Genomic DNA, 264818 nt, shown 5'->3' with positions numbered 1-264818 from the left:
AGGGTGGAAACGGCCGCTTAATTTCTCAGTATCCTACAGGGCTGTTTAATTGTTCTCCAATATCACTGTTTCCATGACTTCAGTGAAACATGGGTGGATTGGGGTGCCCTCAACAAAAGGAGTTTATTTAGATTTTGATAGTGCTAGATTTTGATAAGGTTTGTAGGTGTGTGCATGATGAATAATAACCTCTGGACTGGCGTTAGTCAAAGAAAAAATGCAGCCCACCCTGAACAAGACTTTCTCATCATTTCCTTTCATAGTCTGTCACACCTCAAACAAGCTGTACTTTCATCACATAGGAAGTTTTCATAGATGTCAGTCTACATTTTCCCCTCCAGAGCAGTCCATGAAAGGAAATCGTAAGAAGACTGGGATTGTTTTATTAGTGACAAAGAATGAAAACACCATTTAAATCAGGCAGAAAATGGCAAAATGAAGAGGCCCTGGAGCCTCATTATTAAATTCCATGCAATAACTATGATTTTGATTAAAGACATTTCTGTATTTTGTGTGACCGTTAACCATTTGATTTCCCAATTCAGTGATTTTCACGAGATGCTCCTGTTCTTATTTTGGCGACCTTCTCATGGCAGGAAATCGGAGAGAATTGCCAGAGATCGTCGTTCCGTCTTTTCTATATTTAATCAGTGAGTTATGCGCATTTAAACACCACTCGCATCATCAAAATGTAATCATCTCGTCTAATTTAGAAATGGTTCCCAAACGTGCATTAGTAAGTAATATTAATCCTCAAGTAGGGCGCAGTCAAATCCTTCCTGCTCAGGTACTGTCACAGCATGCTTTGTTGCTTTATTTCCAGTCATATCCTCAGGAAGAATGAAAGGATGTTCTTCTTTTCTTTTCAGGGACTAGTGAAGCTTTTTGTACCTAGAAAGAAGCATTTGAAGGGCTCCAGGAATGTATTATACAACATCCGGATAAAACAATATATGACAATTATTTGATAATGTTCATTTTAGCTCCACAGGTTATTTGATGTGCCAGGAAAGGATAGGTTTTAATTATCACAAAAATGATCACTTTAACTATCAAAAGTGTTGTATAGGCTTGTGTCTGTCAGTCATTTCAGTTTTTTCATATAATCACAATTATCTATTATTTATATATATATATATAATACATAATATGCATGCATACCTTATACTGCTTAAATTTTAAATGTAAATATTTTCTAAATTAAATACAGAAAAAAAAAGTAAAACCATCTAATATAATCATAATTAAAGATTTTTCTTTTTTTAAAGAATGGAAGTAAAATGAAAGAAAATGTGCTTAATTGTCATCCAAATGCTACTGTAAAAAGCATTTTTTTTCTTTTGGCTTAAATTTGACCTGGACATGTTTGGGACATTCACTTAACTCCAGTCTCTCTCTTCAGTGACCGTTCAATACTTTCTGTAAGAGTTACAACAACAATCCCTTAACAAAAAGCATCTACTAAATCACAAGTAACCAAACACCCAGCTTCACCAGTTAACTTAACATTGTGTTCTTTTTAAACAAACAGCCAATATGCACATCCTTGTACATTTTTTAATGTGAAAAAAATTAACTGCAATTTGGTGGTTGAAGCTAATTAACATTTTCATGGATTCAGCAGATGCTTTTATCCAAAGCAAGGACTGCTTTTGACTACTCTTGAGACAAAAGCTCTCACCCTGCAGATAAAGCAGTAAAACACATCCTCCCTTGCCTTTCCTTTCCTCATCTTGTTTTTGGAACCCGTTGATGTCTGACATGAGTTTTATTGCTTTGCCGTTCACAGAGACGAAAATCTGACTGTTTCAAAACCTAGTGCGCTGCCTACGTAAGCAACATTCATTCCCGAAGCAAATGCTGTTCTGAAAGGTAGGCAACTCTTAAAATACCTCTTTTTAATGAATTTGCATGTAGGGTAGCTTCAAATGCACTGAAAATTCAGAGCAAAAAAAAAAAAATCATAAATACACCTATAAATCATCTAATGTTGATATGCATTGATAAAACATTTATTTGCTGCGATTCATTTAGTGTTATGCATATTAGGATACCCCAGCATTCCTCTCACATCACCAAATGCAGACCAAGTTTTATTTTCTTTTATTTTTTATGGGTCTTTGCCTATACAATATTTTTGGAATGATGGAGTTATGATGGATGCTTGAAATGTTACTTTTTATTAAAACCTGTTTCTGTTTATATTTCTAGGTTATTTTAATTACTTTGCAAGGTTGTAAAGGAAGGAATTTGTGCGCAAAACTGGTACAAGCACTTACTCTAATCCTTGTTATTGTTAGCGGACAGTAGAGAAGAGTAAATTAATTGCACATGCGTGAAAATTCAAACATGTGAGACATTATGAGATGAAAATTCACAATAGTATGTTGAAGCAGGTTTCGATGGGTTGGACGGCTATTTCTCTGTGACTTTTTGTTCTGCTGTATTAGGTCTGTGAGGTAAAAACAAGCATCCTACACAATGAAGACTGCGTAATTCACTCTGAATGCCAAACTTAAGCAGGTTGTTGCTCACTCTGACGTGTAACACATTCTTCTGTGATCATGTTTTTTGCGTTAAATGATGGATTGGAGGGATTTTAATTCTTCAGTTGAATCTCAGTGTAACTGACAGCATAAGATAACACAAAATGAATCTCTCTAAGCTGATTTATTGCTATCATTTGTTTTACGCTGTAGTTTCTTAACAGTGGGGATGTTTTCATGAACATCTCTTGATAATGTGCCAGTTTCAAGCTCAGTGTTTGGTAACTATGCCGTCACTTTTTCTACATACAGTCTGTATCTTGCAGTGATTGCTAAATTTAATTCATAAGGTGATATAATCCTGCAGAAGGGAGTGAGAAGATGGTCAGAAACATACAAGAATTTCTAGTTTTACATTTTCTGATGAAAACTGTTTTCCTACAGTATGCTGTCACTCTCAGAAAAAAAGGTACAAAAGTTGTCACTTGGATGGCACCTTTTTTAAAAGGTACTAAAATGTAATAGGTGCTATATGTATTTTTATGGTACTAATATGCACTCTTCAGGGGTAAATAAGGTGCAAAAGTGTACATTTTTCAAAGCTATACTGTCCCAGTGACAGGTTTACCTTTTTTCTGAAAGTAGGTGTTTTGATTGGTTGAAAAAAAAAAAGCATCTATTTATTGGCATCAATGGTTCCATGAAGGACCTTTAACATCCATGGAACCTTTCCATTCCACAAAAGGTTTTTTTATAGAGGAAAAAAAGGATCTTTAGATGATTAAAATGTTCTTCACGCTAAGAAAAATGATCTCTAAAAGGTTCTTTGGAGAAACTAAAATGGTTCTTCTATGACATTACTGTGAAAACCCATTTTTGGAAGCGTTATTTTTAAAGGCTTACACAAGTCTATTATTTTCTGGTTTCTAGACACCTCTTGATTTGAGGAATCATTCAAAAACACTGCAGGATGATGCACATTGCACTTAAAACACTTCGACGTTTGTTTAGATCACTAACACTAACAGTGAGCAATACGATTGCTTTAGTAAAAGCATATACAGCTGTATACAACTGGCACTCTAACACTCTTCTGCTATTAAATATGACTGTAACTGACCACATTATTTTACCGTTCCATTCACAGTAAACAGTGAGGCCTTGACCGGGATAAAGGGAAAAATGCATGAGCCGGGGAGGTTTTGGAGGACAATCCAGTCTTTGCACTGGAGCTCTGCAAAACATCCCGGCCTGAGCCGTCCACCTTATTCACATGTTGTGATTCAGCTGAATGGCATTCAGGATCAGATGGCAGTAATTTAGCATGTGATATACTTTTGCATGAGTGTTTTACATTGGCAGTGCGCCTTAGAGAATAATAATTTGCATATTAAAGAAATAGTTTCAGATCCTCAAACAAGGCACGTATACGACTTAGGAACACTTGAAATATAGAGTATATATTAAATAGAAGTCATATGCACTGCTGTTATGGTATGTCATTGTATGTTTTGGAGTGTTACGTGCTTTCCTAGTCTAGGGTCAGGAAGGGGGGTAACAAGGAAAAAGAAAAAAAGGTACAAAGAGAGGAGCAAATAAAGCTTCGGGAGGGGACCAGACCAAAACAACAAACTTAAAGTTGAAACCAAACAACAGAAGTCTTACCTTACTCCCTTTCTAACCAAGGAGAAAATATGGATATTAAAAAAAGGCATCCACCTCCATACTGCTCCAAAAATGACAATTATAAAGTTAGAATTAAAAAAAAATAAAAATTTAATAATGTTTTTGAAAGAATGCTCACCAAGACTACATTTACTGGATGAAAAATACAGTAAAACAGTATTATTTAACTATTATTACAACTGAACTATTTTCTATTATAATATACTGTATTTTAAAGTGTATTTTATTCCTGTGATGCAGTTCAGCATCATTACTCCAGTCTTCAGTATCACTCGATCCTTCAGAAATCATTCAAAAGCATGTACATGGTACCCAGAGCAACCTACAGCACAATAATAGACATTGCACAGTGAGGTCGTCCAGACCTTTGTTTTCATTCACATACTGTAAATCAAACAGAATTGATGGCATTTGACTCTCTTAAACAGATGATAATGGCATCATGTTCTTTCTATGGCTTTCCTTCTCTCTTGGAATTCAAAAGGAGACTTTTTGAAAGATCTTCATATTTTTTGAAGCATAAAGGACATCTTATTGGTCATTATAATATGATAAAGTGACTCTACTGGAAATGTATCAGACAGCAAACATTTATTAATTGCTATGACATCGAGAAAGACATGATTCGCAACTATACTGGTGAAAGTCTTGCTATAACAACGTCGGCGTGAACAGCAGTGGATGAGTGACGCTGGTCTGCAGTGAGTAGCAGCGCTGGTTTCTGTACTCGTGCAGCTGCACAGTGAGTAACACACACTGACCTCACCGCTGACGGGACGGCCTTCTTGTGACAAAACTACAAGAGAGCTGGAATCACTATAATATGAGCATTTAATAGTCTGTTCAAGAGAGTCTGTGTGCAGGGTGTGACTCATCTAGCCACACCATTTCTACAGAATTCCCTGCTCAATGAACTTTCCTTCTAAGGATGTTAATGTAAAAGTTAGTCTAAAAAGAACCGTTCTCGGTAATCAAACAGTGTTATTTCAGTATATACACTGTAAAAAATGTGTATGGCTATGATCACTTAACTTAAAATTCAACATTAGAATAAGTAATAATGTTGTTTCAACTTAACATTATATAAAAATGTAGTTTAGTTAACTTTAGTTTAAGTTGGATCTTTGTTATCTCAACAAATTTAAAGTTCATATTTGAGTTAGTTTTTATTATTATTATTTTTACATTTTTAGATATCTTTAAATAATTTTTATTTCCTGTTTTAATAATTTTAGGTAGTTACCAAGATATTGTCATTTTTATGTTTAGGTATTTATATTTTATTTAAGCTTTATTTGATTATTTTTGTCTAAAACCAAATTTGTAATAATATTTATAAAACCGTTAATAGCTAGTTAATTATAAATTGATTGGTTATTACAAGTTTTTAAATAGATTTAGTTACAATAACAACACTGATACGGTTATATTAAACATTACTTTAAATTTCAGTCCTGTCACTTTTTGTTTCATTTTTAAAAATATACCTATATGGCATTAAATATATTTATATTTGCAAATCTAAATCCACAAATTTTTTGGCCTCTCAAATGGAAAAGAAAATATATAATCCACTATTTTCGAAAATGAAAAGAGAAATGATAAATGATAGGTCACGTTCCCATAACTGATTCCAAGTCAGAATTTATAACCTTTTCTATTCCGTGTTTCACAGCACTGACTTTTTTCCTGCTTGACATAATTTACTATGACTGAAGGTCAAAAGACAACATTTATCGCTGAATAGGAAAACAGTCTTGGGAAGAATGATCTCAAACAGATATAGTTCATTGAATAGTGAGAACATCCAGTTTTATTCTGGAAGCAGATGGTACTATTCCAGGATCAGTGCTTTCCAGATCAATAGTATGAAACTTCCAATAAGACCAAAAAAGACTGATTTTAGCCCACAAGCGATGCAAATCTGCTTTGTTTTCCAGTTTGTGTTTTGATTTATGTGATGTTTATATGTGCAAACTATTGTGTGGACAATTATTATTATTTTTTTGCAGAAGGAAAAGAAACTCATACAGGGTTTAAACAACATGATGGTGAGTAAATTATGACAGAAATGTATCTTGCCAAGAGCCAAATGTGTAAAAATGGACATTGTGATTGGGACAAAATATATATTTTAAGTATAAAAAAAGCTGACTTTTTGAGGATTTGCAGTCTGATGGGTCATGAATGTGCTCTGATATGGTTCAAATCAAGCTCTGGTAATCTCTGATCACACCTGCCTGTGTTCTTCCTGTCACTACTTTACTTTTCAATAATATAGTTTTGTTTCAATTTAAAAATATATATATCTTGGACCCTGCTTAAAGGAAGTTCACCCAAATATAAAAATTGAGAAATGTAGCATTGCATCACTTGCTCACCAATGGATGCTCTGCAGTGAATGGGTGCCGTCAGAATGAGAGTCCAAACAGCTGATAAAAACATCACAATAATCCACAAGTTAAAAACATAGATTTGTTTCTTTTTGCTTCTCCAGATATTAACTGATGGACTGGAATGGTGTGGATTATTGTGATGTTTTTATCAGCTCTCATTCTGACGGCACCCATTCACTGCAGAGCATCCATTGCTGAGACACTGATGAAAATTTCTCCAAATCTGATGAAGAAACAAACTCATATGCATCTTGGATGCCCTGAGGGTGAGTGAATTTTCGGCAAATTTTTATTTTTGGGTAACTAGTGGTCTGTTTACTTTGATGCATTTGGTACACATTTCCATTACAGCAACTTAAAATAATTACACTTTTTATAAGTATGTGCGTTCTGGGGAAATCAAACCAGTGACCTTGACTCTACCAGCTGAGCTACAGGAACAGCTCAACACAAGGCAAACAATGCTTTTCCCTATAGATGTGTTCGCAGTCCTGAACATGTACAATAGAACTATAAGTTCTCAAGCAGGGTTTTCCTGTTTCTTGTTTGCCGCTCTTGTTGCCATTGGAAAGTTGAGGCACTTCAACTGAAAAGTATTTTTAGTCACCTGGTCTCCTTTAGTTGTTGTACTTGAGGTTAGGAAATGGCTCTTAACCTACGGAAGCTCATGTTTTCTGATCTAATGATGATTTAAGAGCTAGTTTTGATTGTTTTACATAACTGTACAGCATCTGCATACTCCATGTGGCCAACAAGCCATTGTTTTTAATGATGTCTCCTCTGAGATCTTTTCATAATCAACATCATTTCTCAACGGTGCTGTAAAAAACATGGATGTATTCATGGAAGCTGGTGACAGGTGCTGATGAGAGCTAAACACAATGTTAGCACAAAAGCACTGATGCTCTGGGATTTGTTTTGTATTCACGTTTAATAAGAGATTTTGCACTTCTCAGTGATTTTGGTTTAAATGTTTGCCTACATTTTTTTTTTTTGGTAGAATAGAAACACCAAATCACTTACTGAAATTCATTATTGAAATATGTATGCCATTTGCAACCTATTTAATTTTTATAAAGTTATAAATTAGGTAGAGGTATAAAATTAGGTATGTTTCTGTAAGAGATATGTATGGCATTTACTTGCATGCTTTGAATATTTCATCTGCAGATCAATCTGGAAAGTGGAACACACACACAAAAAAAGAAAAGCAGATGGAGGTTTTGTTTGTTGACTCTTTAAAATGCTGCAATCTGAAATAAATGCTGAACATTTAAGAAACGAATTCATCTAATAAAACGAAAGCAACCCTTCAAGACTTTATAATTGTTACAAAATGAAAAAGTAGCTTATAAAACTTAAGTAGTGCAGTTCCAGCAATTTGGAGATGCAAAACCCTGTAAAGACTTTAACATTTACTAATGGGAGATGCACAGTTAGTGCACAGAGCAGGTTTACATAGCGAAATGTTTAACATTGAAGTTTTACAAATAACATAATAGTGCTGAAGGTAATATCAATGGCATGAAATTAAATTTTATAAAATGTATATTAATATTGGCAACTTAGGAGTCAATAGCCTCTACTGATTTAAAACATTCAAAAATTATTTTAATGCATTATCTTCACTTGATAATATTTACCATTGCATCAATTATATATTGTGTAATTTAAACTTAAATTTCATTAATTGATTTTTAAAATAATTTGTTGTAATCTCAACATAATGAATGTTAAATTTCTAATTTAAACTGAGAGCAGATTTCATGCTCAAATGCATTTCTAAAGCCCGTGCTTGCATGTTGAGGATGGTTGTAATCGGCAGGATTGGTTTTGTGCCGTGCCATCTCTGTTTTTGGACAAGAAGCTGGCATTTCCTCAATGATAGCTGCTTCCTCAATCCATCTTCCAGCTGTCACACACAAGGTCTTTTTCAGAGATTTCAACTTTGAATTCCATTTAAAGGTGTATGATTTAGGCAATATTAAATTATTAGCTTAGGCCTTGTGTGTGTTACCATATCGTTTTAATGCATTATCTTAATGATGAAAACACTGGTTTGTAGTGCAAAACATTTGATTGTTTACTGCACGTTATTCTAATGGAGCAGAACTCACATACTTCACCAGTAAATCAGAGAAACTCAAACATGTCATGTCTGATGACACTCATCTGGATTTGTGTAATGTGACAATCTGCTCTGAGACGGGACGGCTTCTCCAAAGAAAACATGAAGAAAACCATCTGTTAGTCTCTATCTGGAATTGAAGATGGTTTGTCCAGGATTTATGTGGATTTGTTGTCCTTTTTCCTGTAGCTCAACTGGAATAATCAATGCCAAATCTTGGGTTTGATTCAGTTTATGAAATGTATACCTTGAAATGACTTTGGACTCACTATGGCTGCATTAAGTTGGTCAAAAATACAGTAATAACTGTAATATTGTGAAATATTATTACAATTCAAATTGTTTTCATGTGACTATAGCTATGTGACCCTGGACCACAAAACCAATGCAATACAATTTTCTACCGTAAATATATCAAAACTAATTTTTGATTAGTAATATGCATTGCTAAGGACTTAATTTAGACAGTTTTAAAGGCTATTTTCACTATTTAAATTTTTTTGCATCCTCAGATTTTAAAATTATTTTATCTCAGCCAAATATTGTCCTGTCCTAACAAACCATACATCAATGGAAAGCTTATTTATTCATGGTGTATAAATCTCAAATTCGACAAATTGGCCCTTATGACTGTCCGGGGTCACATATACTAAAATGTAATTTATTTCTGTGATCAAAGCTGTATTTTCAGCATCATTACTCCAGTCTTCAGTGACACATGATCTTCAGAAATCATTCTAATATACTGATTTACTCAAGAAACATTTCTGATTATTATCAATGTTGACAAACAGTTGTGCTGCCCAATATTTTTGTGGAATTGTTATTTTTCAGGATTTTTTTTGGGGTGAATAGAAAGTTCAAAAGAACAGCTGTTATTTGAAATTGAAATATTTTGTTATAAATGCCGTTATACTGTCACTTTTGATCAATTTAATGCATCCTTGCTGAATAAAAGTATTAATTTCTTTAAACGGTTGATTACTTTAAAGAAGAAAGTTTATGACAGCAGCTACACATGAATCCTCAGAAACGAGTAAAGTTAGAGGCTGATGGGCCTCCAAAGCCCCGGGTCGCTGAAAAGATTGGAATGTGGATTTATGGCTCTTCCATATTCACGCTCCCCAAAAAAATCGTTTAGCACAAGAGATGTGGGACTGGTTATGTGCCAGATGTTAATATTTAAGGTTAAAAATGACAATTACATTGCATGAAAGAGTTAAATGTTACAGTCAGTATTTTTTCAATAACTTTAATATGTTTGTAATGTATTACAGAAACCCATCCAGAAGGCTGGCCACACACTGACATGTACTGCGTGGTATTTAGACCATGCACGAGTCATTTCCTCCCATCGGTTTCAATCCGTCAAAGACCACCGAACACTCCCACCCGACCCAGACCCGAGATAGAAGAGCAGCAGCCGCATGCAGTGCTTTTCACTCAAGCCAAGTTCAATCACATGATGTTCTCAGTGTTCAGATATAAACACAGCGTGTTTTTATGGGCTGAGAGAGTCAAGGAGATGCCAGACAGACTGTTATTCTTCCCCGACTACTGATTAATTTGAGCATAACAGAAGAAAATATTTTTTGCACATGCAATTCTTTAGAATAGAAGTTGTGCTTTATCTCAGTCTAGTTCTTGTTTTCTCTCACAGATCAAAACTTTCTTGAATTAGAAAAAAAAATCATGTGAACACAAGAAAACTGTAAGCACTTTACAATAAGGATTCATTTATTGACATATGAACGAATGCTGCATGTAGAAGTGTTGTTCATTGTTAGATAATTTCAATGTTTACTAATACATTTAAAAAACCAAATTGTATCTGTTAACATCAGTTAATGCACTAAGTAATATAAATAAACAACTAATATTGGCAAACATTAATAAATACTATACAATAATTAAATTGCTTGTTAGATTAATGCAAAAATCTAATTTATATATGCATGTAAATTCTATACATTTATTCATTAAATGCTGGGTAGATTACTTACAAATCATTACTGATTCCAAATTATATGACAAAAAATTGTAGTTGGTAAACTAATGTATTATGTTACACATTTAAAGGAGTAATTTTTTATTCATTTTAGATTACTTGTGACCTAACTCGTTTATCAGATCGATTCAGAAAATATAATATTGTACCATACAGATATAAAAAATAGACACAAAGAAAATAAATTATTTTCATTGTTTAGGTTAAAAAAAAAGTTTAGGAACCCCTGCATGACTTGTTAAAGTGAAATTTTAATGATATTGCAAACAATATAACATTTTCAAGATATCGCAAACTTATGTTAACAAATGAGACCTATGTTTAGCTATAAGTGCTTTCATAAATGTCAGGTTGGGACGAGGGTATTTTGTGTTGTAATTTTATTTCAGAATACTGTAATATTTTATAGATAATTTTTCAGAATATAGGCAGTTTTATCATATAAATTTCTATCATATTTTTAATATTACAGAATCACAAATATGGCCTATATACTGTTAGCCAAAACCATGATTTTGAGGTTTTCGTGTTTGCTTGCTTTTAACTGCTTCAATTGGGTTTCATACTGATTTAATTACTGAAAATACTTTACATCATGTAAGTGTTGTTTTTAATGAATTGACTGGCATTTTTTAGCTACTTTAAAATAGTGTAGTAAAATGTGTGACAACTAGCCCCGGTCTCCATTGTAATGGAAACTAATTTCAGAGCCTTTTTTGTTTTGATGTCAAATGATGTAATGAAATGATTTCACTAGTGCATCGCTAATGAGTGTACGGTGATTTCGTAAAATGTGGAGACATCGTCATCCTCGTATTATTATTTTTGGAATTGTTTTTGTAGTAACATAGCAACCAAGTGTGATTCTCCGCCCTAACACCGCATCGCAGACTCTGACGCTCTCGGATGTTAGTCGCTGCTGTCGTTATTGTGGCTTTTGAGCGTAATCGGCCTGTTTCGTAATCAAACGGACAACGGTCATCCACTGTCATTCATGCTTTATTACGTTATGTCCCAACCCCGGGGAATACACGCTGATTTAACCGTGTTTCCTTTTGTTTTCACATCCCACAGTTCTCCTCGCTGATGCATACCGATGTTTCTGAGCTGTGATTGAGAACAGATGTTTTGGCCTCTCGTGGCAAAACACTGAGATTATTGTGCTCCAAAAAACCCCACTGCTATTGCAAAACCTGAATATGCTTAAACATTAATAAATGCATGCACATGTCCAGTCACATATCTAATTTTATGTCTGGACATGTCTTCGAAGGTTGCATTGCTTTTCTTTCCATTATTGCTTCTGTTTTTGATGATTAGTAACAATAAACTCTGAACACATCACTCTGAAACCGTGAGATTAATGCCAGAGTTGGCTATAAATGCTCTTGGCTTCTCAGGACACAACTGCAATAAATTATTTGAATGACTAATATTTGGTAGTCTTTGGTGCTGGCATCTTTGAATGAGAAACTGGATAAAGTTAGTATGTTCAAAATGCTGGCTGTAAAACATTTAAAAGCTCTAAACGAGCAACATTGGATGTCAAAACTAAAGAAAAATGTAATTGCGACGAGGCAAATGAATTTGTATAGTGATGTTTTTAATCAAGTCCACCCACAGATCTGTAAAGAATACTCTCCTGTCTGATATGCTCTGAAAATGTCCAGCCAAAGTTTGTTTGCATGAGTTTTTAGAGGTGCGTCTCATGTAATCTTGCATGCTTTTATAAAATGCTGACAGCAGCAATGTGATGAAATGTTAAAGGAATGGTTCACTAAAAAAAATTAGAATGTGCTTAAAGTTTACTCGCCTTTAGGCCAATCAGGATTACTTCATATTAACTTGTTTACTTCATACCCCACTCATTTAAAGTGCCTGACTTCCTCCAAAGACCTGTTTTGGAAAGACTTTTTGTTTTTAATCTGGTGTCAGGAAACGATAAAAGACCTTATCAGTTTTAGAGCCATCGAGACCATTGTGACACTTTACTTTGAACAGAATGCTAATCATTATGAAAATATTGAACTAACTCTATAGACTAGAGAGTCAGAATGAGAAAAACATAAAAAAGGTGAGCACTAAGATAAGATCGCACTCAGTTTGAGAAAAACAAATCATTTAGGGGAAGACTTGCACCGAGCTGCAGTTTTTTTTTTTTCTAGTTCCTTACATAAACATGCCGTGGGAAGACTGCAGTAGCAAAAAGGATCTTTAGCAGATCATGTATTTGGATATTAGGCCTCATACACAATCCAATCAACATAAATCCATCTTATTAAAATTAAAGTGGATTTCAGCACTCGCCAGTGATCAAATAAGTATCAAGGATTCAATTAAAAGCCACATAAATGCACGATGTTACCCAAGCAGACATTTCTATAGTTTAGCAGAAAGATGCATAATATTCAATCACAAACAGTAAAAAAACATCATGAAATGTGCATGTGGCTTTATTGTACAAAATGCTTTACAATTGATTAGTTCAGCTTGTTTCCTCAGAAAGCAAGCAAGTAGAAAATTACTACAGAATGAACAAAATTCCCCCTTTTGTACAACTCTGAAAGGTTTTAATGTCATTCTGACCTTTTCTAAACTATTTAAAAGAAGAACTACTGAAGACATTGCTAAAGATCGCATCTCACAGAGTTCCCTTAAAACTAATAAAATGAAAGAAGAATTTGCAAACAAGTGTGTGTGCGCCTGTCTCAGACGGCTCCATTATCATCACATGTCCAGAGACTGTTGACCTGCCTAAACCCTCACGACCAAATTAATCTGAGGCCTGTTACACTGTTAAAGCATGACCTTTGTTTTAAGGCCATGCAAATCCAGGGAAGCCTGCACTGTAAAAAATGCTCATGATTTTAACGGTAAAAAACTGTGAAAATGCTATGGTAAAAACCTGTTACATGGTTAACGGAAAGTTCCTGTAAAATTTACAGGGAAAAACCGTAAACTGACGTTCCCAGAATTCCCTGCATTCCATTTCAAAATCTGTTTGAATTTGACGTTTTTTTCTTTGAAATAACTGTTTCTTCTTAGTTTTTTCTTATCGGTTATGTTTATTAGGGTTGTATGTTACATCTAATGTTGTTAAATTAATGTTTATAGCATATTTCAGTTTAATGAGTCTCACCATGATGGTGTTTAGTGCTTGTGTGAATGACACTGTGCACCTTCTGTATATTTTATTGTTTAAAAGCTGCTTGTGATGGGCTTTGGCTCATCATGTGACTTTCTCATCATCACCTGCATTTGGTGGTTATCAGTGTATTTCAAAGGAACAAAACAGATTTCAGTATTTTACTTTGGTATATTAAGATTTTATCAGTTAAAGAAATTACGGTATTTAATTAAAACCGTAAAACCTAAAACGTTGCTACCGTATTTTTTACGGTAGAATTCTGGTAACCACACCTACCAGTTTTTTTCCGTAAATTTTACGGATTTTTTTTTACAGTGTGGCTTATTAATTTAAACTGATAATGAGTGTTTTTAAGAACCGCAGTTCCACTCGATAATTAAAAAACCTCAATAAGACCTCAGTTTATTGGTTTAATGGACGAAACCAGTTCCCGCTTCGAATGATATCAGTCGATTGAATGGCCGTAATCAGTGGTTATCAGGTCACAGATATGGACCAGAAGGGATCTGCTGAGCCTACTGGTAAACTGAGAAGGCTGTTATCATCGATCCACATCCTTAATCACCGCACACATGTATGAAGGTGAAGTTACCACTGGAGTACCAGCAGAGGAGATCATTTCCCCAACAACTGCACGCGGACCAAACACCAGTGAAATAGAGCATTAAACATGGATTTAGATGACTTCAGGACACATATACAGGTACCGTCTTTCTTGTTCTTGCTGTGAACAGCTTTAAGTGATCTGATTTGGCCAAATTAATTGAAGATCTGATTTGTCACATGAGAAATTAAACTAGCATTTCCAGACTCTGGCTGCTTAGATGTGTTCAATAAAAATCAACACGGAAACAAAGGCAGACTATGTGTTATAGAACGGGAAGAGACAGCTCCAATTTGTAAAGATTAATAAAGAATACAATGGACTTAATAAACTTTATGATATAAACACTCTGACTACTTACAATGGGCACAGTCTGCATGAGAGTTAAGGCAAAGGCCAATGACAGCAGGAGGAGTAAAAGTCGCAGTATTTTGTATGAGTAAGCTGGCACAATATCATATAAATTTGCTGATTTGATCAATTGTATGAATTATTACTACTTCAACATGACACTTTGTTGAGGGTTCTTCGTGACGGGGCCGTGGGGTATGTAAACCAATGCTAAAGTAACATCAAATGCTGTGCAAATAGTCAAGGTGCTCAGTCCAACACAGAGGTACCATTGGAAGTGTTTTCCTTTGCAGCTTTTGGTGTTCTCCGTAAACGCACAGTATGGCCAAATTCACATCCCATGACAGGCCTTCCTTTGGTCTTCCCTTTCAACTGAAACGAAGAGAAATATTGAGACAGTGTGTTAAAAATGACCAAAGTGAACAAAATATTTGAGAGGAAGGGCTATAAGGAAAGATATGATCAACACATAATATAAGGATGTGTTCATTAAAGCAAATCAGTTATTACTAAAAGTGTTCAACAAAACCTGTGAAGGGTTGAACCTTTGAAGGACTTGCTCAGCCTCCTTGGCAGCTTCTTCAAGATCAGCATTGGGAGATTCGAGTTCAAGTCCCTGTTAATTCCTGCAGTTTTCTGAAAGAACTGGTCCAGATTAGATTCTGAGTTATAATAATATGCCATGATGAACCACAGAAAGAGAGCAAAATATGTGTAAATGAATTACGGATTACAGTTTGGAAAAATAGGAAAAGAAAAGCTGAGAGAGAACCTTTAAAAAATATTGAATTACAATTACTTCACAAAAACATATTAAAGACGTAGAAAGCATTGTGGTTACTGTGCTTTAAAAATAGTATACAGTAAAAACAGTTACCGTGGTAAAAACATGGTAAGTATTGTTGTTCCTGTGCTTTAACTACAAATACCACAGTAAAATACGGTTACTGAGGTAAACTCAGAGTAAATATCAAGGTTATTGTGCTTTACTACAGTAAATCTATGGTTACGGTAGGAGAAGCATGGTATATTTTGTGGTTACTGTGCATTGACTACACATGACATGGTCGAGCGACAGTTACTATGGTAAACATATGGTAAATGTGTGGACTTTTTACACGACCCCTTTCCCACCATAGGCAAATTTTAAAGTAATAACTTCATTCATAAACACGGAACAATGGAGTATTTTATGAGAGGTACCTGTATATGTGTCATGAAGTCATCTAAATCCATGTTTAATGCTCTATTTCACTGGTGTTTGGTCCGTGTGCAGTTGTTGGGGAAATGATCTCCTCTGCTGGTACTCCAGTGGTAACTTCACCTTCATACATGTGTGCGGTGATTAAGGATGTGGATCGATGATAACAGCCTTCTCAGCTTACCAGTAGACTCAGCAGATCCCTTCTGGTCCATATCTGTGACCTGATAACGACCATTCAAACAGTTACAGCCTATTGTCAAGCACATGCATGCAGTAAACATGAATTGATGGGGAAGTGTATAATTCCTGCATTAATAGTGGCACCGAACAAATGTGGCAAAAGTAACTAAAAAAACAAGTTTGAATTTTGGATTAACGTCATGATTTTAAGTTTTTTAGTTTTTTTTACTGTGGACCTTGTGTAGGTTGAGTGCTTTGCCAATAGGGGGAATCAGTCAGAGTATTAAATGGACATCTATAGGATTTTAATCAAACATTTTGCTTCTCAAGTAGCTGCGAAATTAATCTCTAAGTAAAATATGATCCATCATTCAATTGCATCCAGCATTTAACTGTTATCACTATGAATGTTATTTTTCTGATTGGTGTTTATCTAGGTGACAACATGATTAACTCACACGTAACACCCAGAGTCATTTAAGTCGAGTAAAGCTATAGGGTTACAAGCAGTTCTGGTTTTTATGAAAGATAAATGACGTAAGCAGTGGGTTTAACATATAATTTGATGCTCTTCTTTTGCCTTCTAGAGGTCACCTGAATAATCAACAAAAGAGCTGCAAAGCGGTTTCACATGAGTCTTTCGTGAATGCTGAACAAAACAGGTTTTTCCTTTTTTTTGTATCTCTGTTTTTATCTCTTTTGTTATGTAAAGCTTGCAGAACATCCCACAGAGTCCTATAGACACACACATATCACATATATTTGTCCAGTAGGCCTAATTTACATGTAATTTATCCAGACGTTATTGTCCAAAAGGCTTTTCTGAATTTTCTGTTCAGTTTTTGAATTGAATTTGAAACCACATTTAATATAAAATTCATACAAGAAACTATTTGAATAGCCATGATGTTGAAGATTATGATACTGAAGTGAATTTCCATTTATTAAACTACACTGAAAAAATGATACTGAATTTTTTAAGGTAAGTGATTGCAATCAATTTATTTTAGCTGCATTTAAATAAACACATTTTGCTGAAAGTTAGTCAACTAAATTTATTTAAATGTAGCTAAAACAAATTGATTGCAACCACTTACCTTAAAAAAATTAGTAAATTCAATTAATCATTTTTTTTCAGTGTATATTAAATTGAACTGTAAACCTAAACATTTCTCTACACTTTTTTTTTATTAATTTTGTATATTGTACATATGCACTTAAAGTTATCATTTCAATTATATATTCAGTATTGTGTGTACCATTTAATATTCCTAATACATTTTATAAAAATCTAAATATAATGCAACATTATATATAAAATATATGAATACAAGTAAAACATAATTAATGTGAATTATATGATTATTAATACATATATATAACAAAATTCACATAATTAATGTTTTACTCACACACACACACACACACATATCCCATTCAATGATATATTGCATATTAATATATTAATTGAAAAATAATATATATATATATATATATATATACACACACACACACACGTGTGTGTGTGTGTATATGTAGGTATTTATGTATGTATAAATATATATATATATATATATGCATACATATATACATGTATACTAACATAACATAATTAATATATAAATAACGTACGCTGTGTGCGTAATATAAAGAAATATAATATAAAAAAATGAATTCTAAAACACTTGCATTTAATTATATTATTATTTTTTTATCTAAATTATAGTAGCCATAATAAATAAAAATGTATATTTATTTATGAGTGCGTTATATTTTAGCAGATATTACTGACATTACTTATTAAAAATAATATCTTAAATCATATCTGAAGTCTGTCGTAAGTGTAGTAGTGTGTTGTCGGAGTGAGGAGGAGCGTGCTCGTGAGTTCCTGTCGACTGTAAGAACACGTCAGCAGTAAAGACCTCCTCATTCTCACAGCACTTTCTCTTCCTGCTTCCAACTTTGCTGCACATGACACTTTATCAGGGTGAGTAGCTGTTGCTTTACAAACAACTACACTTGCGACAAAATATCATCATCTTCATCATCATCATCATCTCACGCGCAGCTTTACGCGTCGCATGTTTATGCCACGCTTTCAGAGGACAAAACTCACTCATGAACTTCTCTTGACACCATGTCAGTGTTTCACCTGAACGCTCGCTGGGAAAATGCCCGGATTATGTCTACAACAGACGCATAACAGCAGCATATGATCCAGAGCTTTTGATTTCTATGTGCTTTAGCTGTGAAAATGAGATTCCGGTTGTTGAAGAAGAACTTTATTGCGTTCCTCGTTATTTTAATTGTGTTTATAATGTTGTTTTACACCATACGATGGACTAAAGATGAAACAAGCGTGGCGGTGACTGAAAAAGAGATCTCACAGACTGCTATAATGGTTAAATTTGAGTACGGGACCATTGAGAATATGAGGAAGTCTGTCTATGACAGCAACTACAGGCAGTTCATTCAGAATGGAGACAAGTTTCCATTGGATCCTGAGGTGGTTGTCATCGTGCAAGTCCACAATCGTCCGGCGTACCTCAAAATGCTCATACAGTCCTTGGAAAAAGTCACTGGAATACAAAACACGCTTGTGATATTCAGCCACGACTATTTCTCGGAGGAAATTTCCGATATGGTCAAAGGAATCGCCTTTTGCAAGGTCCTCCAGATCTATTTCCCCTACAGCATGCAGCTGTATCCCAACGAATTCCCAGGACAGGATCCTAAAGATTGTCCGAGAGACATATCGAAGGAGGATGCCATAAAAAAGGGCTGTTTGAATGCAGAGCACCCGGATTCGTACGGACACTACAGGGAAGCATCCATCACCCAAACCAAACACCATTGGTGGTGGAAGCTGCATTTCGTGTTCGAGCGAGTGAGGGTTCTTCGGGGATACAACGGATATGTCGTCGTCATCGAGGAAGACAACTACCTTCTCCCAGATTTCCATGAATACTTCAAATCCATGACCGAGCTCAAGAAAAGCAAATGCGGGGATTGCGACGTCCTCGTCGTAGGCAATCATAACGGTTTATCAGGCTTCCACGAGCTTTCCAGCAAAACAGAGACGGCAGGATGGCTGTCCACCAAGCATAACATAGGAATGGGCATCTCCAGAGAGCTCTACTACAAACTGATGGGATGCAATAATGCATTCTGCACCTATGATGATTATAACTGGGACTGGACCCTGCAGAACTTGTCTGGTACGTGCATCTCCAAACCTCTCAAGGCTTTGGTGGCTCTTGGAAGTCGGGTTCTTCACACTGGAGATTGCGGCCTGCATCAGAAGGAGGATTGCCGGCCGGAAAAGTCTCTGGAGAGGGTGGATGAGGCGCTTAAAGAAGCACAAACGGCTCTTTTCCCTCCCACTTTGACCTTGACGGACCACGGGCCGGTGGAGCATCAGCCTCACATGAAGAACGGAGGATGGGGGGATATTCGTGACCACACGCTGTGCATCAACTACGCAGCTCGACTCTGAGCTGGACGCTTTCACTTATGACCGTTTAAGTGCCATTCAGAATATCAGGGTTAAATGATGCAGGTTAAAGGTTTTGCTTTCACCAAAAATAGGAAAATGTGAGCTATAACGGTGTGTATGTTGTGCAAAATGCAGATGAGTCACATGAAAAAAAACTAAATATTCTCATTACAGTGTAATGCTTCTGAATTTTTCCCCTAGTGATTTTTTTTTATAATTACAACATTGAAACAAAAAATAGAAAATATAAATATTTTTGTGTTGCAAGAAAATACTTTTTCAGTCTTGAAAATGTTCTGTTTAATTTAGTGTCAGCTGCCAATTATTTGTGAAACTTACTAGAAATTTCTTGTTTCAGTGTATGCTTTCCAGTTTTCACGCAGGAGATTGCTTGTACAGTTCACAAATAATTACAAAGAATCAAAATTTAAATGTGAAATTTTGAGGTAAGACTGAAATAGTTTTCTTGTAAAACAAAAGTAATCTTACAACTTCAAATAACATTTTTGGCAATGCATTTTATAGTAAAAATTCACTATAATATATATTTTTTTCAATTGAGCATGCATTAAAATCAGTACACTGTTAAAAACATTTAGTTGTAATAAAACAAATATTATTGGAGTACATTTTATAAGAAAATACTAATTTAGTATTTCAAAATTTCACGTTTAATTCAATGTGTAGTTTCTTTGTAATCAAATGTGAAATTTAAAAGCAATTTATGAATGAGAATTGTTTCTACGCCAATATTTTGAGTGATAATACCACGATAAATGAATGCTTTACAGTTTAAATGATCACTAGCTCTTGGCATTACGATAATGAGAATTTGTAGTTGGAAATGTGCTTAATTGTGTTCAAAATTTCACAGCAATAAACATTAACGGTCTTGATAAAACTGGCTTAATTTTTATGCATACAGCACAATAATATAAGTAAAAAACCACTTATTTGATTTTGTGGTGAAATGTGACCTGAATTTGTTTCCTGAGATTCCTGAGACCGTGACTTTAGCAGATTTACATCATTTGAAATATCACTGAGTCTTGAACACAGGGAAATTGTTCAAGGTGCAAAAACTTGCATTTTAACAATTTCTTCATCGTAAACCTTCCAGCAAACAACATTCAGATGGGTGTCTGTTGTAAATGAGAATAGTTTGAATGTAACGTTCCTTCTGTCTTCTGTTACTGACGTTTCTTTTGGGTTGTTTTTTTTTAACATAGGGATATATTTTGGTGGTTATGTTTAGATTTAGTGTGAATTTACATTCTTATATTTGCATATGGCTGTGCTTTCCATGCTTTCTAATCTGGGTTTCTTCACAGGCAATCATTTGATCATTTCTTTTTTTGACATGTAGCTATTTTGTTGCCTAACATTGTGTTTAATATCTTGCGTAAATGCACGTGGAAGACAGGAATGACTGCACAGTATTTTGTATGCAACTTACTCTGTTCATTTGATCAGTTTGTTAAACAGGTTTGGCTCCAGATGCAATCACTGTGAACTGCAGGCAAGAGTCTATTTATTTTCCCAACTGAGACACTTAGACGTTTGTGGTCACAGCAGCGTAAACGTTCCTGGGATGGAAGAATTATATACGTTGTGAAATGTTATCATTACAGCCTTGACATGAAGCCAAAGAAACTCACCTTTGTGCTTGGTTTGGAGAATTTGGAAGATTGTTTTCCAGCTGACCTTCTCTTCGTGTTTCCTCTCGGTTTCCTTTCTGTGATTTCCGTTATACCTTTAGGGAGGAAAAGCTGACATGCTCAAAAGAGTTGCCAAATGTTTTTGTGGAAATGGATCTGAAATGCATTCTTTTATTGTGTTCTGTGTGAAAACTGTGTGTGTGAGAGATTTTCTTTTATACGGGTAAGAGAATGAAACAGATATATTTGTTTTCCAAAAACAAATGACAATGCTAGCTCTAAAAGCCATATTCATATTTGTTCTTTACGCTTTCAGCCGAAGACGCGTTGATGTTCAGGAGTATATATAGCCTACTGAACCACATCTGTGTAATTATGATTTCATCCATTTCTGAATAAGGGGTACTGCTTTTGATTATTTTCTGTTGTTTTTGAGTGTCTGTCAGTTTTGTATATAATACATTGCGTGAATAATATCATATTCTGTGTTTGTGTCTCTTTAATAAGGTATAAACATCTAGTGCCTGACTTGTGTTTAGTGACTAGATCCATGATTTTTTCATTTGAGTTGAAAGATTTATAGTTTATTTCATAATAAGCAGGCTCTGTAAGCTCTGTTCAGATAAGATAACCTTCATTTGTTTACTTTCAGAGAGGTTTAAAGAGCCACACTGATTTTGAAAGGAAGAATTTTACTTTATATTTGCATCAAGATCATAAACGTAAGGAAATAATGGTATCGCGGTCACTATGGGTCTCTATATAGGCTACTAAAGCACTCACTATAGAAATATATTTTTGGTACATATGAAATGGTAATTGAGACACAAAGTAAATACAATAAAGCAAAGCACAAATACTGATGTTGATTAGCAATGAGCATGAAGCAGTTATTAAAACGTAATTAGTGTCGCTAATTCGTCAGATTACGTTATATTTTTTATTGAATATTTTAAATTAAATAGCTATTTACTGATATTTATTATTGTTGTTATTAATTACTGTAAAGAACGCGCGCATGAGTTATCACGTGACACGTGTTACTTTTCTCAGCGTTGATCAGGATGACGCAATCACAGGCGTTTCTGCTTAATTCGATGGGGGTTTAAAAAATTATTTTATTGAAATTGCTGCCCTCGTTTACACAATTTTCAAAACATACTGTTTTTAAGTTTACAAATGTTTTCATTAAGACAAAAAACGTCTTTGCATTTAAATGCCGCTCAATGAGCCTCCAACTGCCCTCTGGCGGAGAAACCCAACCGTCAGAGTCAAAGCGCTCTTCTGTTCCTAAACCTCCGCAGCCAATCAGAGACTCAGCTGGGCGCCACGTGACGCGCGCAGGAGCGTAGAGTCGAAGCGCTGTGTTCTTGCGCGCCTTCATGGCGGACAACACACAATAAAAACAATATAACTTCACACTAATTAATGGCGCAGGAATGATGGAAAAGACTGAAGAGCCTCCTTTCTTAAACACCGAGGAAGAGGGCTCTGAAAAAGACAAAATCTGGTGTTTACAGCGTGTGGGGAAGGACCGTGACTGGCTGCATCTGTTCGAGGGCTCAGAGGTGCATGTTTGCTGAAGAAACCTCATCTATTTATATGTGTTTATTATATTCAGACACTCAGTTTGACACGCAGCTTTCTGAGGCAGAATTAAGTGTTATGTGGGGTTGTTTAACTGTAAGTTGAGACGGATTTATTCCAAATCAAAACAACATTGGCCTGCATTAATGATGGAGTCAAAGCAACACTATATTCTTATTATCATTGCTTTTCTGAGTTATATTTTTCTTTTTATTAGTATTTTAAAAGGGGCAATGCACATTCATTAGCATAAGCACTCAAGTCTATTATGTAAATATGCCAGATTCTGTGTCAGCATTGTGCATTTGAACTAATACTGAATTAAATGTGAACATTTGGGGACTACAATATAAGAAACAAAGGTGTTTGCCATTGGTTAATGGCTTCAAATATGTATATATTTTTATTTGATTGATTTCCTGATCTAAATATATGATTGCTTCTTGCTCTTCTGTCTCTTTTTATTCAGGTTTCTGTTGGTCGTGGTCTAAATGTGACCCATCAGATTCTGTCGACCAGCTGTCCACTGATGATATCCAGAATTCATTGTTTGTTCAAGAGAAATGATGATGGAGAGTGGATGGTGACGGATAATAAGGTGTAGTATCTGTCTGTTGGTCTATTAAGCTGTCCCTCAGTCTTTCTATCTATGTATTTCTGTGTTTTTATCATTCTATCATTCTGTCTGACAGGCTCTGAAACAGACCTGAAATAAAAATGCATTAAAGCTGAATATAAATAATAAAAGATAGTACATTTACATTGTCATTTAGCAGATGCTTTTATCCAAACGACTTACAAATGAGGAAAAAAGAAGCAATCAAAATCAATAAAATGCAAGTCTCAGTTTTTGCTTTTTGTTTTAAGTAGTTAGAAAACAAATAGAGTGCATGTGTTAGAGGTCAAGTGTTTTTTTTTTTAATTATTCCACCAGGAGGTAACATTTAATTTAAAAGTATGTGAAAGTGATTATGGGATGGCACAATAATGCATCGTTCACTTGCAGAATGCAAGTTTCTAGAGGCACATAAGTCTAAAGGCACATAAGTAAAGGGGGGTGCAGAGCCAGAGGTGGTTTTGTAGGTAAACATTAATGCCTTGAATTTGATGCGAGCAGCTATTGGTAGCCAGTGCAAATTGATGAACAGAAGTGTGACGTGCATTCTTTTCGGCTCATTAAAAATGAATCTTGCTGCCGCGTTCTCGATTAATTGTAATGGTTTGATCGAACTGAATGGAAGACCTGCCAAGAGAGCATTGCAATAATCCAGTCTGGACAGAACAAGAGCTTGAACAAGGAGTTGTGAAGCATGTTCTGAAAGAAAGGACCTGATCTTCTTGATGTTGAATAAAGCAAATCTGCAGGACCGGGCGGTTTTAGCAAAGTGGTCTGAGAATCATAACTCCAAGGTTTCTGGCTGTTTTTGAAGGAGTTGCGATATCTTTAACTTCTTGGGTTATAGGCAAACTTTGGAAAAATAAAATGTATGGCACTCAGACAGGTATGTTGCAGTTGCTTTGATAGAAGTAAATGAGATGCATCTCTAGTTTATTTATTCTTCAGACATTCCTCTTTAAAAGAAAAGTATAATTTTTGCAAAATGACCCACATTTGCTTTTTGACCACTAAAAATGTGTACATTAACAATTTACTCCTGGAGCCATATTGAAATTCCAATATCTCTAGAACCGAACCATATAGGGCCTTAAAAATGAAGATGTCAAAAGGAAAGTTTGTTAAGACCCGATATCTAAAAGGGCATTAAGATATCTTCAATACTTCTTGAGTTACAGGCATGCAAACTTTGGAGAGAAAACTTGAAAAGTGCCCTTTCCACATTTTTTGAATGGTCACCATTGGTACATAATGCAACAAAAATTGTTAAAGTCAGCAGATTTTACTAATAGAGCTACCAATTTCTGTGTAAAAATAACATTATGATGCTGCCATCTTTCTGAAGTCATTTTTACCCCCTGTAATTTGGCTCTGAATCTCAGGTGAAAACTGCCATTTTGACCCCCCTCTACAAAATAGTGGATTACTCAGTAAATATTCATCCACAACATTTAACATTTTGGCTTTCATCACTATACATGTCTGTCTTTCTTCAGAATAAATATGAGCAAAATCTACATTTTAGCCGGGGAAGTTTTTGAAATTGGGTTGATTTGACATGGAATGACCCAATTAAATATTAATAAATAACACTTGAAAAATAATAATAAACAGAATAAATTGAATCTATAGAAATATTTTTTAAAAACTTAATACAAATTACAAAAGCAAATAAAATTACTGAAACTTAAACTAAAATTAAAAAGAAAACCGAAAATAAAAAGCTAATTCAAAATATTGATAAATATACAGAAATAAAAAAAATATATAAATTAGTCAAACGATTAATCGCATCCAAAAATAAGTTTTTGTTTACATAATATATGTGTGCTGTGAATATTTATTTTGTATAAATACACACACATGCATGTATATATTCAGAAAAGTTTTGTTTATATATTAAATATATTTATTTATAATATAAATTATATGAATATAAATTTAGACACGTAAATATCTTCAAAATATATACTGTATGTGTGTATTTATATATACATAATTATTATTCACAGAACACATATATTATGCAAACAAAAACTTTTATTTTGTATCCAATTGATCGCGATTAATCGTTTGACAGCACTAATATAAATAAATGTGTGTGTGTGTGTATATATATATGTATAGAGAGAGAGAGAGAGAGAGAAATAAACTAATAACAATGACAAAACCCATTATTACTAAGATTAAAATGGAAAACAAAAATAAAAGCTATTCAGAATAATAAAAAATTTATATGCAAATAATATTAAAATAACTGTCATGTAAATGTAAAACAGTGTTTTGTACATTGCATTTAATTTAATGCGTCCAACTTGTTTTTCCTGTTTTTCTACCCAGAGTCTGAATGGCGTGTGGATAAACGGGAGCCGGATACCAGCTGGAAACCCCTTTTTACTCAAGCAGGGTGACTCTGTGCGGCTCGGCGTGCCTCTCGACGGCAATCCCGTGGAGTTTGACTACATCCTCGTCCAGAAGAATTTCAGTGAAGTCAAAGCCTTCCTCTCTGGGAATCTTAGCAAAGAATCCGACCCTGCTTCCATAGGCCAAAAACTGAAAAACTCAAAGCGTAAGTTCGATGGAAACGAGTCGGAGCCCTGTCCCACACAGAACTCCAAATCCAAGCTGTACCGCAGCTCCGGCCCGGATAAGTCGCGTGCGCAGGCCTGTCCGTCCGGGGAACGCTGGGAAACGGAGCAGTTCTCTAAACCCCTGGAGGAGGACAGAAGTGGCGATAAAGCGGGAAGCAGCTCGAGCGTTGGCAGTGACAGAAGTCAGCAGCTGGCTAGTGTACACCGCTACAACAGAACCCTGATGGTCCTGAAGGGCCGCGTGGGCCACACGCAGAAGCGCGCGGTGGAGCTGGAGCGGCAGCAGCACCAGACGCCGGAGCGAGAGCGGGAGATGCAGGATCTGCAGGCGCAGCTGGAGCTGCTGAGGGGTCAGCTGAGGTCGCAGCAGGAGCAGGCGCTCAAACGCATGGAAACCCTGGAGAAATCCTTCTGTGAGGAGGAGCGGCGCCTGGAGGTGAGCGGCCAATGAGTCATGGGTTTTTGGGGCGGATTTGTAGTGAGCGGCTGTATTTGTTCACAAATCCTCTCCCATGGCTTCATCATGTAGTAAAGTGTCCATATCCATCGTATACTCACTTCCAATCTCGCCAGAAGATGTTCAGCTGTTGTTTTATGAATACTATGAATTTATATGTAGCATGGAAGTATGCAATTTTGGTTACAGACAAAGTGCAGTGATGGTGTTATCAAAAATAATTTTCATTATTTGCAATTAAGCTGAAATAAAATATGAATATTATAGAAAAATTTCAATTAGAAATGTTGCCTTGGCAACTGAATCAGAAATAAAAATGTCAAGTTCTAAAATTAATAAAATTAAAATAAAAAAAAATAAATGAAAGCATATATAATTATATTTTCTAGAATATTTATAAAAAAAAATAAATAAAAAGAATTAAAATAATAAATTAATTGTAGAATAAAATAATAATGCTGTAAATATATTACTATAAATAATACTAAATTTAAATGCCATTATAACTTCATCTAGAGCTTAAACTCAGTGAGGTTTGGATGAAGATATTTAATATATATTTTTTTAATTTAATTATTATTATTATTTTTTTTTATAAGACTATATCTAGATCACATTGGAGTCCATGATCATCAAAGAATATTTTTGTTATTTGAAAAGTTTATTTGAAAAGTTAAAAAAGATAAATAATTTAATTTAAATGAAAAACTTTTAGCTGAAATGAGTTTAAATTGATGTACTAAAATTAATAAAACGATAAAATAAATTCAAGCTAAATAGTAATTAAAATAAAATACAAAATTATAAACACATAACAAAATTGTTAAAACAAACTAAAATGAAACAATATATACAAATAAAAGCTAATTCAAAAATATGAATAAATATTACAGTATATAAATAATACAAAATCTAAACCCCATACACCACATGAATTTCAGAGCCGTATCTAGAGCATCATCATGGAAAGGTTTGGATGAGCAAATTGACTATATTAATATTTATATTTTTTTCAGAATGTTCATGTTGCTCTTTCCCGTTAAGAGTCCACGATCATCTCATTTCATCTCATCACACATTTAGATGAATTAATAAAGCATAAGCTGTAGCTGAAATGCCTTGCTTATCAAAGTTGTATGCTGCAAACTTTGCTTGGTTTTCTAAAAGATTTAAAAGCTTCTGCTTCATCTAAATGCATTTCTTTTGGTTCTGTCCAATAATTTCCAGGTTAATTTTGGATGATATATTAATAAATTGAACATCATTTTACAACTTATTTCTGGCATAACATGACTGGCTGCGGGTCATAATATAATAAAGCTATAACATTTTTTGTGTTTACACAAATGTTGTTTTCCCAAGACTGAAAAAGCACAACAGAATGAGGAAGGCTTGAAAAAACAACTTGAGGAGGCATTGAAAGAGGTAAGATAAATAAACTGCACGTCTTCAATATTTTATGAGCTTATGCACAAGTATTGCATAATGTTTTCTTTTGCTTTGCCAGCAGCGGAAAGTTATTGAGGAGCTCAAACACGCTCGAGAAGGATTCAAGGAAGTTCTTCAAGCCAAAGATAAGGAGCTGGAAGTTACAAAGGTAGTTATGGAAAAGTTGAGCATGAAAACAAATATACAGTCAAATAAATGTGGATAAACGAGCACTAAATGAAAGAGATGAGAAGTTTAAAGTTTTTGCTAAAACATGAAAATGCATTGTTTTTCTGTGAAATCCAAGAGGTGAATTTGTGTTGAATTTCCTAGCTGTTCTTTCCTGTATAATTAAAGTGAAACGTGGTCTGTCAGGCTTCAAACGTTTATACCGTCATGCACATTAATGTTTTAATAGACTAAAATGAGCTGTGCATCAAACTCTTCACGGGTCACCAGATTCAAATAGCATTTTGTGGAAGTGTAATGACATAATGCCTAAAAATAATAAAAAAAATAACCCGTTTTGTGTGATAATTTGTAACCTTCTCCCATAGGAAGAGAAAGAAAAGGCCAAAGCTCAGAAAGAAGAAGTGGTCACACAGATGACTGAAGTGTTAGAGAGTGAACTGCAATGCAGCATTTGCTCTGAGCTCTTCATTGAGGTAAAAAACAACACATGATGTGAAAGGTCATGTGATCATATGTAGGAATGAGAGGGGAAGAACACTGACTTTTTAAAAGATCAAAATGTTCTTTTCTATAAAAGTTTGCTAGTGTCAAATACAGAGTGTAGGTTGATGTAGTGTTTTGTGCAAAAACTCCAGTGGAAGTATGCAAAGGCCCCAAAAGATACACTGAAATCACTCTTAAATATGTTTGCATTTAACTGCAATAGATCTAAATCTAAAACAAAGTGGTAATGCAAACAAACAAGGCTTGAGCTTTTCCTCAGAGCCATTTTTACTTTTATTTTTAATCATTTTTAGTCCATGTAGTTGTTTGTGAGTTAGAATAACCAGCAGTGTAGTTAATTACATTAACAAATGAACTTTCACAAACTCTGAACATCAGAAAGAATCCAAGATGTTTAGTTTATTTATTTTGAGAAATAGTTTTTGAAACCTAACAAACCTCATTTTATGAATGGAAGAATGTCCTCATGCCGAGTTTCCTTAAAATAAATGCGTTATATAACGAAATATCAAAACAAGTGGCAAGTAAGTATAGTTTTAACTGTGGCTCATGTCCTAATACTACCTTTCAAAAGTTTGAGGTAAGAGTTTTTTTGTTTATGAAAGAAATCTTTTATGCTCACCAAGGCTGCATTTATTTGAATAAAAATATAGTTAACTGTAATATTGTGAAATATTATTACAATTTTAAATAAATATTTTTGGTTGTAATATACTGTCAAATGTAATTTCTGTTTGAGTTTTCAGCATCATTAATCTTTAGATTATCAGATTTTAGTGATGGTTTAAACTGGTTTATTTTACAACTTACTGTGATTTGTAAAATTACCAATCATGGTTTGTTTTGGTTTTATATGACATTTCAGAATGGATTTGTGTAATCTATTGACAAAAATAGATTAGACTCACAATTTTAGAGCGTTTTGCAATCCTTTTCCAGTTTTGCTTGCAGTCTACATCAGATGTTAAGTGACTACAAACGAAACAGCCGCTTATTCCTCCCGACCTTTGACCTCTGTGACCCCTCAGGCCGTGACGCTGAACTGCGCCCACAGCTTCTGTCAGCACTGTATCCGAGAGTGGCGTAAACGCAAGGACAAGTGTCCCATGTGTTGGCAGACCATCACGTCTCAGACGCGCTCTCTGGTCCTGGACAACTGCATCGACCGCATGGTGGAGAACCTGAGTGCCGACATGAGAGAGAGACGCCTGGTGCTGATCAATGAGCGGAAAGGTGAGAGGTGCGTGACATCACTGCGTCTACTGTCTGATGTGAGTCTTTGAGAAGTTATGGATTTTTCAGCATTAAAGGAGTAGGTCACCCGAAAATGAATGTTTCTTGTAAATTTACTCCCCCTCAGGTTGTCCAAAATGTAGATGAGTTTTTCTTCATCAGGTTTGGAGAAATGTAGCATTGCATCACTTGCTCAGCAATGGATGCTCTGCAGTGAATGGGTGCCGTCAGAATGAGAGTCCAAACAGCTGATAAAAACATCACAATAATCCACACCACTCCAGTCCATCAGTTAATGTTTTGTGAAGTAAAAAGCTGTCTGTAAGAAACACATCCATAGTTAAGGATTGTTTTTTTTACTTCAAACTATTGCTTCCAGCCAAAATATGAGCCCATAATCCAAAATAACGCTTCCTCCAGTTAAAAAAAAAAAAAATACATCTGTTGTCTCACATCAAAATCCAGCCACATATTTGTTTAGAGCTGTTTTGCAGTGCTTGATCTGTGCAGATTTATCTCCTGATTCAGACCAGAACACGTTATAATGGATTATGGACTGGTATTTTGGCTGGAAGCAACTGTTTGAAGCTAAAAGCACCTTAATGATGGATTTGTTTCTTACAAACACGCAACTTTTGTCTTCTCCAGATGTTAACTGATGGACTGGAGTGGTGTGGATTATTGTGATGTTTTTATCAGCTCTCATTCACTGCAGAGTATCCATTGCTGAGACACTGATGCAATGCTACATTTCTCCAAATTAAATGTGTATTTTAGATTTTTTTTTTTTTTTTTTTAAGACTAATCAGAAACAGAATGCTATGAAAAGCCAAATTGTCAAAATTGAGCAGTGCATAAGAACAGTTTTTGCCTGTCGTGTCTTGCTTTAAATCAACAATATAACCAACAGCTGTGCCACTCAAACTGTTAAGATCAGGTGTGTGGATAAAAACAAGTCCTCAACGTACAAATGGTGCTTTAACAGTATAAAGTCCTGTCTGAAACACAATCTAAACTGTTCTCAGGTCAGAAAGTGAGCGTCTCTCCAGCAATCGTGGTAATAAATGACGACAGCAGCAGCAGCAGCGACACGTTCTTTCAGAGCGACAGTTCTGTGTTCCTGGACTCCTCCGAGTCTAACGACTCTCTGGTTCATTATCCCATCGATGACGACTCGTCCTGGACGGATGAGGATGATTATCTTTGAGAAACACATGCACATTGAAGAACACAGGCACAGCTCATTTGTTTGGTTACGTTTAGCTATGTTATTTTTTTATGTTTGTAGCTCACTGTATGATTTGTTTGGGCTTTTCTTGTTAAAATAAACTTTATAATTATTTTGCACTCAGCCATTTGGATGTTGTTTTAATTAAATTTGTAAAGAACTTCACATTTGCATATGCAGAACTGTACAGAAAGATGTTTTTGTAGCCAATTTAAAAATGCTTTCATCTACCTATAAGAATATAGCACATTTGATCTCATTTAAATCCCACAGAATTTCTCCCTAAAATCAGCTCAGAAAATATGAAAAGCTTGTGTGAAACAGACACTGAAAGCAAATGATGTGACAAAACTGTCGCTCCCATTATAATCAATGATGCTGTGTTGATTGTAATGAGAACAATTGGTCATGTCCAGTATCTGACACACGAGGGCAGCAGTGTGTTATTAAATGTTGATCAGTATGGTCCTGTATGTCTCTGTTGAATCATAATCTGGACATTTGTTTGTTTTACCTTTACTTTTCTTCAGTTTGAAATGCAACAGCATGAATATAGTTGGTTGCATTTAATCTCCAGATTGTTTCTGTAAGTTTTTAATTCCTGCATGCTTTAAGGCAAGACAGTGTTAGGGTAAGTTGCTTTTAAAAGTGATGAGTTACAATATTGTATTACTCCCTAAAAAATGAACTACTACTTTTTTTAAAATTACTTTTTTGTAAAATAAAAAGTAATACGTTACATGAAAAAGTAATCTGATTACGTAACTTGTGTTACCCTCAACACTGCCTATAACTAATAGATATCATATCACCATGATCCCAAAATGATTAATCACAGTAATTAATGCAGTTGTTTTCTGAAAAGCCAGGTTTTATTTTGTTGACATTGGCGTTTAAGGGATAAAGTGTGAATGATATATAAACAAATCTCTGTAAAAACCTTCAGATTACACTAGGAATAAAACTCAAATGTGATGGCAACATTTCTTAAGGATATGTATTACAATCAAGATCTACTGACACAAATAGATAAAGTGAATAAAATGTGTATTTTAGATGTCTTCTTTCCTCTAGTCTGAAAGAAGACAAGTTATGGAAGCGAAGTTGACAAGTGCATGGAAGAAAAAAACTATGGTTTTGCCTCTTGTGTCTTTGCTTTAAAAAGAATCAAGTTAACTAAAAGCACTTCACTATTAGTGGTGTTTAAGGCAAGCATCACTATTTCTATAGCTAATACATAAGGTTAGTGATTTGAATAAACCCCTAACTTTGTGGTAAACTTTTTGTTGGTGAAAAAAAGGTGTATTTTGTTAAAAGATGCACCATTTTTGCGACTTCTTACCATTGTGTCAGCAACTTTTTCATGTGCAAACATCCCGAAAAATGTTCTTCCAACTTAAGCATTGTTTACGTGTCTGATTGAGTCTCGTGATCCGTGAGTCTGAAGCAGCTGTCGAATGCCAGCGCTGTGAGTCACCCAGCTGGGCCGCATGGAGAGCGCACTTCACCGCCAACATCTACAGCCCTTCTGTGTTATTCCAGTCTATTAGCGCAGCAGTACTGGGAAAGTGTGTGTCTTGTCAGGTGGGATTACACTGGCACGACAGTGACGGGCTGCACACGGGCCTCGGCTGTTGCGTTCTCATCATTGATGTGTCGTGAAGCATGGCAGCAGCGCTCTCGCCCGCAGCTTTTTCTTTCTCTCTCTTGCTTGTCATGTTGCATTGGTGGTTTAGGCGGCGAGTGTCGCAATATGAGTGACTTGATCTCTTTTTAGGAAGATTTTGATGAAATGAACAAACCATGAGAAGTGATTGACTGTGGCTCAGGGAGTAATGTTGAGGTCGTGACCTCTGTGAAGTTACTGGAAGCCATGGTATAAAATGAGTATTTTTCTTGCAACAAATTTACATCTCAGTTACGATTTAATTTTTTAAAAATTTTTTATCTGATTCTGGGTTTTTGCTTCTGCCATGGAATAAAAAAAGGTAATTGCGACTTTTTCTCTCATAAGAACTTTTCTCAGAATTGCAAATTCAATAATTCAGAGTTTATATCTTGCAATTTGATTTTTTTCTCACAATTGCGAGTTTATATCTCAAAATTGAGTTTATATCTTGCAATTCCAAGTTTATATCTTAAAATGGACTTTTTTCTCAGGATTGTGAGTTTATATCTTGCAAGTAAGTGTATATCACATTTCGTGCTTGTCTTGCAATTCTGATTTCGCAATTGTGAGTTTATATCTTATATTAACAAATTTTCTTTGCAATTGCGAGTTTATATTTAGCAATTCTGATTTGGAAAAAAAAAGTCACTAGAAACTACAAGGCAAAACAGTCCAAATTTTGAGATAAAAAGACACAATTTCCTTTTTAATTGGTTTATCTTGTGGCAGTAACAAGCTTCCATATTAAGGTGTTTATCGTTTCAATTACTTCTGCTGGATCAGTGATCCTTTAAACCTAGGTTTTGTTGCACTTTAACTGGATTTTTGTTCTGTGAGTTTGCAGCCATGCTTGGATATTTTGGTGGCTATACATAGTTATGTGTTTGTTTGAATCATAATCTAAAATATGGACCTTTCTTGGCTTTATTTGTATGGTATATAAAGGCTGACGTGTTTCTCTGGCTGATGCCGCTCTCGAAACAAGGTCTCTGATGAAGCGTGACATTAGCTTTTAGGGCAAAATGGACGAGTATTGAAGAGGCCTGAAATCTCATCAGTTTGTGGTGTCAGTCCAACACTCGGCGTCCTGCAGCACGTCTCAGAACTGCTGCTGAGGTCTGGAGATGCTTCAGGCTGTGTCTAGTTGTTCGTGCTGAGGTTGGCGTGAGCATAGTGAGTGTTTGGAGGTTAATGCTGATTATGCATTTGCTTGTCTAGACAGTCATAAGATAAGCTATAGGCCTTGTGTATCACTCTGAATATATACACAGCTAGCAGGGAATATTCTCACAATTATTAATTATTCATTAATTATACAAAGTTCATGGAATGTTTTTGAATGTTACTTGTTTCAGAATGTTAAGAGAACATTGAAAAGTAACATTCCCATAAAGATATGTGAATATCAAAGTGATTTGCATGTGTTTGAAGTGAATACATGGGCTTGTGTTGTATGCAAAACACGTGTGAGACGTGATGCAGAAATGAATCGTCACATTAATGACATTTTAAACTAATTTTTTATTTTTTTTCATGTCAAAATAAAAAACCTCAATCATATTTAATGAAATATAAGTAAAGATAGCCTTGCATATCCCAAACTTTCACCTTTATTTTATATCAGTTTTCAGCCTGACGTTCCTCGTTCTTCATTTTTTCTTCTGTGCATTTGCATAGTGTGATGGTGTTAATTATGGTTTATTTGAATCAAGGCTGTTTCACACATTCAGTATAGGCGCGTGATCAGCAGCGAGTGACGCACGGCACGTCTCTGTTACCATGACAACAACAAACTACGGAGAAACTGAAAGTGAGTAGCTAACGTCTTGAATCTATTTTACTAGCTAATGTGTTTTCACACAAATTCATTATTTAAAACTTTTAATATGCTGATTCTTTTTAACGGAAATACACGATTACGTCCGTCAAGAAAAGTTATTGGCGTCCTGTAGCAGTAATGTGTGATATTTATTGTTCCTGCTTCTTGTTTTGTGCCAGTTTTAGCTGCATGTCTCGGAGTCGGTCTTCACGGAGAACCGGGAGCATGAGGCCGGTAAACGCCGCCGCTGACGGGCGGAGGATGCGCAGCATCATCGCGGAGGACCCCGAGTGGTCGCTGGAGCTGGTTCCTCTGCTAACAACACTCTGTCTACAACATATTATAAAACATTTTAGAGGTAAACAATGCCATTTAAGTATGTCATATAGTTTATTCATTCATAACCACCACAGGCAGCTTCATATGGAGATTATGCAGATGTTATTTAGGCTAGACAGCACAGATGGATAGGGTAAAAAATTCATATGTATCAGCATACTTCCCTACGGGTCATTCTTCAATTGGGGTGACAAATAAGAGGCAGAATTTGTAAAAAAATCTACACTCAGTGGCCACTTTATTAGGTACACCTTGCTAGTACCGGGTTGGACCCCCTTTTGCCTTCAGAACTGCCTTAATTCTTCGTGGCACAGATTCAACAAGGTGTTGGAAACATTCCTCAGAGATTTTGGTCCATATTGACATGATAGCATCACGCAGTTGTCGGGTGCACATCCATGATGCGAATCTCCCGTTCCACCACATCCCAAAGGTGCTCTATTGGATTGAGATCTGGTGACTGTGGAGGTCATTTGAGTAAAGTGAACTCATCGTCATGTTCAAGAAACCAGTCTGAGATGATTTGAGCTTTGGTGCATTATCCTGCTGGAAGTAGCCATCAGAAGATGGGTACACTGTAGTCATAAAGGGATGGACATGGTCAGCAACAATACTCAGGTAGGCTGTGGCATTTAAACGATGCTCAATTGGCACTAAGGGGCCCAAAGTGTGCCAAGAAAATACCCCCCACACCATTACACCACCACCACCACATTAACAAATAGATAAACTGCAATAATAAAATCAGGTGAATGTTATATGAACAAACCCTTCTGTAAAAACCTTCAGAATATAGATAGGAATAAAACGGTAAAATTTGTTGTTTGTAAGTGCTGCTGATGCGGAGAAAAAAACTCACTTAGGCCTTTAACGATATTGAAATTGAAATCTCCAGATGCAAGTAGATAAAGTGCAATAATAAAATCAAGAGAAAGATATATGAACAAAGCCCTCAGTAAAAACCTTAAGAAAATAGATAGGAATAAAAGTAAATTTTGGTGTTTATAAGTATTGCTGAAGTCGAGGAAAAATTTTGAGAAAATGGCTTTAAAAGATGTTGACAGATAAAGTGGAATAAAATAAAGACTTGTAGATGTATTTTGGATGTTTTCTTTCCACTAGTCTGAAACATATTATGAAAATCCAAATAGCATAAAATGTAAAAATTGGCCAGTGCATGAAAAAAAACGATGTTTTTGCCTGTAGTGTCTTGCTTTAATGAAAAGATGTTGTACTATAATGAAAAGCCTGTACTATACTATTTTGCAGAGAAACCCATTCTGGATGAACTTAAGCCCAACTACAAAACATATGTCCTCCAGCGACTACCAACGTCTCTTCCCTTGACGGTCACTGCAAACCTCATCAGCGATGAGAGCTACTGGAAACGCTGCTATGAAGGTCGCTGGGCTGTCAGTGACGTCTCCACATACAGTAACAGCTGGAAACGCATGTTCTTCGAGCGTTACCTAGAGAACATCCTTGAATTCTTCATCCCGGATGCAACCGACTCCAAGACAGTCCTGGATGCAGTGCCTCTGTGTCGAAACTATGTAAAGCGTCTCAAAGTCTCTCAGCTGCTGCCACCCATCAAAGAGTCACACAGGTTTGACGAGGACGACCGTTCGGATTGTGCCAGCGATGCAGGCAGCGAAGGACCCTCCATGGATCACTTTGATTTCTGTATTCTGCTCGACAAACTGCCACACCTGGAAGAGCTCGACGTGATGTATGGAGTGAAAGGATGCGGCATGAACTTTGAGTGGAATTTGTTTGAGTTCACCTTCAGAGACTGCGAATCCCTGGCAAAAGCCCTACATTCCTGCAAGACTTTACAGGTTCAGTTACTGTTATTATTAGTAGTGGAAGTATTCAGTATTTTCAGTGTTCAGAAACATTTAATAAATATACTATTACATTGTCAGTTTTTCTCTGAAACACAAAAGATGTTTTCTTTGTACAAAGAAAGCATATAGTGTGTGCATAATTATTACAAACGTTGATATTCTGATCATATTTTGTTTTTCCAAGCGCATTTTACCAATTCCAAACCACATCAATCTTAATAACTGCTATTAATTATTTATAAGTGATATGTTATTATCCATGAAGGCTGGAAGTGATGCATAATTGGCATTTTATTGAGTGCGCTTTATTATTAGGAATCAGATAATGATTTAAAAAACATTTTAATTTAATTAGTTTGTCTCCTATCCTGAAAAGTCTGTTTTGCAGAGATGGACTAATAATGAACTCCCAAAACTTACTGCCAGATTCCAGAAGATAAATTCTTGAAAGAGTGGTACAACAGGATGTGATGCTGGTCCTTCAAGAGTCACTCTGTAAAGTTTCTCAGATTACCGCAAAACAACATTTCGGTCTCATGACCTTCATCAGGTATATTCTCCTATAATACACCTGATGAAGATCATGAGACCGAAACGTTGTTAATAAAACTTTTTGCGAAGATTTGTAGTGTGCAGGATTTGCTTTGTCTTAATTTAATTATTTAAAATTATTTTATTTACAGTTTTATTTCAATTCAGTATTTGAATTGTTTTCATTTATTTCATTAAGTTGTTAAATTCCCACTTTTTGCACCAGGTCTTCAGGATCCATCGCAGTAAAGTGGACGATGAGAAGTGTTGTCTGCTCGTGAGCCAACTGCTGGATCACCCGTCCCTACAGGAGCTCGACTTTTCACATAATCACATCGGTGACCGTGGAGGCCGAGCCATCGGAAAACTCCTGAACCACAGTCAGCTGAAGAGGCTGGTCATCTGCAACAACCAGATCAGAGGTCCAGGAGCTCAGGCACTGGCTCATGCTGTGTCCAAAAACACCACCCTGGTGTCCCTCAACCTGAGGCTCAACCGCATCGGCGATGAAGGGGGTCAAGCTCTGGCTCAGGCTCTGGCGAAGAACAAGACCTTGGTGAACCTTCATCTGGGGGGAAATAACATGAGCGAACCCACGGCCGTGGCACTGTCTCAGGCCCTGGTGGAGAACTGTACCCTCAAGAACCTAAACCTGTCCAACAACAGACTGGGAGTTGTGAGTAAACTTGGTTTTGGTTCATGTGCATAAAAGTTTCAACGTCTGTTGCAATATAAATATAAAATAAATCAAATATTTTATAAAAAATTTATCAATATTAAACGAGAACAAGCGAAAATAAAGCAAAAATTTTAACTTTTTTTTTTTGGCAGATATGTTTCTCATTTTCAGCATAAACTTCACTTCATTTTGATAATTTTACTGAAAACAGGATTTAACATCTTTCACCTGAAATGCAAAATCACTTAGTGAGTCTTGTTTTCTGTAAAAAAAAAAAAAATTAAGTAACGTTTATGTTGAAATGAGAAAAATATTTGCCAATTGGACAGGAAAATTAAAACATGTTTACCCTTTGTAGTAATTTTATTTTTGTTACCCCATTGGCAAATGTTTCTTTTTTTTTTTTTTGTAAACTTCAATTCATTTTGATTTTTTTTTTGGAAAATAATATCTTTTACCTGAGATACAAAATAACAAAATATTAAGTCTTGTTTTCTGAAAAAATTGAGAAAAACATCTGCAGATGAGGTAGGAAAAATAAGCTTGTTTTCTCTTTGTATTTATTAAATTTTTCCTCAGTTTTAGCATAAACTTGGGATTTTAGCATAAACTCTCTCTCTCTCTCTATTTATATATATATATATATACATTTTTTTTTTTTTTTTTTTTTTTACATAAAAGAATGAATTTTGTATGTTATTTTGCATTATTTTGCAAGATATTAAATCCTGTTTTCCAAAAAATTATCAAAATTAAGTGAGGTTTATGCTAAAAATGTCATTTTTTGCATCTCAAGTAAATGTAGCTTGATTTAAGAATGTGCAGATATTTGTACTGGGAAATGACACAAAAATGCTAAGTAAAAAAATCACTTTTTGCAGTGAATTATGAACATTTTTTAAGACTTTTGGATGTTAAAATCAGTGGAAATAAATCGCATATAGTGCCAAAACACTTTAGCAACTGCATTAATAACATTCTGGCAACCACCAACAACACCCTAACATCATATTGCAATTTGGCTTTATTTTTACTATTTCTGGTTAACATGTTTTCGATGAGAAAAAAAGGACTTTATAAAGCATTTAATTGTGTGTAAAGAGATGAATATGAAATGATGCAGCCCTGTGGATCATGTTGAATTATTCATGGCTGCCGGATAGATGCGTGCTAACAGACATGTGGGATGGGGATTACCTCTCTCCTGGGACGGTTGATCCAAATGATTCCTGCATTTACAGCATCTACATCTACATCCTGCATCTACGCTCCTCCCATTTCCATTTCAAGGCAAATCATATTTCAAACAATCACCTCTCATTCAGGAAAGAGCTCTGACGCTCCTCACCAGAAACATTAGTCTGCACACTCAGAATGAAAGCGTCTCAGTGCAGCCGGGCTGCAAAATGTGATATATTTGTCATCAGAGTACTTCGACCTTGAGATGCATAAAGTGCAATGTCATTTACAGAAGTGAGATTCGGTGCGAACCATAAAATCTGACACTACACTCTTAAAAATAAAGGTGCTTCACGATGCCATAGAGTAACCTTTTTGTCTAAATGGTTCCATAAAGAACCTTTAACATGTGAAGAATTGTAATTGTAATGAAGATTATAAAAGGTAAGAAAGAGATGGTTCTTTGACTGAATGCTTCTTTGTGGAACCAAAATTGGTTCTTCTATGGCATCGCTGTGAAGAACCTTTTAAGCACCTTTATTTTTAAGAGTGTAAGTCACATACTGAATTATGCTATTCTATCAAAAACATTGCACTTTCAGTGTAAACAGGAAACAAATTTGACTATTTCTGTTTCTGCTCTTACTGTGAATTATTCATCAGCGCATCTTTCATAATTTTTTTTTCTGAAATTGCTTTTTCATTTCAAGCCACGTAAATATGGGCTATTAGTTACTGTTAAAATATGTAGTCATTGTTTTAGGCTACTGTACCACAGCTCACATTCATTCGTAATAGATAAAATCAAGTCTCGCCCTCTAATTTACTTATTAAATATGATTTACTGGAAATATGTCACGTTACAGAAGTAAAGTGGGTCGTAAATGCCATTTCATGTTGACTTTGATTTAAAATAAGAAGCCTTGAATTAAATAAATGGACCCAAGGACTTCTTTAATGAACCTCACACACAGTTATTTCTCTGATTTGTGTGGAATACAGCATTTTGATCCAAATGAGACGTCACATCTCCTGTGTGTCTCCTGCAGGACGGCGGTAAGGTTCTGGAGGAAGGGATGTCCCACAACAGCAGTCTGGTGGAGTGTGACATTCGGCTGACCGATGTGGCTCAGGACAGTGAGTACTGCATCACTCAGGCTCTACGCGCCAATCAGAGCCAGGCTGCAAGCAAAAATCAAGCACACATATGATCCCAGAGCCAAAGACTGAGCCGGACATGCTGTGCCTGTCAGAGAATAATTACTAGCCAATGAAAAACATGGTGAACAAATAAAAAATGACAAATTTTTCTTACTATATCTATTATTCTTGAAGCAAAGACATTACAAGTAAAAATAAAACTTTTTAACTTGAAATTGAAATTGAACTAACAGATATCAATATACTTTGCATAGTTCATATTTCACCTTATAATTAAAATAATTATTAAAATTTATTTAGCATAAAATTAATCCTAGCAATTTTTGTGTTTTATTTTCATTAGAATATTTAAATTATTATTGTAAAAAATAATAATAATAATTATTATTATTATTATTTCACATTATAGTCATCTTCATTTGAAAGGGGAATGTCCTTAACTGTCATATATAATGTCAGTGCAAAAACCCCGATGGCTTTATTTTATATGTGCAGAATATAATTTCCTATTTTTTACCTTTTGATTTTGTGTGAAATATGACCGAGATGTGATAGAAATCTAAAAGGTGTACCAAATTAAATCCTAAATAAGAGGAAATTATTAAAAATGAATTTAGTTTAAATGAGAAACAAATGGTAAATATTTTATTACTTCATATTTTAGTAAGTTGATTAATCACAGTACATTAAGACAATTGTTTTGTATTACAAATTAGGAGTGTTATATTTAAATATGCAAATTACACACATTATCTAATTAAATACGCACTAATTTGCATAAATTTATGTAAAACTGTCAAATTTGGTGCACGTAAGTGCTGCTGGAGAAACAAACTCATTTTGCAAAAAATACCTTTTAAAAGAAATGTATTTGAAATATACAAACTCAAATAGTTAAAGTTTAAAAAAATAAACACTTTAATTTTTTAAGGATTTTTTTCATTTTCTCTAGTTTTATAGAAATCATGTTATGGAAGCAAAATAACACAAAAACAATCATAAAAACAATGGTTTTACTTGTAGTGTCTTGCCTTAATGAAACGAATACTGAAAATTTTCACTACATGTCAATAGAAATATGCTATCATTCACAACCACACATGAACAGATGTTAAGAGCAGCATGTTTGGCTCAAATGTTGACGTGTATGTGGGCTCTGTGTGACAGACTGATGGAGATTGTGGGTTTGTTGGTGCTGAAAGAGCGTTTTACTCCCACAGGGAGAATTAGCTCATAATTAGTGAGGGTTTATTAGGTGGCAAAGGTCACTGACATGTGTTGAAGCTGGAGAATCAGAGCCAGCAGAACAGCTACAGTATAGTATTTTGAAGACATTGTTCATTTCATTGAGCACGTATGCATTAAAGTATCTCATTTTAAACTTATTTTACTTATGCAACAAGAAAAAAAGAGGTTTTATCCCAGAATTAATTATTTTATCCTTTAGACACTGTTTGGATGGTGAAAAGTGGACGTTACATACACTATTGTTCAAACGTTTCAAAACGTTCAAACTTCAAAAGTCGTCAATTTAGTTTTTTGTTTTTTATTAGAATTTTTGTTCAGCAAGGATGCATAAAATTTATGAAAGTGGCAGCAAAGACATGTATATTGTTACAAAACATTTCTATTTGAAATACAGTCATGGCCAAAAATATCGGCACCGTCGTGTCTGATAACTGAATATACTAGAGTTTGTTTTTGGATGAGCTAGGATAATTTTTCTTGAAACCCTCCCAAACAACAACATGATGTAGGTGCTGTTTGACAATTTTTTTTTTTTTTTAAAGGTTTTCTGACCCCGAGTCTCAACTATTTTCTGTAATTCTCCAGCTGTGGTCCTTGGAGAGTCTTTACATTTACATTTACATTTATGCATTTAGCAGACGCTTTTATCCAAAGCGACTTACATGCATTCAAGTTACAGTCTTTAGCCACTCAAACTCTCCTTCTCACCGTGCATTAGGACGATATAGACACACGTCCTCTTCCAGGCAGATTCATAACATTTTCTGTTGATTGGAAATTCTTAATTATTGCCCTGATGGTGGAAATGGGAATTTTCACTGCTCTAGCTCTTTTCTTAAAGCCACTTCACTAATTTGTGAAGCTCAATTATCTTTTGCTGCACATCAGAAATATATTCTTTGGTTTTTCTCATTGTGATGGATGATTAAGGGAATTTGGGCTTTGTTTTCCTTCATATTTATATTTCTGTGAAACAGGAAGCCGGCTGGATAATTTAATGTTCATAATCACCCTGGAGTGCTCAAAATTGTGAATATTAATGGGAATATACTATATATTATATATAGATATTTTACTCATTAGAATTTCTAGGGGTGCCAATAATTGTGTCCAATGTGTATTTGAGAAAAAACATTTCATAATGATATTTTCCCCCATTTTAAATTCTTATTATCCAATGAAAGGTTAGATTTTTGTGAATGTTTGAAATAAAAGATCAAAAGGGTTAATAATGCAGATTAATTTTCACAGCCGCCTTTGATCATATTTAAAGCCAAGGGTGCCGATATTTTTGGCCATGACTGTATATGCTGTTCTTTTGAGCTTTCTACTCATTAAAGAATCCTGTTATAAATAATGTATCGCGGTTTCCAAAAAATAAATTCATCAGCACAACTGTTTTCAAAATTGATAATAATCAGAAATGTTTCTTGAGTAAATCAGTATATTAGAATGATTTCTGAAGATCATGTGACACTGAAGACTGGAGTAATGATGCTGAAAATTCAGATTTGATCACAGAAATAAATTACATTTTAACATATATTCACACAGAAAACAGCTGTTTTATTTTTGATCTAATAAATGCAGTCTTAGTGAGCAGAAAAGATTTCTTTCAAAAACATTACAAAAACACATCAACCCCAAACTATTGAATGCTACTGGAACAAGACCTGAATCACGAGAGCTAAAACAATGCCTACATAACTTATTGCCAATTGGTTAACATTTTTAATAGTCTACACAGCCTCAGACGTTATCTGAAAAGAACTGATTTTAGAGAGAAGTAACTTATAAAAGTTTTGATCAAATACAATGTGCACTGGTGCATATTATTCACTATAAGACCAGCAGTGTGTGTAAAGAAAGTAAACAGAGTGATTTTTGATTTCATGCTGACTTTAATGTCATCCTGATTCACATTAAAACACATATTCAACTTGGACACACATATTTGGCCTCCAACCTGAGATATGTCACAAACTGTATTGGCAACATAGTGTTTACAGACTCTGTGTGATGTGACATTGATTATTGTGTAAGCGCTGTTTGCACTGAAATGGCCTTTAGCAGCGTAAAAACATCGTGCATAGCATCAAAAGGGCAGGGAACTACAATTATCATCCATGCTTATAAAGTATCATTTGGTCAGTGGGATATTGTATGAATGACAGACTCTACATTAAATGCTATGAAACATTCATTTTTAGAATTTGTTTCTGCATTGTGATACTGTACATCACATCGGATGTGATTATTGACACTCACACAATGTTATTCAACACAAAACCGTTATATCAGTAGCCATACTGATGCACACATGTAATGGTCAAATAAACAATCAATCATAACAGTTTCTGTGCACATAAACATTCATTTTTTTATATATGCAAAATGTTTTGTATTACATTTTGTCAAGACATAAAACATATTTTCTTTCCATAATCGCAAGATGTGGTCACCTGCAAAAAAAAAAAAAAAAAAAAAAAGTATTTTGCATAATAGGATGAACCTCTTGAAATATGTCCTGGTCATATTTTACCCTAAAATTTAAATTATATATTATTTAAATGTATTTAGCGTATTTTTTTTATATATTGTATTATTTTAATATTTTTATAATAATACTATTAATAATTGTTATTATTATTATAATTTCACATTATGGAGAATGTGGGGGATATGTCCTTAACGGTCATGAAATAATGTCAATGCAAAAAACCCTAATGGTTATATTTTATATATGCAAAATATAATTTCCTGACCCAGATGTGATAGAATGTCATAACTGAATCTAAAAGGTTTAACAAATTAAATCCTTAATAAGAGGAAATTATAAAAAAAAATATTTTTAAAAAGTTTAAATGAGAAACAAATGGTAAATATTATTAATATTACTTCATATTTTCAATATTTGAATGGGAAATGTGCTGATTAGTCATGACAATATAACAGTAAAAATATGTCACAAAATGTGTCACAAAAAAACCCCCTGATGATTTCATTTTCTAAATGTAAAATATAATTTCCTGTTTTTTTATTTTTGACTTCGGCTGAAATGTGACCCAGACATACTTGAATATCATAACTGAAAATCTGAAAGGTTTACCAAATTAAATCTCTAATAAGAGGACATTTTTATTATTAAAATAAGTTTAAGAAAATGAGAAACAAATGGTGAAGCTTATGATTTTAATGACTTTATGAAATGATTTTAAACTACAGGATGAAGTGATTTGGAAACGTAAAGATTGTGAAGGAGTTTGTGTTTGAGTCTGTTCTGTGCTTCAGTCGCTGGTCTTTAATTAACGCTGATATTTACAGTATGTTCATATGTCGAGCTCATGCAGAGGATCACTGTACTGTCATATATTATGCCGTCAGTTTGCTCTTTTATAGATTATTTTACCAATGCTTTATACAGATGAGTTCAGATTCTGTTCAAACAAAGTATCAACGTTTTGGTGCTGATGTAAGTGACAAAGATATCAATATACTGCAGAAAATATTTCCCCTTCTCTTGGTAGATTATAATGGTAATTTGTGTATTTGAAGGAACAGGAACATCTATATTTCTATTTTTAAGATTCATTTTGAACATCATTTGAGTGTCAGCTGTTACTCTTAGTCCTGCTTTTCTCTGTTTTTGGCAAGGACTGATCTTAATGCACAAAATGTTTATGACTCTTCTTTTCACAGCAACTTGGGAAACATATAAATGCGATGTCAACACCAATTAAACATGAACACTAAAATAACAGTCTGAGGCACTTACATTCCTATAAAAAGAAGAGGTAGTTGCAGAAAATTAAAATGCTTTAGTTGATCCTAGCTTCATATATTAAATATGATCTTACATAGATTAGATGATGTTTATTAAATATCCAGCAGGATTTTCAAAGAATGTTTTTTTTAGGTTCTCATGTCCTTTAAGCGCATGTATGAAATTATTCATAGCCCTGACACCGTTGCCATAAATAGATCCGAAGAAAAAGGTGTTTAACTGAATCATTTCTGTTCTGTATCATGCCTTATTTTAATAAGTGATTTTATGCTCATAATGGTTTTATTATTTATGTTTATGTCTTTAACAGGACAGCTCTATAAATTATAATTATTTCATGTCTGAGCTGTTGATGTCTATTTCTGGTAAACAGTCAGTATCCCGGGATCCAACATAGTGTTATTTTTCGTGTTTAACATTAAGGAAGTATGTTGCTTTGTCTTTGTTGAAGCTTGTGTGTATTTATATATACATTGCAAGTAGAACTGAAAGTGTTTTGTAACATTCCAATTGAATCATCAAAGAGGAAATGATAGAAATGTCCATTTCACATTTGCTGTTTTCATTTGAAGTTAATATGTTTTCATGTGAACGATTTTTCAATGCATGCTATTGCAAAGTAATAATGGCACGACTTGCTCCACCTCTGAAATGACTTTTGTTTTTGGATGATGTTTTGGGTTATTTTTCAACCCTTTATCCTCTAATCACCTTACATGATCTAATATCAATGGGTCAAGTTTGACATTTTTACAAGGATCATTTTACATTGGTCTTTTTTCTTTTTAATATGGTGTTATAATTAAAACAAATATGACACCTTATGAAAGTAAATTGGTTTGTGAATGCCATTTCTTGTTGACTTCACATGCAAAGTGAGAAGTAGTTTGCCAGATTTTGCCATACTTGAAGAAGCTGAAAAAGTGTTGATATATTAATAAACGCCAGCCTGCAGCTGTTATGAACAAATGTAATTATGAGCCATTCAACTTTGTCTAAAGTTGTTTTTGTAAATTGTTTTTTTTCTATTGCACATTTAGGTGGAAAAAATAAACAATCTTACATTTGGCATACTGAAACAAAAAAGATAATTGGGACCTGTTTTCTATTTAATAAAAATGATATTTGAAATGTGCAATTTGAATTTGAATTCAACATGAACTCAGATGAACCCTATTTACTTTTTGTGTTAATAGGTTTTAATTTGAACGATTTGTAAATGCATGTTATTGCAAAGGAAAAACTATATAAAATATTCCTGTCTTGCTGACGTTTTGGATTTTACCTTATTTTTCAACCTTTAAGGCCTGTTCACCAAGAACGATAGCTATAAAGATAACTATAGCATACACACCGGTGGACAATATCGTCTGTTTATTCTAAGCACATGTTCATCTGCCACTTTAAATTCTCCAGCTCATTACAGCAGGATTGATTCTGATTGGCTGTCAATGTTTTTATCGTTCATCAGCTGGAAAAAATTATGAAAGTTATTACAACAATATCGTTTCTCTATGCCTTTATCGTTATAGCTGTGGTGTGGACTCTGCTATTCTTTAATATTGAGTACGATTTTTAGAACTATATCTTTATCGTTATCTTTATAGTTATTTTTATAGATCATTTTACATTTCTCATTTATTTTCTTGGAATATGTTGTTTTACCTAAAATAAATAATATTATGCAAGTAAAATGGGTTTGAAATGCCATTTCATATTGATTACAAATGCAAAGTGAGAGTTGAAGAATGTTGAAGAAGCTGAATATGGTGCGCCACAAGTGTATAAATATATCAATAAAAGCCAGACTGCATTTGTTATGAACAAATGCAATCATGTGCCATTCAAAGTTTTGTGCTAATGCACATTTAGAGAGAAAGGTATTCATACAAACATTTCTTTACCAGTCTGTTCATTTTACAAATGCAACACCATGTTTGTGTTCTCGTCCTTATGCTAACGCTATAACGAAGTCTCCACGCAGGATCCATTACGGTGCAGCGAATGGTGGTCGTGACTGGCACAGCCCTCGTTGCGGTGAATAATCAGTACGGGAAAATACAGTGCATCCTGATAGGCCGGCGGAGAAGGTGGGCTCTCCTCATTGGCCGACTGATCAGCCAGGCATCGCGTGCTTTCCGTCGGACAGCTGGGATCGTTCAGGCTACCGCTGTGGCTTCGCCAGAGACAGCTGCGTCGTGAGCCATACAAACGGCCTAGCGAGAACCGGCTTCCACTGAAAGGCAAACGCGGACTGCTGCTGTTGCAGATGCTCAACGCGCTGCGCGAGAAAATCGACGAGCTGCTTATGGACCGATGGCAGCGTTCGCAATTCTGCCGATATCCGCCGAAGCCGTTTCCTCCGGCCGCGCCTATGCCACGCGGCGAGAACGTATTGCAACTGGACTGCTGCGCCAGATCCATAAGCACGGCTTCGGAGTAACTGGGAACGAGCTGTTGGTTGGAGCGAATGTGCCACTCGAGCTCTGTGCTGTCGATGGTGTTGACCCGCGGGATGTGGCGGCAAAACGGACGCTCATCCAGAGGTGTAACAGCGATGTAGTCGAACCCGAAAAGCTTCTCCACGTGATAGTGAACATATGCCGTGCGGTACTCCGTCAAGACCCGCAAAGGCCAGGATAAAGTCAACGCCGCCGCCAACCAGAAGCTGCACTGCGATGCATACCAAGGCAAGCGATCCGGATCCGCAAAAGCAAGCACGTATTCCTTAAACTCTACGTTTTTTAGATGCATCCCTTCACGCGCTTCCATATAATCGTCCAATCCTTCGTTCTCGGTGAAGAACCGTGCTCTTTGCGTCAAATAGGAGTTCTCGGACTCGACATTGGCGAAACTAAAGCACTTAGTGAAGCGCAGCTTGGTCACCGGAAAGCCTTCCAGTCCTGTGAGATGTTTCGAAATGTCTTTAACCCCACAGTTCCCGTAATCGAACTCGGCCTCCGCGACGTGCGTGTTGACGCGCTCGTAGTAAACCTGCGTGGTCGTGTAGGCGTCGCCGTTGCGATAACGCGTCACCTGTCTCGTCCGGCGTACGTAATGGTAACTTATAGCCTTCCACCAGATGCACGGCGTGGCCTGTTGCATGCCTTGCACGCGCTCGGCGACGCTCTCCAGGTCTGCTTTAAACTGGAGTTCGTTGCGCGAGTAGCAGTACCAACACTCCACCAGGTAAACCACGTAGAGCATGACGAGGAAGGCCACCGGGATGTAGATGTAACCGTTGGAACAGGGACTGTCATGGTACAGCATGGACTTGCCCTTGAAAGCGCTGTCGAAGGTGAGGCGCGTGACCTTCGTGACCTGGCACCAGGTCATTGCGATCACGCAGCTGTACATCAGCAGTGAGAGTAAGAGGCATTTCCAGTGTGAGTCACGGCACAGGGACTTGCTCAAAGACTGCTTTACGGGTCGTTGCTGTAAGATATGAACAATAAAGAGAAAAAACGCCATTGGTTCCATGAAGAACTTAATCTTTCCATTTCATAAATGGTTCTCTAGTGGAGAAAGGTTCTTTAAATGTTCTTCACACTAAGAGAAAATGGTTCTCTCAAGAACTGTTGATTGGAAGGTTGTTTGTGAAACCAAAATGGTTCTTCTAAACCAGGGGTGTCAAACTCAGTTCCTGGAGGGCCGCAGCCCTGCAGAGTTTAGTTCCAACCCTGCTCCAAAACACATACCATGTAGTTTTCAAATAAGCCTAAATGACATGATTAGCTGGATCAGATGTGTTTAATTAGGGTTGCATCTAAACTCTGCAGGGCTCCGGCTCTCCAGGAACTGAGTTTGACACCCCTGTTCTACACTCATATTATTTGAGGTGAAACATGAGTGTAATTCTTCTACACTCTTAAAAATAAAGGTTCTGTATTGGCTTTGATGATTCTACGAAGAACCTTTATAATCCATGGAAACTTTCAATTTGACAGAAGGTTCTTTAGAGTGGACAATAGTTCTTTAGATTATAAAAATGCAATTTACATAGTTCTTTTAATATCTATTCACTGAGAGGGGCTTTGGGGAACTAAAAATGGTTCTTCTATGGCATCACTGCAGATTTTTAACATTCTTCCAAACTTCTTGAATTAATCTAATTAAATTTCTTCACTTCTTTCTTAAGATGATTTCTGTGAATCCAGCCTCAGGACTTTAAACATTGGAAGAAAAAGCATTTGATTGATTGGAAGGATCTGATAAGGCCATATTTTTCCAAACATTTAAATATAACCCAACACGCTTTTTTCTTATCTTCTAATTTAAGAGTGAAGAAATGTTCTTGGGAATACAGAATATTTTTTATAATGTTCTTTTCTTTTTTTCCTCAAGACTTAAAAACATTGTAGTAAGAACATATAAGGTAGCCAAAGTGTTTAAAACATACGAGCACAGTTCAGTTGAATGATAAAGTTTACTCTCTTTAACTCTGTTGTTATGCTGTTTTGTGTTCATTTGCTCTTTTTACATTGACTATTACTCTATAGACTACTCAGAAACAACAATAATTTCTCAAATATTTATTACCATATATACTGATAAATTGAACATGCACTTCAATGGTATGTGATGACTGAATGCTTTCAGCTGATTTCCTATTGAACTGAACTGCATTGGTCAAACTATTTCAAATATAGTGAATTAAGCAAACTCGATCATAATGTACAATATTTCCATCTAACTTGTATTTTGAGCTGCAGCTCGTCATATTAATGGAGTGTTTTACTAGTTAGCAGTAAACCGGTTATCTCACCTGAATATGTTTGTAGATTTGTGTTGATGTTTTCTTTGGAAATATGGATATTTTATTTATAAAATTTCAGTTAATCTCATAAAACTAGCTAGCAAAGCCAGTAGTAGTGCTCACAGTGTCGTGTAAACATGGCTGAAGACGCAAAAAGCGGAGGAACGGACAAACCGTATCAATTGAGTTGAGTCATTTACGCTAGAACCGCTCCAATCATTTAGTCCAAGTGATTCAGTAGCAACAACTAGATCAAAAGAGCAAGTCATTTTCGATTTTCACTTGTAATGATTTTAAAGCTGCAGTCTGTAACTTTTTTTGGTTAAAAATGATCCCAAATCAATATTTGAGCAAGTACTTAACCAGCCAGTGCTCAAAACTGTCGCCTTACTTTAGACCGATTCACAACGGTTAGCTTATAATAATGTTTTCTAATTTGAGTGGCACATAAAGACATAAAGAAGTTGTCCCAGCTAATAGGCTATCAAATATGAGGATCCTGCAAGTGGCGGATCGTTATAGCCTTTTCTCACCGCAGCTGTAATAATTAATTCAAATCTGTAATCCAGAAAGTATTGTGTTTATGAAACACGTGACTGAAAATATATTCCAGTTTTAAATGTGCATCTGATTACTACATGGGATTACACAAGATTTGTATTTTAAAGAGAACCAGTTTGAAGGAAGAATAATTAGCTTTTTTGGTTTAAAAGAATTTCTTTATATGAAATTCGAATGGTATGACAATTAGATATTAGGCTTTACAGAAATTGAAATCTACACGCTAATACACACTATAGTCATAGTCACGCAATGCTGATGTTGTTGTGATATGAGCTAACCGATCGTTAGATTTAATCACCATTGGTAGCGCGATTTATGGTAATGATTTTTTCCTCAGTTGGTCAGAACAAATGTGGCAGACTTGTTATTTGTTCAGTTGACAATCTCTGGTGAATTTTGGTCATATAATCCAAGACATAGAATCTGTGATTCCTAAGTACAGTATCCACACCGGTGCGATGACTGACAGCCACACATACTCCTCAAAACATTAGATGAATCCGCGCTGGAGCTGTGCCGGTGCATGACCCACGTAATAAAGATAATTACGCAAATAACTACAATTGCAGGTTTTCAAACAGAGATGGCGACAAAGGGGCAAAACTTACGGACTGGAGTTTCAAAACATGTAGTGATGGGTGAAACGGAGCTTTTCGAAACTCCAAATCAGTTAAACCATTGCGTCACAAAATAATTCACTTTCAAAGCTCTCCTATCGGATCGCATATCGCAAATCATTTGATTCAGATCGGGACGTAAAATCGTGCATCACAAATTATTTGATTTAGATCAGAACTTCGGAGTGGATTCGCAAATCATTTGATTCAGATCAAGACTTCGGAACGGGTTCACGAATCATTTGATTCAGATCAAGACTTCGGAACGGGTTCACGAATCATTTGATTCAGATCAAGACTTCAGAACGGGTTCACGAATCATTTGATTCAGATCAAGACTTCAGAACGGGTTCACGAATCATTTGATTCAGATCAAGACTTTGGAACGGGTTCACGAATCATTTGATTCAGATCAAGACTTCGGAACGAATCATTTGATTCAGATCAAGACTTCGGAACGGGTTCACGAATCATTTGATTCAGATCAAGACTTCGGAACGGGTTCACGAATCATTTGATTCAGATCAAGACTTCGGAACGGGTTCACGAATCATTTGATTCAGATCAGAACTTCGGAACGGGTTCACGAATCATTTGATTTAGATCAAGACTTCGGAACGGGTTCACGAATCATTTGATTCAGATCAGAACTTCGGAACGGGTTCACGAATCATTTGATTTAGATCAAGACTTCGGAATGGGTTCACGAATCATTTGATTCAGATCAAGACTTCGGAACGGGTTCACGAATCATTTGATTCAGATCAGAACTTCGGAACGGGTTCATGAATCATTTGATTCAGATCCAGACTTCGGAACGGGTTCACGAATCATTTGATTTAGATCAAGACTTCGGAACGGGTTCACGAATCATTTGATTCAGATCAAGACTTCGGAACGGGTTCACGAATCATTTGATTCAGATCAAGACTTCGGAACGGGTTCACGAATCATTTGATTCAGATCAAGACTTCGGAACGGGTTCACGAATCATTTGATTCAGATCGGGACGTAAAATCGTGCATCACAAATTATTTGATTTAGATCAGAACTTCGGAACGGGTTCACGAATCATTTGATTCAGATCAAGACTTCGGAACGGGTTCATGAATCATTTGATTCAGATCAAGACTTCGGAACGGGTTCACGAATGATTTGATTCAGATCAGAACTTCGGAGCGGATTCACGAATCATTTGATTCTCGGGACTTCGGGCCGTGTATCGCAAATCTTTTTCCGGATTTCTTTTTTTAACTAAACAGTAGAAAACATCAAATCAATAAGGCAGTACAGTTATTAAAAACAAAGAAAAAAGAAATAAAGTATACACAAATACAAATCTCTTAAGAAAGTTAACATGGTTTTATTTTCATTTTTTTAAACCGATCACTCAGCTCCTTGGTTTCTTGGAGAGACAAAAATGGTTATTTTATGACTTTTCAATATGAAGGGCCAAAAATCAACTATCCAACTATTATATTAAAATGTATATAGTTTTACAAATGTTTAAATAGTTAAACAAAATTTTTATGTTAATAATTAAACAATTTTTTAATAATTTTAATGACATTTTAAAATATATTTTTTTTTATAAAATTCACTTGAATTGAACATTAAAAGTAAAAAGGTAAAAAGACTGAAATAATATTTTCTTAAAACATACTCCAATAATCTTTGTTTAATATTCTGAAAATATTTTTTAAAGAGTACAAATGAGAAAGTTTATAATATTGTAGATATATAGTTCTTATTGACCTCAGTGATTCTGCTTTAAGAGTATTTTGTTGGAAATGTGCTGGAAATGCCTTTGTTTGAGGAAAAAATGGACAAAATACAAATATCATATTCATGCTGAACACACTTCTCAAGCTTTTATTTAGCTGTTTCTGGAGTATGTGATTGCATGGCTGTCTTATGCCCTTAACGTGGCAGCTGGCATTAAATAATTGATGTTGTTCCTCCATAATTATCCGCTCTACCTTTTACCGTGGCCCTTGGAGCCGCTCACGACCGGAGCTCTCAGCGGGAGCCGCAGCACTTATGACAAGTAGCCCTTATGAAGTATTTCTCAGCCATTAATATACAATGCATTATACTCTCATTAGTTTGTTTTTTTTAGTATTTGAGTCTCCTCTCTTACGTTCTTTGCTATTTGAGGGAATTGCTCACTGCAGAACACAAGATCCAGGGGGTGTGGTTGGATCTAGATCCAACTCCTCCCACCTTACATATACCTGAACCTACCCATCTCCACCCCCTGACCCCTAAACCCATCCATCTCCACCCCTAAACCTACTCATCTCCACCCTCTAGATGTGGATCCAACCCCGCATCCAACCCTCTTTGTTCTGCAGTAAGGGGCTGCATGCTTCTGAGTGGGATCCTATAAATTCAGTGCAATATAAAAGATTTCAAAAGGACTTGACTTTCTTCAAAAACAAAATGGCCTTCTCAGGTTTTGCCAAAAAATATAGAAATGTAATCAATAACCTGGAGTCATTAGGGGACCAGTGAGTTTGAGGTTTTACAGAAAAATGGTTCATGAAACATGATGATATTGACCAAACATCAAGGAATGACTGAACAAGCATCAGAGAGTCGCTGAAGTGTTTAAAAGTTGAAAGAGACCATTAAAGCATGTCTTTCTTAAAATAATATATATTTTTTTTGTGCATGGTTAGAATAAACCAAAATACACCCTAACCAGGGTTATTTAACTAAAACTATTTATAGTTTAAAACTAATGATAGTTTTTATTAATATTTTGAATTAGGTTGCATTTTTCTGTTTACATTTGAATTTTAGTTACATTTTTAGTAATTTTGTGTGGGTGGGTCTTTGTGTGTGTCTACATAGTTTTTACTAATATTTATTTATCATTTTAGTACATCAAGTTAAAATGAAAATGTGAAATGTTGCCCAAAATAACTTTTTTAATATATTTTAAAATATCTCAGATATTTTTTTTTTCAAGAATTAAAGGTTATTTTATAGATTAACAAATTTTTATTAAACTATAAGAACTCTGGCTGCCAAAACATTTCACATTTTTGTTTAATTTAACTTGAAACACTTAAATAACTCAATCTAAATAAATTTAAACTAGACTTAAAAACTACAGATATATTTAATAATAATAAAAAAGACTAATAAAAATGACAAAAACAACAGAAATGTTTTACTAAAATTAAAATATAAAAATAACATCTAATTCAAACTAAAACTGACCCTAAACAAAATGAGGTTAATCCACAGCTGATAGACCTAAGTGTGTTTGTGGGTAATGCCAAAAACTATAACTATCACATCAGCAAACTCATTTTCTGAATGACCTTCATAAATTGAGCTAATTTAATCTTTCATCTTGAATATATGAATAAAATGCTGCTAATTTTGTAAACCGATTACAGTTAAATCACTTTTCCTTGACTGTGTTCATGCACATTATTTCTAGGCACTAATTATTGAACAGAGAGCTTTCAGTGCATGAGCAGAGGGGCATTTTAACACTTCTGAGGAATTAATGATCAAGCCAGTTAATCACCATCTTTCAGCAGCCAAATGAAGTGTAGAGCATGAGACGAGAAACACATTTCCTCAAACTCTTAGGTTAACTGTGTAAGTTGAAGCTGAAGCACTAGGGACGAATCTGTTCTCTAAAGCACTTCATCAGAAACAAAGCCTCTGTATTGTGCTAAAGGCCGAGGCCTGAGGCTCTGTCAGACGGTCCCAGTGAAAACTCGTGCTGTGATATAGTGAGGACTCTTTGCTGCTGTCGCTCTGTATATTTTGGGAGGTGCAAGGTGTCTCACTTTCATTCGGACTATTTTAGCGCTCTGGTGTTTAGTAACGTGACATAAGAGAGGCTGACCTCACTGCCAATTCATGAGGTTTAGATCATCAGGGAGGCACTAAACTGTTGGCAACACGTAAGTTAGAATTTCATAAGCAAACAAAGTTTTATGAATTTTCAAAGTATAAGCAAATTCATAAAGTATTTCAAATAAGCTTTTGCTTCATCCCACTCCTTTTCGGACACGTTATGTACAACGTCTGTGGGACGTGTTTTTTTTTGGTAATAATTTGTTGTTATATGGATATATGTGCATGTATGTGTGTGTATATACAATGTGTATATATATATATTTTTTATTATATATATTGTGTTTTGTTCGAAATAAATATTAAAAATAAAAAAATAAAATATATATCATAATTACAAACTGTATTAAATAAATAATAATAAAGACATAAAATTACGTTTTGATTTGTAAATAAATCATAAAATAATTTAAGTAATTAAATTGAATCATTTTAATAGAATTATTTTAAAATAATAAATTTTCTTGCACATTTTTGTACATTAATTTCATAACAATCAAGTAGACTCAAAGGAAAAATAATACAAATATATTAATAATAATAATTTAATTCTTGTAAATAAATTATACAGCAATTCAAAAATTATTTTAATAAAATATTTTACAATTGTTTTCATTATTTTAATAACAATAAAGCATACTGTTACATTTAAATGATACTATAAATTATATAATAATAAACTTGTATATAATAAATTATTAATACAATAATTCAATAATTATTTTAATGACGTATTCTTAAAAAAAGGGCATTTTCATAACAATCAAGCATACTCTTAAATTTGAATTATACTCTAAATTATTTAATTACAATAATGAGAATGGGGCTACAGTCAAAAATGCTAAGTATATTCATAAAAAATTATAAAGGTAACTACATATAATTTCAAAAATAAATAATAAAAGTTTTAAATAAATGGCAAAAAAAAATAAAAAATTTACATTATTTTCATAACATTCAGGGATACTGTGTTATGTATATATGAAATAACAGAAATGTGAATAATATTTTATTACAATAATGGGAGCAATGTTTTATAGTGGTATTTTATATAATTTTACTTATGTACTTATTTTTTTTGTTGGTGAAATATGACCATGACATGAAGTTTCACTTTATTACTGTCTGTCTCTCACTGATTGAACGTGTAATTGGTTTATACAGTCTATTATTACAGATGTCTACTCGTGTTTATGTCCTTTCACTCACGCACATGCAATCTTCCGCATGTTTGAGTCAATTAAACATAAATCACACTGCATTAATTAGCCTTTCTGAAACACAGCGACTATCTGCTCGCTTCTGCCCCGGTTTGTAACAAAGGTTTTCTCTCACCGCTTCCCGGACATCCGTTACCGGAGCCGCTGGAGACATGATGAAGAAGATGATCCCGGAGCATCACAGCCATGTGTCACCCATCATCACGGTCCATCACGCATCCTCAGCGAGGCAGCATCCCTACGAGTCCGACTCCCGGAGAGACAGATGCTGGAGGGATTGCTCGCTGTCCGATTCCCTCGGGATCTGTGTTTTGGAAATAAAAGAGCTAATCTGAGCCACGGAGAGACGCAGAAACCGCGTGGAAATGCGAAGCGCACGTGATCGACGCGAGACGAACCCACAGCTCAGATCAAGGAGAGAGAGAGAGAGGGAGGTGTTGTTTATCTACCCCAGTCTTCTCTGCTGAGGATCCTGTACCTAACCTTGACTTCATGAGGTTTCATATTTCTCATATAAACGTGTTTTAGTTCTCCCACTATGATACTCAATTTAATTAACTGTTACATTTCTGTTATTTATTTATATACTATGGGTTCTATAATTATTAAATCATTTTTTAAAGCATACATTTTGTTTGTATTTTTCAGCACAATATTTTGCATGCTCCTGTTTATCACCATAATCATTATACAGAATAATGCTTATTTTAAAATGTATTTTTGTTATACATTTTATAATTGATTTTATTCTATTTATTTTATCAAAATAAAATGACATTTATTTGTATTGTCAGCAGAATATCAGCCTATTAATAATACCCAGTTTACATGTTCCCATTCATCTCATAAATAGAATAAAAAAATCTCATTCTGAAGATTTAATTTTATATTTATATAATTTTATTAACAAAAACATGTATTTTATCCTCTTAATAATAGCCGATTTGTATGTTCCCTTTCATCAACTTATATTAATATAATTAATGTATTTTATAATATTTTATATTTGATCAAAAACTATTTGATTTGTATTTTTCAGCAGAATATTAACCTAGGCTATTAATAATAGCCTCTTTGCATTTTCTTTTTCCCCACACTGCATGTATTAGTCCATTCACAAATAACAATAAAATTATTAGCATGCTTTTCAGTCATGTAGTTTGTTCGAAATGCTTAATATATTTTCTTTTCTTCTGCTCAACAGTCTTGTCATCATGCCCCTGTTGATTTCCTCTTTCTGACGTCATAATCAAGGGTCTGACGTCATAATCAACTGGTTTAAACTGTATCTCTTACAGTCTTATCTTTACTGTTCATCACATACGATTTTATTTTCAAAACGTCATTGATTAATGAAAAGACTTGTGATAAACGTTATTTGACCTTTCAAATGTGAAAAGATGTACTTCAACCTTCAGCAGAAGTTTTCTCCAGTATTATATCATTTTGTCGATATCTGTCAGATCATTTGTGATGAACTATTCAATCATACAGGCATGATACACAATTTAAAGATAGGCTACAGCGCCACCTTTTGTTATTGTTGGTAATGACAGCATTGCAGATAAAATATTAAATCTTATGTGCATGTGTAATGAATGCTTGTACTTCGTTTAGACATTCAGAACAAGTTATTAGTAGTATCTAATATGCAAAACATGGTGGTATAAGAAACACCAACAATAAGAAAGCCTATAGTTTCACAGCCTGCTATTGTTTTATTTTTCTCAGACAGAAAAAACAATCAGGCAATGCATCAATATATGAACCAAAATTCTGCATTTTTATTTGATAAAACTCAATTAGCCTATCTAAAAATGCATCATGAGACTCTTTCTCTCTCTATATATATATGAAGAAATGTGTCCGGATATTTAGGCTATATTTTTATTTTTCCATGACCATTCTAAACATTTGATGAATTTCATGTGATTCTGTGGACATGTGCAATCCTGGGAAACCCATGCATGTCCAGATTGAAGTTGTTGCAATTAGGGGTTTAAATGAAGGATTTTATAAAGCGTGTCGGATCAAGTCACAGGTGTTGGGAGTCCAAATAAGGAACAGGTCTGTAGTTGAGGTCTTTCAGGAGATTCCAGGCTGTGTTTGGATTGGACTGTAATGATATGGGTTTGCCACTCCCTGTGGGGAATTCCCACTGTAGCCGGATTGAAAGCGCTCTGACTCCGCCTACGGTGCGGTTCACATTACCGCCAGCACAGTTCACAGTAGTTTCATTACCGTGTAGAGTTTAGCTCAACCTGATGTTAAAAAGCCATTTGCGTCTGGAGTATCTGAGGCGGTGGTGGGATGAGAAACAAAAGCGAATGTGTCTGGTGTCATAATGTCACGGTGATTTTGCGTTTTTACATCGCTACATTTCTATATTGACGATCCGCATCAAAGCTTCGAAATGGCACGAAGCGGCGGCGAGAAACAAGGCAAACTCGATTTCGACGAAAGTCGGATTGACTCCGGAATCGACTCGTACAAATCCATATCCAGAGAACAGGACGGGAGTTCAGACAGCTCTGAGGATAAAGATAAAAGCTGCGCTACAGACGAGAGACTGGACTCTGCTTACGTCTCTTCATCGCTGACCGTGGACAGTTTGGGGGATTTAATCGAGAAATGCAGCATTTCTGAATGTGAACGCGCGACGGACTGTGAATACAATGAAGAGGAAGTCACTTTCTTAACCACTGTTACAGAAGATGGAGACACGTACGTTTATAAAACTCCCCTTCATTGATAAGTTCCCATGCATCGCCTGATTGCGGTTCAAATGTCTTTTGATGTATAAATATGGGCTTTTTGTGAGTTTAATTAACGCGCTTTAAGCAATAAGGAACCCTTCATAGACGCGCGCGCCGCGGACTAATATTATACAGCACCTTTCCCTGTGGTGTGTGTAGGCGCTGCACAGTGATTCGCTAACAGGTGTTTCGTTAATTAGTCCTAAAATATTTATTAATTGAAATAGTTAAGCTAAATACATGTTCATCATTTTACTGTTGCCCCCATTAGATCAATATTTTGACTGCATTGCAACATTCTGTTATGCCAGGGACTATATTTTCTAGCGGAAGAATGGAACTTTGAACTGAAAAATTGCGTATTTTTAGTATTTAAAAAATGCATTCATTTTATAAAACCAATAATGCGCTTTAACACGTGTTTTGTGAACATAATCAAGCTCAAAGGGGTTGCAGATACACACGTAGGCCTATCTTGTTGCTTAATTTTACTCCAAAACAATGCAATGATTTTGGTGCCATAGCCAAAATGTCTAGAAGCAGACAAAGAAGGAAGGTGTGCATTCTAAAAAAATGTCTAAATTTGATGCATGTTAAGTCATAACGGGATAAAATAAGTTAACCGTTTTGTTTTTCAGCTAACAGGCTTCTTTAGTGTCATTTAATCCAGGAACTCATTCTTAATGTGATTTCAATTCATATTCAAAACAAAATGGACTCTTTGCAGTTTATAATGCTAGGCTGATGGCATGGAGATGAATGGTGTTCAGAAAGTGTGCAGGATGTTGCTTCAACCCTTTACTCGCATGTAATGGCCTAGATTTAGTTTTGCAAGGCATTAAATGTTCATTCACCACATGTTAGGTTGTCAAACAGAGAGGACAGGAAGTCTTTGGGAATCTGGCACTGTGTAAAAAGTGGATGAGAGAAACGATGAAGTCTGTAGTATGAGTTTTCATGGAGGACTTCATAAATAAGGCCCATATAACTGGTAACAAAGATGGCTTTGAATAATATTTGAATAATAACCTACAATGCACTTCATTCATTTTGAAGTGCAAGTGCAAACAAATGAAGGAGCTCAATTTGAAATGCACATTAATTTTAGCAAATAAATGCATTTATTTGAATTGGGGACTATATTAAAATGGATTATTCTTTTAAAAAATGGTCAAAGCTATTGGTAGACAAGAAACTAAAGTTGATGAATTTTACAGCCTGTTTTAGTTTGCGCAGTGACACATTCTCATGAAGTTTTGATTAAGTAGCAGGCTTTTCGGTTTAAACACTACAGTCAGTTAACAGACGTCTAGAAACTGGATCTGCTGTTTATGGCGCATGAGAAGAAGAAAGCAGAAGTATGCAGACAAGCAGTGGAATTCCCCTCGTTGGGTCAGAAAGCACGTTGTGATGGCAGCTTTTTGGAAAGTGCAAAGCTTTTGTTGAACGTGCTTTTAATACTTATTTACCCCAAAAGCACGTCAAACATGTTCATGCAAGCAGTGACCTTTAGACCAGATCGTGGTTCAACCTGTAACGTACATGTTCAAAAACATACGCAAACATTCACCGCACAAGTGGGCACGTACACACAGTCTGGCTAATAGCCTGTTTTCATTTCTGCATTGGTTTTCACAGTGACAAACCAGGATGTAAATACAGTTGTTATTTTGAGAACATCTTGCATCTTGAATCATAGTGGCCTGCTAAGGTTTACCTTTGGCCTGCTTTTGTTGCTGTTGCAAGAAAAAAACCTCCTTTGTCTTTTCCCTGAATGTCATCAGAGTAAAGGAGATGCTTCTAAAGAAATGCCAATGGCTGTATGAAATCCCCAGGACAACCATTTACAAACATTTCCAAGAGTTTTTATCAAAATAACTTAAGTTCTCCTTAGTGCACGCTGTCACGGTGGGCTCTCTTAAATAAGGCCCATATAAATGGAACTAAAATGATGTCTTTGAGTAATATCTGAACAATCTGAATAATAATTAACACATCTCTTCATTGCTGTTGCAGTGCTGGGTAGATTACACGATGAATTACACATTAGGTAATGTAGTCTGACTACTTTTTGATTACTTTTAGGTTACTAACGCATTTATTGCATAGACTTGAATATGATTGTTTACTTTTGATTTAAAAGGAAAAGACAGAAAATGTTTCATCCTTTGTTATCGATATCATGAAATGCATTACATGTTACATTATAGCAGGGTTTCCCAAACTCGGGTTTATGAAAAATCTTAAAAATCCCTGTATTACATGAAGACTTCCAATATTAATAATTAGTGAAGGTCACTGGATATGTTGAAGACATGGCATTACACAGCTATGCAATGGCAGTGTTTAGTAATTATTAGTCATGTATTTAATTGGTAGGTTAATTTAGAAGAAAAAAAACTGAGGTGCATCAATAAATTAGAAGTAATTTACTGCCATTGTGCATAATATGTAATCCATAAAAAGTAACCGTAATCTGATTATCAGCATTTTAAAATGTAAAATAATCTAATTGAGTACATCCTTTTTTTTTAGGAATCTGATTACATAATCCAGATTCCATGTAAACCGTTACTACCCAGCACAGTACAAGTGCAAGCTTAATTTTAAACGCACATTTATTTTGTTGGGAAATTAATTGGGAATTTGCTACAGCAGTTTGGTGATTACATTTTGCTTGGCTATCAGAAGGCTTGAGATATTGTGCACAAGTCATATGCACTATACAGTACAGCCCCAGTCCTCGTCCACTTTCACTATGTGGGAAAAGAGCAGCGTGAACACTCTTCAAAATCTCTCCTTTGGTGTTTCACAGAACAAGGTCACTACTAGGTGGAATAAATGATGTCCGAATTTTCTTTTTAGGTGAACTGAGCCTGTTAATTTCATATGCAGCAAAACGATATGATTCATGATCGATTTACCACAATCTGACTGATGACACACTGAAGTTGTGCTCACATTATTTACATGCTGAAACCACTCGCTTCTACCTGCTTCCTTCTGGCTTACTGTAATAGTGAAGACTAGGTTATCGCATGTGGGAAAGTAGCCGAGAAATCACACACCTGCGAGGAAATACGGCAACCAGAGGATGGGAAAAAGAGATAATGAGTGTGCATTAATTTATGTTCCTGCATACATCATTTACTGGTTCTGTTTGTGACTCATCTGAGAGCGAATGGATTTGTTTCATGCAACCAGCCAAAAACATGCCTAGGTCATATTTTAATCTAAAAGAGAGAGAGGATATTTTGCATAAAGAAAATAAAGTCTGTTTTTAGGACACTTGATCATGTTAATGAAAAGCTGTCCGTCCTTATGCAAAATGAAATCTTTTTTTCGGATGAAATGTGACCTGGACCTGTTTTCTTGAGATTCACTCAACTGCAGATCCCTCACTTCATTTGCAACATTTCGATTTTTATGTCTTCACATCTCATCTGTGTTTTAAATCAGCTGCACTGTCATTTTTGTAGGGTTTTAGTAACCAAAGCAGCTCCCTCTGAAGGGTTTTTATCATTCGATAGCAAGACTATCTTATAATGCACAAAAGTTCCAGTGTTGCGCAATGGCTGAATGCGTCTGGCAGTGACATACACTTTTGTGTGGCGTATTTCTCAGTATCGTTCGCCCTATTTTTTTTCCATCACATTGTGAAATGTGCTGCTTTTAGACTGCGGTTTGCTTGATAGTTCCTTCCCCTAACTTTTGGCTCTGCTTCAGCTTTTAACCAGCGTTTAACTGGCATTTAACCAGCAACTTTTTTTTGTTTGATTGTTTGTGTTTTCTAGGATTCTCCATTTGGCCATAATCCACGAAGACGAATATTTTGCACGCCAATTGATAGAACTGTTTCCTGCAGATCTGATGGATATTCAGAACAACTTGTATCAGGTATCATGTTAAGAATCTATTGCATAACACATTTAGCTGCATTCAGCCTCTGTTTCAATTGTTATTTTGAAATTTGGGGTTTATCCGGTGACAACAGACGAGGGGTTTTCTGAAGAAACCCCCTACGCAGACTATATAGTTAGAAGAGCGAAATTAACCATTTATTGACTTTTTGGTAGCATTTTGGTAGAAGGAAGCTGTGGCCAAGTCAGACTGATTAATATTCACAGTCATGGAAACCTGGAAATATCAATGAATTACCCTCTAAAGCTGTGTTAACCATTCAAGGTGTGATGTAACATCTAAAATAACCATAGGTGATTATTGTGATTACTCACAAATTCACCATGGAAAGTGGTGATGCACCTCTGGAATATCTGTAGTTGGACGCATGGACGTAACTTTCACATTATAATACATCATTTTTGGGGAAAGAACATGATTATGTTCTTGCTTTGAAGAAAAAAGAAACATTAAGGGGTTTTCTTTATTAAAAATGCATGCATCAGAGAGTTCAAACTGTGATTTTCAGCCTTGGAAATGATTAAAATCTCACTGGAATAGGATTACAAATGTTTCTTGTGCTCTGTTCCAATATATTTTCTCAGAAATCATGAATCATCACTAGACATTGTGGATCTTATCTAAAAATGTGACCCTTTTTTTGCTAAAAATATTCTATTAGTTAATATTAACATTGATTAATTTGTCTAGTTTTAGATTACAGTCAATTTGAAATCAAAATCAGCCCTGCTTATCGTCAATGATTCACCAGTATGTGTTATTCAGAAAAAGAAAATGTCGTAATCCTTCATCAAATGTAATAACTTGCTCCGCCTAAAGAAACAACTTCCCTTTTCTGGAAAGGGAAACCCCCCGCATCCAATCGATTCCCGACGGATAAAAATCCCACCATCTTTTCCCTCATTAAATATCCTGTTTAGGCCCAAAATGTCACATTATTGAAGTAATATGGGTTGCAAACATTGATGTTAGTTGGGTTTATTAGAGAAGAGGATGTCAGATTCGGGTCAGACGGTCTTAAAGCACATCAGGGTGTGAGTCTAAAGGAAACGCAGCACAAATCTGACAGTCAGCACTTAAAGCTGTGAGTAATACTGGTGTTGCTGCGCTTTTACCAAAAGCCACGTAATCAACTAAGACCAGGCCATTGGACACATTACTCACATGTTTCCTTTTGACACAGTCAGTGTGTTACTCCCAGATTGAGTAAACCTGTGCATGGTCCCTCTTCTTAGGAACAAGTGAACCCCAGTTGTTATTGTCCTTCTTGGATGTGATTAAATCAAAAGGGTCTGTGGATTAATGGCATTTTACCATGCTCTTGCATACTGTGCACTCTTTCACGGGCTAACTGTCAGATCGAGCATGATGGCCTGAAGCATTGGGGTTGTAATCTTTGCCTTTGAGACACGGGGACCGTCCCCAGACTGCACAAAACCCAACATATCCGGTTGCATTAAAAAATGAAACCATACTTCGGTTCACATGTACCCTTTTGGCACATTGGGTTTATATACATTTTTTTACATAAAAAAAAAAAAAATAGAATAAAAATGTAATAATAAATAAAAGTGTGTGTGTATATGCACACATACACGCGCACACACATATTATTTAAATAATAAAATAATGATTAAAATTATATTTTACGATTATTAAAACATAAATATATTCTACTAATTAGTGCTGTCAAATGATTAATACAAAATAAAGGTTTTTATTTGCTTAATGTGTGTGTACTGTATATTTATTTTGTATATATAAACACACATGCATGTATATATTATATATCTATTTATTTATAATATAAATTATATGAATAAATATAGACATGTAAATATTTTCAAAATATATACTGTGTGTGTGTGTGTGTGTGTATTTATATATACATAATAAATACACACCGAACACACGCAAACAAAAACTTTTTTTAATGCAATTAATCATTTGACAGCACTTATACTAATTTATACATTGTAATATACACATTAAAATAATTGCAAGTAATTATATAATTAAATTACGGTAATTATTTTAATATGCATATAGCTTAATGATAAATGGATAATTTTAATCCCAAAATAGTATGATTTAATAAAAATAATTCACACATTGTGTAACTGTAATTATTTAATATAAATTTAAAATGTATTTTAAAACACACACACAGACACACACAATTTATTTATTTAAATTATACAATTGAATATCTTTTCTAAAATATATCAATAGTTATTACTATTTTGTCATTCCAGAAAAACACTATATGTCCAGGATCAGATCTGTTTTCATGTGGCCGTGCAATGTTTTTGTCATTAGCCAGGATGCTCCTACATAACTTGCTAACTTAATTCTGCTGTCTGTAGACGCCGTTGCATCTGGCCACGTACTTGAACCAGCCCACCGTAGTGAAGGGCCTTGTAGAGAAGAGGGTCTCGCTGGAGCTCCAGGACCAGGAGGGAAACACCCCTCTCCATGTGGCGTGTGAGCACGGATTCTGGGATTGTGCCAATGAGATGATCCTCAAAGCCTCGCCCAGCAAACTCGCCAACGTGCTGGAAGCCCAGAACTGGAGAGGTGAGAGTCATCATAGTCATCAGTGAACTGAACAAACCTCTACTGGGTGTCTCAGAGTATTAAAGCTGAGGGTGTAAATGGTCCTGCAGCCTTTGTGCTCCAGACATGACTGATTCCTCAAATCCTATGTTTTGTTGTAGCAACTGCATAGCATAGCAACATGCTCAAAGCACCCTAGCAAGTGCACTGTAGCCTAACATCTATTTTTGTGTTTTTCTGACGTGTATATTGGGAAGAGTCATCTTGAGAAAAGCAGTCACACTTCTGTGACGTCGGTTCCTTCGCTTGTGTTGATTCTGACTGGATCACGAGGGTTTTTTAGTGAACAGAAACAGTCGTGTCAGAACAAGGAAGTTGGCAGCAAAAAGTGCCCTGGAGTTTTTCCCTGTTGTCATGAACTTCCAGTATCAGCGTTTTATAACTTCATCATTCAGTTTTCTCTTCATGTCAACTGCGGTTTCATTTTAGGAAGTGTGTTCTGACTACTTTTTAGATTACTACTTTTATTAAACTTACTCTATTGATAAAAAAGCAAAGAGAAGAAATATATTACAGTTTTGGGTATCAACGTCATAATGTGCATTAAACATTACACCAGGGTTTCCCAAACTGGGCTTAAAAAGAGCTGCAGTGGGTTTGAGAGTTTATTAAAAATCATAATGTAAAATATGAATGATTTACGCACTTGAACACTACAAATATAAATATTTGCAAAATATTAAGTTCCTCAGAAATATTTCAAGTAAATATTTTATTTTAAAGGGTTTGGCTGGAAAAAAAGAAAGGAAAGGAAGGAAACTTAAAAGAGAAAAAATGTAATCCGTTACTCCCCAGCATTTGAATATTTATGTAGCGTATATGTTTCTGACATCAGACTCTCTATCTATCTTATCTATGACCCCTGGACCACAAAAGCAGTCATAAGGGTCAAATTTTTTGAAATAGAGGTTTATACATCATCTGAAGCTGAATAAATAAGCTTTCCTTTGATGTATGGTTATGATCGGACAATATTTGGCTGAGATGCACCTTTTTGAAAATCTGGAATCTGAGGGTGGAAAAAAATCAAAATATTGAGAAAATCACCTTTTAAAGTTGTCCAAATGAAGTTCTTAGCAATGCATATTACTAATCAAATTAAGTTTTATTTACGGTAGGAAATGTACAAAATATCTTCATGGAACATGATCTTGACTTAATATCCTAATGATTTTTGGCATAAAAGAAAAATTGACCCATACAATGTCTCATTGGCTATTGCTACAAATATACCCATGTTACTTATGACTGGGTCCAGAGACACATATTAATGGAGGTGTATAATATTCCCTCTGATGTTATTGTGCAGGTCTGACGTGTCTCCACGTGGCCACGCTGCACAAGCATCACCGTCTCCTGCGGCTGCTGATGAAGAGCGGTGTGGATCTGAACATCCAGGTGAGCTGCTGCAGCCGGTCTGTTGTATGAAGTGAAAGCCTTCGGTCTCGTGACCAAACGTCTGCCTGGTTTCTCCTCAGGAGGGTACAAGCGGGAAGACGGCGTTACATGTGGCGGTGGAGCTGCACGATCTGCCGGCGGTGAACCTGCTGCTCAACAAAGGGGCCGATGTAGACGCCGCCATGTTCAATGGCTGCACCGCGCTGCATCTGGCCGTGGGCCGGCAGGACGCCGCCATCGCCAACCTCCTGTGCCAGGCTGGAGCCGACAAGATGATCAGAAACATGGAGGACGAGACGGCCCTGGATCTAGCCGACGGCAACGATGATGTAAGGAGACCGAAATTACATTATTATCTAACAAGAAAGCTTAAGTTTAACAAAATCTTCAAAATCAGACAGGAGATTGTGCCTCTTTCAGTCTCAACCAACTCTATATCAGTGCTGTTGTTAATTAAAACTAAAACTGTTAAAAACTCTTTTTTCGCTGAAATTAAATCTAAATATTAGATGAAAAACTTTGAAATGTTGCTTTGAAAAAATTATGACAAAAAGAAGCTTCTAAAACTAAATTTGGATCCGAGTAAACTTAGTTTTCTAATGTTTAAGCTTTTATTTTTAACATTTGGTATGTTTGATTCTTATATATATATATACATACACACACGTGTTATTATTAATATAAATGATTATTAATTATATCGTAGTATTATGTGCAATACCGTAGCATTTCATACTGTTTTATAAATATTTTAAAAATTAACCTAGCCAAATTAAAGTTGAAGTGCCAAAGTACTCATAACTAAAATGACTAAATAGTACTTCATATTTGATAAAGCTAAAGAGAAATGTTTAACAACAACAAAAACTAATAAAGATGACAAAAGCACATAACGCATCTCAAAATACTGCATAACATGTTCAAAAAGACTCTAGAAACTAATTGAAATAAGTTGAAATACTAAAACAACTGAAATAAAATTAAAGCTAAATAAAATGAGAAAGCACAAAACAAAATTACTAAAATTAAAACTGAAAATATAAAAATAAGTGAAGTGTATAAATAATACTAATGTTGTTTATAATGTCTTGCATAATGAGCGATATATTGTTGATTATTAGTGTGCATGATGTGCAACCAATACATCCCAACCGATTTGATTGAATTCAGGCTTTTATCAAGTCTAACTGACCCTGTGCACTGTCATTGTTTTACTGTGCATGTCATGATGACTGTAAAGCAGCATACAGTAATTGCATTTGCTTGCTAAGCTGTGGTCACTGTTTCTCCTTTTGCTCTTGCAGATTTTGGCCTTGTTCCCCTTCGACGACATTCAGATCATGGGCAGGACTGTCATGAACTTCTCCTGAACATGTCAGCGGCATGTTCTTCATTTTTTTAAAAAACTGATCTGAAGTTGCAGGACTCTGGTCTTAATGATGTACAGCTTTTGGAAATGTCTGCATGTAACCTCATCTATTTATGTCCAGTGGAGATCAGACCGGTTGATTTGTGCCGCAGTAACAGCTTGGAGTCATGTGGTCGGGACATGCGGACCTAACTCATATTGTATGTAGTCTGTTGAAAAACCTTCAGGTCAAACAACACAAATGCATTCTGGTTTATAATTAGCGTTATTTGATGTTTTGTAGCAATACAGTGCTGGTGTAAATGAGATGAGCAAATGAAACACTGCTTTGCAAACGTGTTTTCCAAAAAAACAGGTCATAGTGCCAATAAAAGTAGTTTTTATATTTACGTGCAGAGTATTCTTTCTACTAAGAATGCAAGTGCTTTACGAGACCTTTTTTTAAATTATTTGGGTCCCATGAACACCTGCCAGCAACTATGATGTTTACTTCACAACCATATCATTCACATTTTGGTTTTCAATGTTAAACCCTACACTGTAAAAAGTGATAAGTTGACTTAACATAAAAATATGAGGAAAGCCCTTGACTTAAAATGATCAAGTAAATAATAATTAAATTAAGTGAATTGTCAGGTTGGATGGAAGTGATCCTGTGGCTCTGCTGAGGCACTATTGAGTCTTCAGCTCGTCTGTATTGTTGGATCGACTGTTTCTCATCTTTCTCTTGAAAATATCCCATAGATACCATATGAGGTTCAGGTCAGGCTTGTCCTCTGGCCAATCAAGCACAGTAATATCATGGTCAGCAAAGCACTTGGAAGTGTTTTTGGCAGTGTGGGCAGGTGTTAAACTCATGCTGGAAAAGGAAATCAGCATCTCCATAAAGCTTGTCAGCAGATGGAAGCATAAAGTGCTCCAGAATCTCCTGGTGGAGGGCTGCATTGACTCTGGACTTGATAAAACACAGTGGACCAACACCAGCAGACGTCACGGCACCCCAAATCATCACCGACACTGAAACTTCACACTGGACTTCAAGCAGCTTGGATTCTGTGCCTCTCCACTCTTCCTCCAGACTCCAGACCTTGATTTCCAAATGAAATGCAAAATTTAAATTTATCTGAAAAGAGGACTTTGGACCACTGAGCAACAGTCCAGTTCTTTTTCTCCACAGCCCAGGTAAGACGCTTCTGACGTTGTCTCTGGTTCAGAAGTGGCTTGGTAGCCCTTTTCCTGAAGACGTCTGAGCGTGGTGACTCTTGATGCACTGACTCCAGCTTCAGTCCACTCCTTGTGAAGCTCTCCCAAGTGTTTGAATCAGCTTTGCTTGACAGTATTCTCAAGCTTGCGGTCATCCCTGTTGCTTGCGCTCCTTTTCCAGCCACACCTTTCAGTAATGACCCTCTGTGACTTACCCTCTTTGTGGAGGGCGTCAATGTTCATCTTCTGGATCATTGTCAAGTCAGCAGTCTTCTCCATTTTTGTGGTTTCAAAGAATAAGAGATACCCTGTATTTATACTGTAGAGATGGTCGTTTAATGAAACTCAAAAATGTTGGAAATTCTAATATTTTGAGATACTGATTTTTGACTTTCATGAGCTGTAAGCTCTAATCATCAAAATTAAAACAAAAAAACGTTTGAAATGTCTTACTTTACATGTAATGAATCTAAAATGCATGAAAGTTTCACTTTTTGAAATGTTACAAGAAATGCATTTTTTGACATGTACCTGTATATTCATTAAAATATGACTATACTGTATGATTGCAATTGTATATGGTGACTAAATATATAAATAAATGCATATTTTAGAATAAAAATGTAATTATCAAAAATGTATACATATATTTTTTTTACAATATTTGATACTTCTAAATATTTTTGTTAATTAATTTGTTTCTAATATGACACTATATGAATGAGAAAATGGCTTACAAATAATCAATTAATAAAAATTATTAAAAAAAGCAGTAGTTAAGACTAAATGTATATCCTTGTAAATTTACAGTCCTCTAATATTTTTAACATGAATTTATGCATTCAAGTGTTACAATAAAATATGCAATATTGCAACTTTCATACAATATTATGAATATAACAATTAAAATTAAAACACAAAATATAGAAACAACTAAATGCAAAATGTAATTGTGTATCGTAGTAAATTTACAATCTTCTAATGTTTCAAAATTTTATTTTTAATATTTGGGGACAAAATACATACTATTAAAATGTTTTAGTTTTACATTAAAACGTGCAAAAGTTTATATATACTTTTAAAAATCACAGAGAAGCAGATATTATTATAATATATGTATTTCCAAAAATATATTCGCTAACCGTTTGCAGTGTCGCCAGACAACAGAGGGGCGCTACACATTCCAGCGCATTGAGAATCTGCGCCGAGTAAATTACAAATTAAAAGTCCCTCACGAAGCATAATGAATCCCCCGCCCACAATTAACCCAAGGACATTTTACTCTCTGCACTGTGTCAACATGACTGTTAGACAATAAAACCTTCAAATATTTACCGAGGCCTCGTAACACTAAATCCAAGAGGAAACTATACGGATATGTGAAGGCGTGTCTTCTTTTCGAAACCGGAAGCGCTGCAGTGTGTGTTAACACGTCAGTCCAGATGAACTCATGAATGGAGCAGGCCGAGAAGTTTTAGCTCAGAAACACTCGGGATTTGTCCGGATCCTGGTTGTTGATGGTTTAATTCCTGTCCGAAGGCTTCAGCGATACATGTTCGGTGCAGGAGCCCGTCTGGAGAAGTCTCTCAGCGGCTGTTTTAGGGAGTTTTGAAGCTGCTGCTGCTGGAAAATGCCTCTGTTTCCATGGAGGTACAGAAACATCACGATAGCACTTAAATATAACATCTCTGACGACAAAGTCGCCTTTAATGCAACATTTCAGACATTTCATGAAGCATTTCACAGTTAGAATCGTTTGAGTTTAAATAATTCATATCTTCTGCATGCTTTTGTATATTTTTATATTCCTGTTCATCAAAGAATCTTGAAAAAAATAACCATTAATAATAATTTTGCTGCAAATCAGAATATTAGAATGATTTCTGAAGATCACGTGACACTGAAGACTGCAGTAATGATGCTGAAAATTCAGCTTTGATCACAGGAATAAATTACATTTCACAATATATTCATATAGAAAACAGCTGTTTTAAATTGTAAAAAATATTTCATGTTTTTACAGTATTTTTGATCAAATAAATGCAGCCTTTGTGAGCAGAAGAGACTTCTTTCAGCACATTAGAGATATATATATATATATATATATATATATATATATATATTAATCTTCCTGTTTTTATGTCCAATGTATTATTATTTTTACTATGTATTTATTTACCACCACATATATAGTTGAGCTCCAGTTTTAAGTGATTTAATCTGCTAGAAATGTTAAGAGAGAAAAAAATCAGTATTCGGTAAGCTGGGAGAGTCGTGGAAATTCAGTGGTCAGAAGGTGTGGAAACTCTGAATGAAGTCTTTCAGAGACGCTTGGCAAACACCTTTATGAAGTCTATTAATTGCAAAGCTTTGAATTGACATAGCTGGTCCTGATAGTAGTGGTCTAATGAGAGGTGTCAGGTAACACAGGTGGAATAAGGGTTAGTTTGTGGCGTCCTGAGCTCTGAACACAAAGCCGTTCTGTTGGAATGGGATCAGACCTGCTGGATTCACACGACACACAGGAATGAGTGCTGAATTATGCAGTTACACCTGATTTCTTCTCTAAAGACTCCTGTGTTGCATTTCGAGCAGGTTTGCAGATGCGTGTCAGTTTATGTTTTGGTTCAGTAAAGCTAAGTGGACATGTAGTGAGAGTAATGTATGATATTTTCTCCTCAGTTTGTGTTGGTGTGTGGTGCTGTGTGTTCTGCCGTCTGTGTTTGCTGATGCTGAAGACGCTTCGCTGCTGGGCGGCTGGCAGGACGTGTGGCTCTTCCGCTTGTTCCTCAATGTTTTGGGCTACTCCACCATCATCATCCCCGGATATTTTCTTATCAGCTACTTCAAACGGATCAACTATCTTGAAACAGGTTTGTTGAAGTAACCCACCCTGAGCACACTTACTTGAGTCGTTTCCAGTCAAAAGTTTATTTTTCTCTCTTATGTCCGTTGTGATTTTGTTTTTTCATATTTGTTATTGTTTTCCTAGTTTTGTCCACTACAATTTTTTCCCCACTTATTTTTTGTCCTACTATATTTCTTTCTACCACTATAATTTTTTTACCACTTAAATATTTTTTTCCTAGCTATGTCTACTATATTTTTTATTTTTTGCTGCTTATTTTTCCTACTTATGTCAGAAATTACCTGTTTTTTTTGTAATTTGTCTGCCATAATTAATTTTTTTCCCCCATGTATGTCCCCTGTAATTTTTCCTACATTTTTTAAATATTTGTATTTTTCCAATTTATGTACACTATAATATTTTTTTTTTTACCTCTTCTTGTTTTCCAAGTTATGTCCACTATATATACATATTTATTATTTCCACTTATTTTTTCTTACTTATGTCCACTATAATTTTATACAAGGCTGCTTGCATCAAAACGGTCATAATTTATACTTTCACCACCATTTTCCATTCTCTCTCCGTTAAGCAATAAGTTAGTATTTCGACCTGAACATGGTTTAAAGTCATCAACACAATATTTAATGTATGCATTATCGTAGCAGCAGCTCCTGTGTTCAGAAACTGACAGATTACAGAAAGTATTTGTCAAACCTGATCCTTGACACACTGCTGATGTTTCTGTAGGTCGTGGGCTTTGTTTTCCTGTCATAAAGACGTGTGTGTTTGGGAATGAATCTAAGACTGGACTGCTGGATGATGCTTCACCTGCGGCCAGGAACGAGTCTGAATCCAGTTCATCTGCTCGACAGGCCGTCAAACTCATCTTCTGTGCTGCTGGACTTCAGGTTATACATTCATTTCACACCACACCGGATCATTATGGTTTCAAAGAACAAGAGATACCCCGAATTTATACTGTAGAGATGGTCATTTATTGAAACTCAAATGTAAATATTCTAATATTTTGAGATACTGATTTTTGACTTTCATGAGCTGTAAGGTCAAATCATCAAAATTAAAACAAACAAACTTTTGAAATGTCTTACTTTACATGTAATGAATCTAAAATATATATGAAAGTTTAACTTTTTGAAAAGTTATAAAAAATGCAGTTTTTCACAAATATTTTGACATGTACCTGTATATTCATTAAAATATTACTATACTGTATGATTGCAATTGTATATGGTGACTAAATATATAAATAAATGCCTATTTTAGAATAAAAAATGTAATATTTTTATCAAAAATGTATAAATATATTTGATACTTATACATATTTTTGTTACATTAATTTTTTTCTAATATGACACTATATGATTATTGATAAAATGGCTTCCAAATAATCAATTAATAAAAATTATGATTATATAATTTTTTTATTTTAATTCAAAGGTTTTTAATTCATTTAATTTATTTTTAATTTATTTTTTGCTTTTCAGTAATGAAAATAAATTTTTACGGTATGCATTACAATATTTTTTGAGTTTTTTTATTTAAATAGTATTTTTTGATTGTCATTTTATTATTTTTAATGTGTGCACAAGTTAATATTCTTCATGTGTTCAATAATATCTACTATATATATATATATATATATATATATATATATATATATATATATATATATATATATATATATATATATATATATATATATATATATATATATATATATATATATATATATATTTAGATTTAGTTTTTCATCTAACTATTTACACAAGTTAACAGTCTTCACGTGTTCTCAATATCTACAATATCTATTTTTAAAATTATTTTGTAGTTTCATTAAAATCACAATGAAGGCAGTATGACATTCTATCTATTATTTTTCTTCACTTTTAAAATTATTTTATTTAATTAAAATCACCATGAAGCCAATACAGCATATTTAACCAATGATGATAAAAAATACTTTTTGAAAAATACAGTTTAAGTAATATATCTTTTTTGCAGGAAAGTTTTGTTTTTTTTAAGTTACTTTTTTTTTTTGTGTGTAGTTGTTTTTGTAATTCCCATTTTTCTCAGTGTTAATTCTCATTATATTCCCACTACTATAATTGTAGTTTTTTTTAAAATGTAAATAATATTAAGAAGTTATATTATTTTTAATACGGTGTGCACAAGTTAAGAATTTTTCATTGTTTTCTTCATTGAACTCTTTGCACAAATGAATAGTCTTTTAATAGTCATGTGTTCTCAATAATATCTACATATATCTTTTTGCTCTCGTGCAGGCGTCGTACCTGACGTGGGGTGTTCTTCAGGAGCGGGTGATGACGCGCTCGTACGGTGCGACCGAGGTGGAAGGCAGCGGCGAGCGCTTCAAAGACTCTCAGTTTCTGGTGTTCATGAACCGGATCCTGGCGCTGACGGTGTCCGGTCTGTGGTGCGTCCTGTTCAAACAGCCCCGTCACGGTGCGCCCATGTACAAATACTCCTTCGCTTCACTGTCCAACGTCCTTAGCAGCTGGTGCCAGTATGAAGCGCTCAAATACATCAGCTTTCCCACACAGGTACAGCGCTGCATTCTGGGTAAATCAGCTGTATGGTAAAGCAGGTTTATTTTATATAGCACACACTGTCATCATCATAGACAATGGTAATTCAAAGTGGTGTTTGGTGAGGAGTTTTCGACTCAAGGTCTGCATTTAAAGTCACAGCAGAGGTGTTCAGTTGAGATCAGGACTTGTCTTTCTGCAGTCCAGTCAAGTTCTTCCACACTGACTCAAACAATCATGTCTTTCTGAACCGTGTCTTATACACAGAGACACTGTCATGTTAGAATAGAAAAGGGTCCTGTCCAAACTGTTGCTATAAAATTAGAAGCACACAATTCCCTAGAATATCATTATATGCTTAAACATTAAGATTTGTACTCATAGAAACTACTAAAGTAGTCAAACCTGTTCATTAGAAGGGGGTGCCAATACTTTTGGCAATATAGTGTATATCCCTGTGTATAAATCAAATCATGGGTTGCACGATATATCTGTGATCGTATCGGTGATAGACAATATTAGCATTTCTTTGAAATCCAGGTTATCCATGGTTTGTATGTTGAATATATTATAATTTTTATTCCTGGTTTCACTTGTACCAAACATAAAAATTCTGCATTGGAATTTTAGTGTGAATTTATTTAATGAAAAACATAAAATTAAAATAAAATCAATAATATTAATCTTTTCGTTTGTTTATCATTTAAACTGTGTGCACAAGTTAATAGCCTTCATGTTTTCACAATATAAATTTTTAAAATTCTATTATTTTAGATATTTTACAATTATCTACATTTTAATGCTTTAACTTATTTTATTTAATTAAAATCACCACGAAGGAAGTACAGCATATTTTATTTATTCATTAGTTTTAAAATTTTTTAATTATTTAATTAAAATCACAGTGAAGTCAGTACAGCATATTTCATGTATTTATTCATAGTTTTTTTTTAATGATTTTATTATTTAAAATCATCATCACCATGGCAGTATGATATATTTTACAAAATATAAAAATGTAATTAATTTTAATAAATAAAAATTAATAAATATTAAAAATATCTTTCAAATTAAGCCTTATAAATCTCTAATTTCCATCATGACGATTATTGGTAATGTGCATCCCGTATATCAGTCTGTGGTGTCTAGTTTCTGGATATTTGTACGGTGGCCGAGAGAGCTCAACGTGCTGCAACTTCAGAAAACACATGCAAATAGAAAAAGCACCAGCAAATCAAGAAAACATCTTCATCAGTTTAACTGCAAATGCTCACAACACAAACAAATAAAGAAATGTGCAAGTAGCACAGACCACCCCAACAATACAAAAATTAACCATGTTTTTTTTTTTTTTTTTTGCTGTATTGATCACCATTTGCATAACCACAGTTGTACAAATACCACGGTTAAACTATCGTTAGTGTTGTAAATCCATGATTAATTTGTGCATGGTTACCATGGTTTAACTATAGTAACCATTTTTTTTTAATTTATTTTTTTTATATAGTCAATGTATTTATTAACTTTAATAGTAAAACCATAGGCTATGGTTAGTTTTGTAAGGAAAGTTGTAGTTGTTAGGCAGCTTACATACCCTTTCACAGTTACAGTAATTGTGTATATCATCAGCTTATTTAGACCAATAATATATGTGTATGTAAATATATACGATGTACGATATGAATTTTTTTTACCGATAATTACGTCCTTCTCGTGGCCGATACTGATACCGATAAATTAATATTTTTATATTATAATTTTCATATAATCTGCAGTTTGTGCACTCAGGAGAATACAAAATCTAAGATTCACTGATTAAACTGATATTTTAGTAGCTCTGGCCTAACTATAGCAAACATCAGTCCTGACTCTTCAAATGTTTTTTATTTTTTGTGTAAGGCACCACAATACTTTGTAACAGAAATGGTTTAACAGAATTAAGACAGAATTTTTTTTTTACTTACTTTACTTTACTGACTTTAACTATGGTTTATCTGCAATTAACAACAAAATTATATTAAAATATTTCATGCATAGAGAAATGCATCTATTCAACGTTTTTAGTGCACGAGGATGAGAGTCACGTGTTTTCAAATACATTATAAAAAAAAATGCATTGACATTTGTCAGCCTCGAAAAAAATGAAATCAAAAGTGCATGCTCAACAAAAATAAAGTGCATCCTCATACCAAGGTTAAGTCGCAACACCGGTTATCACCGCAGCACCGTCCCTCACTGTCATTTAGATTTTTTTAATAGTAATAAAACTCATTTAGTTCAGTTAGAGAACAGACACTACAATTAAAACTGAACACGGCTGCTCAATGCAGCGCACCAAACGAACGACAGTCGCGCATCACAGATCAGATTTCATTTATCAGGAGAGTAATATGACAAGAGTGAGGTGAAAAACACAAGACGATGGCAGAAGAGTTTCAAAACCAAATGTAAAAGCGCCTGTTTTAAAAATATTTAAAGCCTGTTGACCTGCCGTTTATCTAAGGTGATATTGGAAGGTCTATTTATTTATTTATTTTTTAAACATTCGTTTCCACAGTATTTGCTGATTTTTATTTTATTTAAACTGTGATATTTTTCCCATTATTTTACATCAAGGTGTATGCAGTCCGTGCCTCAAAACGTTCCATCTCACTAATATAAACGCTCTACGTTTTATAGTTATTTGTTCCTCAGTCTTTACTGATGTTCAGTTTTGTTTAGGCCTACCATGCATATTTAAAATTTGTAAGTTATCTGTTATTTTATATTAGGCATATAGCATGGTGCACTTTTATTCGTTTTGTTAATAAAAGTTAGCTATATGTTCTATGTTGTATTTTGTTGTTGCTTGAATTGAATTCAAGCAATTGTTGCCGAATTGCCGTTAATTTAAAAGTGAAAATAAAATACGCACGGTGCTTTTACAAGCTATTTAAAACTGAAGGAATAATAAATATTAATATTGCCCGATAAATATTGTGCATCCCTAAAAAAAAAAATATATATATATATAAGCGCTAAGGAATTGTATGATCAGGATGTTAAACAAAAATCTCCCCTTTCAGAGCAAACATTGATAAATGTGTCCCAGCCATGTTTGTCACTTTGTATTTCCCTTAAACATTTCCGAGGTGGTCTGTGCCTATTTGCAGCGAGTTTCTTTATTTGGTTGTGTTGTGAGCATTTGCAGCGTGTGTGTTGTCAAATTGATGAAGATGTTTTCTTAATGTGCTGGTGTTTTTCATTTGCCGCATGTTGAGCTCTCTCGGTCACTGCACATTTGATCAAATCTTGACATTTGTGACCCTGGAGCACAAAAGCAGTCATAAGTAGCACAGGTATATCTGTAGCAATAGCCAAAAGTACATTGCATGGGTCAAAATGATTGTTTTTTCTTTTATGACAAAAATCATTAGGGTATTAAGTAAAGATCATGTTTCATGAAGATATTTTGTAAATTTCATACCGTAAATATATTTTTGATTAGTAATATGCATTGCTAAAAACTTAATTTGAACTATTTTAAAGGTGATTTTCTCAATATTTAGATTTTTTTGCACCCTCAGATTCCAGATTTTCATATTGTACTATCATAACAAACCATACATCAATGGAAAGATTATTTATTCAGCTGATGTATAAATCTCAATAAGATTCCAGGGTCACATCTTCTTTGAGACATGGGTTTTTGTCACATCGCTGCACAAGATCCGACACCCAATGTGTTTCCGTTGCAGGTTTTGGCCAAGGCCTCTAAGGTGATCCCCGTGATGCTGATGGGCAAGATCGTGTCACACAAGAGCTACGAGTACTGGGAGTACTTGACGGCCATCCTGATCTCGCTGGGCGTCAGCATGTTCCTGCTGTCCAGCTCCACCAGCAAACACCCGTCCACGGTCACCACCTTCTCCGGCGTCATCATCCTCGGCGGATACATAGTCTTCGACAGCTTCACCTCCAACTGGCAAGATAACCTGTTCAAGTACAAGATGTCGTCAGTGCAGATGATGTTCGGTGTCAATCTCTTCTCGTGTCTCTTCACGGTGGGCTCTCTGCTGGAACAGGGCGCCTTCTTCGACTCGCTGGCCTTCATGATGCGGCACTCGGAGTTCACGATGCACGCCATGCTGCTGTCGGTTTGCTCTGCCTTCGGTCAGCTCTTCATCTTCTACACCATCTCGCAGTTCGGCGCGGCTGTCTTCACGATCATCATGACTCTGCGGCAGGCCATCGCCATCCTCTTGTCTTGCTTCCTCTATGGTCACGCCGTCACCCTGGTGGGTGGCTTGGGCGTAGCCGTGGTCTTCTTCGCCCTCTTCCTGCGCATCTACGCCCGCAGCCGCGTGAAGAAGAGCAGCAAGCGGCCCGTGCAGACGCCCGTTCAGAAGGTTTAATCGAGCGCTCGTTCGGATGTGTACAGAAGCCACATTTTCGTGGTTTGTTCGTCTTTTTTTGTTTGCTACAAAACTCTGGGTTTGTATTCCGTAAGGTCGGATGATACAGAAAGGGATTATTCTTTATCTTAAAGGTATAGATCACCCAAAAATGAAAATACTGTCTTTAATTACTCACCCTCGTGTCGCTCCAAACTGGGATCAGTTCAGTTGTGTTGCTGTCTGTGGCAGGGTCTGACAGCTCTCGGATTTCATCAAAATACCTTAATTTGTGTTCCGAAGATGAACGGAGGTCTTACGGGTTGGGAACGACATGAGGGCGAGTAATTAATGACAGAATTTTCACCTTGGGGTGAACTAACACTTTAAAGGGACTGTGATTTTAAATTCTTTTGTGCTTGTGAGAAATGATTTGACGAGCCATTGAGTGAACACAGACTTTGATGGCCTTTGATATCTTTGCAGTTTGGTACTGAAATACGTTCAGTTTTTCTATTTAAAGTTTGCTTTAAGAAGTTGTTTGAGAGGAAAACGAAAAATTGGAGAAGCCTCAGGAGTGTTGGTTTACCCATCGTTCTGTTAGCATCATATCTGGGTCATATTTCACTCCAAAATACAAAGGAAAAGATTTAATGAATAATAAAACACAATAAGAAATAGAAAAGACCATATGGCCTTTTTTTTAAGAACCATTAATTTTTTTGAAAATTACTTTTATTTTTTTTATTTTATTTTTTTTCTTCAAAATGTAAGACTTTTTTATTACTACAATACTATATATAATAAATAAAGCATAATGGTAAAGCATGTTTTCTGCCCAAGAATATTTTTTTTTATATTTTATTACTATACAGTAGTAAGATATTAATTAATAATAAAATTTAATAAATAATGATATTACTTTCATGAAATCTAAGCAAATTTTCATCCCTAATAATAATAATTATTGTTATTAGTTTTTAATATTTTCTTATAGTTATTACAATACAATAATAAAATATTAAAGTAATAATAAAAATAAGACAATGTAAGCTTTAAGAGCATTACATTTTCATTATTTTAATGAAAACTAAAAACATTTTATTACATACAACATATTACAGTATAATAATTAAATATTAATAATAAACCATGAGAAATAAGACGATGAAACCTTTTTTTTTTTTTTGGGAATCATTGAGATTTTTTGTATAAAGACATTTTTTTTCCCCTGAAAAATAAGCACATTTTGAGCTCAAATAACACCCATTATTATTATTATTATATATATATATATATATATTTATTATTATTATTATTATTTTTTTTTGTAGTAGTAGTACAATACAGTAATACAGCTTTATTCATTATTACCGTTAATAGAAACACACTACCACAATATTTTAGATTTTGTATGAAATATGACCTAGACTTCTTGACTTGGTTTTGTGAGATTCCCGTGTCATAAACGGAGATCACACACACAGTCATGAACATCCTTATTGATGCCAGTAATGTATTTGGCAGGTAAATGAAGGTCTTGTTTTGAAGCCTGTTCTCTCACATGTGTGCGGTTGTGTATCTGCCATATCAAACCATAAACTGAGGAATCGGCTTCCCGTAGAAACTTGTACGAGCATTACTAGTGTTTTATATATGACAAACCAACTGATTACTTCGTTTAAAATACTGAGTTCACCTCAGACCTCATGTAAGTGAATCTCATAAAGAAATACCTCGGTCAAAGAAAAATGAAGAAATAAGGCCTGTTTTTCATCCTCAGTTTCTCTTACAATTACAATAGTTGTAATTAACATTTTCAATAATATATTTATTCTTTGCACTGCAGTCTTAAAGGCTTTATTGTCTTTTCTGCAAACATAGTTTTTTGTGTTTTTCCGTTTGGCTTTGGGGTAAAACATGATCTGTTTTTGACCGGTTTTGCGAGATTCGAAAGAAAACCCTGACCTTTTTCAGATAGTGTTTTTACCTCCAAGCATCAGGACAGACCGTGTCAGGTGTGTTTCTTGTGCACTTTCATAACACATAACCCTTATTATGACATCATAATCAGACATGTTAAAGGCAAATGAAAGATGTCATTCCAAACCTGCATTACTTTCTTAAAAAGAGCGCAGAATATTTATGCATCATACCATCATTTATGGACATTTTTATGGTGTTTTTCCTCCTCGTAACGTGCTTTTACTGTATTGAAATAAAGCATGAATATTTAGTCTAATTCTCCCTTTTTTTTGTATTCCACAGAAGAAATATGTGGGATCTCAAGTCATACGAGTTTGGAATGACTGGAGGGTATTTTAGTGAGCCGTTGTGGCTTGGGTTTGTATTTGGTCCGGGTCAGACGAGGGAGGCACTGAAAAACATCACCGGTTTTGTAAGAGCCTGAAAGGGAAGTTCCACACTATGAGTCTATTTATATTTCTATAAAAGATCTACCATTAAAATATGTGCAGAAGTGATGAGACAGACATGCGGACGATCCAGTTTGGTAGAACAAGATTTGTACTGATTTGCTCTCGAGCTTCAGTTCATTTATACAGTACTAATGACATCTATTTTTGATGTATATTATTAGAACAAATATAGTTTATATTGAAGGCTCTTAGGGAAACTGAAATAACCTTTATGTTGCTGATAATCATTTTGTCTTTTTAGTAGGTCAAACTCTTGTCTTTATTCTCTTTTTGATTTGCATGTGCAATAATAATCGGCCTTCTCTTACCGTTTTGAGCATAGATTTGATTTTTTGGGTCAGTTTTTATGGTGTTAAAAGCAGCAGGATCGATGTCTTGTGTTCATAGGCTCATTCATACGGCACAATTAAACGTGGGACTGAATATTGGGAGTTTTACGGTTGGACCTCTTTGAGGTAGACGTGCTTGTTTACCAAAATATTTAGGTGAAATCTCTCTCTCGTCCAGCATTTACGTCGTTTTGCAGGTTGCAGATTTATTTTTAAACACTAATCAGTGCTAATGTGTACGTTCACTACAGGCTGTATTTGTATTTTTTAATTATCAATACAAATCATCAGTGTTGGTCATTTATATGATTAGTGAAGCATCACCAGATTAAGACAGTTACTATTAAATTGCCTTAAAAAAATATTATGCTTATTTTAGGCCTATTACAAGTTTTTTTCCATGTTTTATTTTAATTAATTTACCCCCCCTCCTTTTTTTTTTTTTGCATTGGGATATTTTCATGGCAATTACATCAGCAGAAAATAAAACTATTATTATTAATAGTATTGCATTGTGAAATTTCATGACGATTACCTTAATATGTCTGGATATGCTTTATTTTGTTTCCCCTCATTATTAAATGTGATTTTCATAAATGTGTAACAGAAAAGTTTATTTAAATCAGCAAAATTGAAAGCATGGAGTGCATTAATAAATGAATATAGTATAGTATCCTTTTCTCCGTTAGTGACGCTCCATCAGAACGCCTGTCCTGAGCGTCTGTCGCTGAACTGATGCCATCGGCCAGGTTTGACAGCTCTTTCCTGCATGAAATAACAGCTCCTATAATGAGACTATCAGTCTGTCTGTCTAGTATGGATGATTGTTTCCACCACAGAATAAAAATATTTTAAAAAAATATAAACTTGTGAGATATCAACTTGCAATTGTAAGAAAAAAGTCCAAACTCTGAAAAAACAAAAGTTGTGAGAACTTACTTTATTGATTGATTTGTTTATTTATTTTGGTAGAAACACAAACTACAGAATGTTTTTTTTTTTTACTGAATAAAAGGATAAAATTTGCAAGTTTTTATCTCACTATTCTGACTATTTTTCTTACAATTCTGACAAAAAGAGAAAAAAAAAAATCCATTTTTTTATTTCATGGTAACAAAGCAAGACTATGGAATTTAATTTTTTGTCACCACTGAATAAAAGTATTAGTTGCTAGTTTTTAATCTCACAATTCAGACTATATTTCTTACAATTGTGAGCAAAAATGTCAGAATTGTGAGAGACAAACTTGAAATCGCAAGAAGTCTGAATTATTCTTTTCTATTATTTTTTTAAATAATTTTTAATTCCAAGATATAAACACAGAATTTGGAGGAAAAACCTAAAAATTGAACTGTCAGATAAAAAGACACAGCAACAATTCAGTTTTACAGAGCGATTCAGTTCATAGTGTTTGGTAGAACAAGATTTGTACTGATTTGCTCTCGAGCTTCAGTTCATTTACCTGGGCAGACATGGCCTAATCTGGTTAGAGTCAGACTTGTAACCCAGAAGTTGCCCTCCAAAAGTCCAATACTTATGGAGGGCACTGCATCTATGTCTCTCTATGTGTCTGTCTATCTAAAAAAAAAGTTTTAAAATCAAGAACTGTAGAAGAACAGTGATGCGCAATGAAAGAACCAAAGGTGCTTTGTTGGACAAACGTTATTGTTATACCACAATTTACCTTATAAAGGTCTTGTAAATACCATGGTACATGAATCAGTCAGTATTAGTAGCATGTTGTTTATCAAAGTAAGTGACTGTGCTAAACTCCTCCAGAGCAGGCCGTACCTGCATTAGACTGACGTGTGTCTGTGTGTATAACATGAAGTCAAGTTTCCAGGTCGATCAGTATCTCTGCGGTCGTTCCCACACACAGCAGCCTTTATCAGACATCCTCTACAGTCACCTGGGCTGAAATGAATGTTAAACTTTACTGCAACACATGTGACTTAGAAGAAACCGAGATGCAATGACTGAGTGTTTGGATCATTCAGCAGAAGAACTGAAAAGGTTAAATGTTTCCTTGAGAGAGGAAGACACACTGATGGTCTTGAAGACTCATCTCTGACTGTTGTCTTTAATAAAGCAGGTCAGACCACTTCCAATAAATGCTGCAGATTAACAATTTCTACAGGTCGAGAGGGAAATGTTTACTGACAGTGTTTACTGTAATGTCCACATTTCTTATCACAGTTGCTTCTGAACCTTGTTTTTTTCTCTCTCGTTTTCTTTCTTATACATAAAAATAATTATTTTCATCCCCCGCCCCCTAAATGCAAACACGTTAATTTTTTTAAATTAAAATAAATACACATCACAGCAGGCTATTTGTTTTTATGACTTTAACACACGATTTCAACACACTTTTATTTAAATCTGCATAGAGTAACGAGTACGTGTTTAATTCACGAAAATAATGGCAAAATGAAAAAAAATTAATCCTATTTGTCTGTTAAAACCGCTGCCTTTACTTTATGCAAAGTACTTCCTTTTGTTTGACTTTGCGGTGAAATGCAGTCCGAGCACAGAAACAGATTTAACTCTACAGCGCCGCTGTCAAACAGAGACACCTGGCGGAGAGACGCGGAACTGCACTCATATAGTCATCCCTTTATGGTTTTTATTTATTGTTTTATACAGTGGAACACACACAAATCTGATTTTGCTGAATGTCAAAACAACTAAACAAGGTGAATTTGTCGCCATATGAAGAGGAATAAGGATAACGACATGTCTTCATAAAAAGTCATTGTTTATTGTGTTTAGCCGAAATATTGTTTCTGATATTTTTGGCAGCTCACATTGTATGGGAAAATCCATTCTTTGTGTTCTACTGGGGAAAATCAAACAAGTTCACATAAAGGTGAGAAAATGATATGGAGAATCTTACAGAAAAGGCAATTAAGAGATTTGCATAAATTAAGATTTCAGACAATGATCTACTGGATCAATAGAGGAAATCATTTTCTTTGCACGTCTTAAACTTTAGTTCCTTGATTCTTGCACAAATGAAGGCCTTAAATCGGAGCAGAAAATCTTATGTTGGAAGTTGTAATTTCAAACTTTGAAGCTTTACTAATACAAGACATTCAGAACTATATTGTGCTCCATTCAGTTGGTCTTAAATTTCATTTGCTTGGTCTTAAAAATCCTAAATTTATCTTCATGAAACCCTAATGCATCTGTTTGTATGTTGGGACTTAATAACGTGAAGAGAATTGATTGGACAGAAAGTTGCACTGGAATTGGTCTTGAAAAAAGCCCATGTGAAGCAGTGGACCCCCAATAAACCTTAAAATGTGCAAGTTAATAAAACCCTCATTAAAATGCAATATAACACTAAAGATAATAAGTCTACAACAGTAGGTATTTATATAGGTTTATTTTTGTTATAAGGTGTATATCGAGTCAGAAAGATTGAGATTTATGGAAATTGGCAAAATTATTTTCCATAAATTTGAATCTGAAAATAGCTTTAGAAATGTCAGGAATGATGAATGTGATCTAGAAAAAGGCAAAACTAATACATCAAGTAAAGTTGTATTTGTTATCATTAGTCAATGCACTGCATTTTTAATGCTATAAAAATATATATACTTCTCCGTTCATGTTAGCAAATGATAACCACATCCCAAAACGTCTTCCAGAAAACGACATCCAGTAGACACAATTAGTTTTTAAAAGCGATCTAAATGTAAGATCCAACGGATCTTATGCTATTATACAATATGGCGTCTAACTTGACTTCAAATAAAACACTTTAAATCCAGTTTAAAAGACTTCCACTTTAATTATTCTAATGCATTTCATAGAAACATTTTTACGAGTCCACACAAGTGAATAAGCAAAGACAACACCAAAATTCAGGTTTCACCATGTGTTTTAATTTCTGAAAATCAAGACAACACATGCCTGCAGTCAGGCAAAGGTCTTTCCTCTTCCATGCAGAAAGAAATCATGCTCGATTCAATCCAGCACAGCCAGTATCAGTGAAACACAGTGCTTATTGTGCTCAGACAATACTGCAATCCATGAACATCACGTAAAAAAAACAAAAAGGTACATTATGGCTCAAAACAGAGCAAAAGTAGACAGTATGCTTTAGTTACATTATGATTCTTTCAGGAATCATTACTGAGATCAGGTCAGCCTTCTACAGGTCAAAGAGAACGACAGGATGTTAAGGAATGATGACGGAAAAGTGACTTGGGAATTTTAGACAAAGGGGTTTAATCGACTTCCTCCATGCGAGAAGCGTCATCGTCTCCTTCCAGAGGTGGCATGTCTTCGGGAACTGGAGCAGAGCTTGGCTCTTCCACAGGTACGTCTTCATCTTCATCAATACCTGAAGACAAAAATGAGAATTAGTAACTGACCCAACTTCATCAGGACTAAAACACGAAAAAGAGAGGAAGTTAGTCTTACCCAATCCCAGTTTGATCATTCTGTAGATGCGGTTTGAGTGTGTCTGAGGATCGTCCAATGAGAAACCAGAGGAAAGCAGCGCGGTCTCAAACAGGAGGATGACCAGATCCTTCACGGCTTTGTCGTTTTTATCCGCATCGGCCTTCTGCCTCAGGGTCTCCATGATGGGATGATCGGGGTTGATCTCCAAGTGTTTCTTGGCCATCATGTAGCCCATGGTGGAGTTGTCCCTTAAGGCCTGGGCCTTCATGATCCTCTCCATGTTGGCCGTCCAGCCGTAGGTGCTGGTCACGATACAGCAGGGAGAAGAAACCAGCCTGTTTGATACGGTGACCTGGGAAAGAATCAGATCAGCTTGAGGAATGCGAATTAAACTGGGAAGACAAGTTCTGGTTGATCACTCACATTTGCTCGCTGTTAGATCATACAGAATACTTGTTAGTAATTCAATACAAATGCATGTCATTTGAAGGAAAAACGGCTACTAGGACTCAAGGTACACACTGGAATTAACATGTTTTCACACATTTGAGTCCGCAAGCGAAACGCAAACTCACAAAACAGTGCAAATGTCCATTACATAAACTCACCATCTGTGCAACTCTCACTAGGAATCCTGTTTATAACACAGTTTGGAAGAATTAATGCCTAATGGGGTGGATTAAGACCAAAATAAACTAGGTTTTCACATATTGGTACAAGTTTGGTTATGAACAGCTGCATTACGCAAACACACCTTCTCTACTTTCTTGTCCAGAATCTCCTTCATGAGCTTGCAGAGGTTCTCAAACTTGGCCTTGTCTTCCTCCATCTTTTTCTTCTCATCTTCATCCTCGGGCAGCTCCAGTCCCTCCTTGGTGACGGACACCAGAGACTTGCCGTCGAAGTCCTTCAGCTGCTGGACGCAGTACTCGTCGATGGGCTCGGTCATGTACAGCACCTCGAAACCTCTCTTGCACACACGCTCCACAAAAGCAGAGTGGGCGACCTGGTCTTTGCTCTCGCCTGGGGAAGATCGACAACACCGATAAGACTTCATTGTATATTGGATTCTTTAAAATAGGATTTAGGGGCTATTAAAAGTTTAAAAACAAATACTTAAACATGTTATTTGGTAATTAAGATAACTGCTATTAGCAAAAAAAAAAAAAAAACCTACTACAAATTACTGTAAATTCACTTAATGTACAAAAACAAAAAAACACCACAACTGAGAAATACTAATATTTATGGCGGTCTCATGTTCTTTATTTCCAAATGTTAACCCATTAAACTTTAGACAAACCCCCAGGGAGCCCTTTAAAGTTTTTATTGATTGCTTCTCTTTACAAATATGGGGAGATGGTTGACACGTTGCGTTCCCAAATGCATGTTAATGTCACACTAAGCCATATTGTGGTTTTGATTTTTCTATTAATTGTGCAGCCCTACTTTAAAAGCAGGTTGATGCTGAAGTCTTACCAGTGATGTAGTAGATGGACTTCTGGTTTTCCTTCATACGGCTGACGTATTCTGTGAGGGAGGTCATCTCGTCGCCAGATTGTGAGCTCTGATAACGCAACAGTTCTGACAGCTTCTTGCGGTTCTGAGAGTCCTCGTGGATGCCCAGCTGGAATTCACAAACATGTTAATACCACTTTTAATTACATTTATATCAGAAGTAATGGATCAAAGTCTTGGATTCTTACTTTCAGATTCTTGGAGAAGGCGTCGTAGAACTTCTTGTAGTTCTCCTTGTCCTCAGCCAGCTCGGCAAACAGCTCCAGGCACTTCTTGACCATGTTCTTGCGGATGACCTTGAGAATCTTGCTCTGTTGCAGCATCTCTCTGGAGATGTTGAGGGGCAGATCTTCAGAGTCCACAACACCCCGGATGAAGTCTGGAGGGACAATGAATGGCTGTTAGTGAAACTGCACCATTTGAAACCTTCAGTCATCAAAACCCAAGATGTTTAGCAGCAAAACTTAACTTGCAATGCATTCAACTTTTGTAATCATGCAAAAAGTATTATAAGCTGGAAATAATGTGGAGCAGGACTTTATAAAATCCATCAGAATTGGACCATGGAAAGGCAATTACTTGACAGTTTTTCTCAGGCTTGATTACATCAGCAGAAATCAAGAAGCAAATAGGCAATTTCATGTTGAATTTAAGGGATTGTTCACCCAAACATAATTTATGCCACTTATTTATCCTCATGTCTTTCCAAATTCATAAGATTTTGGTTTATCTTTGAAACCCAAATTAAAACATTTATGAAATTCCAGGTAACCAAAAAGGCACCATAAAACATTAATATGAATAGAGCGGTTTTATTTAAGTCTCATCTATAAATAGAATCTCTTTATACAAGTTAACAGATTTTAGACTTTTGTTTACCTGGGCAGTCAATGGCAAAACTTCAAGTTTCATTAAAAATATCATAATTTGTTTCAAATATGAACCACAAAATCTTATGGGTTTGGAACGAAATGAGGGTGAGCAAACGGCAATTTTTATTTTTGGGTGAACTCTCTTAGCGCAAGACTACTTACTCAGATACTCTGGGATGAGCTCCTCACAGCTGTCCATGATGAAGACCCTTCTGACGTACAGCTTGATGTTATTCTTCTTTTTCTTGTTCTCGAAGAGGTCGAAAGGGGCACGGCGAGGGATGAAGAGAAGAGCGCGGAACTCCAGCTGACCCTCCACAGAGAAATGCTGAAGGACCATGCATAAGTGAGTATTTCATCAACTCTCAAACATTTAAGTGCGAATCTTGTTCTGCAGAACCCATTTTGTTACCTTGACAGCCAGGTGATCTTCCCAATCGTTGGTCAGGCTCTTGTAAAACTCTCCGTACTCTTCGTTGGAGATGTCGTCAGGGTTGCGGGTCCAGATGGGTTTGGTTTTGTTCAGCTCCTCCTGGTCGATGTACTTTTCCTTGATCTTCTTCGTTTTCTTCTTGTCCTTGTCTTTGGAGTCCTCTTCATCATCTGAGCCGACGTCCTCAATCTTAGGTTTGTCTTCACCTTCCTCTTTCTCCTCTTTCTCAGGCTTCTCCTCCTCTGCCTCGTCGTCGCTGATCTCCTTGTCGCGTTCCTTCTCCACCTGCGTGGAAATGGGTATTTTGCCAACTCAACTACCAGAGCAATTTTATCAGAGTAATTCAACTCCACTAGTTTAACCGAACCCCACTTACGAAGAGAGTGATTGGGTATCCGATGAACTGGGAGTGTTTCTTGACCACTTCCTTCACTCTCTTCTCCTCGATGTACTCTGTCTGATCTTCTTTCAGATGAAGAATGACTCTGGTTCCACGGCCAATGGGCTCACCTGGAGATCGGCAGGTGTGTGAACATCACAATCACCTTTAATATTGCACTTATGTCATCAAAGTAGGGGGGTGCGATATAGACACAAAAATCCCGATATTTTCTGGAATTTTAATCGCTAATTAGACGATATTTTGCCGAGTGTGATATTGTGCTGGTACCTTAAGGACTGCCGTGGACAGCAGGCTCCTAGAGTTTTTCTAAAAGTGTCCATTATCTTTGGAGTCAAATTCTTACATTTAATCAGTGTATTAGAATAAGACATTTGGGCTGTTACCAAGCAAATTAAATCAACCAGAAGCTGCATCTGAAGTGGCATTTAGATGCATTTACGCACTGCTTACTGCAAGACATGAATGCATTTAACCTGCAATTACAAATGCATAAATAATGTATTGATATTAAACGTTGAACTCTTGATATTTGAAATTTAAATAAGTTAACTTGAATGTGACATTAAAAAAAAGTAGGTGACAGCAAGTCACTTAATATGTGGGTCACTGCAATTAAACCAAATCATTCAAACGATTGATTCATTCAGGAACAAAACACCATGTTGCTCAGAGACGCAAAACAGTGCTGTGGCTGTGTTTGGAATTATTTATATTGTCGAAAAACCGCAAAAACAGGAAATATGGTGTATAAAATGCAAGTCTCTTAATTAACTTGTTTATTGAATTGTACAAAAATAAATAAATGTGTAATCATGGTAATATTTGGAGAGAGAAAAAAAAATTAACTATATGATGTGGTATAAATATATACATTTTCTGCCCCCATGTCTTGAATTTGATCATTCTAAATGCATTTTAATAGACTGAATAATGCAGTGAAAGAACACACTTTAAATGCATACGGGTGCTAGTCTAGACTTCTCATAATGTATGCATGCACCCTGTTTTGAATGGTTTTTGCAAAATACTCAATCGCACATCGTTAAAATAACAATTACGATAATAATCGCAGACAATTTACAATCACACACCCTTACATCAAAAATGAGTTTGTAACGTACCATGATCCACCTTGACTGTGAAAGAGCCGCCAGCGGATGACTCCCAGGCGTACTGCTCGTCATCGTTGTGTTTAGTGATGACCGTGACCTTTTCAGCCACCAGGTAGGCAGAGTAGAAGCCCACACCAAACTGCCCGATCATGGAGATATCTGCACCAGCCTGGAGAGATGAACAGGAAACATTTGAGACTAAATTCAATGGAGAAATGTTGATAAATGCCAAAACTGGCAGACACATCACCTGTAGAGCCTCCATGAAGGCCTTCGTCCCGGACTTGGCGATGGTCCCCAAGTTGTTGATGAGATCGGCTTTGGTCATTCCAATACCGGTGTCAACAATAGTAAGAGTGCGTTCATGAACATTGGGGGTAATGTCGATCTTCAGGTCCTTGCCGCTGTCCAGTTTAGTGGGATCTGTCAAGCTCTCATATCTGATTTTGTCAAGAGCCTGTCGAATGGGGAAAAACAGGTTGATCGCGGGAACTATACAGTCTTATTGTTAGAGCTAGCCATATGACACTTTATTATTAAGCAGTCTATCATTGGTCTTACATCAGAGGCGTTGGAGATAAGCTCCCTGAGGAAGATCTCTTTATTGGAGTAGAAGGTGTTGATGATGAGAGACATCAGCTGGGCGATCTCTGCCTGGAAGGCAAAGGTCTCGGCCTCCTCCTCTTGGCGCATTTCTTCAGGCATCTGAGAAGATAAATTCAGATTATTATTATTATATCCGTGGACATGCTTTAACATGTCAACAAACTATATACTTTAACATAACTGCACATTACTGATTTGTTTGTAAATGTCTAAATTGAACAAAGAAAGGGTTAAATGAAAATTAAAGCATCTATCACTTGTAGTAGTTACACAAGACAAACCGGCGCATAAGAGACCCGGATGCGGAAGAACATGGCGCAGAAGGACAATGAGTTCAACACGTGTTTTACTGATGCAATCCTTAAAATTAAACAGATTTAAACGTGTATTGCGTTTTTTAAACTCAACGGAATGAATACCATTTTCATGACGCTTGTTACATAACGTTAAACGCTAATACAAGAATTTACATTAAAAAGATACGATTGCTTTTAACACACGAACCACCCATTCCAGTCACGACTCTAATATAACGTTATATTAACATAAATTATAGCAAGAAATATAGAAAGCGATGCTTAGTAACCAGTAACTACACAAGCATCAGTTACACAGCGTCGTAAACCACCGCACCTGCTCATCAACTCATTATATAGACATAAAACATAAACATACTACATTAACGTACGATTATTTCAAAATATAAAAGAAAGTCGTCCTATGAAAGATGACCGAGTCTGTAGATCGGAGACAAATGACCGTTAACCGGCATCAGCATTATTACCACACCGGTCAAAGAGCGAATAAAATAATGAATTCCGAAATTAAACGCTGTTCTTGTAATCTAGATTAATTCCTGAAATGATACAGAATCGATGCAGATCGACGGCTTACCTTGATTAGTTTCGTTGGTTTTTGCTGGTTTAATCGCCACAGAAACAGCTGATCTCCCCTACACTGATACTCAGGGAAGCAGAGAGGACAGAACCCCGCGTGCGCGCCGCTTTTCTTTATACTCCGCCTCTGTATCCCTCCGCGCTGACTCACTCTGATCAGCAACAAACACAAACTACAGATTTATTTGTGTGCAAAACATTTATTCCCAGCTACAAATGCAGTATTTTACAAGCTGCATCAGATGTAAATAACATCTAAATGGCTGAAATAGTATTTATTTAAGATTCGCTTAATAAAATACAATAAAAACAAGTTTAAGAACTTAAAACACGTCTGGAGTTTGCTATTTGAGATTCGTATTATTTTCCCCCTGCAGAAAAGGACCCGGAATGAGCCTTTTTTATTAAAAACAATTCCGTTTTGTATTAAAACCCAACGATTTCCTTGCACAAAATTGTAAATAAACCATAAACATGCTTATTTTACTCTTGGTAACTATAATAATATCTGTGATATTTAATAAATGTTTGATTGTTAGACAGAGAACATGGAATTGTTATAAAAACAGGTAACGTTTGGAAAGATGCGCTTCGCCTGATAGGTGACTCTTTATATAATTTTCACCTTGTCAAAATATTTTGTGTCATTAAAACATGAAATAGTCAAATGGTCAGAGAACGCAGTGAAAGAAATGGCCATTACGAAGCATAATCGACTGCACTATGTTTTGCATCGGAAGAACATCAGGCGGTGGAACTAGCGGTGCTTTGTCTCTTTCCAGCACTTTCCATGAAAATCCCGCCTTCGCCTACGTCACCTGTCACTCAAATGCAGTTTGCGGCCCTAGAAGGACCAATCTGAAGAAACTTCTGGTTTAATTCCACACTAAAATCAACAAGATATTATTTCTTAATGTCCATAAAAATACGTTTGATTTATTTCGATTTTCGGGGTAAATTTGCCCTGGAAAATTTATTGCCCTTTAGATTTAACCAGAGATACATTTAATTTTAATATTAAATATTTTTGGCTTTATTCATATTTCATGCGCAATGAATTGAATACAAAAAAAAAAAGCTAACACAATACTAGGAAAATCTATTTTTTAACTGCGATAAATGTGCAAATGTTTTGCAGACTTTTATGAAGTACATGCTGAATGTAATTCTATATGTTAAAAATAACTGTGAATCTGAAAATCAACAAACAAGATCATGGTATCATATCCCACGCCAAGAAATTCTTGGACCAAGCCTATTGTATATTTGCATTTAATTTGTTATTTGTTTATTTTATTTATTTATTTATTTTATATAAATCAGAGGTCTTTTAACTTGCCCGTTATTTTCCCAGAATTCCATTTCACCGGAAACTGCAGGTTCGATTGCTCGTTGCTTTTACTACGGATCCGGTGAACTTTCCGTGTGAGACGCGAGTTGATATCGATTTGGTTTGAGTGAGTATGATTTATGGAAGTATTAGTTATCGTTTTGAGTTCATATTTTCATTGTTTCGTACAGGACTTTGATAAAACGTGTTAATCTGTTGAGAGAGGTCAGAATAAAGGTATTTTGTGACCGTTAGCTCGCGGCTAGCAGTTGCCCGGTCTGACTGAAATGATTCCCGCTGGCATTTTCTGACAAACCGGTCTGATTTATGGGTTTAAAATCACTACATTTAATACAAGCAACACAATTTCCGCGCTATACACAATTGTAGCTATCATACACCTGTTTATTTGGTTAGCTAACGTCAATGGTTAGTCACATTGGGAGACGTTACTCCAACGTGAAATCGGCCTTTAAATAGTTTTAAGACCTTTCATCTGATTTCAGCACATTCAGTTAATCTCTGATCGATTTCAGTCCTTTAAGATCAGTTCAGGTTGATTTTCAATCCTTACAATATTTCAAGCTGATTTCAGTACTTTCAGTTTTAACTCAGTTCATTGTTGCTTTTTTAGAGGACAGTTTATTACAATATAGTGAATTTCATGTCTTTTAGAGCAGATTAAGCTTTATTTTAAACCTTTAAACTGATTTGAGAACTTTCAGCTGGTTTCAGGTCGAATTCAGAGCTGTTCGTTGATTTCACATCATCCTGAAATCGGTCTGATTTGGTGTTTATTTTTGGTGGTTCTGTTCTATAAATTAAGTGCATTCAACATAACATTTAACAGCTTTAGATGTAGACTCAAGTGATAGTACTATATACACTAACTGTAAACTATGAGGGGAATTGCAGAACTAACTTAAGAGAAGATCTTGATTGTGGAGCAGTGTGTGTATTATAGCAGCCTAAACATTGTATATATCCCAGTTAATGATGTGTTTGTCTTCTATTTAAGGTGGGTGTTCTGCCCAAGATGTCTTTCCCTCCTCATCTTAACCGGCCACAAATAGGCATCCCAACGTTGCCGCCAGGAATCCCTCCACCACAGTTTGCTGGGTTTCCACCATCGATGCCTCCTGGTAATCAAGATAAACTAGATTTATCAGACCTTGTGTAGGCGTATAAGTGTTCATGTGGCTCAGAGTTAGCAACAGCGAGATCATGGGTTTGAATTACATGGAACACATTCTGGCAAAATATATACCTCTATGTTGCTTTGGATAAAAGCGTCAGCCCAAATGCATACATGTTGATTATAATGGAAGCTTTCATGGAAATCCGGAGCATTCAGTGAGCTTTTATGAAAGTGTCAACTGTTACAACTTGATTATAACAGCATGGTGTTGCTTGCTTTGAGTATTCAAGAACAGATTTGTAGTCATGCTTAAAGGAACACGCCACTTTTTGTTTTTGGAAATAGGCATTTTACAATTCCCCTAGAGTTAAACAGTTGAGTTTTACAGTTTTCAGCTGATCTCCGGGTCTGGCGGTACCACTTTTAGCTTGGATCATTGAATCGGATTAGACCATTAGCATTTGGTCATCAAATAAAATGAGCCTATTTCCAAAAAAAGTGGAGTGTTCCTTTAATGTAATATTTTCAAGGAAGGTTATGGTCTGTTCAGTGTTTTTCTTTTTGAGAGCATTAGATATGTTATACATTGCTAGGTGAACAGTTTCTATGTTAAATGAGCCTAAATGATTATAAAATGTAACTTTGACAAATTCAAATTAGGGTGAACATTATTTTCAGATGTTGTTGATTTTTCTCCTTTCTAGGAACCCCAATGATTCCTGTCCACATGGGCATTATGACTCCAGCCCCTGCGGTAATGTTATTTAATTATAGAAAAATGTATTATAAAGCTGGATAAAAAATATTGATATCAATTTTATTTGATTTTCAATCTGATGAACCAATATCGATCCTTAAATCCCAAGAATTGATCTTTTAGTCAGTTTTTTTTTTCAGTTGATGTGTGAATAAAACGTCACTAAATATTAATTGTGCACACATCCCATATAATATCACAATAAGCTTTGTTACTTTTGATAAGAAAAAGTCTCCGCTTTCAAATTCTGTCAGTTTTATCACAGAATTAAAAAAACATTTTTGGCAAGCTTTAAAGCAGTGGTTCCCAACCCACGGGCCGCATGTGGCCCATCACAAATCCAAATGCAGCCCACCATGCTTAATGTTACAGTCTATGTGCTGAACACAATTAAAAAATAACTTTCAGTCTTACAATTAATTTTAGTTTTTACATCAATTTAAAAATGTACTAACCAAATATAAGCTATAATGTATTTATGTAAAATTTAGTTTTTCATATATTATTTTCAGACATGAGCAGACCTATTTAGGCTACTCACGTAATTAATGTTACGCATTTAACAAACACTTACAAGCGTGCACTTTGGCAGAATTCAATTCAAATAGTCATCAGCAGCCATTAGTTCTGTGAAATTGAGCATCAGAACGGACAACTTTGTTAAGGGAGAAAACTAAATGTGGAAAATGCCAGCGAAGGAACGCATTCAAACAAGAAGTCGCAGCATCAGCAGTGAAGCGAGTGCTGGACTTTCAGCATCAACTTTCAGTTTGCCCCACCACTCACTTGAAGATGTTCAGGAAAAAGGAAACACCCATAAGCTACTATGCAGCAATCAGCCTTAATTACAGAAATGTGGCAAAACATCTCTGGAGAGAACCTCAGATTATTAAATATGAAAATGCTTTCCATATTTGGGTCAACACAGGCTACATTTGTGAACGCACACTTTCTGCAATGTCGCATGTCAAGTCACACTTCTGTACGCGTCTCACAGACTGCAACTTACAATCGCAACTTCATTGTGCTGTTACTCCTTTCGAGCAGAATTTCTCAAAATTGTTCCGCTCCCGACAGCATCAGGTGTTTTATTAATGGTGAGTAGAATTATTTATTTATTTCAATAAATTTAGGCTATAAATAATATTATAAATCTGGTTGGTTTTTGTATTGATGACGTAATATGTAAATGACATGCGTGCGGCCCGTGAGACTTGCACTTGGACCATAGTGCGGCCCGGTGGAAAAAAAGGTTGAGAACCACTGCCTTAAAGGGTCATGAAACCCGAAAACATTTTTTGAGATATTAACTTGTATGTACAGGTTGCACATCAGTGAAAACAACAGTGGCACTTGTGTCTATTATTAAGGAAAATAAAAGTCTTTTCATTTCGTTCTTCCAGTTCAAAAAGCAAAGTTGAGCCAACATCATGAAAACTGATGTATATTTGTTAATTTGGAGTGGTGAGTGGCTGGAGAGTTCACGTCTGTGTCACACAGTTTTCTGAGCTTTTCTCAGTATTCATGAGAATGTGCTGTATTATGCATGAGGTCGTATTACAGCAGAGAATTTTAAATCTCATGAAAGAGATGTCAGTTCACCTCTGTAAATATGATGTAACAATATTTCATATGTAGCAACGCCTGGAGCGCGCATGAGAAGACCAGTTTCTGCGTTGAACACCGCAATGAGTTTAACGATGCTTGTTGTGCGGATCATAGTTCATATCCAGACTGGAGCAAGCATGTTTTTGTGAACACATTGCATATTCTCTCGTGCTCCAAACATGAACCAGCACCGTATATGCGCACACATCATGTCTTCAAAGGAAATATGCGCAAATAAGGGCACTGATACAGCGGCACGTCTGATCATGAACGCAATGACACGATGGATTATTGTGATGCACAACGAACAATGATATAGACTGAAAAGTCAACAAAATGAACTACGCCTTTATTTTTTGTTTTAAACTGTGTCATTTGTCTTGAGAATGTAGTGCTGGTAAACGTGTAAATATTATTAGAACTTTTAAATGTTGTTCTTCATTTTTCATATAGTCCAATATCTCTGCTGATGTCAATTTTCAAATAACAATTTATCAAAACATATTTGATCTGTTCAAGTTGTTAGTAGTATCTAATAAGACTTCTTGGGAGTTCATTATCATTTATTATTATATTTTTAAAACATCATGGTAGCCCCTACCTCCGTTGTTTATTTTTTTTCTCTGCTCAGTTTTTTAATATTCATTTGTCTGTATAATGAGTGTGTTGTAGGTCTGTGTTTTATTGGTTGTTTTCTCCCCTCTTCACTCCCACTTTTCCACAGCTTTACATGCCCGTTTCTGGAGTCTTTTTCAAATCTAAGGTGTGAAAGACCAGTGCTAAAACAGGGAGGTTTCATGACACTTTAATATGGTGTGACAGTTTAGTACTAGTTACAGCACAAATAAACATGAATGAACATCGGAAGGTATTGAAAGAAACAGTACAACTTATTGAAATGTATCCTGTCTTATGTAATTGCTCAGTGTTTCAACCACAGAGAGATGTCACTAAAACAGCTTGTGAGCAATGTCACATAACATCATACTTATTTTAGGAAATTCATTCAATGTCCATAGTTAGCTAGAAAAAATAACTTTAGAGAGGAGCCGTTTGCTAAATAGATGCACTACAATTAGAAAAATAGTTATCATTACATTATACATTAGGAACTTAATTATATTGTTACAAAGTTGATATAAAACAATGTAAATATAAAATGTCTGTATTCAGCAATTTTTTGAATGTTTTATTGTATCTAATATAAACAGATATTTAAATTGGTACTCTGTTGTTAATTTTAACCTGTCAGGGATCTCCATATATTTTAAAGAGATTATTTTCCTTAAGAAAAATTGACATGTACCTGATATATGTCCTATTGAACTGAATCAAAATCGAATCAGTTTGTGAAATCTGGCTCAATACCCAGCCCTAGTGTTTTACTTTGTTCTGAAGTATCCATCTCTTTGTGTTTGCTCCGATTCTGTTGCTTTGAAGTAAATTCAGAGTGTTTATAACTGTAGAATTAAGTTACAATCTCTTAAATAAGGCATGTTTTCAACTTTGTTTTTCAATAAATGAACACAAGGAATAAAGATATTTAACAATTAATTTACATGGACTATATGAAATGCAATGCACACTAATAAACAGCAATATTTACTTGCATATGTTTGTACCAAAATATCTAAATATGCTATGGAGATGCATCCTGTTGAATCAGATTTTCATAGAGAAGCCATATCTCATTTTTATATCAGTCACCATCACATTAGTTTTTTTGTCACATGGCTACATATTAAAGGATTAGTTCACTCGCTATTTAAAGTTTCCTGATAATTTACTCACCCCCATGTCATCCAAGATGTTCATGTCTTTCATCAGTCGAAAATAACTTAAAGGGGACCTATTATGCTCCCTTTTACAAGATGTAAAATAAGTCTCTGATACCCCAGAGTGTGTATGTGAAGTTTTAGCTCAAAATACCGAATGGATAATTTTTTTTATAGCTTGTTAGAATAGCCACTTTTAGGGTATGAGCCAAAACGCGCTGTATTTGAGTATGTTGCTTTAATGCAAATGAGCTGTTGCTCCCGGAGAAGAGAGTGGAGCTTCAAGAGCTCAAGCTCTGGCAATAGCAGTGCTAGCATTTGCAAATAAACATTCCATGGTTAGTACAAGCTAGGGCTGGGCGATAAATCGATTTTATCTATTAACTCGAATGTGTTGTTTATATCGACTTGTTTGAATGAAAATCGTTTTTTCTTAAAAAAAAAAAAGACGTACTACAGAACTCCAATAAATACGAGATAGGAGATAAATATCAATACTTTCTCTCACGTTATATCATTAGGTAATCATAATATCATAATTGCAGGCATCAGGGAGCCGCTATTATGCAAAGCATTGAAACTGCTTTTGAATGCACGGTGGCTTTTTAGTTTCACTTTCGAGATTGGCGATCGCACGTACTCTGTTTTTACTATGGAGCGGCAGTAGCCTACTCGCCACACATTTTACAAGATCAGATATTTGTCATGGTGCTCATGATCTGCAAATCATTCGTCCTCGGTCATCTCTCCTTACTCAATGTGGTAGGCTAAGTGAAATTTTATGTTCTGTAATGCAGTATTTCCCATACATTGATTTATTTGTGGCGACCTGCCACAATATCAAAACTGACTGCCACAATATCAAAACTGACTGCCACAAATAGATTTTTTTTTTCAAAAAGCTTTGACTTTGTTGAATAAGCAAGCACTTCACGTTTCGGAATCGAATCACGGTGCGGGTGTCTTTATATCACTGTGTTTCTGAAGGAAACAGACTGTCTTCAGAAAAGTTTGGATGTCATTTTCATTTCATCTTGTATAATGTCTGATAAAGCAGCGTTTGTGAGCAGAGCTAATTTGTGTGCAGCGTTACCGGGGAAAGCGCTATTTCTCCTGCTCTAAAAGCGTATGAATTTGCATATATGCAGCCGCAAATAAAGTCCTAGTCTGTGGGAAACACTGGTAATGTAACAGGCAACCATTAGCAATCGTTATTCATTTCCTGTGTCTTTCTGAATACTGAATATTTGTTTTACTGATAGTGTTGTAAAGCACTTTGTGACTCCTTGTCTGTGAAAGGTGCTATATAAATACATTTTATTTACTTAATTCAAATTATGAAATGGATGCCACCTTATTGGAACAATAAAGCCCTCCCTACCCGATACTTTTATTTTCAACTTTTTGATTATGTCCTTTGGCTATGCCTTTCCGATGCGATATGAGATTTGAAAAGGGAGAAAAAACGTTTGGTATAAGACGGGCTCGAACTCGGGTCGATCGCATCAAAAAGCATAGGCCTACGCTTTACCATCTACACCACTGAAATTGATGCTATATGGGCGTCTTTTTGTTGACTAACTCAATTGCATGTTGGTGGGCGGAGTTAGTGTAAATAGCTTTTGCCAACAAGGCGTGCTATTTGCACTTAGTGTAAATAGACACTCCGTAAAGTTAGAACTTGTTTTGAACAATTTCTTTGTCATCTGCAGATTGATTTTAAGTAGCGGGGAAAAAAATCAATTTAAATCGTAAATCGGATTTTTTGTGAGAATTGTTTGTTCAGGCAATATCGCCCAGCCCTAGTACAAGCCTATTATCTTTACAGAAAACATACTGTCTTAAGTCAGTCTAAAAGTTGACTTAAAAGTCAGTCATCTGATTGTACTGTGCATAATAAATTGGCGTTTATGAATTACACAGACGGGGAGCACGGCGGGAGAAAAATAACAACATAGCTGGTCTCATGGTGCATGGCATGCTATCACAAACTTAAGTCCCACTCGTGATTATGAGCTCAACAAACTCAAGAAATCAACTCGCATTGCTTTCATATGCAACTTTTAACTACCACTTTCCTATTCACGATCATTCATGGGCAGCACCAGTGAAAACAGACAGAGACGATGGTAGCTTTAGCATCATTAGCCTTACAGAGTGCCAAGAAGCTCTTTCAGAAGGGCAATTTGGAAAACAAATGCGTGATACTTTGTCTGGAGCTGACGTTCGCGCACGAAGTGTTGGTATCGATCCCTACACGTATTGGGGACTTGACCAATTTTTTCCAGGACATTTCCTTAGACAATTAAACTTAACCACAGTGTCCTCAGCGGCTCAGATGGAGGGAGTCTATGGAGACTCCTATGTTCGTTAGTGCATCCCAAAACACAGCACTTGAAATGCCTCTTTGGCGCTGACATGTATATCTCCAGCAGCTACAGCAAGTAATCAGTAATGTCGGAGACAGACCACAGCTTCTCACTCAGGGCTGTGTCTATGCTTATAGGGCAGCGTCACAAATGGGCGGGACTTTTTCCCCTCGGTGACGTGAACAAAAAATCTGAAACTGCTCGTTTGGAGAGACCGTTTATGATTTTTTTTTTAGATTATAAAAAAATGAGTGGATTTTTTTTCCCGTATAGGCTGGTTGTTTTCACACAACTGTGTTCAGACACTTATAAAAATGATTTTTCCATAATGGGTCCCCTTTAAGGTTTTTTTAAGGAAAGCATTCCAGGACTTTTCTCCATTTAGTGGACTAAATTATATTCTAAAATTATATAAATTTATATTTTTTATTTTTTGAAAATGATCGATCGTTTGGCTAGATACGACCCTTATTCCTTGCTGGGTTCATGTAGAGCCCTTTGAAGTTGCACTGAAACTGCAATTTGGACCTTCAACACATTGGTCCAGATTGAAGTCCACTATATGGAGAAAAATCCTGGAATGTTTTCCTCAAATTTCTTTTCGACTGAAGAAAGACAGACATGAACATTTTGGATGACGCGGGTGAGTAAAGTATCAGGAAATGCTTATTCTCTTGTGAGCTAATCCTGTAATTGTGATGTAATGTATCAGGTTCTCGTGCCCACGACGATGACTGTGGTTAGTAAAGTTGCTGCTCCCAGGAAGGATAGCGCTACTCTGGCAAATGACAGCAGCGGGCCAACGACCACCGTGTTTGTGGGCAACATCTCTGAGAAGGCGTCTGACATGCTCATCAGACAACTGCTGGCTGTGAGTATCACATCAGATCAAAGCTCAACCAATAATAATCACAATTAATCACTTATGCATTCTTTATACATTCTGCAATGTGGAGATCAGAGATGAAAAAAAGTTTCACTTGATAATAGTTTGAGTTTTACTCTAAAGTGAAATAGCTCTTGGTAACATTTCATGTTAAGTGTTAGTTGGATTGATATTAATAATAACCACTTGTTTTTCAGAAATGTGGTTTGGTATTGAGCTGGAAACGAGTTCAAGGTGCCTCAGGGAAACTCCAAGGTAAATATTTTTTATCCCTAAACTGATTAAAGTGTAAAGAAGTTTCACTAAAAATCAATCTCGTGATAAGGCTTAGTGCGAGTATCAAATCATGCAGGCTGCGATTGAATTAAATAAACGCTTCACCGGTCTCAAGCATGGTATTTACTAGGGGTGGGAGAAAAAATCGATTCACCTAACTATCTCGATACTTTTTAAAATTATTTAAAAATCTATTGGTTTACCTCAGAATCGATTTTTTTGATTATTTTATTTTTTCCTAAGAGGTGGAGGGGGAGAAGTTAGCGCTCTGTAATTCCAACAGAGGGTGAAATGTATAGGCGTGTTCAACTTGGATGATCAGCGCATGACATTAAAGTACCTCGAGAGCGATTCGAAAGCACACAGAGCCGTCATTATATATAGATCAGTGGGAGCCGTCTGTTCTCTGTAGCTCTCGCGGTGCTTTGTCACGATCGTTCTGCGTTTGCAGTGCCGCTGCATTAGATGACATCATATGCTTTTAAAGCCGGTGCGAGAAAGCAACACCATGACGGAGGCAGAGGATCAAACCTCTTCCAGAATTCTTCTTGCACCTTCACGTTTTGAATCCCAATTCTGCCGGGAAAACATGACTAAACATGACTAAAACGGTATACAGAGTAACATAGCACTTTTTTTTTAATTCAGAAAGTATTTTTTCTGCTCATTTTGTTGAACATTTGACTATTATATTCATGCGCAAGTTCAGAGTTTTGGTACTTTTAAGTTTCATGGTTCAAAGTACTTTAAATATACACCGTGTATGCTCCAGAAATAAAAGTTCAGAAAGATGTGATGCATTGCTTTTGTTAATGACTCATCATATACAGTCTCTTTTAAGGGTATAATCAACTATTTTCCATTGTCTAGTTTTTAATAAGCAAACAAAAATCACAATAAATTCTAATATCAAATTGCAATAGTGACTGCTAAGATGTGTTTTTTTATTGTGACAGTCTATATTAAGTGTATCATTCAACTTTTTCCTATGGTCTAGAGTTAAAAATGAAAAAATCAAATCAAACACACCAATATCGAATCGCAATACTTGTAGAATCAAAAATTCTTTAAAAAAATCGCAATACATATTGTATCGTGATAGTATCGAATCGGGAGGTAGGTGTATCGTCCCATCCCTAGTATTTACTAGGGATGTACGCTACGACTAATTTGACTGTCGTTTTAGTGACTGAATTTGTTGTAGTGACAGTAGCTCCACAGTGTGCTGCCATTCTGTTGCACTGTGGAGCTACTGTCACTAAAACAAATTCCTCGTATGTGCAAACATACCTGGCAATAAAGATAATTCTGATTCTGGTTTAAACGGAAGTTTTGTATCCGACTAGTCTAAAAGCTAGAAACCCCCAAAAATGGCAAAAAAAAATATCTATTATATATTATTATATATTAAATAATCACAATTATGCCGTATGCGTGCCTCGGGTTATTTAATTTTAGGTGGTCATTAAACAGAAAAAAAAAAGGAAGAGCATACACTCAACACAAACCAGTGCATAGCTTATTTATTCAGATCGGCTGGAGCAATGCAGAAATGGAAAATCAATCAATAGACTGACAGAATTCTTCATTTTCATATAACGTTAGCCAACATATTAAAACACAACTCAAAAACAATGGGAAAGTTTATCAAGGAATAGCATTAAAATGGCTTTTAAAAATGTACTTCATGTTGGCTATATTGTCTAAAAACAAAACCATGCTCGTTTTACTTGGACCATTTGTTCAGTGAATTTAAGGGTGCTTTCACACATGGTTCGATTGCCTGGTCTGAACCAGAGTTCGATTGCTCCCCCTGCCCCCGCTGGACTGGGTTCATATTATTTTATTTGGGTCCGAACCGTGGTTCGTTTGCGTCATCAAGCCAGCAGCTGTTTACCCCGTTGCTTAGTAATGAAGGCGCGGGAGAAGGCGGCAAAATGCATACGATTGCTCTCTGCACTTTTATATATTTCTGTTTTTGAACCGTTCGTTTAGCTAACAAAGCTTCAGTGCATAAAGCATTTACGTCTGTCTTACGAATGTACTGCAAATGCTCTAAAGAACGCTGAAAGCGAACAGAAATGAGACATACAGCTTTTTGCTTGCAGCGCGTCAGTCACGCTCGTCAGGAAAGTGAGTGAAACACAAACACATTTTTATCAAATAATGCATTAATAGCGGTTCACTTCCGTGATTTGGTACGATTGCGTTCACATCAGCAGCGAACCGTACCAGAGTTAACTTGAACCGAACCCCAGACCACCCTTTTTAAGCGGACTTGGGTACGGTTCGCAGGTGCGGACCTGAGGTCAGAAGACAGTGTTCACATCATCCAAACGAACTGAACTCTGACGTCAATCGCACCCGGGTGCGCACCAAAAGTGCTAGTGTGAAAGCACCCTAACATGTTAACGTGGTCTGGCGAAAGACGGGACTAGAGGCGATTCAGCACTTGAAGAAAGAAAAAAATGCAGGAACTGAAGTCACAGGCACGCAGAGAGATAACTACAAGCAAGTAGACAGTTTCAAAAAGAGCCTGGAAATCCCGCACAACCACCGAAGTGGGTCTTTGTTTAGAGGAATAGACGGCGCGGATGGGATCGTGGACCGCAGCGACGGGTTGTAGTGTATGACATGATTGGCATTTGCTGGCTTTGGCTAGCCTCCAAGCTAACACATACGTGCCAGTATTGAATATGATTACTCATCGCTAGAGTAAAGTTAATGTAAGCCAATCTGACATTACACAGATTACACAACTTTTCCATTTCCTTCTAATTCAAAAAAATTATCCTACACCTTGCTGGTCTTTCGCGTGTTCATTTTGAGCTTACTGACATGAAGAAAACGCATGCGAGGTCTGAGGTAAAAATGTAGTTTCCACCCAGATACGCTTTTAAAAAATTTATATATTTAAATATTTTGATTAAATTCTTTCAAAAGTTTTATTTTAACTTATTTAAAATGTTAAATGTTACGTTAAAATCATCACGTTTTTTTCTCTCTCTCTCGTGTAATCGACTACTGTTTTCACTGTCGACTAGACCCGCACATCCCTAGTATTTACACGCGTGCAGTAGTTCATGATTCTATGTTTCAGTGTCCGAGAACGGCTTCATTGATTTACGTTCTGTGCTGAAATCAGCAGCGCATATTTAATTTTTTTTGCCTGCAACTCATTTAAATAGCAGCTCGATGGTTTAATGTTTGAAAATGAATAAGACAAATGTATGTGTTGTAATTTTACAGTAAATATTAATTTAATTACTTGATTTTTTTTACAGTGTTTATTATACGGTATTACAATATATTTATTTTAATATTTTTGTAAAATCACACTCAATGTTGTTATCAATAATTAAAATAAAATCATGACAATTAGTATTATTTTAGAAAAACGTGAGTGAAAAACTGAGAATAAAGCCTATGAAAACTTAAGTGGAAATATTTTTTTAAAACTCTTTTGAAATGGTTACTGAAAGAGGCTCGAATTGGTTCTTGTAAAAAGGTAAATCAAAGTAGTATAACCATTTACTAAATTCTTCCCAAATCTTGCAGCCCGAAAAGGTAAAAACAATAAAAATTAAGTAAAGCTTTTACTCAAATGTTTTTATTTTTTCTATGCAGATACACTCCCCACCAAAATCTGATCTGAATATAGCTAGCTATTCAAATGATCGGGTGAAAATTGCTGCATTTTTTGAAATTGCTAAATATATTGCAGAAGAAGAAAATATCGCAATGTCATTTTTTTTTTTTTTTTTTTTTATTTTTTTATTTAGAAAATCATAAGCCTATTTGCATTTCCTGTGAATGTTGTAAATATGCTAGACTGGCTCCTCAGACATCTTTTTTGTTCTTTGCTTTCAGCGTTTGGTTTCTGTGAGTACAAAGAGCCTGAATCGACTCTACGAGCTCTACGGCTGCTACATGAGCTGCAGATCGGAGAAAAGAAACTTCTGGTCAAAGTCGATGCCAAAACCAAATCACAACTGGATGAGTGGAAAGCAAAGAAGAGCACCAGTGAAAATGGAGTAAGTGTAACAGTTTGATATTAGGTTGATACTAATATAAGAACGTAGTGGTCACTTGTTGAGAAAAATATTAAATAAATATGAATAATATTAAAAAAAATGACCATTTCAGTGGTATTTTGAGATAATCTCAGATGCGTTTTGCCACAAAGATGCTGAGTTTTAATCTGTGTGTCTGGCAGAATGGCAAGGCAGAGGATGGTGCTGGTGAAGAGGAAGAGGAGGTTCTGGATGAAGAAACTAAGAAGCGGGACCAAATTGTCAAAGGTGCGATTGACGGCCTGATCCGGGAGTATTCGAGTGAGCTGAACGCTCAATCTCAGGACGATGAGTCGAGTCGCCGCAAAAAGAGGAGGGAAAAGAAGGACGAGGTAGGTTTTAGTTTATCTTGGCCTTTTGTTCTTTAATGTTTTGCCGGTTGTTTGATGTACACGTTAGGGTGGCCCTTATTGGGGGGGTCATTTTTTATTTTTTTCGGGAAATGTTAACCTCTCACCCCCTCATTGAATTGGGGAGTGAATGACTAGCACTGTCTTCCACATTCAATAACACGACTGAGGTGCCCTTGAGCAAGGCACTGAACCCCCAACTCCAGTTGGTGCTGGAGCAAATGGCTGCCCACTACTCCGGGTATGTGTTCACAGTTTATGTGCGAGTTGTTTACTACTCACTGCTGTATGTGTGTGCACTTGGATGGGTTAAATGCAGAGCACAAATTCTGAGTATGGGTTACTATTAGGGGTCTAACTGTATTGAACCGTTCGGTACGAGGCTTTCGGTTCGGTACGCATTACAAACAGAACGATTCATTGGACTAATCCTATTACGTTTGGAAAATTAAAGCTTAAAGTGTGTGAAATATAATGTTCTCAGTGCCACTGCGCTCAACAACACAGCCCAATCAACGTAACAGGCAACGTGCTGTCTGCCCCGCGATAACCTCCCCTTGCTGGGGTGCGTCGACAGAGATGATCTTGTATCGACGATAGCCAGAGATATTGTCAAAAACATCAATTATTGGCAATATTAAGAGGATTTGGCATTTCCAATTAATGTAGGCCTGTTACATTCTTATTTTATTAGGCCTATTATTAAGTTACTTTTTTATTAAATTAAAAGTACAATTAATTTGCCCTGCAATAATTAACCCATAACTGATGCGCTGCGAGCATAAGATTATATTTACTCCTCAATAAAAATGTTTTTAAAAATGTTTTTTTAAGCGGGTCTATTAGGCTATATAGGCTACCTACAATGAGTTATCCTATAATTAAAATATTAATACTGCAGTCGTCAATAAAAATCAATGAAATAAAAAGCTTCTTTATCAGTATGTATGGGCCACAAGAGAAATATAAAGGAAAATAAATATTTCTAACATTGCAACATAACCGATTGCCCCGCCCCCCCGTATCGAAAACGTTCCAAACCGTGACACCACTGTGTCGTATCGATCCGAACCGTGAATTTTGTGAACCGTTACACCCCTAGTTACTATACTTGGCAATATGTCACGACAATGGCAGAACACTCTTAACTTCTTCATTGCGAGTGTTCGTTCCTAGGTCCACAAGCTGAGACTCAAACTCAGGACAATTGAAGCGCAACAGCGCTACATGTCAGCGCACTGCCCACAAGGATATCGGTGCTAATGTAATGGAACATTTTAAGACTAACAACTAGAGGTCTTCTCGGGTCCTAAAATCAATCACTTCTTGCCCGAACCCGACGTGCATAAATACATTTTTTTTTTTTTTAAAGATAAACCTGACCCGAGACAGGTCGGGTTTCATCGAGACAGACCCGATAAAATTAGGCTGAGCCCGACCCGACTGCGTTTATTTTCGAACCCGAACGTAAACGGCGTTGACGTGTGCACAGCCTGCAGCCCCGCATCGGTCCGGAAAAATCCCAGGGTCCTGCTGACTGATTTGGCCGCTGCTCCATTACTTTCATTCAGTTTATTTACTTGTTAGCCTATTACTTTATATTTTTGCCTGCCTGATGGATACATGTTATTTCTGAGTTTTCAGTTGTAACCAGTGGATTTGAAATATAAACGTGATAGTTTTATAAAAAATTAAATCGATAGGTAAATAAATCATGGATTTGCTAGTTTTGTCTGCAACGTTAGCTACCTCATCTCCGGTGAAGGGCTTCTGCACACAAAAAAAAGAAAAGCCTTGCATTGACACGCAGCGTAATGAAGTGAGTGGATGTCCTGATGGATCTCATATCTGATGGATTTTTGAGGTTACAAACATGCTCCTTTTTTACGTGCGTTATGCCAACTTAACATGAACGCACAAGTAGGCTACGCATCTGGGAAAGTTGAAAAGAATTCGGGTCTAATCGGGTCCATTTGGGAAAAGCACATTTATTTTAATTACCCGAGACCCGAGGCTGCTAATACCAAACCCGACCCGTGTCTGAGGCACTCGTAGAAGTTTTGGACTCGAACCCTCTCGGGTCGGGTCTCAGGTTTTCGGATCCAAGTGGACCCGTGAAGACCTCTACTAACAACACTGTTATGTGTTCTCGTTTTTAACAATTCACAGTTTACTAATGGTTTTGTATAATTATTAATAACGTGCTGTTATTGTCATTAAGACTATATGAAGAATTTCAACTTTGTTGAGCACACCCTAAACTTAGTCCAATCTTGGCAAAATTAGCTTTGTCTCCATTTCTCATTAAGGAGAGTTGACTGGGAGGGTGAGAGCAGAAGATTTCAAAAGTCCAAATATAAGTGCCAACCTAGACGCGTGTTTAAATATTTGTTTTTAATTTTTTTTTCTCTCGTGTGTGATGTGTACACACACACACAATTGTATGTACACAATATTGTAAGTACATAATTTTGAAAAAATATATATATTAGGGATGTCAACGATTAATCGACGATTGGTTAATTGTCGATAAGCGACGTAATCAAGCAGTTTCATTTTGGGGTGCGTGCGGCTCGTGCGCAAAACACCTGCAAACGTCTGTGAGTGACGGTGAAGGGGCTGGATCTTACACTAAAATAATTTACTAATGCACAAACTACGCTTTTAATATGATCCAAACTTTAAAAGTACATTAAAACAGATACAATACAAAGTTATTTTGTATTGAAATGTAGTAATAAGTCATGTTCAATTATAATTTCCCTAGATAGTTGTTGCATATCGGGCACTTCGCTTTGACAGGGCTGCACGCACGCGAGCAGGACAGATAGGCTACTATAGGCTATTCATTATTTCATTCATACAACTTGTTAATTCGTTCCTATGACATGTTAGGGAGCAATTTAAGTCATAGTAACAAATTCTTAATTCATGGCCACATAATCTTATATTTCCCCCACGTGTTTACCACAGTAAGAGATGCGAAAACAGTGATTAAAGCAACAACAAAATAAACCTGCGAATCTAGAGGGTGAGACAGTGAGGATTTGGGAAAAGAAACAATAAATATTAAATGGCTTGATTTAAATGTATGCGCTCGAACGGCATGAGTCCAAAAGCATGGTCGCGATGTAACATTTGCCTGCTAACCAATTATTTCACTTTTTAACAAAGCTTTGTACCTCTCTTGTGTCATAATACTCGCATTAAAATGTTTCAAATAGGTATTTTGCCGCTGCAATGCCTGTGGTTTTGGAAACGGATCACTGACCGCACGTCACAGCCCCACGTGCCGTACTTGCCTTTGGGATCATTTTATTTTAAATCCCGATAATGTCAATTGCAATTTGAAATAAAACAACGAGCATCATGAAACCATTTAAAAAGGCGCATTCAGCGGTCTCCATGACAGAATATGAAACAGCCCTCAAAGTGTAATGATCCCGTGCATAATTACGGCGCGCTCTCTTCATTTTATGAAATGATCATAATCACATCCTTTCATTTTATGATCCTGCTACTAGCCTTTTACTTTTTTTTTTACAAAAAAAACCTTTCATTCGGGTGAGGACACTGGCGTTTTGAGTGGCATTTGCACATCCTGTCATGCCGGTGACTATATGCTACTGCAATAGATGCATTTTGCAGTATTAAGGCTAACGAATAATTGATTAATTGATCGTTAATTTAAACGACAATCGATTGTGGAAATGATTGAAAATTCACATCCCTAATATAAAATTATATTTATATGGTATATTATGTATTTTACCATGGTTTCCATTTCTTTAGGATGATATCAATGCCATGGAAATGGAAGATGACAAAAGAGATCTGATTTCCAGAGAGATCAACAAATTCCGTGATACACACAAGGTAAAATATTTGCTAATTTACTCCATCACAGGTAGAGCACAACAGCCTCTTACACCTAGTTTAGTTTGACAACACACCAGCATGAGTAGATGCTATTTAGCCTGTCAATTCCATTTAGCTCAGCAAAACTTTTATTACATTTGAGCTTTAAATTTGATGATATAGGTCAGAAATCAGTTTAAGACTGGGCATCATTTGGGTCCAGAGCGTTTATAGCAGTGGCTTGTGTAAACTAACGTGGCCTTCATGTTATGGGTGGGAAATGTAGTCACACATACAATGCATGGACGTTCTGTGCACTTCCCTAAAAGCTAATCTATTCATTAAACCCCACCATTATGATAGAGATCATATGGTGACTAAACCAAGATGAATCTCTCAGCTTTGGAAAAAGTTGCAAGAATAGGATGTAAGTATGAGCTTTCCATTTTTCTCTACTTGTAGTGGGCGCCCCCTTCTGGAGGACTCGCACAGGGGCAACTGCACCGACTCGCTCTGAAATTCAGCTCATTCGGGTGGTTTTAATATCAAAATACACATGAGGGTGTTAGATCATGTCTACAGTGTTTAGAAAAGGGATAAACTGCCAGACGATTCATTTTCTTGGTTCTCTGAGACATGGGCGGCCAGTGAAGCTGTGTGGGTCTGCTAGTAAAAGTGATGTTATAATAAATACTGCTCACTTGAATAACAGTGAATTGGCCCATTCGGCTCTTGTGAAAGTAGGGGGCGCCCTTCCACAGCACGCGGACTTTCTGAAGATTTTACAGGTATGAATTCACTTTGTGATTGAGTCTGCAATCACCTCTCTTCATTCCTGCTTGCTTGCACTCTTTTCTTTTCATTTTAAGTGTCCTCTTTGTGTGTGAGTGGGTTTAACATTTTTTTATCGCTAAAGTCACACAGAATTATTTCAAATCTTATAAATTGGTGCCTAATGTTTCATTCATAAACTCAGCCTCATAACACTAAATATTAAACTTTGATGCATCACAGACACAAATCATTTCTCAAATCATTCATCTTGAGGAGAGATTACTTTTGGCAAAAAGTCCCTTATGCGCAGCGAACATATAAATTAAATAAATGTAAAAAATTTTTTTTTTTACACTCAATTCTATTACACAGAATCTCTTGAAGCATCTTGGAGATGTTGACACAGTTCTTCTGGATTTAGTCTGTCTCAGTTTGTTCTGTTTGAAGATGAAGATCAGATCTCTGTGTGGAGCACTGGCTGTTGTCAGACAAAAATCTCACTGGATTATAGGGCTGAACGATTTTGGAAAATAATCTAATTGCGATTATTTAATTTTTTTTACCAATTGCGATTGTGATTATTTTTTTTAAAGCTTTTTATATTCTGTATTATTCAACAAAGTAATAAATCATTGTATAGTATGCAGTGTTCGGCACGTTACTTTAAAAAAGTAGTTATATTACTAGTTACTTCTCACAAACAGTAACTGACTTAGATCGTTATCAAAGAAACTAATTACCAGGGAAATAACTGTTGTTCCTTTTTTTTTTTTTAATGTTCAAATATGTCAAATAACTTGGATGCCCCCAATATTAAATGTTAAATGAATGAAATGGTCACTAAATAGAATAAATTATTATTATAAAACATTGTACACTAATCTACACTATTTTAATGTTTCTGTGGGACAATGTGAGAGACACCTATCAAATTCAATTGACTATTGTAAATATTATCAACCTTCTATAGACACCTTGGCAATAGAATCTCCATTGGCTTGTAATTTTTTTGTTTACTCACCAGACTAATATTAATGATCTGATATACTAATATACTTATATGTGTATATATAAAAAGCTCATGTTTGGAAAATGGCACAGTTTTTCTTTAAATATCTCACTTAGCATCAGTCAGTCAAACATTATATGATATGATAATTTGGCATTAAATGATGATAGAAACTACAAATAATACTGATAAGATAAAACTACTATGAATTCTACTACTAAGAACACTATAAAACGCTCTAAGGATTGAGCTGCTGATTTCATGAATATTAATCAGGTTGTCTGCGTTCGCTCGAACTGATTCGCTGAAATGAAAACAGGGAGGATAATAGGTGAGCGCCAGCCAATGAGATTGCCGTTTGCGCATTAGTCCCGCCCACTACCAGAAAACCCAGCAGTTCTGAACAATTCCAAAGGAACTCCGTTATTTTGACAGGAAAATACAACAAAGGATATAATTTACATGTAGCGCGTCAATTCTGCATGATATTTAAGACCGCAAACTGTGGACTTGGCAACATAGCGTGCCAACTTGATGCTTCCTCTGAAGACTGCTTAGATGTGTTGGACTTGAAGCAGCGCTGCTAGACCGATCGCTGTGTGTCATCAAATACTGCGAGAGCTATAAGAGAGCGGGCGTCTCCTTAGGCTTTCTGTCACCGTACTTTGTCACACACCGATCGATCTTCAAGCCGAACACACCTCTTTACTCTCGCGTGTCACGTGACGGAGTGTAATCGCAGCCTCTGCGGTTGAAAAATCACGTTTTTTTTCATATCGCGATATTATCGCAAATGCAATTAATCGCTCAGCCCTACTGGATTATTACAATTAGTGGCAAAATTAATGTTTGGAAATGTTACATTTACATTAATGTAAAAATAATTTGAAATAGATTTTATTTGTATGTATTTGGAGTTATCTTAATTGCAGTATTAGTAGTTTTTTCAATGTGCTTTTATCATTTATAGTACTTTAGTCATTTTCCTTCAACTTTCTCAGTTTCCAAGAGACATTTTAAATTTTCTGAAGTTTTTTTTTTTTTTTTGTCCATCTACTTTCTGCCAATACTTTTAAATGTGCTGTAGTTATTACTAGAATGAAGACTTTATGTAAAATGTTAATAATATAAAGACTTCCTTTAGACTATCCTGCCTAACTGTCTTGTCAAATTCACCAGTAGAAGTTTCTTAAAAGCAGCGTCACTTGTAAATGTCATGCCTTTATATAATTATTTTCAGCTAAATGCCTGTATCTACAGTTTGTTTTATGATCCTGTCTCATCTTCACCTCCTGTTTTAACTGTTTATTTGCTGCTGCTCACAGTTGCGTAACACTCATGGTTCAGCCGTTACGAATAGTTTCATATTAAAATTAGACTTATATATTTATAATAATTTCAGGAGGCTTTGGTCTTCCGAGAAGTAGAAGCTGTCGATAGAAGTCAGATATTTTGTCAAACTGCGATGCGAGAGCTGTTGAATTGAGACTAAAGCTGTGGGTGTCATGCTGCTCTTCAGTGCATTTCATAATCACTCAGTCTGATCCTCTGAGGGCCCGTGTCGTCTGCAGTGGGGTAAGCAGTCTCTACACCTTCATTTGTTGCCTTTTCTATCAAAACCACAAAGAAACTGCAAAGAAAAAGAAGCAAATCTAACAAATACAGTATGCAATGCTCCTTTCGCAATGTTTTCAAAATGTCTGGAAGTTGTTTGTGAGATTGTTGCAAGCAAAGAGAATAGTTTTTTATTTTTCCTTGTGAATCCTTTGACCTGCTTTTCCTCCCAGGCCTAACAATAAAGGCTTGTAGGGCCACGGAAGCACTGTGAGTCGCTAGTCAACACCTGTAAGTGCACAAACAACTAGTTTATCAAGGATTAAAGCCTCTTTCTGTTGATCATGTGATGAGACGGAAATTACAGTGCCGTCAACTGTTTCTGATCTTATTCAGTTGTTTGCAACGTCAAATTTATATCTCGAAAGTGGTTTACAGGTTTCCTTTTATTAATTGCTTGAATTTCTTGATTTACATGCTGTTCTGTCTTGATACTGTCCTGTCATCATGCAAGACGTTCAAGAAACGAAGAGTTCACAAAAAAAGTTCAAATTACGTTTTATGAAAATATTTAAAACTGAGATCAGACATGCATGTTGGAAACCCGTTTCTGCCACGTAATAAAAGTAATTGCGACTTTTTTTTAATCTCCGATAAACTCACAAACCTATGAAATAAACATATTAAATAAAAATAATATCAATTAAAATATAAAATTAGACTTTTAAAATATATTTAAAATTAATTCAGGAGATTTTTTTTTTTTTTTCCTTAAAATTCTCTCTCTCTCTCTGTATATATATATTCCTCACAATTCAGACTTTAGGATATTAGGATATTCATAAGACATTTTCTCACGATTCCATTTTTTTTTTTTATTGGGTTAATCTCGCAATTTTTTTTTTTTGGTAATTAAGATAATTGCGACTTTGTCACAGTTCAGATTTTTTCCTCAATAGTGAGTTCATATCTCGTAATGTGAATTTATTTTCCTTAAAATTGCAAAAAAAAGTCAGAATTGTAAGAAAGCCGCAATTACCTTTATGTATTTATTTAGTGGCAGAAACAAGCTGACATAAGCTTGAAGAACATTTTAAAAGTGAAACGCGTAATTTCTGTTTCACTAGCGCCACCAAACAGATTTGCAAACTCAATAAAAAATTTCAAATGACCAACTTCACTTTTAAAGTTCTGCATTATTTCTTTGTCACTAATCAAATATGCATCTGATCATGTGACTCTTTGTAGATGCTTTTACCTCCATTGAAGCTAAAGATACCTTTGCTTGACCTCAGATTATTCTGGAGAACATGATCGTCAGGTTTTGTTCATGTAGCTCCAGTGATATGGTCATAAAAATATAATTTCTTAAATCAAATTTTGACCCTTTATGCTGATAATGTAATTTATAGTTCAACATTTATTGCTTAAATACTTTATTGGTCTCAGACTTTTGGTGCCTGTATATGAGTGCATATGTGAATGGTCAGGGACTGTAAACCACTTCCTCATAGAGTGATGTAGTATCATGTACTTCTGTCTTGTGCGTGAGCAGTTGCTAATCCGAAAACTTCCCTCCCCGTTTTCCTACAGAAATTGGAGGAGGAAAAGGGGAAGAGAGAGAAGGAGAGGCAGGAGCTGGAGCGGGAGCGCAAGGAGAGAGACAAGGAGCGTGAGAGGGAACGTGAACGGCGGGACCGCGAGCGAGAGAAGGACCGAGAGAGGGAGCGCGAGAGAGAGCGGGAGCGCGAGAGGGAGAGAGAAAGAGATCGCGAGCGCACGAAAGAGCGCGAGAGGGGGAGAGAGTGGGAGAGAGACAGAAGCCGCGACCGCAGTGAAGACCGCAGTCAATCCAGGTACACAAGACGTTGTGTCATCAAGTGCTTGTCTTGATCTCAGAATGTATACATAGCCTTCACTTTATCCACCAGTTTTCTCATCAGTCATCACTACCTTACCTTTTAACAATTTTTTACATGTATGTATTTGTGTGTGTGCATATACATATATATTAGGGGTGGCACGGTACATGTATTCGTACTGAACAGTCACGGTACGGACATCTTGGTTCGGTGCATGAGACCTTGCGACGAATACACGCAATTCAATGCAACGCTGTTTGATAACCGCCAGTAGAAGAACCGCGAATGCCATGTAACGCCATACGTATCCCTTCTAGCCTTAACCATGAGTTGCGCAACAAAGCCCACTAGACTATAACCATGTGCTGATTCTGAATGCGTCTCTCACATAGACTGACAAAAGAGTATACTTTAAAGGCTTGCGCACTCAACTGTTTGCGAAATGGGGCTTTGTGCTCGTGTATCCTACCTCTCTCATTCGGCACAAATTTCCATATTTGCAATGTGTATCTGAATGCTAAACTATTATTATTTATGTAAATTATAGGCTTTGTACTTCAGTCGTGTTCCAACGGTGACACAGAGGCGGGTGCGCTGATGTTTGGCTCACTGTATTTTATTTTGATAAAGTACCAACTGCGCTGTCAAGTTAGCCATGCTGGAACGGACGTGTTTTTTTTTAGTTTGTTATTGTTTGCGTGTGCGTGCGCTCCAACGCGATCACTTTAACCGCTTCCTTATACCAGCAGAATCATCATTACTCCAGTCACATGAGAAATCATTCTAATATTCTGATATACTCCTCAAAAAACATTTATTATAATGTTGAAAACAGCCAAGTAGAATTTTTTTCCAGATTTCTTTGATGAATAGAAAGAATTTATCTGAAAAACAAATCTTTTTTTAATATTATAAATGTCTTTTTTCAATCACTTTTGATCAATTTAAAGCATCCTTGCTAAATAAAAGTATTAATTTCTATAATTTCTTTCCAAAAAATAAATAAATTATACTGACTCCAAGGTTTTGAATGGAATAGTGTATAAATGTAACAAAAGCTTTTTATTTCAGATAAATGCTGATCTTTGAGTCTTTCTATTTAAAGAATTCTGAAAAATATGTACTCGACTGTTTTAAATATTGATCATCAGTAAATCAGTATATTAGAATGATTTCTGAAGATCATGTGACACTGAAGACTGGAGTAATGATGCTGGAAATACAGCTGCAGATCACAGAAATAAATTACATTTTAGTATATATTCAAACAGAAAACAGTTATTTTAAATAGTAAAAATATTTCAAAATGTAACTTTTTGCTGTACTGTGGATCAAAAAAAAATGCAGGCTTAAAAAAAACACCTTGACCTTACTGTTCAAAAACTTTTGATTGCTAGTGTAGGCTGATTGTTCTTATAGACTGAAACAAATGTGCTTCAGCCAGGATAAAGAGTATGAATAGTGCTCTGAGTTGCTGCAGAAAGAAAAAAAAGAAAGTTGAGCAACAACAAAAGCATGTTGCTTGAGCCGGGCTTATTCTTGAAACTGCAATCTGAATCTCTGCTAGCAGGAGGCTCTGTGAAGAGCGGTAGAACTAGCGGTGTTCCCGGTAATGGCTGTAATCAAAGCAGTTCTGCTCATGAACGCGTCTTTATCAGATAAAATTAAAATGTCATTGAAACTTTTCTGAAGACAGTCAGTTCCCTTCAGAGATGCATTCATATAAAACACCCGCAACGTGTAATGTAGTGCTCATGTTTATTCAACAAAGTCAAACGCCACAAATAAATCAATGTATGAGAAACACTGGTAATGTATCGAAATATCGGAAATGTTTAAAAATTCTCTCTCACACTCACACACATGTTGGTTTTTGTGGTTTATGGGGACTCTCCATAGGCGTAATGGTTTTTATACTGAACAAACTGTGTGTGCTATTGCCCTACACCAACCCTACACCTAAACTTAGCCCTCACAGGAGACTTTGTGCATTTTTAGATTTTCAAAAAAACACCATTTAGTACGTTTTTTTAAGCCTTTTGAATTACGGGGACATAGGCAGTGTCCTCATAAACCACCTTCATATTGTAATACCTCTGTCATGCCCATGTCATTATACAAATTTGTGTCCTCATAAACCACACACACACACACACACAGTAGGATTGTCACAATACCAAAAAAATGTCTTACGATACTATACCAGCTGAAGTATCACGATACCATGCAGTATTGTGATAATAAATAGATGTAAATGAAAACAGTCACCCGTCCCCTCTCTGGGACACCTAGGTTTACTTCACTATATTAAAATTAAATCCTAATCTAATCATGACAAACTCTATATCTATGGAAAGGTCTAAGACTCCTAAATAGATATTTTACCACTTTATTTGTTAAATTATGTAGGAAAAGTAATAGATTAATTTATGACGAGTGCACCTGAAAAATCTACATCATAACAGGAGTTCTGAACTTTGTCACAGAAAGTTTTCTTAGTTTCCTTTTTCCCCATCACGCTTTAGAAATCATAAGAAACTATATATCAATTGAAAACACAAAATCTCAAAATTCATCCTTTTGAAACCCATCAGACATTGCATTACCATGAAAATTGTACATCAAAATCGTTACAAAATGGTTTCGTTCATGAATTATAAAAATTTAAGTTTGAATAGTGCAATTTAATGTCTGTTCAAAAATGTGAGTGACAATTAAGGGGTTAATGTGAATGAATGACTAGTATTGTTATCCATGAAACTCTCACTTAGCACTGCACAGAAGCTGTTTATAATTGCAGAAATAATGTTATGAGATTAATGTTTTAAATTCTAAATGTAGAAATATGCTGGAAAAGAATGCAATATGCCTTTTAGGTGGGAAACTTAAAACCGCCAGCAGGTGGCAGCAAGTGTTCATGATTGAATCACTGAGTCATTCAAACGGTTCTTTCGAAACAGTTGAATCTTTATGAATGGCTTAGTGAATCAGTGATTCTCCCAAGCCAACGCAGATTTGGATTCGAACACAGAAACGAAACAAAAACAGCACTTTTGCTCGTGTCGTTTTGCCGAACTGTATATCTTTGAATTTCCCAGTTAGCAGCATGTATATTAAAACACATTAATTTAAAATGTATAAAAACATTAATAAATATATATTTATTTATTTATATATTATACAAATAAAACTCCTTTTATGACTTATTATGATGATTGATAAGAACCAAGTGTGAAGCCGCTATGTTGATGAATTCGTGATCGCTAAGATGCTTCAAGAAACGAACTATTGCACCTGTTCTAGAAGTGGTACAATGAATAAAACTGCGAGAATACTTTCTTGTAAGATATTATAAAGTTTAATAGGTGATGCTTGAGCTGCTATTTTTAAAAATAATATCAGGCGGTCTGATTCAGACCCTTTCTTCTGATAAACTGCAGCATGAACAACGATCGTGCAAGTATTTCTCATTGCAAACTGAACTGAAGCGTCGGGAAACACTCAATACCATATGAAGCGTATACACAGCCTGTACTACACAGAGCACAGCAAAAAGACATTTGGCAATCGGCTTGTAATATTTCTGCTGGCATGCATGTTCAAATGAATGTTTCAAACAGTGTTCCTGTCGTGCATACAACATATCTTATAGTACTACCGTATGGACTATACTACAGTTTAAAATGCAATGCCACCGTGGGTATTTTTAAGTTTTAGTATCGCGATACTACCGTAGTACTGGTATATCGTGCAACCCTCTCACACACACACACGGTATATATAATTTAACTTTTTTTCTCATTTATATTCACTTCATTTTATTTATCAGTTATTTTATCTTATACATTTTCAGAAATATTATGTATAAATATATAAGTAGACATGTATTTGATAGCTTTTAACAAGGTGTTTATTTATACATATTTGTATTAACATTTTCTCACTTATATATTTCTTTTTTATCTACGTTTATATTTCTATATACATTTATGAATATTTATCAATACTAATATACATATTTTAAAACAGTATTTGATCCCTTTTAACAAGGTATTTATTCATAAATATATATTTGTATATTTAACATTTTGTCATTTTCTTTATCAACATATTTTTATATATGTATACATCTATTTATTTTTCTGTATGAAAAGTGTTGAACTGTTTGATACCTTTTAACAAGGTATTTATTTATCAATATTTATATTAACATTTTCTCATTTATCAGAATTAGCTTTATTGCCAAGTATGTTTGCACATACGAGGAATTTGTTTTAGTGACAGCAAAAACAGGTATATGTCTACTAATACATTTATATTTCTGAATATTAGGGATGTAAGGGTTTTTATTTATTTATTTTGTTTACAAAATTAGATTTAAGACAAATGATAAATTGTGTCCTTTTATTATTGCTTGGACAAAATGCTGTACGTTTCTTTGTGAAATTGAAATATAACGCTATAATATATTAATATAGCACTTGCATTATTGCTCTTTTGTTGGTTTTGATTGCTTCTATTCTCCTTGTAAGTTGCTTTGGATAAAAGCATCTGTTAAATAACAAAATGTAAATATAATGTAAATAACAAAACTAAATTGAAATTTTAAAACAAACCCTAAATCAGATAACACAAATAAAAGAAATCTCTTCATATAAACAAAAATACCATCTAATCTTTTCTAACGACAGTAACTTCCCCTCAGATATACATTCATATAGACTCCTACCACGATTTGTTTAGCATCTCAACCGATTTGAATTGTCACGCATTTGAGTTGATTTTCAACCGGCTCGTGGTTAATCGTTACATCCCTACTGATATATTATATATGAATATAAATATGCAAATTGTTAAAAGGTATTTGATCGACAGATCATCGACAGAGATGATCTTGTATCGACGATAGCCAGAGATATCGTCAAAAACATTAATTATTGGCAATCTTAAGAGGATTTGGCATTTCCAATTAATGTAGGCCTGTTGCATTATTTATTTAGGCCTATTATTATTATGAAGTTCCTTTTTTTTTATTAAATTAAAATTAAATTTGCCCCGCAATAACACATAACTGACACACTGCGAGGATCAGATTAGGCTATATTTACTCCTCAATTAAAATGCTTTTAAAAAAAAATGTTTTTAAACCGATCTGTTAGGCTATAGGCTACGTACAATGAATTATCCTATAATTAAAATTTTAACACTGCAGTCATCAATAAAAATCAATGAAATAAAGCTTTTATTTCAAGCACCGACTTTCAAAAACAACCTTTTTAACACGAAATACGTTTATTTATTTATTTTTCAGTATGTATGGGCCACAAGAGGAATATTAAGGAGATAAATGAAAACTGCTATAGGCTGTATCGTTATCAGCATATGTTGAAGTAGCTTCGTCTCTCTTTGTCTCTGAGAGAATATGCGGTGTCAGATGCCGAAAGCTTCGTCATTACGCCGTCATTACATTTTTACTTTCACTTTCTGCTTATAGTGAATTGAATGAGATTAAGACGTTCACCGGCATAAATCTTGCACGTGTGCAAACCCTGGTGCAAACACATGGTTGTGTGATATCCATTGGCTCTCCTTCATGGTTTAAAACAGAAATATTTCCAACATTGCAACATAACCAATTGCCCCTCCCCCTCTATCAAAAACGTACCGAACCGTGACACCACTGTGTCGTATCGAACATAACCGTGAATTTTGTGAACGTTACACCCCTAATAAATATATATATATATATATATATATATATATATATATATATATATATATATATATATATATATATATATATATATATATATGTATATGTATATGTGTGTATATGTATGTATGTATATATGTGTACACACACACACACACATATATATGTATATGTGTGTGTGTGTATATATGTATATGTAAAGTATCTAATTGTCAACAGTTGTATTTATAATTTATTTATAAATATTTATAACAAATTTGTATTTATATTTACCAACATTTATGCGTCTCATTTATGCAAAATGATTAAATATTTATATATAAAATTCATATTTATAAATTTTTGCAACATTTACAGAAATACAGAAATACACAAAATGTTAAGGTATTTATAATCATTTATTTACAACAATTTTATTATTATTTTATTTTTTTGTAGAGCTACAAAATGTCTATGCCAACATATTCAGATTTAGTCAAAATCTGAAGTTTTGTGTCTACAATAAAGTACAGACTTCATATATCATGATGGGTGCTGTCCGTTTTCAGAGAACAGAGTCACGATAGAGACCGAGATAAGGAGAAGAAGCGTGATCGTGAGGAAGATGAGGAAGAGGCGTATGAACGGCGCAAACTGGAGAGGAAGCTGCGAGAGAAAGAGGCAGCGTATCAGGAGGTGAACGACTGTTTTCAGTCTCTCTGATCACATTACTGAATGATTAGCTGTCTTGATCCACTATTTACCTTCTTTAATTACAACAGCGTCTGAAGAACTGGGAGCTCAGGGAGAGGAAGAAAGCCAGAGACTACAGCAAGGAGACTGAGAGAGAGGAGGAACGCCGGCGTGAAATGGTAAACAACTATTTTCCTAATCTATTTACATAAGCATTTCAGCCTAAAATATATATGGATAATATGGGGAATGTTTCCAAAGTAAACTGATAACTATAGAAATATAGTATTTTAAATGAGTGCCGTCAAATCGATTAATCACGATTAATTGCATCCAAGATAAAAGTTTGTTTACATGATATATAAGTGTGTGCTGTGTATACACATACATGTATAATCCTGATTAAACGATTTGACAGCACTAATTTAAATTAATTATTTTCTTAATTACTTTTTGCTTATGAAAAGTAAATTGATAAATAGATTGAAATATAATATTTAAGTGAATATTTATTTCATTAGTTTATTATTAATTTATTAATTAAATTTTATTATTTTAGTATGAAAAACAAATGGATAAATATTTTCAAGTATAGTATTTAAATGAATTTTAATTTCAATATTTTATTTGAATTTTTTTTATTAGTTAATGAAAAATAAATTGATAAATTCAAATGCTAATATTTTTCATTACTTTTTTAATTATTTTTATCAATGAAAAAATAAATAAAAAATAATAATTTAATTATTTTATTGAATTGTCTTTTATAGTTTACTGATTTTATTAATGAAAAATAATTGGATATAGTACAAATATATATTTTTATTTCATTATTTTTTAATATTACTAATTTTTATAAATGGGAAAATTAATTTATAGAATATATCTGTTTGAATTACTGAATGATTGTCTCGTATTGTTTTCTCAGGCTAAAGAAGGCAAGCGGCTGAAGGAGTTTCTGGAAGACTATGACGACGACAGAGACGACCCAAAATACTACAGGTGAGTTCTGTGCACCATCGAATCTATGATTCTTTGTTTTTTTAAATAAAATACATTTAGAGGCCGATAGACCTGAAATGGCATATTACCTTGAGAACAAACAAATCTAGTTATCTTGCTACTAAAGTCCTCAAAACTCTGTCTGAAAAATGTGGACGTGACCTAAATGGTTTGTTTCTCTGCTTTGCCTGCAGGGGCAGCGCTCTTCAGAAGCGACTGCGGGACAGAGAGAAGGAGATAGAGCTGGATGAACGTGACAGGAAGCGGGAGAAGGAAGAGCTGGAGGAGATCAGGCAGAGGCTGCTAGCAGAAGGACATCCTGATCCAGAAGCTGAGCTGCGCAGAGTGAGTCCACTGATATAATTCAAATATTCATATTTATTTAGTGAAATGCACTTTAAATATCAATCAAATGAAAAATAGAAATTGATGCATATTTTCAATTGTAGTATTTAAATGAATTATTTTAGATGTCTTATTTTTTAATGAATGAAATAAATGGATACATTGAGATGTAATATTTAAATGAATTATTTTATTGTTTCAATTTCATTAATACTTTTTTGTTAATTGATGAAATTATAAATATATTCAGATACAATCTTTAAATAGTTTTTCATTATTTTTAATTTTCTATTGAATATAAATTGATAAATATATTCAAGTGCAGTATTTAATTTTATTTAAATTATTTTATTAAAATAGATTTTTCCCCCTGTTATTCTTTAAAATGTTGAATTATTGATTGAATACTTTAAATATATTCAAGTGTAGTATTTAAATGTTACACTATTTTCTTTTAAATTATTTTGTTAATCGTTTGTTATTAATGAGAAATTTAATGTTCCAAGTATTGTTGAAATGAAATTTTATTTCATGTTTCAATTTTATTAATTGCTTTGTAAATTATAAAATAATAAATTGCTAAATATTCATGTATAGTACTTAAATGAGTAATATTATTTGATTTAAATTATTAATTTGTTACTAATGATCTTTTTTATCTAATCAAGTATAGTATCTGAATGAATCTTTATTTTTTAATTAATGAAAAATAAACTGATAAATCTAATATTAATGTTATATATATTTATTTATTTATTTTGTTCATAATAACTGAGCCAGTGTTCTAATATTATGGTTTTTGTTTGTTTTTTAATAATCTCATTTGCAGTGTGTAATGGGACTATTTGTTGTCTTCTGCTTTTCAAATCAAAGTGTGTATTGTGATTCATCTCAGTGTTGACCAGTGTTTCGTGGCTTAAAACCAAAGTGCTCCATGTTTTGCTCTCTTCTGTTTCACATCTTATGCTTTTGTGTTGGTCAGATGGAGGAAGAGGCAGAGCGTTTGCGGCAGCCGCCCGTGAAGCCTGAGCCCGAGGAAGAGAGAGAGCACAAGCCCTCTCGAGAAGAGCGCGACCGAGGCCGGGAGAGAGAGCGGCGTAAGGCTCACGTTCCCTCTGACGATGATGTAGAGGAAGGGGAGGAGCTAGAGGACGAAGAGGAGGTGAAACCCTGCCTCAAACCCACCATGCGGCCCATCGTGGCCGCCCCCTCAGTGTCCTCAGCCAGTGGAAACGCCACACCCAACACGCCCCGAGAAGAGTCGCCCTGCGGGATCATCATCCCTCACGAGAACTCGCCGCTCGAGATCCCGCTTCAGGAGGAGAATCGGCCCAAGATCGGCCTTAGCCTCAAACTAGGTGAGTTTGAGATAGGAAAGGTTTCCAATCAGGATGGTATGGCCAATAACAAACACAAATTGCACAATTGAAATAAACAAAAACAAATATATTCAAGTATAGTATTTAAATGAATTATTTTATTTTCATTTTTTAAAATAATTCCTAATCAACACATGGAAAAAGTCGTAGCGCCAAACACTCGTCTGAAAGTCCAGTAGACCAATAATATACGGTGCGTAGATCCAAAAAATACAAAGGTTTATAGACAAAGAGATCCGCACTCATCCAAACAGTCTAAAAAGGCTTATATCATTTATTACTCAGGTCACTAAATAGTGCAAAACGTTTTCGGGTATTAACCCTTCCTCAGTGCCATGTGCTACCAGACGCACACCTGCGCTCATTAAACCATGTATTACCTTAATACACTTAATATCACAAGGATACAAAAAATACATATACAGGTACATCTCAGAAAATTAGAATATGGTGAAAGATTTTTTTTTTTTTTTTTATTGTAACATTTCAAAAAGTGAAACTTTCATATTTTAGATTCATTACATGTAAAGTAAAACACTTCAAAAGTTTTTTTTTTTTTAATTTTGATGATTAGAGCTTACAGCTCATGAAAGTCAAAAATCAGTATCTCAAAATATTAGAATATTTACATTTGAGTTTCATTAAACGACCATCTCTACAGTATAAATTCCGGGTATCTCTTGTTCTTTGAAACCACAATAATGGAGAAGACTGCTGACTTGGCAATGATCCAGAAGATGAACAGTGACGCCCTCCACAAAGAGAGTAAGTCACAGAGGGTCATTACTGAAAGGGGTGGCTGTTTACAGAGTGCTGTATCAAAGCATATTAAATGCAAAGTTGACTGGAAGGAAGAAATTGGGTAGAGAAAGGTGCACAAGCAACAGGGATGACCGCAAGCTTGAGAATACTGTCAAGCAAAGCTGATTCAAACACTTGGAAGAGCTTCACAAGGAGTGGACTGAAGCTGGAGTCGGTGCATCAAGAGTCACCACGCTCAGACGTCTTCAGGAAAAGGGCTACCAAGCCACTTCTGAACCAGAGACAACATCAGAAGCGTCTTACCTGAGCTGTGGAGAAAAGAACTGGACTGTTGCTCAGTGGTCCAAAGTCCTCTTTTCAGATAAAAGTAAATTTTGCTTTTCATTTGGAAATCAATGTCTGGAGTCTGGAGAAAGAGTGGAGAGGCACAGAATCCAAGCTGCTTGAAGTCCAGTGTGAAGTTTCCACAGTCAGTGATGATTTGGGGTGCCGTGACGTCTGCTGGTGTTGGTCCACTGTGTTTTATCAAGTCCAGAGTCAATGCTTTATGGAGAAGCTGATTTCCTTTTCCAGCAGGACTTTAGCACCTGCCCACAGTGCCAAAAACACTTCCAAGTGGCCAACATACCTGACCTGAACCCCATGTGGAATCTATGGGATATTTTCAAGAGAAAGATGAGAAACAGTCGATCCAACAATCCAGACGAGCTGAAGACTCAAGAGTGCCTCAGCAGAGCCACAGGCTGATCGCTTCCATGCCATTCCTCACTGATGCTGGAGTTTGTGCTAAAGGAGCCGGTATTGAGTGCAGAAATGAACATACTTTAAAGAACTTGAATTTTTTTTGTTTGGCAAATTCTTTTTTTGATTGATCTTAGGAAATATTCTAATATTTTGAGAGACTGATTTTTGACTTTCATGAGCTGTAAGCTCTAATCATCAAAATTAAAAAAAAAAACTTTTGAAATGTTTTACTTTACATGTAATGAATCTAAAATATATGAAAGTTTCACTTTTGGAAATAAGTTACAATAAAAAAAGAACTTTTTCACGATATTCAAATTTTGAGATGTACCTGTGTATATACAAATTCTTAGCATCAGATTTTATATATAATAAGTAAACATCATACTTTTTAGAGTCCCACCGTATATCCTTAAATAATTATAAAAAAACAATTCAAAGACAAGTCTTCATTCATACCAAGAGGATGTAGATTTATAAGATAAAAAATCCACCTGCATTCCTTCTGCAAGAGTTTACGTTCCAAATTCCCTCCTCTACGAGTCTGTCAACTTTCCAATAATGACAAAGTTTAGATCTAAAACCGGATGAGACATCTGAAAAAAATGCATCTTAAGACATCTTAAAATAATTCCTATGAATGAGAAATAATTTGATAAATATGTTCAAATATAGTATTTAAATCAATTATTTAAATGTATTTTTTCTAGTGAAAATTTAAAAGATAAATACATCCAAGTATAGGAAAAAAAATAAAAAATCTTTAATGAAAAACAGGGTGCCTATGTGGTTTGGAAAAGTATGGAAAAAAGAAAGCAGAGTATGGAAAAATATTAGCATTTCCAGACTTTTGCCCCCATTTATTTTTTTATAATAGAAAAGTAAGAATTTAATGAAAATAAGTTCATCATACAAGAAATGTTTTCATGGCAGCCGTTTAGTGATTGTCAAACACGACTAAATGAATTCAAGGTGTACTTTTTAATTATGCAAAATGTTTTGTTTTGGGGGTTGTTTTTCTCAGTACTCTTAGCACCGTATGACAGAGCCTCGAGGACCTTTGCAAAAATAAAATGTATACATATTTTGTGCACGAGAAACCATTAAAATGAGCATATTGGACAATGCACACTGAACCTATGAGCCTATTTGGCGGTGTGGTGTCTTGGGCAACACAGAATGTGTGTCAAAGAGACCTGAGGCCTTGAAATATGACATACTGTCCTTACGAAAGCCACATTTTGAACACTTACTTTTTTCTTTTTTTATAATACCAGTCTTTTTTTATAGACCCTTGTACTTGGAAAGTCAATGCACATATCTGTATTATTCCATCAGCCCATTTTGTGTCATGGTTTTTCTGCTGCTGCAGAGGATGTGCTAAATTGGACATTAGGCCTTGATATTAGAGGTACTACCATAAGGAAAGCCAAATTTTGAGCAAGTAGATCTCTATTAATTCATGTGCATCCATGCTCTCCTTTTATTCATAGTAGATGGCAGTGATGCACAAATGAAATCGGTTATATAAAACTAGAAATTAGGTCTCACTTTATATTAGATGGCCTTAACTGCTCTGTACTTACATCAGAAAATAACTACAAAGTACTTATTGTGTTCATATTTCATTGCAAAACACTTCTTCTATTGAGGTGGGATACGGGTAAGGTTAGGGACAGGTTTAGTGGTATGGGTAGGTTTAAGGTTGGGTTAAAGTGTAAGGGATGGGTCAACAGTGAAACTATGAATATAATTACAGAAATTAATTACATGCATGTTTTTCCATTGTAATTATATTTTTATATGCATGTAACACAAGTTCATTATATCACATTTTTAATTGTAATGTAAGTACATCGTAGTTAAGGCCACCTAATATAAAGTGGGAACAGAAATTGTAATGTGTAAGCATGCAAAAAGTTCCCATGCACTTGAATAGTTTTTCGAGGGCACAAAAAAGTTTCTTGTGTGCATGCCAAAGTCACTTAGAGAAAATCAATGTAAGAAAAAATAAAAATATTTATAGATGACTGTAATATATACCAAATATAAAGCTATAAATAGTGCTATATGAACCATTTATGTTAAATATGGTCCGAAAATTTACTGGAAATTTGAGTCTGGAAAAGTATGGAATTTTGAAATGGAAGGTGGTGTAGGAACCCTGTAACAATAAAGTGATAGATGTATGCAAATATACCATCTAAACTAATTATTAATGAAAATAAATAGATAAATATTTTATAACAATATATCATATAACAAATAAAATAAACAAAACTAGTGATATTTGGCTCAGTTTTCACTAGGAAACCTTTCTTTATCCCGTCGCAAGGTTCAACCGGTAGTCCAGGACAGCCCAGTGTAGCCAAGCGGAAGAAGCTGGCGGTGGAGAGCGTCTTCAATCGCTTTGATGACGACGAAGTGGACGAGGCACCTCGGAAGAGAAAGCTGGTGCCTTTAGACTACGAGGATGAGGAGAAGGGAGCAGACATGAGCGCGGCGGCCGGCGACAAAGGAGCCAATACTGAAGAGAAGCGCAAACACATCAAGAGTCTGATCGAGAAGATACCCACTGCCAAACCAGAGCTCTTCAACTACCCTCTCGACTGGTCCGTCGTCGACACGGTGAGGGTGACAGCAAATCCACTTTATTAATCCAAAACCATGTCTGATTCATAAATCATGAAACTTGTACAATCTGTTTTATATTTTTCCATATTCTGTTTAATTTTTTCTGGATTTTGTTTTAATAATTAATGTTAGTAAAGTTTACAATTTACCAGCAGTGTGCCATTAATTTTTTTATTTTTTTATTCCACAAATTCATTTAAAAACCTTTTCCGTGTTTTGTTTGAATTTTTCAGGATTCCATTTTAATGCTTTAATTATTTTTTTAATTATCATTAGCCGTGTCTAATCAAATGATTTTATGAAACTTTAACAGCTTAATAGTTTACTTATTTTATATATGTAATAGGGCTCTATGAAATCTTTTATTTTTTCAGAAATTCTATGTTGTCTTGTAGTTTTTCTGCACCAAAAACTGGTAATCAAATAAAAGCATAAAACAATTTTTTTTAAATAATTTTTTTTTCTGTGTAATCAAATGAAAATTGAACTTCCTTTTTTATTTTATTTGTTTTGGTAAGCAAAGTGGAGTGTTTTTCTTCTTAATTCTTGAGCTGTGTTTTAATGTGTGTTTAATGTATAACTGTAAAATGCTTTTTGAATATTCACAGGCCCTTATGGAGAAGCGTATTCGACCGTGGATCAATAAGAAGATTGTAGAGTACATTGGTGAAGAAGAAGCCACATTAGTTGACTTTGTTTGCACCAAGGTAAGATGTTTTATCAGATTTCTTCATTAGAGGCTGAGCGCTGATTTAAATGCATTTTTATTTTTTTATGTAAAAAAATAAATGTGTGTGTGTGTATATGTATATGTTTAATTTGTTTCTGGATTTACCAGCAGTGTGCCCTTTTTTTTTTACTATTATAAAAAATCATCTAAAAAAATTGTATTTCAATGATTTAAAAAAAACGTTTTTATTAATAAAAAAGAATTTGACATCTAAATAATATATTTTTTAATATTATTATTATTAGTTAAAAATAATAGTATTTAAAAATCGGGTATAGTATTTAAAAATAGTAGTAATTATTTATAAAATAGTATTTAAATACATTTTATAAATAATTTTAACAAATAAATTGACATTCAAATAGTATTTAAATTATTTTTTAAATAATTTTTTACATTGTCACTTTATTTTTTAAATAAAATGATTACAAAATTAAACCCAAATAATTTAAATACTATATTTTATTTGTAATTAATAATGATAAAATAACTTTAAAATGTGTTCACATTTATCTATTTGTTTTATTAATAAAATAGCAATATAATTAATAACAAATTTATTTAAATACTGTGTTTGAAATTGCTTATCAATTTATAATGAAATAATTGATTTAAATACTACTTTGAATATATTCACTTTTTTTATTTTTTTTATTAATAACAAAATAATTGTAGTTCAGGGTGTTCCTTGAAACACTCTTCACTCATTATGAGTCTTAAAGGTCATTGACACAACATGGTCGTAATTATTTTTCAGTCACGTTTACACACTGCCTCCGAAACTTTCGTCCGTCTTTAAAAAAATTCGGATCAGGTTCGATTTTCTGCGTTTTCGCATCCATAGCAAGCATTTTGATAGGAAAGGATGACGGAAACGGAAAAACGCACGCGAAATGACCTTAAATCCTATAATAATTTAAATCTCGTTGTTTGTTCTCAGGTAATGGCCCACAGCACACCTCAAGGCATCTTGGATGACGTTGCGATGGTAAGTTTGGTCTTTTGCACCATTTTTGAAGTAGTATTTCCACAGCTTCACAATCTGAACTCTTCACTTCGTCTCCTCAGGTGCTGGATGAAGAGGCCGAGGTCTTCATAGTTAAAATGTGGAGGTTATTGATTTACGAAACCGAAGCCAAGAAGATCGGCCTCGGGAAATGAACAAGCACCGAACGTCGATGAACTTTACTTTTTACTTCCCATTTGGGCCGGACAGCTCATCTAGGTTTCAAAACAACTTGGGAAACTCAACCATTTCCCACCTTTGGAGTTAATACACACTGAGCCGTTTGATTTCTCACGTCCCAGACGCCTCCTTCAGACCGCCAGCGACGAGTGCCGAGAGGCTCGATTTCTCAGGGCCTTCCTGTTGAATCCGTCTTCAGCGTAGCTTCATCTCGGCCGCTTAGCGCTTCTTTCTGAGGAAGCTGTTGTAAATTGTTACTGTAATGATTGCCAATCTTGTCTGGGTTGTGATTTTACCGTTTGTCTTTTGTTCGCACTCACCACCCGAACCAGAGGTTTTCCCAGTTGTTTCGCTAAAACTAAAGCAGTTGATTGACCCCGACACTGTTCAGAAGCCCTCGCTAAACTGATTGACATCACAACGATTGATCGTCTTTGTTTTTGTACTTATCAGTGGATGTGTTTTGAATAAAAGTGATTCTTTTTTTAGTAAAATCAATTTCTTTGCTTTTTAATGTGTTCTGATTTCAACTTTGAAGCTGTGCGTCAGTCTATACGTCTACTTCCAACAGTAAAATTAATATTTACTATTATTAACTTTCAGGTTGTAAAGTGCTTAATTACTGTGGAATGATTTGTACGTTACGCAAGATAATTCATTTATATGCCGTTTTTGTCAAAGAAAATGACTTATTTGGACCTGAAATCATTGGGACACTTATAGTTTGGTATAGTTTTTTATATTTCCCATTTTGATTTTAAAGTTTTAGCATTTAGAAATATTTTTAATGTCTCTATAGTTTTTATTAATGTTTGTCAGTTTTATGTTCAAGTTCATCAATGATAAAATATTATGGTTTTATTAAGCTATAATAATCCTGAAAAGCACTGGAAACATTTATAGTACTTTAAAATCAATATTTGCTAGGGTTTTTCATTTGACAAAAGGAAATATAAAAAAACTAATTCATAGTATTTTTAACATTTTATTATTTGTATTACATTTTATATCAGTTTTAGTTAAGTTCATATTAAATGGGGAAATGTTTCCTTGGCAACTAGCTGAAATGTGTGTGTATATATATGTGTATACAGCTATTTCAGCTAGTGTATATATGTGTGTGTTTATACAATTTTATTTGTTAATATTTACTCCACGTAATGTTTTTTCTTAGTTTTAGTAAACTATAATAACACAGAAGCCTTGGAAAGGTTGCAGTGCCTAAATTGGTTAGAAGTAAAATGAGTTTATGTACTAATGAATTTATAATAATTGGGCTGTTAAACAGTATTAAATTATTTAAATTCTATTCTATATTCACATGCTGGGAGAAACAAACCAATGACTTTTTTTTTTTCTCCTCAACTAAACCTTGCTTGTGTCTGTCTGACAAAACATTTTAATTTATTAATTTGGCATTTAATAATTAATACAAATAATATAATTACTTAAATACTTTATATGAAATTTGTTTTTAATTTATATATATTATTTTACTATAATATATATAAAAAGGTTAGTTTTTTTTAATGCTTAATTACAACGTAAAGTTGTACTTTCACGTTTTTGGTTAGTTTTAGAAAATATTTCACCCACAATACGTACTTTCAAATATTATTTAACAGTAGCTTTGCAGCATGTCAATATCTAAATAAAGACAGATGCTAAAGAATACAAAACTTCCAACAACGTTCCAGAATTTTAATGAGATTGAAGCAGAGCGAGAAACAGGTTTTACTTCACAGAAAATCACCGTCTTCACTCTGCATCGTTGAATCAGCGTAAATGTTAACATTGATCAGAGTTGGGAAGGGTCACAAGGCCACCGGTTCAGAAATCAGCTTTATAATGTTTGTGTAAAAGTGAGCTTGCTGCAGCATCAGTGTTTGGTAAGAGTTCATCTGAACGGTTTCTGCGCTGGAGCAGTTGTTGATCTACTCGTCTGTCTTGGCCTCCATCTCCTCAGCGTCGTCATCGCCGTCCACCTCTGCGTTCTCTCTCTCCAGACGCTCCAGCTGCCGCTGCAGTTCTGTCTCGTCTGTGTCCGTCACCACTTTAGGCTGAAGACAAACACGCAATCAGAGCTAATACTTTTAATCCATACTTCATGGGATTTTTGTGTTTTTTCATACTCACTGTAGTATGCTATGCCTGTACTATGCCTTTATTTACTTTAATCTTATTTTAACATTTTTTTTAAAAAGGACAAAATATATAGTTTAAGCATTGCTTCACAGAGCATTCAATGGATCTGAAAAAAAAAAAAAAAAATATATATATATATATATATATATATATAAAATTATTTATGCTTGGTACTGTGCATTCATTTGTTTATTTTAATTATTTATTGATTTATTATTATTACTATTATTTTAATTCATTTTAATTTATTTGAATCTTATGTATTTTATGTACCAATTTTATTAGTATTTATTTGTAAGTGCCTATATATATATATATATATATATATATATATATATATATATATATATATATATATATATATATATGTGGTATAAAACTTGATTAAAAATGAATTTAAAACCGTAAAGAGTAGAAAATGATTATACATCAAATACAGTGCAATATATTATTATTACAGTGTTATTATAGTTATTTTTTCTACTAACTATAGCACTTACTGAAAAATTTGTATGACTTTCTATTAATTTTCTAACATTAACATTTATCCAGTTTTTTTCTCCAATCTGTTTTTATGATGTATTTTGTGTATCCATTTGATTATTATTTATTAATTTTAATTACTTGGTCCAGATACCAGTTTGAAAACCCCTGATCTACTGTATAATGTAAATAATATCATGTATACTGCATGTATATGCTTTTATAAAATGTGCATGTATATTTTAATATATATTTTGTTTTCTTTTGTCTAAACTCAAAACCATGCAAAATAATGACTGTCAGTGTGTGTTTGTTATTTAAAGATCAAGCTTATTCTGTGATATTTAGTAAATGTATGAAGCTCTAAAGTGTCTGACCTCCATCTGGACATTGAAGACCCCTCGCTTCTCCTCGATGCGCTCCTTGATGGCCGTCATGGCCTGGTTGAGCACTGACAGACCCTCGGTGCGCTCCAGAGTGGTGGTGGTCATGACGTACCGCGGCGGAGCTATCAGGTTGATCTGAAAGGAAATCAATGCACACTTTGAACCACAGAACTGCAGCTCATGAAGCTGCTAGAACCGGATATAAAGGAAGTGGATCTCACCTTGATTGGCATGGCCTCTGTGGAGCAGTTAAGCCCCGCCCTCAGCGCGTCTTTGACAGCATCAATGCCTTCATATCCATAACACGCCACCTCAATATCTGTCCACGGGACAAAGCAAACATCACGCTGAACACACATGAACATAATGCATGGCATATATAAAGGGAGAACAAAATATTAGCTTTTTTAACTTTATACTTATGAATCAAATGTTTTTATTGTTTATTTTTTAGTTTTATTATGATTTTAATCCGATTTTTATTTATTTCAATCTGCTTTTTTATTGTGCATTTAATTAGTTTTTTCTTAAATTTAAATACATTAAAAAGAAAAACAATGCAAAGCTTTGCTTAAAAGAGTGTTCGATGGATCTGCGAGAATTGTTTCTTCTAAATATATGTTTATATACAAACACTAAGTTGAACATTTTGGCATTCAATAATAATATTGTGAAATATTATTACACTTTAACATGGCAGTTTTAAAAAATGTTATCAGTTGAAAACAGTTTTTTTTCAGGATTCTTTGATGAATAGAAAGTTCTAAAAATGTATCTGAAATAGAATCTTTTCTAACACTATAAATATTGTATTGTCCCTTTTGATCAATTCCTTGCTGAATAAAATTATAAAAAAAAAAAAATATTGACTTCAAAAGTTTGAGCAGCAGTATACGTATGAATTGTTCAAACTCATTGAATTTGCATTTGAAAACATAAAAAAAAAAAATTCCAGAGAATATTTGAAAAGATAAGTATGCACTTGCTATGGTTGGGGATTACAGACTGGAAACAAAAATGATCAAATTTAAATAATTTGTTATTAATTTGCTTTTATATAAATCATGAAAGTACTAATATATTATTATAATTTTACTCCACAAAATAAAAAGAAGTTTTAAACTAATTAAAATACTTAATTACTGTAATTTTCTGCATGCTGAAAAATGCCGCACATGTTGATGATAAGTACCTGCTCTGATTTTGACAGCCTGTGGGGTGAGGCGTCTGTTGATGTTGTCGATGAGCACGTCCCTCTCCTCCTCGGTCAGATCCAAACCGTCCAGGATGGACGGATCGCTGGAAATAAAACCACAGCAAATAAGCAAAACATTTTCTCCTTCACTTAAAACTCTTGCTTTGTTTTCAGTGCATGCTCCACGCAGAATTTCTTTTAAAGATATTTGTTTTACATGCTCATTTGTAGTTAAGATATTTTTTAATTAATTAATTAATGTCCAAAACTGTAATTTTTCACCAAAAAACAAACATCTTGTAGCAACATTTGACAAAAATCTTATAACTACGATTGAATACTTGAAGTGCTATCAATGATATTGAATGATGAGGCTATTTAAAGCAGCACTATGTAACTTTTGGCGCTTTAGCGGTAAATAAACAGAACTGCACGCATCCCGCGGAAGAACATTCTAACCGGATCTACTTCTCTAAGTTTATGTCTATGGTGATTGACTGTTACAGCGGTGGTGACCCGACCAGGCTACAATAGGCCAAATATAAGCACGTATTATAAGTGTACCGTAGTGATTCAGGTTCGGGATAAGACAAAAACGCAGTTTCACGATGTACTCGCTCATTATATACATTTTGCAAATTTTGAACACAGAAAGTGTAACATAGTGCTGCTTTAAGACAATATTGGCTGCTGACCTAAAATACAAAATGTTTGTCCTCTCTCTTCACCGTTCCCACATCTCAGACTTTTTAGACAGTTTTTGAAACAAAGGGTAAAGAAAATACTATACAAAACTTACTAGCAATTGCCAAGTGGTTCTTTTTCCTATACAAAGACGACCAATCTACCTTTTCATAACTGAATGTTATGACCAGTCTGCAACTGGCCCCAGTTCTTTATTTAGCCTTGTAAGATCACAAGTACCCTTGTAAACCCTTCCCCTCATAAAAACTATTTTTCATTGGATCTAAGCAAATCTCATAGGTGACCTACTGTATTTTGATCTCAAAAAAGTGAGTTGTCAGTGAAAGTTGAGGAGTTTTCATCTATGTTGGACACTCACGACACGGCCTGTTTGAAGGCGTCATAGGCGCCGTATCCGGGTTTCTTGTATTTCTCGTCAAACACCCAAGCGGTTCGCTGGAACAAACTCTCCAGCTGTTCGTCTTTAGTGTACTCCAACACTTCAGCCACATGCCGTAAAATACTGTACACCTGCAGCACAACAACAATATCTTCAAACCACAAAAACATTACATTTTACTTCCATTTTCAAAATGCATACTCACTGTTTTAGATTTGGTGAATTTATCCTCACACTTGATGGCTTCTTCCGGAGACACTCTTCTCTTGGACAAATCAATGTATCCTAAAGAAGAAAAACACGCCAAAACGGTCAAATGTTGGAAATGAATGGTGGCTTGTGACAAAAATGCCCTTCGAATTCAAGATTAAGGAGTAAAAACTGACCCTGTTTTAGTTTTAGATTTAGTCATTTAGTAGACGCTTTTATCCAAAGCGATTTACAAAGGAGGACAACAGAAGCAATCAAAATCAACAAAAGAGCAATATGCAGGCACTATGACGAGTCGAAGCACACATAGCAAGGTTGTTTTTGTTTAGTTTTAGTTTTTTCAAGTTTGTCACAGTTAAAACGAAATACGAAAATGAATGAAAATGGTCAATTTGCGGAATTACATTTAGATCTGGACGTGTTGTTTTTTTGCAGCGTTGAGACTGTCAACCAATCACACGTGTTTCTGCTGAGCTTCTGAATGCAATGACCAATCAAGAGGCGTTCCGATTAGTCAGCGATGACACTGCACTGTTAAGATTGAAAACGAGCCAATCAGATGTGTTTAAAGTGTTCAGTGCTTAAATGTTTTGTCGAGTGTGTGCGTTCACTGACTGAATTCTGTGCTCACAAATTCTCATCATAATCACCAATAATGATTTTTATCATAATATTGCAGCCCTATGAGTTGCTGTTTTTTAAAAGTATGACTGATATACAATTTTAAACAGAACTTGTAAACAGCTGATTGGTGTAATTATAGTTTTTCTTCTCTGAATACATTTAAAAAAGGATACAGTATAAGGAAAAATCAAAAGGAAAAAGAAAATATTTTCAAAAATGAATGAGAAGCTTTGCTTCATAAGAGTGCTGAATAGATCTGAGATTTAATTTTTTTTTTCACAAAGTAAATAAAAAAAAAAATATATATATATAATATATAAACATTACTGTTCAAAAGTTTGGAGTATTTTAAAGTAATGCTGTGCAATATTATTACAATTTATAATAACTATTTTCTATATGAATATATTGTAAAATGTAATTTATTCCTGTGATCTGCAGCTGTATTTTCAGCATCATTACTCCAGTCTTCAGTGTCACATGATCTTCAGAAATCATTCTAATATACTGATTTGGTGCTCATGAAACATTTCTGATTATTATCAATGTTAAAAACAGTTGTGCTGCACAATATTTTTGTGGAAACTGTGATGCATTTTATTTTTCAGGATTCACAGAATAGTAAGTTCAAAAGAACAGCATTTATTTGAAATATAAATATTTTGTAACATTATAAATGTCTTTACTGTCACTTTTGATCCATTTAGATAGATAAATCCAATAGATAAATAAAATAAATATATAAAAAAAATCTAATTTCAAACTTTTGAATGGTAGACGTGCATATATGAATCGTTTGTGAATAAGTAAGTATCTGACATTAAAGCCAAGACAGATACAATTAATAAAGTAATTATGAAAATTGCCCCTGGAAATCAATTCCAGGGGGCAAATATTGTCTCTTAATGGAAAAGTTCATGTCTGCCCCTGACTGAAACTCTCTCTCTGCATTGATGCTTGTGAAGTGACGTGACATACGGCCAAGTATAGTGACCCATACTCAAAATTCGTGCTCTGCATTTAACCCATCCAACGTGCACACGCACAGCAGTGAACACACACACACACACAGCAGTGAACACACACACACACACAGCAGTGAACACACACACACACACACAGCAGTGAACACACACACACACACAGCAGTGAACACACACACACACACACACACACACACAGTGTCTATCTATCACAGTGCCCGGGGAGCAGTTGGGGGTTCGGTGCCTTGCTCAAGGGCACCTCAGTCGTGGTATTGAGGGTGGAGAGAGCGCTGGACATTCACTCCCCCCACCTAAACCTTTGGATTATGAGTCCGACTCTCTAACCATTAGGCCACGTGTTTGTGACAGACTCACCCTTCTCTTTGTCCACTCTGATGACCACCACGCATTCGTTGCGTCCGATGCGGATGAGTTTGTTGATGGAGCGGATGCGTCTGCGGGACAGTTCGCTCAGCAGGATCATGCCCTCGATGTTGTTGTACTCCAGCAGACTGACATACGCGCCCATCTCAGCGATGGAGCGAACGTTCACCATCACCACATCCTCCACCTCCGGGAAACGGTGCTGATAAAACCTACAGCTGAGGCCCGGCATCTCTGAGCAACACAATTAATGCACATCATTCCTGCGCTTTTGAGGTGGTTTTATTGCATTTTATTTATTTTTTTTATAATTATTTTCAAAATAACATTTTATTTTGAAAATAATACAATTATTATTATTATTTTTAAATTTTAGGTTTTTGGAATGTATTTTTGTAAAAGAATTGCAAATACCTTTTTTTAATGTGACTTTGAAGACAAAAGCTTGTTCAAAATATACAATGAGACCATATCAAAACTATGCAGGTGATAACTAGCAATTCTTTATTGAGCACAAGACTAACTGCATTCTTCTTTTTTTCCAGATCTGACGTCGGATTTATTTCCATTAGTCCTATTAGATATGTAGTCGAATGCTTTTCAATCTTTTAAATGCCACACAAACCCAAGTACGATCATTCTGATGTGAGGGACCCATTCTGAAATTTAAAAGGCAGCTATATATTTTCATGTATAAAGAACCAATTTATACTGTAAAAAATAATTAAATAATTTAAAAATATATATCTTTGCTACTCATTATCAACCAAAGTATTTCAGTATAGTTAACAACTAAAAATGAAAACCATCAAAAAACTTGAAATAAACATTAGCTGAAAAAAAAACTTTTCATTTTAGCTAGTTGCCATGGCAACATTACTCGTTTTTATTTAGTTTAACCTGATGTACTAAAATAACTAAAACAAAAATTAACTAATATACATATGTATATATATACACCAAACTACTAAAATTAACAAAACGCACAACAAATATACTAACACTTTAACTAAAATAAAATTACAAAAATATAGACTGATTCAAAATAATAAAAAAAAAGAAAAATAATACTGTGCATTATAACAAAAATACAGTACTGTGCATTATTTTATTTCAATCTTTTTTTTTATTTATCGTTTATACATTTTTGTTTATTTTAATCAGATGTGTTATTTGTATTTTTAAAATGTGATTATTAATTTAATCTCAATTTTATTTGTCAATGTGATTTTATTAATTATTTTAATTTTATGTATATTATTTATTTATTTTCCCCACTCCTTTTCTCTTAACTTGAAAACCCCAGTCTACAGTTTTCTGTATATATTGTAAATAATATTGTTATATTTGTTGGATATCGTGTATATTGCATGTGTAATTTTCTAATGAATGTTGCACTGTTGCATGCATCTATCTATCTATCTATCTATCTATCTATCTATCTATCTATCTACTATCTATCCATCCATCTATCTATCTATCTGTTCAGGCATCTATTAATCTATCTATCTCTCTGTTCAGGAATCTATTAATCTATCTATCTCTCTGTTCAGGCATCTATTAATCTATCTATCTATCTCTCTGTTCAGGCATCTATTAATCTATCCATATATCTCTCTGTTCAGGAATCTATTAATCCATCTATCTCTCTGTTCAGGAATCTAATAATCTATCTATCTCTCTGTTCAGGCATCTATTAATCCATCTATCTCTCTGTTCAGGAATCTATTAATCTATCTATCTCTCTGTTCAGGCATCTATTAATCTATCTATCTATCTGTTCAGGCATCTATTAATCTATCTATCTATCTGTTCAGGCATCTATTAATCTATCTATCTATCTGTCTGTTCAGGCATCTATTAATCTATCTATCTCTCTGTTCAGGCATCTATTAATCTATCTATCTCTCTGTTCAGGCATCTATTAATCTATCTATCTCTCTGTTCAGGCATCTATTAATCTATCTATCTATCTATCTCTCTGTTCAGGCATCTATTAATCTATCTATCTGTCTGTTCAGGCATCTATTAATCTATCTATCTATCTCTCTGTTCAGGAATCTATTACTCTATCTATCTCTCTGTTCAGGCATCTATTAATCTATCTATCTCTCTGTTCAGGAATCTATTACTCTATCTATCTCTCTGTTCAGGAATATATTAATCTATCTATCTCTCTGTTCAGGAATATATTAATCTATCTATCTATCTGTTCAGGCATCTATTAATCTATCTATCTCTCTGTTCAGACATCTATTAATCTATCTATCTATCTCTCTGTTCAGGAATCGATTAATCTATCTATCTATCTATCTGTTCAGGCATATATTAATCTATCTATCTCTCTGTTCAGGCATCTATTAATCTATCTATCTATCTGTTCAGACATCTATTAATCTATCTCTCTGTTCAGGCATCTATTAATCTATCTATCTCTCTGTTCAGGCATCTATTAATCTATCTATCTCTCTGTTCAGACGTCTATTAATCTATCTATCTCTCTGTTCAGGCATCTATTAATCTATCTATCTGTCTGTTCAGGCATCTATTAATCTATCTATCTATCTATCTATCTGTTCAGGAATCTATTAATCTATCTATCTCTCTGTTCAGGTATCTATTACTCTATCTATCTCTCTGTTCAGGAATCTATTACTCTATCTATCTCTCTGTTCAGGAATATATTAATCTATCTATCTCTCTGTTCAGGAATATATTAATCTATCTATCTATCTGTTCAGGCATCTATTAATCTATCTATCTATCTATCTGTTCAGACATCTATTAATCTATCTATCTCTCTGTTCAGGAATCTATCAATCTATCTATCTATCTATCTATCTATCTATCTATCTATCTATCTATCTATCTATCTATCTATATCTCTCTGTTCAGGAATCTATTAATCTATCTATCTCTCTGTTCAGGCATCTATTAATCTATCTATCTATCTGTTCAGGCATCTATTAATCTATCTATCTATCTCTCTGTTCAGGCATCTATTAATCTATCTATCTCTCTGTTCAGGCATCTATTAATCTATCTATCTATCTCTCTGTTCAGGAATCTATTAATCGATCTATCTCTCTGTTCAGGCATCTATTAATCTATCTATCTATCTCTCTGTTCAGGCATCTATTAATCTATCTATCTCTCTGTTCAGGCATCTATTAATCTATCTATCTATCTCTCTGTTCAGGAATCTATTAATCGATCTATCTCTCTGTTCAGGCATCTATTAATCTATCCATCTATCTGTTCAGGCATCTATTAATCTATCTATCTATCTGTTCAGGCATCTATTAATCTATCTATCTATCTCTCTGTTCCGGCATCTATTAATCTATCTATCTCTCTGTTCAGGCATCTATTAATCGATCTATCTCTCTGTTCAGGCATCTATCTATCTATCTATCTCTCTGTTCAGGCATCTATTAATCCATCTATCTCTCTGTTCAGGCATCTATCTATCTATCTATCTCTCTGTTCAGGCATCTATTAATCTATCTATCTCTCTGTTCAGGAATCTATTAATCGATCTATCTCTCTGTTCAGGCATCTATTAATCTATCTATCTATCTCTCTGTTCAGGCATCTATTAATCTATCTATCTATCTGTTCAGGCATCTATTAATCTATCTATCTATCTGTTCAGGTATCTATTAATCTATCTATCTCTCTGTTCAGGAATCTATTAATCTATCTGTTCAGGCATCTATTAATCTATCCATCTATCTCTCTGTTCAGGCATCTATTAATCTATCTATCTATCTATCTATCTATCTATCTATCTATCTATCTATCTGTTCAGGCATCTATTAATCTATCCATCTCTCTGTTCAGGCATCTATTAATCTATCTGTCTGTTCAGGCATCTATTAATCTATCTATCTGTCTGTCTGTTCAGGCATCTATTAATCTATCTATCTATCTGTGCATCTTCTCTATGATCTGTCCATCAGTGCAGAGTAACGTTAAATGCGCGCATGCGGCACATGCCGTTTGACAGGAGCCTCTAAAACCCTCATATCATCCCAAAAACGAGCTCAACATGAGTCAAACTATAACGGAAGTAAAGGTAACTCAATCCCACCTGACAGGTGTCACAATCGGCTCACTTTAAACCCTTTAAATCTCTAGAAACGGTCGTTTTCTGCGAGCGTTAGTTGCCCATTGATCCTGCGATCCGAGAAAGAATGAAGCCAGCAGCGACCGGTGAATACAACACGACCGCTGTTAATCACACTTCAAAATAAAAGCCTGTGCAAAATTATGCATATTTTTAGGAGGAGATTTCAACTATAAAACAGATTATATATAAAGAATAAAGATTACTTTATTCTTTAAAGAATACTGATGGTTTCTTACGGTCGTTACGTTTTTTAAAAGTAAATATCAAAAATCATCTTATATCCTCCGGTAAAACACGGATGTACTGTTAGCAGACCAGACACCGTCAAAACGTTCTTCAAGCCAAAAAAAAAATAGTAAATTAAAATAAAATAAATAAATACAACATTAAGCAAAATAAATTAAATGTGCTAATTATTTTTAGGGAAGCAAATGAAATTGCTTTACCGTCATTACTGTTGAGTGTTATTTTGAAAAGTGAATACCGCTACGTACGAAGACACGCATGGAAGTGACGCAACCAATCGCTGCGTTCAGGAGGAATCACATGACCTCCAGTCAGCTGATCATATCCTGCGTCATGCAGCTAGGGTCATGGCGATAGTATTATAATAATCTCATCGTGATATTAAATAATTTGACGATTTCAGCAGCAAAGCGTCTCAGTCGTTTAATACAGTGTTTCAATAAAGAACAAAGATGTCCGGAAAAGATCGGATCGACGTTTTTCCCTCTAGAATGTGAGTATTGCGGCCCATAAAGGCATTATTTTCAATCGTGCATGAAAACAGTATTTGATATAAACATATTTGAGCAGTTTATGGTTTTAGAAAGCAGTTAGAATCTCAAAGCACGAACTAAGATGATATTGAATGCGCAGGATAAATTGATCAGAGATAAAGAGTTATAGAAAGCGTCTGCATTGTTTACAAAATAGGAATAATTAAAAAAAATCTTTAAAATGTGTATATATTGTATTTTGATGTTGTTGAATTGTTGATTCACACATTTTAAATATATGATGTATTTTATATGAATTTTGTATTTACAATATATACAAACGCATATCATATTTGCCAATATTGTCAATATATTATTACGCAGATACATTTAGTCTGTAGAGTAACTCGATATGATGAATGACAATATTTTGGATTCATATAAATCAAATCTGGCAGTATTTTAAGTGGACTGAGAAGAGGAAGTGATATTATTCACAGTCATGTGAGCCTCTACTGACCAGAACTGAACACAGAAATACATAGTATAGCCTATATAGTGGTTGTAACCTATAATAATGCAATATGTACAATAAATAATCACATTAGAATAATAAAATAGATGCATATTCAGGAAGTATGACCAAAAATGTAACCATATGAGAATTGCATTACTAAATAATATGTATATATTGTATATATTGTTGTTGATTATGTATTATCAGGGCTCAGACCATTATGAAAGCTCGACTGAAAGGAGCTCAAACTGGCCGGAGTTTGCTGAAGAAGAAAGCTGATGCTCTGGCCATGCGATTTCGACAAATTCTTAGGAAAATCATCGAGGTATAACATCAGTACTATGCTTTTATTTGAGACATTTTTGTTTATTTTACATGTTTTATTTTTGTCGCTTGTTTTAATTTTTTTTTAATATTTTTTCTTTTATCAATGATGTGACTATTTGAATCTTTCAGACTAAGACGCTGATGGGAGAGGTGATGAGAGAAGCCGCCTTTTCATTAGCTGAGGCCAAGTTTGCTGCTGGTGACTTCAGGTAGTTAATCTCATTAAAGCAATGTTTTTTTATAGTTATAGGAAGAATCTGATACCAGATCTCACTGAATGTGTTTGAATTCTGTCCCTTCAGTACTACAGTCATTCAGAACGTGAACAAGGCCCAGGTGAAGGTCAGAGCAAAAAGGGACAATGTTGCAGGTTCGCTAGCTAAATCATTTTTAGTAACAAAAAAACAGGCAGATTTCTGAAACTGCTCACTTCATCATGAGTGTCACCTGTGTTTGTTCTCAGGAGTTACTCTACCGGTGTTTGAGCATTACCAGGAGGGAGGAGACAGTAAGAATCCTGTTCTCTTCATGTTTTAATGGAATAGTTCAGCCAAAAATGAAAATGTGCTCACCCTCAGATCCATCTAAGATGTAGATGAGTTTGTTTCTTCATCAGATTTGGAGAAATGTAGCATTACATCAGTGTCTCAGCAGTGAATGGGTGCCGTCAGAATGAGAGTCCAAACAGCTGATAAAAACATCACAATAATCCATCATCTTTTCAGGCGAATAACTGCGTGTTTGCCTTCATTAAAGGTGCAATAGGAGAGCTAGCCCCCCCCAACATCATTCTGACGGCACCCATTCTCTTCAGAGCACCCATTTCTGAGCAAGTGATGAAACCTACATCTTGGATGACCTGAGGGTGATGGCAAATACTTGTGAAAAAGCATGATACTGAAGATCATTTGAACACATCATCATTTCAGATGTATTTTTTCTTCTCTGCAGGTTATGAGCTCACTGGTCTGGCCAGAGGTGGAGAGCAGCTGTCTCGGCTCAAGAGGAACTACGCCAAAGCAGTCGAGCTTCTTGTAGAGCTGGCCTCACTGCAGGTATGAATATTTGTATCCATAAACGAAAATGTCAAAATTCAAATGTTTTGATGTAGAACATTTTTAATCAATGTTTTATGTGATTCATTCACACACAGACCTCTTTTGTGACGCTGGACGAGGCCATCAAGGTCACAAACCGCCGCGTGAACGCCATCGAGCACGGTGAGATCTCACAGACATCTTCAAAAAAGGCCTCTTTTAGAAGCACTATAACATGACGCTCTTATGTTTCCTCTCAGTGATTATTCCCAGGATCGAGCGCACGCTCACCTACATCATTACTGAGCTGGATGAACGGGAGCGAGAGGAATTCTACAGGTGAGACCGCGGTGCAATATGTGACCCTGGACCACAAAACCACTCTTAAGTGTCTATTTTTTGACATTGAGGTTTATACATCATCTCAAAGTTTCCATTGATGTATGGTTTGTTATGATCAGACAATATTTGGCTGAGATACAACTAATTAAAAATCTGGAAAAAATCTAAATATTGAGAAAATCGCCTTTAAAGTTGTCCAAATTAAGTTCTTAGCAATGCATATTACAAATCAAAAATGAAGTTTTGATATATTTACAGTAGGAAATTTACAAAATATCTTCATGGAACATGATCTTTACTTAATATCCTAATGATTTTTGGCATAAAAGAAAAATCGATAATTGTGACCCATGCAATGTATTTTTGGCTATTGCTATAAATATACTCCAGATACTTAAGGCTGGTTTTGTGCTCCAGGGACACATATAGCAACATCATGTGACGACAATGTAGCATACTACTGTTTCAAACATTTTTTGCTTTTGCTATATCAGTGTTATTTTAATATCGAGATACTATTGTAGTTTAAAATGAGTTTACATTTTAATTGCAATCAAAGTTTTAGTAATTTTGGTGTGTTTTTGACTTTTTAATAGTATTTTTTAAATATATATAATTGTTTATTTAAAAAATATTGCCTTGTCAACTAGTTGAAATAAGTTTCAGGTTTTATTTATTGTGTTTAATTTAAAGTTTATTTTATTTCCAGTAACTGAATGATTTTTATAGTTTTAGTTAAATATAATAACCCTGATCTATATATGAAATTGGTTTATGTAGCAAAAAATCTATATGTATTAGAGGTTGACTGTTATCGGAGTTTGCTGATACAATAATAATTTGTTTAAAGAATGGGAATAACCAGATTATTGTGCTGATGCCAGTAAAATCGATATATTGAACATGCTAATAATGTTCTTATTCGTTCCTTGATAAACAATCCAAAAATGCACTAGGACTCTTATTTTGAAAATGAAATTTAGAATTTTATTTTGCTCTTTCAGAATGAGGAGGGAGATAATATTTACTGTAACAACAATCTGCAACATATCAATAGAAACATTAAATAAATTCATAATTTATCATGAGTAATCACTTGTCATAAATGCATGTTAATGATTGTGTTTTGACTTAGAAAGGTAAAGCATTCAAGTGTAATTAATAATATTTTTTTGAAGTTTGTCACGTTAGGCAGCATTGTGATTCCTGTTTTTCCATCCCCAAATTTAAGACCTCTTAAAATACTTTCATTACACGATTTTTACGACCTTAAATTTAATAAAACACAAGGCTTTTTAAGCACCCATGGTGACCCTGATACATAGGCAGTTCAAATGAAATATTAATCAAATTTTTATATTAACGTTATATAAATGAATATTATATATAATATTAATAGTCCAAAAATAAGATATTCAGAATATCCACCAACCCTTCATCTTCCCGTTTTCCCATCACAGGCTCAAGAAGATCCAGGAGAAGAAGAAGCAGCTCCGTGAGAGGACGGAGAAGGAGATCGCCAAGCGTTTGGCGGCACTGGGGCCGATCGCAGAGCCCGTGAACATGCTGAACGAAGAGGCCGACGAGGACATGCTGTTTGAATGAAGCCGCAAACCACATCATATTTATTCTTGTGCCTGTAAGGCCAAGCTTTACATGAAAAGAGGAAGCTCTTGTTTTGTGTGTATGTTGGTGCCACGTCACGTTTTTTTTGTTTAGGATGAATAGAATATATATCACAGACGCTGTAAAAATGTGTTGGTCGATCATCTGAATTCAAAAACTGTTTAAAGTGCAAGGGTTTTTTTATGTCTGAACAGAAAAAAAAAAAAAGTAAAGTCGTGACGTATTGTCAAGTATGGTGACCCATACTCGAAATTGGTGCTCTGCGTTTAACCCATCCAAGTGCACACACACAGCAGTGAGTAGTGAACAAATGCACACACACACACACACACACACCGTGAACACACACCCGGAGCAGTGGGCAGCCATGCTGCAGCAATTGGGGGTTCGGTGCCTTGCTCAAGGGCACCTCAGTCGTGGTATTGAGGGTGGAGAGAGCGCTGTACATTCACTCCCCCCACCTACAATTCCTGCCGGCCGGGGACTCGAACCCGCAACCTTTGGATCACGAGTCCGACTCTCTAACCATTAGGCCCCGCTTTCCCCCAAATCATCACACAATAAAACCCAAGATCTGTGCACCCAAGACCCGTTTATTGCACAGTAATCGCTCTCTCTGCATTATAACAGCACATGCATTAATTCAGAGAGAGATCAAAAGAAAACCTGTTCAAATGACTTAAAATGATCATTCCACGCTCCAGTCTTATTGCATGCATGTTAAACCGGTGCAACCTTCTCCATTCGCTTGTGTGATAACTGAGAATATTGTGACGTACCGTGCTTCTCTTTGACTTCAGTGTCGACACAATCCTTACCGAACATCAGCTCAGATTCCTCCACGTCTAGTTGTTTGTTCTCAGTGCAAATGTGTACTCAGATTTCACTTCCTGTGAATTTAATTTCAATAAATGTTGTAAATGGACATTTGCTGTTGATTAGTTTGTGTGATGTACACTGTTGAAGTGCTGAGATTATTCTAGCCTTTCAGTATTTCACATTATAGGCTTAAAATGGCTTGCAAATGCATGTTGACTATAAAATCAGCTGAAGATTTCTGCCACAGGATAAAAAAATAAAGGTAATAGCAGCTTTCTAATATCACAATTCTGAGATTTTTCTTGAATTGTGATATATAAACTCTCGGCAATTGCGAGAAAAAAGTAAGAATTGTGTGATTAAAATTTTTGTGTGGCAGAAACAAAAAACTTTTTTTTTTTTTTTAATCCAGTGGCGGAAAGGGCTTCCATATAAAGTAAATGCTGCACTATATCAAACAATATTATATTAAAAAAAATCAAATTCACATATTCACTACATTTCAATGCAAAAATAAATGTTGAAGTGTTGCTTCAGTGGTTTTGCACTCAAACTATCAAGCGTTGCATATATACCATTACACCATTTTACTTTTTAATAGAACTTTTTTAATGAAAAACTATTTTAACATTATTAGATATTGTCAAATTATACATTCAGCAAGTTTTACATGCAGCAATGTCATTAATGTGTAATACATCACCTTACTGCTATAAGAACATGGAAATAGACTTAAAGCTATATGAAACCGCTCACAAATATCCTCCATGCTGAGGACATATTTTGATGATATGTCTATGTTTAGAAAATAATTTCTGTTTTTGTTTTTTTATACAGGTATGGTATATGTTAGAGGTCAAACACAACAAACACAAAATACTGTAATAAAACAATATTGCAGAAATCTCCACAAATCTTATAGAAGTCTATATTGCAGCATCTTAGGCTTCTTTGGAATGGAAAAATTGTGTACTGCATACTGTGCATGATGTACAGCATACTATATTTATGTGAAAACAAATGGATTTTCATGAATTAATGTATAAAAGAATATTTCACCCAAAAATGTACTCACCCTCAGGCCATCCGAGATGTAGATGAGGTTGTTTCTTCATCAGATTTGGAGAAATGTAGCATTGCATCACTTGCTCAGCAGTGAATGGGTGCCGTCAGAATGAGAGTCCAAACAGCTGATATAAACATCTCAAGATGTTAACTGATGGACTGGAGTGGTGTGGATTACTTGTAGATTATTGTGAAGTGAAAGGCTGCATGTTTGTAAGAAACAAATTCTATAATTAAGACATTTGTCTATAATTATAGACTGCTCCAGGTGTATGTTCACTACTGAGTGTACACTTGGATGGGTTAAATGCAGAGCACAAATTCTGAGTATGGGTCACCATACTTGGCCACACACCACTTCCCTTTCATTTTGATGTGAGAGACAACAGGAGATGGACTTTTTCCCACTGGTGGAAGCGTTATTATGGATTATGGACTCATATTTTAGCCAGAAACAATGTTTTGAAGTTAAAATGTCTTGATGATGGATTCGTTTCTTACAAACATGCAGCTTTTGTCTCCATGTTAACTGATGGACTGGAGTGGTGTGGATTATTGTGATGTTTTTATCAACTCTCATTCTGACGGCACCCATTCACTGCAGAGCATCTATTGGTGAGCAAGTGATGCAATGCTAAATTTCTCCAAATCTGATGAAGAAACAAACTCATCTACATCTTGGATTGACTAAGGGTGAGGAAATTTTCCTTTTGGGGTGAACTATTCCTTTAACAAGCAGACACACACACATAAAGATGTAGCATACTGTGCACAATATGCATACTGCAATAATAGTATTAGTATGGTGGCAGGCCATTTCAAACATATCGCTTGTAGCTCATCATCAGAACATTTCTAGCCTTCAACACTGAAAGTGTTTTTAGCTGACCCAGGCTGAAGGGACCCACTGCGGCTCGATGTCCAGTTTGTCAATGAGTCTCAGCAGCTCAGAGACGCTCTTCTCCTGCTCAGTGTTTGTGATGACCGCATCGAACAAGTGACCGTAGCTGTGCTCCATCTCACGCACTTTCTCCAAGGTCTCTCTCACATCCTCAGGCTGCGCAACAGAAACAACATGACAATTATTATCTTGTCAATTACTCAAAAGAGAAATCTGGTGTGAAATACTATGTTGCATGTGTTCTCAAAAACCTAATTCATACATAATTAAAAAAATATATGCATTTATTTATATATAAATATATATATACTATTCACTAAATATTTTGACTATATATATATATAGTTGACTGCTAGTGTAAATGATCTAAAGGAAAATCTTGAAGACCATGTGTTTCTTCACTCCTCTGCTCAGAAGATTGGAGAATCGCTCCTGAGGAGGAGGAGGAGGAGGAGAAGGCCTGATGAAGATGATGTATGGTTTAAGATCTGAGGAACACAGCACTCGCAGGGACTGAGAAATAAAACACAAATAACCAAATGAAATGCAAACCTGAGAAACAAATACAATACAAACAAATCTAAATGTACTTAATATATAGTAATGTTCACTGCCTAATAGTACAAGACGGATCTGATTTTCAAATCAAAGCTAATCTGCAACAAATACCAAAATCCTGTGAATTAATATCACAAAAACATGTCAAGGTCATAATAAAGATTATTTTCTTGGCAATTAAAAACATTACCCTACAAATTTGCACTCCTGTTGTTTTAGGTTGTCTGATTATTTGTATTTTTTGTAATTAGAATTAAGAGTGCAACTTTTTTTTTTTGCATTATATTAGTCAGGGTCAGAAATTAATGGGGTTCACTGTTTTTACTTCGTAATACCCGATTCTCAGTTTTCTGTTCTAGATCACGTTTTAACATTTTTTTCCCCAAAGATTTTGTAGCTCATCCCGTGCCTCAATATAACTTATTGTAGATGAAACATCCATCATTACATAAAACAAAAGTGTCATCTTTTATAGCACCATTAGGTATTTTTTGCAGGTTATTACATCTCAAATCACAGATAGCAATCTTAACCTATACCTACAATCAAATGTTGTGAAAATACCTACCTGGCATGGGTTTTCCTAAATTATCTCCAGAATATAATTATTTTACTAATAACTAAATAAGACCAAACTGCAATTGTTTAAAGTTTGGAACGAGCACACAATTTGTATTTAAATCAACAAATATCAACCTTTAAAAATGCACGAGTTATATATGCCTACAGTTACGACACAACTACAGCAAGAAAAGTACAAAACAAATGCTGGTCATGATTGATGATATGACAGATCAAAAAAATGTACAAACAAAAAAACACTAGAATACTCAACTAGACTACTATCATTTTTTGTGCCACTAACATATATGCAAAAATAATGATTGTTTCAACTTTGTTATAACTAAAACAAAAAATGTAAAAAAAAAACAAAAAAAAAAAAAACAAATGTAAATTTGAGAATTCCTCTGTAAATATAAATGTTAATTAAAATATAAATGTTAATTGAAATAAAATATTTTAGAAAATTTAACTTTTTTTTCATCTAGTTGCCAAGTCTACATTTCTCATTTTTATTTTAACTTGAAAAATTGTTTTTTTTAAATAAATGGGGGGGGGGGGGGGGGTGATACAAACAGAATTAAAAAAAACACTTCAAAATTAAAATAAAAATGGAAAATGCAACAACAAAACCTGATGCAAAATATGAATAAACAATTAGCTCAATGATACAACTACTTATCAAACAGGTTTCCTGACATCAATGAGTCAGTGTTGTTGTGTTGGGATCACTGAGATCCTCAAACTGATCAATTATTCGATAATTCTACCATGTTACATCTTCTAGGGAAATCAACATACTCATCTCATTGAACTAAGATACGACTAAGTATGTATTTAACACACACAAAAAAAGACACACTTCATCTTTATGTAAACATTTATTTTTATGATGAATATTGAATTTCAGCAGTGCCCTTATTTGATAGAAAAGGCACCTGATAAAAATATAAACCAAGATGCAAACAGAAAACACGAGACAATATCAGTTGTAGAGATTTAATAGAGTCATAACTATACAAATAAGTTCATACAAAATGAAAAATGGTCATAAAAGGCCTCAAAAAACCCAAACATGCAACATCTACAAATCTTCCAGGTGATAATCCATGTGCCATTTTTTGAAGCAGTTACGTGACGACACGAAGCACAATGCCACCTTGCAGTGGGTGCAGTATATGGGAGTCTTGACTTTATTTCCTTGCAGTTTACACATCACACAAACTCGCCTCCCATTCGTAGCATCAGAACAGAAATACTCCGGATAGCATCCCTCCGTCTGGGCAGGTGAGGCTGGGGGAGACGACTCCGTGTCGGACAGAGTTTCATTCATTTCAGTAGGGGTTGAAGGCACGTGAGCCAACTTTCTTGTGGAGACTGGCGTTGCGGATGTTGAGGGATCTTTGGCACCTCTGCCGGCACGTGCGAGTTCAGAAACAAGAGTTTCCCTAAACAATTTATGGTTTAGAGGGACTTTGTTCAGAGCTTTCGCCAATTCTTGGTGAAGGATGAAACTGTTGACCACTGCAATGTCAAGAAAATGAAAGAAGAAGGTCTTGTACCATTTTGTGGTTTTGTGGAGGACGTTATAATATTCTATGAAGGAATCTGAGATATCAACGCTTCCCATGTATTTGCTGTAGTCCTTCACAGCGGATGGAACAGGAATTAGACGTGTTCTCCAAACCCCATCGGAACCCTTGGCATTCCTGGTGACAGTATCCCCCGTGAACGCCTTGTGAATCGAGGAACACATGAGGACTTCTCTCGCATCCATCCATTTGACGAACAGAAGAGGACCTTGTCGACACCAACGGATGGATCCTAATTCAGATCTTCCGCTCAGATCATTGGCCTTCGGTAAACTGGAGGTATGACGCAACGTGCCACAAGCGAGGATGTCGTTCTGCAACAAATCCAATAAAAGAGTCGGGCTGGTGTAGAAATTGTCCATGTATAACCTATAACCCTCGCCAAGGACCTTGTGATCCAGTAGTCTTACTACCGAATCGTACCCGGCGCCTTTCCCCGACGACGTTGAAGTCTTTCCTTCATACACAAAGAAATTCCAGGTGTACCCGCAGGACGAATCGGCAAGAACGAAGAGTTTGTAGCCCCATTTAGTTGGTTTGTCATTCATATATCTCTTGAGTCCAATCCTAGCTTTGGTAGCGACCATTCTCTCGTCTACCAGAATCTCTCTGTTGGGGTGAAAGTGTTTCCTACACGCCGAAAGAACGTCTGTGTACAGAGGCTTGATTTTGAGCAGCCGGTCATAACCCACGGTGCCTTTCTTTTTGTTGTTCTCCTCGTCTTCCTGAGGATCACAGAGTTGAAGATTCCAGGAGATGGCCTGAAACCTTGCTCGGGACATAATGGATTGCGGGTACGAGAAATTGTACATTCGTTTTCTCGCCCAGTAGTCTGCAATTGACTTCGCCTTCACCAGTCCCATGTAGACAACTAACGCCACATACGAGTAGAACTCGGCTACGGTTAGAGGTACCCAAACAAACTTCTTTCCAGCTTTCACTCTCTTTTCGGCATTGCTGTTGGTGTTTCGGACGATTGTCTTGACTGCAGAGTTGGTGAAAAAGAGTTGGAACAACTGTAAGGGTGTATACGTTGAATCTGTCATGAGCTGTGGACCTGGAAGTCGCTTGGGAGAGAAATTCGGTAGTACTGGTTCTTCATCCTCATTGGCGATGTCAAGCCACTTATCTGGCTTACTTTCGTACTTTTCGTCAACTTTCGTCCAAGGTGAATCCAAGGCAGAACATGACCTGCCTCTGGTTTGTCTTTGTGAATAAGAAGTTTCGAAGAGCTTCGGTTTCTCTTCAGTTGAAGCGGGTTGCGGCATAGCTTCAGATGTGGAAGCAGGTTCGGGATTGGGTTCAGAATTGGTAGAGATTGCGGGATTGGGACCGGGATCCAAACTTGATGCCGGAATGGGATCAGCGGAGGGATCAGAGATGGTTACGGGAGTGGAATCAGCAGCTGGTAATGAATTTGGGAAGGTTATAGGAGCAGGATCAGGAGTTGGTTTAAGTATGAGGTTGGGTTTTAAAGCATGCTTTCGGGGCCGGCCTCTCTTTCTTGGTAATGTGGGTGCTGGACTAGGGATGTGTGCGGGAGTGGAATTATGGTTGGTTGTGGGAGTGGCTTCAGGGGTGGGATAAGTGGTGGCTTCAAAAGTGGGTGTGGCTTCAGAAGCAGGTTTAGACGTGGATATAGAGAGTTTGTCTACTGGCCCTGATGATGTGGGTGTAGGCGGGTTGCCTATTTTTGGAGATTGAGCTGATGCAGGTGATTTTAAACGATCCGGACTTTCCAGAAGAGGGTTCCAATCGTCACCAGAATCAAGACTGTAATACAAAACAAACACACTTTATATGCATGAACTCAGTGGCCACAATAACAACAACTGAAAACTAGTAACTAGTACCTGGGTTAACCCTATAAAGCCTTGCATGAAATAATAGTAAAAAAAAATATATATATTTCACACTTTTTTTGTAATAGAACAATTTATTAAACCTTTAGATAAAATAAATAAGTTTGCATGTGTTTTAGTTGAGTATCACATTTGATACATCTGGCTTTTATTGCTCATACAGTATGATATAGGATAATATATATAGGACTTGTACTCCAGGAGGGAAAAAACACACCACATATTTATTCAGAGGCCCAAACGGAACAAGAATATGCATTTTGGTGCAGGTTCTGATATTTATATGGCCAAAAGGTAAGATAAATATCAGTTGTCACTGCATATCTCCCAATAATATGTCTTAGTAAGATGATAATTGAATGCTTAGTTTTTATGACAGGGTTGCTGCGCGTTTTTAAGTAAAATGTAAGGCTTTTTAAGACCTTTTTTTAGGACACAAAGAAATGAAAATTAATACTGTATGTTAGAGCAGTGCAATGCTGACAAAAAATTATATTTCCATATGTTCGAGGATTTTGTTGATTGGACTACAGACATTTTGCGGAGCAAGTTTTTGAAGGCATTCACTGCATAAATATAATGCTATGAGGCTGTTTTTATTAAATATTTAATTGAAATTAAAAGGTACCAGCACTTTAAATAAAAAGCAAAACTGCAGTAGATGGTGGCAAGTCACTGCGTTATGAGTGAATTAATAATTAAAATGATTTCTTCAAAATACCAATTAATTCAGTAATAAAGCACTGCTGTGTTGCTCAGAGATGCACAACTGTTCTGCTTATCTGCTGTGGTTTCATTTGGAAAGTTTCCTTTCTCACAATTGATTAAAAATACATTGAATATATACTAAATTTATTGTATTTATTGGACTGTTAAATCAACATCACATTTGCAGTCGTGCTAATATTTAGGAAAAGCACTCTTGCACATGAAAGAACAAGCTCACAAAATCACAATACATCATTTTTTTAAGATTATTTCAATTAAACAGAAGCGTTCAAAATGTTACGCGTGTAAACAAAACTACAAACAATAACAACACTGAGTTGCACTAAACTGCTATACTTAAAACTCAACTTAAAACGTAATGCCTATCAGAAAAGAATACACATATTTAAGACATTTTAATCAAATTTCAGATTTTTGAGACTTTTTAATGACTCATGGGAATGCTTTATGATCAAAGCTCTGTCATTTTTATTGTGGAGAACAATATATACACAATACAATCCAATACAATGATGACTGAGTGTTTAAAAAAAATCAAATAAATGTTCCTCAAAAGCCTGATGATCATATTTGATACTCACATTTGAACATGATTTTTCTAAAAAGGATGTATGGATAATCAAGTAAATCTAAGCAGCTTCAGTCCAAGTGTCTATCTTGAAATATTACTGACATAACCCTTTCAAAAATCGTCAAGTTTTTTTTTTTTTTTTAAATAAGAGAGAAACAGGAACAATAAATGCAAGACTTCCTTACTCACTCTTCTTCCCACAGTTCCTCTTCCCTCCCCGAATCACTGATCTCGTCGCTGTCACCATCAAGGTCACTGTTGATGTCGGCCCGAGGCCTGCTGGGTGCAGGATTAGGGTTGGGATCAGATGTGTGTATAGCGGTCAATGGTTCATCGATGGTTGAGGGAGTGCATTGAGAGGTGGGCACATGATCAGAAGTGGCTATGAGTGCAAGTTCAGGCAGAGGACTAAGGGTAGTTTTTGAGGGTCTGTCTGTCCGTGGAGGTGTTGTGGATTGAGAGATCGGAGATGAGAGTCGTTGCCTCTTTGCATTTGGTGATTCTGAACGCTCTAGGCTCTCTTTTTGTGTAATAGGCCATTCTTCTCTAGCATCCACACTGTAACACAAACCAAAGATGCTTCATTATTCATGCATGTTGCACAATTTCCACTACAGTTCAAAAGTTTGGGGTTGGTGAGTTTTTTAATGTTTTTAAAAGAACAATCAAAAAGGTTGCATTTGTTCAGTAAAAATTGATATTGTGAATATTACATTTTAAAATAGCTGTTTTCTACTGAAATATATTTTAAAAGGTGAATTATTGCTTTGATCAAAGCTGACTTTTTCAGCAACTCTAGTCTTCAGTGTCACATGATCCCTCAGAAATCATGCTGATATGCTACTCAAGTAATACAATTATTTTATGTTTATTTGAAAATTAAATCTTTTGTAACATTATAAATGTTTTTACAGTCACTTTTGATTAATTGTGTCCTTGCTTAATAAAATATGAATCTCTCAAAAAAAAAAAAAAAAAAAAAAAAAAAAAAAAAGTCAGAAAATTAATCGAATGATTGAAATGTGTCCAGGTCACATTATTATGGAAGCCACAAAAATTAAATAAGACAGGTAACTGCAACTTTTTATCTCACAATTCAGACATTTTCTTACAATTCTGAGTTTATAACTCATAACTATGACTTTTTTTCTCAGAATTGTCAGAATAATATTCAGAACATATAAACTCACAATTTCACATTTGCAAGTTTTTAACTCGCAGTTCTGAGAAAAAAAGAACAAACTGTGAAACAAACTCACAAATGTATAAATATAAACTTTGAGGCGGGAAAAAAAGAAATTGCGAGATGTAAATGATGAGGAAAAAAAGTCAGAATTCTGAGATAAATTCCAATATTTTTGCAGAAACAGGCTTCAATACATTACACTGTAAACCAAATGTAAAAAAATAAATAAATCAATGGAAATTCTTTTATTCATGCATTTACTCACTTCTCTTCCCACGGTTCCTCTTCCTTCACTGCCCTGATCTCGTTGGTGTCGCCGTCTAACAGAAGCCCTGTTGATGTTGGTGTACAGATGAGCGTGGCTATCGGTGCTTGATGGGACGCGGCTGTGGAATTCGGGCTGAGTTTAAAAGTGGAAGCGGGATTAGAGAGGAGTATGGGTGTAGAATTAGGGTTCAGTTTAATGGAGGAGGCGGCATTGGTAAGGGTTATAGGAGTGAAATTAGAGCTAAGTGTAAAGGTGGATGTGGAATGAGGGCCGAATTTAATGGAGGAGTTAGGGATCAGCGTGGCATAAGGGGGGGGTTTAGGCACTATCGTTGGATACGGGCTGGGTTTGGGAAAGAGCTTGGCTTTAGATTTGTCTTTAGGCGGTCTGCCTCTCCGCCGAGGTGAGGAGATCGCTGGGGTGCTTTTCGGTGTGCGGGCTATTGCTGGTGCTGTTGGGGAGGGTTTCAAAGCATTTTTAGGTGGCCGTCCTCTCCGGCGTGGTAAAGACGATGAAGGCGAGGAGGATGAGTTCCTCTTTAGTTTTGAGCGCCTGAGAGGCTCCCATTCTTCAGAAGAATCAATACTGTAACATAATGAATACACTTAATTGTTATAATCACATTAAAGAGTACATAAAATAACTACTTATTAAAGAGACATTAAAGAATATTGTTATTTATTACACTTGCAAAGGAAAGCATAAAAACCACAGGGGAAAAAATTATTTCATAAATGCAAACAATACATTGACTACAGTGCTTGCAAGACTGCTCTGCTATTCTTTACTGTCTATTAATTAATATATATATTAATTCAGGTCAAACCGCTCAATATGTTGCATAGCGCTGCACTGTTTTCATTTAGCTCACGATACAGGGTTTTCAGCATCTCAGTTCACAGTAAATGCTGCTCTACATAAACTCATCACTAAATTTGCTCAGAGTTTGGGACGCTTATAATGTGCATTTAAGAACCATATTCCCAAACTTTCAATGAGAAGTGCTTATAAACTGGCTGTTGAATACAAAAGTGAAACTTTACAGGCTCCCTGCTGTTGTACCGACAAACTAAACATTTGAAAATTAACACAGCCATAAATATTAGGACGGTAATTTTACAGTTGTTTTTCTTAAACATCCATTTTTTTTATATTACAGTGAAATATCACAATAGCACCATTCCTAATTTTTGGTTATTTTTTGGAAAACAATTTGACTGGTTAATGCTATAACCATACCATTTGGCTGCAAGATGCACCTTTCCCCTTTAAAAGCTGGTTATTTTTTTGCTAAAAGCATATACACACAGTTCCCATTGCAGATTGCTGTTTTTGTTGCATAGCAACGATGCTTTACCAGTGTCAGACCCTTTTGAAGACTCTATAATTATTAGAGGATCTGACTGCTTCCTCCATGTATTATAGACTTTCTTGGGCACAGATGATCATTGCATCTTTTCCCATTTATTTATGGTTGCCTGTATAAGAATAGCAGTTTTTAACAGTTTGGAATGGGGTGCATCAAGGCACGTCCCTTTTTTAGAATATTTAATTGCCTTTAGTTTATGTCACAGCCATTAACAATAATGTTCAATATTTAGAGGACTGGACATTCTTATACATTTAATTGGAGAAAAATATGGATACGCCCCTGAGTGCAAGATGACGTCATTCGGATTTTTTCCCATTTCGCAGATGATAATTTGTTTTATAAATAATGCAACAGTCTCTCTCTCTCTTTGTAGATAGATATGTTTTAAACTGATTCATATATTAGTTTTGATTATATGGAGTTATTTACAATATTTTCCACACTATGCTTGGTGTCTTGCATGCACTGTTTTTCCTATCTAGTTTTAAGAAATGCATTCTGCATTAAGCAATAAAAGGATCATTTTTCTACCCCACAACAGGTAAAAACGCTACACATGCCGTATTACTCACTCTTCTTCCCGTGGTTCCTCCTCCTCCGCCGAATCGTCGAGCTCGTCGCTGTCTGACAGGGGTTTGTATCCAACTTCAGTATCGCAATCGTCTATAACGCACTCGATTTCATAAAACATTTGCCTCTTCGCTCCGACATCCTCCGCCGATGCCATTTCGAGCAGAATAGATGAAGAAAACTAAACGCTGCAGAACATGCGCGCAAGCTCACAGGGTTCAGAGCGGTCTCCACAAGCCCCGCCTATCACCGCTACGTGGGGATTATCGCAGGCTCTGATTGGAACACAATCTTGAGTGACGTGCGAACGACAGGCTGAGATCATCAGTTATGCGACGTGAAAAGCAGACCCTTTTATTTGTTTTTATTTTAAGAACCAAATATATAAAATACCTATTTTTTTCAATGTAAAAATATTTATTTCAGTGCACTCTTGTTTAGTGCTGTTTTGACTCTTGGTCCTTGCCTTTTTTGTTTGATTTGATAATGCAAAAAAAAAAAAAAAACTGCTCTTTTTTTATAGTGCTGCAGCTGCATATAAGAAAAAAGTGACAATTGTAGAATGAAGTTGTGTATTCATCACATTTCCACAGCTTTTTTTTTATGCATTTTAACATTTTAATAAACAAATATATAATTTCCTTTGTTATTTCATGTTATGTCTGATCATGTTATTTCTTAATTGCACATTGCCTATTAATTACTGTACTGACCTTTTCAGTTTGCTTTTTTTATTTTATTTATTTCACATATTGCAAACCAATTCCATGCATGTTCCATTATGGGTATCTTACCCTGGGATGCAGACACAGCAAACAGATTTTTCCTGAGTTGACAACCTGTCTGACTGAATCAGTGTTTGTGCCGTACAAGTTCTGTTCAAACTCGCCCGACTCGAGGAACTTCCCTGCAGCCAGGTCAGATTCAAAGCTCTGTCGTGATATAAAGTTGTACTCCCTGCCGTTGACCTCATGTGCACGGGGGATTCGTGTGGTGTCTGTAACATGTTCAGAAATACATCTAAGTGCAATACAAAACAGCAGGTTGTGTATAAATAAATGTCGGTTTGTATGCTTTAATTCCTGACTGTATATGCAACCCAGTTTTTCTTAAAGGAATTGTTCACCCAGAAATGAGAATTTGCTGACAATCAGGCCATTCAAGATGTAGAGGAGTTTGTTTGGATTACTTGTGGATTATTGTAATGTTTTTATCAACTGTTTAGACTCTCATTCTGACAGCACCCATTCACTGCAGAGGATCCATTGGTGAGCAAGAGATGCAATTGCTCCAAATCTGTTCCCATAAAGATACAAACTCAGCAAATTTTCATTTTTGGGTAAACTATTCCTTCAGTAATTAAATTATTAGTTCCGTTCCAAAACTTAGGAAAGCTGCCCACATAAGTATGATCTTACACCATTACAACATAATGAGTCTCTTATGACATAATTTTAATATCGATGCAGCTCACTAGGTTTTGGAAGCAAGCCATTGTTCCTCCTCCTGTAATTTGGCTTTCATGTTAAGCAACTTTAAGCCAAAGTTGTAAAAAAGCATAATCTTACGTGGAACAGCACCGGCGAATCGGTCAGGCTCTAAAGAGAGCAGTCTTTGTCTCAGTTCATCATGTCCGCTGTTGGGTGGACTAATCAGAGCGATGGGGCGCTTGCGGTTAGGCGGCTGATGGTACAGTGCCACCTCCTCATAGGTCAGGATATCCTCAGTGTAATGCTCTAAACAATTACATATAGTCATTACTGATGAGTTTTTGCGAAATATAAATGTCATTAGTCTATACCAGGGCTATTGAACTCAACATGTGTTTTCAGAGAAATTCCCAAACAATCAATGTTCACAACATGAGACAAAAGGTAAACCCTGGACCCCAAAAGCTAAAGCTAAACCTGTGTTCCTTCTCAGCATGCTTTCTGTTTTTAAATGCAAATTGCAACTCGGGTGTGAGAAACGCTTTCATTGTTATTTGTTATTGCCCATCTTGCAGGAGAAGAGACCTCCCTCCATGAACGTCTGTCAGTTAGCTAACGACTCTTATATCTTCAGCCTTTCACCCACCTGAAACTATTCACACCTCAAACCCATTAGCTGATTCAAATTCACTCAAGTTTGATCAACACAAGTTGAAAAAACCCTATACTTGCACTCAAGCCATAGCCAGGGAATTACAGTGGATCTTTTGGATTTGCACCAGTAAACTACCACTCAGAACACCCTAGCAACCACACAGTAACACACTAGAAACCACGAAGAACACCCAGCAACCATATAGCAACACACTAGAAATTACTAACACCCTAGCAACTGCATAGAAGCCACTAAGAACACCCTAGCAACCACATAGCATCACTAGCAGCCCCTCAGAACACCCAGCAACTGCATAGCAACACACTAGAAATGACTAAGAACACCCTAGCAACTCCATAGCAACGTTAGGAGCCACTCAGAACACCCTAGAAACCCCATAGCAACACAAGGAGCAAATCAAAACACCCCAGCAACTGCAAAGCGACACTAGAACCACCCAGAACACCCCAGCAACTGCATAGCAACACACTAGAAACCACTAAGAACAACCTAGCAACCACATAGCAACACTAGTAGCCACTCAGATCACCTTAGCAACCACATAGCAACACAAAAAGCCACTCAGAACACCCTAGTAACTGCATAGCAACACACCACAAAGAACACCTAGCAACTGCACAACAACAACATGGCAAACACCCACAGCATTTTCATTGCACTAGAACTGATGACTAACACAATAACAGCAGGAATAATTAGTTCAAGGGTGATTTCATTTTTGAGAATTCAGCAGATACTCACCGATATTCTTACTAGGGTTGAAAAAGAGTTTTTTCCGTTGCTTTTTGCTTTTCTTTGCACACCAAAGTTTCCCTGAGGAAAGATCTATTATCAGTGACACCAAACTTGTAAGATCAACAGCAACGTTTAAGTGTTTTAAGGATGATGAAAGCTCAAAGTTTGTATTTGTGTAGAAGTATTTTTTCTGGCAGGAAGTGAGTGAGTTTCAGACAGATGTGGTCCAGCTCACCTTTATACTCTTGATTTCTGTCTGTAATGGTTTTCTTCATGGCTTCTCTGTGCTGTTGGAAGCTCTTCCCTTGAAAGAACACAACAGATGATGACCACTGATGATCTTGTCTTACCATGGTACTAGACATGCAACTACTAGCTAGGGAAAGACTATATTATTTGCTCTGAAAAACACAAAACAGTCAGTGTAAAAAAAATGACATGGGCAATAGTGGCAAAAGTATATCTCAATATTTTTCTGACTTTTGACCAAAACTGAAATAAATATTAATTATTAATTAGATAAAAATAAGAACAGCACACAACAAAATTAGAAAAACTTATATATAAAAAAAGCAAATTCAAAACATACAAAATATATTTAAATAATAATAAAATAACAATATAATCATTGAATTAGGGTTTAAATATAATAAAAGTGTAAATTCTTTGCAAATGCATGTTGAATATCATTGTATGTCGCCCTATTCAGCGAAACATTAAATAATTTTTTCAATGGATTTACATGCATTTTTTTTCTGTCTCTATCCTATAACTCTGCAGGCACTCTGCTTATTGCTCTAACCAGGTATAAGGCCAGCGAGGGGCTTCTGGTCCTCATGTCCGTCCCGGTACGCCTGCCACCAGTTGGGGTCATCCTGGCTGGTGACGTGTAGGACGTCTCCCTTATGAAATGCGAGGCCGAGCTCTCTGCATGGCACATATAGGTCCTCAGATGGGTCATAGCTGAAGTTTGCCTTCACATGCATCTGTAAAGAAAGAGAACGATGAGACGAGGACAAAGCTCATGTATAAGCTTTGTGCCAAAAATGAGCTGCAACCAAGCATGTAATCTATTCAAAATAGTAGTTATCAAAGGTGTCAGCCTCATAAACTATCTTAAATTTTTCACAAGTATACTAATGCATAAGGCAATTCCAGAATGCATTGTGGTAAGAAGCCTACTAGGGTTTGAAGACAAACCTAGAAACACACATTCAAAGGAAGGAATGAAAATGAAGTAATTACAGATGAAGTCATACCACAGTTGGTCGGTGAGGAGATATTCTGTTTTGAGAGTTTGGGATGAGGAGAAACGTGAGGGACCCATGCATGCAGGACTAGAGACAAACAAGAAGAACACAGATTTAAACAAATTTTATTTTTTTGAAAGAAAAAAAATACTACTTTTATTTACCAAGGTGCATTAAATTGTTCATAAGTGACAGTAAAGACATTTATGATGTTACAAAAGATTTCAAATAACTGCTGTTCTTCTGAACATTCAACGCAAATCATCATCAAAGCATCTTGAAAAATAAAATGCATCATGGTTTACACAAAAGATATGAAGCAGTACAACTGTTTTCAACATTGATAATAACAAGAAATGTTTCCTGAGCAAATCAGCATATTATAATGATTTCTGGAGGGACATGTCACACTGAAAACTGGACTAATGACGCTGAAAATTCAGCTTTGATCACAGCAATCAATTACATTTTAACAGATATTCACATAGAAAACATTTATTTTACATTGTAATAATATTTCACAATATTACTGTTTTTACTGTATTTTAAATCCAATAAATAAAGTCTTCATGAACATGAGATAATTTTTTTTTTTTTTGAGCATTAGTATACCTTATGTCAACAAATGATTTTGGTAAAGAAAGTTTCAAAGAGTTTAGGACTTTCTGGATCTCACCAGAATGTTGTGAACATCATTAACACTTTTTCCACGGACTGGAACGCCGTTGATCTCCAGGATTTCATCTCCTTCACTGAGCAGGTTGCTTTTCTCAGCCGTCCCGCCGCTCACCACCCGACTGATTATTACACTGTCATGTTCGTTCCGAACGGTCACACCCTAAACAATGTTAAGGTGTAGCGGTACAACAAACACATTGTCAGAAACTGCAGTGACATATTCAGTACTGCCCTTAGAGACTATGTATTATGTAGATGAATAACACAGACACTTACCAGAGGCATGTCACGAGTTTTCTCCAGGGAAACCAGTTTGGTGGTCTTTTCATCCTGGTCCACGGATTCAATAGTTTCGACATCCAATTCTTGCTCGGCAATACAGTCATGAACTTCCATCAGGGCCTGAGGAAGAGCCATGAACATCAATCCTGGTGAATGGAGATGTCAGCATCGACTCTTTTGATTTGATCCAGTAAGGAATCAGCCAGAACACTTTAGCATCCGCATAGCAATACCCTAGAAACCACGTAGCAAATAGAATACCCCTGCAATTGCACAGCAACAAAAACCCTCATAGCACTTCAGCAACTGCATAGCAAACTCCCTAAACACCCTAGCAACTATTTTATAATCGACCAGAACCCCACAGCAATTGCATAGCAACATTTTTAAACACTTAGGACACCTTAACAAATTACATAGCAACATCCTTGGAACCACACAGCAACTCCTTAGTAAACACAGGAAACACCCTATAGCAACTACCTAGCAACACCCTTGCAACCAACCACCCTGAACACCATAGCAATTGCATAACAACAATTTCAAAAACTTATAACAAATACCTAGCAACACCCTTACAACCACCCTGAACACCACAGCAACCACATTGCAACATGCTATACCACTCAGAACACCTTAGTGACTAAATAGCAACACCCTAGCAACTCCCTAGCAAATGCAGAAAATGCCCTATAGCAGCTACTAGTAATGCCCTTGCATTCATTCTGAACACCATAACAACTACACCACAACACCACAACATTTTAAAACAATTAGAACGCCTTAGACAATGCATCGCAACAACCTAGCAACCACCTATCAGCTCCCTATCAAACACAGAGATCACCCTAACAACTACCTAGCAACAATCTAGCAATGCCCTTGCAACCACCTAGAACACCATAGCAACTACACCACATTTTAAAACACTTAGAACACCTAAGACATTGCATAGCCACAACCTAGCCACCACCTATCAACGCCATATCAAACACAGAGAACACCCTAGCAATTGCCTAACAACCCAGAACACCACAGCAACTACTATAGGTTGACACAATTTGCATTGTTAAAAGCGCTATACAAATAATATTGACTTGACTATTGACTTGACCTAGCAACATTTTAAAACACTTAGAACAACTTAACAACACCCTAGCAACCACTCACAATGCCCTAGCATTATGTTGGCAACAAGTTACGAAAAATAACCATATGCTTTGAAAATGTCATTTAAACAGGCAATCAGTCAAACATCTTTAAGCTCAGAAGCACCCAAACAAGTTCCCGCCCATGTCATTTAACCCGAGACTCTGTCCCGGCCACAGGATTGGCGCTTTATCTCAGTGAAGGTGACAGGCATCTCGTACCTCGCAATAATAACACTAGTTTTTGCCAAATGCGATGCACAGTGTAACCTGAACATAAACCTGATCCGCCATAATCTCCCACAGTGCTGTCAGTCATCATATCACCTCTTACCTCCTCATGCATTCATACCGTATGAAGAATAATAGAGCTGTGCTGTTTTTAACAGCCGCTGTGTGTGGTGACAGAATGCAGCAGGAGGGGAGGGTTATCATCTCGTGGCCCGTTCTGTGGCAGGTATCTGTTTCTAAGGCCGTTAATTGGATCTAACCTGTGGTGTGTACAAATAGACACACGGAGAGGTTGTTTTCACGCCCTTGTTTTGGGCCTGAATATGTTAGACAACAAATCAGGTCTCGATTCTTTGATCAAACAGCTATGCATCTACTTCACTAGTTCAGGTGTGGCCTGATGTGGTTGCAGAGAGAACGATGCAAACAATAAATTGTAACTAACCATATCATCATGCATATTTCTTAAAAAAAAAAAAAGGCTTAGCAGCTTTTAAATGGGAGGAGAAAATCCTTAGTGAACACAGAAAACACACTATAGCAACTACCTGGCAACAGCCTAGCAACACCCTTGCAATGAGGCAGAACACCACAGCAACCACATAGCAACATTCTAAAACACCTAGAACACTTTAGAAACTGCATAACAACACCCTAGCAACCACCTATCAACTTCCTATAAAACACAGAGAGCACCCTAGCAACAGCCTAGCAATGCTTGCAACCACACAGGAGACTCTAGCAACTGCCTAGCAACATTTTAAAACACTGAGAACACTTTAGAAACTGCATAGCAACACCCTAGCAACCACATATCAACCCCCTGTCAAACACAGAGAACTCCTATCAAGTACCTAGCAACAGACTACCAACACCACTGCAACCACCCAGAATGCCATAGCAACCACAGAGCAACATTTTAAAACACTTTAAAAACTGCACCTTAAAAACTGCAAAGCAACTCCCAATCAAACACAGAGAACACCCTTGCAGCAGCTTAGCAATGTTTGCAACCACCCAGGAGACCCTAGCAACTGCCTAGCAACATTTTAAAACACTAAGAACACTCTAGAAACTGCACAGCAACACCCTAGCACTCTAGGTGGCAGCATCAATTTTTAGATTCAGAAAATGTAAAGTTATAGAGTATCATTTCCCAGGTAGTAAATTTAGGTAATAAAAACATTGTGGTAACATTATTTTGAAAAGTTTCTAAAGCAAGTCCAGTTTTCTTTTCATGATTTGAATATTATTTAAAGGTTACAAAACGTTTTGTACAATGTTCTACAAACTTGATTTTTTTTTAATACAAAAATATAATGTACTTTGAAAGTTATTTTCAATATTCCAAGAATGTTAAAATGCCCAGTTTTCTTGTCAAGATTATAATGTTATTTAAATGTTACAAAAAAAATCTTACAACATTCATCAAAGAATGTTCACTCCGAGAATGTTGTTCTTAAAACGTGTTTTCTCAACATTATAAGAATGTTCATCAAGTAAAAATAACAATAAGGACATCATGGGAATTTAGATTTTCTCTCAACATTAGGACAACGTATAGCAAATATTAATAGGAACATTCCACAAACATTACTTTAAGAACATTTTGTCCTGACATTTATTTAACCTTTAAAAAACGTTAAAGTTGTTAGTATGTTCACTGTTAGCTGGTTTGATGCTTTGACTTTCACTTTCACGCCATTTCACTTATCTTTTAAATGGGAGGAGAAACTCCCATTTTCTTATTGCTGATGTCAAAGGATGTCTGTCCAATCAAACTTTAGTCAATGTTGTGTGAGACTGATTCCTCGTGATTTACCTGCAGGTGTGGTGACGTCAGCAGGCCTGTGAGTTCTGTGGCTTCAGTGTCTTTGCTGGACTGCAGAACACTCTCCACCTGAAGACCAAGAACAGCAGTCAACAACACAGATGAGCAGAGCTTCATCTAGACCTGTACAGCAACATCTAGACAATCAGCACTATGACTATTGCTCATTAAAAATAACCTGATGAAAATCGAATAATTCTCCCTTGGATATTATACACAGATTTTATGCCCAAAAATGCGAATTTACTGAAAATGTGGCATCCAGGACGTAGATGAGTTTTTTCTTCATCCAAGCAGATTTGGAAAAATGTAGCATTGCATCAACTGTTCACTAATGGATCATCTGCAGTGAATGGGTGCCATCAGAATGAGAGTCCAAACAGCTGATAAAAACATAATCCACACCTCTCCAGTCCATCAGTTAATATCTTGAGATAATGTCTTCTATACTGAAAACATTGCTTCTTGCTAAAATATGAGTTCATAATCCATAATAACGCTTCCTCCAGTGAAAAAAAAGTGTTCTGGTCTGAATCAGGAGAGAAATCTGCACAGATCAAGCACTGTTTACAAGCCAAAACCTTTCTGAACACATCTGTGGGTGGATTTTGATGAATGTGTTTTGCAGCTTTTCACTTCTCCAGATGTTAACTGGTGGACTGGAGTGGTGTGGATTATTGTGATGTTTTTATCAGATGTTTGGACTCTCATTCTGACGGCACCCATTCACTGCAGAGCATCCATTGTTGAGCAAGTGATGTAATGCTACATTTCTCCAAATCTAATGAAGAAACAAACTCATCTACATCTTGGAGGGTGAGTAAATTTTCAGCAAATTTTCATTTTTGGGTGAACAAATCATACTAATAAATCATAATACATTTTCTTAGTGTAAGGAACGTCTACAACCATTTGGTATCTAACATCTAGTCAAATGGATAAATTTTTTTTTTAGAGAAATATCCTGTTTCCCAATGAAATATCACATTACAGAAATAAAAAGGCTTGTGAATGTTATTTCACGTTGAGTATGTAATGAAACAGCTCGCTAACACCTTTAATGCATTGCATTAAACACCTAATCAGCACACACACACACACACACACACATTGACTGTAATAATCCATCAAATCTCATTCTGGCCTCCAGGATCTTGTTTTAGTATCTTGTCTCAGTCCATAAGCCAATGACGGATTACAAACCCAGCTTCATCCAGCTACATGCTTTGGCGCAGGGCAGATCGACCAATTACCACGTCCTTATTAAGCACTTCAGATGCCTTTGCTCAAGTACAATGACTACAAATACCACAAAAAAGAACAGATTCACATATATATATATATATATATATAATTTAAAGAGTAATATTTCACAATATTGCTGTTTTTACTGTATTTTTGATCAAATAAATACAGCTTTGGTGAGCATAAGGGACTTTTCTTCAAAAACATTTAAAAAAATCCTACCAATTCCAAACTTTTCAATGATAGTGTATAATTCTTTGCATACAGAGATAACAATAACTAATTAAAAGATTATTTTACTTAATATTTGTGAGTGATTTACATATGTATGCTTATTATTGCTTATTTTATTATTTACGTTTAAGCATACAGAGTTGCATGCTATTGCATTCTTCAGAGTTGAATAAGCAGGTAAAAAATGGCATAATAACTTGCTAATTTTACTATTTCTGAAATATACAGGGCATGGTATGCAAGTTTGTAGCATGCATGGAATAGCTGAATGACATCCTTCAAGTGTGCAGTATGCAACAGAGCAGGGAATATCATACTACACAAAGAAATGTGTTTGACTAGACCTTCAATTTCCAATTTGATAAAAAATATTGTTCATGGAATGTTTTTTTTTAAATAAGAACATTCAGAAATAATGTTTGCATAACTTAATATTACAAAATGTTACTCAGAGAAGGAGAGTTTGAGTGGCTAAAGACTCTCCAAGGACCACAGCTGGAGAATTGCGGAAAAAAGTTTGCAGTCTCGGGTCAGAAAACCTTAAAAACAATTGTCAAACCGCACCTACATCACCGCATATTGTTTGGGAGGGTTTCAAGAAAAATTCTCCTAGCTCATCCAAAAACAATCTCCAGCATATTCAGTTATCAGACACAACTGGAACTTCAAATGGGACTGGCTTCTATGGTCAGATGAAACTAAAAAATTAGCTTTTTTAGCAGCAAACACTCATGGGTTTGGTGAACACAGGGATGAAAAGTACCCCATGTGTACAATTAAATATACTGCTGTATTTTTGATGTTGTGGAGCTGGGAATCTGAAGGGTCTGGAGTGATTCTGGCTGAAGGAATGGTCTCTGATCTCTTGTCAGGTGTTCTCTAACCTCATCAATATATAATATATAATAACAATATATAATATTTAAAATATAATATATAAATATTATATTTTAAAGTCTTCCAGGTCCTGAAGCAGCAAAACAGCCCCAGACCATCACACTACCACCACCATATTTTACTGTTGGTATGATGTTCTTTTTCTGAAATGCTGTGTTACTTTTACGCCAGATGTAATGGGACACACACCTTCCAAAAAGTTCAACTTTTGTCTCGTCAGTCCACAGAGTGTTTTCCCAAAAGTCTTGGGGATCATCAAGATGTTTTCTGGCAAAACTGAGACGAGCCTTTATGTTCTTTTTGCTCAGCAGCGGTTTTCGTCTTGGAACTCTGCCATGCAGGCCATTTTTGCCCCGTCTCTTTCTTATGGTGGAGTCATGAACACTGACCTTAACTGAGGCAAGTGAGGCCTGCAGTTCTTTAGATGTTGTTGTGGGGTCTTTTGTGACCTCTTGGATGAGTCATCGCTGCGCTCTTGGGATAATTTTGGTCGTCCGGCCACTCCTGGGAAGGTTCACCACTGTTCCATGTTTTCTCCATTTGTGGATAATGGCTCTCACTGTGGTTCACTGGAGTCCCAAAGCTTTAGAAATGGCTTTATAACCTTTTACAGACTGATAGATCTCAATTACTTTCTTTCTCATTTGTTCCTGAATTTCTTTGGATCTCAACATGATGTGTAGCTTTTGAGGATCTTTTGGTCTACTTCACTTTAGCCCCTTTCACACTGCACGTTGGTCCCGGAAAATTGCACTTTTTCACACTTTTTCACACTTTTTCACACAGGGCCACGTGGGTTTGGTTTTTGTTTTCCCTTCATAAAAAAACCCTTCATTTAAAAACTGCATGTTGTGTTTACTTGTGTTATCTTTGATTAATATTTAAATTTGTTTGATGATCTGAAACATTAAAGTGTGACAAATATGCAAAAAAATAAAAAATCAGGAAGGGGGCCAACACTTTTTCACACCACTGTATATAACCTGGACATAAAAAAGGTTATTCATAAGTCATTAATGTATTTGATGAAATGTTTAGTTGAACATTTGTCTAATATTTTTTAAATGTTACTTCATGCTTCAGAACATTCAGAGAACATTCTAAAGTAATGTTTACATAATATCTGATAAAAGAAATGTTCTCTTAATGTTTGCATAACCAAAAAACATTCAGAAATAACATTTTCCTAAATAAATATTTTCAAAATTAGTTAGTAAAACAGCTTTATGTATAAATCATTCATGAAATTTATTTTTTAATGTAACGTTTTAGTTGGATGTTCATCTAACATTTTTAAAATGTTACTTTTTTCAGAACATTCCAATGTAAGGTTCCTATAATATCTGCAAAAATCAAACAAACAAACAAACAAAAAAACACGAAATGTTCCCTTAACTTTTGTATAACAAAAAACAAAACAAAAGCCAAAACATTTTTTAAAATGTTTAAAAAAAATTAATGTTTTGAATGTTCAGAGAACTTTCAGAAATAATGTTTTGGTAACTAAATAAGAACGTTAGCAAACGTTTTTAGAATATATTTTTGTTAGCTGGGCTTCTGTAAGTGTTATTCTGTTCTGAGCATGTCAGTTATGCAGCTGAATCTGAATGTTGGTCTGGTAATGTGTTGAGAGCTGTACCTCGTCTCTGAGCTGAAGTGCGTGTGCGGTGAGCGGGAATGGCGGACAGAGGCGTCTCATGCTCTGAGCCACGCTGCGGTGCGTGATGAACGCCTGCTGGAAGTCTGACTGCAGCAGCAGCTCCAGCAGCAGCTGGACATCCTGCTGACTCTCAGCATCCGTCAGACACAGCTGCAGATGCTGCAGAGAGTCCAGCAAGTCCTCCAGCTCTGACAACACCAAGAGACAAACATTAGTGCTGCATTCGAAAAATTCCATCGGATTTAAAAGCTGCCTTAAATGTTTAAGTAACATCAAATTGGAGATGCAAGTCAAAAAAAAAATTATCTTTTAATTTTTACAATTATGATAATGGTTTCCATGCACGTTTTAACAAATAACTTTTCCAGTCATGTCTGATTACTAAATAATGATTCGTAAAACCTCAAATGCTTCTTTAAAGTCTCTAATACAACAACAAAACAACCAGCTCTCTGAGCTTCCTTGAACTACCTGAGTAAAGACAACTTTACTGGAATACTAGATTATTAAAACAATACCAATTTATGGATTTGGAATGACACAAGAATGAGTATTTGTAAACAATTATGCAGACTATTCTATTAATATCAAAAAGTGCACAATTCACCTACAAGGCTTTGTACCACAGTATTTATAATGTTATACCATTGTTTTTGCCCCAAACATTGCACAATTTGCACTTTCAGCCCAGTTTGTGAAGTGAAATATCAACATTTGTCACTAGTAAACATGATCTTGTTAAGGGATACAAGTGCACTTCTAACAAGGACAATCCTCCTGAGGAACCTGAGGAACCTGAGGTTAAGAGTCTTCTCTTCACGAGTCATCACTGCTGTTTATTTTAAGCGGCGTAGTCACATTTTTGAAAATGTTGATACTAAACGCTCATCAAAGCTCCATTTATTTGCTAAATATACATTAAAAACAGTAATATTCTGAAAGATTCTGTTATATATTCTGTTTTCTATCTGAATATATTTTAAAATGCAATTTATTTCTGTGATCAAAGCTGTATTTTCAGCATCATTACTGGAGTATTCAGTGTCACATGATCTTCAGAAATTATGTTGAAACAGTTGTGCTGCCGGATATTTTTGTGGAAACCAACATTCTTCAGGATTCTTTGCATTTATTTGAAATTGAAATCTTATAACATTACAAATGTCTTTAAGGTCACTTTTGATCAGTTTAATGCATCCTTGCTTAGTAAAAGTTTTCATTTCTTTCTTCTTTCAGCTTATTATTGTGGTATCAGCTATTTTATACTAATCAAAACCCATCCCTAAACATCATGCTTGTTCAGTTTATCCATCATTTAATTGTCTCTCACCTGTTGTATTCCTCTCCTCTGATGTTGACTTGGCTTCCTCTGCAACATCCATCCCATCAAATATGACCTCGGTGCTGCTCTGTGCCGATGTGAGACATGAGGAAAAGTTCAGATCGATGTCCTGAGTCAGTTCACAAGCCTCTTCCTCCTCCTTCATCATCATCACTTCTTCTGGATCATCTTGGATCTTCTTGGTCTGGTCACTGCAGCACTGAGCGATGAGTTTGGCAGGACTGTCCATGTCCATCTCAGCGTTCTCACCCGAGTCCTCCATCATGTCCCCGTTCATGTGTAACGTTAACATGGCTGTTTTAAAGTGAAGGTCAATACAGTAAATTACAATATACCATAAGAGTTGAGAGCAGGAGACATTGATGCAGTTATGATTTCCTGATTCCCTGAAACACATGCCAGCAAAACAGAAGCCACTTTCTACAAATGCTGTAATTTGTATTGCAATTATATATATATATATATATATATATATATATACTGTATCTATATATATAAATCGTTTGTGTAAATCTAATGGCTAAATCTACTTCCTCTGAAGGAACCAATCAGGTTTCAGCAGTCACGCACGCAGACGTTCAGCTCTGTTTAGTAACAGGTGGCAGTGAAAGACGACCATCTGTCTATCTGAGATTAGTTAACTGTAACTTCAGAATCACTCACACACACACACACACACACACACACACACACACACAATCACTAGGACCTGCAGACTCACATAAATCGAGCTACAAGCAGGTTTCAGGGAAAGATAATTAATTCCTTAAACATTCAAGAGGATTTAGACAAGCTGCATGGACATCTGTTTTGTTCATATCTCCCATAAAACACAATATCTAAATGAATACTAACAGATTATCTCTTACTATTTCACATCTAATTAAAGGACAGTTGATCTACAAATAGAGTAGCCTATAAATAACTTCAACCTTACCGAACATGCCTTACAAATATGAACAAAACGCCACTGTCACACTGAGAAAAATTATTTTTCAGTTTTATAAATAAAACAATGATTTTTGGAGTATGTAGCTACTATTTTAGTTTTCCTACTTTCAAATTTCATATTTAATAAAAATGTTTTACTAGCCATTTCTGTGAAAATTGTTTATAAAACTGTCCAAACATGATAATAACTGTCATAATAACAATGACAGAAAGCCAGCTTCTGTCAGTAACTATGGTATTTTGAAAGAAACTTAAGGTACTATTGTTAATTTTTGTGAGGGATTGAGTGAAATATTGAATTCTGATCAGCTCACTTTAGCTTTTCACTTCATTGCATGTGGTTATTAACCCCCCCGTAATAGTTTGGACCATAAATACAGCAGTAATTGACCCCTGCGACCTCTTAAGAGCCACTAATGTAGATAAACTTACTAAGCTCTCGCACGTTTTCCTCTAGTCCTTCCTGAGCTGCACAGCTGAGTTTCCCTTCAATTTCAATGCATTTTTAATGCAAAGCTGATAGATGAACACAGTGTGGACAGTTAATGTATCAACCCTTGTGGGGTTTGAACCTTTGACCTTTCTGTGACCAAACACTAACATACAGCAGGCCAACATCAACTAAAAGCAAAGCAACCATATCAGAGTCAATGATTATAAATACAATCAAAACTACTGAGTCTATCCTGTTGAAGCCATTACTCACTGTGTGCATGGAGTGGCAGGTCTCTCTCAGCCACTGCTGGTGAAGAAACAGTGATTCCAGTGGTGTTTTCACTCAGGTCCAGTGGACGTGTGAGTGTCCACAGCTCAGGTGTCTGAGGCTAATGTGGATGAGCGGTGACTTCATGAGTTCAGTAATCTGCTCTAAACCCGACAGACCACGAGTCTGACCAACATCTGACCGTCTGATAGTTTCTACAACTAAACATATCTTCATTTTTATTTATATTTCATAGCCTATACAGGCTATAAATTTGCAAATAAACCAAATATGTTAATAAATCTCAGATAAATTATCTAACATCAAATTGAGATGGCATGATATACAGTATGTTAGTAATATTATAATAATATGATATATATATATATATATATGATATATATGAATCATATTTATTATTGTAAACTGTAAATTAATATTTTGTTATACTATAATGATATAATTATAAAGTTTACATTAAAATTAAGACACACACACACAATTTTTATATATATGTTTGTAATATATACATTAAAAAATGATAAATATATTCATATCAGGTTAATAATAAAAAGTGTGTGTATTGTGTGTGTATATATATATATATATATGTGGTTTAAATATATATTTTTATATTTAATATTATTTAATAGGTAAATATTTAAAAAATCTTATTTCTATAACAACTGTTTCCCCCAAATTGTCAATATCCATCAGTCTCAGCCATTGAACACAATTACCAAAGTTACTGTTCGAAAAATGATTTGATTCCAGACTAATAATATCTGAAATGTATGATGAAACTGCTAGATAAACTATTAAAGATCAGCTGTCCAAAACACTGCAGAGAATGGTCATAAAGTGTACAAAAAATCACACACGTTAAGGAATTATGTTTTTATTCATTTTATTACAAGAAAATTCCACAATGCTATTTTTATATAATGATCAAGGATTTTATTATTGTATTCTCTCTCATTAGGTTCTTATCGTTACAGAAAATGTTATTATACAGATTTGTTCAATGTCTCCTCATTGCTTGGTCATATTCCGCAGGAGTGCTGGTCACATTTTTCTGTACAATTCAATTGTTCGCTTTTTACTGTACATTTTTGTGTAGTTGATTAAAAAGGCAGTCAGCACTTAAATAAGCTGTGGTTTCTTTTTTTCCTCGTCTTTTTTAAAGTATATTCAAATAAAACGTTCACATGTGACTCCGCCCCCTGGGGGGACGGGGGCGGGGCTACACCAGGTCATGTGATTATAAGGAAGCTTCAGGGATTGGGTGACCAGGCCCGTGTCCCCCCCCGCGCACGACCTTTGTGCACCCACGCGTTTGGCACTGCGCACACAAACAAGACTCACGAGATATAAACGACAAGCAAAGCTCTTTGTGATGTCATAATGATGCGTACTAATGGGAGGAAAAGTAAAAGTGTCACATCAATGACACGTAAGACAAAAAGTGCCACCCTCCGGAGTCCAGATTTCAAGTTGTCGAGTCCCTTCCCCACATCCGAAAACAAAAGCGCTCATTTTTCAGTTATTTTCGCGTTAAAATGGGGAAAAAATGTTCTTCTTTTTTTTTTTTTCTCTCCTGGCAGGCACCTACAGTTTCTATTAAAATGCTACAGCTATAAGATCTAGCATTGAACACACAAAGCAACTGCAATGAAAAGAACAAAGTTGCCTTAATATAATAATAATTAATAATAATGAGAAGAAAAATGCAATAATAATAATTAATAATAATACAGAATTAATCTCTTTTTATAATTAGATTTTATCATTTAAAAGTATATTTTTTCTTTCTTTGAAATAATATTTTTTTCTCATATGTATCTAGTTTTGTGATCAAGATGTTGACTATACTTCAGCGTTATCCAAATCAATAAAAACTAGCTGTGCCGTTGCATATTACAGTCAATGATATGTGAACATGCACCGTGAACCACCCCGTCGCTCTCCAACCATCGTCCTGCGGCCGTGGCATCATAGACGGCCGATGACCATGACGTCCACCACCTCGCCCTTGTGCAGCTCCACGTATTGCTCGGTTTTGGGAGGTAGCATCAGGAGTCCGTTAGCGCTGCGCATGCTCATGAGTCTGCTGCTAACCTGGTTCCCTGGAGGAAGACGAGACGGAGAAAAGCTTGAAAATATGTGACCCTGGAGTCTGGACCACTAAACCAGCCATAAGGGTAATTTTTTTAAAAATTGAGATTAATACATCATCCGGAGGCTGAATAAATAATCTTTCCATTGATGTATGGTTTGGACAATATTTGGCTGAGATACAACTATTTGAAAATCTGGCATCTGAGGGTGCAAAAAAATCTAAATATTGAGAAAATCACATTTAAAGTTGTCCAAATGAAGTGCTTAGCAATGAATATTACTAATAAAAAATGAAGTTTTGATATATTTATGGTAGGAAATTTAAAAAATATCTTTATGGAACATGATCTTTACTTAACATCCTAATGATTTTTGGCATAAAATAAAAATGGATAATTTCGACCCATGCAATGTATTGTTGGCTATTGCTACAAATATATCTGTTCTACTTATGACTGCTTTTGTGCTCCAGGGACACATATACTGCCTTCAGCCAGAAAGCACTAATGTCAGAGGAACCAACGTGCATCCTGCTATATCCACAAGAAGAGAAAACAGAGTATAGCAATCCTCTACGCACACATTGGCATTATATACATAGCACTAATAAATTATAGCCTACATTTAAACAATAATATATTTTAATATTATTTTATGTATTTCTTTTAAAAATACATCCCAAATCAAATCAGCTTCTCTTCACGAAATGACACATTTCTTTACATAATATATATTTTTGAAACAACAGGCAATCAAGCATGTTTAGTAAAATTTTGTTGTTAGCAATTAAAACACGGCAACCATGCATGAAAATAGTTTAAATTAAAAGCATAAACAACATTTTTGTTACTTGAAATAATTTAAACTTTAACTGAAGAAAATATTAAAATTATAATAATTTCTACTTTTTAATTTAACTTGATGTACAAAAACAACTAAAATTTAAATAAAAATAAAAACTATACAACAAAAATAACTAAAAAATTATACAACAAAATGACCAAAACTTTAACTAAAATAAAAAACAAAAATAAAAATAAATTCAAAATATTAATAAAATTAATATAATAAAAAACTAAAGCTGATTTTCTGAAATCAAAGGTAAACGCTATGGGATGGCACTTACACAATTGTTCAATAAATCTAAAACAAAGAATAATTCTAAACAAACTGTCATTCTGAAAAGAAAAAATCAAGAAAGAATATAATTTACATGTAGCGCATCAATTCTACATGGCATGCAACACGGCTCTTTTCACACACTCATAAATGAGCTAATATATTGTTTCCTGTCAAACGCTCACTCAGAAAGTTTAGAGGCACAAACGTGGTGATAGGACACAAAAAGTAAAAAATATATCTGTACTAAAATTGAAAAGTGAAATGCAATTTTGTCTCATATGCATGTGATTTACTTGCAATGTATAGGCAAAATAATGCAGGTCAGTTCTAATAATAATATAATAATAACAATAATATATGTGTGACCTGTGCTCTGTGCCCATGGCAGAGGTTCCTGATGGTGCCATGTCAAAATACAGCGGTGATACTCTGGACGGGGATCCAGCTTCACATCACATGACAACTGGAAACAATTAAGCACAATTTAGATGTTGTTATTAAGGCTGTCAACAGATTTGAATATTTTGCAATTAATGTTTTGAAGTTTATGCACTGACATATTCTTTTATTTTTTAAATGAATACTTTTATCCAGCAAGGACGCATTAAATTGAACAAAAGTGACAGTAAAGACATTTATAATGTTACAAAAAAATAATATTTCACACAAATGCTGCTCTTTTGAACTTTCTATCCAACAAAGAATCCTGGAAAATAAAACGTATCACAGTTTTCTCAGACAATTTTGGCAGCACGACTGTTTTCAACACAGAAATATTGTTTTTGAGCAGCAAATCAGTATATTAGAATGATATCTGAAGGAATATGTGACACTGAAGACTGAAGTAATGATGCTGAAAATTCAGCTTTGATCACGGGAATAAATTACATATTACTATATATTATAAATAGAATACAGTTATTTTAAATTGTAATAATATTTCACAATATTAGTGATTTTACTGTATTTTTGATCAAATAAATGAAAAGAATCCTACTGACCCCAAACTTTTGAAGTGCTCTATAAATAAAGGTCCTTATTCTATGTAATGCTGAAGGTTGAAGGTGGTCTTACCCTGGCTTTTATTATGGTGGGTCGCGGATCTAAGATTCCCTGCATCTTCCTCAAGGCAGGAATGACGAAGAGGTTACATGTTACGACCGCTGACACAGGATTGCCTGTGAATCACCAGAGAGCCACAAACGCACAGATCATTCACTAATACATGAAAAACTAGCCCAATCTATGTGTTGAAATTACAGACTAGTATGTGTTTTGAAAAAATACACCAATAAACTCTCTCACCGTCCCTACCTGGCAGAGCAAATATAAGTTTTCGAGACCCGTCCATATCAACAGTGGCAAATGTTGTGGGGAGACTAACGGAAGACAAACCAGAGCTCAATACCCGCGTGAACCCATCATCGTCTGACACTCAACATCAGGGTGCTTTCACACTCTAAAGTCATCTGAAGTGGGACACGCTTATTTTTAGCATTACACCTATTCTATTCTATTATTCTATTCATTTAAATAAAATAAATACACATTTTAAAATAAAGTAAAGTAAAATGTATGGATTAAATGGACAGACATCCAGGCTGGCTTTTTGTCATTTTTAAATTCGATTCAAATTAAAGTGGATAAAAATAGAATAGTATTAAAATAGATTTAATTTAATAAATTTAATTTAAAATGAAATAAGTATTAATAAAACATTTTAATAAAATACATGCTTAAAATAAAATTAATACTATGGATTAAATGAACTGATATCCAAGGTTCAAGTTTTTTAGATTCAATTTTGCTCCAATTAAAGTGGATAAAGACTATTATATGATAACAGTATTCTATTCTATTCTATTCTATTCTATTCTATTCTATTCTATTCATTTCAATAAAATAAATATACATTTTAAATTATAGTAAAATAAATGCTTAATAAATATTAAAATATGAATAAATAATAAATAATGTTAATAAAATATATTTTAATAAATTGATTAAACTGATTCAAATTCAAATCTGCTTTCTGGAGTTTTTTTTTTTTTTAAAGCTTTCCTTAAATTCAAGTGTTTGGTTCATTTAATGAGGTTTCAGACGTGAAAACACCCTGATTCTGCATTACTTGTACAGTCTTCACGCAGATGTCACCTGTTTTTTCTTCAAAAACTCACCCTGGTTTCATGAAGACACGTCCAAAGTGTATCTGAGCATGAAGGTCGATATCAAGCACCTGTTTCAGGTAATCCTGTTAAAACATCCATTTACAGTGATCTTAATGATCTGCTAAACTTGGACCAAAAAAACCCACACTATTCTCTTCTTAAAGTACTAGGCACCTCGTTTCTTTAGCAGTAAATCTCTTTGATGTGACAGCCTTACTGCCATCCAGCCACTAGATATCAGTATAAAGCAGTTAAGTAAACTCGAAGTGTTATGTTTGTCTTTAAAAAGCTGTAAACTAAATACACAGAGCACATGCACGAGCTCTCGTACCTTCTCCCCCATGGACACGCCCCCTGAGGTGATGATGACATCAGCGCGGCTGATTCCCTCATTCAGAGCATTCAACAGGTCATCAGGGCTGCAGGAAACCAGGGCAACAGTTACCATGACAACCGATGGCACAAAAACATGATACTTTATAGCCTTAAAGATAACAAAATCAAATGCAATAACTGTAAGCAACTTAATAAAAAGGAGGGTGTTTTATACAACTATATTGAATTCGTTCATTCATGTTTATAATTGGTCAACTGAACTTAAGTTAAGCAACATTTAACAATATTACATGCAGTTCTGTGAGGCTGTTAGACTGTAATGATTTTCCTTTACAATCACTTCAGGAATTTAGGTTGCATGGTACATATTTTTTAAATCCTAGTTGCAATGATACATGTATTTTGCTTGCTGGAGTAAAATTATAAATAAAGAGAAGGAGGTTTTATATCCGAATTTCCATCAAGTTTACCAAGTTAAGTTAAGTTTGAGTGGAAGATGCTTGTGATTTTTGTAAAAATGCCCCTGAAATGAGTCTCCATTAGTCATTTATTTTGGGAATATGCACACTTTTTGGGGAAAGAGAATTGAAAAGTTTACAAAAATAAAATTTTGTTGAAGCTGATGTGATGTAAAGGTGTTTCTAATTTGATGATAATAAAAATCTAGTTGAACTTTGATGCAAGTTTGATGTTTGCTCATTATTCAAGTCGAATGGGTTGAAAAAACACCCAAAAAACCTTTGCTTGAACAATTTAAAATTGACCTTAAATGTAAACCTAAAAACAATACTAACTATGCAATTGTTTGACATGTATAATGCTTTTCTGTATAATTCTTCCATTTTCCTGGTTATATGTACTCTTGTTGATACAATATGCTTGGTTTAAAAAAAACCCAAAAAAACTACATATGACAAAAACATTCATTAATCAGAAATTGATTGGTAAAAAAGAGAGATTTTTTCCGTTTTTATGTAGTCTAAATGTTGCACACAATTCCTCATATTTCTGTCTAAAGGCAGGAAGCTGCTCACTTGTCTCCCACGATGCCCAGGTTGATGGTGGGGTATCCGTGCTCCTGTATGGTGGCCAGCAGCGTCGAGCGGTTCGAGTCTCTGATCTTACCGGGGTGTAAATCATCCTCTGGGTTCAGCAGCTGAAAACACAACAGCTTGCTGCTCAGGAATTACGTATAAGACTTAAAGAATAACTTTAAGCACTGCTTTGTTACAATGTCACTAACATGTCAGCAAAAGTCCACCAGATGATCCAGCAAACTTCTGACAGCTTCCTGGTTTTTGTGAAAACTACAGATTGAACTTTTATATTTTTTAATGCCTGCTCACAAACAGTCACCCATCAGTGCATTATGGGTGTTGGAGCTTTCCCATCATTTTGGCAAAAGGGAAAGCCTCTTTCTCTGTTTTCTCTAGTCATAAAGCACTGATTAAACAAAAAATGTTTTATTTAAAGCCCATCCTGCCAGCAGTGATTTATCATTTAATGGAGTTCTCAGAGACGTTTAACTGATGCATCAACTAAAAACAGACACAAATGAGTCAGTGAGAGTGTAGAGCAATAAACGTCTTCATTTGATCTTGGGGAAATTTAATGAGAAATGTTTGAGTTGATGTTGAGATTTCTTCATTTTGAGACATTTTTGAGGTCTCTTCTGAAACTCTAAAGGAGACACATGTGAGAGAAATGAACAGAAGAAAATCATCTGCAAACGATTTTCTTAGTAATTTTGACTTGTTGTCCAGTAGAAATATCTAGATATTCTTAAATTAAGATACATTTATTTGAGAAGCAAAGTGACAAGTCTTGTGTTCTGAAAAATGTAGCAAAATTAATTGAGTTTTTGCTTAAAATAAAACAAAACAAAAGAAAATAAAAGAAAATCTGACAAAGGGGTCAGAAAAATAATCTTGTTTTTTCTTTTGCTTTTTTTAAATTTTATTTTTCTGATCCTATTTCTGACATTTTTTTCTTGTTCTATAGCAAAAACTCAGTTAACTTTGATACATTTTTCAGAAATCAAGACTTAATATTTTAAACCATTTTGCTACTCAAATGTATCTTGATTTAAGAATGATTTTTGCAGTGTATTATGACTATTAGATCTATTAGATATTGTTTTCTTTTTATAGGCTTATTTTCAGATATAATGTGTGAAACAAAATATATACTGTATACATAACATCACAAACATAATTTTTATTTTACAAAACTAGAAACATAAAACAGAAGAGAGAAAAGGAAAGAAAGAAAGAAAGAAAGAAAGAAAGAAAGAAAGAAAGAAAGAAAGAAAGAAATGAGTTGAATGATCCACTGTTTTCTTGAGGTGGTATGACTTCCAATTCACTAAAATATTATTTTCTAAAAAAATATCCCAAAATTAGGGAGTTTCTGCTTAAAAAAGAAGAAAACATCTATCAGTGTGGTAAGAAAAATAAGCTGAATTAAAAGGGAAAACAAGATTATTTTTCAGACCCTATGGACTGAAAGTGTTCTTATTTTAATCATAAACTCAAAAAAAAAAAAAAATTCAGACTTAAACTTCCTTCTCAGGTAAATATATCTATATTTAAGAATTTTTAGATATTTGCACTGGAAACAAGACAAAAATCCTGAGTAAGAAAATATTTTTTTGCAGTGTGAGAAAGCTGGAGGCTCCACATTAGATCTAATTGCTGTGTAGAAGAAACAGTGGAGATCTAAAGAGCAGTGTGTGTTGCAGTGGCACCTCGTTGCCTGTAGACATCACAGCCACGACTGGAAACTTCTGCACTTCCACCTCTGTGACGCCCACCGTGGCCAGCAGGCCGATCTCAGACGGGCCCATGTGAGTGCCTTTGGACAGCACGCATTCACCACGCTTAATGTCATGACCGATGGGCCTGCAGAAGCAGAACACAGGACAGACTCCTTCAGACTCACACAGTCATGCTGAGATTTACGCTCACACACAGTGTTGGAGAAAGCTACTTTTAAAAGTAATGCATTACAATATTGCGTTATTCCCTAAAAAAGTAACTAATTTGCGTTACGTTACTTTTGCGTTACTTTTTAAATATGAGCAGGGCTTGATTGATTGTTTTTAATACAATAAGTTCTATTTATAGCAAATATAAAAGCCATTTCACACCAAAAAGTGTAATGAATGAACCTCAGGCTGAAGGAAAAGGAAATTCACGTCTGTACAGTATAACTCAGCAGAAGCCAGTTCAACATTCTTCAGCAATAAAAAAACAATGAAGCACAATTGTTACTTTACTTAGTCATTTTTGCTTATTAGTATGGTTGAAATGGATCAAAGACATTGGTTGATAAAATGGGATTAGATACATTTGTGTTATTTAACATATTTAATTATTGCAGCTTTGCATCATATTCTGAGTTTGCATTTCACTGTTTTAATTCATTTTGATGAATACTAAATCTGTTTTTTTGCTTGTGAGATGAATTAATGCACATTCACGTTTAGTCTAGAGCTACAGTAACAGCATTTTCTCACAGCGCCTCTGTACTTCTGATTTCTCCCAACATGGGACACGAGAGCTGTCAGTCAATAAATGGGAAAAAAGTAACTGGCGTTATACTTTTTTGAAAAAGTAACTCAAAAGTAAATTAAAAAGTAATGCGTTACTTTACTAGTTACTTGAAAAAAGTAATATTATTACGTAACTCGCGGTTACTTGTAATGCGTTACCCCCAACACTGCTCACAGACGCTCACCTGATGTCTTGACCTGGACGAGCCTGGACCAGAATCCGCACCTCAAGCTCTTCTGTGCCCTGAGAAGTGAACAGACAGATAATAACTGACAGCCGAGCTGGTAATTCATGGCAGACTGAAATATTTCCAGATTATCATCATCAGTGAATAACAGTATCTACCAATTCATTTCCTCAAACTTTTCAAATAATGTTGGTAGAATTTGACTAAACATTTGATAAAATAAGTGTATTCCATTTCAGCAAATTTGTATACTTATATTATAAATATTTTATATACATAAATAATAATAAAAAATATATAGTAAATCTATTTATTATATAATATTTATTTTATATGAAAATCCTATATACTATTTAAAAATATAAATGCTATAATATTATATAGTACGCATTCATAACTTTAAAGGGGACCTATTATAGGACCTATTGTACAAAAATCATTTTTATAAGTGTCTGAACACAGTTGTGTGAAAACAACCAGCCTATAACGGAAAAAATCCGTCTAAATTTTTATAATCTAAAAAAATCATAAACAGTCTCTCCAAACAAGCAGTTTCAGATTTTTTGTTCACGTCACCGAGGAGAAAAAGTCCCGCTCATTTGTGACGCTGCCCTATAAGCATAGACACAGCCCTGAGTGAGAAGCTGTGGTCCGTCTCCGACATTACTGATTTCTTGCTGTAGCTGCTGGAGATATACATGTCAGCGCCAAAGAGGCATTTCAAGTGCTGTGTTTTGGGATGCACTAACGAACATAGGAGTCTCCATAGACTCCCTCCATCTGAGCCGCTGAGGACACTGTGGTTAAGTTTAATTGTCTAAGGAAATGTCCCGGAAAAAATCGGTAAAGTCCCCAATACGTGTAGGGATCGATACCAACACTTCGTGCGCGAACGTCAGCTCCAGACAAAGTATCACGCGTTTGTTTTCCAAATTGCCCTTCTGAAAGAGCTTCTTGGCACTCTGTAAGGCTAATGATGCTAAAGCTACCATCGTCTTGAGCTCTTGAAGCTCCGCCCTCTTCTCCGGGAGCACCAGCTCATTTGCATTAAAGCAACATACTCAAATACAGCGCGTTTTGGCTCAAACCCTAAAAGTGGCAATTTAAGAGGCTATAAAAAATTATCTGTTGAGCATTTTGAGCTAAAACTTCACATACAGACTCTGGGGTATCAGAGATTTATTTTACATCTTGTAAAAAGGAGCATTATAGGTCCCATTTAAATTACCACAATAAACCTTAGCAATTAAAGATTTATTTCACTCAGTTACAGTTCCATACTACTCAGAAATGTGGGGCAGTTAGATTTTTCTGAAAGAAATTAATACTTTTATCTATCAAGGGTGCATTAAATTGAATGACACTAAAGACATTTATAATGTTACAAGAGATTTCTATTTGAAATAAATGCTGTTGTTTTGAACTTTATATTCATCAAAGAATCCTGAAAAACAAAACAGATCACAGTTTCCACAAAAATATTGGCCAGCACAACTCAACATTGATAATAATCAGAAATGTTTCTTGAGCAGCAAATCAGAATGATTTCTGAAGGATCATGTGACACTGAAGACTGGAGTAATGATGCTGAAAATTCAGCTTTGATCACAGAAATAAATTATATTCGAACACATATTCACATAGAAAACAGCTTTTTTAAAATGTAATAATATTTCACAATTTTTACTGTATTTTGGATCAAATAAATGCAGCTTTGGTCAACAAAAGTGACTTTCAAAAACATTTTAAAAAATCTTACCGCCCCCAGAACGATAGCATATATAGATAAATGAAAATGATGAAATATTGTATGATTATGTTTTTTTGAAGAATCAGCTAACTGTAACTCACGTCTTCAGACTCTCGCAGGAGTTCGGTGTCTTCTACTTGAACCACAGCGTCGGCCCCGCACGGAATAGGAGCGCCTGTCGTCACCCGCATCACCTGACACGGCATCACGGTGTGTGTGGGCTGGAAACACACGTTACAGCAGTCCGTATGGATCACTTTCCTCACATCTGAAGATGGATTTCTCAAACGATATCTTTTCTTTTCTCACCTGCTCTCCAGCCTGAGACTCGCCCATAATATATCTGTCACCAGGGCCATCAGCCGCTGTCAGGACACAGAGACAACACTGTAGCATACTACTGTTTCCCAGCTAACAAAATATGTTCTAAGAACGTTTGTAATGCTTATGAAGAAACTAAAATAGGGTCAGTATTGATTTTACAGCAACTGAATGCTAGGATCTTCCTAATGTTGTGAAGAGCCGGACATCTTCCTTAAACGTGGCCTACATCAGACAAATGTGTTAGACTGTCAGTAAATACTCCTGAGCTCATAAATATGCAAATATGCAAAATCCCCAAATGCTGAAGTTTACTCTGCGCAAGTTCTTATGACATTTTTAAGCAGGAAACTCCCATCCAGCACCAAGTCCATAAGAAATGAATGAAGCATCTGGCATGTATCCCCTGAGAGGCATTTGGAGTGTCGCTCTCTAGCAGACGTGAGTAATGCTTCAACATGTAGCGCTGACGCGAGCACTAGAGCGTGAGTTAACCAGGTCTGTCAGAATGCCGGGTAATCGTGGAGTCATGCGTGCTCTCACCTCTTACAGCGTAGCCGTCTTTAACAGAGGCAGGGAACGGAGGCAGGTTGTCTTTGGCATAAACGTCCTGAGCCAGAACTCGACCCATGCCGTCTACGAGAACAATGCCAGAGAAAAAGATTAGATGTGTTTATTACCAAATAATAGGCCTTTTAAATCACATAAGGGATGATGTTACCCCCCACCCCCCCCCCACCCCCACCCCACCAAAAAAAAGAAATAGATTAATAATAAAAAATAAAGAATCTATAGAATAAGAATTTAGTGCATTTTAGATGCTGGCTTCTATGGAAGCTTATTTCTGCCAAGGAATTTTTCACCACTGAATTATCATTATTTAAAAAAAAAAGGTAACTGCAACTTTTTCTCACTATTTTGAGCTAACATCTTGCAATTCTGCCTTTTTTCACATAATTGCAAGTTTATATCTCACAACTGAGTTATAAATATAATAGTTGAGTTATAATTCTAAGTTTACATTTAGCAATTCTGTCTTTTTTTCTCGAAATTCAGAGTTTACTTCTGTCACGGTTCACACATCCACGGTCTCTCCTTGTCCCGTGGTTTGTCATGTGTGAGCGTGCTGTAAGTGTGGGGGGCGTGGCCGAGCCATCATCAGCTCACTTCCCTCAGCTGTGCCTCGTCATCTGCGCCAGCTGTAGCCCATTTCCTCTGCCATAAATACCCATCTCTCCTTCCTCTCCTCTGTCAGATCGTTCTTGATGTCTTCCTGCTACAGTGTTCCAGTCTTCACGTCATCATCTCGTCATCTGTGGTTCTGTTTGCTGTCGTGGATCGGAGTTCGTGTTGGTGTCATCGTGTCCTCGTCTCGTATCTGGAGTTTCCCGGTCACCGTCTGTTCCTGTCTTCACCACCACTCCACCGCATAGCCCATCCAGTTCCTGTGTCACTCCATTACCTCAACCCTGTCGGTGTCTCACTTCATTATAGTAATAAACTTTGTTATTCACTTGCACACTGTTTCCTCATCTCTGCAGCCGATCATGACAGAACGATCTGACCAAGGAATGGAAGCAGCGAGTGTCTCAGCTACATCTCTGGAGAACTTCATTGCTCAGAGCATCGACAGGATGAACAGTCAGGAGGCGAGCCTGAGTAACACGGGTCGTATTATTCAGGCTCTAGTGACGCAGGTGTCCGAGCTCACCCAACAGTTTCAACAGCTACGAGCTCCCACTGCGCCACCCACGCCGCCAACTCCTCCCACGCCATCTGAGTCCCTCACCCAGGTGGAACCTCGCTTGCCTGTTCCCGAGTCATACGCCGGTGAGTCAAACTTCTGCAGAGCCTTCTTAACTAGATGCTCTATGCATTTTGCGCTCCAGCCCCGGACCTTCAGCAACGAACAGAGCAAGGTGGCATTCGTGCTAACACTGCTCACTGGGAGAGCGGCACTTTGGGGAACGGCGGTGTGGGAGAATCAAGATCCATGCTGTGCCTCGTTCCAAGTGCTCTCCGAGGAAATGAAGCGAGTATTCGATCGCGCAGCCGCCGGAAGAGAGGCGGCCAGAATACTCGCCGATCTCCGTCAGGGTGCGAGGTCAGTCTCTGAGTACTCCATCGAATTCCGCACCCTGGCGGCGGAGTGTCGCTGGAACGAGGAGGCGCAGTGGGACATGTTCCTGCATGGGTTGGCTGACCGCGTCCACAGGGAGATCTACATCCTGGACCTCCCCACCACACTCGACAAACTTATTGACTTGGCCATCCGGGTGGACGCACGGCTCACTAGAGCGGAGTTACGCGCCACGGCTAATCGAGTCCCTGGTGGGTTTGAGAGTCGCCGAACCAACGACGGGGACGCGGTCAGTCCCAACTACGATCCCGAACCCATGCAGGTAGGGCGGGCTCGGCTCTCCCGGGAGGAGAAGGAAAGACGGAGATCCCTGGGTCTTTGCCTGTATTGTGGTGGGGCAGGACACCTACGAGATGGGTGTCCAGTAAAAGACCAAGCCCGACAGTAAGTATGAGGCTACTGTCGGGTGGGATCTCCACCAAGAAGACCTCATCCACATCATCTACTCTCCTTCCGGTGAGACTGAGATGGGCTACACACACTCACAACTGTCAGGCCTTACTGGATTCAGGAGCTGAGGGGAATTTTCTGGACTATTCACTTGCCAAGAGACTTAACATTCCCACAAGACCCCTCACTCACATGATTTCTGTTCACGCCCTTAACGGCCAAGAACTACCCACTATTTCCTTGATCACTGAACCCGTCACACTCATCACATCAGGCAACCATTCTGAAACCATCCCCTTCTTTATCATGGACTCTCCCCTGGCACCCGTCGTGCTCGGCCACCCCTGGCTCATTTCCCATAACCCCAAGATTGACTGGCATCATAGGACCATCACTGCCTGGAGCGATCGTTGTCATAAGTCCTGTCTTGTGTCTGCTTGTCCGTTAGTCTCTGTTTCTATGTTTCAGGAGGAGGCAGTGGATCTGTCAAACGTGCCCGCGGAGTACCAGGACCTGAGAGAGGTGTTCAGTAAGTCTCGGGCAGCTTCTCTTCCTCCGCATCGTCCTTACGACTGTGCAATAGATTTACTACCAGGTATGTCTCCGCCTAAGGGCAAATTATATTCGCTTTCTGTCCCAGAAAGGGAGGCTATGGAGAAATATATTTCTGATTCTCTAGCTTCTGGGTTCATTCGCCCTTCCTCCTCTCCAGCGGGGGCGGGGTTCTTTTTTGTGGGGAAGAAGGATGGATCCCTGCGGCCTTGCATTGATTACCGAGGGCTGAACAACATCACGGTAAAGAATACCTATCCGTTGCCATTGATGTCTTCAGCCTTCGAGAGGTTGCAGGGAGCGGCCATCTTCACGAAATTGGACTTACGTAATGCCTATCATTTGGTCCGCATCAGGAAGGGGGATGAGTGGAAGACTGCCTTTAACACCCCTAGGGGGCACTTTGAATACTTGGTCATGCCCTTCGGGCTGTCCAACTCCCCAGCAGTCTTCCAGGCACTCGTCAACGACGTGCTGCGAGATATGGTCGATCAGTTCATATATGTTTACCTGGATGACATATTGATTTTTTCTTCATCTCTCCAGGAACATGTGCAGCACGTCCGACGAGTGCTTCAGAGGTTGCTAGAGAATGGGCTTTTTGTCAAGGCGGAGAAATGCGCGTTTCATACACAGTCTGTTCCATTTTTGGGGTACATTGTGTCGTCCGAGGGAGTGCGCATGGATCCTGACAAAGTCAAGGCTGTGGTGGAGTGGCCAAGCCCAGATTCCCGTAAGGCCCTACAGAGGTTTCTGGGTTTCGCTAATTTCTACCGGCGTTTCATTCGCAATTTCAGCCAACTAGCCGCGTCTCTGACCGCCTTGACCTCCCCCAGAACTACGTTCAGGTGGTCTAACACAGCTGAGGCTGCGTTTACCAAACTCAAAGGCCGCTTTGTTTCGGCTCCCATCCTCATAGCCCCTGAGTCCTCACGTCAGTTTGTGGTGGAGGTCGATGCGTCAGAGGTGGGGGTAGGTGCAGTTCTCTCCCAGCGCTCTTCCGCGGACGACAAGATGCATCCTTGCGCGTTTTTATCCCATCGTTTATCGCCAGCCGAACGCAATTACGACATTGGTAACAGGGAGTTGTTGGCCGTCAAGCTAGCGTTGGAAGAATGGCGTCACTGGTTGGAAGGGTCAGGGGTACCCTTTATCGTCTGGACCGACCATAAGAATCTTGAGTATATCAGAACTGCCAAAAGATTGAACTCCAGGCAGGCTCGGTGGGCACTTTTTTTCGGTCGTTTTGATTTTTCTCTCTCGTACCGCCCGGGTTCCAAAAACATCAAACCCGATTCCTTATCTCGTATTTTTGACAGTTCCGAACGCCCGTCCACTCCCGAGTGCATTTTACCCGAGACGCTTTTCGTCTCCTCACTCACATGGGAGGTCGAATCGAGGGTCAAGACGGCCCTAGAAGGGGTAATGCCTCCGCCCGCTTGCCCACCGAATCGATTATTTGTGCCGGAGGAATTAAGGTCTGACGTTATCCAGTGGGGGCATTGTTCCAACGTGGCTTGTCATCCAGGAGTAAATCGCACCGGCTTTCTGGTCAAGCAACGATTCTGGTGGCCGCGCATGGCTCGTGACATTCACAGTTTTGTTTTGGCTTGCTCGGTTTGTGCCACTGGTAAGACTTCCAATCGACCCCCAGATGGGTTACTCCAACCGCTGCCGGTGCCTTCGAGACCCTGGTCCCACATCGCACTAGATTTTGTCACCGCCCTCCCGCCCTCTCAGGGCAACACGGTTGTTTTGACCGTGGTGGACCGATTCTCGAAGGCAGCTCATTTCATTCCCTTGCCCAAATTACCGTCAGCCAAGGAGACAGCGGTAACTGTCGTAGACCACGTCTTTCGCTTACATGGCCTCCCGATGGACGTGGTTTCCGACAGGGGTCCCCAGTTTGTGTCCAAATTTTGGCAAGAGTTTTGTAGATTACTGGGAGCGACTGTTAGTCTGTCCTCCGGGTTTCATCCCCAGAGCAATGGCCAAACGGAGAGAGCCAACCAAGATTTGGAGAGAGTGTTGCGATGTTTCTACTAGGAACATTCCACTCCGCTCCGTTTCTAATAAACTTGCTCCCAAATTCATTGGCCCGTTCACTGTCACCAAAATCATTAGTCCGGTGGCAGTCCGCCTCAACCTTCCTCCAGTGTACAGGAGGATTCATCCCGTCTTTCATGTATCCAAAATTAAACCCGTGTTTCATTCTCCCATTAATCCGCCAGCCCCGGTTCCCCCCCCGCCGCGACTCGTAGACGGGGAACCCACATTTTCGGTAAACCGCATACTGGACTCAAGACGGAGGGGACGCGGATTTCAGTACTTGGTGGACTGGGAGGGTTACGGTCCGGAGGAGAGAAGTTGGGTACCTGCGAGAGACATACTGGATCACTCTCTGATTAATGACTATAATCGACAGGTAGGGGAGCCTGGGAACGCCAGGAGGCGTTCTTAGGGGAGGGGTACTGTCACGGTTCACACATCCACGGTCTCTCCTTGTCCCGTGGTTTGTCATGTGTGAGCGTGCTGTAAGTGTGGGGGGCGTGGCCGAGCCATCATCAGCTCACTTCCCTCAGCTGTGCCTCGTCATCTGCGCCAGCTGTAGCCCATTTCCTCTGCCATAAATACCCATCTCTCCTTCCTCTCCTCTGTCAGATCGTTCTTGATGTCTTCCTGCTACAGTGTTCCAGTCTTCACGTCATCATCTCGTCATCTGTGGTTCTGTTTGCTGTCGTGGATCGGAGTTCGTGTTGGTGTCATCGTGTCCTCGTCTCGTATCTGGAGTTTCCCGGTCACCGTCTGTTCCTGTCTTCACCACCACTCCACCGCATAGCCCATCCAGTTCCTGTGTCACTCCATTACCTCAACCCTGTCGGTGTCTCACTTCATTATAGTAATAAACTTTGTTATTCACTTGCACACTGTTTCCTCATCTCTGCAGCCGATCATGACAACTTCTTTCAATTCTGTTTTTTTCTTCTATGGAAAAAAGGTAATTGTGACATTTTACAATGCAGTCTTTTTTCTTACACAGTTACAGAGTTGATTAATTTATTAATTGTGAAAAAAACAACAACAGATTTATGTGATAAAAAGTAACAATTACGTTTTTTTTTTTTTTTTTTCGTGGCAGAAATAAGCTTTAGTTTTATTTTATTTTTTTTATTTATCATGTGGAATTTTAACAGGTACCTCTAATATGAAGTTAATAAACTTCATATTTATATCTGCATTTATATATAATCTGCATTTATTCTTCCTATTCTACAAACATAAATGAGATATAAAATGTTCCTCTGGAACTGCGCGCACACACACACACACACACACACACAGAGGATTACTTAGCTATCTAAATGGGGACATAGGCGTAATGGTTTTTATACAGTACAAACCGTATTTTCTATCGCTCTACACCTAAACCTACCCCTTACAGGAAACTTTGTGCATTTTTACTTTCTCAAAAAAACTCATTCTGTATTACTTATAAGCCTTTTGAATTATGGGGACACCTTCTCCTTGTAATACGTATGTCATACCCATGTCATTATCCAAATTTGTGTCCTCATATGTGACAAAAACACGCACGCACGCACACACACACACACACAAACACACACACACACACACTTGGTTTGAAGATAAGAAGCTCTCATCAGATTACAGAAGGATCAATAACACTGCAGATTAACACACACTGACATGATCTACATCTCACACACTGGGGTTCACTTCCAGCATCCAAAAATATGCTTTAAAAGGAATAAATCATTAAAAGAAAGATAGCATGAAAGGTAAACAGTCAATGCAGAATGTGTTTGTACCTCTGTAGTTAATGATCTCAGTGCCCAGAACTGCGGTCATCTCCAGCACAGTGATGAAGGCTTTATCCATAGAGGTGAGAGGGAATGTAGACATACGGTGTCTCCGAGCCACTTTGGTGATGTCCACCGCACTATGACCTACACACACACACACACACACACACACACACACACATGTTGGGTTTCCATGTTTTATGGGGACTCTCCATAGGCGTAATGGTTTTTATACTGTACAATCTGTATGTGCTATTGCCCTACACCAACCCTACACCTAAACTTAGCCCTCACAGGAAACATGCTGCATTTTTAGATTTTCAAAAAACTTTATGCTGTATGATTTATAAGCTTGTTTCCTCATGGGGACCAAAAAATGTCCCCACAAGATTAAGATTTACTGGTATTACTATCCTTGTGGGGACATTTGGTCCCCAGGACGTGATGAATACCAGGTGCACACACACACACACACACACACACACACACACACACACACACACACACAACCCTCAACACTTCATATATCCAGATAATACAGTACAAAAGTAAAGTTCAATAGGTGTGGGTTTTTTCTGTGTCTGATGCTGATATCTAGAGATGCCAATATACAGAGGCTTTTGTCATATAATTATATGATAATAAATATCACATAAAATACAAAAAGTTTATTTTACATAATATTTTTTATAAATATAACTATATACAGTGAATTAATGTAATTTTAGAATCATTGAGATAAAATAGATTTTATTAATCTTTTGAATTAGTTTTTATTTTTATATTTTCTGTATTCATTTTTGTTTTTAGTTGTGTTTTTTTTCTTCAAATATGTCTATATAGTTTTTATTATTATAAAAATGTATCTATTTATTTTATTTTATTTCAGTTAAAATTTTATGTATTCCAAGTAACATTTTTATAGTTTTAGTTAACTGAATATGATATGTTTTAAAATGTATTAAAATACACAGAGGTGCAAATACTATTTCTATTAACTACTATTAACATTTAGTGCAGAGAATTATTTTATTTTACTTTGTTTCCACTGTGCTGAATATTTATCACCTAAAATAAAATAAAAATAAATCAGTACAAAACAAGAATTTAGTGGAGTTTAGATGCTGGCTTCTCTTGATTGGTTTAGACACATTCTAGTAATTTGTTCACACATGAAGAAAAAATATGCACCAGACTTTATTCTGTTAAAAGTCTGTTTTGTGATGCAAGTGACCAAACTGAAAAGTCATACAGACAGAGACTGGAAAAGCACTCAGACAGAGACATTAATGTTTCATAATCATACGCAGGTCAAACACAAGAAAAGTAATTTAATGAAGAAACACACTTGCTCGTAAGATGTTTTCTTTGCTGCTGCATCGTGACTGCACCTGATGAAAGAAAACAAGGGAAGAAAGAAAAAAAAAACTATTACCATTTCATTTTGTGTGTGTTTTCATGGAGCTTTTATGAGATGTTTGCTACTAAACCCCAGAAAACAATAAGCAATGTCATGCTGCTGTCATATTATTATGAAACGCAGAGACAAACACGGAGCTGGGAATTCTGGGATGTAATGAGGAGAAACAGACAGAGATTCGTACAAAAGTTTGGTGTCGGTAAGATATTTAATGTTTTTGAAAAAAGTCTCTTCTGCTCTCCAAGGCTGCATGTATTTGATCAAAAATGCAGTAAAATCAGTAAAATTGTGAAATATTATTACAATAGCCATTTTCTATTTGAATGTAATTTAAAATCTAATTTATTTCTGTGATCAAAGCTGTATTTCCAGCATCATTCCTCCAGTCTTCAGTGTCATATGATCTTCAGAAATCATTCTAATATACGGATTTGCTGCTCAAGAAACATTTCTGATTATCATCAATGTTAAAAACTGTTTTTCTTATGTCAATTCAAAAGAACGACATTTATTTGAAATAGACATCTTTTGAAACATTTACTGCCACTTTTGATCAATCTAATGCACCCTTGCTGAATAAAATGATTAATTTCTTAAAAAAAAAAAAAAAATCATACCGATCTGAAACTTTTAAACAGTATTGTATCAGTGATACCATCTAATTGACCTCTCACCTGTCCAAGCTGATCTAAACCAGGCCAAAAATAGATAAACCTGTTTGTTTTCCATAATCTCTAATGAAAGAAATATTAGAGACCAAAAACATAACATTCAACTTGATCTGATTTGAAGGTAATCTACTCTATTCCCATGATATAAATCTGTAAATCCTGTCCTTAATAACGCTGCTCTTCTCCTGTCGTCCTCTCTGTCACCTCAGCGTGGTGCTCAACCCTTCTGGACTGGAGTGGTAGTTTGTGATGACTGTACTTGTGAAAAGCACCCTATAATCAGTGGCAGGAAAGCTCTAATAGACTCTCTGGAGCACTACAGCGAGAGGGAGATGGAGCGAAATGTTCCTGAGGAACTACTGCTGCCCGAGGAGCAGCAGACAGCTGAGAGAAGAACTGAAGAAGTGAAGGAGGAGAGAAAGACAATTACGAGCGAGACCCCGAAGAGCACAGAGCTCATGAAACATGAGATAGAGACGCACAGAACAGCTGAAAGAGCAAAACGCGGCGAGCAGCGAGGGAATAATAAATCAAACGAGATGATGATGTCAGCAAAAACCTTCTGAAACAAGGAACAAACAAACACACAGGGGGTTCATTTCTCTAATCAGACTCTTTGCATTGCACAGGTTCAATAACCAGCACTTTTTTAGGCTAAAATCATCATTTTATGCTACTAACATGGTGGCTTTTCATGCCAAAATCATTTTTATGTCAGATAATACACTCAATAAATATTTAGGCTTAAATCAAGATCTGAGATTTATGTATTTGATTATTGCATATACAATTTTCCATCCATCTGGATGACAGTTTTAGTAAAATAAATGTAATACGTATTTGTCAGTCAAACAGGTGAGATTTCTGTAATAGTACTAATTAACTAAATGCTTTTTAAATACACAATAATCAGGTTTATATTTTTTATTAATTCATTATTTATTGATAAATCCAGTTTGATTTAGTTTCATAAATTTTAACTAATTGAATATTGCTTGTTTCACATCTAGTCATTCATGCTTTTTAATTTAATACATTTAATAGTATGAAAATATGATTACTTAAAATAAAATAATAAATGAAATAAACTATGACTTTTTTGAGTTTAGAAATCTTACCAGTTTAATTTATGTATATGACTTAATGTATTTATGTACTTAAATTTAAAAATAAAACTGTGACCTGATTCCTTATTTTATTTATTTATTTATTTATTTAAATTATTAATTATTATTATTATTACTATTTTATTTGATGCCAGCAATATTAACAGTTTCATTTATGTATGACTGAATTGTATTTATGTAAAATAAAATAAAATAAAATAGTGAATAATATATAGACCTCATTTATGTATTTATTTGAGTGCAGAAATCTAACTATTTTCATTTACCTATGACTGACAATTATTATGCATCCCTTCAAGCTTATTAGTTAGTTTGTTTTAAAACTGTGTAATATAAAAGGATGGAAATTTCCATGCAATTTAAATACACAAATCTTTAATTTAGGTCAAAATATTTGTGAGCGTATTGTATGTAGTTTGATTAATAGTTCAAATTCTACAAAAAAGCCTTGCATTGCATTACTTGCATTGATTTAAAAAATGAAATAATACAGTTTTATACTCCACTCATACAATGTCAATTTTAGAAATCACAATATCAAAAGAATGACAAAAGTTGGCAGCAACAATTACTTAAAAAGGTAAAACATTTTAAAATACAGTTCAGTTCTTTACACATTTAAGTATCCTAGTCTTGAAATGAAATATTCATACATATAATTAAATCATGTATCATATTCAAAATATACAAAAAGCAAAATAAGATGCTAAAAGAAAGACATAAAAGCAAATAAGAAGACAAAGAGAGAGTTTGGCATGTGAAGGGCTGATGGTTCTGGGATAGTTACTCGAGAACTGAAGGTCCTATGGCCACGGCGATCATCTTTAAGCACCTCCAACCTACACTGGAGCTTACGGAGATAAAGTCATCAGTCCATCAGTTACAAGCAACAGAAGAAACAGTCCAACAGAACGACAGGCAACTCAAAGATACAGCGACAGTCAGACAGAGAGAAAACTTTCAGGTGTCATAAGAACTAGAGGTTGTAAGAGAACATTTAATTTGCAATTACATTTAAATCACCAAGAATATAACAAGTTAAAATATTAATAACACACACACAGACACCTTTAAGGAATAGTTCCCCCAAAAATGAAAATTAGCTGAAAATGTCCTCATGCGCACACCATCCAAGATACAGAGGAGACTGTTCCTTCATCAGATGTGGATAAATGCAGCATTCCATCACTTGCTCACCAATGGATGCTCTGCAGTGAATGGGTGCCGTCAGAATTAGAGTCCAAACAGCTGATAAAAACATCACAATAATCCACACCACTCCAGTCCATCAGATAACATCTTGAGAAGCCAAAAGCTACGTGTTTGTAAGAAACAAATCCATCATTAAGACATTTTTACTTTCAAACCCTTGCTTCTGAGTCCATAATAATGCTTTCTCCAGTAAAAAAAAAGTCCATCTCCTGTTGTCTCTCACTTCAAAATCCACCCACACAATTGTTTAGAGCTGTTTTGGACTGTTTTGGCTCGTAAACGGTGCTTGATCTGTGCAGATCTGAGTAGGAAGCGTTATTATGGATTAATATTTTAGCCGGAAGCAATGGGTAAAAATGTCTACATGATGGATTTGTTTTTTTTGCTTCACAAGATGTCAACTGATGGACTGGATAGTGGTGTAGTCTAGTTTTTTGTTGTGTGGGTATACTCTGACTTTCCCCTCCCAGCCTCATACTCAAACAGTCCCAAAGCGACACCCCATAAGCACCACCACACTCACTAATTCATGCAATATGCATCTACAGTGTGTAACTGAGAGCATTCTGAAAGACTGCATATGTGATATCAACATGTCAATTTATTATAAGCAACACGTTTGTTTCTACGGTTTAGTGTATCATTTAACTCAGCCAGTTACATTTATCTTAAGAATATGCTCCCTGGAGCACAGGTTTTATCAGCTGTCAATTTTCAATGCACATTTAATTTAAGAGTGCCTGTTTTTCAATTCCCTAGCCTGACTTTCAGTCCACAAGGCTGGTCAGGAGTTCACATCTCTGTCATCATCTGAAACAAGGAGATGTAAACATTGTATTTAGTTTAACTGCTGTACAAAGACACACATATTTGTGTTATCTCTCCCATTCTCCCGCATTCACTGATCCACCACCAAAATAACAGAACTTAAGTTATTAGCTAGTTATGTTGGCTTTAGAAAGGCTAGAGGAAGCCACAGAATAAGAAATCTTTCAACTCCCCTCATTTACTTTTGTTTTCAGTCAGTTTAATTTACAAATAATTGCATACATTTCCTTTATGCTGCCAAGCAAAGCTAACATATTTGATCATGACCAGGTCAGGTAGAGACTATCTGATGTCCAGAGGCCAGGGTGAAAGACAGATCTGTCACTGCTCCGATGGGGCCACTGGTGCGTCCTCACGAAACGTAATCATTTGCACGTTTTGCCAATTAAAACATTCAAGCGATTCGTGTCATCAGGGGCATGCTTACGAAAACACAGAACGAGTGTAGCTTGAGTTTGCTTTCGTTTCATATCTCCCTCAGTGATTCACATTCAGTTCAGCACTGGTCAAGAAACACTGCGTGATTTTCAGAAAATCGGTGCTTCGCAACACCGATGAGGTAAATTTATGAATAAACGTGTGAAAGTTCTGTTACAAAATGATGTTGTTACGTATCCTCACGCTTTTTTAAGTGGGTATATGGAAATACTTGACCTTTCCTAGTGGGTATATGGCATATACCTGCGTATCACGTAGACTTCACCACTGGACTGGAGTGGTGTGGATTATTGTGATGTTTTCATCAGCTGTTTGGACTCTCATTCTGACGGCACCCATTCACTGCAGAGGAGTCATTGGTGAACAAATGCTAAACTTTTCCAAATCTGATGAAGAAACTAACTTATCTACAAATTGAATAACCTAAGAGTAAATATATTGTCAGCAAATCTTCATTTTTGGGTGAAATATTCCTTTAAAGTAATGCTTTATAGATAACTATATAGCCAGTCAGACAAAAACAGTTTAAAGTCAACATCATGCACCATCTACTTTAATAACTGCAATTGCAGTAACATGTTTTAAGTTGTAAATAGAGTCCATTTTGATTTCATGTTGACTTTAAAGTGAACTCAGAGGAAGATACAACAGAGAAACTGATGCATCAGAGATCAACTGACGGACACTATAAGCAGAGAGAAGGATGTTATCTCTCTCTCTCTCTCTCTCACACACACACACACACACACACACACACACACACACCTTCATACAGACCAATTATGACATCTCTATCATAACTATCATTTTAAAATGAAACTAGTAATTAAATCACACTAAATAAGACTTTCATTACAACAACCGTAAAAGCACTGGGATATCAGTTCATCAAACAATTCCCTCGTTAAATATCCTAGATGTGGGCTAATTAATACAATACTGACCTAATTTGCAATGGGTTTACAAGAATTCGCCAAGAAGATGATTTATACTTTTTGTGACGTCACATGATAGCTAATAAATCATCTTTCAGCTCATGGTGTTTTTGAGCGATCAGTAATTGAAAAAAAAAGAGCATTTTGGTTTCAGGTGTTTAAAAATCTTTAACTTTTTGGTCTTATTCTTGAAAATTAATTTCATAACTTCAGAAGTTGGAATTAATTTGAATGTTAATGGAATTAATTGGAGTTAATGGAATTCACTGTTCTTGACATCCTTATTTGGTGGATGGAAGTGGAATGAATATAGATATTCACAAAAACATAAATCCTTAATGCCCATTAATCACTCTTAAAAATCTAGGTTCCCTATTGGCATTGATGGTTCCATGAAGAATCTTGAACATCCGAGCAATCTTACCATTCCACAAAAGGTTCTTTACAGAACAGTTGTTCCGATTTAAAAAATGGTTCTTTTAAGAAATGTTCTTTGGGGAACAAATAATGGTTCATGGCATCACTGTGAAAACACCCTTTATTTTTCAGAGTATATGTACTGAAAGTGGAGTGTGTGTGGGTTAGTGGTATTAGTGATGGTTCTAGAATCTGGACATACTGCTGGAACTTTGGAACAGGGATGTGTTTTTCATTGAAGTCAGGATTATTATAGTCATCTAAAACTAAAACCATTAAAAAAATACATTACTGTTACTTATGAAATAAAATATTAGCATTTCTCACTAATTTGAAGCACTAAAATAACTAAAATAAATTAAAACTAATAAAAAAAATTATTAAAATTATATAGACATATTAAAAAAATAAAACTGACAAAAGCACAACAAATGTACTATAGCTTTAACTAAAATGAAAGTGAAAACAGAAAATATACAAATAAAATCTAATTCAAAATATTACAAAAACTACTATATCATTGATACTAAAATAACTCCAGCACACATATAACAAACATACTTATGCAAACACACTGTTAAATCCTCGACACAAACAACATCACACGCGAGTAAAACAAAAAAATGGAGGTGAAGGTGAGAAAAATCATTTTGGTTGTAAGTCGCTTTGGATTAAAATGTCAGCAAATAGAACATAAAATGTTGAGGTTGTCATACTAAACAACACTGATTTCAATGTGAACTTTTGATTGTAGAAAGACAAATCAGAGTTGTTCTAAGACAAGAACGGGTATTGTTTTGGTTTTAGGACAACTTTGATGAAAGGTGTTGATCCAAATATTTTAAAAAATATTTTATTTTGTTGTATGGGGTGGTAAAACAGCAAACCAAATATTTTATTTTTACAAAATTTTTGCTTGTACATACCGGTTTCTAATACCAGCACTGTCAAAAAAATATTTTTGAAGTTGTTAATCAACATTATTGTAGTATGTTTTACAAGAAAAAAAAAAACATTTAAAAAACTTTAAAATTTCACATTTGAACGTGTTACTTGTAATTTCTTTGTAACTGTTTGTGAAATATACTCACAATTTCTAAATTCTACACCAATTTTTATAGGTTAATAATTAGAAACTTAATTTTTTGGGGTGGAAATTAGTAAGTTTATATGCTTAAAGAAATTATGCTAACCACATGGTGGTTTGGCTAAACTGATTTTTCCTGTATTTGAGCTGCTTCAGTAGCTGTCGGCACTAGAGTCATGTTTACAGGCTGAATTAGTCTCAAACTATGATTGAAGATGAGCTCTTTACCTGGTCCAAGGTAGAGTACCTTGACTTGAGTGTGATGACCTCATCCAGGTGTGCTCTGAACTCTCGCCGCGACGCCTGGAGGAAGCCACAGGACAGTCACTCCCCCGGAACACACACACACCCACACACACCTCTCCAACAGGCACAGATCCACAATCTATCCGCATTCAGTCAAACACATTTATAAGCATGCGCTACATGAAAACACACACACAACTCTCTCCAGCAAAACACAGTAATGAAACACACTGCTGTGATGTGTACAATGGAAAATATGAGCAGCTGAGCAAAATGAAAACTCACCCGCATTCAAAGCAACTCAACTGATCTAATGCTGTAAATCATGAGTGATCAGGAACAAACCAAGAGAAAAGAAATCATGGAGCTGGAGAAATCACATTCAAAGTGAACAACCCTCAAATCAAGCTTCTCGAAGCAATTTGACTTATTAGGGCTACTAAAGTTTTAGGAAACTGTAGTTTGTCAAGGTATAAGCTATTGAACCTAATACAGCTACAGTCAAGCTACTTACAAGCAACTAAAAAAAACACCACAAACTGACCGAATAGAAGCTATAAAACAGATGAATATGATTATAAATGTGTTTATTTGTCTCTAAAACAATATTTCATCAGAGCAGTACAATCTGTGAGATGGGTCTTCCTCAAGGGTCAATTTTAGGTCCTCTGTTGTTTTCCTTATACATTAATGATCTACCAAATTGTTGTAAGGAAACTAAATGTCAGTTATATGCAGATGACACAGTTATTTATGTATCAGACTCCACACTAATATATAATATAATATATATAGATATATAAACAAATGAAATGACTGGTGTTTCTCAATGGTTGCAAAAGAACTCAATGATTTTCAATGTGTTTCTCAATCAGAAGGAAAGAAATTAGTGGTTTTACAATCATGACCGACCAAAAGGCAATAGAAAGAGTTAGTGATTTTAAATATTTAGGTGTTATTTCTCAATTAAAATTCGATGTGCATGTAAATAGGCTTTGTAAAACCATCAGAACAAACCTGAATTGCTTTTATATAATCAGACCGTATTTATCACTTAAAGAAGCTAAGTTATATCTGCATGCAATGGTCTTTTCACATGCAGTATGTCTTATTGCATGATTGTCTGGAGTCAGGTCTATTAAACCTGTTAGATCCCTATATAAACAAACCTTAAAAAATTTAGACAAGAAATCAATCAGATGGCATCATTTTAAAATGACAAAAATACAGTTTGCTTAGGTTTTTGCAAATTTTATGAATTTGTCTCTTATTAAAATGGTTTTTAAATGTGTCAGTAAGCTTGCTCCAGATATTATATGCCAATTAATAGTAAAACAGAGTAGAGGGATCTCTCCAAGAGGTGGATTGAACAACACAGAACTGTATAGTGCCTAAGAGGAAAAAGTAAATTTGCTCAATCTACGTTTTCAGTTAAAGGGACACTGCTCTGGAACAGTTTGCCAGTTGATCTGAAAATGCAAACAGAGTTGAAATGTTTTCTAAGGAATATTAAAAATGGGTTCAAACAAAAACAGGTTTGTGAACATTGATGGTTGTACACAGTCTTAGATTTTTGTTACGTTTACTGTACTTGTAATTAAAAAAAATAAAATAAATAAATAGTATTTCAAAAGCCTAATCAGGGACTGGGGCTGCAAATTAGCCGTTGGCTAGAAGCCTGTTATTCTGCATTGCCCCTGCTAAATAAACAACTAAATAAATAAAATAAAATAAATTTTTTTGGTTTTTAATAAAAAATATAATCCACGTGTTACTAGAAATAAATTAACTTTTTTTGGATCACATCCCAATACAGTATACAAGCTTCTAATTTATGGTATATGTATGGATGGATTATTGATTAAAACATATTTTATTAAAACATGTAAACACTTTAGTATAGGGACTAATTCTCACTATTAACTAGTTGCTTATTAGCATGCCTATTATTAAAATATTGTCTGCTTATTAGTATTATAAAGCAAATATTCTGCATTACCATATTCTACATCCCTAATCCTACCCAATACCTAAACTTAACAAATACCACACTAACTATTAATAAGAAGCAAATTAGCAGTAAGGCAAAAGCCGTAGTTAATGGTTTGTTAATAGCGAGAAATGGGCCTTAAAATAAAGTGTGACCCATATTTTAAAGTCTTTAGATCAAGCAGAGAGGAAAAAGTGGTTCCTAAAATGTGTAAAATGCAGCTGAGTGAGAGATTAAAAGAGAGTTTAGCTCATATAACTGCATTGCATGTGAGGTAATAACTAGTGGTCGACTGACAAAGATGGCCGATTTATTGCAGATATATAAATAACATTTAAAACTTACTATAGACAAATCTTTGTTTTATTTATGGTAATCTCAAAATAGCCAAATATTATCTTCAATTATTATTAATCAACTGGCCTGGTCAATATACTGTACGAGTCGGCCACTAGTAAGAACAACCCCTCTGGTCAATCATACATTAAAGTGTTTTATGGATGAGAAAACATATAGAAATGCAAGTTCTAACATTTTAAAAAGAAAAACTCTGATATGATTATGCTGATGGATAAACCAATGAAGTCAAAACCACTTCAAAAACGAAATAATATCCAAGACACACATCTAAATTTGTCACAAAAATGACTGTCAGTCATTTGTGCACTTGAGAAAAGCATGCATGACAAGACAGGAAGGGTTTCAAGCAGAGCAGGAAGCAACATTCATTGCAGGCAGGAAGAAACATGTCGCATGGCAACACGTCGAGGTGGAGGAGAGCTGTTGCCATGGTGACGCGGCCCAAGACGCATGCAGGAATACCTCAGCAATGCTTAGGGTGGATGAAGAGGAGGGGAGCCGCGCCTGGGTGCCACGAGAAGGGAGGAGAAGAGAAGACAATTAAATATAAGAGCCAGCAAAGCCAAGCTGAGACACACACACTGCCGCCTCCTGCTGGCCTGGAGGACTGCTGGAGCACTGCAAGTCAGCTGGGAACAGAGGACATTTCAAAAGAGCAGAAACTATGCAAATACAGAGCTTACACTCACGTATTTGCACAGAGTATGTTCCTGGGCTTTGGATCTGGGATTTGTGCTTGACATTTTCAGTGCAAGTTCATATTTTTTTCTGAATATCAACCTGAGTTCTTTTACTTAGTGGACAATAATTTCTGATCCCTTTGGAAGACTATTTCTGCCATGTAAGAAAAAAAAAAAAGTCAGAAATTATGACTTTAAAAGTTGAAATCGACATACAAAATCAAAATTACGAGATAAAGTAGAAATTATGACCAAAAATCCAAATTAGGACAGAACAAGTTGAAATTATGAGATAAAGTAGAAATTATGACTTAAAAAATTGACATGATGAGATACTAGAAATTATGACCAAAAAGTCAAAATTATGACACTAAATTGAAATTATGACACAAAAAGTTTAAATTATAAAGTAGAAATTATGACAAAAATCTAAATTATGGCATGCTAAACTGAAATTATGACAAAGTGAAATTATGACTTTAAAAGTTGAAATTGACATACAAAATTCGAAATTATGAGATAAAGTAGAAGTTATGACAAAAAGTCAAAATTATGTTACTAAATTAACATTATGACAAAATGTTGAAATTATAAAGTAGAAATTATGACAAAAAGTCAAAATTATGATAACTGAAATTATGACAAAAATGTTAAATTATGAGATAAAGTAGAAATGGACAAAAAGTCATAATTATGACAGAACAAGTTGACATTATAGAAATAATGGCAAAAAAGTCAAAATTATGACACTAAATTGAAATTATGATACAAAAAGTTGAAATTATAAAGTAGAAATTATGACAAAACATCTAAATTATGGCATGCTAAATTGAAATTATAACAGATTGAAATTATGAGATAATGTAGAAATTATGACAAAAAGTAAAAAAAATATGACATAAAAAGTAGAAATTATGACTTTAAAAGTTGAATTTATTTTACCAGCATTTACCATACTTTCAAAACAAAAGTTAAAATAGGAAAAATATGCAAAATAGGAAAAATAATTGATATGATTATAATGATTTTTTTTCTTTTCTCAGTAAAACACAAGATTGGTTTTCAAAAAGTCTTATTCCAAAAGGTTCATCTAGAAAAAGGGGGGGTCATCTTATAATCAGGGTCGTCTTATATTTGAGTCAATACGGTAATAATGACTGTCATAATGACTTAGTGTAATAATTTTGACTTTTATGTCATATTTCTACTTTTCATCTAAAGCATGATTTGTTTCTTATGGCAGAAACAGCCTTCCATATCTCAGTTTAATTTTTGCTTGGGGATAAAATTGTGGTCACATTAAATCCAATTTACATTGGATTTACAACACATACAGCCGCAAACACAGCAAAGATGAAAAGATGGATGAAGCGTTTAACACATTGCTACTAAAACACTCCAACTTTAACCTTGAGCTACCACAATCCAGGTAACTACATTATCAAAATGATATTTCTCAAAGCAACAATATAAATATTTATGAAAATATGCAGGAATTATTTAACATATATTCAATATACACATTTTTTAAAGAAATTAAAACTTTTATTCAGTAAGGCTGCATTAAATTGGTCAAGAGCGACAGTGAAGCTGTATACAATGTTGTAAAATATTTCTACAAATACCTGCTGTTCTTTTGATTTTTATATTTATCAAAGAATCCTGAAAAATAAAATGTATCACAGTTTCCACAAACATATTCGGCAGCACAACTGTTTTCAACATTGCTAATAATCAGAAATGTTTCTTGAGCACCAAATCATCATATTAGAATGATTTCTGAAGGATCATGTGACACTGAAGACTGATATTCAAATAGAAAATATTTAACAATATACCATTTTTATTGTATTTTTGATCAAATAAATGCTGCCTTGTGAGCAGAAGTGTCTTCTTTCAAAAACATTCCAAATCTTACCAACTCCAAATTTTGAACATTACATAAAATACATCTAAGCTAAAAAAGAAAGTTGCAAACATTTGTTCTTTAGTATAACATTCCCTGACGAATCACAAGCAAAAAGAGCCAATTCGTGTCGATTTGAAATGCTCACAGCCTATGAAAGGAAACATTTGGTATTTATTGCACATAAAATCAGCGCTGCGTCTCACGTTCAATGCATGCAAGGTGTCCTTGTGGAGTAATAAATCTTGCAGGCTGCAGCCCACCCGAGTTTAAAGCTCAAGTGAAACTCAAGCACTACAGATATAATCTTTAGAAGCGTTATTTATCAGCACACACAAACACACACAGTGCGCTGTTACTGCAGTGTACTGCTTCACATGTGCAATGTCCTCAAAGAAGTGTTTTTCTCAAGGGTGATTCAACACAAAAAGTGCTTGACCCCATTGATTCCAATAGACTTCAATGTGATACTCCAACAAAATCTCATGACAATTCCTAACTAGTTTGTGTTTTGCTAAATTGGTGGCTAATTCATTGATCTCATTTGTAGGTTTTCATACAATCTGCTTATGTCACAGTAATGGTTTGGTTTTATGGGTGGACCTTCATGCTTCCTGTGGATTGTTATCTTGTTCATTTTCTTTGCAGCAGCTTGTTTACTGAGACAATGTACACTCTTAAAAATAAAGGTGCTTCATGATGCCATAGAATAACCTTTTTTGTCTAAATGGTTCCATAAAGAACCTTTAACATCTGAAGAACCTGTCTGTTTCACAGAAAGAAATTTCCTCAGATTATAAAAAGGTAAGAAAGAGATGGTTCTTTAAAGAACCTTTGACTGAATGCTTCTTTGTTGAACCAAAAATGGTTCTTTTATGGCATCGCTGTGAAGAACCTTTTAAGCACCTTTATTTTTAAGAGTGTACACAAAAGAGATTTAAATAGGATGCCAATGGATCCCAGAAGAAAAAAAAAACTCATAGGAATCTCAAGTCCTATAAGAATCTATTTGGAATGGTTCCAAATTACGATAGAAAATCGAATTAAAACAGTTTTATTGGAATCCTTTTGGATTTTTGGACAAGGGCTGTGACACCTAAATGCCATTTCAGAAGCACACCTTTGCAAGGTAAATTTGGCATTAGGCTCTGTATCAACTTAACACTCTTGTATTGGCATTGATGGTTACATTTACATTTACATTTATGCATTTAGCAGACGCTTTTATCCAAAGCGACTTACATTGCATTCAAGTTACAGTTTTTACATTTTATCACCTCTTGGATGGTTCCATAAAGAGCCTTAAACATCCATGGAACCATTCCATAGAAGAAAAAAGGTTATTTGGTTATTAAAAATGTTCTTCACAATAAGAAAAAAAATGTTTCTTTTAAAAACTGATCACTGAAAGGTTCTTTGGGGAACAAAAATGGTTCTTCTATGACATCACTACCAAAACCTGCTTTTAGAATCTTCATTTTTAAGAATGTAGCCAAATTTGCAGCATCCAGTATTCTTGATCTGGAGTATCTTACAGATGAACTAAGACTCTTGAACTACATTCTGAAAACACTGAGCTTCTCTATGAGAATGTAATATAGTGTATCTATTTCCTAAGACATTTTTTAAGTAGGCGGTGATGGCAGACGAGCTGCTTCCTGCTGTGAGCGCTACTTTAAGGAATGATTCACTTAAATATGAATAAAAAATAAAACCATGTAGTTATAAACTCAAATACAACTTAAAATAATGTGTTTTTTGCACACAAAAATTTAAATAAATAAATAATCATGACATAGTATGGAATAGCAACTAAATTAGATTTAAATTCATACTTTCAAATGCATAAATCTGTTAATTGTGAAAATAATTCAGTTTAATCAGTTAAAAAGTACAAACATGGTTTAAATATGCAGAAAAAATAAATATTATATTAGTTAATTTTGCTCGACTTAATGTATGAGATTGAAACAGACTGAATTTATTAATGATAAATATAAAAACCTGACTATTTTCCATTTAAAAAAAACAACACGTTTATTACAGAAAAATATGCATCACATTAAATTAACTACATTATTTATGTCTAAACTGTGTAATTCAAATAGATAGAAATTTTATATGCAATTAAAATGCATAAATATTTTTGAGTGTGTTGCACAGAAGAAAGTAAGTCCCACAAGTTTGAAATGAGAGTGAGTAAATGATAATAGCGTTTTCATTTTGGAAGAGCTCTCTCTTTGAACCCTCATATCATGTCTGGCTCAGGCCCGCGCCTCAGATTTGACCCCTCTGAAGGGAGCGAGGGCGGAAAACAGGACACACACAATCTGCTCAAGACTGCTAATGCACAGCCAAGCGGTTTCTGCCATGCTGTGTTTAATAATGCTTTAGTAGGTGTTTCTGTACTGCAGCTATCAGGATGAGAAACTACACCTCAGATATCTGATAATCTGGGAATGCAGCATTAATGTCTGATAATAATCCACAATCTAATATATCAGTGCTGGTACATGTTTTTAAATGTCCATTTTTTCCCCTTTAATTTTCATAATATCAAATATATATAAAAAAATTAAATCATAAAATCAATCTAAACAAATAAAAAAAAATTATAACCTGAATATTTAATATTATTTTATTAAAATAAAAAAAACACTTTATAATCAAAAATCATAATTACCATAACTCTGAACAATAAATAAATAAATAAATACATTTTATATAAAAACTGCAACACACTGCAAGCATGTACTACTTGAACTTTTAGTCAAAAAAGTCTCAAAACATCAAGAGCTTATTTTACTCAAGATATTTGGCAGACTGCATTTAAAACCGTCCCTAAAGTCAGGAAAGCAGCTTTAGGGAGTTATCTAACATACTCATAATTCAGCCAAACATCTGAAAGAACACATGATCTGATCTTCTACATCTCATCCTGTGTGATGAATAACGCAAATGTACGATACAATGAACACAAATGGACAGTATCACATTGGACAAATCGCCAAGAGCCAATATGCATGACTAATTATTATGCAAAAACTTTATATACAATATAATAGCCAAAAAACACAACACAAGAAGACAGATGGATAGACTTATGAATGCAAACCTCACAGCAACAAGTTTGTTTTATGTGTTCAGTATTCTTTTAATCACTACATATCACTCGCGACACAATCGAAGACACACACTCCATGAAAAAAGAAAGAAAAAAAGGCACAAAATCACTCACACATACCAGCACTAGATTTATGCACAATTTGTCTGATTATTAAACTAACAAATGGATTATAATACAAAACACAAGTGTCTTCTGATTCAAGAAACATCAAATGCTAGAGGAAGACTGAAGACTTACCATCATCTACATGAAGACTGAGATCTCACACACATACACACACTGACACAGAGAGGAAGTGAACACACACATATGGATGGAGAGAGAAGAGGAGGAGGAGTAGAGAGAGAGAGCGAGAGCGAGAGAGAGAGAAGCCCACAGAGAAAGAGCAGGCAGGAATTATTATCCGAAAAAAATTAAATAAATAAATTAGTGAGAGAAACAGGAGAAAGAAACTGTACAAAAAGAGAAATGGACAATGAACACACACACAAATATAACGTACAAATATGTAGTTTATGCTTATGAAATTTATGGTATTTATTGGGACAGAAAGAGATCATATAAACCAACCACCAAACCAGTTTGTCTTGTGCTGTGTCATTTCTGTCAGACTGAAATGGAATATAATATTGGGTAATATACTGGTAATGAAATAAAGTACATTCACAACTGTACAGAAAACACATCTAAATGTTGCTAACCTGACTTAAGAAAATGTAATTTTTTAATATTGTTTCTCTATGAGGACTTCTCTAAAAAGAGGTAATCAGATTCTGTCTATATAAGGATAAGGTAAAACAGAAACATACTCATAAACGTATTTGAATTACATACATAAATGTAATCCATTTGGATTACACAGTTTTAACAAACTAATAATTGTGATGTATTTTTGTCAGTCATACATAAATGAAACAGATCAGATTTCTGTAATAGTACTAATAAACTGACTGCATTTTAAACTTACAATAACCAGATTTATATACTGTATTTAAATCTCATTCATTTTAACTACATAAATATTGCTTGTTTCACAGCTAGAAATATTAATCATGTTCATACTTTTTAAATAAATACATTTTATTACAATGAACAGATTAATGCTGATTCTAAACAAGTTGAATAAATGCATTTTGAAAATGTGATTTAAATAAAATCAAATATACTCAAAAAGTTATTAATAAACTATGCCTTTAAAAAATGACTTACATATGCATAATAATAGGTTTATTAGTGTCAAAACTTTAATCCAAAAGGAAGGAAATTTTACAGTATATGCAATTCAGATCTTGAGCCTCTTTCAAAGCAACTATAGAATACTTTAAACAAATCTTACAAGACTAACGTACAGTACAGAAACTAGAAAACAATTTCTGCGTACTAGATCAGATACCAACAAACCAGGCATCATCTAAAACAGCTTTACCACGGTACACAGTCATGTAAAGCTCCTAAACTACTGCTACACAAACACACAAGTCCATGCCGAGCAAAACGGACCCTCCGCATCAAGAGCTTCACTTTCAAACATTTCACAACAACCTGGATAAACAAATCACAAACAGAAATGATTCTGTGTGGAAATAATGCTGATGAAGTGATAGTCAGCCACAGAGATGTTGAGCTGGGAATCTGCACTGCTGAGTGCTTGTTTATTGTGTTCTCTTTCATTTCTCCTTGGCCATCACTATCTGATCTTCTCTGAACACTAAATTCAATGTTCTCACCTCTGTGACAGCAAGAAGCCAGTCAGGTTTACAAGCTGCTCTGTTCAGAGGAGGAACATTATCAGCACACACACACACACACACACACACACACACCTATTGCTGTGGTTATATATGTATATGCACTTCAACATAATTCTGATGCTGTTAGACTGTAGTTTGAGACATCATCCTAAACACACAGAAAATCAACAGAGAGAAACACAGAGGCGAGAGAGGAGGAAAGGAGGAGAGTGGGAAGGAAATGTGATGGAAGAGGTGTAAATAAGATTTGACAGATAAACATTCATAGATTAATCACTATAAAACTGTCAGAGATATGTCTGAGTTTCTCTCTCTCTCTCTCTCTCTCTCTCTCTCTCACACACACACACACACACACATCTGCAGCTGTCAGTAAAGTCGCTGCTTTTTCACATTGAGGCTTTGACATTCAAAACATCCCAAACACAAATAGTCCAACATGGAGAAAACCAGGATTAATGTAGCATTTCCGGTTATTATGGAATATTTGATTCTGAATTTTAAAAACATTTTTTATCACTTTTTAAATAATTAATTGCACTAAATTAGTGCATTAAATCAACAGCTCTAGGGTGATTACTTTAAAACAGCACAACTGTTGCGTATCTTAAAGGTTATTTACACTACTGTTAAAACGTTGGGGGTCAGTAAGATTTTTCAAATGTTTTTGAGTCTTTTATACTCACAAAGCATTTATTTGGTCAAAAATACAGTAAAAACTGTATAAATTAAGATAAATATTTTCTGTGTGAATATCTGGTAAAATGTAATTTATTGTTGTGATTAAAGCTGAATTTTCCAGCATCATTGCTCCAGTCTTCAGTGTCACATCATCCTTCAGAAATCATTATAATATACTGATTTGTTGCTCAGAAAACATTTCTGATTATTATCAATGTTGAAATCAGTTGTGCTGCTTCATAATTTTGAGCTTTTATTTGAGATTGAAATCTTTTTGACATTATACATTTTTTTTTTGCTGTCACTTTTGTAACGTAATAAAAAACTTAATATTAATATGTAATTCAAAGCAAAGGGAATGATTTATGATTTTATAGGGAATAATACTCTGCACTGGATATTTAAATCCAAAATATAGTGAAAACACTATTAAATAGCACAGTAACAAGATCGGCAGTTTAAGGCATTAACTTGTGAGCACAAAGCACAAGATACTTCTCTTTTCAATATAAATCAGATTTTATTTATATAAACCTAAGACATAAACTAATCTAACACATGAACACAAGCATTCACACGTTGCAGAAAGAGAGAAAGTGAGGAAAGGATGAGTTTAAGAGAATGGAAATGTGAAATCCCAAGTTTACAGCAATATGTTCACTTGCATAGACCTGAACAACCATCAATCACTTATTTAACCCTCGCTTTGGGTTTCTCAATGAGGCTAAAATTATATTAAATACACAGATTCAGTTAGAACCTGGAGGTGTTACTTGCTAAGGGGTTTCCTTTGTGTCGTCATCATCATTGCAGACAGCGGGGTTCCCCGAAGTGTCTGATTGGTTGAGAGTTCAGTAGTCTTTGAAGTGAAGTCTTGGGCGTTGGCTGAAGATGCGGAGTTGGTCTGGTTGAAGTTTGAAGCGAGTGCAGTCAGAGCTGAACTTCGCAGCAAACTTACATTAGAACACGAAACTCCACGGAAAGAAACTAAAGTAAAAGATTAAGAATAAAAGGATGCAACGAGTCTAGGTTGGTTTTCTTCTCATTGTGGTAGCAGCTGGCACGTGGGCCAGAGCACGCTCAAAGAGCAGCGTCAAAACGCGGTGGCAAAAGAGAAGAAGAGGAGATGGGAGAGGACCAAGACAGCATTTTTAAGAAGAAGAGCAAAGGGTGACTAAGAGAGAGTTTGATGGTGTCCTGAGTTTTAAACTCAGCTTTCAGACCGTCCCATCTGGACGTCTTGACCAATTAGATACTGTCCTTGCTCGGGGTATTGCTTTGTTTCTCCCCCCCACTAATAAATCAACATGTTATCTGTTCAGTCAGAGGTCCGAACTTTACAGGCTCTTGCAAAGTATACTTTTGAACATGATTTCTATAACAAGACTATGATGCATTTGACAAAGAATTGATTGGAAGAAACATTTAAAGCATGATTTTTGAAACTCATACATACCAAACACGCATATAAATCCTTCAGCTATTCAATAATGATTAAAAAGACATACATAATATTTGATTAAAACATGATAGTCTAATATGTGGGTTACAAACATAATATGGGGTTCTGCATAGAAATGTCCTTTTATGATGATTTTATGTGCATATAAAAAAATAAGTGTTTGTATAGTTCTATGGAGAATGAAGGCATGTTCTTTAGACAAAGGAATTTTTGGTTTGGTCTGTCTTCTATGTGGGGGAGAAGTCAGTCTAAGGAAGCTCGTGAATTCAATCGTGGAACACATAATGGCCATCTCTTTGACCATCAGTCTTGATTATTTGCAACAAATTTGACGGTCTCCTTCCTGAATTGGAATTATCAATGTGTTCTTTTGTCTCAAGGTTGTAAGCTGTTCTGTGAAAGAGGCTTACTGGTTAGTTTGCTTGCTTCAGACTAGTTGGAGCTAGGGATCTGATTTACGATGTCCTGTTTCCTTAAGGCCTCTCTGAATTCCAGCTCCTCAGGTTTCAATGTTCTGATGCATCTTAAAATTGTCTGATTCAGTCTCTGATATTCTACACTTTTGATCAATTTAATGCCTCCTTGCTGAATAAAAGTATTAATTCCTTTCCAAAAAACTCTTACTTGACCCACAGAGTTTTCAATTGTAGAGTACATGCATGCTGCATGATTAAAGTAAAGTACAAGTCAAATTATTTTCTGTATTAATCAATAGCAGGTTGCAAATGCAAAAATAATTTTAATAAAACCTCAAACTCAAAATATTCCATTAAGTGCCCATCTTAAGACAGAATGCAGAGGGGTTTAATCAATATATCCTTAACGAACGAGCCATCACCATTCTGCCCAATTACTTGTGCATTAATATGAGATTAAAATGAGATGCAGGATTGCATTTGCAGATAATCACAGGAACTGGTATGTGTGTTAGTGGCTCACTGTTATGTAAGCGTGTTACATAACTGTGTGGAGGACTGCCACAGCCATATCATCATCTGTGTGTGTGCGACTGTGAGAGAACACAAGACAGGAAGTGACATCGAGAGACAGACAGAGAGAGAGTCTGAGTATGCTAGTGATCAGGACAGCTGTAAATCAAATGATGTCTCTGGTGAAACAATTGTGATGCGTTTTTCCTTTGTTGTTATCGTGACACTAAGTGCACATCTTGGTTTCTGTCACTGTGCAGTGAAAACATCTAAAATGGTTAAAGACATGAACAATTCAAAATCTTATGATGACATCATTGAAATTGGTTAAATTTTTTAAAGAGGAAAATTTGAATTCATCAGCATTCACTCAATCTCATGTTGTTTCAAATCTGCATGACCTTCTTTTTGCAGAACACACACACACACACACACACACTGTCAGTCCTCTGTCGTGTGTGTCATGTGTTCCCGCCTCTTGTTTCCATATTTGGTTTGTTTCCTGTCCTCGTCTAGTGTGATCATTAGTTAATTTTTGTCCAGCTGTGTTTGTCTCGTTATCTATGATTAACCTGTGTATTTATAGTCCTGTCTGTTCAATTTGATGTCGCCTGGTCTAATCGATGTCTTGCCCTGCCTTGCCCTGATGTCTTCATTAAAGACTGTTATTTTGAGTTTACCTCCTTGTCTGTGTGTTCCTTGTTCCTCCCTGCTGTATGCACCGTAACACACACACACATTAAAATTAAGATGTCAACAGAAAGTATAAAAATAAAAAAAATAATTTAAAATATTAATAAAATAGCTCAATTATACTAACATAACAATAAAGTCTAGACATTAAAAATGCAATGCAAAAATGTGTGGGCTAAGGGGAATCATTTTAGTTAATAATGACTAGAAATATAAATAACTATATATAAAAATAAATATATATATATTCATTTCAGGTTGTTGGTAATTGGAACATACGTTGTAAGACTGAGGAAGTTTTAAAGATCGAAACATTGCTAATGAAAAAAATACTTGATGATGCAAGTTGGAGTATATTCCAGATTTATATATTTCTTAGTTTATAATGTACTTCCATCCTACACACCAATGAATAATTCAGGTGTGGAAGACATATTCTTTTTATTAACTAATAATGATTAAACATATTGGTCTGTTTGTGATACTAATTTATTTAATGACTTAAAATATAGCGCATAAGTTACATGGACTGTTTTTATGAAGATTTTTTAGTTTTTGGAGCTCAACAGCCCCTGGTCAGTAAATGTTTTCATTGCATAGGAAAGAACAGCGTGAACATTGGAAATCTAAGTCATACCGGTCATACAGAATTCTGCATCTCTGTCAAACTGACACCTGTACAATCTCTCTCACTCATATGAGGGCAGCACAGTCTCCACGGCAACATCCGCTCCCATGACAACCATCCGCATCCACACAGCAGGGCGAGAAATGACTGTGACATGAGCTGACGCTTTGGGTGAGAGTCTGGATCCACACGGGTCAAAGTTACAGGTTAGTCATATTCCTGCAGCTCACACAGTAGAGCATCGCGTCAGCAACACCAAGGTCATGGGTTCGATTCCCAGGGAAAGCATGAATTTCACAAAGAATGTATAGCTTGAATGCAATGTAAGTCATTATGCCAAATGCATAAATGTAATAACTGTTCAGAAGAGATATTTACAAACAGATGTCAATTAATTTTTACTTTCTATTTGCAATTAATTTATAACTTTTTCGGAATTTATCCCACGTTTATCGCAAGAGCACAAAAATCACCATACTGTAATATTAATAAAAAAATGACAATAGCATCTCGAAACTTAACAGTGGAATCTAAAAATGCATTGCAAAAACAAGTTCTGAAAGCAATGGTGGAAGTGAATAATTTCAGCTAATAATGACTAGAATTAAATAAATACTATATATAAAAAATATGAATTTAAATTTGTTGATAATTTGCGTACATTCTAAACCTGAGGAAGGTCAATTGGCCAAAACATTGCTAAATAAAGCTACATACTTGCTTAATACTTTATAAATACACCATACTGTTAAAATAAAATAAAAAAAAATCTGTGGAGTTTATGGTAAAAAACTGGCAGCTGAGGTTGCCAGAACTATAACAAAAATATGGTGGCAAGATTTTTGGTTTTACGGATTGAACTTAAAATTACAGTAAACGTTAATATACATACCAGCCTACTGGAGGACTAAAATTAGTTTTGTACTTTTATAGTACACTGACAACCACCATAAAACACTGTTGGCAATGAAAAAAGCAACATGTTTTTATCACAACTATAAGCTGTGGTCAATATAAGGTGGCATTCACACAAACACCATCATGGTAAATGATAATCATTCATGTAGCAACATGAGATGCAATATAAAACCCTAATGTTTATAAGTGACAAGAACCTAAGAAACAGCGATTTCCATGAAAAAATGGTTAATTCTGGGATATGTATACATGTACTGCAAATTAAAAATGTTTAGAAAATTATAAAATCTTTTTCACTTACAAACATTGAAAACATCCCATTGCATCCCATTCACCAAATATAGTAAGGGTTTTTGCTGTTAACCAATGAACAGGTTTTCACTCTATAGCGTTTAAAATTATGATAATTTAATATAAGTCATCCATAAATATTGTCTGTGAGTCACACAAAATATAGTATGGCTTAAAAATGACTTCTAAATACTCTCTTAGCAGTTTGATGGTGCCGTTTCACATTGGTTTGTTACAGTTTGTAAAGGAACAGTTTAGACCTTTAAAGCAGTGCAATTGTACTTATTTTGCTTTAAATGTAGCATTTTTACTGAAATAAAACTGCTGAAGAGATGCCAGAAGACAGTTTTTGCGGTGTTAGATGAAATTTCAACAGACTGCCCCCTGAAAATTATCTACGAATATATATATATATATATATAAAAAGGTATATATTCCTTGCATACTTTTGTCTTGTTTTCCAATAAAAATATCTAAACATTCTTAAATTAAAATACATTTATTGGAAATGCAAAATAACTTCAAGATATTAAGCACTGTTTTCTGAATTTTTTTAATTAAAATTAAGTGTGTTTTTGTTTAAACAAGAAAAAATAATCTGTAAATAGGGTCAGAAAATTAATCTTGTTTTCCCTTTGAATTAAGTTTATTTTTCTGACCCCATTGGCATTTTTTTAACACATAAATTAACTTTTCAGAAAACAATATATATAACAATTTTTCGCTTCTCATTTTGACTGGAAAACGTGGAAAACAAGACAAAACTGCAGAATTCTTCAGTATCCAACATATGAAACGGAAACCTGTGAAATCCACACGCGGATGGGACTCTGACAGGGGTTTTGGGGTGAGGTGAGCGTGGAGGTCGGCAGCAGGGTGAGCGAGGTGGGGAGGCAGAGGAACGGCAGACAGGAAGCGAACAGTGCGGGGACAGGAAACAGGAAGTGAGGCGCTCTCACCTTGGGGGTGGGACAGGAAGCGGTGGAGAGGCGGGAGGTAGCCTGAGCGCGCGGCGACTCGGATGGCGTGGTGCTCAGAGACGCCGTGTCACGGGGAAGGACCTGGACGCCCCGTGAGATGATGGAGTCGGGAATCTGAGACATAAAAGAAGGATGTTTACTAAAATCAAAACTTCCAAACATATAATTTGTGCATTATATCATGTAAAAAGTCAAAGTTTGCAAGTTTTGAAATCATTTATTTCCACGGAGCTTGTGGTGAAAAATGTTCTTGTCATTTTTCTAATGACACTCTTCGCATACGTCCCAATCTGCGTACTATTTAGTGTGTTCCAGGTTGTAGTACACTGAAAATAATATGCTAAAAAGTCCATGGATGGAACAGTATTTCATGTTTTTTGGCCTAATATGACCCACAAACTCTTGCTATGTGATAAAGGAGAAGACTGTGGCAGTTCAATATCAACCTCTTCAGTATTCAGCAGAAAACGGTGAGGAATGTTGAGCCATTATTGTATTAAAAATAACAATGAATTTTGAGATAATGCATGTAGAAACATGCTTAATATATTTAATGTTTTTATATATTTTAAATTGACACATCATTACAAATATATTTAAATACATAATATAGAAGTTTGAATACAAATGACATTCAATTTTAGTTTACATTCGGCAGTACACATTAATCATATTCCAAAACAATAGAATTATGAAATTATATAAGATGTACTTAAGTCCCACTTAAGTGGGTAAACAAAAAAGTTCAACTAAATGCATTTACATTATAATACATTTTCATTTAATTGCAAATAACATGCAGTTAAGTGTCTGAAACATTTTATTCAGATCTTACTTAAAAGGAAATTCAGAGAGTTGTTTCCAAACACAAAGTTTAGATGATGAATAAGGTCGACACAAACACAACAAATCACACAAATGATGAAGATGTCATGATATTCACTCACACCAGCGGATGCTGCAGCACACATGAAGATGACACACAATATCATGATGAGAACGAAGACAAATGGAACACCTGCAAACATCCAACACAGTCATGTGAGAACTAGGGCGAAGGTCTGATTTTGACATTAAAGAAGACATTACAGCAGACAATATCCCCCTCCACATCCAACTACACCAACATTTCTGCATTTATGATAGACTTTTGACCACAGTTTCACATCATCTAAAGTCTTTATTTACAGTTATGGTAACTAAAATACTCAAAATTCGTTAGCATATTCATCAGACAATAATTACAGAATTTTGATTAAACCAACAACATTACAGCAGCAGTTTTAAAGATGTTTTGATTGTTTGACTCAAGAGAGAATATAGCAAAGTATAACAGAACAAAAATCAAGCTCTAAACCTCTCTTTTCTTTATTCAGAGTTGATCTAGACCAGTATTTGGAAACTATTCAAAGCTCTGTTCATCCTAAAGCAATCAAAACTGTATCCCTATATTTATGTATCCTCTTAAGGTGTAAATATATCACTTTTTTTTGTTAACCTGGCAACACATCCCTTCTGAAAATGCTACACTAACCATAGTTTAACCATGGTATTTGTAGTAAAACTGTAAAGATTCACGATATGCAATAATACCGTTCTGAATCAAATGATTCCCAGTACAAGCTCTGATGTTCCGTTTTGAATCAAAAGATTCATGAACCCGCTCCGAAGTCCCAATCTGAATCAAATGATTCATGAATCCGCTCCGAAGTCCCAATCTGAATCAAATGATTCATGAACCCGCTCCGAAGTCCCAATCTGAATCAAATGATTCATGAACCCGCTCCGAAGTCCCAATCTGAATCAAATGATTCGTGACCCGCACTCCGAAGTCCTGATCTAAATCAAATGATCTGTGAACCCGCTCCGAAATCCCAATCTAAATCAAATGAATCGTGATATGTGCTCCGAAGTCAAGATCTGAATAATGATTCACGAACCCACTCCGAAGTTCCGATCTAAATCAAATGATTCGTGATACGTGCTCCAGTCTAAATGATGAATTTTGAACCGTCAGTTCAGATTAAGACTTCAGAGTGTGAATCACAAATCTTTCGATTTGTGAAATGATTAACAAACCTGCTACAATGAATCAAAAGATTTGCACACCCGCTCTGAAATTCCGATCTACAGTCCAACCAAAAAATATTCAGACACCAGATATACGTTTTGATATTTTTTTTTTACTAGTGGGTGCAGGACACTATAGTTAATTTATGTAAGTGAGGATAGCAAACTAAAGTAAACTGTGACATATTATACCCAAAAATTCTTCATACAGTGGACTACATGTAAAACTGATAAAAATTTGGGACCAAAAATAATTCAGACACTTTGACCTGATTATGTTTTGCTTAAGTGTTTTTTACGGTGGCCGAGAGAGCTCAACGCGCTGCAACTTCAGAAAACACATGCAAATAGAAAAAAACACCAGCAAATCAAGAAAACATCTTCATCATTTTGACAGTACATGCGCTGCAAATCCTCACAACACATGCAAATTAAGAAACGCTGCAAATCCTCACAACACATGCAAATTAAGAAACGCTGCAAATCCTCACAACACATGCAAATGTCCTTTCTTTCATTAGCCTACTAAAAGGGCCTGAATAAATTTTAAAATATTCTTACTGTCATTTTTATTCTGACCTGGTTTTAACAATTACTGAAGCATTGCGAATTTATTTTCATTAACCTTGAAATTATATTTAGTTGAGGATATTAATTAAGAATCAAGTTACTTATATAATAACGTTAATCGTGTAATTTGTCATTGTTAATCTAATAATATCCAAAAGACAAAGAAATCATGCAATCAGGGTGTTAAAATAAACAATAACAAAAACACTCACCTTTCAGTTCACCAACAACTCAACCAATAGCCACTGCACAATAAGCAAATCCCAGCTGGTCCATCACTTTTTTTTTTGGGTCCCCTTGAAACATTTCCATTGTGGTCCATGCAGCGCGTTTCTTAATTTGCATGTGTTGTGAGGATTTGCAGCGTTTCTTAATTTGCATGTGTTGTGAGCATTTGCAGCGTTTCTTAATTTGCATGTGTTGTGAGGATTTGCAGCGTTTCTTAATTTGCATGTGTTGTGAGGATTTGCAGCGTTTCTTAATTTGCATGTGTTGTGAGCATTTGCAGCGTTTCTTAATTTGCATGTGTTGTGAGGATTTGCAGCGTTTCTTAATTTGCATGTGTTGTGAGCATTTGCAGCGTTTCTTAATTTGCATGTGTTGTGAGGATTTGCAGCGTTTCTTAATTTGCATGTGTTGTGAGGATTTGCAGCGTTTCTTAATTTGCATGTGTTGTGAGGATTTGCAGCGTTTCTTAATTTGCATGTGTTGTGAGGATTTGCAGCGCATGTGCTGTCAAAATGATGAAGATGTTTTCTTGATTTGCTGGTGTTTTTTCTCTCTCTGCCACCGTAGTTTTTCTTTAATTGGTGATGCAACCTTTTTATGCCACAGACTGAACAAAATTAAGCATTGCTTGGTAATTGGTTGATCTAAATTGCTAATTTTGTACTTAAATTTAACAGCTGACAGCAATTCAACCAAATTCATTACATAATGTGAGAAATGTTGAAGGTGTCTCCGAAGTCCCGATCAAATGATTCGCAATCCAATTGGAGCGCTTTGAAATAGTGAATAATTTTGCGACACAATGGTTTAACTGAATTCTGAACTTAGAAAAGCTCCATTTCAAGGACCTACTTTCCTAGCGTATTAAATATCAATGGTGTGACCAATTTCAGATGCGGCCGAAATTACAACAACAGTGGTTACCAGTGTTGGGTAAGTTACTCTAAAAAAGTAATTAATTACTAGTTACTAATTACATCTTCAACAGTGTAATTAGATTACTGTACAAATGACTCTCTCCAAAAAGTATTTAATTACTAATTACTAATTACTTTCTAAATCCTATATCAACCTCGACAAGTTATTAATACAAGGATAGACATGAAACGGCTCTTTTAATTCTTTCAAGTAACTACATCAGTTACAATGACTTTTGCCTCAATATACTCCTAATTACTGTTGTTAAGTTTAAGAATTGGGTAGGATTAAGGATTTAGAATAAGGTCTTGCAGAATAAGACATTAATATGTGTATTTTAAGTAATAATAAACAGCCAATATCCCAGTAATATCCATGTTAATAACCAATTAATATTGAGAATTGGACACTAAAGTGTTATTCATATTCTTATTAACTCACTAAAGTATTTAAAGTGAGAAGGTTACATAAAAAGCATGCATTTCAAGGTTAGACTTGATGTTAAATCCACTATTGTATTGCATTGTAAAAAGTAATTTGTGAAAAGTAATTAAATTACAGTAACTAATTACTTAGTAATTAGTCACAACCAACACTGGTGGTTACATATACATATGTTTAATTGTCTGATCAAAACTATTGCTAGGGATAATTTAGTAGTCGCTGGATATTGGTAGGGACATGTCCCTTGCATCTCTTATAAATTCTACATCCTTGTGTGAGAAACACTTTTGTATAGCATAACTGATTTATGTATAGCTACAGGTTTACCTTGCCAGCGATGGAGGTGGCGGTGATGTGCGAGGAGGAGCTGTCCTCTGTGGAGGCCACACCGCTGTCCTTCTTCTCCTCCTCCTCATCCTCACACTGCACACCCTTGTCCTCGGTCTGGCGGTGTGGGCTGCTGGCGGGCAGCGGGGAAGGAGGAGGCGGAGGCGAGGGCAGGTCCTCCAGCTCGTTTGGCACCTCCTTCACTTTGACCACAGCTTCTCGGAGCAGGTCGATGGCGTGCGGGAGAGCGGGCAGGATGAACTGGAAGCATTCCTACAGGACACACATGCAAAGAAGAATAAATCCAAGAGTTTGAGACATGAATTTAGAAAAAAATAACTCACCCCTTAATGTTACTTTTTGTTTAAGTAAAATCATTAAATGCCATCCTTCCGATAGGAAAAATAGTCCCTGTTACAGTAACAGTTACACAACAATGTTCAATTGTAACACCCTCATCTGATGGAGCTCAAATCCAAAATAGCGTAAGAACTGTTCTCATCAGCAATATATGATATTTTCTCACACATGTACAGTTGTTTATCTCTCAGCATGAGAAAACATTTGTTTTCTTTGACAGGGCGGGGGCTCAAAATCAAAGGTGAATGATGCAATATTTATCCATTATTTTGATTTCAAATCCAAACGTTGTTAGCCTATACTGAAATTGTTTTTTCAGCATTGTGATCCTCTTTTATCACAGTGCAGCTACACAATTTTTCATAGACATATTCACGTTTAAACTCAATTAATATAAACAACGTATTAAATGCACTTAGATTTGCATATTAAGTTGCTCAAGCAAGTGGAAACACATTTAAACACAGCATATAGCCTACTTTTCTTATAGGCTATCACAAATATTTAAAGTTAAGTTTTTCTACCTCCACAAGATACAAGTGCGTTGTTTTGTTTATCTAAAAGTGCACTTTTCTTTGTTTTAAACCTGGACAAAAAGCCTGTGCAACACAGTAGACCTTAATTCTATCTATTTATTGTGAAATTTCTACATTTTCGTGTCAATCCATGTTCAATTTTACCGCGAACAAAACTCTGTCACTTTAATTCAGCGTGTGCAGCACAGCAAAAATAGACTCGGTGCGTAAAGATCACTGAACTGATCACGCACCGCTCCTGGAACGCACTGATTGTGCCCATTTTCGACTCCTTGACAAATTATTACCTCCCTTGTTGAAATCACTACCTGATTGCCTAATGCTAACCCCTCCCCCACACCTAACCCTAAATCTACCGATACTAGGGGGGCAATAATCTGGCGGGGGTCAGAATTCGGCACAACACCGGACCGCAACCGTGTGCAGTATGAACGCTGCATACGCACTGCAAACGGAGTATGTGTGAAACAGGCGATGCTTTGAGGAAACGCACCCCTGGCCGGTGAAAACACAGATACTGACCCAGTACCCCTGCTCCCTGTACGCAGTTTGCGTAGGGCACCAACTCTCAGGGGGGGCACCATCCCAGTTGCTCCAAAAAAAAAAGATCATAATTGATGGACAACTATGCCCTTGAAAAGACATCAGCAATCGCCCGCCAAGAAAATAAAAAAAAAGATGAAAACGAATGATTCTTGTAGTCATAGTAACCGCAAATTAACCATGGTTTTGTTACTTCAAATAATAATTTACAAAGAAGTATTAAGATAATATTTTTTTGTTGTTATAAAAAAAAACCTAAGCCAACAACAGCCTTTAAAATGACTTAAAATGCATTATATAGCTTAAAAACAATGAGGCCCCTGCTGAAAAATCACAGAAAATCTAACACCATCACAAACTAATCATAAATAAATCACAAATACCATTACAAACCTTACAAACCATCAACTTTTAACCATTAAAAAAATGGTTTTATGTAGTGTGTTTTGGGACGTATTCCATTAGGATTGATTGGTTTTAACAAGCCACCAATAGAAGGTGACCAATAACCAGTAGAGACCAACAGGGTCCAGTTTCCATTAAATCCAATACAAGTCCCATTATAACCAGTAAAACCATTACAAATTTTGTGATGGTGTCTGTTTTTTTCAACATTACATGTTATTACAAATGCCTTCAAAGGGAGCCAAAGGCCTGGTCATTGCTGCTGCTACACTTACAGGACGATCATATTCTTGTTTAATAAGCTATTGACCAAACATTTCATTCAAATATCCACTTAATCTTTCATTTTTGGCCACCTTTTTGCTATAGATGACACAACCTCTATAATTTCTTCAACAAAACATGTGGACAGCACAACCCTTACGGTTTTATCGTAGTGAAACTGCTTAATTTTCTTTTGCGTGATTTCTGAATGCTTGAGATTAAATCAGTCAGACAACTGTATTACTTCCATAGGTAACTATCTAGAGCTACAATTGTAATTTGTAAATAATGCAATTTAATTACTTTTATATTTTATTAAAGTTATATTTTGACCTCTATAGGTTTTTTTTATTACTTCCATAATGTTTAAGGGAGGGGGCATAACAATGCAATCCAATTTAGGGCACCCATTACTGACCAATCAGCATCAAGCTCCAGAACTATCCATTTTACAACAGGGTATCTGCAGGAATTTTTAAAATCAAATTTAATAATTTTTTATAACCTTTTTAAGACCTGCACAAATAAAATCAATACCATGTAAGCGGGGTAAGGCAATCTCTATGTTAACATATTAAATCATAAAATGACTGTAAAAAGCATGATTTGCAGTTCAGATATGGGTTTTCACAAAAACAAAACAAAAAAGTTTTATAAAATGATCAATTTCACATTTCAGCCTTTAAACTTTTTAAGAGAAGGGATGAGCCAAAAGTATCAATTATGACATTAATTTAAACAAAACCTTGTACAATAACAAAAAAACAAAAGAGAGCTTCACAATTATTTTATTCAAATGTTGATCAATTTACAATCCAACAGAAAAGTACTGTTTTTGGATAGTTAACTAAAACTAAAACCATTAAAAAACTAATTTTTGTTATTAAATTTTAGTAAAATAAAATTTAAATAAATTTGAACTGAGATAAAATGAAATTATTATTTTTTTTAAACTGAATTCAGCAAGTTGCCAAGGCAACCTTTCTCATTTTCATTTACTACAATATACTAATATAAATAGATCAACTAAAATAAAAAAATGGATTAAACTTATATAAACATATTCTAAAAATGTAAAAAACATGCAACAAAATTACTAAAACTTCAAGTAAATGAAATCATAAAAATAAAATATAATTCAAAATATTAATAAAAACTATAATAGTATCTCATTAATACTAAACACATACACATAACACTGGGATAAACCACTATTATAGGTGATTTACTGAAATTGATAGTGCAAATTTTATTTAAAAGATATATAATGTACATGGTGTTTCTCATAAATTGGCCAAGCAATGAAAAAAATTATGACCCTTAAGTAAACTATTCTGGACTGATCCAAAAAGAGCTCTATAATTATTCATATTTATCTCTATTTCCAGCACCCATTAATATATATATATATTATTGAGCCCACAAGCAAGTCCACAAACAGAATTAAACTTGCACATTATGTGTAAAACACTCCCATTTATCATTTATTATATATGAATTAGATTACTAGAAGTACTACATTAAAGGTTTTGGCTAATGGAGTACATACTGGCAGACCAGTACTGAGACATACGACTAACCACACACTTAATTAAAAAAAATAAAAATTAAATAAATTCTTACCTGTGAACCCTTTTTACTGCCTGGCAAATTTATGATGAGAGTTTTCCCTCGGATACCACACACGGGTCTGCACACACACACAAATCAAGACAATTCAAAAGTGCCTGATTTCAACATTGATAATAATCAGAAATGTGTCTTGAGCAGTAAATCAGTATATTAGAATGATTTCTGAAGGATCATGTGACACTGAAGACTGGAGTAATGATACTGAAAATACAGCTTTGATCACAGGAATAAAATACATTTTAAAACATATCACAGTGGAAATCATCTATTTGAATTTTCAATAATATTTCACAATATTTAAAGTTTTTATTGTATTTTTGTATATTTTATTGTATTTGAGTGTAATAGACTTATTTTAACTGAAGTACTTTAAAAGTACTTTTAGCTTTTAACAGTAGTCTATTAATACATATTGATTATTATTATTATATTGCCACAGGACTTACTGAAGCAGTTCTACTCTGCCATCATTGAATCCATCCTCTGCACTTCAATAACTGTCTGGTTCAGCTCAGCTACCAAATCTGACCTCAAAAGACTACAGAGAGTAGTCCGGACTGCTGAGCGAATCATTGGTACAACCCTCCCCACTCTCCAAGAACTGTACTTATCCAGAGTGAGCAAAAAGGCTGGTAAAATCACTCTGGACCCCTCACATCCAGCACACTCCCTCTTTGAACTGTTACCGTCTGGTCGACGTTACAGAGCTCTGAGAACCAGAACGACCAGACACAGGAACAGTTTCTTCCCTCAGGCAATCCATCTCATCAACACTCAACAATAAATGTGGAACACACAACTATAATACATTATCCATTCACCACACTCACTTATTTTATTTTTATTTTCTCATTTCTAATTTGCACATACTTGACCTGTACATACATAGTTTTCTGCCACATGATAAAAAACATCAAAAAGGTAACTGCAACTTTTTATCTCACAATTTTGACTTTTTTTCATGCAATTCTGAAAAAAAGTCAGATCTGGCAGTTAAAAAGTTGCAATTACCTTTTTGATTTTTTAAATTCCATGGCAGAAACAGGCTTCCATAAAATTCTGATATTTGCATTATTATATTCTGAAAATGTTCCTATAAGTTTGTATCTAGCTGTTGTATTATTCCTCTACTGGAAGCTTATGTACGAGCCAATGAAAGTCTGGTTTCAATGAAGTCAGTGTCTTTGATTAAGAGGCTGATCTGGGATTAGTTTTCTCTGAATATACTGATGAGTATAATTATGAATGAAGTCAAAGTTCTTCTATATTGAGATGAACATGTTGAGGATGTGTTGAAGTGAGACCTGGAGAGCATTCCCAGAGGAGTGACATTCAGAGAGCCCGCCAGCATGGCCAGAGACATCCCTGGAGCTTCCCGCTCGATCACCTCTTTAGTGGCCTGACAGACAGACAGAATGAGAGAGAGAAAGAAATTATGTCTGTTTAATGTCTCAGATTTGTCTAGACCTGCTGAGTTTAAATGAAGGTGTCTCAAACTGTGTTCAAATGTGCCAAGATACCAAAGTTTGCAATCAGAAGTCAGAGATCTCAATATTTTCATGAATGATCGGAGCTGGTATCCACTTTCATTTTACAGAACTATTCACTTATTGGATGTCAACAGGTGTCTTATATTTTGTGAAATGAAATATTACAAAGAACTCCATTGTGTCTTCTGAGCTATTGAAGCGCAACCTTTGAGCGATACCATGTTCCTCTGGGAGAGAAGCTTGACAGGAATGTCACAGATCAAAAGAGGCTGGTCACATTAAAACCCAGGATGATCCTACTGTATTACTCACTGCACAAAATAATCATCTGTGTGTGTGTTCTTTGTCCTTGAGTGACACTTCAAACATCATTAGAGAGAAGAACGAGGGAAAACATCAAAAGAGGAGTATTGATGAGACTCATGGGATGTGTGAGAGAGTCCCAGAGTCTGCTTTTGCAGAGAAATACAGCGGAGTCCAAAATCTGAGACCACTAGAGCTTCTATTTTGCATGATTCTCATTTTATAAATGATGGCAGCACTGGAGAAGACAATAACTAATAATTTAAGATGTTTCAAAGCGCATCTTGAACTAAATTTGAACTCAATTGGCCACAACACACATGAAGCTCCATCCATTCATCTATCTATCTATCTATCTATCTATCTATCTATCTATCTATCTATCTATCTATCTATCTATCTATCTATCTATCTATCTATCTATCTATCTATCTATCTATCTATCTATCTATCTATCTATCTATCTATCTAGTCCGTCCATCGATCTATCTATCTGTCTGTCTATCTATCTCTGGTGTGATATCAGAGCTCATCTCAGGACGTTTGGATGAGAATATGGCACGTCAATAAATCCGAAACGAGGCGAGATCAGGCATCTGAGAGCTGTTGAAGGCTGAGATCTGATCTGGACCGGTGTGACCACTGGAAGGGCTCTAGCGATGGCAGATGATTCAGTTTGGCTTATGGTCAGAGTTTCAGAGTGTGTTAGAGGTCTGTAAAATAATATTTTAGGCAGGAACACACGTCACTCTCCACACACACGTATGTGGTGCACGGCCGACCTCAGGCGTGACATCCCGAGGAGCGAAGCCGGTGCCACCGGTGGTCAAAATCAGGTTCAACTCTTTCTCATCACACCAGTCGATCAGAGTCTCCTGAACCAGACAAAAATAAATAAATGTCAGCAAACACTCACATTTATTTAATCAAAAATACAGTAAAAACTGTAAAAATTGTGAAATATTATTACCATTTAAAAATATTTTGTTACATTTTAAATGTTTTTACTGTCATTTTTTAATAAATAATAAAACTATTCATTTCTTTTAAAAAATCTTGCTCATGCAATCCTTTAAACAGTGGTGTGTTTTTTTAGGCTGCTATATATCATTATTATATCAATTGTTGATAAAACCATTTTATTTTCCTGTTATCGTACCTTGATCTCATCAATTTCATCAGGGACGATTTTGTAAGCTGAGATGGTTCCTCCAAGCCTGAAAAACAAGATCACATCAGTATTAGAAGAAAATCTTTAGGACCATGAAGATAACATGTTTGTAGAAATCAAGCTTTTATTCCTATTGCATGGTGCCATCCTGTGGCCAAATCAAGAATTAGAACAAACAAAGAGAGACTGTGTGTGTGTGTGTGTGTGTGTGTGAGTGAGGGAGAGAGAGAGAGAGAGAGAGGAGAAAAGCACTTGAGGCAGGAGGTGTAGAGCAGCAGACAGGTCTTATGTAAGGTATCTTTTTCCTTCTCGCTCTTTTTTCCCCTTTTTGCATTCGTGTTATTTTTAGGAAACTATAGCATCATGTTTCCTTGTGACAGCAGACTCTTTCTCTCTCTCTCTCTCACACACACACACACACACACACACACACACGCACACAAAAGGCTCCTGTAAAATTACCTACACTCACTTTCATCACAGAAACCATAATGAAATTTGTATAAATATATGAAAATTATTAATTAAATTGACTATTTCAAGCCTGGCAAAGTCCATACTAATAGATTTGATTCTGCAAAATCTAAATGAATTTGATGGAAAATGCAACCATTGCAACTCCATTTTAATAAGCACTTTATAAACTATATATATATATATATATATATATATATATATATATATATTTACATATAAATACAAACACATGCATGTATATATTTAAGAAAAATATGTTGTTTATATATTAAATATATTTATATAGAATATAAAATAGAAGAATATAAATATATAAATGCAAATATTTTCAAAATATATACTGTATGTGTGTGTTTTTATATACATCATAAATGAACACCGTACACATACATATATTATGTAAACAGAAACTTTTACTTTGGATGCGATTAATCGCGATTAATCATTTGACAGCACTAATATATATATATATAAATTAATGAATAAAAAATAAATAAATTAATAAATAAAATCTATATATCTATATGTTTTTAATGATAAATAAATAAAAATATTTTTTAAAAATCCAGATTGGTAAAATGAAAACTGATTATTAAATGTAAATTATAATTTGAATAATACTTCATTAAGAAGTATTATAATTCTATATTAGTTTTGCTTTTTCTCCAGCTCAACCATTACATGAAAATGAATATAAAATGATAATTCTATACTACTTTATATATTTTACTTTGTTCTCTCTCTGTTTCTCCTTATATAATAAACAAGAATATTAGAATGTATAGAGAATACACACATATTATATATAGATGGATCTATATTATACATTGAAATTTTTCTTTCATTGCAGTGATTTTTATTCCCCTTTAAATACATGGTTTATTCTATTAGAGATACTCTTCAATAACAGAGCAGCAGTAACACCTGTCAGGTAAAACACGGTAACACTGGAGTGTTATTGGGTTCACTCTTTGCATAAATAACATTATACTGATAGCAAATAACTTAGGATCTTTTCTTCCGTTTCCAAGGAAACCACTTCAGACTACAGCCTCTGGTGGCAGCACTGTCTCTCTCTCTCTCTCTCAGAGCATTTGTGATGCTAGACGGTTCGTTTTGTGACTCTGACACAGGTAGACACATGGTTTGGGCCCAGAGTGAGTGTCTCTGTCCTGAACGTGTGGAAAACTCAGAGAGTTTAATTAACATCAAAACATGCTTGAGGATAATTCTGCTTAATGTGTTTAACATGAGCCAGTGCTGTGAAATACCTGTGCTTTCATTTCAGCATCTGTCTCTTTAAATGTACAGTACAATTTAACCTAAAATAATATTTAGTCATCATCTGTTCACTTGCTCCAAAAAGAACAAAAACACTTCTTGACATGCCATATTTGATCTGTGGTGAAAGAAGACGAAGCATTAAACCCAGCTAGCAGGGAACATTCTCAGAACGTTCTGACAAGGTTGTCTCAATGTTATGAACAAATATTCTTGCGGTAACATTAATAGAATGTTCGTTTAGAGTTTGGTTTTTAATAGCGTTCATGCTTTACGCTTTATACATCGTTCATGGAACGTTTTCTCTGAATTCCATTTTTTTTTAAATTAAGCTACTTCTTTCAAAACATTCAGAGAACATTCAAAAGAAACATTCCCATATTTTTTGCAAAATTATAAAATGGAATGACATTTTGAATAACCCAAAAAATCATCTCAGGTTACGTATGTAACCCTGGGTCCCTGAAGGGAACGAGACACTGCGTCGATCACCTTCAGCGTGACCGCGCTCTGAATCACGTGTGTAATCTGTCCAATGGAAGGGCGAGACATCACGGGCGGGTGGCGTAATCGACCAGGAAGCATAAAAGCACGTGCGGTGGAACCGGCGTTTGCTTCTAGGAATGAAGCAACGGCTCACAGGGATGTTTGAAGAATGGCCTCGAGATGCAGCGTCTTGTTCCCTTCAGGGAACCAGGGTTACATACGTAACCTAAGACATTCCCTTCCAGGAACTCGAGCTGCGTCGAAACGCTAGGGGAACGAGATGCCCACGCCTCCAGACTTCCAAGTCCCTGCCCTGTGTGTGTCCCTCAGGAGCACAACGTGGGCGAGAGAAAAAAGGCCAAGAGTGGCTAAAGTGGGCAGGCCTGCGCTTTCCCAAAGGCCAACTTCTGAGAAGTGAGTCTTGATCCCCGAGAAGGGGGAGAGCAAAGAACTCGAGGCTATGAAATAGCATCCTGATCCACCATATAGCATAAGCTCTCTGGCCGGAGGCCTCAGCCTCTGGAGGAAACATGTAACTAGGGGGTGCCTACCCACTGAGACGCCACCGAGAAGGGTGTGGTAGGCCGATAAAGCCGCCACGTAAACCTTCAGGGTGGAGTGGGTTACCCCTGCGGAGAAACGGGCCTACAGGAACTCCAGTAGTGTTCTGGATTGGAGGATGGTCTCAGCAACCTCGGTTGAGAGACCGAAAGCTATGAGCTGTGCCTCCTCAGAGGCCACACCCACAGCTTCCACAGCTCCGGGAGAGGGTGGATGATAGCCCCTGCAGGATGTCTGCTCTCCATGGTGGTCTGGGAGAAAGTGTTTGCGTGCTCGAAGCATGGCCAGCATTTCCAGGCAGTTGATGTACCATGCTCTTGAGATGGCGACCACTCCACAGACCGCAGGCAGGGTGGCCACTCATGACCACTCCCCAACCGGTGAGGGATGCGTCCTTCGCTAGCATTACGCAGTGACTAGGAGCTCCCAGCACCAGGCCCTGAGACGAGAACCAAGGACGTCTCCACATGTCTAAGGCACGTAGGCATCGCCGCGTGACCTTGAATGCGAAGTGGGTTTCCCCTCAGGGAGAACCCCTTGGTTCTGAGCCACCACTGTAGGGGTCTCATGTACAGCAGGCCAATAGATATCACGTTGGACGCAGCTGCCATCAGACCCAGCAGTTTTTGAAATATACTTTAAAATACGCTATTAAGGCTTCTGGATTCGTTTTTGTGAGAGAATTTTACTTCCGCATCTGAAACGCACCAAAACCGGAAGTGACGCATCAAAAGGGAGAGCGGTCCATTTAAACCACAGGAAAACAATGGATCACAGACAGTTCGGACGCTGAGGAAATTTTAAATGTGTATTTACACTCATATGACGGACCACAGATAAAATGATGAGCTTGCTATGCAAGAGAGCAGGACAGGTCAGGATTAGACAGAACAATGGTCAGAGAAGACAAATTGAGTTGATGTGAGGAGAACAGGACAGGTGTTTGGTGAGAGATCAGTGTTAGCTTACAGATATACACACGTTAGCTAATGTAATCAGGCAATAGCAATGCTAGTATTGATACTACCAGTAATAGAAACTAATAAACGTTGATCAGGCGTGTCACACTCGTTAATATCCGACACTAACGTTATGTGATAGATAGACAGGAGAGAGAGATAAACACGTTTTTGATTCATAGGTGCTTGTGTGGGAAATGCGAGGAAAGCATAGACCTCTCCAGGCCAGCAGACACATGTTTTAGGGCAGAAATCATTTATTACTCTAAGCTAAATACTTGTATACATGTATAAATACATTGTTAAAGATTTTAATATTAAAACAGTCTGAATAATTTTGATTCTCAATTACAAGTTAACTCTGTTTAGGTCATGACTACCTATAAGTAACACTTTTTGATGCAATTGGTATAACACAATCAATAATGATAGCATACAGACAAGTTGTCCGCTGGGCCTATGGTGCATGTGTTGTGTCAGCCATTAGAAGATAGTTTACAGAGGAAGGAGGACTTTATAAAGGTTTTGAATGGCCCCATTTTGTTGACAATCAATAAAAAATAAATCACAATCAAGCAGATCTGCATTTATGGTTAATTCAATTCAGTTTTATTTATACAGTACTATACAGCACTGTTAATACCCAACTCAAAACACAACATTTCAACTGTTAATATATATATGTAGATGTACCAAACATATACTGCTAAAAGAAATACCATCTGACCCATTTAAAAACATTTAACAATCTTTCAGTCTGGGTATCACACTAATGTTTTGTTAAAGTGTGTTAAATGGTGAAGGCTGTGCTAGAGATACACCAACAGCCTCATCATGTTGATCCTCTGACTGGAGGGATCTGGAGAGAGGAGCAGGTGTAGTGGACATGACCGTGCTGTGTTCTCCTGGAGCCTGTGGTGACCTGCAGTATTCCTCTCTCAGACGGCATATGCTGGGAGAAGCAAACACAAGTTTAGATCACATTCCCTGCTGACCATGCTTTTCCACTTGGCCTCCATCACATCTGTTAAGTTACACACCACCGTGGTGTTTGAAGCAGATGCATTAGTGAAGTCCAGTCTCTTCAGCTGCACTAACGCACCGAGGCCCGGAAGATACCGTCCTATTTCTTGTTAGGAAACCTGTGGACTCGATGTCCTGACAGGCTGGAGTTTGTGCAACCTCCACAAACACAATAATTTACCATGACAATGATAAATTGAAATAATAATAACTACCGAAAACACACTGACTCGCGCGCTCAAAGCAGAGTGCGGCACACGACTCCCTTTTGTGACGTAATATAACGCAATGTTGGAAAAAAAGGGTTTTTGAGAACTCTGTCAAGGAAAGCCTCACTTTATCTAAATTTGTGCCCTCGCATCTTGTAAAACATTTTCAAATCCTGCATTAACAGTTCATGTGGTATTTTCATACAAGGTTATATATTCATTTGAATTTTTTTTAACCTGCAATATGCACTTTAAGAACGGTCCGCAGATCCGGCTTAGCCTTAGAGGTCCTCGACTAGGGGTGCGCGATACTGCAAATTTTAGTATCGATACCGATACCGATACTTGTCATTAAAAAAAACTAAAAACTAAAAATTAACAATACTAATGTTGATATGACTAATATTATATTCACCTTAAAGCTACGTGGATATTATTTGCCTTTCTAAAGGACTTTGCAGGCAGAGGAGCCCAGAACATGAAAGCAATAAACAGTTTCATGTTAAGTATTTTCCTCCCATAGAAGAGTTATACAAATAATTAACGTGGCTTAATAAATTAAGAACGTAATATTAAAAGACAAAACTCAGTATACACCTTATTAATGTTTCAAACTAGATATGCAAGTAAGCAGATGTGCCCAGAATAAGAAAGCAGGGCTCAAAGTTTTCACATTATGCATTTTCCTCCCATAAAAAAACATTATAAAGAAAAGTTTAACGTAAGTGGCTTATTGAATGAAGACATTGATATGAAAAGAACTATTAAACCATAACTCGTTTATTATTGAAAGGATTTTAGTATGTTATGTACGTACTGTATTTTCTGTTTGTTTTATACATACTGTAATATTTGTTTGTTATCGCAATAAAAAAAACTTATATGAAAAGGCCAAATTCGGTATAGTTTATAAAAATATATAGGCCTACTATGCATGTACAGGTAAGCAGATGAACTCAGAACATCAATGAAACACGCTGAATTTCATTTTCTCTAATTGCAATAAAAAACATTTAATATGGTGCAATTAATGAATGGAGGAAGACAGTGATAAAGACCAATAAATAAATAAAGACTAAATTCGGTATACAGCTTGTTAATAAAATATAATATGTTGCAAGCAGCTGAGCCCAGAATATATATGCAAACATGCTAAACAACATGTTAAGCATTTTACTCCCATAGAAAACCGATATAATGAAAATTTAAAGTGTCTTAATGCATTAAGAAATCATTTAAAAAAGCTAAACAGTACAATGTATATTATGTATTATCAGTGATAATGTATAAAAAGGACAAATGCGGTATACAGGTATTATATGCACTATGTGAAGGATTTCCTTCCTCCCCTTTTAATTTCTTTTGTAGCTTGGAGTTCCGTTCCATCTCTCACTGTAGCTAAAAGTATCCGTTTGCCGCTTGCGCTCGGAGCCGCTGAGACATGACAACCAAACCCAGCGTAGCAGGGGAGGAGCAGCAATGTTTGCATTCGAGATGTGAAAAGAGCGGCATATACAGCCACAGATATGCCTACACTTTGTTGTATGTATTAAGCAATTTTATTAAGTGTATAGGAGAAAAAAATATCCTAAAGTATCGATCTTATCAGGCTAGTATCGATCCGATACCAATAGCAACGTTGGTATCGATACTATCGATATTAGGATCGATACGCCCACCCCTATCCCCGACCCAGAGCGTTTGCCGCCATGGCCCCACCTCGGTGGGGTGCGAGTAGCCACGCTCTGTTTTGTGCCTCTCTGTATGAGGAGCTGGCACCCAGCAGCCCCCTGAGCTAGAGATCGGCGAGGGAGAAACCGCTGAAACGCCGCCGCCTATTTACGGGCCTCTTGCTCCCTGTCAACGACAGAATTGACGGCGTTGCCGAACAGGCCAGAAGGCACAAGCGGGGCGTCCAGAGGAAGACCCTCTTCTCCATGTCAGATAGGGTCAACCACACTCAGTGTTTCTACGGAGCACAGAGATCAGCTTTTCTTTCAATCTAAATTGAGCGCCTCTCCCTCATCTAGCTCTTTAAGCAGGTACGTCGGCTTGGTGCGCCTGTAACACTGCCATGGTGTGCAGACACGCACCAGCCTGACCTGCAGCCGCGAGCCTTCAGAGACCACGCCGCGCCAGGGGACAGATAGCTCGCGAGCGTCTGTTACACCCGGGGCATCGCGCGCTGAAACAGCGAGCTCTCACTCAAAGGGTGAAGAACCGCACCGCGGGCTAGATCTCAGGAATGAAGGTGGAGATCGGGTGAACCCGTCCGCCAGATCCATGTTGCGATCCCCGCGATCTCACTCGCCGCCATGTCTCAGTAGCAGCGGGACCGCGAGATGTAAGCACAATCAGCCCCTTTTTTTTTTTTTTTTTTGAGCTGACCACGCGTCATTCTCATTCATAATATGCCTGCACACATTGTGGAGCTTATTTCAAGTGATTGTGCTTCGGGACAAACAACACTAAATAAGACTCACAACACATCGACAGACACACACACACAGACTAGCGGTTGCTGAATGACAAAAAACAAAACGCTGATTCCACCGCACGTGCTTTTATGCTTCCTGGTCGATTACGTCACCCGCCCGTGACATCTCGCCCTTCCATTGGACAGATTACACACGTGATTCAGAGCGCGGTCACGCTGAAGGCATTCCCTTAGCGTTTCGACGCAGTTCGAGTTCCTGGAAAGGAAACATTTTTAAGATAAAAACTGGATGTTTTGAACATTCAGAGAAATAACGTTTTCATAAGTTTAGAATATTTTTGTTCTCCTTTTCTGTCATACAAGCCAGTTTTATGTGAATACACTGTAAAATATATATATATATATATATATATATATATATATATATTTTTTTTTTTTTTTTTTTTTTTTTGAAGTTTTAAATAAACATTATTGGAGTCTCTTTTACAAGAAAATAATATTTCAGTCATATTCCATATGTAATTTAATGTGAAAACTGTTTTGAAATAAATCCTACCCCAAATTTAGTTGAGTGTACAGACATCAGTGAGTGATTTAGGAGTGTGATCATTGCACAAAAGAATCCAAGGTCTAGATGCAATTCAAATGATATTACATTTTGGCCCTGTGGAAAAAATGCTTACGAGTTAAATTGCTTTGTGAGAATCCAACTGGAGATTATTAAGTGTCAGAGTGAGAAAATCATTAGTCCTGGGGTGTGCGGGTCTAAAATTGAAATATTATGGGATTAAAATAATTTCCAGTGGTTCTAGAGGCTATAGAGACGAGCAAAGTGAGGTGGAAGTGAGGTGGAAACTAAACTACAGAGCAAGAGAAAGAGCATGACTACTGCACACTATACACGGCAAACTATCAAGTATTATTACAAAAATATTATGTAACAAAACCGCCTTTTTAAGGTCATGCCACCGCATCTCAATAGGATTCAGGTCAGGACTTTGACCGGGCCACTCCTAAGTCTTCATTTTGCTTTTCTTCAGCCATTCAGAGGTGGATTTGCTGGTGTGTTTTGGATCAATGTCCTGCTGCAGAACTCAAGTTTGCTTCAGCTTGAGGTCACGAACAGATGGCTGGACATTGTCCTTCAGGATTTTTTGGTAGACAGCTGAATTCATGGTTCATTTATCTCAGCAAGTCTTCCAGGTCCTGAAGCAGCAAAACAGCCCCAGACCATCACACTACCACCACCACCATATTTTACTGCTGGTATGATGTTCTTTTTCTGAAATGCTGTGTTACTTTTACGCCAGATGTAATGGGACACACACCTTCCAAAAAGTTCAACTTTTGTCTCGTCAGTCCACAGAGTATTTTCCCAAAAGTCTTGGGGATCATCAAGATGTTTTCTGGCAAAACTGAGACGAGCTTTATGTTCTTTTTGCTCAGGAGCGGTTTTCGTCTTGGAACTCTGCCATGCAAACCATTTTTGCCCCGTCTCTTTCTTATGGTGGAGTCATGAACACTGACCTTAACTGAGGCAAGTGAGGCCTGCAGTTCTTTAGATGTTGTTGTGGGGTCTTTTGTGACCTCTTGGAGGAGTCGTCGCTGCGCTCTTGGTGTAATTTTGGTCGGCCGGCCACTCCTGGGAAGGTTCACCACTGTTCCATGTTTTCTCCATTTGTGGATAATGGCTCTCACTGTGGTTCGCTGGGGTCCCAAAGCTTTAGAAATGGCTTTATAACCTTTTCCAGACGGATAGATCTCAATTACTTTCTTTCTCATTTATTCCTGAATTTCTTTGGATCTCAACATGATGTGTAGCTTTTGAGGATCTTTTGGTCTGCTTCACTTTGTAAGGCAGGTCCTATTTAAGTGATTCCTTGATTGCGAACAGGTGTGGCAGTAATCAGGCCTGAGTGTGGCTAGAGAAACCGAACTTAATGGGGGTGGGGGGGGGCATGTGGGTTTGGATTTAGTTTTCCCTTCATAAAAAAACCCTTGATTTAAAAACTGCATGTTGTGTTTACTTGTGTTATCTTTGATTAATATTTAAATTTGTTTGATGATCTGAAACATTAAAGTGTGACAAACATGCAAAAAAAATTAAAATCAGGAAGGGGGCCAACACTTTTTCACACCACTGTATATTACTGTTCAAATGTTTGGGGTCAGTAAGATGGTTTCTATTCATCAAAGATTCCTGAAAAATAAAATATATCACAAAAATATGAAGCAGCAGATTTGTCTTCAACATTTATAACAATAAGAAATGTTTCTTGAGCAGCAAATCAGCATATTAGAATGATTTCTGAAGGATCATGTGACGCTGAAGACTGGAGTAATGATGCTGAAAATTCAGCTTTGCATCAATGCAGCCTTAGTGAGCAGAAGAGACTTTCCTACAAACATCACACTTTTCAACAGTAGTGTAATAATATGGCAGAAATAATAACAGTATGGATTTTAAAAAAAATCTTTGTTTTGCATACCGTATTTGGTCATCTACACACTATATACTAAATAGCAGTCAGAAATAGTACTATAATGCTTTTTTTCCAATATGGAATTTTTACAGAATACAGCTTTATTCTCCAAAACAGCTTTACTTACAGAATGGCTAAAGCTTGAGTGTAAAAATAAAATAAATAAAATAATTTCCATAACTTTTTTGATAATTTTCAGATTGGAAATTGAAAAAAATAAAATAAAATAAATAAATAAAATATATATATATTTTTAAATTGCCTGGGAATCCTGATATTGTGAACATAGGCATGCTTTCCAGCGACATTTATATATTAATAAGTCCATTTATAGAAATGTCTAGAAAACAGAGCTGCCTATAATGAAAAAAACTATAGCTGTAAAACATTCAGGACTGACATCCTCCCTTGGATTCAAGTGATATTTCTGGCACGGTTTAAGAGTTGCATTTTTCCCTTCACAGTGCCAGAATCTCTGGCCGAGTCTTTCTCTGTCTAATGGAAGAGTTATGAGTGTTTAATCGAACCATGCTGTCATATGGACCCTGCCACACTTAAAACCAGCATTCCTGGCCTCGCCGTGTTCCTCGGGGTATGAATAAAGAAAGACAGAGAGCGAGCGCCAGAGGAGGAGAACGCATCCCGCTGCACACATCTGTGACCCAGCTTTATGGGCCTACTTCAATTCTGGATGGGCTCCCAAACCAAGGCCATCTGCTGCTGTGATTTAATTAATAATAGAGCGCCTTTGTGCTGAATGATGGCTTCGGGCGCATTTTAAAACACTACTGGAGGACGCAGAGACCCTCGCTGGGACGCTACCTGAAAACACTCACAAAACTCTGAAGTATGGATGGGCCTTTATATGATTAGTGCAAACCATGTTTGAGCGAGTCAGCATTACATTAATAAACTAAAATATCGCTAAATTTGAGAACTTAATAAAAACGTGCTTAATTATAAGTGCATACTATATTTAAGCAATTTAGCATTTCATTAATAAAGAAAAATATTACTAGTTTGAAAATGTAATAAAAATGCTTAAATATACAATAAATGTAAACCATGTTTGATCAATTTTACAAAAAAGTTTTGAGAATTGAATAAGAAATTGCTTAATTGTACAATAAGTGCAAATGCTATTTGAAAATTCTCATATTTTATTACAAAGAAAAATATTGATATTTTGAGAATTTAATTAAAATGTGCTTAATTACACAATAAATCCAAACCATGTTTTTTTGTGCAATTAAACATTTCATTAAAAAATAAAAAATATTACTACTTTGACAATGTAGTGAAAAGTGCTTAATTTTACAATAATTGTAAACCATGTTTGATAGAAATATGTTATTTTATTAATAAACAAAAATATTTCCATGTTGAGAATTTAATTTAATACATCTTAATTATATAAGTGCAAACCATGCTTGAGAAATTTAACATCATTAATAAACAAAAACATTTATATTTTGGGAATTTTACTAAAAATTTACTTAATTATACAATAAATGCAAACTATGTTTGAGCAATTTAACACGATACGAAAAATTTATATTTTGAAAATTTAATAAAAACAATTCAACATTTTATTAACAAACAAAAATATTACTATTTTGACAAGTTAATAAAAAATAAATAAAAAAAGCGCTTAATTGCAATGATTGCAAAATATCCTAATGGTCTTAAAAATTGTAATTATGCAAAACATGAATTCTCATTTTTTTCCTCTTCAGACTTTGGGGTAAAAAAGGAGATTCATCCAAATAGGACGGGATTTAATTCTCCCAGCATGCCCAAGGTCAGCTGAAGTCTCTCTGTCTTGCTTTCTAACAAGGGTCAGCACAAGACGAGCCGCGTGTCACCGATCTGATTTATTCACTGCCTATTTTTAGCAGCACCAATTAGCACGACTGACAGTGGATGTTACGACTGCAGTCGCGTGAGGACAACAAGCCCGTCCCCGTCTGATATCTGCCTGTCCCGCAGCGTTCACACTTAACACACATCGCCTTCATCTGCGTCTGTCATCTTGCTCTCCCCAAAACCACCTGGCAGCTCGTCCAAACACTTCCTCCTGCATTCATTACAGTGTTTTCAGCAGGCCGGCGGTCTTACAGCGACAGTTCGCCCACAAAAATGAATACCCTGTCATCACTACTTTCCATCATGTCATTCTGAATCCGTATGACTTTCTTTTTTACACAGTCAAAATTATGTTTTAAGGTAGCCTATCTGCAAAAATTGGCTATTAAAATTAGCTTTTTTGCTCATTTTAATAGCTATTTTTTGAAGATAGGCTACCTTAAAACATCATTTTGACTGTATAAAAAAGAAAAGCTCATTTTAATAGCTATTTTTTGTAGATAGGCTTAATCATTTTGACTGTGTAAAAAAGAAAGTCATACGGATTGAGAATGACATGATGCACCATAAAAACTATTATAAAGGTAATCCTTATGGCTTGTGCACTATTCCAAACAGTGAGGACAATTTTCAATATGTAAATTTGTCTGTTCCTTGCACAAAAGCATCAGATAGTGTGACTTCAGAAGACATTATATACAGTAATGGTGCTGGAATCATATGAACATAGAAGAACAGGTTTAAAACATCATGAATACTCATTTTTGGGTATATTTCTTTAATAAGTGTGTCTAGTCCTATTGTGCATGATAACCAGTTATAATGCAACCATGTTTGAATAATTTAACATTTCACAAATAAGCAAAAAATATTATTTTGAAAATTTTATTTAAAAAAAATTGTTTAATTGTAATGTTCGCTCTTAAAAAAATTCATTTTCATTAAAAAAAATATATATTTATTTTTATTGATTTGAGGTGAAAAATGAGACTCAAATGCATCAAACTCAAAGAACTTTTATACCTATAAGGATGAAATTTGTCCATAGAATAAAGTTAAACAGGTTTAAAATGACATGAGTCCTCACTTTTGCATGTAACACTCCTTCAATAAATGTCTCTGGTCCTATTGCGCATTATCAGCATTTCAGTAATGTACATTATTTAAAAAAAATGGATGATCATTATACAATGATTGCACCAAACCATGTTCTTCTATGGCAATTTAAATACAATTTGCATTTAATGCATTTCATTAAAAAAAAAAAATATATATATATATATATATATATATATATATATATATATATATATACACATGTGTGTGTGTGTGTGTAAATGTTTTTTGGAAAAATTTATAAAAATAAGTTTTCTGAATTGTAATTACTGATCTAAAAAATGTTTTTTTTTTTTTTTTTTTTAGATTTCAGGGAGAAAAATGACCCAAATACTTACAATTCAAAGAGCCTTTAGAACTAAAAGATGAGATTTTTTTCCATAGAGCAAAGTCACATTGGTTTAAAATAACATGAATCCTTATATTTGTATAAAATATCCTTTTATTGCTGGCCCTGTGGAGCATGATCAGTATAGATTATGCTAAAGAAAAAACATGTGAATTATCTTTTCCCAAAAAATAATAACTCTCTGTTTCAGTTGATGCAACCAGGAATAAAAAAATTATATTCACAAATAATATCATAGACTGTTTTTTACAATCCAGTCAAACTGCGATGGATTAAATTGAATCCATATTCTGCATCCTTCGCATGTTTAAAGAGTTTAATGCTGTACACTGAAAAAAAGGATTTATTTTACAACAAATTTCACCCAGAAACTGCTAATAAATTTTCAAATGTAAAGTATAATAAAATCAAGTGATTTTCGGTATGCATTCGTGTGGATACGTGGTTAAACTGTTTGATTTGCTTCACACATATTTCATTCACGTACAATGACATGAGTGATGACACTTCATTACAGCGCAGTGTGACCGTGACAATGAGTCCTTCTGACATTAATATCCATCAAGGGTTCAATGCGACCACATGTTTTGCATGTAAAACTGCAGGCCGCTGTTAAACAGTCTGAACCCCTGACGAGCGTTCAGTGATTAGCATGACGTGAACGTCTCATTACATGAGCGCTGAAGCTAACAGGCCACTGAAGTCATGCAGCATGATACAGTGCAACAAATCATTAAATAACCCGAAAAGCATCAAGGGACATCTATTAAGTGTAAAATGTGTGTGCATTTTGTGACGGTCACTCACAAGGAAGGGTCGTGCACGACATCTTTGAGGTTGATCCCGCTGCGATCCTCAGTGTGATTGTGAAAGCAGCTGTCGCTTACTGCAACACAAACAGAGAGAGCAGATACATGCTTTAAACAGACACCAGATGATTAGAAACAAGGGAGAATTACAGATAAACATTCATTTTTCAGACTGAGAATGCATTAGATTGATTCAAATTGACATTAAAGACATTTACAATGTTACAGAAGAATTCTGATTCAAATAAATACAGTTCTTTTGATCTTTCTATTCATTAGAGAATCCTGAAGAAACAAATGTATCACGGTTTCCACAAAAATAAGAAGCAGCACAACTGATAATTCAACATTGATAATAATAATTAAGTTTCTTGAGCAGCAAATCAGTATATTAGAATGATTTCTGAAAGATCATGTGACACTGAAGACTGGAGTAATGATACTAAAAATTCAGTTTGATCACAGGAATAAATTACATTTGAATAAATATTAGAATAGAAAAATGTCATTTTCAAATGTAAAAGCTTTTTGTAACATCAGAAATAAATTTAAATTTGTCTTCAATTCTAAAAGGTACTCTATAGATAAATCACACTCAAAAACAAAAATTTCAACCCAACAAAATAATAACATACATAATTAGAATAACTCAAATGAACAAACTGTTTTTAGTGAACTATTTTTAGGAAACAAATGAAATCATATAAATACATTTTATAAATTAAATGAAACCAGGTGAATATTGGTTAATTTTCTAAGTTAAGAACATACTAATTAACTAAATAATTGAAGGAAGGAAGGAAGAAAGAAAGAAAGAAAGAAAGAAAGAAAGAAAGAATGAAAGAAAGAAAGAAAGAAAGAAAGAAAGAAAGAAAAAGATTTCTTCTTGCCCATGCTTTCTTGGTTGCATCAGCAGAAAACAAAAGTAATTTTAGACAGAGAGTTTTAGATTGTTTTTATTAAAATAAAATAAAAATCACAAAATACACATACATGCGATACAACTGCTGCATCCAATGAGAGTTTAGTAATCGTCCGTGAGTCATCATTGTGACACAAGGAAAAGAGTAAGAGAGTCAAAGAGCTCTTCAAACCATGCAGGTCGGTCCCTAGAGAGATAATGCACCAACACATGATAAATGTAAGGATCAAGAGAAAGAAAAAAACACATAAAGAGAAAAAAAGAGGGAAAAGCTGGCTTTTGTGTACAGCTCAAACACACATGATCTGTGCTGAGGTCAGTTTGAGTCTGTTAACCCACTTCAGGAAACATACGGGCAATGTGATGTTTATTTTGGGCATGATATGCACCGAATCCTTCACAATAAGAACATAAATATGCATTAAGAAAGTACATTTTTGTTTCATGTTGGGTTTAAAGAATGCATTGGATTACACAGGCAGCCTTCATTACGACTCTGAGTTAAAGAGAGAGTTCAAACAGCAGATCAGGAGCGACAGATAAAGATGCTGAGGAAGATGATGATGATCTGCTCTGGAATCAGGCTTCAAAGGAATGTTAATGCAGCCAGTGCAAGACAGAGAAAGATTCGAGATACTGAAGAAGCGAGAAAGAAAACGAGAGAACATGTTTCATGCTTTGTCGGCCATCCCAGCATATGGAGCACAATAAGGTCCATGATATCTGATTTACTCTTTCCTCGGTTCAGGACATGCTTTGCACAGTCATGCTTTCTATCCTGCACCATAGTTGAGACCTTTAAAGACTCCATGAAGCAGAAAGTGATATATAGTGCATATCTTTCTAGCTTTGAGGTCATTTGGACTCCCAAACACAACAACACAATGGGTTAAAACTAACAAAGTTTGACTTAATATATGATGCATTGCAAAAGTATTTTAATGCATTATTTAGCTTTGTATTGTATGATCTCATGAATAATTGTGACTGCAGTTATAATATATTATAATACTCATTTATATAATTATAATGCATTTAAACATGACAAAAAATTGTTTAGATGTATCAGGGAATCAACATACATTATAATGCATTTTAACTTTGGTTACAATTATTTATAAAAAGACATTGCACATTGCAAAGTACATTATGAATACCTTTATTATGCATTATACATTAAGGCTTAAAGTGTTACCAAGCATAGCCTATCTGTTTATTAATATTACTGCACAGGCCCAACAATATTTAAAATTATACATATATCAACATGTTTTAACAGGAAATATTTCAATGCAAGAAAGAAAACCGGGTTGGAAGGCATCCAGAAATATGTTGCAGTCTGTTCATGTTTGCTAAGTGCTTTTTGAAGATGTTATTACTTTTATTCAGCAAAGATGCTTTCATTTATGTAACTGTGATTTTTATTTAAATTTAACAATTCAGACCTTTTTCCTCAGAATTTAGAATTGTGAGATAAAAATATTGCAATTACCTTTTTTTTTTTTTTTATTCCATAGTGAAAATAAATTGAAATTGCGAGAAACTCAATTTTAAAATATATTCACTTAGACAGTTATTTGAAATTGTAATAATATTTGAACATTTTACTGTATTTTAAACTTTTATTGGTAGTGTAGGAAACACTCTAAACCAGATGTGAGCATCTCTAACCACAGCACAGCTTTTCAGCTTTCAGTGTGAACAGACAAATCATGCCTGGATTTGTTGGGGCAGGGTGTAAGTCTGTCTGGATAAAAAGCATCAGCTAAATGTCAAATTAGTAATCAGAGCATGCTGTTTTGGGCTTCAGTTAAGGCCGTGCAGTATGGCTCCAGGACAGGGAACAGGTCCAGAGGCCCAATGCGAACGCTGCAGTAAACGCAGTCCTGCTGCTTCTCCATCTGTACTGCAACAGGGACAAGATGGAGCGCCTGACCTTTGACCTGACCCTCATCTGCTCTGATCGGGGAGAGAGCCGCTGTTATCAGTCTGAATGAGGACTGAGAGAGCTACACTTCATTGTAAGCACACTTGACGGACCACATGCACTGATTCACACGATACACAAACGATATAATGCATAAATGAGTATTATCTATGCCAGTATGCTGTTACAAAATCTATTTATTGTATCTAGCAGTAACACATACAGGATTTGGATTTGTTTTGGAAAACAGTGTTCATTAATTAGACCCTATGTTTGCTATAATATGGAAAACCTAGACGGAATCACAAATTCCATTCATAAAAATGGAATTTACAGTATAATGTCATGGAATTTGGCAAATTGTTGCCAATAGAATAAAAAAAAATTGTGCTGTACAATTATTCAAGATGTGACATGGACACAGAAACACAAAGGTTTTCACTACGACCTGTCAAAATAAAAGCTGACAGAAATGTATTACTATTGTACAGTAGAAAGTACTTCACAAAGTAATAATAATAATAATAATAATAATAATAATAATAATAAATTCACTTTTTAAGGAATACCACACAATTTGTGGAAATTGAATTTGGAAAACAGATTTTGGGAAACATTTAAATGGAATTTGGGGAAAAAAATTCTGGGGAAAATGCTTAAAAATTGCTGAAAAATTCATGATTCCATACACTGTAAAAAAAAAAAAAAAAGTCGTAAATAAAACAAATTGATTTTTTTTTCAGTCTTTCTACTTCAAAATTTCATATTTAATTCAATGTGTTACCAGCAGTTTCTTTATGATGAACAATTAAATTTACTAGCAATTTTTGAGGGAAAATTGTTTCTACACCATTGCTTTTTTTCTCAGTGTGTGGCCAATCCAATTGTAATGTCAATCCAAGACTAGAAACACACTAAAACCATCATCATCAAGCATCGCAACAAGTTTGGCACAGGCAAACACCTTGAATCTTGAATGAATGTCTGTCCCACCAGAAACAAGCAAATGTTTGTCTGCATGTATTATGTCAGACTACTGTTAATTGCATTATGCTAATTTGTCACGAGGTCACGCCTCATTACTCCTCATATTTCCTACAAGAGTGGCAGCACTGGGGTGACACGTGCTCAGGTGAGGGAAACATGATCAGCACACAGGACCAAAGCAACAGGAAATGAGACGATCAAAGCTCTCCATGAGATAATTAGGAATGGATTAATTAATCAATGCTGAACCCAGAGCAAGAAAGCATATCATATATGAATGCTGATGCAAAAGAGCCCAATGACAGGTAATCCTGCGGGAAAACAGGAAACAACGGCATATGAGGGAAAATGGACGAACAATGGCTTTCTCTGTGCTGTTTCTGACTGCAGTTAAAGTGACAGAATCCCAAATGAGCTTCTTAAATGCTTTGTTCCTGACCAATGCAATGCATGAAAAATCCATAGGATAATAGCGATATTTTATAGCAGTGTCAAGAAGATTACCATGATATTCATAATAGTAGAGTTCTCATACCTCTTAACTCTGCATACTAATCACACTATATCAATTTTAATGCATGATAAGGGTTATTATCGTTAACTAAAACTATAAAATACATTTTCATTACTTGTAACAAAATGTTAACTTGTTAAATGAATTAAATAAAAATACAATCCTTTTACTTATTTTATTAAAGTTAGTTGTCAAGGCAACATTTCTCATTTGATTTGGTACTAAAATAACTGAAAATAAATAAACCAACTAATAAATAAAAATTGCTACAGACTATAAAGAAATGTAAACAAAAAATAATAAAATGACAAAATTACTAAAACTCCTAAACTTAAAAAATGTTACCTGAAACTAAATAAATGTTAACAAAATTGAAGTAAAAAGTATTTAAGTATTAAAATAACTCATACTAAATAAACCAAAATGAATAGAAATAAAAAACTATACAGACATAATAAAAAACAAAAAATATTTTTTAAAATAATAATAAATTGCAAAAACACACAACAAAATTACAAACTTTAAAACTAAAACCATAGAAAATAAAAAAAATGACTTACCTGAAAACAAGTGTAGTCCTATATAAGCTGAAATAAAAAAAATGACTAATATATAAATAATAATAAAAACATATATAAACATAAAAAATAATTAAAAAAAAAACAACAACAACAAAAAAAAAAAAAAACTTACTAACAATTTCAAATTGTATTAATTTAATAGTATTTCAAAGTATCAACAAAACCTATAACAGTATATTAATGATATTAAAACAACACTGGCGTACATTAAACACCACGCCTCTTGCTTATTACATTTGGTAAAATGTGCAGTAATTCTCAACTTGAGCTGATAATTTGTTGCAAAAACTTAAAACTGACATTGGATTAAAAATGCTAAATCACTGTGTGGTAACTGATAGTATAATAATGAGGTCATGTGACAAAAACAACCTGGTCTCATAAAATACGTACCTCTGTGCACTTTCTGTGCGACACCGTTTTATGTACCTTACTGCACGTTTCGCCGCAGTTTCAAAGAGAAATATCCACTGAGTGGCGCTAAAACACAGGTTAAATACGTGAACCCTGGCATGTTTTTATTATGTTGATATAGGTACGTATTGCTGTGTTTTTATTATGTTGCTACAGGTACGTACTGCGGCGGTTCAGAATTCAAATATCCGGGGTCTGTCCCTAAAACTTAATGCTCTATCGTGTTGGAAATATGCCCTACACCAAACCCAACCCTAAACCTACCCGATAGTGTTAACAAATGCAAAACTGGTATAAAAACGTATTTGTTGATGCAACCGTGCCATTTCAATTTCCTTTTATGCAGGTTTTGTCGAACCGTAGTTACACGGAGCTCCTCGCCTTCTGAGTACGGGTCTGTACTCCGTGAGCTACCGAACAAACTTTCCGTCTACGAAAACCCATAGATACGAGGCTGGATATGTGCGATGCTAACATTCAAAAGCATCAGTTTTCAAATCTCCCAGCATATTAATATTGCTTTGAAGTCGAAACATGATATTCTTAAAGTAATTGTGCGAAAAATACGCTTTATTAATCAAAACTCTGTAAATTTGTGTGAAAAGGAGTAAAAGGTGTCGGAGTTTTGCTGCCTCTAGTGTTTGTTTCTTTAGGAAACTGAAACTGCAGTAATATGTAGTTATTGGTACGTATTTTGTGTCTCGCTAAAAAGTGCACCCAGGTGCGTAAATGCCATGAGACTAGGTTGGACAAAAATGTAGCATATTTCTGGCTGAAATATTCATCGTTGCATGCTGTTGTTTCATATTAACCCTTTTCAGAATTTTCAGAATTCTAAATTTCAAATTTATTTAGCGCTTTTCACAATGCATTTGTTCATAATAATGTTTAGAATATCTCAATATATTCATGTATATTTGAATTTAACAGACTATACCTGAATGGATAATGGTTACTTTTGCAACAATACAAGCAATCAAGCGAGTTAAAGTACATGCAGTAAGCAGTATGTTTCTTTCCAGCAGCACAAAAACATTCAGGTATTATATTATCTGTATTACATTTGTTAAATTAACTTTAAAACAGTCATTTGAATAATATTTTAGAACTCTAGCAGATTAATTTCCACTCACATTGCAAGAGCTGTATGCACAGTGCCATAAAATAAAGAGGTAATCTTAACAATACTGTGTGTTTACCGATAAAATACATTAATGGGCCTCTTGTGCATTAATTATGAGGAAATATTCATTCATCCGGGAGCATTTTCCAAGGTTTTTCTCACCTTGTTCTGAATAAACACGAAAAATTGGCCCACAATAAACATAACAAACATGGGGGTTACGGCCTCAATGTATGGAAGGAAGATGGGGCCAAAAGTCTCTAAATGGATGTCTAAAATGTTTTTCTGCGTTAATGCAACAACCTGCACAGCAGCCAATGAAATTGCTGTATTTGAGACTATATTTGTATATGTGATGCAATGGTATGCTGGTATATACGTATACAAACATCAGGCGTCATGTTTATTCATGAAGGATGTTGTAATGGCATGTATGCAAACACCAGACGTTATATTTGTTCATGAGGGATAATGCATCGGTCAGTCTTAAGTCATGATTTGTCATGTCCTTTTTAGTTGTTTACTTAAACATTCTTTCTCGGGTAGAAAAGTCTTCATTTAGATTGAAACATTAATTAATTTACAGTAGCACAGTCGATAACAGTAAAGCAACTGATAAAGAATAAACTAAAGAAAGGATTAATATGTGTTAATTAATCTAGAGGTAAATCTGCTTTACATTTAATCATTTAGCAGACGGTTTTATCTTTAAAACTTATTACAGCTTCAAACACGTCCAGAATGTGCGCATTTTCAAATTTGTTGTCTAAACACGGTAAAACTGAGTGTTTTTACACATACTAAAAAAACACAGCAAAAACGGATGATTTAATACAGCTAGAATGTGTGTGCCTACACATACAAAAGAAACGCATTCAAAATTGCCTCATTAGCACAGTAAAATTTCACACGTTCCGTTAATGACTTTTGGCCCTGTTGGCCTTCCATATTCCATATCCCTTCCAATGGCTTCAGCAGATGACATCATTGCTTCATTCGCTCACATGTCTTATTGGTTAGTGGGGTATCAAATGGAGCAAGAGGCCCCTGGGATGTAGATTACAGCGGCTTACTGCTGTTTATCAAGCCAGGCTTTGTACAAAGGAGGGGCCGACATTAAACCTGAGGGAGTTCTGGATGCTGCACACAGCAGTCCAGCTGAGAGAGAGAGAGAGCGCGTCACTGTACACATAGCAGCTTCTTAATTCCGCAGCTGGGTAAATTTCCAAATTAATAAAGGTTTCACGGTGCTGGGGAAAATATAGTAACAGCAGATAAGATAATCTAATATAAGCCCAGCGTATCTTAGCAACCTTGTTCATTGTGAGAGCAGCAGCGACGGGGTCCGCAGTGGGATCGCAGCAGCTATCAAACACGCTCCCAAAAACACTCTTATTAAACACACCGTAATAACTGGTGCATCAATGAAACTATACTGAAGACATCACATGCACTTACTGAATATAAAAAGCACTTCTAGATCTTTTGCCAATCAACAACTTTATGTTTAAAGCTATGCACAGGGCTGCATGTATTTTTTATGATATTGTATAAAATATAGTGAAAATGTGGTTTGACAGTATAGCTTTTTATTGATAGTTGTGCATGAAGCTGTTATGACCTTGTATTAATAGAGACTAAATGGAATATTTGTACTTTTAAAAATATATACACCACATCGCAGGACAATTTTAAGTGAACTAATGAAGACAAAAAATGGATTATCCCCTACACTTTGTTCTTGAATTTCAGTTGAATAAAAAAGTTAAGATAATAAGAAAATAATAATTAAAAATAAAAATTTAAATTGTGATCAGCTACAGAACCTAATTAACATACTTTCTCCAACAAAGTAATCTTGAATTATAAAAAATCAATTAAATCTGCATACATACGTGAACTAGTGAATACAAAAAGCTAATTCAAAATTATAAAAAATAAAATCATTTAAAAACATAATTAAAAGATTGTGACCAGTTACAGGACCTAAAATACATACTTTTCAGCTACACGGTATTCTAGAATTTTAATTAAAATTTAATTTAATAAAATAAAGAAAGCTTAAGAACGAATGATCATTAAATCTGCATATGGGACTACATTGAATATTTGTACTTTTTAACATGAATTTGCCACATCGCAGGGCTATTTAAGAGAACTAGTAAAGACAAAAAAGTGATTAAAAATACTCCAAAAAAAAAAAAAGAATGTGTCCAGTTACAGCATTTTAACTCTACACATTCATCTTTAATTTTAATTGAATTAAAAAAAACGTTGAACATGGAATATTTGTTCTTTCCAAACGGCTTTGCCACATCACAAGCTGAACCAAAGGGCTGATTACAAATGATGAAAAAAAGAGATCTGTGATCAACAATTTACACATTCCCTGAAACATTATTTTTGAAATTTAATTTTAAAAATGTAAAAATAATTTTAGACTTATTCAAAAAAAAATATAAGGAATAAGGTCTGTATCAGACCTGTATGAAACTACATAGAATATTTGCTATTTTAAAAAATGCATTTGCAAAGCAATGCATTTCCCACATCACAGAACAATTTAGGTTTACTAGTAAAAAAAAAAAAATTATAAAGTGACCTAAAATATGTACTTTCTCTTAAACATTAATCTTGAAATTTCAATAAAAATGAATAAATCTATGGACATGTCATCTACCCAAATAAAAATAAAAATACAACAAGTAGTAAGTATTTGGTTTTTTAATTCCATAATCCATAAATCCTGATCGTCATGGCTTGTGAAATCAGGGATGTCCCAATTTTCTCCGTACATCCTGAGACTCTTGTGTGTTTGCTGGGAATCAAACCTGTGACAATGGAAGAGATCAGACTGATGGGATGTTAAGAGTCGACTATCATTCTCACTCATTTCTCACAGAAATCACTCTCAGATCTGTATGAAGGCTTGTCTTATTGATAATTCATCAACTTCTCTGTGAATATGGAAAGAACAATGACTATGAAGCAATTGGAAAATTTTATCCCTTCGTGCATTTCATATTTTATTTTTTGACAGTTTGTATTATTCCATCTTTTTTTATTTTCTGCATTTTATGTATGTGTCTGTTCAAATTTTTTCACCTGTTTTGTTGTTTTTGAAGTGAAAATGGGGGGTCTGATCAAAACAATGACACATAATTTGAGGAATCCTTCATGTTTGGAGCACAGTTATTGTTACATTGTTACACTTTAGTTTACACTAATTAAAACCATAAAAAAATCACATTACTTGAAATAAAAATGTTAAAAATTAATAGAAATAAAAAATAAATAATACAAATTAATATAAATTTAAATAAATTAAATAATCTTTAGTTTTAAAAAATTTAATAAAAAATTACAAATATATAAAAAATAATCACTTATTTTATTTCAGTCTGTTGTGAAATAATCAAATTAAAAACTAAAATTTTAAATAGACATATTTAAAAAAATATATATATATTTAAAAATTTAATAAAAATGACAAAATCATAACAAAATTAAAAACTTAAATTAAAAAAAATATTTAGACTTTAAAATTTTAAATAAACTATAATAGTATGTTAATGATGCAATGAGCACTAATGTCAGATCACTAACTATCAGCAGTTATAGTGTTGCCAGCCTCTTGCGTATTTAAACCACATTACATTGACACACACTGCCGGCATAAGGGTCCACCCCCACACAGGCGTATGAAAATTAAAATCTACCCGACGGCCCTCTTCAGGGCAGTTTTCATCACGCATCCTTATGAATCTGAGATTTAATCAGATTTCAATGAGAGACGTTAATGGAGGACGCCACTGCAGATGCTATGAGTAGATTATCATGCATCAAATAGCTACGACGACCCTAGATGTTTCATACACTGATGTGGGGTTGACGTGGTTTGAGTCAAGGTCAAAGGTCAGTCTAAAAGCCACCGTTTTGTAGATTTACAAAGGATGAGAATGTGTTATACTGTAAGTGGACTGAGATTAGCCGAACATATGGTGATTTAACCATCAACACAAACAATAATCCAGATGTTACTGAAATACATAATATAACAGTTCACCTGAAAATAACCATCCTGTCATCATTTACTTCTTTCTAAACCCATATGACTCTCTATCTTTCTTCCGTGGAACACAAAAGGTGTATTTCTGAAGAGTGAAAGTGATTGAGGACTGTGCTCATCAAGCTCCAAAGACTCCATAAGGCTTGAAAAATAGCACCAAAAGGCACATTTATGATACTTTTATGATGCTTTTTTTTTTTAGAGAATCAAGTCCTTATTCACCTTCATATATGACAAAAACTAAAATCATACAATCCTTCCCTAGTGCCCTTGTTTAGTATGGCGATGCTTATTAACGTCCAAAATTTGTCAGCCGGTGAGATTTTTTTAATGTTCTAGAATGAAGTCTCTTCTGCTCATCAGGGTTGCATTTATATGATTAAAAATACAGTAAAAACAGTAATATTGTGAAATATTATTACACTTCAAAATAACTGTTTTATATGTTAATATTTATTCCAATGATGTAATTAACTTCTTTGATCAAAAATACAGTAGAAACTGTAATATGCAGTGTCCGAGAGAGCTCAATGCGCTGCAACTTCAGAAAACACATGCAAATCAAGAAAATATCTTCAACAGTTTGACAGCAGGCGGTGCAAATGCTCACAACGGCAACGCAAAAATTTGTAGCGCGTGTGTTGTCAAATTGATGAAGTTGTTTTCTTAATTTGCAGGTGTTTTTTTTATTTGCAGTGCGTGGAGCTCTCTCGGCCACTGTAGTAATAATGTGAAATGTTATTACACTTGAAAATCACAGGTTTTCTGTTGGATTACACTTTAAAATATAATTTATTTCAGTGATGTAACATTCATTTGATCAAATTTAAATGTACAGTAAAAGTGATAATATTGTGAAATACTATTACAATTTAAAATAACAGTTTTCTATTTGATCGAAAATACAGTGAAGACAGTAAAATTGTGAAATAATATTCAATTTAAAATGTGTTTAATATTTTAATACATCTTAAAATGTAATTTATTGCTGTGATGTAAAGCTGAAATCAGTGTCACATGATCTTTCAGAAATCATTCTAATATGTGTCCCTGGAGCACAAAAGCAGTCATAAGTAGCACGAGTATATTTGTAGCAATAGCCAACAATACATTGTATGGGTCAAAAATATCAATTTTTCTTTTATGCTAAAAATCATTAGGATATTAATTAAAGATCATGTTCCATGAAGATATAAATGTCCTACCGTAAATATATCAAAACTTAATTTTTGATTGGTAATATGCATTGCTAAGAACCTCCTTTGGACAACTTTAAAGGCGATTTTCTCAATATTTTGATGTTTTGCACCCTCATATTCCAGATTTTCAAATAGTTGTGTCTCAGTCCTATCCTAACAAACCATACATCAATGGAAAGCGTATTTATTCAGCTTTCAGATTATGTATAAATCTCAGTTTCACAAATTTGACCCTTATGACTGGTTTTGTGGTCCGGGTTACACATGCTGATTTGCTGCTCAAGAAACATTTCTGATTGTTATCAGTCTTGAAAACAGTTGCTTTATATTTTTGTGGAAATCGTGATGCTTTTTTTTTTTTTCAGGATTCTTTGATGAACAGGAAAGTTCAAAAGAACAGCATTTATTTGAAATAGAAATCTTTTGCAACATTAGAAATGTCTTTACTGTAACTTTCAATCAATGCAATGCTTCCCTGCTGATGAAAAGTCTTAATTTCCTGTCGCTGGGTATGCCGTGTGAAGTGCAGTGTTGCGGTGTTTGTTTAGTATGCAGTGGTGGGATGCGTTCAGCACACTGCAGTAAGGGAAGACCCTCGTCTCTCGCTCTGCTGCAACGCTGCTTTACAGCATCTGTGATTTCAAACACGCTGCTCATGGCTGGAGTTTCCTGACTCTGCAGTGCACTTATTTCCCCTGACAGAGAGACTCCTCTTAACCATGTCTCTCTCGCTTCCACTGTAGCTGTCTGTCTCTCTCTCACTCAGATTTTGGAATCAGCTTATTTCCCAAGACACAACAATCTCTCCGCTTGTGTCTGTCTCTCTGCTCTGAAGACAGCTGTCCTAACGAATCTGGCTGTAAGCAGCTGCCTTCATCCCATTCAATTCTCCGGACGACATCAGCAATTACAGCACAGCTTCACTGTTACCTCTACAACACTGCAGATCCTCTGCTGCCCATTTCATCCTCTCGCTCGCTTTTCATCCTGCCTTCTTTTAAGGCCTCCCATTTCTAAGATCCTCTCCGTATTTGCACTCTTTCTTCTTGCTGAGACATTTACAACATGTTTTTTCAGCCACATATAATCTATTTCTCACTCTTTCTATATTCTCATTGGTCAACGGATGCCCACATTGGTGCTATACAGGCAAGCAGAAGTTAACATTTTCTTAGCTTTTGGTTACATAAGTGCCACTTTCGTGAACAGTGAACCTCTAAATCCTTCATGCAACCTATGATTTGGATCTAAACTGAAAAAAAAAGATTTACTTCTTACAATTTTCACTCAAAGATTGGTAGCTCTTTATTTTGATAGTCCACTAACTAGAAGTAACTTTGCAACTACATGTCAACTAGCAGTCTTTAGAGTATTAGTAGACTGTCTGCTTAATATCTGCTTACACTTTATTTTGATGCTCCCTCTCAACAGACATGTAACTGACTATAAGTATCTTTGCAAGTGTCAACTTATTCTCCTAACCCTAACAGTCTACTAATACTCTAGTGAGAGTTAGATGGCATGTAGTTGCAAGTGAATTAGAGTTTGTTGATATGTAGTTGCAAAGTTATAGTCAGTAAAATGTCTAAAGTGTACTATTGAAATGAAGTGCAACCCAGAAATTGCTAGTAAATTTCACAAATAATTACAAGGAAACAGCAAGTAACACACTGAATTAAACATGACATTTTGAAGTACTTAAAAATAGCTAAAATAGTATTTACATTGAAAAAGGACCATAGAAATGTGACATAAATAAATAAAATAGTGAGTTTTGCATAGAAAAACGTCACTCAAATTTTCTTCAGATAATAGTTGACATCTTTCTATTCTTTTTTTTTTGGTCGGCTCATGTTAATTTTTTATTACATTTGTCTCTTGTATGAACACAAAAGAGAAGTTCTGAAGACTATAAATGAAAGCGAACACTGCATGTCAAGCTCCAACAAATACAGCAACTAAAAGTAGTCCACAGAATTAACATGCAATGTTATCTTATTGCCATATAACAATACCAATCATAACCTAAATGCTGTTCTTCTGAACTATCTATTCATCAACACTGTAAAAACAATCAGAAGTTGAGAAAACTTAACAGTTTAAGGCAACCAGCTTCAGGAGAATTTTGAGTTCTCAACTTTTTGTTGTATTAACTGCATACAAGAAGTTGAGCAAACGCAAAAATGTCCTGAAACTGGTTGCCTTAAACTTTTAAGTGAAAGAATCCTGAAAAATACAATTTATCACTGTTTCCACAAACATATTAGAATGATTTCTGTATTAGAATGATTTCTGAAGGATCATAAGACACTGAAGATTGGAGCAATGATCCTGAAAATTCAGCTTTGCATCACAGAAATAAATTACATTTTAAAACATATTACAATTGCAACCACTTATTTTAAATTGTAATAATATTTCACAATAATACTGTGTTTACTGTATTTTTGAGCAAATGAATGCAGCCTAGGGGATCAGTTTTCTTTCAAAAACATTAAAAATTGTACTGATCGCAAACTGGAGGAAGATTAGCATTTTTTGTACATTTCCCTGTCATCATATAACTTTAGGTCATCTGGAGCATTTTTTTTTTAATAAGGACCACTTTCATGGTGCTTTTGGACCATAACGTGCTTATGTTGTGTGGAAAATAAAAATTAAAAAAAGGTTTGGAACAGCACAGTGAACATTTTTCGCTGATCTGTCCCTTTAAATCCCTGTCCTGACCCTTCAGCACATTTGAACATCTAAGCAGGATTTTCTAATATTACATTCTATAACTCATAAAGGCAAACCAAACCCTTTGCATCAGCTCACAAGAAGATATCTGCTCAGCAGACCTGAGTTCAGCCTCACTCCCTCTCTGTCCATCAGCATCAGCGTCCTGAAAGAACTGACCTCAGGCCGGCCCCTCCGAGGGCCACACGAGCCGGACCCGGTGCATGGGGCCAGAAACTGACATTAAGATTAGATGGTGAGGTTGCATGATCTGAGTGTCTCCTCTCATAATGGTGCTAGTGAACGGGACAGAGAGTAGATGAGGCTGAATTATTCACCCCTGCCATTACACACATTCTGCCCCGCGAATGCACCTTCCTCCATTATTTAAAGCCGGCGAGTATATAAGCAGTGGCTTTTACAGAGCGTGGAGAAGAATCCAGCACACTGGAGTGGGTGTTAGTGAGGAACTGACAAGCCATCAGAGAAAGAGGTTAAATTTAGGCAGGGAAGAGGATTGAAGCCTCCAAAACCTAATTTACTCTTTTCCCACGTCAGTCAACAAGGATCAAACACGTCTGCGGTGTTTAAGGAGAAGCTGAATGCTTACTGATCTGAGTGTGCACACGTTCACCTCGCGCTGGACATCAGGACTGTCACACGACTCAAACATGGTGTCATTTTCTTTATTAAAGCAGTTTCCTTTTGATTATGGGCCAAAATTTCTTTCCATCTATCCATCTATCTATCATTTTATCTTTGTCATTCCATCTATCCATCTATCCATCCATCCATCCATCCATCCATCCATCCATCCATCCATCCATCCATCATTTTAGTAATCTATCATTTCATCCATCCATCTATTCATACATCGTTTTATCTTACTGTCCATCCATTCATCCATCCATCCATACATCCTTTAAGTTATCGTTTCAACCATCCATCCATCCATCCATCCATCCATCCATCCATCCATCCATCGTTATACATTTAAGATCTATCTATCGTTCTATCGATCTATTTGACCTATACACATTTAACATATTTTAGTTAAAAATTACAATTACAGTGGGGGAAAAACATTATTTGATCCCCTGCTGATTTTGTACGTTTGCCCACTGACAAAGAAATGATCAGTCTATAATTAGGTTTATTTGAACAGTGAGAGACAGAATAACAACAAAAAAAATCCAGAAAAACACATTTGAATAAATTTATAAATTGATTTGCATTTTAATGAAATAAGTATTTGATCCCCTATCAATCAGCAAGATTTCTGGCTCCCAGGTGTCTTTTATACAGGTAAGGAGCTGAGATTAGGAGCACTCTCTTAAAGGGAGTCTCAGCTTGTTATCTGTATAAAAGACACCTGTCCACAGAAGCAATCAATCAATCAGATTCCAAACTCTCCACCATGGCCAAGACCAAAGAGCTGTCCAAGGATGTCAGGGACAAGATTGTAGACCTACACAAGGCTGGAATTTGGCTACAAGACCATCGCCAAGCAGCTTGGTGAGAAGGTGACAACAGTTGGTGAGATTATTCGTTAATGGAGGGAACACAAAATAACTGTCTACCTCCCTCGGTCTGGGGCTCCATGCAAGATCTCACCTCGTGAAGTTTCAATGATCACGAGAACGGAGCGGAATCAGCCCAGAACTACATCTTGTCAATGATCTCAAGGCAGCTGGGACCATACTCACCAAGAAACAATTGGAAACAAACTACGCCGTGAAGGACTGAAATCCTGACCTGCAGCGCCCACAAGGACCCCTTGCTCAAGAAAGCACATGTACATGCCCGTCTGAAGTTTGCCAATGTAGAACTGGTGAAAGTGTTGTGGTCAGATGAGACCAAAATCCAGCTCTTTGGCATCAACACAATCATTTTTTATTTATTTCTATTTCTTTGTACTCATATTCATATTGTACCTCAGTGCAAAGGAATTGTATATAGAGCAAAAAGTATAAAATGATAAATTTTGCCTTGGCTGCTAACTGAGATGAAAAATAAGTTGAAGTTCTGCAATTACTAAAACTGAAATTAGAATAAAGTGAAATATAAATACACTTAAAATGATAAAAGCACATAAAAAAATTCAATAAAAATAAAACGAAGAGTGAATATATAAAAACAAAGGAAAATAAAAATGTGAATAATACCATAATAGCATATAAACACTACTAAATTAACACTGAAATAAAGGCATCCTCACTGCTCTGGCAGATATAGGACAGTGCTGTGGACACGAATGCTGTTTCTCCCACAACTTTACAAATCGTGATGTGGTGAAACCCATGTGGGAGAAAGAGAGTTTGTGAGTAGGCAGGTCACTGACGACTTTATTAATCCCCACTTCCTTAATTAAAGAGAAGCGCTCAATGGACGGCAATGAAGCATGTGGTGACTCATCAGAACACACACACACACACACACACACACACACGACTGTGTAAACAAACGCACACTCTACACACTGACATTAACTCAAGACCCGATGCAAGCACTATGGGAAAGTTGCTCTTTCAGCTTCAAATCCTGCAGGTTGGATATGCAGAGATGTATTGATGTGTTTATATACAGTGCAGTGATCTCAGAAAATATTTTGACTCTTAAAAGTGCCTGAATGTCATTGCATTAGGTACAAAATATCAACTAAAATGTCCCAAATGCTGCAGGATCTTTTCACTTCATTCTCTTCATTCACCTTTCAAAGGTCTATTTATTGAAACTTTTTCAAAAATGGCACTGAACTGAAATGGAATATAAAGCAGTGTGTGCTAACTAAAATGAAATAGAATAAAATTATTATAAAAAATAATCAGAATAAAATAAAAATAAAATAAAATAAAAACTTAGCTGTGTTGTTATTAGTGTGCTAAATAAAATTAAAACTAAAACTATAAAAAATTGGTTTCACTAAATAAAAAAAAAAATAAATAAATAAATAAATAATTAAATTAAATATTAGATGAAAAATCTTGAAAAACTTCAATGAGAATTATAAATTTTGCTAAAATATTACAAATAGAACGGAAATAAAAAATAAATCTACATGTAATAAATAAATAAATAAAGCACATAGCTAAATTACTAAAATGTAAACTTTACTTAAAAAGCGTTTGATATTTATTTTATGTGATGCAATGATATTCAGACATTTGTAAGTGTGATTTAAGTGCCCAAATCCTTTTTTCGTGGGCATGTCGAGCTTAAAACAAATTTCCAGCATGGCTACACACAGAAACAACTCTCTTACAAAGTATCATGACATGTAATGTCACAATCTATTAATCTTAACACACACAAACTCATGTTCACCATCCCCTTGACAGCAATTCCTTTTTACTGGCAATCACGTGTGTTACAGCAGCTCTTAATGAGTCAAGCGCAGATAAAACCTCTCCGCCACATGTTCAAAGTCAACACCAAACACTCACAACTCATTTTACTTTACTATTTTTTGAGTGAAACAACAATAAAACAGTTCAAGGATTGACATTATCCATCAGGAATTGACCAGAATGTGTTTGAAGTGGACAGACATATTTTTCTTTTTACATTAACATGCACTGCAATAAATCATTCAAAAGAAGCACAGGAACAGGTTTTAAGTAAATAGGGTCACTGTTGATTTCATGTTGATTTGCAGAAACATTGCAGAAAGCTTCATTTTGCATTACATCTAGACTCAATGCAACCTGTCAGGGTTTTTCTGCTCAAACACAATCATTTCCTGTGTGTGAAAAGATGAACTCAATCCCAAATCCATTCAAAAGGTCAGTATGTCAGAGAATTTGGAGGACGTGGTTGATTCATTTGTGTGTTTATCTGAAAAATTATGGTGGAGGATTTGAAGTCAGTCCAAAAAAAGTTTTCAAATTTTTAGAATTTGCATTAACCCCTTTTGCAATCACACACACACACACACACACACACACACATATACGCATGTTTAAATGAAGCACTAAAGCATAAAGATGCATTTTGTCCAGATGAGACTCTCCTCTTCGTTCACTTTGGCTGTGTAGCAGTAAGCAAACTGGCAATACAGTCTGTCCAAATGGAGATCAAGGCATGCAAGACAACGACAATAACAACACACATCTAGAGCCAGCTACGCTATCCAGTCTGTGCCTCTTAGGCCTGAAACTCTATCTATCCACACATCCATAATTTTATATATCCATCCATCATTTTATCCAATCATCCACCCATCCATTGTTTTATCCATCCATCCATCCATCCATCCATCATCCCTCGTTTTATCCATCCATCCATCCATCCATCCATCCATCCGTCCATCCATCGTTTTGTTTATCCATCGTTTTCTCCATCCATCCATCCATCCATAATTTTATCCTTCCATCCATCCATCCATCCATCCATCCATCCATCCATCCATCCATCCATCCATAATTTTATCCTTCCATCCATCCATCCATCCATCCATCCATCCATCCATCCATTGGTTTATCCATCCATCCATCCATCCATCCATCCATCCATCGTTTTATCTATCCATCCATCCGTCCATCCATCGTTTTGTTTATCCATCGTTTTCTCCATCCATCCATCCATCCATCCATCCATCCATCCATCCATCCATCCATCCATCCTTTTATCCATCCATCCATCCATCCATCCATAATTTTATCCTTCCATCCATCCATCCATCCATCCATCCATCCATCCATCCATCCATCCATCCATACATAATTTTATCCTTCCATCCATCCATCCATCCATCCATCCATCCATCCATCCATCCATCCATAATTTTATCCTTCCATCCATCCATCCATCCATCCATCCATCCATCCATCCATTGTTTTATGTATCATTCTATCTATCTATCTATCTATCTATCTATCTATCTATCTATCTATCTATCTATCTATCTATCTATCTATCTATCTATCTATCTATCTATCTATCTATCTATCTATCTATCTATAAGATAAAAATGCACACACACCCAGTAGTTTATGAAAAGGCATCAGATGAAAACGTAAAGCATACAAATGCATTAAACAAAAAGATCTGCATGCTGTTACGTTATTCACATAAAAATAGCACCTGCAATCAGGCATGCTGCTATTTTTAATCCATAAATAGGATAAATGTAATAATTCCTTTAAAATAGACTCATTAGTCACATGGCATTTACATTCAGGTACCAAAAACCTGGCAGAAGACCTGAGCTTAGATCGAAAAAGACATGGAAGGAGAAGAGTTAAAACACACACATTCAATTGGTCATGCTAAATAACCAGTGGGGACTGTATCTTATAACTATTTATGACTTTGTCAGGCGTCTAAATTTAGCAGCTCGTGTAAATGTGGTCGATGCATGTCTCTTTGATACACATGTGAGATTGGAATGCCGCCCACACAATCCTGTGCTATCCAGATTTGCCAGAGCTAAGAAGCAAGAGAGAGAAAGAGAGAGAGAGAGAGAGAGATGTGTGCTGTCTGCCGCAGAGAGTTTCCTCATTGGCAGTTCAGTTTAGTGACTGAATTTCCATGGTCCTGCTGTGGAAGGACACAAGTTCAGACAGAATCCAGCTCAGTGACATGCAGAAAGGTGATATGTGTGTGTAAAATCACAGCTGTAAAAAAAACTAAAAAACCTTTATGAGAGATGGCGGGGTGAAGACATAAAGCCTCTCGTTTCCATTTATGCCAATAACACTGACCACTGCATTGGTGTCGAAACGTCTGGCTCGCAATCTCTGATCACTTCCAGGTAAATTTACACACACACAGAGTTTTAGTTGTGCTTTAACAGATAACAACAATACGCTGCACTTTACTAATGAGGCGTAGAAACAGCGTGACAACTTAAAAAGTAATGCATTTTATGTAATGACTATAATGACAGCACTGTGTCAAATGAAAGCAGAAGTGCTCTGTCACTGTCACAAGGATTTATCACCCATTTTAGCGCCTGACGAGGTGAAAGTCCAATTGCTTTAGAGGGCTGTGAAAAATTTAGAATTGAAGAATCGGTTCCTTTTCAATTTATGAGCGTACATTTTGATTGGACGTTACTGAAATGCAATTCAAATAAATTAATGTAAGTGATTAATTCTGGGAAATTAAGTGTTCTTTGACCTTGATACACAAGAGTTAAGTTACTAAATACGGTGAAATATATAAACAAAGTACAAATTTCTATAGGTGCCATTTATCCATCCATCCATCCATCCATTGTATAAACCATAAAACTTTAAGGCTTTATAAACTTTGTTCAAATCTTTCAAACAAGGATTTAGCAAGATGACATTCAAAGCTGTTGGAGTTAAACCGCTTCAATTACCAGGTTTATTATAGTGAACTAAAACTAAAATTAAAACCAATAATTTTTTTTCCCTTATCTTGACATTAAACATTAATTAAAATAAAATAAAATATATTTTAAAAAATTATTATTACTGACACAACCCCCCCCACACACGTTTGTTTTTGTGAAAAGAAGGTACATCCCATAGGCGTAATGGTTTTTATACTGTACAAACTGTATGTGATATTGCCCTAAACCTACCCTACACCTAAACTTAGCCCTCACAGGAGACTGTGCATTTCTACTTTCTCCCAAAAAAACTCACTCTGTATGATTTATAAGCGTTCTGAAAAGTGGGGACATGGGGCAATGTCCTCGTAAGTCACCTTCTCCTTGTAATACCTATGTCATACCTGTGTCATTATACAAATTTATGTCCTCATTTGTCACAAAAATGCGCGCGCACGCACACATACACACACATTTGTTATATTAAAAATAAACACACACGCAACAAAACTTCAATATAAAAAGAAAATATGAAAAATTTAAAATATTAATACAAAACTACAATAGTATTTAAATGATACTAGAATAACCCTGAAAACTACATTATAATGCATTTAAATTGATTTTAACTCTACT

The 264818-nt window shown here is 35.5% G+C and overlaps 14 protein-coding genes across 20 annotated transcripts; 7 read left to right on the top strand and 7 right to left on the bottom strand.

The window, feature by feature from the left end:
- The first annotated feature begins 18116 nt into the window (after positions 1–18116).
- On the top strand, positions 18117–21859 carry LOC306880519 (alpha-1,6-mannosyl-glycoprotein 2-beta-N-acetylglucosaminyltransferase-like). Its single transcript, XM_079434079.1, has one exon. It carries the CDS (start codon positions 18446–18448, stop codon positions 19685–19687), a length of 1242 nt encoding a protein of 413 aa, XP_079290205.1. The 5' UTR covers positions 18117–18445; the 3' UTR covers positions 19688–21859.
- A 796-nt stretch (positions 21860–22655) lies between these two features.
- Positions 22656–32160, top strand: LOC306880511 (E3 ubiquitin-protein ligase rnf8-like). 3 transcript variants are annotated; one of them, XM_079434063.1, is made up of 8 exons: positions 22656–22913; positions 23402–23530; positions 25889–26575; positions 27959–28021; positions 28104–28193; positions 28582–28689; positions 29749–29953; positions 30979–32160. In XM_079434063.1, the coding sequence occupies exons 1-8, from the start codon at positions 22785–22787 to the stop codon at positions 31158–31160; spliced, it is 1593 nt and encodes a 530-aa protein (XP_079290189.1). In that variant the 5' UTR covers positions 22656–22784; the 3' UTR covers positions 31161–32160. The 3 variants fall into 3 exon arrangements, with proteins under 3 accessions (XP_079290189.1, XP_079290190.1, XP_079290191.1); XM_079434064.1 differs by having other exon boundaries at positions 29749–29960; XM_079434065.1 differs by having other exon boundaries at positions 29749–29991; positions 30979–31303.
- Positions 32161–34615: 2455 nt separating this feature from the next.
- On the top strand, positions 34616–40557 carry drc5 (dynein regulatory complex subunit 5). Of its 2 annotated transcripts, none has more exons than XM_079434074.1 (5): positions 34616–34660; positions 34855–35027; positions 36278–36846; positions 37613–38062; positions 40294–40557. In XM_079434074.1, the coding sequence occupies exons 2-5, from the start codon at positions 34859–34861 to the stop codon at positions 40453–40455; spliced, it is 1350 nt and encodes a 449-aa protein (XP_079290200.1). In that variant the 5' UTR covers positions 34616–34660; positions 34855–34858; the 3' UTR covers positions 40456–40557. The 2 variants fall into 2 exon arrangements, with proteins under 2 accessions (XP_079290200.1, XP_079290201.1); XM_079434075.1 differs by having other exon boundaries at positions 34624–34660; positions 34849–35027.
- A 6842-nt stretch (positions 40558–47399) lies between these two features.
- On the bottom strand, positions 47400–48908 carry LOC306880411 (transmembrane protein 151B-like; the record flags this gene model as incomplete). The annotated part of the gene is made up of 1 exon (XM_079433899.1): positions 47400–48908. The coding sequence occupies one exon, from the start codon at positions 48906–48908 to the stop codon at positions 47400–47402; it is 1509 nt and encodes a 502-aa protein (XP_079290025.1).
- A 9756-nt stretch (positions 48909–58664) lies between these two features.
- Positions 58665–68925, top strand: LOC306880521 (NF-kappa-B inhibitor epsilon-like). Its single transcript, XM_079434082.1, has 6 exons — positions 58665–59200; positions 63027–63129; positions 65520–65730; positions 67079–67167; positions 67248–67496; positions 68472–68925. Exons 1-6 carry the CDS (start codon positions 58890–58892, stop codon positions 68535–68537), a joined length of 1029 nt encoding a protein of 342 aa, XP_079290208.1. The 5' UTR covers positions 58665–58889; the 3' UTR covers positions 68538–68925.
- A 2234-nt stretch (positions 68926–71159) lies between these two features.
- Positions 71160–80360, top strand: LOC306880517 (adenosine 3'-phospho 5'-phosphosulfate transporter 1-like). Its single transcript, XM_079434077.1, has 5 exons — positions 71160–71389; positions 72422–72612; positions 73338–73498; positions 74894–75172; positions 78895–80360. The coding sequence occupies exons 1-5, from the start codon at positions 71370–71372 to the stop codon at positions 79549–79551; spliced, it is 1308 nt and encodes a 435-aa protein (XP_079290203.1). The 5' UTR covers positions 71160–71369; the 3' UTR covers positions 79552–80360.
- A 5802-nt stretch (positions 80361–86162) lies between these two features.
- Positions 86163–92672, bottom strand: LOC306880506 (heat shock protein HSP 90-beta). The gene is made up of 12 exons (XM_079434056.1): positions 92546–92672; positions 91607–91750; positions 91296–91502; positions 91055–91214; positions 89907–90040; positions 89510–89815; positions 89260–89425; positions 88414–88604; positions 88187–88334; positions 87462–87730; positions 86726–87059; positions 86163–86645 (listed from the first exon to the last, which is right to left on the bottom strand). The coding sequence occupies exons 2-12, from the start codon at positions 91748–91750 to the stop codon at positions 86530–86532; spliced, it is 2175 nt and encodes a 724-aa protein (XP_079290182.1). The 5' UTR covers positions 92546–92672; the 3' UTR covers positions 86163–86529.
- Positions 92673–93903: 1231 nt separating this feature from the next.
- LOC306880503 (RNA-binding protein 25-like) lies at positions 93904–131843 on the top strand. Of its 4 annotated transcripts, XM_079434049.1 has the most exons (20): positions 93904–94004; positions 94896–95019; positions 95720–95769; positions 98105–98143; positions 102237–102395; positions 102608–102665; positions 106557–106720; positions 106903–107091; positions 110902–110985; positions 115898–116160; positions 122237–122263; positions 122428–122554; positions 122641–122730; positions 123480–123553; positions 123748–123898; positions 124881–125256; positions 129119–129411; positions 130026–130124; positions 131088–131135; positions 131216–131843. In XM_079434049.1, exons 2-20 carry the CDS (start codon positions 94914–94916, stop codon positions 131306–131308), a joined length of 2490 nt encoding a protein of 829 aa, XP_079290175.1. In that variant the 5' UTR covers positions 93904–94004; positions 94896–94913; the 3' UTR covers positions 131309–131843. The 4 variants fall into 4 exon arrangements, with proteins under 4 accessions (XP_079290175.1, XP_079290177.1, XP_079290176.1 ...); XM_079434051.1 differs by lacking the exon at positions 98105–98143; XM_079434050.1 differs by lacking the exon at positions 122237–122263.
- A 1093-nt stretch (positions 131844–132936) lies between these two features.
- Positions 132937–143463, bottom strand: LOC306880523 (eukaryotic translation initiation factor 2 subunit 1-like). Its single transcript, XM_079434084.1, has 8 exons — positions 142921–143463; positions 138819–139061; positions 136832–136911; positions 136606–136757; positions 135540–135646; positions 134569–134666; positions 134339–134482; positions 132937–133393 (listed from the first exon to the last, which is right to left on the bottom strand). Exons 2-8 carry the CDS (start codon positions 139057–139059, stop codon positions 133268–133270), a joined length of 948 nt encoding a protein of 315 aa, XP_079290210.1. The 5' UTR covers positions 139060–139061; positions 142921–143463; the 3' UTR covers positions 132937–133267.
- On the top strand, positions 143456–148453 carry LOC306880525 (V-type proton ATPase subunit D). The gene is made up of 9 exons (XM_079434086.1): positions 143456–143698; positions 144403–144520; positions 144652–144731; positions 144825–144892; positions 144986–145030; positions 145474–145577; positions 145676–145742; positions 145820–145898; positions 147362–148453. The coding sequence occupies exons 1-9, from the start codon at positions 143658–143660 to the stop codon at positions 147504–147506; spliced, it is 747 nt and encodes a 248-aa protein (XP_079290212.1). The 5' UTR covers positions 143456–143657; the 3' UTR covers positions 147507–148453.
- A 495-nt stretch (positions 148454–148948) lies between these two features.
- pals1b (protein associated with LIN7 1, MAGUK p55 family member b) lies at positions 148949–173485 on the bottom strand (the record flags this gene model as incomplete). The annotated part of the gene is made up of 13 exons (XM_079433898.1): positions 148949–150468; positions 150700–150825; positions 160376–160578; positions 161150–161317; positions 162429–162500; positions 162658–162726; positions 163225–163408; positions 163682–163759; positions 164349–164510; positions 164627–164752; positions 167834–167911; positions 171858–172066; positions 173209–173485. The coding sequence occupies 13 exons, from the start codon at positions 173483–173485 to the stop codon at positions 150292–150294; spliced, it is 1929 nt and encodes a 642-aa protein (XP_079290024.1). The 3' UTR covers positions 148949–150291.
- LOC306880499 (uncharacterized protein) lies at positions 152424–159831 on the bottom strand. Its single transcript, XM_079434045.1, has 4 exons — positions 159584–159831; positions 157637–158224; positions 156375–156743; positions 152424–154796 (listed from the first exon to the last, which is right to left on the bottom strand). The coding sequence occupies exons 1-4, from the start codon at positions 159736–159738 to the stop codon at positions 152516–152518; spliced, it is 3393 nt and encodes a 1130-aa protein (XP_079290171.1). The 5' UTR covers positions 159739–159831; the 3' UTR covers positions 152424–152515.
- Positions 173486–176689: 3204 nt separating the features above from the next.
- LOC306880530 (gephyrin-like) lies at positions 176690–179286 on the bottom strand. The gene is made up of 3 exons (XM_079434093.1): positions 179189–179286; positions 178481–178577; positions 176690–177000 (listed from the first exon to the last, which is right to left on the bottom strand). Exons 1-3 carry the CDS (start codon positions 179231–179233, stop codon positions 176867–176869), a joined length of 276 nt encoding a protein of 91 aa, XP_079290219.1. The 5' UTR covers positions 179234–179286; the 3' UTR covers positions 176690–176866.
- Positions 179262–187061, bottom strand: LOC306880409 (gephyrin-like; the record flags this gene model as incomplete). The annotated part of the gene is made up of 9 exons (XM_079433897.1): positions 179262–179292; positions 180292–180365; positions 180614–180701; positions 181653–181774; positions 183365–183518; positions 184357–184415; positions 186211–186330; positions 186419–186474; positions 186974–187061. 9 exons carry the CDS (start codon positions 187059–187061, stop codon positions 179262–179264), a joined length of 792 nt encoding a protein of 263 aa, XP_079290023.1.
- Positions 187062–264818: the final 77757 nt, after the last annotated feature.

This window comes from Barbus barbus (assembly GCF_936440315.1).
Source record: "Barbus barbus genome assembly, chromosome: 14".
Classification (NCBI taxonomy): Eukaryota; Metazoa; Chordata; class Actinopteri; order Cypriniformes; family Cyprinidae; genus Barbus; species Barbus barbus.
The sequence above is the reverse complement of the archived record's forward strand: the minus strand, read 5'-3'. Positions and strand labels throughout refer to the sequence as shown.

Excerpts from the sequence above, each read along its gene's own strand:
- LOC306880530 (XM_079434093.1), bottom strand. The coding sequence starts at position 179,233 with ATGCAGGGAATCTTAGATCCGCGACCCACCATAATAAAAGCCAGG. Across the intron at positions 178,578-179,188 it reads CCACCATAATAAAAGCCAGG|TTGTCATGTGATGTGAAGCT; the intron begins GTAAGACCACCT and ends AATTGTTTCCAG. Across the intron at positions 177,001-178,480 it reads GCCATGGGCACAGAGCACAG|GGAACCAGGTTAGCAGCAGA; the intron begins GTCACACATATA and ends GTCTTCCTCCAG.
- LOC306880511 (XM_079434063.1), top strand. The coding sequence starts at position 22,785 with ATGATGGAAAAGACTGAAGAGCCTCCTTTCTTAAACACCGAGGAAGAG. Across the intron at positions 28,022-28,103 it reads TTGAGGAGGCATTGAAAGAG|CAGCGGAAAGTTATTGAGGA; the intron begins GTAAGATAAATA and ends TTGCTTTGCCAG. Across the intron at positions 28,194-28,581 it reads AGGAGCTGGAAGTTACAAAG|GAAGAGAAAGAAAAGGCCAA; the intron begins GTAGTTATGGAA and ends CTTCTCCCATAG.
- LOC306880503 (XM_079434049.1), top strand. The coding sequence starts at position 94,914 with ATGTCTTTCCCTCCTCATCTTAACCGGCCACAAATAGGCATCCCAACG. Across the intron at positions 102,666-106,556 it reads TGCCTCAGGGAAACTCCAAG|CGTTTGGTTTCTGTGAGTAC; the intron begins GTAAATATTTTT and ends CTTTGCTTTCAG. Across the intron at positions 106,721-106,902 it reads AGAGCACCAGTGAAAATGGA|AATGGCAAGGCAGAGGATGG; the intron begins GTAAGTGTAACA and ends TGTGTCTGGCAG.
- drc5 (XM_079434074.1), top strand. The coding sequence starts at position 34,859 with ATGTCTCGGAGTCGGTCTTCACGGAGAACCGGGAGCATGAGGCCGGTA. Across the intron at positions 35,028-36,277 it reads TATTATAAAACATTTTAGAG|AGAAACCCATTCTGGATGAA; the intron begins GTAAACAATGCC and ends ACTATTTTGCAG. Across the intron at positions 38,063-40,293 it reads CCAACAACAGACTGGGAGTT|GACGGCGGTAAGGTTCTGGA; the intron begins GTGAGTAAACTT and ends TGTCTCCTGCAG.
- LOC306880525 (XM_079434086.1), top strand. The coding sequence starts at position 143,658 with ATGTCCGGAAAAGATCGGATCGACGTTTTTCCCTCTAGAAT. Across the intron at positions 145,031-145,473 it reads TTACCAGGAGGGAGGAGACA|GTTATGAGCTCACTGGTCTG; the intron begins GTAAGAATCCTG and ends TCTTCTCTGCAG. Across the intron at positions 145,743-145,819 it reads CGTGAACGCCATCGAGCACG|TGATTATTCCCAGGATCGAG; the intron begins GTGAGATCTCAC and ends GTTTCCTCTCAG.
- LOC306880499 (XM_079434045.1), bottom strand. The coding sequence starts at position 159,738 with ATGGCATCGGCGGAGGATGTCGGAGCGAAGAGGCAAATGTTTTATGAA. Across the intron at positions 158,225-159,583 it reads GAGGAACCACGGGAAGAAGA|TATTGATTCTTCTGAAGAAT; the intron begins GTGAGTAATACG and ends ATTATGTTACAG. Across the intron at positions 154,797-156,374 it reads GAGGAACTGTGGGAAGAAGA|TCTTGATTCTGGTGACGATT; the intron begins GTGAGTAAGGAA and ends TTTGTATTACAG.
- LOC306880523 (XM_079434084.1), bottom strand. The coding sequence starts at position 139,059 with ATGCCGGGCCTCAGCTGTAGGTTTTATCAGCACCGTTTCCCGGAGGTG. Across the intron at positions 136,758-136,831 it reads AATTCACCAAATCTAAAACA|GTGTACAGTATTTTACGGCA; the intron begins GTGAGTATGCAT and ends GTTGTGCTGCAG. Across the intron at positions 134,483-134,568 it reads CAGAGGCCATGCCAATCAAG|ATCAACCTGATAGCTCCGCC; the intron begins GTGAGATCCACT and ends ATTTCCTTTCAG.
- LOC306880517 (XM_079434077.1), top strand. The coding sequence starts at position 71,370 with ATGCCTCTGTTTCCATGGAG. Across the intron at positions 71,390-72,421 it reads ATGCCTCTGTTTCCATGGAG|TTTGTGTTGGTGTGTGGTGC; the intron begins GTACAGAAACAT and ends TTTTCTCCTCAG. Across the intron at positions 73,499-74,893 it reads TCTGTGCTGCTGGACTTCAG|GCGTCGTACCTGACGTGGGG; the intron begins GTTATACATTCA and ends GCTCTCGTGCAG.
- LOC306880506 (XM_079434056.1), bottom strand. The coding sequence starts at position 91,750 with ATGCCTGAAGAAATGCGCCAAGAGGAGGAGGCCGAGACCTTTGCCTTC. Across the intron at positions 90,041-91,054 it reads CACAGTCAAGGTGGATCATG|GTGAGCCCATTGGCCGTGGA; the intron begins GTACGTTACAAA and ends GCCGATCTCCAG. Across the intron at positions 87,731-88,186 it reads GTCCATCTACTACATCACTG|GCGAGAGCAAAGACCAGGTC; the intron begins GTAAGACTTCAG and ends GATCTTCCCCAG.
- LOC306880521 (XM_079434082.1), top strand. The coding sequence starts at position 58,890 with ATGGCACGAAGCGGCGGCGAGAAACAAGGCAAACTCGATTTCGACGAA. Across the intron at positions 59,201-63,026 it reads GTTACAGAAGATGGAGACAC|GATTCTCCATTTGGCCATAA; the intron begins GTACGTTTATAA and ends TGTGTTTTCTAG. Across the intron at positions 67,497-68,471 it reads TAGCCGACGGCAACGATGAT|ATTTTGGCCTTGTTCCCCTT; the intron begins GTAAGGAGACCG and ends TTGCTCTTGCAG.
- LOC306880519 (XM_079434079.1), top strand. The coding sequence starts at position 18,446 with ATGAGATTCCGGTTGTTGAAGAAGAACTTTATTGCGTTCCTCGTTATT.